Source organism: Oncorhynchus gorbuscha, unplaced genomic scaffold (genome assembly GCF_021184085.1).
Source record: "Oncorhynchus gorbuscha isolate QuinsamMale2020 ecotype Even-year unplaced genomic scaffold, OgorEven_v1.0 Un_scaffold_768, whole genome shotgun sequence".
NCBI classification, from domain to species: domain Eukaryota; kingdom Metazoa; phylum Chordata; class Actinopteri; order Salmoniformes; family Salmonidae; genus Oncorhynchus; species Oncorhynchus gorbuscha.
This window is the reverse complement of record NW_025745561.1, coordinates 70,375-342,922: the sequence shown is the minus strand read 5'-3', so window position 1 is coordinate 342,922 and position 272,548 is coordinate 70,375. Positions and strand designations below refer to the sequence as shown.

Sequence of the window (272,548 nt, the reverse complement as noted above, 5' to 3'; positions counted from 1 at the left end):
GAGAGAGTGTTTCTGTCTCTGTGGGTGGGTGGGTGAGTGAGTGAGTGAGTGAGTGAGTGAGTGAGTGAGTGAGTGAGTGAGAGTGTTTCTGTCTCTGTGAGTGAGTGAGTGAGTGAGTGAGTGAGTGAGTGAGTGAGTGAGTGAGTGAGTGAGTGAGTGAGTGAGTGAGTGAGTGAGAGAGTGTTTCTGTCTCTGTGGGTGGGTGGGTGAGTGAGTGAGTGAGTGAGTGAGTGAGTGAGTGAGTGAGTGAGTGAGTGAGTGAGTGAGAGTGTTTCTGTCTCTGTGAGTGAGTGAGTGAGTGAGTGAGTGAGTGAGTGAGAGAGAGAGTGAGAGAGAGAGTGTTTCTGTCTCTGTGAGTGAGTGAGTGAGTGAGTGAGTGAGTGAGTGAGTGAGTGAGTGAGTCTCTGTGTGCGAGAGTGTGAGTCTCTGTGTGCGAGAGTGTGAGTCTCTGTGTGCGAGAGTGTGAGTCTCTGTGTGCGAGAGTGTGAGTCTCTGTGTGCGAGAGTGTGAGTCTCTGTGTGCGAGAGTGTGAGTCTCTGTGTGCGAGAGTGTGAGTCTCTGTGTGCGAGAGTGTGAGTCTCTGTGTGCGAGAGTGTGAGTCTCTGTGTGCGAGAGTGTGAGTCTCTGTGTGCGAGAGTGTGAGTCTCTGTGTGCGAGAGTGTGAGTCTCTGTGTGCGAGAGTGTGAGTCTCTGTGTGCGAGAGTGTGAGTCTCTGTGCGCGAGAGTGTGAGTCTCTGTGCGCGAGAGTGTGAGTCTCTGTGCGCGAGAGTGTGAGTCTCTGTGCGCGAGAGTGTGAGTCTCTGTGCGCGAGAGTGTGAGTCTCTGTGCGCGAGAGTGTGAGTCTCTGTGCGCGAGAGTGTGAGTCTCTGTGCGCGAGAGTGTGAGTCTCTGTGCGCGAGAGTGTGAGTCTCTGTGCGCGAGAGTGTGAGTCTCTGTGCGCGAGAGTGTGAGTCTCTGTGCGCGAGAGTGTGAGTCTCTGTGCGCGAGAGTGTGAGTCTCTGTGCGCGAGAGTGTGAGTCTCTGTGCGCGAGAGTGTGAGTCTCTGTGCGCGAGAGTGTGAGTCTCTGTGCGCGAGAGTGTGAGTCTCTGTGCGCGAGAGTGTGAGTCTCTGTGCGCGAGAGTGTGAGTCTCTGTGCGCGAGAGTGTGAGTCTCTGTGCGCGAGAGTGTGAGTCTCTGTGCGCGAGAGTGTGAGTCTCTGTGCGCGAGAGTGTGAGTCTCTGTGCGCGAGAGTGTGAGTCTCTGTGCGCGAGAGTGTGAGTCTCTGTGCGCGAGAGTGTGAGTCTCTGTGCGCGAGAGTGTGAGTCTCTGTGCGCGAGAGTGTGAGTCTCTGTGCGCGAGAGTGTGAGTCTCTGTGCGCGAGAGTGTGAGTCTCTGTGCGCGAGAGTGTGAGTCTCTGTGCGCGAGAGTGTGAGTCTCTGTGCGCGAGAGTGTGAGTCTCTGTGCGCGAGAGTGCGAGTCTCTGTGCGCGAGAGTGTGAGTCTCTGTGCGCGAGAGTGTGAGTCTCTGTGCGCGAGAGTGTGAGTCTCTGTGCGCGAGAGTGTGAGTCTCTGTGCGCGAGAGTGTGAGTCTCTGTGCGCGAGAGTGTGAGTCTCTGTGCGCGAGAGTGTGAGTCTCTGTGCGCGAGTGCTCTGTGCGCAGAGTGTGAGTCTCTGTGCGCGAGAGTGCGTCTCTGTGCGCGAGAGTGTGAGTCTCTGTGCGCGAGAGTGTGAGTCTCTGTGCGCGAGAGTGTGAGTCTCTGTGCGCGAGAGTGTGAGTCTCTGTGCGCGAGAGTGTGAGTCTCTGTGCGCGAGAGTGAGTCTCTGTGCGCGAGAGTGTGAGTCTCTGTGCGCGAGAGTGTGAGTCTCTGTGCGCGAGAGTGTGAGTCTCTGTGCGCGAGAGTGTGAGTCTCTGTGCGCGAGAGTGTGAGTCTCTGTGCGCGAGAGTGTGAGTCTCTGTGCGCGAGAGTGTGAGTCTCTGTGCGCGAGAGTGTGAGTCTCTGTGCGCGAGAGTGTGAGTCTCTGTGCGCGAGAGTGTGAGTCTCTGTGCGCGAGAGTGTGAGTCTCTGTGCGCGAGAGTGTGAGTCTCTGTGCGCGAGAGTGTGAGTCTCTGTGCGCGAGAGTGTGAGTCTCTGTGCGCGAGAGTGTGAGTCTCTGTGCGCGAGAGTGTGAGTCTCTGTGCGCGAGAGTGTGAGTCTCTGTGCGCGAGAGTGTGAGTCTCTGTGTGCGAGAGTGTGAGTCTCTGTGTGCGAGAGTGTGAGTCTGTCTCTGTCTCTCTGTGTGTGTGTCTGTCTCTGGGTGGGTGTCTCTGGGCGTGTGGGTGTCTCTATGGGTGGGTGGGTGTTTCTGTGTGTGTGTGTGTGTCGCTGTGTGTGTGTGTGTGTGTGTGTGTGTGTGTGTGTGTGTGTGTGTGTGTGTGTGTGTGTGTGTGTGTGTGTGTGTGTGTGTGTGTGTGTGTGTGTGTGTGTGTGTGTGTGTGTGTGGGGGTGCGTGTGTGTGTCTCTGTGGGTGCGTGTGTGTGTCTCTCTGTGTGTATGTGTGTGTGTGTGTCTCTGTGGGTGCGTGTGTGTGTCTCTCTGTGGGTGCGTGTGTGTGTCTCTGTGGGTGCGTGTGTGTGTCTCTGTGGGTGCGTGTGTGTGTGCTAAGGTGTGGAGAGTCATTGCAGGTGGTCAGTCCACTTCAAATGTTCAGCAGTCTGATGGATTGTAGATAGAACGTGTCTGAGCCTAGAGAAAGGTGCAGCTCATTGATGGCTGTAAGAATCATTTGGCCAAAGGCTGTATACCACAAAGTACTTGATCCAGGGTGCCAATCAATTTTATTTATTCTATTTTCTAAAATGATAAAAATGTCAGTGTACAAAAATAGAATTGGTTCTGCAATGTTGAAAGTTCATTAAAGTGTGGAGATACCTTTTTTTCCAATTTCAACTTACTTTCAAGTATTTTGGGGGAAAATAGGGAATTATTTAAAAACAGTGCCAATATATTTGGCAGTAAGTGACATATAACATTGAATGGCCAAGCACTTTATCTTGGTCACGCTTGTTGGGTAGTATTATTTAGTGCAAGGGGTATAGTTCAGTTTAGAGCAAGATACTTTTTATCTGGGACTATCCAAATAAAGTGTAACCACACTTTGTTTCCAGTGTAAGTCGATCATCTTGTGGAAACAGGCCTTATGACGTTCAACCCTCTCCCTCAGTCCAGACAGCCATGGTCAACAAGACCAATCCTCTCCATTTATATATAATGAGATGTATCTGCCACCTTGTTTATCGCAACTCCTGATCACCACACATGCATTTTTAACTGGAATATCACACACACACACACACACACACTTCCGAGAAAATTTTGCTTTGATGGACAGAGAGCAAAGCTGAGACAATGTGAGGCAGAATGATGGGTGTGAGCAGGTCATGGCTGTGTAATTACAGATTGGCTTAGCACAGTGTGTTGCTAGCAGGGCTTTGAGTTGCCTAGAATAGATACACAGGGCTACTGGTGGCTAGCCCCAGGGGAAGATACACAGGGCTACTGGTGGCTAGCCCCAGGGGAAGATACACAGGGCTACTGGTGGCTAGCCCCAGGGGAAGATACACAGGGCTACTGGTGGCTAGCCCCAGGGGAAGATACACAGGGCTACTGGTGGCTAGCCCCAGGGGAAGATACACAGGGCTACTGGTGGCTTGCCCCAGGGGAAGATACACAGGGCTACTGGTGTCAGGCAGCTAATGGAGAGTGTAGCTAAGGTTACATTTTTTAAATCTCTCCAGTCTCGGTTCTGTTGGCAGGCTGTCATTTGAGAGCGGCGAGACGGATAATTTCTCCTGTGACCGCTGTCACCTCTGACCCTGACCCATTTGAAGGAAGAGAAAGGTCGCTGCTGGGGATGCCACCTCAAGGCTCACGACACGAAGCTTGCCATTTCTGGAGCCATGACTAGGTTGACACCATATAAAGAGTGAGCTATGGTTGGACATGACCCTTTACTCTCAAATGTCCTTCTATGGATTCTCAATGACAGCATCTCTGTCCAATCCACAGAATTAAATAGTACATATTGTATCTATATAGTACCATCCTTGTTCATGTCATTGTGTTGGGGACCTCCGGGGCAGGAGGCCAGATGAACACCATAGCATGCCCAGCAGAAAACAGCCTGGCCTGGCTACAGGCTACACAAACCACTGCCTCTGTGGCTCGCTGGCTGCCTGGACAACCATGAAGGAGATCTGAAGGACAGATGGAGGAAGATAATTCTGGTAGAGAGAAATGAGGAGAGAAAAAAAGAGAGGGAGGGGGAAAAGGAGGAAATGAGAGAGATAGGGACAGAGGAGAGAGAGATAGAGAGGAGGGAGATAGCATGTGGCTTTTAGAGCGTGCCAGCGCACATCTCGCGGTTGTGTTCGCTTGTGACAATTTGCAGCACAGCAGCTGCAGAGCAATGCTCAGTGTTCTATCTATCATGCCCGAGCAGAACCGAGCAGAGCTGCCTACAGCCTTACTACACCCACTGTGTCATCTAATACACAGAGAGGCGGGGGGACAGACAGAGAAAAAAGTGAGAGAAACAGAGAGAGATGCCCACAGCAATCCAACATTCAGTGTCACTCACAGAGCAAAAACGCCATCATTATATTCATCACCACCCAATGACAGCAGAGAGTAAGATTAGAATACACTTTTACATCTTCTGTAGCTAGGTTTCCTCTGGCGACACATTTTCATGCGACTATTCTAAAAACAATATGCACATTTTTCCACCGGAGGTGTGTTTCCATCAAACTGACTTGTTGTGGATATAAATAACTGCGTAATGACTTAATGCACACAAACAGCACTTTTCTGCTTCAATTTTCATGTACCGAATAAAACAGAAGTTCACTACCACATGTGCTTATGACAACAGAAAAGCCCATACAGAATGACATAAATAAAAGGGGACCAATCCCTATGCAGTCCATCTTAAATAAAGGTGACATAAACGACAGGGGTACTGCAGGAGCAGTGTGTTTCTAAATGACCCTGATGTCTGGTACGACAGGGGTACTGCAGGAGCAGTGTGTCTCTAAATGACCCTATGATGTGTGGTACGACAGGGGTACTGCAGGAGCAGTGTGTTTCTAAATGACCCTATGATGTCTGGTACGACAGGGGTACTGCAGGAGCAGTGTGTCTCTAAATGACCCTGATGTCTGGTACGACAGGGGTACTGCAGGAGCAGTGTGTTTCTAAATGACCCTGATGTCTGGTAAATGACCAGTGTGTTTCTAAATGATGTGTCTGGTACGACAGGGGTACTGCAGGAGCAGTGTGTTTCTAAATGACCCTATGATGTCTGGTACGACAGGGGTACTGCAGGAGCAGTGTGTTTCTAAATGACCCTATGATGTCTGGTACGACAGGGGTACTGCAGGAGCAGTGTGTTTCTAAATGACCCTATGATGTCTGGTACGACAGGGGTACTGCAGGAGCAGTGTGTCTCTAAATGACCCTATGATGTGTGGTACGACAGGGGTACTGCAGGAGCAGTGTGTCTCTAAATGACCCTATGATGTCTGGTACGACAGGGGTATGTCAGTGTGTTTCTAAATGACCCTATGATGTGTGGTACGACAGGGGTACTGCAGGAGCAGTGTGTTTCTAAATGACCCTATGATGTCTGGTACGACAGGGGTACTGCAGGAGCAGTGTGTTTCTAAATGACCCTATGATGTCTGGTACGACAGGGGTACTGCAGGAGCAGTGTGTTTCTAAATGACCCTATGATGTGTGGTACGACAGGGATACTGCAGGAGCAGTGTGTTTCTAAATGACCCTATGATGTGTGGTACGACAGGGATACTGCAGGAGCAGTGTGTTTCTAAATGACCCTATGATATCTGGTACGACAGGGGTACTGCAGGAGCAGTGTGTTTCTAAATGACCCTATGATGTCTGGTACGACAGGGGTACTGCAGGAGCAGTGTGTTTCTAAATGACCCTATGATGTCTGGTACGACAGGGGTACTGCAGGAGCAGTGTGTTTCTAAATGACCCTATGATGTCTGGTACGACAGGGGTACTGCAGGAGCAGTGTTTCTAAATGACCCTATGATGTCTGGTACGACAGGGGTACTGCAGGAGCAGTGTGTTTCTAAATGACCCTATGATGTCTGGTACGACAGGGGTACTGCAGGAGCAGTGTGTCTCTAAATGACCCTATGATGTCTGGTACGACAGGGGTACTGCAGGAGCAGTGTGTTTCTAAATGACCCTATGTGTGGTACGACAGGGGTACTGCAGGAGCAGTGTGTTTCTAAATGACCCTATGATGTCTGGTACGACAGGGGTACTGCAGGAGCAGTGTGTCTCTAAATGACCCTATGATGTCTGGTACGACAGGGGTACTGCAGGAGCAGTGTGTTTCTAAATGACCCTATGATATCTGGTACGACAGGGGTACTGCAGGAGCAGTGTGTTTCTAAATGACCCTATGATGTCTGGTACGACAGGGGTACTGCAGGAGCAGTGTGTTTCTAAATGACCCTATGATGTCTGGTACGACAGGGGTACTGCAGGAGCAGTGTGTTTCTAAATGACCCTATGATGTCTGGTACGACAGGGGTACTGCAGGAGCAGTGTGTTTCTAAATGACCCTATGATGTCTGGTACGACAGGGGTACTGCAGGAGCAGTGTGTCTCTAAATGACCCTATGATGTGTGGTACGACAGGGGTACTGCAGGAGCAGTGTGTTTCTAAATGACCCTATGATGTCTGGTACGACAGGGGTACTGCAGGAGCAGTGTGTTTCTAAATGACCCTATGATGTCTGGTACGACAGGGTACTGCAGGAGCAGTGTTTCTAAATGACCCTATGATGTCTGGTACGACAGGGGTACTGCAGGAGCAGTGTGTTTCTAAATGACCCTATGATGTGTGGTACGACAGGGGTACTGCAGGAGCAGTGTGTTTCTAAATGACCCTATGATGTCTGGTACGACAGGGGTACTGCAGGAGCAGTGTGTTTCTAAATGACCCTATGATGTCTGGTACGACAGGGGTACTGCAGGAGCAGTGTGTTTCTAAATGACCCTATGATGTCTGGTACGACAGGGGTACTGCAGGAGCAGTGTGTTTCTAAATGACCCTATGATGTCTGGTACGACAGGGGTACTGCAGGAGCAGTGTGTCTCTAAATGACCCTATGATGTCTGGTACGACAGGGGTACTGCAGGAGCAGTGTGTTTCTAAATGACCCTATGATGTCTGGTACGACAGGGGTACTGCAGGAGCAGTGTGTTTCTTAATGACCATTACATATTACATTTAAAATGACCCTGATGTCTGGTAGACAGGGGTACGCTCTTATCCAGATGACCCTATGATGTCTGGTACAAATTGGTGCATTCACCTTAATGACATCCAGTGGGACAGTCACTTAACAATAGTGCATCTAAAACTTATGATGTCTGGGGGGGTGCAGGAGGGTTACTTAAATGACCCTATCCTAGGTATTCCTTAAAGACCCTATGTGGGGTTTCAGGTGTCTCCGTGAAATGGTGGTGAAATGACCCGATGTCTGGCGACAGGGGTACTGAGGAGCAGTGTGTTCCAAATGACCATTGGGGGCCAGGGCAGCAGGACAGTTTTGACTGGGTCTGAGCGGGCAGCAGTGTGTTTCTTGACCTCAGTGGTAGGGAGCAGTGTGTTTCTAAATGACCCTAGGCCAGAGGTGGATGAGGAGCAGTGTGTTTCTAAATGACCCTTGTTTGGGTGTAGGGCCTGATCAGAGCCTGGAGGGGTACTGAGGTGCAGTGTGTTTCTAAATGACCCCGTGATGTCTGGTACAAGGGGTACCAGGAGCAGTGTGTCTTGATAGCGGATGCAGAGCAGTGTGTCTCTAAATGACAACTGGTAAGCCAGTGGAGACCCTATGATACTGGAGGACAGGGGGTACTGAGGAGCAGTGTGTTTCTAAATGACCCTTGATGAAGGTTGAACACCAGAGCAGTGTGTTTCTAAATGACCCTATGATGTCTGGATGAGTTGAAGGTGTGTTTCTAAATGACCCAGATGCTGGTACGGGGAGCCCAGCCAGTGTGTTTCTAAATGACCCTATGATGTCTGCAGTAATCCAGAGCGGTGTTTCTAGATGACCCTAGATGCCTGGTATTAGGACCTGCAGCCAGTGTGTTTCTAAATGACCTGTGTGAGGCAGGGGTACTGCAGGATGTTGTAAATGACCCTATGAACCTGGTACAGGAAGGAGCAGTGTGTCCACCCTATGATGTCTGTTGAGAACGAGGAGCAGTGTGTTTCTAAATGACCCTATGATATCTGGTACCAGGATCACGCCTAAATGAACTTCTTGGCGCAGGGGTCTGGGAGCAGTGTGTTTCTAAATGAACTTAAGATGTGTGGACACAATGGAGTGTGTTTCAAATGACCCTATGATATCTGGCGAGATCATGGAACAGTGTGTTTCAGTCCTTCTCCGGGAGGAAGAGCAGCAGTGTGTTTCTCCGATCTTGCCGAGGTTCAGCTTGAGGTGGTGATCCGGAGCATCCAAATGAACTTATGTCTGCCATGACCCTATGATGTGTAGTACGACAGGGGTACTGCAGGAGCAGTGTGTTTCTAAATGACCCTATGATGTCTGGTACGACAGGGGTACTGCAGGAGCAGTGTGTTTCTAAATGACCCTATGATATCTGGTACGACAGGGGTACTGCAGGAGCAGTGTGTTTCTAAATGACCCTATGATGTGTGGTACGACAGGGGTACTGCAGGAGCAGTGTGTTTCTAAATGACCCTATGATATCTGGTACGACAGGGGTACTGCAGGAGCAGTGTGTTTCTAAATGACCCTATGATGTCTGGTACGACAGGGGTACTGCAGGAGCAGTGTGTTTCTAAATGACCCTATGATGTCTGGTACGACAGGGGTACTGCAGGAGCAGTGTGTCTCTAAATGACCCTATGATGTCTGGTACGACAGGGGTACAGCAGGAGCAGTGTGTTTCTAAATGACCCTATGATGTCTGGTACGACAGGGGTACTGCAGGAGCAGTGTGTTTCTAAATGACCCTATTAGGTGTGGTACGACAGGGGTACTGCAGGAGCAGTGTGTTTCTAAATGACCCTATGATGTCTGGTACGACAGGGGTACTGCAGGAGCAGTGTGTTTCTAAATGACCTTATTAGGTGTGTTACGACAGGGGTACTGCAGGAGCAGTGTGTGATATTGTTCAGAGACATCTGGGGGTTGGGGAGCTAGGCCTACTTTAGCTCGCTCTTCCTCCTTTCTTCATTTCTCTCTCTCCACCCATCTCCCTCTCCTTTCCCCCTCTTTCTCCTCTTTTAAAATGTCCATTTGAGCAGAATAGCAGAGGCCCGGTGGCCATCATGTTTTATGCATCCAATCCAAACACTGAGATTCAAACAAGTGCTGCCGTTGCTCGAGGCAAATGGATTGTGCATCGGAGATGAGCTGAAGACTGCGCCTGAATCTTAACCATCCCCTGCCATTTCCAGAGCCTCAACCCCTAATCAATGAACCACAGGTTTTAACAGGCACCCGGAACAGCACTGTGGCGCGTTCAGAATTCAGATGCATAACGTCGCCATTCACATCCAGAGGTGGTGAACAAAGAGATGAATACAGATGAGGACGGCTTGATGTGCCTCAAGACTTGTGTACGTTTACCAGAATAGTGGTCTGCGTCTGCGGCTTGTGTGTTTGTGGAAGTGGAAGAAAGGCACACAGTACAAGTTTGTTTAGCACAAACATTTCCAAGCCGCTGGGCAAATACAGGCAAATCTATTGATAAGTCACCTTGTCCTAGAGAGATTTCCACAGTTATCAAGACGTCACACCAGGGTGATCCTACACAAAACACAGCCCTTATTTTAAGTGTTTTTAAAATCCCCTGTGGGAAAAATTAATGGTGTAAAAAATGATTGGAACCATTTCCTTGTTTGACCACTAGGTTTTATGGGTATTATGACTCATACTGTGGTACTCTATAAAAGGCTCCATATAAACAGTACTTCAGAACTAGAATCTATCAAATCTATACAGTTATGAGTGGGAGAGAATGAGCATATTCCCAGGTACTCCACTCCCTCAGCCAGGCCTTATGTAAACCCATCTATAGAGCAGTCAACAACGAGGCAGGCCCGGCCTGCAGAATAACACATTCTATTAAGTGGCATTGGGAGAAATAAAGACATCCTTATAACAGGCCGCTATAAGAGATATGGATTTAGCCTTCATGATTAAAGCCATATAAGATAGACTAATTATCAGCAATGATGGAAGTAGGCTGAATGGCCCAGAGAAAAGAAAAAAAACATATTGATTGCATCATCACCTAGTTACCGAGATGGATCAAGTATACGCTTGTTCGATACGCCTGTCAAATCTAGAATGCACTTCAAAATGGCTGACAATCCCCAGTTGGTCTTGCAACAGTTAGTGATCCATCGGCTAAAGAAAAAGCTTTCTATGCCCAAAGTGTTCCCTTGGGGGGCAGGCGAGCAACTTAATTGCACCGAAGCTATCAATCCGATGAATGTTTTGTCTTCTCTTAATAGGCTGGGGGCTGTTGCTAAAAACACAGCTCTGCATTATCATCCATCTTTAATGAGTTCAGGGCCGTGAACCTGGCGCTAAGGATCATACAGGGTGTCATACACACGCTGCCATACAGCCCTCAACACAATACAGTTCATATTACAAAGCCCTACATCTCACCATCCCGTTCGTTCTCATTTCAGTGAGTTGTCGGCAGTCTGGGCAGGCTGCAACGAAGCAGGCAGGCGAAGGAGGAACTGTCGGACCTCCTGTAATATCACTTCTCTCCGGCACCCAGCAAGGCTTTAATTGACAGGTAGTGTGTCGGCTCTGTGTAGCCACTTTGGAGAATGTCAGAAGAAGTCAAGGGGTAAATCACTGTCCATGCGGTGCAGTGGTTAGCGTCAACGCCGCCTGAGCAGGGCTCCTCTGGTTGCGAGCCGTCCATCACTGTCAGTCACCTGAGCTCCCCCATAACAATCACTCCATCTCATCAGGCTAGCAACACTTAGCTAACAACACACACTGACTTGGCTGGCTGCCAAACGAGGTAACTATTAGTATGTCGCTGGGAAATTAACTTAGCCACATTGCCGGACACAATTAGCATAATGTGCTATGCTAGTGCTGTTAGCATCCTTAACGGTGTACATGACAGCCGATAGGATAATTCTATAAGAGTTAAATGGAGAAACAGTCAATTCTCAATCCTCTCAAAAATGTATATATTTGCCCAACATTATTATTTTGAAACAGTTTTTACACTGCTGCTACTCGCTGTTTATTATCTAAGCATAATTACTTTACAAATTACCTCGACTAACCTGTACTAACCTAACCTGTACACAATGACTCAGTACAGGTACCCCCTGTATATAGCCTCGTTATTGTTATGTAATTTTCTTGTGTTACTTTTAGATCATATTTATAAATGACACAGTTGAAGTCAGACGTTTACATACACATTAGCCAAATACATTTAAACTCAGTTTTTTCATCCAACGTTTCATCCGAATAAATATTCACTGTCTTAGGTATTCACCAGAATGTGAAATGTCAGAATAATAGTAGTGAGAATTATTTATTTCAGCTTGTATTTCTTTCATCACATTCCCAGTGGGTCAGAAGTTTAAATACACTCAATTAGTATTTGGTAGCATTGCCTTTAAATTGTTTAACTTAGGTCAAACGTATCGGGTAGCCTTCCACAAGCTTCCCACAATAAGTTGGGTGAATTTTAGCCCATTCTTCCTAACAGAGCTTGAGGTCAGGGCTTTGTGATGGCCACTCCAATACCTTGACTTTGTTGTCCTTAAGCCATTTTGCTACAACTTTGGAAGTATGTTTGGGGTCATTGTCCATGTGGAAGACCCATTTGCTAAGGATCATACAGGGTGTCATACACACGCTGCCATACAGCCCTCAACACAATACAGTTCATATTATAAAGCCAGGGCCGTGTGGCCTTGAGATGTTGCTTCAATATATCCACATAATTTTCCTCCTTCATGATGCCATCTATTTTGTGAAGTGCACCAGTTCCTCCTGCAGCAAAGCACCCCCACAACATGATGCTGCCACCCCCGTGCTTCACGGTTGGGATGGTGTTCTTTGGCCTTTTAAGCCTCCCCCTTCTCCCTCCAAACAGAACAATGGTCATTATGACTAAACAGTTCTGTTTTTGTTTCATCAGACAAGAGGACATTTCTCCAAAAAGTACGATCTTTGTCCCCATGTGCAGATGCAAACCGTAGTCTGACTTTTTTAATGGCGGTTTTAGAGCAGTGGCTTCTACCTTGCTGAGCGGCCTTTCAGGTTATGTCGATATAGGACTCGTTTTACTGTGGATATAAATACTTTGTACCTGTTTCCTCCAGCATCTTCACAAGGTCCTTTGCTGTTGTTCTGGGATTGATTTGTACCTTTCGCACCAAAGTACGCTCATCTCTAGGAGACAGAACGCGTCTCCTTCTTGAGCGGTATGACGGCTGAGTGGTCCCATGTTGTTTATACTATTGTTTGTACAGATGAATGTGGTACCTTCAGGCATTTGGAAATTGCTCCCAAGGTTGAACCAGACTTGTGGAGGTCTTGGCTGATTTATTTTGATTTTCCCCCCATGATGTCAAGCAAAGAGGCACTGAGTTTGAAGGTAGACCTTGAAATATATCCACAGGTACACCTCCAATTGACGTCAATTAGCCTATCAGAAGCTTCTAAAGCCACGACACATATTCTGGAATTTTAAAGGCACAGTCAATTTAGTGTATGTAATCTTCTGACCCACTGGAATTGTGATACAGTGAATTTGTAAGTGAAATAATCTGTCTGTAAACAATTGTTGGAAAAATGACTTGTGTCATGCACAAAGTAGATGTCCTAACCGACTTGCTAAAAATATAGTTTGTTAACAAGAAATTTGTGGAGTGGATGAAAAACGAGTTTTAATGACGCCAACCTAAGTGTATGTAAACTTCCAACTTCAACTGTGTATATATATAACAGTGTTTCAATATGACCCCTTTTCTTTTACAGGTTAATATGTGTATGTGTATATATATATATATACACACACACACACACACTTTGTTCACTAGTTTATTTAGTAAATATTTTCTTAACTCTGTTTCTTGAACTGCATTGTTGGTTTAGGGCTTGTAAGTAAACATTTCACTGTGAAGTCCACACCTGTTGTATTCGGCAAAATATTTGATTATATTTGTATTCTATGGAAGGGTGACGGTGAAGAGCTTCAGGCGTTCCAAGATGTTCTTAAATCTTATTCTGAGCACCTGAGATTCACTATGCAAACGTTTATGAAGAAATTATTGCATTGGAGCCACTAGAGAGTGAAGCTTTTCCTTTTCTTTTTCCATGATAGCCCAGCCTGCATGTTAACCCTCTGGGGCTAACTAGACAGCCCAGCCTGCATGTTAACCCTCTGGGGCTAACTAGATAGCCCAGCCTGCATGTTAACCCTCTGGGGCTAACTAGATAGTCCAGCCTGCATGTTAACCCTCTGGGGCTAACTAGATAGTCCAGCCTGCATGTTAACCCTCTGGGGCTAACTAGACAGCCCAGCCTGCATGTTAACCCTCTGGGGCTAACTAGATAGCCCAGCCTGCATGTTAACCCTCTGGGGCTAACTAGATAGCCCAGCCTGCATGTTAACCCTCTGGGGCTAACTAGATAGCCCAGCCTGCATGTTAACCCTCTGGGGCTAACTAGACAGCCCAGCCTGCATGTTAACCCTCTGGGGCTAACTAGACAGCCCAGCCTGCATGTTAACCCTCTGTGGCTAACTAGATAGCCCAGCCTGCATGTTAACCCTCTGGGGCTAACTAGATAGCCCAGCCTGCATGTTAACCCTCTGGGGCTAACTAGATAGCCCAGCGTGCATGTTAGCTATCTAGTTAGCCCCAGAGGGTTAACAGAGCCCTGTTGTCATCACACTGCTAGTCTGATCTCTGAGCAAACATAGCAGAGGAGGCACCACTGAGATCCCTGAAGGTCACAGCCATGTCCTCTACACTGCCTCTCCATCTCCCTCAGTCTTTCTCTCACCTCTCACAGCATTACCGCACACAGCTCAAAGCACCAATTATGACGTTAAGCATGTTTTGATGTCTGCAGATCACTGGTTCACTGCCTTCCCTTCCCGGACTGCTAGGGGGTTGGGAATGGGGGAGACTGGGGTAATAATAATAAGCAGCAGTAGAGCCAGAAGAGAGCAGTCGCAGCAGGCTGTAGCTTTGCTGTCCCAGCAGTGTCCGGTCACTGTGTTCCCGTGCGATAGCATTGAGAGATGGGAAATTTTCATGGGCACATTGTTCCAACAAGACCAAACTGGCACTCCGAATAGCATTTTGGATGATGTGTTTCTACAGTTCTAGTCAGCGTGCACTCAGGGTTGATCTGTGCTGACAGAATAGAGGAGCTTATATATAAACAGTAAATACACTTAAATATGTACACGCACACACACACACCAAATTAATATACCCGCATATGTACACATCCAGGCACACACACACACAAAGATGCATTCAAACGAACTCACACAAATTTGCATGAGAGGCTTCTGAGAGTGTGAAAAATGCGGCTTATATCCTAAGCCCTGACAGACAATGCAGAGTCCATATTTTTCCCTTGTGATATTTAGAGCAGGACACTCTAGCCAATATCACTTCCCGACACTGGCGCTGATATTGTGGCAAACACAACAGTGACTGATAATACCAAACCTATATATCCACATTCCACTGAAATGACCTCCAATCTCCATACAAGACACCCTTTCAGCTGTCTCCCCCAACAGTGGAGTGTGTCTACCCATAGGATGAGCCCCCTCCTCACATTGAGTGCTTCAGGACAACAGCTGAAGAGGCGTGTGTGCGTAGATCCCACTGCTATCCTCATATCTTTGGCCAGCCCAGGCGTTATAAGCTGTATATCGCCCTCCTACAGCCCTCTCCAACCAGAGGGCCCGTATGCTAAAGTTTTTCCGGGGAATCGGAATGCCGGCGCTCTAGAGCTTTTCATTGGAGCCAGGTATACCTTCCAGCCTGACCCCTGACCCTTGGAATATTTCCTGTCGAGCTCCTTTTAATAGTTTGTTGACAGCAGGAAGAAGACATAACAGCAGGGAGGAGTGGTGGAGGGGAAGAGAGAGGAAGAGAGGAGTGAGGGGAGAAGGAGAGATTGGGGAGGCAGGTAGTGGTTAGAACGTTGGGCCAGTAACTAGTTGTCAGCTCGGGGATTCGATCCAAGGTAAAAATCTGTCGTTCTTCCCCTGAACAAGGCAGTTAACCCACTGTTCCCCGGTAGGCCGTCAATGCAAATAAGAATTTGTTCTTAACTGACTTGTCTAGTAAAATAAAGTTTACATTTAAAATAGGGGAGAAGGGGAAAGAGAGGAGTGGGAAGACTGAGGAGGAAGGGTAGGAGAGAGTAGAGGAAAGGGGAGACGGCTCTGAACTGTCTACTACCTCATGGTATACATAGTTGGGATTGACATATGACCACTGTGGATTATCGTGCATCAGAAGTGACAAACCACGGTTCTCTGTATCTCTCTACATGGCCAATGGATTAGAATCCAACAAAAGAGGATATACGTGTTGAAGAATAGGTTTGGAATGACATTGACATTCGTCTTTCTCTATAGAGATAGAGGAGCTCAGAAGCACTTTATTCTACAATCCTTTACCAGCTACTACTGTTGGCCATGGTTACTTTCAGGTATGACAATAAGCACCAGGTAGCACATTGGTAGTCTACTGTATGAACTGCTCGTTTCAATAGAATCCAAAAGAATGACAGGATTAAGAAATGATCTGGTAATTAACATTTGGCCACACGTTTTTTAAAACACAAAATAAACAGTGGAGTATGAAATCAAGTGAAACCAGAAGTTCCAACACACAGTTTCTGCTTGCCTATATTTGTCTGAACCATATGGGTGTCCATATCCAGCCATACACAATTTGTCTTGTTTTCTTGTATTTTGGTACTTGAGCTCGCCAGACAGCACAGTTATTCCCAGTACATCAGAGAAGGAGAGAAGATCGTTTGTGAATCAGTAGAAACTGGTCAGGCTCTGCTTCGGGATGGATGGTTGGGAGGCACGCTGCTCACTCCATGCCAGTATCAATGATACATGACACGACACATTGAAGTCAACCACTGGCAGGCCACAACACATAGGCTACAGCGGACAGGACAGGAGACTGCCAAGCACTTATACACACAGCTTACATTAATGGGCCACTGCACATTGTGAAATGGCCCTTCCCGGTCTGTATGTGATCGTCTGAGCTTCTTATTGGAAGCCATTGATAACTGACAAGAAGCTAAACTGAGCTGGGCTGGGTTGAGGCTGGGGCTAAACAATACTAGGCTAGCCAGGTGTTATTTAGACAGTGTGCTGGGCTAAACTGGGGTGTGCTGGGTCTTGGTTAGGCTGGTCTGTTGCGGCTGATCTATGCTAGGCTAGCCAGGCGTTATTTAGACAGTGTGCTGGGCTAAACTGGGGTGTGCTGGGTCTTGGTTAGGCTGGTCTGTTGCGGCTGATCTATGCTAGGCTAGCCAGGCGTTATTTATAGTGACAGTGTGCTGGGCTAAACTGGGGTGTGCTGGGTCTTGGTTAGGCTGGTCTATGTTGCGGCTAATCTATGCTAGGTTAGCCAGGAGTTATTTAGAGTGACAGTGTGCTGGGCTAAACTGGGGTGTGCTGGGTCTATGTTGCGGCTGATCTATGCTAGGCTAGCCAGGCGTTATTTAGAGTGACAGTGTGCTGGGCTAAACTGGGGTGTGCTGGGTCTTGGTTAGGCTGGTCTGTTGCGGCTGATCTATGCTAGGCTAGCCAGGTGTTATTTAGAGTGACAGTGTGCTGGACTAAACTGGGGTGTGCTGGGCCTTGGTTAGGCTGGTCTATGTTGCGGCTGATCTATGCTAGGCTAGTCAGGCTGGTCTGTTGCGGCTGATCTATGCTAGGATAGCCAGGCGTTATTTAGAGTGACAGTGTGCTGGGCTAAACTGGGGTGTGCTGGGTCTTGGTTAGGCTGGTCTGTTGCGGCTGATCTATGCTAGGCTAGCCAGGTGTTATTTAGAGTGACAGTGTGCTGGACTAAACTGGGGTGTGCTGGGCCTTGGTTAGGCTGGTCTATGTTGCGGCTGATCTATGCTAGGCTAGTCAGGCTGGTCTGTTGCGGCTGATCTATGCTAGGATAGCCAGGCGTTATTTAGAGTGACAGTGTGCTGGGCTAAACTGGGGTGTGCTGGGTCTATGTTGCGGCTGATCTATGCTAGGCTAGCCAGGCGTTATTTAGAGTGACAGTGTGCTGGGCTAAACTGGGGTGTGCTGGGTCTTGGTTAGGCTGGTCTATGTTGCGGCTGATCTATGCTAGGCTAGCCAGGTGTTATTTAGAGTGACAGTGTGCTGGACTAAACTGGGGTGTGCTGGGCCTTGGTTCGGCTGGTCTATGTTGCGGCTGATCTATGCTAGGCTAGTCAGGGGTTAGAGAGCGACAGCTGAAGGTATGCTCTCTGCTGCTCTGGCGAAATACAACCGGCTGGTTGCCAAGCACAGAGGATACACAGCCACACAACAGTTCCTCTGCAGGGTAGGGACCTCCACAATCCACATTAACCCTTTACACTCGTACCCATATACGGATTGAAAATGGCTGATTTGGGCACTGATAAGGGAAAACAATTGTAACACAGTGGCTGTACAGTAATTGTCAGAGCTCAGGCTTTTCAGTGCTTTATGGGTTTTGACTGACAGCCGTTCTGAACTTGAGCACCGCACGTACCCCGTCCCTCCTGCTAATTGGGCAACTTTTGCACATTTTGTGTTGCCTGAGCGAGGGAATTGCTGTAAATTAAAGAGAAAAGCACTTCAGGGTCGTAAGCACAACAAATGTGTGAATTGGATTCGTAACATATTATTTGAAATGGATGACGTAGTATATGAATTGATGATGTAGTACACAAAACAATGGGAACATTTTTGGCTCGTGAGCACCACTTTCAAAACGTCAAAAATGATCTTAAAGTTCAAGAGTGCATCGTTAAGAGGACTCAATGTATCTTGAAATATGAGACGTTGAGGATTAGAGTACGTACAGCTTTGATGCCAAACACCAGTGAGTCCAAATGAGCACCACACATGATCATAAAACCATGGTATATAGAGTCAACGTTTATGATCACTATGCTTGATGTACAGTCACAAGATGACATGAGTCATACACAGGGTTGTTCTGATCATTATTCTCTGTTCTCTCGCAGAACACGCATGATTCCAATGCGCACCAAAATTACAAATCGGTGAATCGCCCTGTGAAAGCCTAACACGAAGATCATATTTTATAACTTAGCTAGTCATGTTGGCAATAGAACAAGCTTTTAAACTATGCCCACCTGACCCACATTAAGATGTACAATAGGGCCTTTTCGGATTGTTGTAAATCAACAGTAATTGTGTTCCAAACAAAACAACTACAAGTGTGCTTGCTTAGGGCTGTGGCGGTCATGACATTTTGTCAGCTGATTGTTGTCATGCAAATGACTGCCGGTAATTAACAAACATGTTTAGCATCTCCAGGCCTCCAAGCATTCAAGCCACTGATTGGCTCCTTTGGAACATCTACATATTTTTATTCTAATAAATCCATTTAATATACACCATTACAATAAATCCATTTAATATACACCATTACAATAAATCCATTTAATATACACCATTACAATAAATCCATTTAATATACACCATTACAATAAATCCATTTAATATACACCATTACAATAAATCCACTTAATATACACCATTACAATAAATCCATTTAATATACACCATTACAATAAATCCATTATACTTTAGGCAGGTCTAAAAAAACATAAAGGAGGAAGAAAAAGTATTTCAGTAGAATAGAATATGAGTCACTCTATGTTATCCGGCTCTGCACCATGCCATAGGCTGTAGGCTAGTGCCACAGAGTTTCTAAACCCAGTGGCGCAACATCGCAAGACTTCTGGAAACACTTGCGAGACAGACGAGGTCGGGGGTTTGGGGTTTAAGAAATCCTTCTTTCGTTGTTAAGATTTCTGGAAATCTAAAGGCACAACGTAGATCCGAGCCAATGTCTTGAACATGTTACTACTCCAACATTGTGAAAGTGACAAACTGACAAACTGACTCTCATTTTCGTCAAAAACAACTTCATATCGAAGGAGTGCCTTTGATTAGATAGTCTGCACATGGGCAGTTCGGCGTGAGAACCTTTAGACTCTACAAACTGTTTCTGCACAGATAACCAACATTGCCATGACATCGCCTACAAGTGTGATCGGGGATTTCTATGGAGAAACAGTTTTAACCCATTTTTATACTGTACGGTCTTTGCTAGTTCATTTAGCAGACAATATATGCTTATACAGTGCATTAAGAAACTATTCAGACCCCTTGACCTTTTCCACATTTTGTTATGTTACACCCTTATTTATAAAAATTGTTCTTTTTTATATCCATTTTACAATAAGGCTCTAACTTAACAAAAATGTGGAAAAAGTTGAGGGGTCTGAATACACTGGGTCTAGTGCCATTATTTTATAGTAAGAAGAATAGAATTGAACTTAGCTGATTACAATAGAAAGGAGATTATCATCATTCCGGAGCGAGTGCACATATGAAGTAGCTATGTTGAGAGTAAAAGTGTTCATTTGAAACAGGTCCTATACCCTATACCCTATACCCTATACCCTATACCCTATACCCTAGATCCAGGAGTTATTTGGCAACGTTAGTTGTGAATGATACAAACCTTAGAATGTCATAGAAATCAAAACCTATATGGACTGCATGATGTGACTATAGGCTATTGATCATTTGAAAAAAAAGTCTCAAAAAAGTTTGCTTGTTCCTTGCCTCAGGTTGCACAGCTGTTCTCTCATCAAGTGATCATATTTTCACCCATTAGACTATTCTCCATTTAATCTGGTCTTTACTAATATGTAAAATGAGTTTAGATTTAGAATGGCCCATTATCAAATGGGCAGGAACAGGGGCAGGGGATAAAAAAGATGAGCATCGATAGCAACTCATTTAGCTAATGGAGGTTGCTTTCCCTCAGTCCAGGTAGGCTACTCCGGTTTTAAAGCACAGCTGAGAAATGAATAAAGTTGCAGCTGGGATCCTCCTCTTTTTAGTGTTAGCCATCAAAACGTTGCTTCACACAGGATTGCATATAGAAATGTCTAGCCTTATAAGAAGACTTATGTATTTTTTTATTTCATAATTAATAAATGTGTCACAGGTGATATTCCATCCAAATTCTGTATGCCACAGGCTCTCCAACCCTGTTCCTGCAGCTCTCCAACCCTGTTCCTGCAGCTCTCCAACCCTGTTCCTGCAGCTCTCCAACCCTGTTCCTGCAGCTCTCCAACCCTGTTCCTGCAGCTCTCCAACCCTGTTCCTGCAGCTCTCCAACCCTGTTCCTGCAGCTCTCCAACCCTGTTCCTGCAGCTCTCCAACCCTGTTCCTGCAGCTCTCCAACCCTGTTCCTGCAGCTACCCAACCCTGTTCCTGCAGCTCTCCAACCCTGTTCCTGCAGCTCTCCAACCCTGTTCCTGCAGCTCTCCAACCCTGTTCCTGCAGCTCTCCAACCCTGTTCCTGCAGCTACCCAACCCTGTTCCTGCAGCTACCCAACCCTGTTCCTGCAGCTCTCCAACCCTGTTCCTGCAGCTCTCCAACCCTGTTCCTGCAGCTACCCAACCCTGTTCCTGCAGCTACCCAACCCTGTTCCTGCAGCTCTCCAACCCTGTTCCTGCAGCTACCCAACCCTGTTCCTGCAGCTACCCAACCCTGTTCCTGCAGCTCTCCAACCCTGTTCCTGCAGCTCTCCAACCCTGTTCCTGCAGCTACCCAACCCTGTTCCTGCAGCTACCCAACCCTGTTCCTGCAGCTACCCAACCCTGTTCCTGCAGCTCTCCAACCCTGTTCCTGCAGCTACCCAACCCTGTTCCTGCAGCTACCCAACCCTGTTCCTGCAGCTATCCAACCCTGTTCCTGCAGCTATCCAACCCTGTTCCTGCAGCTATCCAACCCTGTTCCTGCAGCTATCCAACCCTGTTCCTGCAGCTACCCAACCCTGTTCCTGCAGCTAGCCAACCCTGTTCCTGCAGCTAGCCAACCCTGTTCCTGCAGCTAGCCAACCCTGTTCCTGCAGCTAGCCAACCCTGTTCCTGCAGCTAGCCAACCCTGGTCCTGCAGCTAGCCAACCCTGGTCCTGCAGCTACCCAACCCTGGTCCTGCAGCTACCCAACCCTGTTCCTGCAGCTACCCAACCCTGTTCCTGCAGCTACCCAGTGCTTCATTTGGGAAACCAGTTCAAATCTATTCAGGAACATCGATAGTAACATGTTTTCACAACTATCCATATTTCATTAAAGTGTTGACAGCCTCTCTCTCTGTGCGCTTGAGAAAGGACTAAAGGAGATGGAAACACACAGTGGTGTGATATTCTCCAGCTAAAGGGTCATGTGTCAACGTATTAATTATGAAAATATTAAAAAGTGCTATTACTAGGCATAAGCTCTAATATGTGGATGGATGTTGTGAATGAATCATCACTTTTGAAAGCACTGTCCATTTCATTGTGTTTGGCTTTGAAACTAAATCTACCATGACCATGTTTTACACTCTCTGTTTCAACCTGCTGTTGAACTTCTTTCTTCAAATTGATCGATCACAGTGAGGTGAGTTTTAAAAAGCATGACACTGTTTTGATAAATGTTTGATGTGATTTTCCATTGCATTTGCATTGATGTCAGAGTGGTTAAAGGGACAATAGAGCCCTGAGTACCAGGCCATTAGCGACCTGATGGTCATTAGTGAGTTAGGTACTACCAAAGCATGTCCAGAGTGCAATAGAGGAGATCACGGTGACTCAATGGTCACGTGGAATTTGACTACGGTCATGACTCATTACTGTTGGTGTGGCGGTAATATGGTCACCGCAACAGCCCAATGCTTGCTGTAGTTCCTCAAACACACAGCTAGGAGAGCTCAAAAAAGCACCTTATAGTTGAACTTTTCTTTGAGTCATAACAGTGCATTAAAATGACTTAGGAACTGTGCACACTTGCGAGGTGTGACCCCTTGGAGACACCAGCTAGTCCTCTCACTAAAACCTTTGTCGTTCTTTTGTCTTCTGTTGCCCATACACCACACCCTCCCACAACCAAAAGAAATAGCTATAAACTTACTCTTGAAAGTTGTAAAAGCAGAATGCACAAGTTTCAATTACAATTTTGGGTAGTGCATCATCAGTTCCTCTTGTCATGTTAGTCATTGCAGACCTTAGAGAGATATTTAGAACTTGTCAGAAATGTCCAGATCAACAGTCAGCCAAAGTTTTTTTATTTTTGTTTTTTTAGCCCAATAGCCCTTTACTTGTTTTGACACTCAAATAGCACATGAATACACATTACACATGGCAAAAGTATAGAATTAAGAAAAATGTATTTAAAACTGCAAACTTCGCTTTGCACCCAATTACAAAATGTGTAAAATTGCAGGAATTACGGTTTAAACCGGCGGCTAAACTCTCCACCAACAAGAGGGGTGTGAACAGTGTGTGTCATGAACAGTGCTTGTACCCATAGAAATAGACATGGCAAGCACAGGGGGTTCAAGTTGTTCCCCAATGCTGGAAGGGGGCCCCCAAGTGAAAAAAATTTGAGAACCCCTGCACTACAGTGAGGCAGCACTAGTAGGAAGTCAAGTCATCAGCACTGGGACAAAGACACTTTTCACATCAGATTTACAGTATGTTGCCTGTAAAAAAAAAAAAAAAGGGCAATGTTTATATGACCCCATTTCAAACAGGCCCACTTTTACCACTTTCTGACATACGCCTTTTACACATCCCATGGTATGCCAGCGACGAGGGGGGGGGTGCAGATGTGGGTTGGTGTCTATTTTAATAAATTGTCACGAAAAATATATTATTAATCAGTTTAGGCAGAACCTAAGAAATATTTGAAGACTACTAAAATGTATTTCTAAAAAATAGAATAGCATATTTTGAGATTAATAATGGTATTGTCTGTGCAGCCTATCGGCTACATGGCCGTGCCATGCAAATTAAATCAATAAATTGTTATTTTGTCCATTAAAAACAAAACAACACACTTATTCCACTGCCCTGATCACAGTAAACACATAATATAGTAAGAATATAACATAATAAAATATACATAATATTTTTACCACACAAATTGAGTGTCACAGGATCGTGTTAAACCACACTCATACAGTACAACAAAAAAGTTGTATTTTGAAACAGACCCCAAGCCCATCACCAGGGTTTGCGTTTTAGTGATGTCCAGTTGGCCATTTTGTTGTTGTTGTTAAAACTCTAAAAGGCTATTTGGAGAAGAGCAAAAACATTCAAACATCACCTTGGCTGCTGTGGCTTCATTCACCCTAGTGAATCTACAAACACATAGCTTATTAGCTATACAATTAGCCTCTACACATGAACTCACATTAACTCAGTACTGGGATTAAAAACTGATCATTTAATTACGTACAGAGGGATGTTAGCAGAATTGTTTTTTTCGGAAACAAAAGGTTAAACATATAAGTTCCTCACAGAAAAAAGTGTGCAGTTGTACAGCTAATTTCCTGCAATTCTACACATTTTGCCATTCATTACTTATGCCATGTTAAAACGTCATATTCATCATCTCCAGCACCACCCCAACATCAACATATGTGAAATGGTGTTTCTGTGTTGTAGTAAAAAATACAAATGACATCATAAACCAATTAGTGGACAATTAGGAGGCAATGCCTACTCATAACTGGTTAGTATCACAAGATGCCGACCGATGATGTTATCTTCCTCTATATTTTTTACTACAAAACACATAAAACACCATTTTCACATATGTTCATGTTCGGTGCTGGAGATGAATATAAAGTTGAACCATTTTGAAATGTCCCTTTAATATGATATCTGACTGAAAATAACTAAAGTAATCAAAACAAGGTGGGCCCCCTGGAGGACAGGACCCCTGGGCACATGCCCGGTCAGTAATTTGGCCATGATTACTACAAGTTTAGATAGCTGGCTGGACTAACTAGACTAATTAATCGATCAACATGTTTTTACGGACATGGGCTAATTGAGTGTCATAAGGAAAACTGCTGATGCATAACCACTTTTGAAATCGCACCTGGTTTATTCTACTATTCTAACTCTCAACAGTACATTTTTCTTAAATCATTTCTCTCAGTTCCATTGCAAAATGTGTATAATTGCAGAAGATTTGCAAAATAAATGTGTCTTGGCTCCATGGAGATTCTCCACGGCACAGCTAGGAGAGCTAAAAAAAAACACCTTATAGTTGAACTCTTCTTTGAGTCATAAAAGTGCATTGAAATGACGTAGGAACTGTGCACACTTTGAAGAGGTGTGAAACATTTTTGGAGCCAAGACCAATTTTTGCCATTTTAAAGCAAATTTCCTGCAATTATACACATTTTGCAATGGAGCTGAGAGAGAACGTTGCAGTTTAAAGCTAATTTACAGGGATTCTACATATTCTGCCATGCTGAAAGAAAATGTAGCTGTTTTAAATCCACATTAGCTTTTTTTCCTACCCTCACTCTGCTTTCTTAGGGAGCAGGTGTAGGATCTTAGATTATGAGTATCTTCACCATGATAGCGCTGGAAAATAGCAATTTATATTTTCCAAAGCATGTGAGTGTCGTGTTCAGATTTCACAACCTCTGCAGGCTTTTGGAGTTTCTTATACACGATTGAGCCCTACACTTCAAAATAGGCCTACACATGATTTAGGCTACATTATTGCATGCTAAATGTTTCTGATCAGTGATAGATGAGGAAAGGAAACAAATAGCACTTATTTTACCAGCCAGAGACCAATGAACCAAATATACAAATGGAGAGGGTCAGGATTAGGTTACTAAGAAACTGCGAGTGAAGAACAAAATAATCCACAGTCTAAGATGTTGAGGAGGGGGGGGGGTGCTATACTGACATATGGAATTGTTTTAAGATGGTCATACTATGGATCATTTAGCTATTTGTTTTTTACATTTCAAAACATCTTTTAGGGATAAAAATATAGATTTGATAAAATATAAATTTTGTCCTTCACTACTAAATAGAAACGTATTGAATAAAACATTCAGAAATGGAAAAAAGGACAGGTCTGACAAACACGGCTGTGGCTCTGACACCTTTCACTGCAGATGTGGAAGGGCGACACCGGAGGATGTGGTGGATTGAGACGCAGCCAATGCAAAAACCATAACTGACTGATTTTGAAGGGGATTTTTTATATGTTATGTAATTTAGGGGGTTAAGCTACGTAACATTGTAGCAAAATGTTCTGATTAGTGCTAATAAATGAGAACTAGATGAAGATGATGAGTAGCACTCACCTCAGCTAGCATTAACCCCAGCCTACTTGTAGCCTATGTAACATACAAATAAATCAACAGTAAAAACAAACCTAACATTGATTGATTTATTAACACGAGTCCCCACGCTTTTCTCAAAGCAGTGAGATGGCGTTGTCCCAATCAAATGGTGCAGAAATGATCATGTAGTAGTTGACCACATGCTTTCGCTTCAAATGTATTATAACAATTGGATGACTTGGAGAATCAGCAAGTCACAATTTCATACATGCCTTCAATTGCATTAGCCTACTTTATTCCAATATTTTTGTCATTCGGTGATTCATTCCCACACTAATTATTTATGGCCTAGTAACGGGGCGCAGACTAGCCACCATCAACAGTGTAAGAGCGTAGCGTGTGCCCATGCAGCGTCAGCATTATGGCTATGTTCCATGCTAATCCTTAGACAGAACTTTACCGCAATCATGACCAGGTCAGTTGGTGGAAATAAAAGTACAGGCATTGTTACCGGCAATACATTTCAGATATAAAGAAAAGGCGGCTAAACGCCTTGGCATGTAAGGGGTATAAGAGAGAAAATAGGACAGGTGCATACTATTAAGGCTCACAGCAACGACAGTGTTCCCCACTCTACTGCATCAATGTGTAGCCTACTGTGTGCTATAGAACCCCTCTGTGTTAGATATGCATATAGCTACATTAGCACGGTTTTAGATTGGAGATTTTCCTCTTCTGCAGAAAACACCTGGAGGAGTGAATGTGAGAGGCAGAGGCTGTGTTCCAATTATCTGGATTGGAATACTTACTTTCCTCATCTCCTTTCCTATGTGAACCCTGAGTTGAGAACAATTAGGTGGGCAGCCCATCCAGTGATCAGGAGGGGAAGGAGACAAGGTGAGGAGATGAGGTTAAGCAAGATGAGGTTAAAGGAGAGGAAGTCATTTCAAAATATTGGGACATAAACCAGGGGTGGTAGAGAGACGCCTCACGCCCGCAGCCCCTCTTTTTCCACCCCTTCCTGACTCTCACCCGACCCGTCAGTTTCCAGCTCCAGTTTTGTCGCCCTCGATTCCCCGTTCCCAGTATCCCCAGGACTAAGCCCTGTGGGCCCGCATCACGTTACTAATACCATGCCAACGGAGCCGGCCTCGCCATTCAGCTGAACACAGATCTGGTTTCCCTCCTTAATACGCCTAACAAGCTTGTTCCCTCTGTTGCCAAGTGTCAAATCAACCCCCTCCTACCAAAGTCACCCCCGAAGGACTAGCCCTGCTCTGCCTTCCCTGCCTTCCCCCCCCCCCGCAAGGGAAACAACATGGAAGTCTGGAGCCCTAACTGTGGGGACCTTCTTATAGCAGTTCTACTCATTTAGAGGAAACTGGATACGGAGGGATACACACGATGGATGCTTCATTATGCCGTATGTGGGTTGATATGTATGAGAATATTTGAAGCTGTACGAGAAGACATATGATGATGCCATTTTAGATCATCCGAGCCATGGATAAATAAACTGACAAGGAATTGACAGCCAGCTAAATGACAGTCTAAATAGCATGGGTACATAATGACACTTTTCTATGCTGCAGTATCTAACACAGTTATATATGACTGACTCCTTTTTTTACACAAATAGAATAGCACACTTATAAAGAAGAGAACCTGATTATTACACCATTGCAACTTCAAACAAGCAACACAAACTAAATTGCACAACTAATTGCATTAGTACTGTACAAAGATAGAGGTGCGCTATTTGATAGATTCCCTCTGCTCCCCCTACCTCGGGCTTCCAGTGGGGAGACCTGAGGTCAACCTACCCCTTCCACCCTCCCCATCTTGTAGACCTTCCCAGGCTGTAGCTTGCCTAGCTCACAAACTAGAATCAGGGCGCCCCTCCGACAAGGTTAATTAACCCATAGTCCCACACGGTGACATGATATCATGGACGTGACGTGCAAATGAGCGATAGAAAACCGATCGCGCAAATGTCACCATTCGGATTTTTATTTGTAAAAATTTGTATTTTTTTTACTTTTTGTTTTGTGCGCCCCATGTCGCCCCCGGCAAGATGCTGCCCTGGGCGGCTGCCCATGTCGCCCCCGGCAAGATGCTGCCCTGGGCGGCTGCCCATGTCGCCTATGCCTAAATTCGCCACTGGTTAAGGTCACTATATTATTAATTAGGGCTGGAAATTGGCAGGGACCTCACAATACGATACTTAGGTGCCAATACGATATGTATTGCGACGCTCACGATTCTATATGTATTGCAATTTGATACTGTAATTTTATTGCGATTCAATGTCCTTAACTGAGAACATTGAGAATTTGTTTCTATCGGTCATAGAAATAAGTGCTTAAAGCCAATGGGCTCCCTATTTTTAAAAGTAGATGGAGAACAAGCTGTGAAGGAAAAATACTGGCGTTTTGGTGCATGTCTAGGAAATTACCGCAAAAATTATAGGCTAAATTGTCAAATAATATCCGATCTGTAACTGTATTGATTACCTTGGTTGGAAAGTGAGGCAGCGACAGCATACATTTTTTCTCCTAACTGAAAATAATGTAATATAGGATTTGTGCAATTGAGTTTTATTTGTAGTTTTTTTGTTAGCAATAGGGTAAGTGTAATAATTCGATTATCCTTTTTTATATACATACACACACACACTACCATTTTTTTTATATTTGTTTTTGTTACGAGTCTTATTTTGTGTGTGTGTGTGTGTGTGTGTGTGTGTGTGTGTGTGTGTGTGTGTGTGTGTGTGTGTGTGTGTGTGTGTGTGTGTGTGTGTGTGTGTGTGTGTGTGTATATATATATAGTTTTAAATGTTCTAATTATTTTTTTGTGTTGTTCCAAATGTCTGAATAAAAATGACAGTAAAGAAGTGTGTTTTCTAGGGGGGCGGGGACCGCCACGGACCTTAACACAAGATTTTCCAACATCTTGGGGTAACTGTTAAAACCCTCCACAGACTAAGCCCCATCGGAGCCGGGGTTCATATCAAGGATCATCAAATAGCATTTTATTTGTCACATACACATGGTTAGCAGATGTTAATGCGAGTGGAGCGAAATGCTTGTGCTTCTAGTTCTGACAATGCAGTAATAATCAACGAGTAATCTCACAATTCCAAAACTACTACCTTAAACTCACAAGTGTAAAGGGATAAAGAATATGTACATAAAGATATATGAATGAGTGATGGTATAGAATGGCACAGGCAAGATACAGTAGATGGTATCGAGTACAGTACATACATATGAGATGAGTAATGTAAACAAAGTGGCATAGTTTAAAGTGGCTAGTGATACATGTATTACATAAAGATGCAATAGATGATAAAGTACAGTATATACATAAACCCTACATTACTCATCTCATATGTATGTAAACATTATATTAAGTGGCATTGTTTAAAGTGGTTAGTGATACATTTTTTTACATCAATTTCCATTATTAAAGTGGCTGGAGTTGAGTCAGTATGTTCACAGCAGCCACTCCATGTTAGTGGTGGCTTTTTAACAGTCTGATGGCCTTGAGATAGAAGCTGTTTTTCAGTCTCTCGGTCCCAGCTTTGATGCACCTGTACTGGCCTCGCCTTCTGGATGATAGCGGGGTGAACAGGCAGTGCCTTGGGTGGTTGTTGTCCTTGATGATCTTTATGGCCTTCCTGTGACATCGGGTGGTGTAGGTGTCCTGGTGGGCAAGTAGTTTGCCCCAGGTGATGCGTTGTGCAGACCTCACTACCCTCTGGAGAGCCTTGCGGTTGTGGGCGGAGCAGTTGCCGTACCAGGCGGTGATGCTCTCGATTGTGCATCTGTAGAGGTTTGTGAGTGCTTTTGGTGACAAGCCAAATTTCTTCAGCCTCCTGAAGAGGCTGCTGCGCTTTCTTCACAACACTGCCTGTGTGGGTGGACCAATTCAGTTTGTCCGTGATGTGTACGCCGAGGAACTTAAAACTTACTACCCTCTCCACTACTGTCCCGTCGATGTGGATAGGGGGGGTGCTCCCTCTGCTGTTTTCTGAAGTCCACAATCATCTCCTTTGTTTTGTTGATGTTGAGTGTGAGGTTATTTTCCTGACACTACACTCCGAGGGCCCGCACCTCCTCCCTGTAGGCCGTCTCGTCGTTGGTAATCAAGCCTACCACTGTAGTGTCATCCGCAAACTTGATTATTGAGTTGGAGGTGTGCATGGCCACGCAGTCGTGGGTGAACAGGGAGTACAGCAGAGGGCTCAGAATGCACCCTTGTGGGGCCCCAGTGTTGAGGATCAGCGGGGTGGAGATGTTGTTACCTACCCTCACCACCTAGGGGCAGCCCGTCAGGAAGTCCAGTACCCAGTTGCACAGGGCGGGGTCGAGACCCAGGGTCTCGAGCTTGATGACGAGTTTGGAGGGTACTATTGTGTTAAATGCTGAGCTGTAGTCGATGAACAGCATTCTCACATAGGTATTCCTCTTGTCCAGATGGGTTAGGGCAGTGTGGTTGCGCTTGCGTCGTTTGTGGACCTATTGGGGCGGTAAGCAAATTGGAGTGGGTCTAGGGTGTCAGGTCGGGTGGAGGTGATATGGTCCTTGACTAGTCTCTCAAAGCACTTCATGATGACGGAAGTGAGTGCTACCGAGCGGTAGTTGTTTAGCTCAGTTACCTTAGCTTTCTTGGGAACAGGAACAATGGTGGCCATCTTGAAGCATGTGTGAACAGCAGACTGGTAAAAGGATTGATTGAATATGTCCGTAAACACACCAGCCAGCTGGTCTGCGCATGCTCTGAGAACGCGGCTGGGGATGCTGTCTGGGTCTGCAGCCTTGCGAGGGTTAACACGTTAAAATGTTTTACTCACGTCGGCTGCAGTGAAGGAGAGCACGCAGGTTTTGGTAGCGGGCCGTGTCAGTGGCACTATTTAGTCTGTCTGGGAGCAAGACATCCTGGTCCGCGACGGGGCTGGTTTTCTTTTTGTAATCTGTGATTGACTGTAGACCCTGCCACATACCTCTTGTGTCTGAGCCGTTGAATTGCGACTCTACTTTTTCTCTATACTGATGCTTAGCTTGTTTGATTGCTACCCTGTTTGTATTCGGTCATGTTTCCGGTCACCTTGCCCTGGTTAAAAGCAGTGGTTCGCGCTTTCAGTTTTTGTGCGAATGCTGCCATCAATCCACGGTTTCTGTTTTGGGAATGTTTTAATCGTTGCTGTGGGTATAACATCGCCAATGCACTTTCTAATGAACTTGCTCACCGAATCAGGGTATTCGTCAATGTTGCTGTTGGACGCAACGCGGAACATATCCCAATCCACGTGATCGAAGCAGTCTTGAAGCGTGGAATCAGATTGGTCGGACCAGCATTGAACAGACCTGAGCTCAGGAGCTTCTTGTAGCTATTTGAGTTAGAATTTTAAGACCTCTTGAAGTATCAAAAAATATATACAATAATTATTTGATGAAACAAGTGTCTGACCTATATCTGCGATATAAGCTCAGCAACAACAACAACAAAAAACATCCTCACTGTCAACTGCGTTTATTTTCAGCAAACTTAACGTGTAAATATTTGTATGAACATAACAAGGTTCAACAACAGACATGTGACAAACAGAAATGGATTAATGTGTCCCTGAACAAAGGGGGGGACCAAAATCAAAAGTAACCGTCAGTATCTGGTGTGGCCACCAGCTGCATTAAGTACAGTGCATCTCCTCATGGACTGCACCAGATTTGCCAGTTCTTGCTGTGAGATGTTACCCCTCTCTTCCAAAGGCACCTGCAAGTTGCCAGACATTTCTGGGGTGGAATGGCCCTAGCCCTCACCCTCCGATCCAGCAGGTCCCAGACGTGCTCAATGGGATTGAGATCCGGGCTCTTCGCTGGCCATGGCAGAACACTGACATTCTTGTCCTGCAGGAATACACGCACAGAACGAGCAGTATGGCTGGTGGCATTGCAATGCTGGAGGTTCATGTCAGGATGAGCCTGCAGGAAGGGTACCACATGAGGAAGGAGGATTCCTTCCCTGTAACGCACAGTGTTGAGATTGCCTGCAATGACAACAAGCTCAGTCCGATGATGCTGTGACAAACCGCCCCAGACCATGACGGACCCTCCACCTCCAAATCGATCCTGCTCCAGAGTACAGGCCTCGGTATAACGCTCATTCCTTCAACAATAAACGCAAATCCGACCATCACCCCTGATGAGACAAAAACGCGACTCGTCAGTGAAGAGCACTTTTTGCCAGTCCTGTCTGGTCCAGCAACGGTGGATTTGTGCCCTTAGGCGACGTTGTTGCCTGTGATGTCTGGTGAGGACCTGCCTTACAACAGGCCTACAAGCCCTCAGTCCAGCCTCTATCAGCCTATTGCGGACAGTCTGAGCACTGATGGAGGGATTGTGCGTTCCTGGTGTGACTCGGGCAGTTGTTGTTGCCATCCTGTACCTATCCTGTGCAGGTGTTGTTACACGTGGTCTGCCACTGCGAGGACGATCAGCTGTCCGTCCTGTCTCCCTGTAAGTTGTCATAACTGTGACCTTAATTACCTGTAAGCTGTTAGTGTCTTCACGACCGTTTCACAGGTGCATGTTCATTCATTGTTTATGGTTCGTTGAACAAGCATGGGAATCCGTGTTTAAACCCTTTACAATGAAGTTCTTTGGATTTTTACAAATTATCTTTGAAAGACAGGGTCCTGAAAAAGGGACGTTTCTTTTTTTGCTGAGTTTGTAAGAAATATCAGGAAACATTAGTTTGTTTTATTTACAAGTATTTAACCCGTTATTTTGTCACTAAACGGTCTCCATATGTACCGTGCAGTCGGAAAGTATTCAGACCTTCACTTTTTCAAAATGTTACATTACAGCCTTATTCTAAAATATATCAAATTGTCCCCCCCCCCATCATCAATCTACACACAATACTCTATCATGACAAAGCAAATAACTGGTTTAGATTTTGTTTTCAAATGTATAAAGAAAATTAACTGAATTATAACATTTGCATAACTACTCAGACCCTCTAGCCAGTACTTTCTTGAAGCATCTTCTGCATCGATTACAGCCTCGAGTCTTCTTGGATATGACACTACAAGTTGGCACACCTGTATTTGGGGAGTTTCTCCCATTCTCCTCTGCAGATCCTCTCAAGCTCTGTCAAGTTGGATGGGGAGCGTCACTGCACTGCTATTTTCAGGTCTCTCCAGAGATGTTCGATTGGGTTCTGGCTGGGCCACTCAAGGACATTCAGAGACTTGTCCCGAAGCCACTCCTGCATTGTCTTGGCTGTGTGCTTAGGGTCGTTGACCTGTTGGAAGGTGAACCTTCACCACAGTCTGAGGTCCTGAGTGCTCTGAAGCAGGTTTTCATCAAGTATCTCTCTGTACTTTGCTCAGTTCATCTTTCCCTCAATCCTGACTAGTCTCCCAGTCCCTGCCGCTGAAAAACATCCAAACAGCATGATGATGCCAGGTGATGAGAGGTGCCTGGTTTCCTCCAGACATGAACCTTGGCATTCAGGCCAGAGTTCAAACTTGGTTTCATCAGACCAGAGAATCTTGTTTCTCATGGTCTGAGTGTCCTTTAGGTGCCTTATGGCAAACACCAAGCAAGCTGTCATATGCCTTTTACTGAGGAGTGGCTTCCATCTGGCCACTCTACCATAAAAGGCCTGATTGGTGGAGTGCTGCAGACATGGGAGAACCTTCCAGAAGGACAACCATCTCCACAGAGGAACTCTGGAGCTCTGTCAGAGTGCCATCAAGTTGTTAGTCACCTCCATGACCAAGGCCCTTCTCCCCCAATAGCTCAGTTTGCCCTGGGCAGCCAGTTCTAGAATCAGCTCAGCTCTAGAATAAGGATGTAACGTAACAAAACGTGGAAAAAGTGAAGTGGTCTAAATACTTTCCAAATTCACTGTACTTCCATTCAGTTTTTCAACTTGTACTGGGGGACGTTCAGACCTGCTTGTGAGGCCTGTGGGCATCAGAGAAAAACGTGTTCGTAAGAGTCTCACCTTTCCACAGAGGGATCATACCAGGTTGTAAATCAAACTGTTTCGGACGCTCCAGACTGAAGTTGGCAGATCGGCTGTACCGACTTGAGACGAGTCCCAAGACGCTTGTGGGGGTCGTAGAGCAAAACGGACAACACCCGCGTGTTCACGTTTTTTCCTTAGAGGGTCATAATAGTCAATGGTTGATGATTTTGTGAGAAGACCACATTTTGGGATGTCTCATGGTCTGACAATCTCCGCTCTAGCTCTGGCACCTTTCACTGCACATTCAGAAGTGCGACATCAGTGGATGTGGTACAAAAAAAACATCTGTAACTTAAACTGACAGATGTTTATGTGGATTTTTTTATTATGCTATTTAATACGCGGGGGCATGGACATCAACTGTTGGCTTGACAGCCGCTGGACTCGGGTTCGAGTCCCGGTCAGGGCTTCCTCCCGAATTCACTACAATAAACACACCAACTCAGACCATTGGTTAACAATAAAATCATTCATTATTTTTCTAGTCAAATTCTATTCCCCTAAAAGTTGCTGAATATCTGTATACATTATACTGAGAAAGGCAGGTGATCCATTCAGAGACCCAGGTCAGGCCTGGTTGTGTTAGAACCTCTCCCCAGGTCCCAAGGCCCGTCCTGGGTGTGTTTCAGCAGGGCTGCCTGGTTGGCTCGCTGGCCTGGGTGATGTGTTCATAATTAAGACATAATGAAGGAAAGAAACTTTGGAGATCCTGTTAACACTTTAGATCTCCCTGGCCTCATCCTAATTTGATAAGCAGACAAACGCATGCAACTCAAATCTTAGCACAAATTTCCCATTGAGATCAACAGTCGATTTAAATGTGAAGTAGTTTCATTCGTGCGTTTCTCAAATTTGGATTCAGTCTTTAAATTACTCAGAACCAGAGGGCCATTGTCACATCAACAACAATCAACATAATGCCCGGTTTCACATCGCCCCCAAATCGGCTTTAGGGGTGCAATGCAATCTGCCATGATCTACCTAAGAGTGATCTGGCTCTGTGCTTTCCCTACTATTATATAACCCAGAAACAGGACACAGTGGAGGGAGGATAGAGGGATGGAGGGTGTAGGATGGAGGGAGGATGGGAAGAGAGCCCTCTGCCTGCCCTGCCGTCCTCCCTCTGATGCCCCTGGCTGTCACGATACAATGCTCAACATAGATGGGCAGTAACGGGCCGTTGCTCGCACTATGCCAGGAGGACTTTGCAGAGAGGCAGAAAGAGAGAGAGGCACATGACTCAGCCCTATTTGAACTGGAAACGACCCAAACAGCATCAAGGGTGAGCAAGGTCACGCTCTCAGGTCTCTCTCTGATTTTCTCTGTCCATCTCTTGATACTAAGTATGGATGGATAACTACACAGCCACAGTCTGTCTACTAATGTATTCTCACATGTCCATCTGATTGGGTCAAAGTGTCACATGATTCTTAGAACCGTTTCCTCATAGGGCTCCCGAGTGGCGCAGCAGTCTAAGGCACTGCATATCAGTGCTTGAGGCATCACTACAGACACCCTGGTTCAATTCCAGGCAATATCACAGCACAATTGGCCCAGCATCGCCCGGGTTTGGCCAGTGAGGCAGTCACCGTAAATAAGAATTTGTTCTTAACTGGCATGCCTTGTTAAATAAATAAAAATACAAAAAATCATAATAATTAAAATAAAGAAATAGGAGCAAGGATTTGTCAGATTGAACCATAATGCTGGACAGTAGCAATACACCAGGACAGAACCCCAAATAAACTAGACATTTTGAATAGAATGACTTTATTTAACCAACGGCATCATCTGTGCAAAGACTGGAGAAAACATCAACAGCGATTACTATGAAATGCTCTTTGAGTTTCAGGGTCTGTTATGGTTACGATGTGATGTGCATGTTGTGTGTGCAATTTATCTGCGACGTGCCCACCTCGGAGTTCTCTATAACTAGCCGGTTCAACCAACCAGATGACCACTTGTGCCCTATAGAACACAGTGAGTCATAACAAACTGAAGCAGGCTTTAACCCAAAGATGATTCATACATGATTCATGATTTATGTGGGCCACCCTTAGCCTACTGTAGCACTGGGACGAACCAACTAGTCAGTCAGCACAGCAGGGACATCCATAGAGTCTATTTCTAGATCAACCATTCAGGTTACATTACTCAAGCAACACAACCAGGCATTTCACAGACAAAGAATATTGAAATATACCAAGCATTGATTACCCTGAAATAAGATTTCCTCCCTCGGCAACTGGGTCCAAGACTGGCCGATCCCAGGTAGGCAATAACACCTCCACCACGTTGATCCTCAACACCGGGGCCCCCACAGGGGTGTGTGCTCAGCCCCCTGTACACCCATGACTGTGGCTACGCACGACTCCAGCACAATCATCAAGTTTACTGATGTCACGACAGTGGTAGGTCTGATTACCAACAACAACAACGAGACAACCTACAGGGACAACGTTAGCGCCCTGCTGAAGTGGTGACAGGAAAATAACCTCTCAACGTCAAAAAAAAAGGAGCTGATCGTACACTACAGGATAAAGAAGAGGGAGGAACCCCTCACCCAACAGTGGAGAGAGTCAAAAGATTCAAGTTCCTTGGTGTGCACATCAATGAGGACCTGAATTGATCCCACCACACAGACATCAGGGTGAAGAAAGTGCAACAGCACCTCAAACCACAGGCGGCTGAAGAAATTTGGCATGGCCTCGAAGACTCTCACAAACTTCTACAGATGCACTATTGAGAGCATTATGTTGGGCTACATCACCGCATGGTACGGCAACTGCACCACTCTCCAGAGGGTGGTGCAGTCAGCCCAATGCGTCACTGGGGGCACGCTGCCCTCCATTTACAGCACTCGGTGTCAAAGGAAGGCCAAGAAGCTCATTAAAAGGACCTCAGCCACCCGAGCCACACTCTGTTCACTCTGCTACCATCTAGTAGAGACGGTACAAGTGCATCAGAGCCGGAACCAGGAGACTGTGAAGCAGCTTCTATCACTTGGCCATCAGACTGTTGAACAGCACATCACTAGCCAGCTACCTGCCCGGTACTCATCCCTGCACCTTGAGACTAATGCCCCATATATATACAGTTATTGAATGCTAGTCACTTCCTATTCTGTTTATATACTGTTGTTTACACAATGTGTATGCATATACTGTATTCTGGACAAAGCTCATCCTAATATACCTAATGCTGTACATACTATTTTCAAAAGTATATACTGTCTATAAATAACACACCAGTTATTTATATTCTAGATTCTCTAATGTATCTACTTTGGATTGTTATTTCTTTCAGATTTTTGGGAATTCTACTGCACTGTTGGAGCTAGTATTTCCATGCACCTGATATAACACCTGCAAATGTGTACTCAACCAATAAACGTTGATTTGAATACTGAAATATACCAAGCACAGATTCTACTGAATTTCTGAAATATACCAAGTATCGATACTACCGAAAAACGGACATGTACCAAGCATTGATTCTACTGAAATGCTGATATATAGAAAGCATTGACTCTACTGAGAAAAAAAACCCCATGTAATAACGGGTAGAACACGGGTCTGGAACATAACCATAGATGAAGATACAATAGAGAAGTTGGTAGCCTATATTCTGTGTACTCCCTTACCACATAGACTGGCCTGTTGTTGCAGGTGGGTGACAGTTGTTCTAGCTATGGGGCAGCTCCTGGTACTGTGTAAGTAATGGTGAGTCACTTTCACAGTGAAGGCCAATGCAACACAACACGAACTGGACTCAAGTCAATATGCCATGGTAAATCAGCCACCCCGGCCCAGGCTGGTAAGCTCGTATAAACAATGGATGACAACGTCGGGTCGGGTCATAGGTTATACAGTAGAAATGTGTCAAGAAAGACAGTGGCGCCATAAAGGTTGAATTACGCACGAGATACCGTGTGTGTTATGAGCGCCACATCAACAACCAACGGTTTATGTGTTTGTCATTCGCCTACCTTCTTTTTGGTGTTGCAGTGGCAGCACACGGTCCACAGGTATTTAAGGGTCCTCCAAAGGAGAATGATGAAGAGACCCCCGAAAAACGTCACCATAGAGGAGGCGAGGAATGCCCACCACATGCGTTGGCCATTATTGTCGCAGGGCACGTCTGGCGAGAAGGGGATGATCACGTCCATCTTGGATATAGAGATCGAGGAGTCCTGATTTTTATTATGATAGATATTTCTACTCATCATAGAGTTGCCGCTTCCATGGAGAACGGTGGCATCCGGCTCAGCTAGCATCTAGGAGCTTTGGAGAGCCTGTGCCAGCGTCCCCAGCCCCACTCACCAGCCATATTGCTTGAAACAAAAATACCCCCCTTCGCGTTCTATATTATTGTCACCCGCACTTAACTGTTTATTGCAATCTAGTTCAGATTTCCGCTACAGTGGAAAACGCCGCACGCACAAACTGGAGCGAAATAGCGGGCCGGTGTCCATTCGCGAGAAGCATTTAAATCCGCAGTAATGATGAACGTTGAGCGTTTTTCATTTGTAGGGGTTTTCCAAGTCTTTCAGGACAAATGCCATTGGCAAAGATGGTCTCATCTAGCAGGCATCGAGGCTGCCAATGTTTCAGATTATGATAGGCGCAGCGACATTAAAACAAGGCTGTTTTTTCAACCACCTTCTGTCCGGTCTCTCAAGCCGTCTTCCGTCCAGTGATTCCGTCGATTAACCGCGGACAATCGATTTCACTTTTCTAAACGTCAATTTAATCGATAGCCTATATGGTTTTCGAATGGCTGAATATATTTCAAGTCCCCAAACGGTTGTCACGATGCGAAAACACAAAATACATAATCGAACGGTGTTTCTACTAAATTCAGCAAACAATGATAAGCTCTCGGGTAAATGTAGTCTTCCGCCACTGTTCCTCTGCTCCCGCTCAGGCTGATTGCGCCTGTCAGATCCGCTCGCTCCAGAGAACCGTAGAGAGATGAACAGGTAGGAGGGGCGGGGCGTTGCTCTGATAATAAAGATGGGCATAAAAAGCGCAGTAATACGGCGCGGATATTTATACGAAGTGCCGAGCAGCCCCTTGTCTCAGTCAGTACTTAGGCAACAGCCTACATTGAGTTCTTTCCGTGTAATGTATTTGTGTTTAAAATGACGCATATGTCTGAGCTGCATATGTGACTGTCGTGCTGCGCTCTGCCTCTGTTCATTTGAGCAGCAGCCCACTATAACTCTCCTACTGTGATGCAACAGCAGCTTCGGCGTGAAATGCCAAGGCTTCCATTTTAAGACCATTATTAGCTTGGCCACAGATGATTCCATCGAGCGCCTGGAACACAGCAGTTGTCCCCATTTTTATTCTCAGACCTGAATCCGATAGGAATTCCCTTGCTACACAGCCACTGACACCATGATGAAGATGTTCTCTTATTCTCTGCGATCTGTAAATGACATTGGCTTATTTTCATCTTCATTTGAAGGAAACTCCTTCAATCATTCACCAACAACAGGTGTTTCCATTGCCAAAGACCTTATTCTGCCCCCAGTCAATTAGTCTTTAGATTCTGAAGACAATTAGACACAGGATAAGACAGGAACCTGTGCATCAATAGCCTATGGAAGGACATGGCTGTGTCCCAGGACAGGATGTCACAGAGGGCATGGGAATCCACAGCTGGGACTGGAACCAGAGATGTCAACATTCCAGGGCAAGTGCACTAGGCTTACCATGTGTCATAAAGGTCCAGACCTCTTGTCTTGTCAGAGTGTGCTACACTGTTTTAACACCTCCCGTATTATCTCTGTCCTTTGATGAGTTTTCACTGGGTTATTCACTAACTACACTGTTAAACTTGTCTCAGATCGGTGTTGATGAAACCAAGGATACACATATCAAATATATCTCACTAAATCAACAGTTTCAGGGAGATGTGTAGTCTACTTGTTAAGGTGACAGCTAAGTCAACAAAATTACTATATCCATGTTATATTAATGGTTAATCACGTAATTAATGAATCCACTCGTTCACCCATCCCACCATTCCATAATTGGGGGCTGAGTCACCCCCCCCTTGGGTTGTGCCGTGGCGGAGATCTTTGTGGGCTATACTCGGCCTTGTCTCAGGATGGTAAGTTGGTGGTTGAAGATGTCCCTCTAGTGGTGTGGGGGCTGTGCTTTGGCAAAGTGGGTGGGGTTATATCCTTCCTGTTTGGCCCTGTCCGGAGGTGTCCTCGGATGGGGCCACAGTGTCTCCTGACCCCTCCTGTCTCAGCCTCCAGTATTTATGCTGCAGTAGTTTATGTGTCGGGGGGCTAGGGTCAGTTTGTTATATCTGGAGTACTTCTCCTGTCCTATTCGGTGTCCTGTGTGAATCTAAGTGTGCGTTCTCTAATTCTCTCCTTCTCTCTTTCTTTCTCTCTCTCGGAGGACCTGAGCCCTAGGACCATGTCCCAGGACTACCTGACATGATGACTCCTTGCTGTCCCCAGTCCATGTGGCCATGCTGCTGCTCCAGTTTCAACTGGCCTGGGCCCTAGGACCATGTCCCAGGACTACCTGACATGACTCCTTGCTGTCCCCAGTCCACCTGGCCATGCTGCTGCTCCAGTTTCAGCTGTTCTGCCTTACTATTATTCAACCATGCTGGTCATTTATGAACATTTGAACATCTTGGCCACGTTCTGTTATAATCTCCACCCGGCACAGCCAGAAGTGGACTGGCCACCCCACATATGCTCTCTCTAATTCTCTCTTTCTCTCTCTCTCTCGGAGGACCTGAGCCCTAGGACCGTGCCCCAGGACTACCTGACATGATGGCACCTTGCTGTCCCCATTCCACCTGACTGTGCTGCTGCTCCAGTTTCAACTGTTCTGCCTTATTATTATTCGACCATGCTGGTCATTTATGAACATTTGAACATCTTGGTCATGTTCTGTTATAATCTCTACCCGGCACAGCCAGAAGAGGACTGGCCACCCCACATAGCCTGGTTCCTCTCTAGGTTTCTTCCTAGGTTTTGGCCTTTCTAGGGAGTTTTTCCTAGCCACCGTGCTTTTACACCTGCATTGTTTGCTGTTTGGGGTTTTAGGCTGGGTTTCTGTACAGCACTTTGAGATATCAGCTGATGTACGAAGGGCTATATAAATACATTTGATTTGATTTGATAATTTATTCATCCCTCTCATTTATTTCTTCTTTCATTCATTTAATTCATTCATTCATACACTCCATGTTTTTCTTGGCGTCTGAGAGTATGTTGGTCTTAGTTAGGGTGGTCGTTACTAGGACACAGGATCTCCTGGTCAGACCATTTATATTTAGAATGTAAACATACATCCAGTTTAACTGAGGTGTAAAGAAGATATACTGTGGAGTCAGTGGGAGCTATATGCTGCTGATTTACAGTGTTAGGAAGATTATTCCCTCAACCGAAATAGCTGTCATAACCAAATCTGCACTCTGGTGGATATAGCTTTGATGTATGTCTTTATAAGCAGTTTGATTTCATTGTAAATGGAGACAAAATGCCACAAATCAGTGTTAATGATCTTCTGTAGTGTAGTGCCACTAAGGAGGAAGGTGTATAGGGTTGTACTGCTGAAAGTAGCAACCCTTTCACTTGCCACATCTTTACTGAACTCTTGTCTCTTTAAAGACATTGAATCTTTGTCAAATCAAATTCCATATCAATTAATTAAATGTTAAACCTCTTATTTTTGATTCAGTGTTTTGTACTGTTATACTTGAAATGAGCCCAACGTGTCTTGCCGAACTATACTAATCAGTATTAATGTTACAGATGTATACATGGGTTTATTTAGTGCTTTAAATGATATACTGATGTTACACTCGATAGTAACCTATGAGGTTATGAAATCAACCTCTGCTGTTCTCTCAGTATAGTACTGCTTGAAGACATGCTAGTTGTCCTCCTGCTGGACATTTAAAGAACTGCAAGATTAAGTCAATATAGCGTCAACACATCATGAATCACTATTCCAACATGGCAAGGGAAACCCACTCTGATCAAAGCATTGTTGATTTGCTGGTATATGTTGACTTTTTTACTGCACCTGGATTTTATAATGGTCTGGTCTGCATTTATGGTCTACTAATTATCAGACTACAGCCGCTGTATGACTAGAGGGCCCAGAGTTTTTCATAGCCCAGTCACGTGTTTAGGGAAAACTCCTGTCCCTAAATAGTAAATTGTCCGTAGTGTTCAGTGTGTTTATTAGTGGACTGATCATGTACCAGGAAAGCATGTGTGTCACGGCTGGCCAGCTGTCATGGCAAGGTGCCAGCTGAGGAGTCAGTTCCTGTAGGGCCCAGAGAGATGAGGAAGGGTAGAGCCACCCAGCTTAGCCCTGGGACATATTAATTTGGGCATTTTGCAACAGATAACAATAACAATCTTTTCTTATTGGACAAGTTCAGCTGGTCCTTCCTTGTCTGTGTGTTGTCTTCCGTTTAGTGCCTAATGAATATGACCCGACCCAGTGTGGACCAGTGAAGAGATGAAGGGTTCACCATCAGCCAGGTGATAATCCTACAGGCCATTTCGAAAGGGTGGGACTGGAAGTCATCAGTTACATCCCCAAATGGCACCCTATTTCCTATAAAGTGCACTACTTTTGGAGGGGCCCTGGTCAAAAGTAGTGCACTATAAAGGGAATCAATTGGGTGCCATTTTGGATGCAACCATCATGATGGAAGACCTCAATCATGGGTTGCTGAAAACATAACCGGATAGAAAGACGAAAATACAAATATACATTACCTCTCACCATGGCAACGTGGTTGGAGGGAATGTTAAGCTGAGAAAGACTGCGGTTTGGGCCAGGGCTGACAACAAAGATCACTGGCCATAAGACGTGAGTTCAAGTTAAGATGAGCTGTCAGCAGCTGTCTTGAAACAGACACCACAGAAGGCAGGCATAAGCAGCCTAACCTTTTCTAAAACAGGCAAGACAGGAGGGGACTTGGAGGACAAGGTGGTACAGAATACACATCAGGAACTTTGTCATTCTTCCTCAAAGTCATGTCTCAACCCTGTAGTTGTAAAACGTTACCCTACCTCCTACCCTACATTTTTATGATATGTTACATCCTTGTCAGTGAGCATTTCTCCTTTAAGATAATCCATCCACCTGACAAGTGTGGTATATCAAGAAGCTGATTAAGTCCGTCTGTAATAAATCCCTTTTGTGAAAAAAAGTCTCCCAGTCCCTGAAAAACATCCCCACAGCATGATGCTACCACCACCATGCTTCACCATAGGGATGGTGCCAGGTTTCTTCCAGACGTGACACCTGGCATTCAGGCCAAAGAGTTCAATCTTGGTTTCATCAGACCAGAGAATCATATTTCTCATGGTCTGAGTCCTTTAGGCAAACTCCAAGAGGGCTGTCATGTGCCTTTTACTGAAGAATGGCTTCCGTCTGGCCACTCTACCATAAAGTCCTGATTGGTCGATTGCTGCAGAGATAGTTGTGAGAATCTTCCAGAAGGACATATCCACAGAGGAACTTTGAAACTCTGCCAGAGTGATCATCGGGTTCTTGGTCACCTCCCTGACCAAGGCCCTTCTCCCCCATTGCTCAGTTTGGCCAGCTCTAAGAGTCTTGGTGGTTCCAAACTTCTTCCACCTAAGAATGATGGAGGCCACTGTGTTCTTGGGGACATTCAATGCTGCAGAAATGTTTTTGTACCCTTACCCAGATCTGTTCCTTGTCACAATCCTGTCTCAGTGGTTTAAGGACAATTTCTTTGACCGCATGGCTTGGTTTTTGCTCTGACATGCACTATCAACTGTGGGACCTTATATAGACAGATGTTTGTCTTTCCAAATCATGTTCAATCAATTGAATTTACCACAGGTGGACTCCAATATTTGTTCAGTATAATTTCTGGGGATGTGTCCTTTGGATCGGCTGTGCATTCTCATCAAGCTGCCAGGCCATCCAAGTGCTGAAGCTGTCCTTTTGGTAACCGTGTTATCTGGTTGGGTACCTTTTCAATACAAAATGGACAATAAATATCTACTGTTTTGAGACAAAGGGGAGGGTTCAAAAGTATTTAAGTAGAAGAAAACATGATTTTCCTGTGTCTTATATGTTTCCACACTATTAGTTTTGAATAATAATCTGAAATTGTGACAATTAGGATACTGCCCTTTTAGTGCAAGACCTGTTAGAAAAGACCACCTTACATTTAACTGTTTTGGTAGGATGGAGTTTTGGCATGCATGGTGACATCACCAGGCAGTAAATTAGACCAATAAGAATGACTTCCAAACAACTCATTTTCAGTTTTCCCCTCCCCACTCAGACAACTCCTGAAAAATTCTATCTTGAGCAATTGATCTTAGCTAAGAAGCCATTTTGGTTTATTTTTCAATTGAAACCAATCACAGTATGGTACTTCACTGTTACCCAGAAAATACTTTATATTGAGATAAAAACAGCTGCATTGGACCTTTAAATGGGCTAAATTCTAATATTTCCTAGCACTGAATGAAACAAGGTTGCTAACTAACTCATTCAAGGACAGGGAGAGAGTGAAAGAGACGAATAACTGGGGACTCAGACTTGCCGAGATGAGCGATCAAGTCAGGGTGGGTGTATCCTTCAAACAGTATGCATGACGGCAGTTTGGTTGTTAGCCAATATCAAAGCTTGCTTGCAAGAGCTGGGGTCTCCCAATTGATTGTTGTGCAGTCACATTGCTGAAATCTTTATAAATTTGTGAAATGTTGAACATTGGTTTCTAGCTCTCTAGTTGCCAAACGTTAAGTCGCTGTGTCTCATGTCTTCTTATATTGAAATGACTGGTTGCTGATAGTCTCACCATTGTCGCCAAGTGTGAGTCCCCACTAAAGAGTCTGACACAGAAGCCATGTCGTCGTGATACAGAAAAAGACTTTTATTCTCATGTTAATGTCTCAACATTTGATACAAATCATTATTTTTAATAAAGAAAACCGCAATCAGAATAGTACCTGGCAGCTAGTCGTTCCTCCTAAAAATAAAACCATGTTACGTGGCATCCCTCTTCTAATTTTAAACCATCTCAATCTACTCAGAAAATGGGTTACATTACAATTTTACTTACTATGCCTAATCATATAGCCCAATAGTCAAACTTCATGTCCGATTTTCATTTGATAAACTGTGCAAGAAATCCCTTTTTCATCGAGAATGCAACTAAAGAGGAGCAATCTGTCAGTTGTTTTCTAATCAAGGTTATTAAAGAATAAAAAGGCCATCAATGAAATGTAAGGAACTGACGTGATACATTTAAAATGTGAATTAGTTACAGTAAAAATTATAATATAGTACCTATTTATAAAGTCTACTGGGAAACAGCTATTTGTTTTAAGGTCCACAGAATAACAAGTGCAAAACAGAAGTAAAAAGATAACTGACGTACTGGATTTTGGCACAACATTAGGATACAGGAGAATGGAGTTCAAGGATGACACAAGAATGAGGGACAATAGCTATATTTTTGTGCCTCTTGGATAAAAAAATAAAGAAATTAAATAATGAAAAAACCTAACATTTCAACGGATTTAAGGAAGAGAAAAAAAGTATTTTCTTTAAGAAAGATTTTCCCCTGCACATTTGCTCCATGGTGTCTTTCTGGTTTGTGAGTACATTTAAAAAGTGACTGACAACAAACCACAAAACAAGACGAAAATAAAACCGTTAAAAAACATGCTAATACCTGCTAAGACATGACTTAACTGTTTCAACTTCCCTAGGCCTGAGACCTAGTCAAAATACATCTAATATAAGATCTCAGATGCATCTGCATACTGTACATACAGGTACTCAAGTGCCTGTGAGTTTGTATGTATACTCCTACACACATATATTTGTTATATTCTATAGAGTCTTTAAATATGTGACCAAGAGATAGCATGTGATAGAGACACAGTGGTCTGTCTAGCCCTGGAGTGCATTCTGAGGTGGTCGCCCTCACAACCTTACCATTGTCATATGCTCTGTACTTCCCCGCCCCAAAACAAGCCCGAGCATTGCAGATCTATAGCGTTTACGCTCTATAGTGTTTATTTACAGATCTTTAGTGTTAACACTTAACATTGTAAGTGGATCTATAGTGATAACACTATGGTGTTTACAGATCTGAAGGTACCAGATAGGTGTAAACAACATGGTGATGGCTCCACCTAGCCTTCCAATGGGCAATGGGGAGGTTCTACCTCCATATTGCTTCTACTTATCCTGTTCCATTAGATCTGAATGGGTAAGGGCTGGGGGTCTGTTTTTGGACCAAGTCTACGACAGAAGGCACTTCTGATAGGCCTGTAAACTGTCCACTCACATACAGTGACCATAGAAACATAACGAGTAGAACAGACCATTCGCTACTGCCATGTCTGATTTTCATGGCTTTTTCTTTCTTATAGAAACACAATTGAATTGATTGATACACTGTTGCACACATGGTGCACATAGAAGTTTGGTCTGAAGCAAGAATTGATTGACCGATCCAAAAATCGACTTTCGGATTACATTTTCTTTTTTTTTTACAGATAAGACAAATGTCGCTTGGAGAGATTTATATCTGTTCTGCACGTTTAGTTTCTATGGCATCAACTTCAAAACATCAAAATCCATGTTTCAATCTAACCAACAAAGTCATTAGTTTATCAATAATATAACTATCACTCGTACACACAAACTCTCATACACACACACATACATTATTATTCCACATTATTAGTTGTCAGTCATTGAACGTGGTGTGTAAAACAGGTTGATGTCATTTGGTACACAGGTTTGTTTGGGGCCAATTCTGGGTCAGGGTTCTTTACTTCATCTGGGGGGGTGTAATGCACATTCAAGCAGAACATTTAACACCAATACTCAAGACTCGTTTTTTTAAAACTGTAAACAGATGCATACAACGCAACATTACAAAAACACAACCATAAAACCCTTAAGGAAGACCGAATTAATTTTAACATCAACTGTCAGTGCTACCAACCTGCTCCAGAATACACAGAAAAATAAGAGGCTCCGGTTAAGGTACGAATCAACATCATAATAAAACTATATAACAAAAATATCACTAGTTTACATGTGTAATAGCTCACTGTAGTGTACCTATTGGTATAGTGTGGAAGGTTTTTTAGTGTTTGTTGTGAGTGGAGATGAGGCGCAGTGACGCAGGGTGCAGTGGTGGCCTCCACCCCCTAGGAGCAGCCAAGGGGAGTCCACAGGACCTTACTCTGTTCCTGATCAACTATTGTCATGATCTGAGTGCAAATGTAGGGAAGAGTGCCGCCCTGGACAATACCTGTAAAGATACAGCAGACAAACGGTTAATAAGGTGGGAAGATGCCACACACAAAAAGAAAAGCCGCACACTTAAGCTGTCTTCATCGGGGAAGATGCCACACAGCCACATATGCAGACACTCATCTACCCACATACACACACGGGCATAACCAAAGGCCAACACAAAGACAGACAACACAGTACAGTGCAATATGCCAACCTGTAAAGAATTTGCTATACTCCTGCTCAATCTTCTGTGCGACCTCAAACTGCTCCTTGGAATGTTTTTGAGAGACCTTGTCCCGCAGATATACTGGATCCTTCTGTTCCCTGAGGAGAGGAAACCAGCACAAAGTATTAGGACACAGGCTCATTACTAACACACAGACAAACCTCTTCTCCCAGAAGTTGGCAGTGTACAAGAGGAAAGGAAACCTGTTTAGAGTATTAAAACACAGCCTCTGGGCATGACATTTTTGGTAATTAACCCTTTAAATTATTTACTAAAGTGTTATGATAATTCATTTAGCTCACAGTATAATTTCCAATCATTTAAATTGTGTAAGACCAATGCCACTTTCTTATTTAGATAAATGATCAATGGAATCTTCAAATGTTTGACATACTAATAGGGTGTGGTTAGCTAATAATGTTCTTTAATATAGACCCTTCCCCTGATAATAGTTTGCCACTGGAGAATGCTCAAGGTCCTTATATACAGTTGAAGTCGTAAGTTTACATACACTTAGGTTGGAGTCATTAAAACTCGATTTTCAAACACTGCACAAATTTCTTGTTAACAAACTATAGTTTTGGCAAGTCTGTTAGGACATCTACTGTATTTATTTATCTTTACATATATATTCTCCAAATAATAGAATGATCTCTCTAAGTCCCCAAAACATGGCACTACAACTCAACTCACTACTGGGACAAGCCTATTAGTGCTGAGTGATTAATGCTACCATGGTATAGAGGATATCTATCCAATCTCTTCATTACTGACCGGTCAAGAAGTAGAGTAAGTTATCAAAGAACATTGAGATACAGCCAGGAGATTTCTGTGTGTGTGTGTGTGTGTGGGGGGGGTAGTCGAGAAGAAAAGGAGCCTGGGGATTATAACGCTATTATACTGTAGTTTTAAATAGTGCTAAACACCCTTACATCCCATTCATTTCTGCAATGAGTTACTGACCCATGGGAACATCCCATGCACAAAAGCTTTCTGTGAACTCAACCACCAAGTAGAAATGGAGAAAACACATTAAAGATCACATTTAAAAGATCTAGAATGTTTTAACACTAAAGGTCTTTGAAGATGATAGGTTTGGCTGGCTCCTTACTTGATCTGCTTGGAGTTTTTGTAGCGGATGAAGATGACGATTGGGTAAATGTGGACGCTGTGCAGCCTCTCAATGGCATGGGGTGCGATGTCTAGCAGACAGTGACAGTCCTGGGAGAGGAGGACATCTTAGATCAGTTCTGTTTAAGGTACAACAAGCAACATGATCATACTACATTCAGAATGGATCACACGAAAGAGACTTCACTTCCGGTACCACAGAACGTTGTTAATTGGGATAATCCAAAAACCCAAGGAATTCTTTTGAGGTGGCATAAAATCTGCTATTAATTGACCACATCTTTAAAGTGCTACATTTATAAATTGACCCACCTTTCACAAATTCTGAAATATCAAAGGGGAACACTTGTATCTGACAAAAGAGAAGAGGATGTAACGAAGAAGGAATGTTTATCTAGGATCAGGTCCCCCAGTTCATATAATCTTATTCACTATTATCTTAAAAAAGGTCAAACTTATCCTAGACCAGCCCTGATGCTGTACCTTCTCGGTTATCTCCTTGATGGAGGCCACGGTGGTCACGTCAAAATGGCCACTCCTGCGTTTGTAGTCGATGAAGAGGCAGTCTTTGACGCCACGCTCTATAGCCTGCTGGGACGCCTTCATAACCTCTGAGGAAACCACACGTCAGAACCACAGAACACCAGGGTCATATTCATTAGGCACCAAACAGCAGAAAACCGACTGAAACAGGGAGGGACTACCTCAACTTATCCAATAAGAAATTCTCATTTCCATTGCAAAAATGTCTACACACACACCACTCCATAATGACAAAGTGAAAACATATTTATAGAAATGTTTGAACATTATTGAAAATGGAATACAGAGAGCCTTCCTAACGGTGTAGTGGTCTCAGGCACTGCAGCGCAAAGCTTGAGGTGTCACTATAAACCCGGGTTAGATCCCAGGCTGTGTCACAACCAGCCGTGACCGGGAGTATCATCGGGCGGCGCAAAATTGGCCCAGTCGAAGCGCCCATCCACTACAAGACCATGGTACAAAAAAGATTTTCGTAAACTAACACTTGCACTTGAATTGACTTTGCTGATAGCTAATTTGAGGAAAAATGTACTTACTATGACTAAGAAATGTGGTTTTCCCACCCAGCTAGCTTAAGATGAATACACTAACTAAGTTCCTCTGGATAAGAGCATCTGCTAAATTATTAAATTGTCTTATTTTCTAATTATTTTAAGACAAAGGGTGGCTTTTGGAGTCCAAGCAAGACAATGTCTGTCAGAAATGGCTGCCTATCCCCAGGGCCCAGTCAAAAGTAGTGCACTATATAGGGAATAGGGTACCATTTGGAACATAATCTCTAGGACTTGAGCTCAGTCGGCAAGTTGGGGTAGGCCTATTTTGTAGATACTTGTGTACGCTATTGTAATGTATTATTAGAACTGTTGTACTTTACTCACCCAGGACACATCTGCAAAACTTCCCAGGGGACTCTTTGACCAGCATGTCCTTGACGGGGTCTGAGAGAGGACCGAGGATCAGAACCGGCCTGGGAGACACACACTCTACCTTCTGGACCCGCTGGTACGCCATGCTCACACAGTCTGAGAGGGAGTGAGACACACATATACATGGTCAAACACACACACACAAATGCCCAATACCAAAATCAAATCAGTTGCACCTAGCCTCTATGTAGTTACACTCCAGCCCAATGATTTATCCATGTAAAGGTGTGTGTCCCCTCACCCTCTAGGAATGGTATAGAGTCTGTGCTAATGGCGTCCAGAGCCACCAGTTCCTTGCCATCTTTGGAGCTGCTGCGTTTGTGTTTGTGCTTCCTCCTGAAGAAGGATCGCCTGGCGGCGGCAGAGAGGCTCTTACTGTCCTTGTCGTCTTTCAGCTCTGTCATACTGTGTCTACGGTACAACTCCTGGTCCATCCTACACAGACACACAATATAATTACACAAGAGCCATGACTCGCGTACGTGTGTCTGCATGTCTGTGTGTGTCTCACATGTATTTGCTGGGTATCTGTCCTCTCTGGATCTGCTGTGCATTTTCATCCAGCTGCCAGGCCATCCAGGTGCCAAAGCTGCCCTTTGGTAGAGTATCATCCACATACAGGATGTCATCCTTCTTAAAACTAAGGTCCAGCTCTGCCTCCACTGTCCGCTCATAAAGTGCTCTGGAGAGATGGAGGAAGGGGGTAAGAAGAAAGCATGAAGGAGGGAGAGAAAGGAAGAGAGTTAGTGTGTGCGCGCATGCGTGTTCAGTGTGTGCAACCCTTCACCCAGTATGGTTGGAGCCCCATAACTCTTTCGAAGTATATCTGTGGGGCTGTGTGCAGAGTTAGTGCCAATGACATCAAGACCCAGCCTGTATGACTAGTTACTGCGGCTGCCATGCAGAAACTGCGACTGAGTCCAAAATGGCACCATATTCCTTATATAGTGCACTACCTTTGACCAGAGCCCAATGAGGTCTGGTTTATAAAAAATAAAATAAAATGGGTACTGTATAGGGAATAGGGTGCCATTTGGGACACAACCTCTCAGCTTTCTACAGACTTCTAACAACAAACAGCTGCACTTACCAACAGACTTCCCCCTATTCTTCATTCACAGCCTTTATTTACTGTATGGTCTGTCTCAGTCTGCCTTGAGCCTACATAGATGCAAAGTGACAGACATGCGCTCGCACACACACTTTCTACAAGGGCATTTAGCCTAGGCGCAATGAAGAGTCTCCTCAGTCTGTCCACAGGTAAACCAACCCTGCTGTATGTATGATAGATTGTATCTCTAGGGAGAGAGATGGTGGATGGGATGGTCATCCTGAATGTGGGACCTAATTGCTTTAGATGAAGAGAAAGTGCATCTTTCCCTTATCAATCTACACACAATACACCATAATGACAAAGCAAAAACAGATTAACAAATTTGTAAATGTATTGAAAATTAAAATCTGAATTAATCCATTTACATAAGTATTCAAACCCTTTACTCAGTACTTTGTTGAAGCACCGTTAGCAGCAATTAAAACCTCAAGTTTTCTTGGGTATGACGTGACAAACTTGGCACGCCTGTATTTGGGGAGTTTCTCCTGCATTGTCATGCCTGTGCTTAGGGTCATTGTCCTGTTGGAAGGTGAACCTTCGCCCCAGTCGGAGGTCCTGAGCGCTCTGGAGCAGGACCTCAATTGTCAAGTAAAGATAACTTAATAGAAAATCACCCAGTAAAATCCTACTTGAGTAAATGTATTTGCTAAAAAATACTGAAGTATCAAAGTAAAAGTACAAATAAAAAAAATACTTATAGTAAGCAAACCAGATGGCACAATTTAGACATAATTTACAAACAAAGCATTTGTTTAGTGAGTCCGTAAGATCAGAGGCATTAGGGATGACCCGGGATGTTCTCTTAATATGCTTGTGAATTGAATCATTTTCTGTCCTTCTAAGCATTCAAAATGTAACAAGTACTTGGAAAATGTATAGAGTACAAATATAATTTTCTTTAGGCATGTTGTGAAGTAAAAGTAGTCAAAAATATACATAGTAAGTACAGATACCCCAAAAAACTACTTAAGTAGTACTTTATAGTATTTTTACTTAAGTACTTTACACCACTGGTTGTCATCAAGGATCTTTCTGTACTTTGCTCCATTCATCTTTCTCTCGATCCTTACTAGTCTCCCAGTCCCTGCCGCTGAAAAACATGATAGCATGATGCTGCTGCCACAACTATGGTTCACCGTAGGGATAGTGCAAGGTTTCCTCTAGATGTGACGCTTGTCATTCAGGCAAAAAGTTCAACCTTGGTTTCATCAGACCAGATAATCTGGTTTCTCATGGTCAGAGTCCTTTTGGCAAACTCCAAGTGGGCTGTCTGGCCACTCTACTATAAAGTCCTGATTGGTGAAGTGCTGCAGAGATGGGAGAATGTTCCAGAAGGACAACCATCTCCACAGAGAACAGAGGGTTCTTGGTTAACTTCCCGATTGCTCAGTATGGCCGGGCGGCCCAGCTCTAGGAAGAGTCTTGGAGGTTCCAAACTTCTTCCACTTAAGAATGATTGAGGCCACTGTGTTCTTGGGGACCTTCAATGCTTCAGAAATGTTTTGGTACCTTTCCCCAGATCTGTGCCTAGACACAATCCTGTCTTGGCACTCTACAGAGAACTCCTTTGACCTCATGGCTTGGTTTTTGCTCTGACATGCACTATCAACAGTGGGACCTGATATAGACATGTGTGTGTCTTTCCAGATCATGTCAAATCAATTGAATTTACTAAAAGATGGACTCCAATAAAGTTGTAGAAACATCTCAAGAATGATCAATGGAAATAGGATGCACCTGAGCTCAATTTCAAGTCTCATAGCAAAAGGTCTAAATACTTACATAGAAAAGGTAGTTTTTTTTGTATTTATAACTTCTTTTTTTTAAATAATGTTTTCGCTTTGTCATTATGGGGTATTATGTCAATTGAATCCATTTAAAATTCAGGCTGTAAAGTAACATAATATGGAAAAGGGTCTGAAAACTTTCCGAATGCACTGTATGTGCTCAGAAAGTATTCACACCCCTCAACTTTGTCCACATTTTGTTGCGTTACAGCCTGAATTTCAAATGGATTAAATGGAGATTGTGGAACTTCTTAGAAATGTTAACAAATTCATAAAAAAATGTAAAGCTGAAATGTCTTGAGTCAATAACCATTCAACCCCTTTTATGGCAAACCTAAATTCCGGAGTAAAAATGTGCTCAACAATTCACAATATTATTGCACACGTGCAACGTGTATACCATGATTTCTAAATGACTACCCAATCTCTGTACCCCACATATACAATTATCGGTAAGGTCCTCAGTCAAGCAGTGAATTTCAAGCACATTTCAAAGCACCTATTGGTAGATGTATAAAAATAATAAATAAAAAAGCTGAGAAAATATTCCTTTCAGCGTGGTTAACTTATTAATTACACTTTGGATGGTGTATCAATACATCCAGTCACCACAAAAATACAGGCGTCCTTCCTAACTCAGTTGCTGGAGAGGAAGGAAACCGCTCAGGGATTTCACAATGAGCTCAGTGTTGATTTTAAAACAAGTTAGAGCTTAATGGCAGTGATAGGAGATAACTGAGGATGGATCAACAACATTGTAGTTATGCCGAAATACTAACATAAATGACAGTGTGAAAAGGAAGCCTGTAAAAGACAATATTCCAAAACATGCATCCTGTTTGCAATCAGGCACTAAATATATTGCTTAAAAAATTGCTTAGAAATGAACTCTTTGTCCTGAATACAAAGCGTTATGTTTGGGGCAAATTCAACACATCAGAGTACCACCCTCATCTTATTTCAAGCATGATGGTGGCTGCATCATGTTGTGGGTATGCTTGTCATCAGCAAGGACTATGGAGTTTTTTTTGGATAAAAAGAAACTGAACAAATCTAAGCACAGGCTAAATCCTAGAGGAAAACTTGTTCAGCCACTGGGAGACAAATTCACCTTTCAGCAGGACAATAACCTAAAACAAAAGGCCAAATATACACTGGATTTGCTTACCAAGACTACATTGACTGAAAATCACTGCCAAAGGTGATTCTAACATGTATTGACTCAGGGGGTTGAATATTCATCTAATCAAGATACGCTGTTAAATTGTTCATCACAACAACAATAAAAGGAAAAAATATAGTATTTTTGTAGTTTGGTGACAACACATTTCCATTAAATCCAAAATGTGGAAAAAGGGGTGTGAATGGTTTTTTTGTTTTTTTTATTACCTTTATTTAACTAGGCAAATCAGTTGAGAACACATTCTTATTTTCAATGACGGCCTAGGAACAGTGGGTTAACTGCTTTGTTCAGGGGCAGAATGACAGATTTTACCTTGTCAGTTCGGGGATTCGATCTTGCAACCTTTCGGTTACTAGTCCAACGCTCTAACCACTAGGCTACATACCACCCCACAGAATACTTTCTGAAGGCATAGAAGTGGAGGTGCATGAAGGTACAGTAGATCGCATAGAGGGTATCATGAAAAACAGGCACTTTGGGGACAGGATATGTGTGTGTACCTGATATAGAAGCCGTCCCCCGGTGTGTCTTTGACAATGTTGAAGTCGTCCTGTCGTTGTTGGACTTTGAGTGTGACCGTCTCGGCTGGCTTCAGCATCTCTACATATACCTCCTCCACTGTCTTGTTCTTCATGTTTACTGACCCATACTGAGAGAGAGAATATGAATTTACAATCGCCTTTACTGGGTCAACACCATACATTACACAAACAAATGAAAACAAACATTTAAATTTAAACCGTAACAAATTATAACGAAAAGAGGGAGATCAAGAGTGTGAGCGTGCACAAGAGAGAGACAGAGAGAAGAGGAAAAGAGGAGGGAAATCCCTTGGCTGTATGAAGTGTCCGTCTATTGATTCATTCTGGGGGGGAGGAGGATGATGACAGAAGATGAGGAGAATTGCCAGGGGGATGAAAGGTGAAAGCTCTACTGCGTGTTCTGTCCTGATGAACAAGCTCTAGGTCTGTTTGGAGAACAGAGCTTATAGGGGCAGGGAGAGAGCATGCCAGGAATCGGATAGTATGAGTTAGATCGACCACAGCATGTCATGATAGAGAAAGCGGGGGGCAATCGATGAAGGAACAAAGACAGGCAGGAGGAATGGTAATGAGCTATGGAAGAGATACTGCAGGGTGCAAACTGTTCACTTAGAAAAAAGTTATTATACAATCTGTGTGTGTAAGGATGTGCAGGATTATTCAAAATATCTGAACATTTTAAGTGATTTTAACACAAAAGGCACTGTGCGCCCCATAAATAAAGACCGGTAACCTTCACGTGAGTAGCTTGTTGTTAATGTTGGCCAATCAAAGAGGCTCAATGCTTTGCAAGTTGAGTGAGCGTTCACTAATGCAATGCAAGATGGAATAAAATAACATAATTAAAAGTTAGGGTAATGAAGAGTAGGCTATAAAGAGAAACAGGTAGGCTGTTTTATTTGAATGGGGTTGGGGAGAAAGGGTAGCATATGGCCTTAATTAGCCTAGCTAGCTATAGTTGGGGGAAAAACGATTTTCTTGCCACTTCGATACTAAAGTTACTTTTTCGTAGCAGGTTAGGAGACTGAGGTTATGGTTAGGGAAAGGGTTTGGGTTAGTGAAAATGCTAAAAAGTATGTAGCTAGCTAGCTTCTGTAGGCTACTCCAGTCAAGACAGGCACTGTTATAAAATAACATAGTGACTGCTTCAAGTGACTGCTTTAGCTAGTCTTGGCTGTAGCAAAATGTCCTCTGTGTCTCGCTCTCTCCCTCTGTCTCCTCGCAACACACACTGCCCCATATAAACTCCGTAGGCCGCTGAAGCAATAGAGCCAGCCTCTCCCTGCGCAGCAGTGCTCAGGTACGGATAAAAAATATATATATATATATATATCCAGATATCCAACAAAAATAAATACTATTCGAATAGCGCCATTTTTTCAAAACACCATCCCTAGTGTCTCAAATAAAATCTGCACACATGCTGGTTTATGTAAAACTCTACCTCCAGTATGAGGTCCCCAGGCTGCAGTCCCTCTGTTCCCCTAGCAGGGCTGTCCTCTTCCAGACTCTCTACATAGACCCCGCGGAGGTTCCCTCCACATAGCCCCAGCCCCAGTTCTGCCCCCTGGGCTCTGCGCACCGTCACCACCCGTGGTTCACACACCTTACGACTACCCTCTGACAACATCCTGGATGGGGAGGGAAGAAGAAAACTTTACTAATCCTTACGAAACAGAAATGTGTCTGCTGCTGTACCCAACCCTTGCAGTACAAACACACATTAGGTTAGAGAGGCTGGAGCAGTCAGAGGTGTGTTTGTTACCTGATGAAACTATGAGGACTAGTTGTAGGGGTGGTCTGTTTGGAGGAGGGGGTGAGTGTTCCTTCGTCTTGTTCACTCAGAGTGTCTATAGTAGAGTGGTTGTCAGGGGTGGTGGCTCCACTGCCATGGGGAGTTGACTGGCTGCTCACCGGCTCCAGACGAGAACTACAAACGCAAAGAGAGAGAAACAAAAACCTTAATACCTCAGTCAAATGAATGGGAGAGATTGGTGCCATCTATTTAAACTGGATAGAGGTGCCAAATGATGCCTGTATATTTCTCCAGATGATTACTTTGGGATTTACATAATAAATGGCATGGTTGGAGGTCAACTTTACACCACTTTTGAACTATGAATAACATTTTGTCTTTGATTACCTTTCATTTAAAAAAAAACTAACCTCTGGGAATATTTTTTTTTGTTGTTAATGTGGATTTTGAATGGTTTTCCAGCTGTGTGTGTGTGTGTATGACCTGGAGCGTGAGTGGTTTCCCAGCTGGTACATGTGGGGGTTGTACTGAGCCATGATGGTGATGGTGTCACACTGCTGACCAATTATCAGCCTGGCTTGCTGCTCTGTGGCATTACGCAAGTTAATACCATTATACTGGAGGAGGGGAGATGAAACGGGAGAGAAAGGTAAGATGTTATTGAAATAAACCTCACTGAAAATAAATAGCACTTCTCAATTGTCATTCTCAGGCATGAACGGCTGACTAGGTCACTCTGGATAAGAACAACTGCTAAACGACAAAAATGCTAAATGTAATGTTTTATTCCATGAGGGGGAACTGGAGTATGTGTAGTCTAGATGTGCAAGCGACTGCGCTGGCTGCAGACAACATCGTCACATTTATCATTTCCTCCTGAGCTGAAACGGATATGACCCTTAACCCTGGCAGGAAGGAGCAATGAAACAGGAAAGTTACCTCGAGGAGTTGGTCGCCGTACTCCAGCCCGGCCTGATGGGCGATGCTGCCTCCGGTTACCTTGGAGACGAAGATGCCGCCGTTCTCGCCGCTGACGATAGAGATGCCCAGAGGCTCCGCCCCTTTGTGAACGATCACATTACGAGGTTCCTCCAGGTACGGCCTGACGGGAGGGAGGGATGAGAAACTTCAGGGCTGCATCTCATCTCCCCTATGAGGGTATTGCCAAAAGTTGTGCACTACATAGGGATTAGGGTGCTATGAAACTCTCATATTAATTTTCACAAGACAGACATATTACATATCACATGAAAAACTAACAGATAGAAATAACAGAGACTGTGTGCTACAAGGAGAAGACAAGTAAAAGATCCAGAGGTTGTGAGGTGGACAGAGTTATCTTTACATTCAGCCTGGTGACTAGCATTGGGACCAAACACACTCAGAATGCCATCCCATCTGCAAAAGGGCACGGACATTCAGTATCATGCAGCCTCAGTGAGGACTTCACACATGAAACTGGCCACATCATTTCAACAATTCCAACCATACAAACTCAAAACTGTCATTGACAATTGAGACGCAGCACACGTCTATCTATCTTCTCCGGTTCGAGAGGAATAGTTTAGATGTTTTCTGGATCTTTTCCATGAAACGCAGGCTAATGTAAACCTGGTGTGCACTGACCTTTATAACAGAGAAGTGGGATGTAGGCCTAGCTGCTGTTCAGCGGTGAGAACTACCACACAACACATGCTCTACACATTCCAAGTCTCTATGGGCTCTGCCTGGAAACAACTCCTGGCTCCTAATCACAAGACGGGGGGGCAAGGAGTTGTTTCTGAAGTGGGCCTGTGTCTATATCTAAATTTCAGTATTTTTAGCCAACACTCAAGCATGTTAACAGTAAGACCAGTCAGTCAGTCAGTCAACAAACCTGAGGCTCCTGAGAGAGGAGAACCTCGGCCTAGCAGCCAGAGGGATCCTCAGAAAAGACCTGTTACGGTGCAGAGACCTGGAGACATTTACACACACAGCAGATGGAAAAGAAGAAACGAGAGAGGAGATGGACGAGAGAAAAAACAGACACGAAGTGGACAGGAAGGACAGACAGTAAAAGAAAACAGACGGAAATGCAGAGGCCAAACAGGTCTGGTGTGAGAAGAAGAAACTAAATATAACAAAAGGAAAATAGCCTGGTTCCTTCTGCATGTGTTTAGCGAACCCTTCTAACACACAAACATGCATACGTACACATCACACACACGTTCACACCCATGTGCTACTGCTACTACTCTTTTCTTTATTTAATTCTTATCATCTATCCTGATGACTAGTCACTTTATCCTGCCTTCATGTACATATCTACTTCAAATATCTGGTACCTCTGCACATTGATATGGTACTGGTACTCCCTGAATATAGCTCCACATTGATCTGGTACTGGTGCTCCCTGTATATAGCTCCACATTGATATGGTACTGGTACTCCCTGTATATAGCTCCACATTGATCTGGTACTCCCTGTATATAGTTCCACATTGATCTGGTACTGGTACTCCCTGTATATAGCTCCACATAGTTCCACATTGATCTGGTACTGGTACTCCCTGTATATAGCTCCACATTGATCTGGTACTGGTACTCCCTGTATATAGCTCGACACTGATCTGTTACTGGTGCTCCCTGTATATAGCTCCACATTGATCTGGTATTGGTACTCCCTGTATATAGCTCCACATTGATCTGGTATTGGTACTCCCTGTATATAGCTCCACATTGATCTGTTATTGGTACTCCCTGTATATAGCTCCACATTGATCTGTTATTGGTACTCCCTGTATATAGCTCCACATTGATCTGGTACTCCCTGTATATAGCTCCACGTTGATCTGGTACTGGTGCTCCCTGTATATAGCTCCACATTGATCTGGTATTGGTACTCCCTGTATATAGCTCCACGTTGATCTGGTACTGGTGCTCCCTGTATATAGCTCCACATTGATCTGGTACTCCCTGTATATAGCTCCACATTGATCTGGTACTGGTGCTCCCTGTATATAGCTCCACATTGATCTGGTACTCCCTGTATATAGCTCCACGTTGATCTGGTACTGGTGCTCCCTGTATATAGCTCCACATTGATCTGGTATTGGTACTCCCTGTATATAGCTCCACGTTGATCTGGTACTGGTGCTCCCTGTATATAGCTCCACATTGATCTGGTACTCCCTGTATATAGCTCCACGTTGATCTGGTACTGGTGCTCCCTGTATATAGCTCCACATTGATCTGGTATTGGTACTCCCTGTATATAGCTCCACGTTGATCTGGTACTGGTGCTCCCTGTATATAGCTCCACATTGATCTGGTATTGGTACTCCCTGTATATAGCTCCACGTTGATCTGGTACTGGTGCTCCCTGTATATAGCTCCACATTCATCTGGTACTCTCTGTATATAGCTCCATTCTTGTGTATTTTATTTTACTATTTTATTTTTAAACTCTGCATAGTTGGGAAGGGCTCGTAAGCATGCATTTGATGGTAAAGTCTACAACAGTTGTATTCGGCGCATGTGACAAATTACATTTGATCATTCCACTGGCATGGTCAGAGGAGTTGGCTAAAGCACAAACAGATCTGGGACCAGGCTACAAGGAGAAACGACAGCAACACTCAACTGACCTTTATGCTGCATATACCAAGAGCATTATAGCTGATATATAATCTACACATCACACACTTCCTACCTGTACTCCTTTAGACCAGTGTTATTTAATATATTCTAGTACTAGTCCACCTGAGTTATCTTTAATTGAACCTTTATTTAACGAGGCAAGTCAGTTAAGAACCAATTCTTATTTACAATGACGGTCTACCCCGGGCCAAACCCAGAAGACACTGGGCCAATTCTGTGTCGCCCTATGGGACTCCCAATCACGGCCAGTTGTGATACAGCCAGCTAACAAAGGGCTTGGTGATTATTTGACCAATTGAATGAGGATTGCTAGTAGTGGAAAAGAGCAAATAAATAAAACTGCTGGGGACACTCCATTCCACACCATGTTTTAGACTGTCCAGCCCTATCTCACGTTTGTCATCTTTCCCATCCTACCGGTCTTTCATCCGCTCTCCAATTGGCACAGGGCTGACGGAGATTCTGGGCAGGGTGGATATGGAGCTCTGTGATTGGCTGCTGGCGAAGGAGGATGTCTCCAGGTTCAGAGGTGATTGGGGGGGAGTGATGAGGCTGGGACTGCTGCACTCTGAATGTGACAGGGAGCCTGGAGAAGGGTGGCGGGGAGAGAGGGTAAGAGACTTTAAATGAGATATTAAGATGAGATCGTACTTTATTAATTCCCAAGGGAAAATGTGTTGGTCATTCTTACAATCATAGTAAAAACAATTAAAATACTCACAACAGTTAAAACATGGTAGTAGAGTGAAAGCGAGAGTGAGAAAGGGAAAGAATTGGTCCATAGTTACAGTGTCATTTCTCAGACAAGTAACCAGGTTGTAAATATCCTGACAAAAGCATATTAACCCCCAGCTTTAATGGCCCAGGACACAAAATCTATATGGTTAAAGTGTTTCCCTGTGTTTAGTGTTTTTTCAACAGTAGATTAGTGTTTCCCTGTGTCCAACTTTTTCAGCAGTAGATTATAGAACAGCGCCTTTAAATTACCTGCTAACAGGGGTATCACATCTCAGAGAAAAAACAAATGTAGTCAGCTGTTTGATTTGGAATAATACTCTTTAGTTGAGTGGAAAATGAGCATTCTAAAGTCCCCTTGGGACCAGAGTCAGGTAATATTGGTTGAGAGGTACAGTATTCAGGGAATAGGCATCTTAATACGTGTTCATTCATCCATCCACTCATTTGTTAATTAGTCTATCCACCCACCCATCAATAATTTTGTTAATTAATTTGTTTGTTCAATTATGCATCCATCCATGCATGTACCTCTGTCAGAGCCCAGCATGGATCGAGGGTAGCGGGGAGTGGAGGGGATCTTAATCCTCTCGTTCCGGTACTGGACGTTACTGGAAGAATCTGATGCAATAGAGGAAAAGTCCATCAGTGTGTGTGTGTGTGTGTGTGTGTGTGTGTGTGTGTGTGTGTGTGTGTGTGTGTGTGTGTGTGTGTGTGTGTGTGTGTGTGTGTGTGTGTGTGTGTGTGTGTATAATACAATTATTGTGTGTGTGGCGTGGGTATAATAAGTATTTTTTTGTGTGTGCGCAAGCATGTATAATACGAGCGCGTGTATGTGGCGTGCATGCATGGGTGACTGACCAAGGCCCAGGCGAGCACTGGAGGGTAGTGAGTTGGTACCATGGGAGGTGCGGCTGCTGCGTGATGAGGACTCGGAGTAGTCTGCTGCTGGACGCTTTTGGCTCAGGTCCAGGCTCAGACGCCCCTGGTGCTGCGGACTGACACACACACTCTTCCTACATAATTCATGGGTTGAACATAGCGCCACTAACACCTTTTTATGAAAGTCATCTTAGGGACTGGTGCACAACTGAATCTGCTACTCAATGCATTCTCAAACAGCACGACAACTCCAAAGGAGGCAACCATTTAGTAGGAGAAACTTGTCATCATTGTAATGTTGTCAGATTGACATTAGATGTAGTATAACATTAGCTAGCTAGCTAAGAGGGGAGAGCACCGGATTTCAGCTAGCTAACGTTACCATTGCAAGGTATTTTTAACCAACTTACCTAACTAAAGGCAACATTGCCATAAAGAAAAATTGCCTTCATCATAATGATGACCAAGTTGTTTCCTACTAAATATTTGCCTACTTAAGCAATGTCATATTTTCAAGCCAATAATTTAGACTAAATGATCATTTGCCCCCTTGAGGAATGACTGGGCTCCACTTTTCGGGGTAGTTATTCTGTCGGGGTAGTTATTCTGTCTGGGGTAATTATCTGGGGTGTTGGTTGTTGTGCTGGTGTTGGCAGATCTGGGAGGAGACAGAGGGACAGTTGTTGGTGTGGACTCTGTGGCTGCGGACTGTGTAGACTGGGTTCCTCATCACTGCGGTCACCGCTGGACACGGGGCCAGGCCACGATGGGCCGAGTCTGATAGAACACACACACACACTGATTAGAGAACAACAACAACCACCACCACCACACCGGTTAAATAGGAGGAACACACACTGGCCAGAGAGGCTCCAGATAGAAATGTGTTATGGGTCCTCCTGAGTGGTGCAGCGGTCTAAGGCACTGCATCACAGTGTTAAAGGCGTCGCTACAGACAAGAGTTCGATCCCGGGCAGTGTCACAACCGGCCGTGATCGGGAGTCCCATAGAATTGTCTCAGCATCATCCGGGTTAGGGGAGGGTTTGGCCAGGGGACTACTTGGCTCATTGAGCTTTCAGCGAATCCTTGTGGCGGATGCAGGCTGACCTTGATCATCAGGTGAAAGGAGTTTCCTCCGACACACTGGTGCGGCTGGTTTCTGGGTTAAGCGGGCGGGTGTTAACTTCGCTAAGGTAGGGGGCAGCATTTGGAATTTTGGATGAAAAGCAGGCCCAGAAGATAGGATATGCATATAATATAATAGTAGATATGGATAGAAAACACTAAAGTTTCCAAACCTGTTAAAATAGTGTCCATGAGTAAAACAGAACTGATTTGGCAGGCGAAAACCTGAGAAAAAAATCCTACTTCTGGAATGGATTCATGTTGTAGTTTTCTATTCAATGCCATTAGTGTCCATTGACTTAGGGCTTAAATTGCAGTTCCTATGACTTCCACTAGACGTCAGTCTCTAGAAATTGTTTCAGGCTTGTATTCTGAAAAATGAGGGAGTAAGAGCAGTCTGAATGAGTGGACCCTGCAGTGTCACAGAGCTTTTTCATGGGCGCGACTGAGAGAGTGCCTTTCTTGTTTACCTTTTATATTGACGACGTTATTTTCCGGTTGAAATATTATCGATTATTTAAGCTAAAAACAACCTGAGGGTTGAATATAAACATCGTTTGACATGTTTCTATGAACTTTACAGATACAATTTGGATTTTTTTGTCTGCCTGTTGTGACTGCGTTTGAGCCTGTGGATTACTGAAGGAAAGGCGAACAAAACTGAGGTTTTTGGATATAAAGAGAGACTTTATCGAACAAAAGGAACATTTATTGAATGAATGAATGTCTTCTGAGTGCCACCATATGAAGATCGTCAAAGGTAAGTGATTAATTTTATCTATATTTCTGACTTGTGTAACTTCTACTTGGCTGGTTACTGTTTGTAATGATTTGTCTGCTGGGCTATGTTCTCAAATAATCGTAAGATGTGCTTTCGACGTAAAGCATTTTAAAAATCTGAACAGTGGTCGGATTCACAAGGAGTTAATCTTTAAACCCATGTAAAATAGTCATATCTTTTCTGAATTTTTACAATGAGTATTTTTGTATTTGAATTTGGCGCGCTGCAATCTCACTGGATGTTGGCCAGGTGGGACGCTAGCGTCCCACATACCCTAGAGGTTAAGAAGCGCGGTTGGGCTGGTCATGTTTCTGAGGACACATGACTCGACCTTCGGCCCCTGAACCCATTAGGGAGTTGCAGCGATGAGAAGATCAAAATTGAAGAGGAAAAGAGGCTAAATTTATTATTTGTATTAAAAAGGAGGAAAGTGTGTGTGTGTGTGTGTGAGAGAGAGTGACTCACTTGCAGGCAGGGTACTGTTGTAGACGGTGGAGACGAAGCCCACACTGTGTCTGTGAGAGCGGTTGGGAGAGGAGCGAAGCATCTCTCTGGGCTCTGGGGAGTGATCGTCATTGGAGTAGCTCTGATGGTTGACAGATACAGAAATCATTGGGTTTAATGATGAGGAACAGAAAGAGTAGGAGAATAAGGAGAAGGACCCATTTCAGAGTGGGACTCCAGTCACAGTCCAATGACCAGAAACAGAAAGAAGAGAATGATGGGAAGTAAACTGAAGGAGCAGTTTAAGAGTGCTGGGATGAGACCACAGCCCCCGGACTCAGCACTTTGAGCCCTGGGCTGCATATCGCCTGGAGCTCTGTACAGAGGCATCAATCACCATTGAGGCAGCCTGGTGGCGAGGCACACACAGAAAGGGTTGTAAATACTGCCACAAAAAGGCTGCCGTGTATCACCCTGGAGTACTGGCTGGGTGCGAGGCCACGCAGTGCTGGTGTTTCTCTTTTTAAATGAAGTGTTTTGAGACATAAGGTTCATCTCAGTAGTCTTAAGTGGAATGCACATCTTGTCTCCTCTCCTTGATCATAGGCTAGGTACAGTGGGGCAAAAAAGTATTTAGTCAGCTACCAATTGTGCAAGTTATCCCACTTAAAAAGATGAGGCCTGTAATTTTCATCATAGGTACACTTCAACTATGACAGACAAAATGAGAAAATCAATCTTTTTAATTAATTAGCTAATTATGGTGGAAAATAAGTATTTGGTCAATAACAAAAGTTTCTCAATACTTTGATATATACCCTTTGTTGGCAATGACAGAGGTCAAATGTTTTCTGTAAGTCTTCACAAGGTTTTCACACACTGTTGCTGGTATTTTGGCCCATTCCTCCATGCAGATCTCCTCTAGAGCAGTGATGTTTTGGGGCTGTTGCTGGGCAACACAGACTTTCAACTCCCTCCAAAGATTTTCTATGGGGTTGAGATCTGGAGACTGGCTAGGCCACTCCAGGACCTTGAAATGCTTCTTACGAAGCCACTCCGTTGCCAGGGCGGTGTGTTTGGGATCATTGTCATGCTGAAAGACCCAGCCACGTTTCATCTTCAATGCCCTTGCTGATGGAGGTTTTCACTCCAAATCACTCGATACATGGCCCCATTCATTCTTTCCTTTACACGGATCAGTCGTCCTGGTCCCTTTGCAGAAAAACACCCCCATGCTTCACAGTAGGTATGGTGTTATTTGGATGCAACTCAGCATTCTTTGTCCTCCAAACACGACGAGTTGAGGTTTTACCAAAATGTTATATTTTGGTTTCATCTGACCGTATGACATTCTCCGAATCTTCTTCTGGATCATCCAAATGCTCTCTAGCAAACTTCAGACGGGCCTGGACGTGTACTGGCTTAAGCAGGGGGACACGTCTGGCACTGCAGGATTTGAGTCCATGGCGGCGTAGTGTGTTACTGATGGTAGGCTTTGTTACTTTGGTCCCAGCTCTCTGCAGGTCATATATAAAGGTCCCCCCGTGTGGTTCTGGGATTTTTGCTCACCGTTCTTGTGATCATTTTGACCCCACGGGGTGAGATCTTGCGTGGGAGCCCCAGATCGAGGGAGATTATCAGTGGTCTTGTATGTCTTCCATTTCCTAATAATTGCTCCCACAGTTGATTTCTTCAAACCAAGCTGCTTACCTATTGCAGATTCAGTCTTCCCAGCCTGGTGCAGGTCTACAATTTTGTTTCTGGTGTCCTTTGACAGCTCTTTGGTCTTGGCCAGAGTGGAGTTTGGAGTGTGACTGTTTGAGGTTGTGGACAGGTGTCTTTTATACTGATAACAAGTTCAAACAGGTGCCATTAATACAGGTAACGAGTGGAGGACAGAGGAGCCTCTTAACGAAGAAGTTACAGGTCTGTGAGAGCCAGAAATCTTGCTTGTTTGTAGGTGACCAAATACTTATTTTCCACCATAATTTGCAAATAAATACATTTAAAAAATCCTACAATGTGATTTTCTGGAGACAAAAAAGATCTAATTTTGTCTGTCATAGTTGAAGTGTACTTATGATGAAAATTCCAGGCCTCTCATCTTTTTAAGTGGGAGAACTTGCACAATTGGTGGCTGACTAAATACTTTTTTGCCCCACTGTATGTGAACACAACATATTAGAGGATGACTTCACCTGTTCAGTTCTTTAATGTAAATGCATATGGAGAGGAGAAGCGAGGAAGCCACTTCAGACTATTGTAATCAGCCTTAGTGAAAAGCACTCTACATTAACATCAAACAGACCTGGAAGGAGGGCAGAGTGATGGACTGGGGGGTCATCCTGCGTCGGAGAGCTGGTGCTGATTTAGGGCGGGGCCTCTTCACATCAGGCTCCTCCCCCCTGGTGCGTCCGATATCCTCATCACATGACTTCCTCGATGTCAGCACTTTCCCGTCCAGGAAGTAGTGGTTCCCGTTTCTGTCTCTTTCCCTCTCTCGTTCCATCTCATGTTCCTCATGGCCCTCCCCGGTAACCATGGAAACAACATCCCCCTTGCCGCCGTTCCCGTCGGAGGTGAGCGTGCAGTCGGAGGCGGAATTGCTCTGCTGTTTGTGTTTGAATTTGAACGAATCGCTGCGGGTAGGCGGCGGAGGAGGGGTGGGTGTGGCTGTAGAGGAGGAGGAGAGAGACTCCGTCTTGGAGGGCTGCGGGGAGTGGGCCACCAGCTGACTGGGCAACAGGTACTCTATCTTGGAAGATGGGGGAGCCATCTCAGGCCGTGGTTTGAAGGCGTCCGTGTCGAAGATGGACTTCCTCTGTTTGGGTGACTTGAAGATGGACAGCTGGGTCGGAGTAGTCGCTGTGGTCGTATCCACGGCGACAGACATCCCGCCGACGATCATCTTCGGCCAGGTACCGCCGCTGTGTTTCTTCTCCAGGGTAGTCTCCACGGTGATGCAGTCGGGGGGGGTTAGAGAGGTCATAGGTCATGGGGGGTGGAGGGGGGCTTGGCGTAGGGGGACCCAGAGCAGCACTCCTGGAAGGCGCTGGGGCCGTAGCGGCTCTGGGGACCCAGACCAAGGTCAGAGGACGGCCGGAGACTGGTGGCATGGAGAGACCCCGTGGAGAAGGGCTTCCTGACGTCCCCGTACGGGCCCATCCCCTCCTCGGCCTCCACACCCCTGCTTTTCCTCCTCTCTCCTTGGACATTGACACTACCACCTCCCCCACCTGTGTCGGGGCAGAAGATGTCTGTCTGTGTGGAGCTGTTGTGTTTGAGGTTACGACTGTTCCTGGAGTGGACCTCGGAGAGACGGCTGTTGGACGATGACTCGCGCAGGCTGTCGAAGATGTTCTGGCCCGACGAACTGTGAGGGAAGAACTGGGAACATAAAAGGATAGAGGACAGAGATAAAGGGGGTGTTAGGAATAGCACTAGACGAGTAAAAACACATTTCCTTTTTTCCTAAACTCTAAACTTTCCGCCAAAAATAAAGTTCACACTATCCAGGAATCTAGTCACTGCAGTGCAGTAATATCTAACATGTTTGTTCTTGAGAAAGTCAGTCGCGGTCCTAAAAAAAAAGAGTGCCCGCTATAGCATCAAATCAAGGTGTTGCAGTGTATGGCACTACATGGACTTCAGGAGAACTTGAGTCTAAATTAAGGCTGATTTGAGGCCAGCGGGCAGTGAAGTTTAGATTCACCTTCAAGTCAAAGCCCTATGTTTAAAATAAGGCTGTTATGTGGCACCACATTGACTGGAGGAGAACTTGTCTTTAGTCTAATTTGAGGCTAGTGTGCATTCAAGGAGATTCGTAGAGGAGCTAGTTTAGATTCACCTTCATGAGAGAGAGGCTGAGAGAGTCCCTACAGTTCCTCAGCAGTGTCTCACACTCAGTCACCGACTTGTTGTCCAGAGCGATGCCGTTGATCTGGGGGAAACAGAAGCCACATAAAAAAGTGGACACATACTACTCACTTCCCACACATCCTTCTAAAACATACAGTTTTGCTAGGTGGTATTGCTTTCAAGAGAGATTGAGAATTCAACTACCCTAACCTCAAATAGAAATCCCCTGCACCTGAAGAACTCAGTGCCAGAGATTTGAGTCTGCCTGCTGCTGCAGTGGGATACTTTAGAAAATCTAGGCCAGTGGTTCTTCTTAGAACTTTAACACCCCCACACTCCTTTCTCAATCCCCACATTTCCATGACAATAGGCCTGAGATGAATTATAAAATACTGCAGCAAGGAGAGGAGCACAGGGAGAGGAAACAGGAAAGTAGGTAGTGTATTCAAGCCTGAGCAAAAATATTTGTCATATATACCGATAGGTGTAGTGAAATGTGTTGTTTTACAGGGTCAGCCTTGTTAATTAGGGTTAAGTGCCTTTCTCAAGGGCACGTCGGCAGATTTTTTCACCTTGTCGGCTCGGGTATTCGAACCAGCGACCTTTCAGTTACTGGCCCAACACTAGGCTACCTGCCGCCCACCCCCCCAAAAAAATTAGAGATCACACTAGTGAACTTTTAACATTAAATGAAACAGTACTCTTTGAAGTGTGTTATTCCATCTGGGGAGTCCAGTCTAAGTCGGAGTAATGAGCATTAAGAGTGCAGCTGTTGACATATGCAAAATTGTGCATTGACTGCATATGTCACTGTTGGTTCAGCATGTTCAAGTCCTTCACTTACTAACATAATTAAACATATCTGTATATGTGAAATATAACCTGCTACATTAAATTATTAACGACTACAAGGACATGGTATAAGACGATAGACAACCACGATTGACATCTGGTCTAATGTTTGCTAATCATCAAAACTTAGCTATCATGTCCCATATCAGCTAGCCAGGCTTCACTATTAAAGTTGAGGGTGTCAACAGGGGTGCGTCCGAACTGGCACCCCATTTCATATATTGCGCATTAGTCTCGACCTTGGCCGTATGGGCTCTGGTCAAAAACAGTACTCTGTGTAGGGAATAGGGTGCAATTTGAGACAAGCCTTGGTCTACCATTAAAAGGTGAGTGGGGAGATATCTAAGCCCAGTGGTTTTACTAAGCAGCAGAACTTCACAGTACGGACCTGGAGGATTATGACAGCAGATTCAGTAGGTGGATCATGATTAGAGAGAAGGTCTTTTGCCAGGTAGAGTGATGACTGGCTAACATTGTTTCTGTCACCAAATCACTAGAGACCAAATTGGAACAGGGGTCAAATCAGGTGGAGGTGGAGGTAGAGGTTGGAAAAGAGGAGTAGAAACAGGAGGAAGATGAGGTGAGGTGGAGGAGGACTCACAGCAATAAGTCTGTCTCCAACAGTCAGAGATCCCTCCCTGGAAGCAGGACTCCCCTGGACGAGGGCTGTCACAAACACACCATTCTCCAGACCTATACCACTGTCTGGAGTAGAGAGAAGTAGAGAGGAGAATACAATATGTATTACACACTTCAGACCTATACCACTGTCTGGGGTAGAGAGGAGAAGTAGAGAGGAGAATACAATATGTATTACACACTTCAGACTTATAACACTGACGTTAGAATACAAGTGAAGACATCAAAACTATGAAATAACACATATGGAATCATGTAGTAACCAAAAAAAGTGTTAAACATAGCAAAATATATTTTATTTGAGATTTTTCAAAGTAGCCACTCTTTGCCTTGATGACAGCTTTGAACACTCTTGGCATTCTCTCAACCAGTTTCGTGAAGTATTCACCTGGAATGCATTTCAATTAACCTCTTGGGTAGGGGGCAGTATTTTCACATCCGGATGAAAAGCATGCCTTAAAGTAAACTCCCTGTTACTCAGGCCCAGAAGCTAGGATATGCATATCATTGGTAGATTTGGATAGAAAACTAAAGTTTCTAAAACTGTTAAAATGATGTATGAGTATAACAGAACTGATGGCAGGAGAAACCGAGAGGACAAACCACCCCCCACCCCCCTGTTTTTAATGGCTGTTACTTTTTATAAGGCGAAATCCTCCCAGATTGCAGTTTCTATGGCTTCCACTAGATGTCAGTCTTTAGAAAGAGTTTCATGCTGGTTTTTGGAAAAATGAGCCACCTTTTCTAGGTGGCTGATATAATACAACCATGCACTGAATCAATAAATCAAATCAATCACCCAATCAATCATTCAACAAAACATTAAAACATGAACAGGGGTGAATTCATTAGTCGAATTCCGATGCAAACCGTTTTGAGACAGACCAAACCTTTTTGCAACATAATCCGACTGATGAATATACCTATTCTAGTTGATTTGTTGTTTTGTTGAATGATTGCGTGATTTACAATTTATTCTAAGAACCAGACTGAAGCAAACAGAAAGAAAGGGGATGGACCAACCTGAATTTGTCAAATAGAAACTTGTTTTCTTTGCAAAACATTTTACATTTGGAGTAAATGGTTTCCTAATGAATACACACCAGGAGTGCCACAAGTGTTATTACCTTTGTGTCCGATCAGGTTGATGTGTACAGGGGTGACCAGCCTTCCTCCCAGGGACTTCCTCCTGCGTACCACCATGTTGATCAGCCCACCTCTGTTAAGCACTGCCTTTACCACCTGCTTCCTGTCCTTGTTGGTCAGGTCCATGTCATTTATCTTCAGCAACCAATCGTTCACTCTGAAAAGCAGGAAGTAAAAACGTGATATTGGGGATGATGAAGATGAGGAACGAACAGGGGTTACTGAACATGAACCTCAAGGAATTTTACAAATCAGAGAATTACCTTAACCTTCCATCTGCAATACTTCCTTTGTCCACTCTTGTCACAAATATTCCACAATCTCCTGGTAAATATGGATCGTTTACCCCCTCTCCTATGTCAAACCCAAGTGCCTTTAAATCCATGTCATCCTGCAGGAAAACAGTTAAGTTAAACATACTGGTTATCTACATACATAACAGTTCTGAGCCCCTTTATTAAACTGGATTTTAACATTTGCTGGAAATGAATTCATCTGATCAATCAGTCAATCCATCCATTCACCCATCCAATCAATACATCAACAGTAAGTCAAATAAGCATTCAATCAAATCAATGAAAGTATTGTCTCTCCAGAATCACCCTGTCCTTCTCAAACTCCACAACCTCCGTCTCCCACTCCAGAGAGTCTGTGTCGATGGCGGAGTCATGGGAGCTGTGGGCCATCAGCTGACAAAACCTGGCCTCCTTGTCCAGCTGGCTCTCCATCTTCTCTCTGACCACAGGAAGTGATGTCACAGGTCAGAACACATCACAACAGTGTGCAGGATATGTCACTGAGTGCATGTACACTATCTGCTAAATGAGGAAACGTGTGCCTTGTAACATTTTCGTAGCATTTTCATAGAGTTTCTAAATGCTGCACAACTACATCTATAGGGCACCATAGACAGACCTGCCAACCCTGTCAAACTTTTTAGAATACCAGACACATGCAGCAAATTGGAGATTCAACTTGCATGTAACTGCTGCCCGGTCTGTTTTCTCTCGGTCTCCTCACTCATCATCTGGCATAGATTTACTGACTGGCTGAAATAACAATGACTTGCTAAATTAGCTGCTAATTTTGTTATTGCACAACCTATGCTAACGTTTGTTTCATGAGCACATGTGCTTAGACAAACATTATGGATCACACCTGGTTCAGTTCAGTCCTCTGAAAAGGTATTTACAAAACAGAAATAAAAGATTCATACTGATAAGTACAGAACATATAAAATAAATATATGTTTTGTGGATGGCATAATCATGCAGACAATTAGCACAGATTGTCTGCATGATTATGCCATTACATGTAGAGCGTAGAACGGAGTTAATTATCTATAATGTTTTTCTTAGCACATGCCCCCAAGTTTAGTCTCTATAGTAGAGGAACGCTTGTCAACTCTCAAACAGAGCCAATCACTTGGACCAGCTAACAAGTATTGGCCTTTTAGACACGGTTCCAAATCAACACTAATAGAAAAATCTATTTGAAAACATAAAAACAAAAACAGATCGAATTGACACAGACCACAAACTGGCTACACAAAGCTTAAGTAAGCTACCGCAAAGGGAATCTGAATGCTGTTCGCGAGAAGAGTCCGCTGTTTCAGCCTATGTAAAAGGTGCCTATTGTACTTATTTGGAGCACATAGATCATTTCAGATTTTCTAAATTCATAAAATCTCAAAATCTCAAATATAGTGCAGCCATTTTAGAAGCATTGCCTCTATAGCCAATACCAGACACTCATTCATTCTTCATTGTGCAGTCTCCTAAACTCCCGACCCCATTTAATGCCAAGATGTAAATATTTATTTTTAATTATACTTTTGTAAAGCTTTTGTGACGTGGATCATACTTATAGGTACAGTCCATCGGGTTACGTGATCCTCATAATGTTACGTGGAAAATACAACTAATGGAACGCAGAATTAAATGTGTATCACACTCGCACAAATGCAACCAGTTATTTTTCGTATTTGCATTTAACTATTTCACGAGCAAACGCGAGTGAACTGCTGGCATTTTAAAGCTCACCGAATGTCCATCTTATGTTCGTTAACGTTAGCTTGAAACAATTAGAGTTTACCTTTCCACAACACGTGGAGTCGAAGGGGGATTTTGTCCATGTGTTCACATACAGCTGACAGTCGGCAAACTCAGCATCACAACAAACAGGAGGGGCAGACACCCGGTTGCTACATCGAATAATGATGCATTAATCGCCATGTCCGTTGACACAAACTCAGAACATGTCTGTGTGTTGCAGAGCGATTATCAGGATGTTAAATTTACTCAGTGGAGTTATTTTGTATTAAAATGTTTTTATTTATTTTTAATAATCAGGCCCTATTAATTTCTGCGTACTTTGAACTCAGATCTCGTACATGCATACATGGACAGAGAATTGCATAGTCGGGACACAAAATGAGTGCATATTGGCAGGTCTGCATAGATATCTATAGAGCACCATAGATATCTATAGGGCAAAGCAACCGTTCAAAGAGCTGCAAGGGAAGTGTTACCAAAGTCTAAAAGGTAGCAGCAAAGTCATATTCTACAGTGTGTAAAGGAAAGGCTGAAGGAGAAATAGGCCTATGGTGGCTGACAGTCACTAAGATACATTATGTCCTTATGAGGCCTGCCTAGAGGGGGTGGCTGACTGTCACTAAGATACATTATGTCCTTATGAGGCCTGCCTAGAGGGGGTGGCTGACTGTCACTAAGATACATTATGTCCTTATGAGGCCTGCCTAGAGGGGGTGGCTGACTGTCACTAAGATACATTATGTCCTTATGAGGCCTGCCTAGAGGGGGTGGCTGACTGTCACTAAGATACATTATGTCCTTATGAGGCCTGCCTAGAGGGGGTGGTCACTAAGATACCGACTGTCACTAAGATATATTATGTCCTTATGAGGCCTGCCTAGAGGGGGTGGCTGACTGTCACTAAGATACATTATGTCCTTATGAGGCCTGCCTAGAGGGGGTGGCTGACTGTCACTAAGATACATTATGTCCTTATGAGGCCTGTCTAGAGGGGGTGGCCGACTGTCACTAAGATATATTATGTCCTTATGAGGCCTGCCTAGAGGGGGTGGCTGACTGTCACTAAGATACATTATGTCCTTATGAGGCCTGCCTAGAGGGGGTGGCTGACTGTCACTAGGATACATTATGTCCTTATGAGGCATGCCTAGAGGGGGTGGCTGACTGTCACTAGGATACATTATGTCCTTATGAGGCCTGCCTAGAGGGGGTGGCTGACTGTCACTAGGATACATTATGTCCTTATGAGGCCTGCCTAGAGGGGGTGGCTGACTGTCACTAGGATACATTATGTCCTTATGAGGCCTGCCTAGAGGGGGTGGCTGACTGTCACTAGGATACATTATGTCCTTATGAGGCCTGCCTAGAGGGGGTCGTTGACTTAAACCAAAATGTTACTCTTTTCTTCTTCGTCAGCAGGAAAGGAGGATGAGCTCTCAAAGAAAAGACAGAGAATTTAATACGGCAGTCACACACTGACCAGTAAAGGGAGCTTTTCACATCACTACAAGGGGGTTGAGAAAGTGGAAAGTGTGTGATGTGGTATGGTATGTGTTTGTTTAATTAACCTCATAAACCAGGGCTATTCAACTATATTCTTACCAGCTTTGAAAAAAGGTTATTTAGAAGAGGCCAGACATTTTCGGTGTGCTCTGGGACTCACTTGAGTTCCTTCAGTTCCCGTGACGCGTCATTCTTCTGCTTCCTCATGTCGTCAAGGTTACGCAGGGCGTCGGCCAGATCGCTGACCGCCCGGTCCCGCTCCCTACGCAGGTTGTCACACAGCGTCCTGGAGGGGCAGGATATGACATCAAGCATCAGCACAGTTTAGTCAGTTAATATTCACTGCGTCCTCTCTCCATGCCTCCTCCTCAAAAAACATTAGGGAAGATGCAAGAGTCCTCTTGGACCTTCTACTCCAATGTGTTTTCAGAAGGAGGCAAGAAGAGAAGATGCAAGGAATCAAAGAAAGAGGAATTAAGAAAGAGCCTACGCCACTATTCCCGCTTTCTCTCACCGTATGCTCTCTCTCTCTGCCACTATCTTGTCTCTCTCCTGGAAGGCCCAGTCACGTCGACACTTGGCCACCTCGGCCTCCTGTGTAGCCTCCTTCAGCTCCTGGGACATGGCCTCATACTGCTTTCTCAACACCTCAATCTCCTTGTTGGCCCGCTCTATGTCCAGGGTGGCAGAGTCTTGTTTCTGTCGAGCACACACAGACACGGGCACACAGGCGCACATGGATACGCGCACAGGCGCACACGGATACGCACACAGGCGCAGACAGGCAGGCAGGCGCAGACAGACAGGCAGGCAGGCAGGCAGGCAGGCAGGCGCAGACAGGCAGGCAGGCAGGCGCAGACAGGCAGGCAGGCAGGCGCAGACAGGCAGGCAGGCAGGCGCAGACAGGCAGGCAGGCAGGCGCAGACGGCAGGCAGGCAGGCGCAGACAGGCAGGCACAGGCGCAGGCACAGGCGCAGACAGGCAGGCACGCAGACAGGCAGGCACGCGCAGGCACAGGCAGGCACAGGCAGGCAGAGACAGGCAGGCAGGCAGGCGCAGACAGGCAGGCAGGCAGGCGCAGGCAGGCAGGCAGGCGCAGACAGGCACAGAGGCAGGCAGGCACACAGACAGACAGGCAGGCAGACACAGGCACAGGCGCAGACAGGCAGGCAGGCAGGCGCAGACAGGCAGGCAGGCAGGCGCACACAGACAGACAGGCAGGCAGGCACAGACAGGCACAGGCAGGCACAGGCAGGCAGACAGGCAGGCACAGGCGCAGACAGGCAGGCAGGCAGGCGCAGACAGGCAGGCAGGCAGGCGCAGACAGGCACAGGCAGGCGCAGACAGGCAGGCAGGCAGGCGCAGACAGGCAGGCAGGCAGGCGCAGACAGGCAGGCAGGCAGGCGCAGACAGGCAGGCAGGCAGGCGCAGACAGGCAGGCAGGCAGGCGCAGACAGGCAGGCAGGCAGGCGCAGACAGACAGGCAGGCAGGCGCAGACAGGCAGGCAGGCAGGCGCAGACAGGCAGGCACAGGCAGGCAGACAGGCAGGCAGGCAGGCGCAGACAGGCACAGGCACGCAGACAGGCAGGAGGCACGCAGGCAGGCACAGACAGGCAGCAGACAGGCAGGCAGGCGCAGACAGGCAGGCAGGCGCAGACAGGCAGGCACAGGCAGGCGCAGACAGGCAGGCGCAGGAGGCAGGCGCAGACAGGCAGGCAGGCGCAGACAGGCAGGCAGGCGCAGACAGGCAGGCAGGCGCAGACAGGCAGGCAGGCGCAGACAGGCAGGCAGGCGCAGACAGGCAGGCACGCGCAGACAGGCAGGCACGCGCAGACAGGCAGGCACGCGCAGACAGGCAGGCACGCGCAGACAGGCAGGCACGCGCAGACAGGCAGGCACGCGCAGACAGGCAGGCACGCGCAGACAGACAGGCAGGCACACAGACAGACAGGCAGGCACGGCATACAGGCACAGACAGGCACACGGCATACAGGCGGCACAGACACGCGCAGACACGGAGACACGCACAGACACACACGGATAGAGACGCACGGCCAGACAGAGACGCACGGCCAGACAGAGACGCACGGCCAGACAGAGACGCACGGCCAGACAGAGACGCACGGCCAGACAGAGACGCACGGCCAGACAGAGACGCACAGCCAGACAGAGACGCACGGACACGCACACAGACACGCACGGACAGACAGAGACGCACACAGACAGAGACACGGACAGACAGAGACACACAGACGGATACACAGAGACACAGACAGAGACACACAGACAGAGACGGACAGACACGCACGGACAGACAGAGACGCACGGACAGACAGAGACGCACGGACAGACAGAGACGCACGGACAGACAGAGACGCACGGACAGACAGAGACGCACGGACAGACAGAGACGCACGGACAGACAGAGACGCACGGACAGACAGAGACACGGACAGACGGATACACGCACAGACACGCACGGACACACGCACAGACAGAGACGCACGGACAGGAGACGCACGCACAGAGACGCACACAGATACACGCACAGACACAGACGGATACACGCACAGACAGACACACGGATAGACACGCACGGAGACACACGGACAGACAGAGACGCACGGGACAGACAGAGACACGCACAGACACACACGGATACACGCACAGACACACACGGATACACGCACAGACACACACGGACAGACACACGCACAGACACACACGGATACACGCACAGACACACACGGATACACGCACAGACACACACGGATACACGCACAGACACACACACATACACGCACAGACACACACGGATACACGCACAGACACACACGGATACACGCACAGACACGCACGGATACACGCACAGACACACACACGCACGCACGCACAGACACACACACGCACAGAACACGCACAGACACACACACGCACAGACACACACACGCACAGACACACACACGCACAGACACACACGCACAGACACACACACGCACAGACACACACACGCACAGACACACACACGCACAGACACACGCACGGATACACGCACGGATACACGCACGGATACACGCACGGATACACACACGCACAGACACACGCACGATACACGGATACACGGATACACGCACGGATACACGACACGGATACACGCACGGATACACGCACGGATACACGTACAGACACACACGGATACACGCACAGACACACGGATACACGCACGGATACACGCACGGATACACGCACGGATACACGCACGGATACACGCACGGATACACGCACGGATACACGCACGGATACACGCACGGATACACGCACGGATACACGCACGGATACACGCACGGATACACGCACGGATACACGCACGGATACACGCACGGATACACACGGATACACGCATAGACACACGCACAGACGGATACACGCTAGTTAGCCACTTTCAAAATATGAAGCTTCAAGAGATCAAAAACATCAAACATCAAAAATTTCCTGAAACTTTCTACAAGTTCACAGATTTCTCAGAAAACCTAGTTGTAGAATTCCTGGAATCAGTAGCGAGGGAATCCTTCAACTGGGATTTCTATCACAGATTTCAAGCATCCTGACTTCTGTTGTGTAAAACGGTGGTAGGGGGGCCATCTAGTGGTCTGAACAGGGAAGTGTCAGGAGCAGAAACAGCAGCATTTGTCTAAAGCACTAAATCCGTTTTAGGGTCATGCAACTGACATAATCCAATGGTTGACAGTTTATGGGATCCTCTAAGCTCTTTATCATGTGTCTAACCTTTGGCTGGGAGCTGTCACCTTTTGACAGCCTCTGTCCTCTCCCTAATAATGGTTGTTTATCATACCTGTAAAGTGCATGTGTTGTTTTCAGGTGTGTTGATGTTACCTGTCTTGCCTGGTAGTATTCTCTCAGTAGCTGGTCTCTCTGTATGATGGCCTCTGTCCTCTCCTTGCGGGCCACGTCTCTCTCCTCGCGGACCGTCTCAATATCTTTACAGGCTTGGCTCAGCTCCTTTTGAGCCTCAGCCTTATCCTTCACCTCGTGGCAGTACTTCTCCAACAGCTCGTTCCTCTCACAGATTGCCCTGTCCCGGTCCACCAACGATGAGTTCAGCTCCTAAAAAACAAACAATCAAATCAGATTTAATGCCATAACACAATCCCTTGGTGATCAGCGACAAATTTAGCTAATTGATCGAGCAGCTCTCAGAGCTTCATTGGCCAGCATTCTTTCAGACGAGGTGAGTTTGATTAATAAACTGATATTAATTGAAATATATTATTAACATGACCTGTCTGCGAGCCTCATTCTCCTCCTGGCTATCACCCTCTAAGTGTTTAGACTGACTATTAATAAACTGATCGATAGATTGCTTAAATAATTGATTAACCTCTCAGACTAGGTGCTTGATTGACTGATAGATAAAATGATTCATTGACCTGTACCTGTCTGAGAGCCTCCATCTCCTCGCTGGCCACCATTCTTTCAGACGAGGTGTTTTTGAGGCGGGCCTCTGCAGCCTCCAGTTCTGTCTGCAGCTTGTCCAGCTCCTTGATCACCTGTTACCCAGAATTTAATAACCCACTTCATTGTTGCTAAGTTTAATTATTGTATTATCATAAAGCATTGGGATGAACAACTGCTTAAAGGTTAAGCTTAGTCCTGAAATAATGTATAATAACATCCTCAATGTAGATACTACATGGAAAGTAGCTTCTTAATCCAGGACTAGCCGTAATCTGCATCTATGAAACCATAATGTATTATATGTATCTCTCTCACCTGGTCTCTCTCACTCATGATGAGCCTGTACTCGTTGAACACAGAGTCCCTCTCCTCCTTGTACTTCTCGCAGTCCTTTAGTGCCTTCAGCTGGAAGTTCTTACAGCGTGTCACCTCCGACTGCAGCCGCTCCATCTCCCTCTGCAGCTCCTTGTTCTGGCCTGAAGACTTGTTCAGCTCCTGTTGTACAGAGTCAAACCTGGGGAGAGGAAGATGGTGAGGTGTGCAGTAGTGTATACGTGTGTGTGTGGTGTATAACCATGCATCTTTGGGTTGAGGAGTGTGTCTGTCCGTGTTACCTCCTCATGGACGTAGAGCACTGTTGTTGGTAGTGTATAGCCGTGTCTCGTTGTCTCAGCAACGTGTCCATCTGTTTCTGTAATCGGCGGTTCTCTTCCTCCACCTGCTCCAGCCTGCTCAGGTCCGTGTTGTGATTAGCTACCTTCTCGCTGTAGCGTTTGCTCAGCGAATCGTATTCTTTCCTCACCCCCTCCAGCTTGTCCATGGCTGTGTCATAGAGCTTGTTGAGAACCTCTGATGAACCGTTTTCTCGCATCACCTGGAGGAAGGACAGTCATTCAGCTGATGATTTTTCTACATGCACATACAGTTAAGCACACCTTCATTTGCCACCTGTATGAATTGTGCTATACAAATAAAGTTTATGTACAGTTGACATATATTCAAAACCACCATTTTGGTGTTTCAAGCACCATGCTGAAACAACGATGAACGAAGCTTGCTGTTGCTTTATTTAATTAAAACATGTATTTTTTCGGAGTGATAGTGTTTGGTTATTTACTTATTCTGAAGCATATGGAAACCAAACCAAGCCACTGGAACCATAACAAAGGTAGAATGAAATCGATTCCTTTTACACCAGTTAGTCAGCAGATGGCAACAGTGAGCAGCTGCAGTATATGGACTATTCAAGACTATTCGGCTGCATTTACATAGGAAGACCAATACTGATATTTTCCCCAATTATTGGCAAAGGACCTGATTGGTCAAAAGACCAATATTTGGGCAAAAGATGAGAATTGTTCTGCCTGTGTAAATGGAGCCTTAGGTACTATGGTGTAACTAACCAGCCCTTAGGTTTCATTTTTGCTGGGCCTTCACAATCATAAAATCACCAATAAAATGCAAATACCTCCCTGACGTTTTTGTGTGTTGAGTTGAGTGTGTGGTGTATGTAAGGCTTGCTGGAGTCTGTAGTGATTGATGTGGGACCAGGTGTGACCCCAGGGCAGTATGCAGGAGATGGAGCCATAGCATTCTAAACTGGTGAGTTTAAACACCTCTCCTGAATGTACAGATCTGTGAACACAGGAGGAGCAGTAGGTACAAGTGGAATGTGCCTACTGCCTACATGCCCTGTACATGAGCCAATGACCTTGTTCTCCAACACTGCCCTTTACAGAAGAGCTCTGTATGCATCTCCCAGCTATGTGTGTGTGTGTGTGTGTGTGTGTGTGTGTGTGTGTGTGTGTGTGTGTGTGTGTGTGTGTGTGTGTGTGTGTGTGTGTGTGTGTGTGTGTGTGTGTGTGTGTGTGTGTGTGTGTGTGTGTGTGTTCGACCGTCTTCTCCAGTGACGTGTGGGTTTCTGAAAGCGCAGCAACCCAGTATAGGTCACAGCAACCGTGTGTGTGAGCGCACGTGTACCTCTTGCTGCTGCCGCCTCATGTCGGCCACCTCCTTCTGGTCCTCACTGTGCAGCCTGCGGAGCTCCTCACAGCTCTGCTTCAGGTGGTTGTGTTCCCTGACCAGCTGAGTGTTGTCTCTCCTCAACACATCCAGTTCCTCTTTCAGCTGAGACTGGTCTCCTAACACACGACTGTGGAGCATACTGGAGACAAAGAGGGAGAGGTTAAAACTGCGGGAGGGATGATTACCAAGAGGTTACATTAGTTATACAGCAGATTGCAATTACTAGGACGTCAGCAAAAGGCAGGTTAAGGTGAACGTACATACTAACCTCTCTGCAGACCTGAATTGAGTGTATTCGGTAAGTACTGATTGCAATACATGTTCCTCCCTCCCCCCAGTGAACATATAAGTCAATGACAAGGCAGACAGAGGTTAGGAGGGAGATTAACACATTATGTTTGATTGCTTTCCTGGACAGACAGCGACAGGGGCTTACATCCAATCACACACAGACCTGCTGGAGAGTGGAGTGATAATCCTCATCTCTCTCACCCTGTGTCTGTCTCACTGTGACTCACACACACACACACACACACACACACACACACTTACACACCTGGATATAATACCACAGATTACCAGATATTGTCCTTATAGAACTTTACAAAGCTGTACATGTGTGGTACTCTTACGAGTTTATGTTTACTCTAGTAAGTGTGTACAAAGAAGACCCCCCCCCCAGATTAAAAGCATGATGGCTAGACTTATTGTAGGTTTAGTGCTGGGTTTGGTAGCCCTATAGAACATAACTTTATATGACTTAATTTATAATTGACTATAAAATATATTGCTGTACAACTCCTTAATTCACATTAGGTAATCCCACTTCCACTTAAATGGAAACAGACCCATTAGCACATAAATGTTCCTTCAATTTGTAATTGCAGCACCTGGCACTTCTAGTCTGTAAATGAGTAAAACAATGATGCCATAAAACCTCTAATTATTCCCATCCAATTACAACAGTCTATTCAGAAAGAGTTATTGGACTAACAGATGATTCCTGACAGACTGGGCAGTTCTCTCAAAGGACTAAACATTCACCTTCACCCAAACAATTCATGTCTTTTAACCAACAAACCAGTCAGTCAGTCGACCAGCCAGCCAGCCAGCCAAATCAGTGTTGATGATGGTGGTACTCACTGGTAGAAATCAGCCTCCTTGACGGCCTCCTCACACCTCTTCAGAGTCTTGGTGTGTTGGTTCTGTAGAGACTGCAGGTCTGCCATGGCCCGCATACACTGGCTCTTCAGTCGCTCGTAGTCGTGGCTGGCTTTGGAATTCGGCCTTTGGGGAAACAAGGACACGAGCTGAGTAATGCATCACAAACAACCTGAGACCTTGTCTACAAAGTAAGCCCAATGTCAGTTAACCCCCTAGTTGATGTTCTCACCCCCGCAGAAATCGAATTACCATTATAAAAATATCCCCTAGATGTGTTTTTCCCTGGGCTGCGTTTCAATCCACCGCATCCACCAATGGCAGCGTTTGGCATTTGCGGTGGAAGGTGGCCGAGCTACAGCGTTGTTTATCAGACCATCAAACATCTTGAAAATTGGTATTCCCCAAGAAAACGTCTGTAGAGTCCGAAAGGCTTGCACTAAGACCCCCACCAGCGTCACGGGACTCGTCTGAAGTCTGTACATCCGATCTGCCAACTTCTGTCTGCAGTGTCCAAACCAGAGTATGTGAGTGGAGCAGAGCTGGAGCGGAGCGTACCCAATTTGACTGGAGCATGGTGCGAGATTCCCAAAGGCTGGAGCGTTGGCCTTCCCACCCCCTCCAATTTAACATTTGTAGTCTACTTGTGTGTTGCTATAGTCACTTGCTTTAGCTACTGTCATGATGTCAGCTAAATATTATCATGAAGAAAAAACACAGGTGCTAAAATCAAGGTGACTTACAAAGATGAGGACCAAGAGCAAGAGAGGGAGTGTGGTGATGTAGTGTCCACAACTAAAGAATCCTTGTGGAATCTGAAAAGACCCGTATCCCGAAAGCATGATGGTGTACTTACTATGTGCACATGCTAAAAGAAAGGAACGAGTTTGGTAGCTAGCTAAGTGTCATTGTAGCAAAGTATTTATATATAAAAATTCTGATCTCTTAAACGTTTTTCATTTTTGTTCGATTATACAAAAGGCCATAATTGATTTTGGCCCAGTAGGCCTGGCATATTCCCACGTTCAAGGAGCTTTCTGTTTTGATTGGGTTATTTCGCCTAAAAACCTTTATCCCTACCTATAGAAGAATAAAACAACAAAGTGGCATCTCTGCCCAGCCTGGCAAGGGTGGCCAAAAGAGTGTTTAGCATCCCCAGTGGCTCGGCAAGTGTGGAGAGGATATTCTCTGCTGCCGGCTCCAGGCACCATCGCATGAGGCAGAGGCCACAGACTGGCCAATATCATGTTTCTAAAAAAAATTAAAAGACACTAAGTCATGTTTAGTTTAATTTGTATTTAATTCTAAGTCACAGGCTATATGCGCAACTTAGACTACAATGATTTAATATAACAAAATATTATTTAAATGCTGAGCGCTTTATGTCCCTACCAGCCGATTGTGTCAATCGCAAATGCATCAATGTATTTATTTGTAGGCTATAGCCATGAAATAATAAAGCTTAAATAATTCATTTTCATTCCTTCTTAGGCTGCCGGCTCCTCACCCATCTAGAGTGTTTATATGCTGTTTAATACAGTGCCTTGCGAAAGTATTCGGCCCCCTTAAGTTAATACTTTGTAGCGCCACCTTTTGCTGCGATTACAGCTGTAAGTCGCTTGGGGTATGTCTCTATCAGTTTTGCACATCGAGAGACTGTCATTTGAATGAAAAGTATTTGAAAACCAAATGGTAGGTCCAGGTAGTCACAGATGAGTGTTGGTTAAATTGTAATTTTAATTAAATGGAGCAAATCTGGAGCAGCAGTTTGTTTCTTCCTTTGAGCACAGAGTGTTTTTTTTTAAAGACAAATAACAGCACAGTACAACAGTAGTTTTACAGCAGACAACCACACCGGGTTCCACTCATATCTGCTAAAATCAAAAAGAAATGGCTGCTGTGGGCACGCGATCACCAACACTGGACAATTGAGGAGTGGAAAAACATCACCTCTCCAAGGAGAATGATTGATTGCTGCGTCAGATGACCTCTCCTCCACAATCACCCGACTTCATCCCAAACCATCTCAATTGGGTTGAGTTGGACTGCAGAGTGAAAGAAAGGAAGCCAACACGTGCTCAGCATATGTGGGAACTCCTTCAAGACTATTGGAAAAGCATTCCTCATGAATCTGGTTGGCTCTGGAGAGAATGCCAAGAGTGTGCAATGCTGTCATCAAGGCAACGGATGGCTACTTTAAAAAATATCAAATATATTTTGATTTGTTTAATACTTTTTTCTTTACTACATGATTGTATCTGTTTTATTTCATAGTGTTGTCATCTTCACTATTATTCTACAATGTAGGAAATAGTACAAATTAAGAGAAAACCCTGGAATGAGTAGGTGTCCAAACTTTTAATCTTCCTCCTTCCCTGTCAGTGCTTTCTCTCACAGGTCAAATCCACTAGGCATCCCTCCCAGTACTGAATGGCATTTTTATCAACCTGGTACCTGGAACTCAAGAAAGCATTCATAAACAGAGCAGGGGTGGTTACCGGATGGTTAGGCCTACCCATCAACATTACCAATCAGATCAGATGACACGGAGGGCAGAAGACTTGCTTGCACTCAAGTCAGAGGCTGAACTATGCAACTTTCTAGAGACTACTTTTCATAGCAGTGTCTGTACTGCGTTGACTTGTTTAGAAAACGTTCCTAATACCATCGGATCCTAAACCTTTCCCCTGAGGGTACATGTCTGCTTGTGAAAGATAAAATCAAATTTATATTGCGCTTCTTTCATCAGCTGATATCTCAAAGTGCTGTACAGAAACCCAGCCTAAAACCCCAAGCAGCAAGCAATGCAGGTGAAGAAGCACGGTGGCTAGGAAAAACTCCCTAGAAAGGTCAAAACCTAGGAAGAAACCTAGAGAGGAACCAGGCTATGTGGGGTGGCCAGTCCTCTTCTGGCTGTGCCGGGTAGAGATTATAACAGAACATGACCAAGATGTTCAAATGTTCATAAATGACCAGCATGGTCAAATAATAATAATCACAATAGTTGTGGAGGGTGCAACAAGTCAGCACCTCAGGAGTAAATGTCAGTTGGCTTTTCATAGCTGATCATTAAGAGTATCTCTACCGCTCCTGCTGTCTCTAGAGAGTTGAAAACAGCAGGTCTGGGAAAGGTAGCACGTCCGGTGAACAGGTCAGGGTTCCATAAGCGCAGGCAGAACAGTTGAAACTTGAGCAGCAGCACAGACAAGTGGACTGGGGACAGCAAGGGGTCATCATGCCAGGCTAAGGCATGGTCCTCAGGACTACCTGAGATGAACTCACTATTGTGCATCCCTCCTGATTCTGTACAACGGCTTCAGGAAACAGGAGGCTTGAGAGCATCCTGTCGGGCTGTATCACCACCTGGTACGGTGACTGCACCACCCTCAACCGCAAGGTTTTCCAGAGAGTGGTGCAGTCTACACAACGCATCACCGGGGGAAAACTACCTGCCCCCCAGAACACCTACAGCACCCGATGTCACAGGAAGGCCATAAAGATCATCAAGGACAACACCACCCGAGCCACTGCTTGTTCACCCCGCTATCATCCAGAAGGCGAGGTCAGTACAGGTGCATCAAAGCTGGGACCGAGAGACTGAAAAACAGCTTCCATCTCAAGGCCATCAGACTGTTAAATAGCCACCACTAACATAGAGAGGCTGCTGCTACATAGAAACTCACTAGTCACTTTAAACAATGCCACTTTAATAATGTTTACATATCTTACACTACTCATCTCATATGCATTTGCCCCTTGGCCATCGCTCATCCATATATTTATATGGATATATTCTTATTCCATCCCTTTAGATTTGTGTATATTAGGTAGTGGTTGGGGAATTGTTAGTTTACTTGTTCGATATTACTGCACTGTCAGAACTGGAAACAAGCATTTCGCTACACTCACATTAACATCTGCTAACCATGTGTATGTGACCAATACGATTTGATTTATAAAAGTGTGTGTAAACATGACTAATCATAAACCTACAGGTCGCTGACCTCAAAGTAATGACCCATACAGACAGCAATTAACCAAATGTTGCAGTCAGTCTATTATAGCAGAACGTGTGATGTAGTTCAGGTTAAGGATAACACAATGGCTGAATATCATTCTTTACTCTGCTGCAGGCTACCTTAACTTTAATGACTGGCTGGAATGTATTCTCGGTCTATGTCTAAATCTTGTATTTTGACTACTTGTTGCATGGAGACATTGGTGTATAGTACAGTATGAAGACAACCTACTCTACTTATGTCTAGACGTTGTATTTGACTACTTACTGCATTAATACACTGATGTACAGAATAAAGACATTCCACGCCACCCTCTCAGTTATGTGGTAAGGGGGAAGGGGGTTGTCTGTACCTGCAGTCGTCGAAGGTGGTGCCGGGCGATGCCAGAGCCAGGCGCTTGCGGAGCTCATCCCTCTCACGGGTCACCTGACGCAGCTGGAACAGGATGGTGTCCAGGTTGTCACCGGCTGGCCGGTTGTCATTGACGACCGGGGGCGGGGACGAGGCTGAGCCGTTACCAGGAGGTGAACCTGCAACAGTGAGTATGTCACCAGGAGCAAGAGCAGCTCACTGCCACCGGAATACACGGGACAGGAAGGAGAGGACAACGCTTACATCACAATATAAACACACAAGGGTATATCCATTTATAAGCTCAATCCTTTGTATTAGAGATGATTCTAACTGGACATTATGGTTGATCTGGTTCTCCTGTGTTTCATTCTGGGGAATAGAGTTCTACTACAGGTGCAGGCCTGCCACAGCTGACATCTGACTTGAGTTACAAAAGTTACCTACTTAAACAATAATCTGACCTTTGCAACAATATTTAGTTGACAGTGTATTATTCAGGTTGAGGTTAGGCACACAAATCCCAAGTTATGACTTTAGCTTACAAACAGGAAAGAGCAACCTCACTTGAACCTCATGCAACTTGATGTCAACTTCTATTGAATACTAAATATTATGTTGGTTTAAGTGTAATATTTCTGAAAAACGCAGTTTCCATCACAGTAGACTGGGACAGTAAATGATGATTGAATGCATCACAGAAAACACTGGACAATGACAAACTGTAGAGCATTACAATGCTCATTGCTCACACAAGGTCTAAAGTGGTTTAGGCCTTGTCCTAGACATTCTTAACAATTCACTACCCATAGGTACTGCTTTAGAACAGCGGTTGTCTGATATGAAATTCCTCTCTAATCTTTTCCATTAAAATCTTTTCCACATTTCCCAACATAGCCTCAGATTCACATGGAAGCAATACTGGTAATCTCAGACAGGAAAATGACAAGCAGTATATTGGAGATCAGACTTAATATAATATTCCTGGTACTGTGTCTGGCTGGATCATGCAGTCATCAGGGAACTTTCATAGTAGTGGATTAACCAACGCATTTGTGCAGTCATTCAAAAAGAGTAAGAAAGGTCTGCGTAAGTAATTGAGTAGAAGATGAATATTCAAATCACATTTTATTTCTCACATACGCGTGCAGACCTTAACGTGAAATGCTTACTTACTATTGAAATTAATAATTTCCTTCTAGCCATGTTCCCTTAACCACGGTTATAAAATGTCTTCCATGCTCAGGGATGTGTACCAATACTTTTTTTTAAAAGCTACCTTTTTTCTGTCTCTTCCTTGCGACCACTTATGTGAAATTATTGGATCTCCCCCTTTCACAAACCTCCCTTCTCCTCCCCAGAACCGAAGGAGCAGGCCTGTCAGGGAGGCAAACAGACAGGCAGCAGAGCCCCTCTCTCTCTACCTCCCTCCCGCTTTCCTAGAACAGAAACAGAAGGAGCGGGCCTGTCAGGGAGGCCAACAGACAGGCAGCAGAGCCCCTCTCTCTATACCTCCCTCCCGCTTTCCTAGAACAGAAACAGAAGGAGCGGGCCTGTCACGGAGGCCAACAGACAGGCAGCAGAGCCCCTCTCTCTCTACCTCCCTCCCGCTTTCCTAGAACAGAAACAGAAGGAGCGGGCCTGTCAGGGAGCAGAGCCCCTCTCTCTCTACCTCCCTCCCGCTTTCCTAGAACAGAAACAGAAGGAGCGGGCCTGTCAGGGAGGCCAACAGACAGGCAGCAGAGCCCCTCTCTCTCTACCTCCCTCCCGCTTTCCTAGAACAGAAACAGAAGGAGCGGGCCTGTCAGGGAGGCCAACAGACAGGCAGCAGAGCCCCTCTCTCTCTACCTCCCTCCCGCTTTCCTAGAACAGAAACAGAAGGAGCGGGCCTGTCAGGGAGGCCAACAGACAGGCAGCAGAGCCCCTCTCTCTCTACCTCCCTCCCGCTTTCCTAGAACAGAAACAGAAGGAGCGGGCCTGGCCAACAGACAGACCGACAGGCAGAGTCAGCGCCAGGGAGGAACTCAGAGGATCCTTGGCACCAGGTTGGGCCCTTAAGGGTTTATGTAACAGCCAGTGACGCGCTGAGTCATTTGGACCACTGTAAAGTTCTGGTAGCAAGAGTGAGTAAGTGAGTGTGCATGTTAAGGAGGTGGCATGGTGAACTAAACTCATGGACGAGAGAAAGGAGAGAGATTGGCCAGGTGGGCTGCCGTAGGGGGAATTGGCAAGCACTAATGCGTCTTTAGTGAAAGATGTCTTATTGGACTAGTGGGGTTATTCTGGTATAAACAAAGCTGCACTGAGAGCCATTGACACTACAGAAACCATGACTTGGATTACACACACACGTATTGGCCTCATACTTACCGACACTGCTTAGGGAACTGCTACTCTCAGAGTCTGAGGGCATGGTGGAGAGAACACTGTATGTAGAGCCTGCAGAGCAAGTGATATGGGGAAGAAGAGATGACATCAGCAATCAGTAAAGAAGAGAATCATATGCTCTTTTCCATGAAGTCTTTGAAACGATTGGTTTGCCAATCGATGATGAATTAATAGTGTAACGTTTCATAACACAGTACAAATCCGCATGAAATATATTGAAAAATACACCACATACACACAAAGGTATATGGATTAGTAAAAATTAGTGGATTCAGCTATTTCAGCCACACCCATTGCTGACAGGTGTATAAAATCAAGGAAAACATCCATGCAATCTGCATAGACAAATATTGGCAGTAGAACAGCCCTAACTAAAGAGCTGTGACTTTCAACGTGGCACCCTCAATGGATGACACCTTTCCAACAAGTCAGTTCGTCAAATTTCTGCCTAGAGCTGCCCCGGTCAACTGTAAGTGCAGAACAGGGACGCTGAGTGCTGGCCTGCTCAGGAGCCCTGACCTCAACCCCATCGAAGACCTTTTGGATGAATTGGAACGCCGACTGGGAGCCAGGCCTAATCAGCCAACATCAGTCCCTGACTTCACTAATGCTCTTGTAGCTGGACGGATTGTAGGCTGTTACAGTAGCAAATAAGATGGTCGACAAGCACGTGTCCACATACTTTTGGTTATGCATTATACATACATTTTCTCCTGTATTTCTGGACTCCTAGTTCTTAATCAGGATTCCTCTTTACTCATGTCCCCTCTCCATGCACCTAGTACATTGATTTGATGCATCTTCCCCATATGTCCCTGCTAGTCAAGCAGAGTGTAACGTGGTTAGAATGTCATTTTCTCCTTTGAGTCAAGCAGCACATGGAGAAGGCACTCAGGACAATGATGTCCTATTTGCATAGTGCTGCACACTGCTAAGCCAAGGGATATTCCATGTCGAAAAAGGGGGGATATAGTATGTCATTCTGCTGCACATCACAGCTCTAGCTGCAGTAGCAAATGGACTGCCTTTTCTAAAGGACCACAAACATATCATGGGTATAACCCTTTGTGGAGTTATAGAGTTCTTAGAATGTCGTCATTTTCAGTGTTCCACTTATGGATTTTTACAGTTCGGGAAATATTGAATTAGCAGGCATTGTTGGTGTCGTCTATAACAATAAGTTAAAAGGTTTGCCATAGAACAGCATATTTAGACAAAGTTTAGTCCTCAGAGTATTAAGAAGTCAAATAGATATATAATAGCTGGTTCTAAATAGCTATATTGCGATTAACTACGATGTGTCTGTCACATTTCAAGCAGACATAAGACTGCAATTAGTGTGTCCTCTAAAAACCCAGTCATGACGCACACCAACGGGAGAGACAACGTCAAGAGGTCATCGATCAAATCCCACTATCCCAGATGTCCATCAGTGTCCTTCCCTCCCTGCTGTGTCAGGTAAAGTCCTTACAACACCAACCCTGCAGCTCAGACAAGACCAAGCCTCATTAGCTAGGATCTCTCCCTCACTGAGACTCCTAGTGTACACACACACACACACACACACACATATACACACACACATATACACACATATACACACATATACACACATATACACACACATACACACACATACACACATACACACACATACACACATACACACACATACACACACATACACACATACACACATACACACATACATACATGCTATATATATATATATAGCGAGTGAGAAAGCGAGAGAAAATAAATAAGAAAATGGGGGTAGAAGAGAAGAGACTGGCTTTTAATCTGTTCTGACACTCCCTGAAGCTGTGTTCACTGCTCTCTATGCTGCTGCTCTCCACTGTGATACACATTCAGAGCAGCTTGACATGAGAACCAGGCAGAGCCTACTACACCTCTGCTGCACACTGAAAGGAGGCGGGCAGCTCCTACATTCTTGTTACACACATTCTCCCAGATGATATATAAAAAATAGTGGCTACAACTTTCTAAACTTGTGTCAGATATTTTAGACCAGTGTGAAGTAAACCGATAGTATTTATTTTGACAGGAGGACTCTTGCTCCTCAGTTAGCAGATAATCCATCCTCTTACATGGAAGTCTGAGGCTATTTGCCAAAAATATATATATATTTTTTTACCAATGCAACAAATCAAAGTTCATTATGGGGCTAGGGATTAAACAGGGCTGGGAGATTTGGGATTTGACAAAGCAAGCCCCGGGACACCAAAATAAATCGAGATTCTCAGTTATTTGTCCCCTCTGGGACCAGCATGTCGTGCCGCATTGCTTAGACCAAAATCACTTGTGTAATAATCATCACTGCTCACTACAGATTTAATTTGTCCAAAACGCTAGGGGCTGGCCTCTCCTATGCTGTTCCCACTTCAACAGACATAGATGGTATAACATACAATATGGACTAGATGTCGACCGATTAATCGGAGTGGCCGATTAATTAGGGCCGATCTTAAGTTTTCATAACAATCGGAAATCGGTATAAATGGGCGCCGATCTTTTTATTATAATATATATATATTTTTTACCTTTATTTAACTAGGCAAGTTAGTTAAGAACACATTCTTATTTCCAATGACAGCCTAGGAACTGTGGGTTAACTGCCTCGTTCAGGGGCAGAATGACAGATTTTCACCTTGTCAGCTCGTGGGTCCCAATCTTGCAACCTTACGGTTAACTAGTCCAACGCAATAACGACCTGCCTCTCTCTCGTTGCACTCCACAAGGAGACTGCCTGTTACGCGAATGTAGTAAGCCAAGGTAAGTTGCTAGCATTAAACTTCTTATAAAAAAAACAATCATAATCACTTGTTAACTACACATGGTTGATGATATTACTAGATAATATCTAGCGTGTCCTGCGTTGCATATAATCTGACTGAGCATACAAGCATCTGACTGAGCGGTGGTAGGCAGAAGCAGGCGAGTAAACATTGATTCAAACAGCACTTTCGTGCGTGGTTCGTGTTGCTGGTTCGAGCCCAGCAGGGAGCGAGGAGAGGGACGGAAGCTATACTGTTACACTGGCAATACTAAAGTGCCTATAAGAACATCCAATAGTCAAAGGTTAATGAAATACAAATGGTATAGAGGGAAATAGTCCTAGAATAACTACAACCTAAAACTTATCTGGGAATATTGAATACTCATGTTAAAAGGAACCACCAGCTTTCATATGTTCTCAGCTTTCTTACAAAACACATATTGCACTTTTACTTCTCCAACACTTTGTATTTGCATTATTTAAACCAAATTGAACATGTTTCATTATTTACTTGAGACGAAATTGATTTTATTGATGTATTATATTAAGTTAAAATAAGTGTTCATTCAGTATTGTTGTAACTGTCATTCAAATACATTTTTAAAATTGGCCGATTAAACGGTATCGGCCTTTTTGGTCCTCCAATAATCAGCATCGGTGTTGAAAAATCATAATCGGTCAACCTCTAATATGGACATTGAGAAAGAGCATAGAAATGAACTAAATGCTGAATACTCAGTCGTGGCAACAGTCTACACTAAGTCCCTTTTAGCAGGTCAATGATGCAGAATAGATATTAAATGGCTGTAAGCCATCTGGTGGTGAAGGGGTCAGCAGCGATAGACCTCTCCAACAGGCCTTTTATCATCAATAGCAATTAGACTTTAGCCTCTTTCAGCCGGGCCGTTCATTTGTAAACAAGCTGACAGCATCAATAAATAGTACATGAATTAGAGCTGCAAAAGATCTAGTGGTTGGCATTTAGGCTGCAGACTGTCCAATTCTCAGCCCTTCTACCCTGAAGTGTGCACGCACCATGGGGGGGTGTGAGTAAATGGAAACCTTGGGAAGATGTGTGGGGAATCAGAATGAAACCGAAGTGTGCACACGTTCACCAAAATCCAATGCTTTTAAAATCACTGAGGGTGAGTGAGCAAAGCACACTTTAGGAAGAATTCTGAACGCGACCTTGGAGAATACGCCTTATGCCAGTCAGTGTCAATCCTTGAGCAATGCAATGTGACATCCAGGTCCCATTCCTACCGATAAGGGATGTGACAAATGGAAAAATCTGGCTTAATGTTAACAGAAATTATTTTATCGGTTTTCCATTTAAAAACAGAGAAAACAGTGTAAATACAGCCTGGGGTTCAATCCCGGACTGTGATACCACCGGCCGTGACCGGGAGTCCCATAGGGAGGTGCACAATTGGGCCAGCATCGTCTGGGTTAGGGGAGGACTTACTTAGCTCATCGTGCTCTAGCGACTTCTTGTGGCGGGCTGAGTGCCTGCAGTCTGACTTCGGTTGTCAGTTGAACGGTGTTTCCTTTGACACATTGGTGCACCTGGCTTCCGGGTTAAGCTGGCGAGTGTTAAGCGCAGCTTGGCAGATCATGTGTCGGAGGATGAGACAAGATCGTAATCACGAAATTGGGGAGAAAAGGGGGAAAAAAATTAATGTTCTCTCTACCGCAGTTATATAGCCTTGAAAGCGCATCAGCTACGGCATGTTTGTCTGTCTGTAAGGGTACACTACATCTTTTTAAATGCAGACACAAAACCTTCTCTGAACGAGCATTTTACTTGTCTGTAAAGGAATGCTGCTTCCAAAGAGGGACAGACCATCACTAGGCGACCAGAACTGTCGATCAAATAATCTCAAACTGCCGGCGCCCAGACTATCCTCCCCTAAAAAGGTACTTTAACAAGTTTGTTAAATATCACGATTTACCAAGACATTTAATAGAAAGAAAATCATCTTCCGCTAAGAATCAACTTTAGATTCAGTATTTTTGGAGCAGAGGAAACTGATTCGTTGCAGAGAACAAAAACTCTAATCTTTTCATAGCAAGCTAGCAAGGGATGGCGAGAGAGGGCAGGGGCACAGTATAGGCATGATGGCCACCAAACACACTAGGCCCATCTATCGGCAATCAAAAGCTGCAAAGCAGGGCCCATCCATGAATAAGATAGAATATTCTACACGCAAACTGAACACACACAAGCATAATTTTTCCCATTAGGGATTTTTGTTTGTTAAAACATCCACAGCCTTACAAGAGATCTATCCTGACAGTCTGGAAGTTAATTGCAGTCTCAACACACCTTCAAACACACTGATCAAAACACACTGTAGCCAAGAAACAACATCTAGGCCTGTATTAGCCACTGGAGCTGAGACTGCTACAGCACTGTCACACTCAGTCAATGAAGGGGCATTAAAGTGGCACTCCAGTCTCCTTTCACCTGATTTATTACCTGATTTACTTAACAAAAGGCAAAGGTTTCACTATTGTTTCACTTCACTTTGAGCGCAGCATTCAGTCTGGTTTCACCAAGCTCTATGGTCCTCAAATGCAGACGAAGCCACTAGCTACTGTAATTACCCAGAGGTGAGTTGTAGCCTACTACTACACACAGTGTGTGGATGTGATGATAGTAGAGATCCAGTAGTATATAGTAACATGAGAGCTGAGCTGATGGTAGACAGTCAGGGATACTAGAACAAAGGCTCCTCTCCCCTTCCTGATTCCCCCCATGTCTTTAACTAGGTCAGGGGAACCCTGGCTCTGCCTTGGGGGCTCCACTACTCCCCCTCCATCGTTCTATCCTCCTAGCTTCCCCTCCACAACTCTGAAGCTTCTCATCATCTCCCTTAATCAAGTCTCCCCTCACTCTCCATTTCATCTTTGTCTCCCCATCTTCTCCTCCTCCCCTCTGTCTATCACTCCTCCCTCCCTCCCATCCAGGGTCAACAGTTGTTGTTCCTTACGACCATATTATCTTCCCCTTCTCTGAAGTAGAGGAATACTAAATTCTGCAGAGTGACAAAAATAAGAAGTGGCAAGGAACGACAGTGTTACCCCATCCTTATCAGGGAGAAGAGAGTCAACTGTGACTAAAACAAATGTATGAGGGGACCCAGAGAATGATCTTATCTAAAAATGCACCAACTACCCAAAATGTAAAGAATCGGATTCTGCCATTTCAAAACACGTTCTATCTTAAGACCTTGACAACTCTGAAACTACCGATCTGATGCTAGATATACTCTTCCCGATGAGGACACTTCAGTGGCTGTTGGAGAAAGTTATTATTGTTACATTCAACAAAAAAAAACTGCAATTCTGTATTAACCAACATGAGCAACTCTTCACTTTGTGTCTGAATTCAATATCAAATTGTGTGTGTGTGTTAGAGAGAGAAAATACCACTTGTTTGGCCAGGGGGTCTGTGTCTCACAAGGCCATGCATTGCAGTGGCACCAAGGGCCAGGATTCTGGGGAATGAGATAATGGCTGCTGTGCCACATGACCAGAAGAGTCTTCAGGGTCGTGGTCAACAGAAGGAAAACATTTTGAAACGGGGAGGTACTACAAGGGGCGTATTCATTACATTGATTCTGTTGCAAATAGTTTCTTAAACAGAATCAAACGTAAACAAAACGGAGGTACATAACTGAATTTGTCCAACAGAAACTCCTGTTTTAGTTGCACCCCTGAACTTGTCCAATTAAAGTTTGTAATACCATGCAAAAATGTTTTGCAACATTGTGCCCTTCTGAATCCCACCCAGTACATGGCATGGCCTAACTGACGAACGCAGGCTAAACAAATCTGAGACCACTCATGAGTCGTACCTAGTCTTTTCCTCATGACTGAAATTCAAACTAAACTAATTTAGCTAAATAAAGGTGCTAAAAGTCATCACTGAGCAGTCGTGTGCTGTATAGCAGTGTAATACACCCTTACTGCTTGAGAACAAATCCTCCTAAATGACAATTATTCAATATTCAGAACATCTGAAAATACCTTGATAGGAGAAAAACACGGAAGAAATTCCGTACAACATGCCATGATCACCATCCTTCTTATACCAATCCAGCCACTTCCGATCTTTGAGCACTGAAGTCATCAAGGCTGGCTGAAGTCAGCCTGGACCTAGATCTCTCAAGAGCTGTATCGCCCAAATCCTATAATCGCTGGCATTTAGTCATCTTTATGATAAGTGCAAGGTGGCACTTAATAGATCTGGGACTAGGCTGGGGTAAAGAGTCTGCTCCCCTCTAGTAGAAAGACATTGTCTGGGGTGAAGCCCAAGTGCCTAAGGTCCATCAAAAATGCTGAACGGCAGCAAAAACTGAAATAGGATAGAAGCTCATGACTCTACCCAGAGGTGAACAGCACTGGTCCTCTGGGGGATGTAGCCCTGCTGTATTTCACCCATGTCTTATGACAAGTGAAACACTTCAAGTTTGCACATTCTCTAGCCAATCAGAAGCATCAAATGCCAGGGAGCAGCAGAATGCGGTGACCACTTAGCAATGTACTAAGTTTATCGTCATTTGGCTATAGCGTTACATAGGCATGCAGTGGTGTCATATTCTGAACAGATTATATCATCTTTAAATTCTGAAGGTAATTTAGAACTCTAAACTTTCCTCTGAGAGCAGAACCCTGAGCGATACTGTAGCTCCTTTATGAACAATTTAAGTAAAACATTTTATTCCAAAATCATGTGCACCAATATGGAGTTTGTCCCCCCCTTTGTTGATATAACAGCCTCCACTCTTCTGGGAATGCTTTCTACTAGATGTTGGAATATTGCTGCAGGGACTTCCATTCAGCCACAAGAGCATTAGTGAGGTGTTTGATGGGGGTTGAGGTCGGGGCTTTGTGCAGGCCAGTCAAAATACGGACCTCGTATTGTGCACAGAATCATCTGTAATGTCATTGTATGCCTTTGCGTTAAGATTCCCCTTCACTGGAACTTTGGGGTCTAGACCGAACCATGTAAAACATCCCCAGACCATTATTCCTCCCCCACCAAACTTTACATTTGGCACTGTGCAGTCAGCCAGGCAGCAATCTCTTGGCATCTTCTAACCCCTGATTCGTCCGTCGGACTGCCATATGGTGAAGAGTGATTAATCATTCCAGAGAACGTATTTCCACTGCTCCAGAGTACAATGGCGGCGAGCGTTATACCACTCCAGACGCTTCGAATTGCGCAGGGTGATCTTAGGCTTGTGAGTGGCTGCTCGGCCATGGAAACCAATTTCATGAAGCTCCCAAAGAGTCATTGTGCAGATGTTGCTTCCAGAAGCAGTCTGGAAATCCATAGTGATTGTTGCAACCGAGGACAGATGATTTTTAAGCTCTACAGTTCTATGAGCTTGTGTGGCCTACCACGTCACAGCTGAGCAGTTGTTGCTCCTGAAGTTCAACTTCACAATACCAGCACTTACTGTTGGCCGGGGCAGCTCGAGCAGGGCAGAAATGTGACTTAATGATTGTTGGAAAGTTGGCATCCTATGACGATGCCACCTTGAAAGTGACTGAGCTCTTCAGTAAGGACATTCTACTGGCAATGTTTGTCTATGGAGATTGCATGGACGGGTGCTCGATTTTATACACCTGTCAGCAACAGGTGTGGATGAATCAACTATTTTTAAGGGGTGTCCACATGCACTATCAATTCAAAAGTATGTTATTATCACACCTCTATATATTATGACATTAAAAACCGTGAAGGAAAACACAGGCCTTTTGTCATGCATCAGAGACTGGATGGGGGGAGAGAGATTGAGGTATAGAAGAGAGCAAAAATACAGAGGGGTAGAGGAGAAATAGAATGGGAGAGAGACAGAAAGGTGGAGAGATAAGCAACACAGTAGGAAAGAAAGGAGTGAGAGAGCAGAAGGAGAGACTGAGCAGGGTAGATAAAAAAATTAAAGGGTCTGTCTATTTTTTTATTTAACCAGGTAGGCTAGTTGAGATCAAGTTCTCATTTACAACTGCGACCTGGCCAAGATAAAGCAAAGCAGTGCAACAAAAACACAAAACCGGGGTAGAGGAGATAGAGCGTGGTAGACGAGAAAGAACAAACAGCAGTGCAAAAGAGAAAGACAGAGGGGTAGATTATCAGGAGAGAGGGGTAGAGGGGAGTAGTTCTGTCTGTTTATTTCCATGACCTCACCACACTGTGCAAGTTTAGACTGTGGCATTTCCTCTGCCTTGCGGGGTGATTATGAAGCACAGCAACAACACGTGTAAATGGTAATGAAGCCCTGTTCTTACTGCTGCCCTGCCGTCTGGAACAGTCAGAATACAAACCCCACACACAGCATCGAGAGTAAGGAGAGGAGACTACCTTTCTCACCACTTCCAAATCAACATTTACATCAGCCCACTGCATTGAAAACAAAGGAGCTGGGTACTCAGTTCACAAGTTTAAATAGGCTATCAGAGCTCAATAGAGTTAAATTGGGACACAGCACCACTGACCCAGAAAAAAATGTCAATCTCTTATTGGCTACATGTGGCTTAATCAGATGGCTTTATTGGTCAACATTAGTGAGTAGTCACAACACCTCCAGCTATGATCGTTCCTACTACATTACAGTTTATGTCTGACAAAAGAGAGTAATCTATACCCATTTTAGTTGTAACCTGTTATGCTGGAGTGGATACACCAGCACGGCAATGCGCAATAATAAAATGCCCAGTGACATGTAGTATAAAATAAGGGCTATGAAATGACATCAATCACACCCAGCAGCCAGGCTGGGTGTAAAATGGATGGATTGATGGCCTAATCTAGAGACACACATGCATGGATAGAAAGGGAGGAGGGAAAAAGGGGGAGGGAAAGAAAGAGAAAGAGTAGGGTGGTAGGGAGAGGGAGTAGAGAGAGGGATAGAGTGTAGCTAGAAGCTACAGTAGTCAAATCCCAGGAGAGATATAAAAGCATTAGTTGGTAGTGACACAGTGTCAGGACATAACTCATTGTGTCCCCATGGTTTATGTGCTGCCGGGAGTGGGACACTGGTTGACAGGTAGGCAGACAGCCCCACTGGTCCTGTCCTAGGCCACACAGACACACACAACAGCGAGCTCCTGACTGAGCACTTTGGGCCTGCTACCCACCAAAACAAAGGGCCCGTTGTCTGTGTGTATCACTCTCTCTCTTATCTAGCAACTTATCGCCAGTCCCTATAACACCACAGAGGAGTAAACCACCACTCAGCCAAGTCTGAAGAGGAAACTAAAGAGAGAAATTGTGGAGCCTAGAAAAGAGAGAAACTGGGAAGGTGGGTGAGATAGAGGATTTGGTGAGAGAAGAATATAGAAAGAGATGCCTGCTGTTAACTGCCTCGCACCTCACCACAGAGTGTTGAGTGGTAGAGTGATGTGGAAAAAACAGAGCTGTTTTCTGAGTACACTGTACACTCTGACGGTTATAAAATTTTGGATGACGGTAATTGGCCAGCCAAATGACCGGGGGTCACAAAAATAACCACTTGAAAAGCTTAAATAAAGCTGCAATATTGTAACTTTTTGGGCGACATGACTAAATTCACATAGAAATGTGAGTTATAGATCTGTCATTCTAACTGAAAGCAAGTCTAAGAAGCAGTAGATTTGTTCCATGGGTGCCATTTCTACACTTCCTGCTCTAAAGTTTGGTATTTGTTCCTCCTTCGGTTTTGTACACTAGCTTCAAACAGTTGAAAATACAATATTTTTGGTTATTGACAATATATACAGTTATAGTCTGAAGTTTATATACACCTCAGTCAAAAACATTTAAACTGTTTCACAAGTCCTGACATTTAATCCAAGTAAAATGTCCTGCCTAAGGTCAGTTTGGATCACCAAATTTATTTTAAGAACGTGAAATGTCATAATAATAGTGAGAATGATTTATTTCAGCTTTTATTTCTTTCATCACATTCCCAGTGGGTCAGAAGTTTACATAAACTCAATTAGTATTTGGTAGCATTGCATTTAAATTGTTTAACTTAGGTCAAGCATTTCAGGTAGACTTCCACAAGCTTCCTGCAATAAAATTGGGTGAATGTTGGCCCATTCCTCCTGACAAAGCTGGTGTAACGGAGTCAGGGCGCAGGGCGCCAGTGGCGAATTTGCCAATCTTGGTGTTCTCTGGCAAATGAAAAACGCCCTGCACAGTGTCGGGCTGTAAGCACAACCCCCACCTGTGGACGTCGGGCCCTCGTACCACCCTCATGGAGTCTGTTTCTGACCGTTTGAGCAGACACATGCACATTTGTGGCCTGCTGGAGGTTATTTTGCAGGGCTCTGGCAGTGCTCCTCCTGCTCCTTGCACAAAGGCGGAGGTCGTGGTCCTAATGCTGGGTTGTTGCCCTCCTACGGCCTCCTCCGCATAGTCAACATTGTGTATGCAAACTTCTGACCCACTGGAATTGTGATACTGTGAATTATAAGTGAAATAATCTCTCTAAACAATTGTTGGAAAAATGATGTGTCATGCACAAAGTAGATGTTAACAAACGATAATTTTGGCAAGTCGGTTAGGACAAGAAATCTGTGGAGTGGTTGAAAAACGAGTTTTAAATGACTCCAACCTAAATGTATGTAAACTTCCGACTTCAACTGTATATTTCACAGCAGTTTAGATTAGTGGTCGACCGATTAATCGGAATGGACGATTAATTACGGCTGATTTCAAGTTTTCGGAAATCAGTATTCTTGGGCGATGATATGCAGATTTTTAAAAAATTTGTTTATTTTAATATATAACAAAAAATGTCTATATATGTTTACATAACTAAGCAAGTCAGTTAAGAACACATTCTTATTTTCTATGACTGCCTCGTTCAGGGGCAGAACGACAGATTTTCACCTTGTCAGCTCGGGGGATCCAACCTTGCAACCTTACGGTTAACTAGTCCAACGCAATAACGACCTGCCTCTCTCTCATTGCACTCCACAAGGAGACTGCCTGTGACTGAGCATACAAGCACCTAAGTATCTGACTGAGCAGGAGTAGGCAGAAGCAGGTGAGTAAACATTAATTCAAACAGCACTTTCGTGCATTTTGCCAGCAGCTCTTCGTTGTGCGTCAAGTATTGCGCCGTTTATGACTTCAAGCCTTACAGTTAACTAGTCCAACGCAATAACGACCTGCCTCTCTCTCGTTGCACTCAACAAGGAGACTGCCTGTTAAGCAAATGCAGTAAGCCAAGGTAAGTTGCTAGCTAGCATTAAACTTATTAAAAAAACAAATCAATCATAATCACTTGTTAACTACACATGGTTGATGATATTACTAGATATTATCTAGCGTGTCCTGCATTGCATATAATCTGACTGAGCATACAAGCATCTGACGGAGCGGTGGTAGGCAGAAGCAGGCGAGTAAACATTGATTGAAACAGCACTTTCGTGCGTTTTGCCAGCAGCTCTTCGTTGTGCGTCAAGCATTGTGCTGTTTATGACTTTAAGCCTATAAACTCCCGAGTTGAGGCTGGTGTAACCGAAGTGAAATGGCTAGCTCGATGGTGCGCGCTAATAGCAATAGCATTTCAAACTTCACTCGCTCTGAGCCTTGGGGTGGTCGTTTCCCTTGCTCTGCATGGGTAATGCTGCTTCATTGCTGGTTGTTGTCGTTGTGTTTGCTGATTCGAGCCCAGCAGGGAGCGAAGAGGGACTGAAGCTATACTGTTACACTGGCAATACTAAAGTGCCTATAAGAACATCCAATAGTCAAAGGTTAATGAAATACAAATGGTATAGAGGGAAATAGTCCTATAATAACTACAACCTAAAACTTCTTACCTGGGAATATTGAATACTCATGTTAAAAGGAACCACCAGCTTTCATATGTTCTCAGCTTTCTTACAAAACACATATTGCACTTTTACTTCTCCAACACTTTGTATTTGCATTATTTAAACCAAATTGAACATGTTTCATTATTTACTTGAGGCGAAATTGATTTTATTGATGTATTATATTAAGTTAAAATAAGTGTTCATTCAGTATTGTTGTAACTGTCATTCAAATACATTTTTAAATTGGCCGATTAAACGGTATCGGCTATTTTGGTCCTCCAATAATCGGCATCGGCGTTGAAAAATCATAATCTGTCGACCTCTAGTTTCGATGGTACAATAATTCTCAACACTATGCATCGCTTGTTTTGTCACAAACTGAAATTAGGCTATTAGAATTTTAGCAACCAGGAAATGGTGAAGCGATTGCTGCAGATTGCACGTTTAAAAGTATTTTGGAGCGTTATTTTATTTGTACATTTTCTCCTCTCTTCCACTCCTGACTGCATGTGCTGCCATATAAATAATAGAACAGACATTTCCTCCCCATTCAGGTCAATGACGCCAGAATTGGTGGACTGGCGGCCATTGCAAATGTACCCATAGAAGAAAGAAAAGCAGCTAGTAAAATACGCGCTAAAATTTGCTGTGATTGGTTGATTCAACTCAACTGACAATACAAAAAAAATACATTCCACTGCATGAGCCAAATCAGTTAATATCATTTGAATGGGAATTATTGCATCACAAGACCAGGCAGCCATTGCGTGTGTACCAATTGCAGAGTTTACCAGTCCAATTGCCAAGGTTTTAAGCCTGTTGTAGTCTATCTATTCAATGGTTATTTTATTTTCATGACAGTCTTCACCCATAACCATCGGTTACACAGTTGTACGGTAATTGCTCCAGCCCTAGTGCACACAGCTCTGAGCTGATTTGAGGTATAGTACAGTCACCCAAAGGGAATGGCCCATCTTCTACACACACAGTGAGGGAGGGAGTAGGACTTTGAGTGGACGCAAACACAGCATCCTGTCAAGGAGCATTGCGTCACACCTTCCCCTTTGTGCGTGTTTGAATCAATGTCACAGTTCGTAAGTAGAGTTACAGGTATAACTACTCTATAGGTGAAACAACAACAAAGCACTGCAGAGGTCTAAGAGAAGTCTAACGTCAAAGCACTGCATAAGACAAAGTCAAGGCAATGAAATTGTTTCTGATTATTGCAATGTGTATGAATTAAATCAGCTTGAAATGCTCTAGCGCGGTTTCTTATCGGCAAAGCACTGATACAGGTGTAGTCTACATAGGCAATATATTCTCATATTAACTAAATAAAAATGATCATATTGGCAGTTTGATGTACTGACAGGATTAATTTACTTAATATCTTATTAAAATAATTAACATGATAAACAAACGTGGAATGAGGGCGCTGTGTTTTGTGCAATGATGCGACATGCCTGGATTTACATTCAATAAATAGTGCATAAAATAAATGGGACAATATTTCTCTCGGTTTCCTACAGCAGCCATATTGGGAGGGTTGGAGGGGGAGAACCCTGCTTTGAACCATCCCCGCTGTCACTGTCTATGTGCATGCAAGTGTATGTGTGCAGTTTTAAGTTAGAGGGGTGTGTCTCGTGTGTGTGTGTGTGTGTGTGTGTGTGTGTGTGTGTGTGTGTGTGTGTGTGTGTGTGTGTGTGTGTGTGTGTGTGTGTGTGTGTGTGTGTGTGTGTGTGTGTGTGTGTCTCTCAGTGAAGGGCAGAGGAAACCTGCCAGTGAGTAAAGGCAAAGGCAGCCAGTATGAGAGAATGGCTTAAGAGCAGGTTGTTATCAGCGCAGATCACACACACGCACTGGAGCTCAGTCTTTCATCTCTATGGTCCCTTTCCCTCTCTGCCTGAAGCAACGAGGAGGCTCATCTCCACTCTCTCACCAGCCAGGCAGCCTGGTTAAATGCAGTAATCGCGTCAGCCTGAATCGCTGCACTAAAGATAATGAAAAGTGTTCAAAAATACCTCTCCACTACATCTGCCTGCCACGCTCTCTCTCAGTCTGTGTCGAAGCAGCAGCAGCCGGGAGGGAGCAGGAGAAAATACAGAAGAGAGGGCTGTGGAGGCATGATAATACACGTCTCACAGAGAGAGCTTACAACAGGCAGGCAGCGTAGAGCTAATCCTCTGGTGAATAACCACCATGAACCCACTAGGGTTGCACCCTAAATGGCACAATATCCTCTATGTAGTGCATTACTTTTGACTTGGGCCCATAAGGTGCCTTGTGGGACGCAGGCAAGTTTACATACCTACAGCCCTGCTGCTGCTCCCCTCATCTACAGCATTAAACACCAAGGTTGCAAATGTTGCAAGTGTACCGAATGTGGTTCAGTGAGTGATCCATGCCGGTGTGATGAGTGACCTTGAATGAGACCTGAAGACTGGTGTTAGCACTCTTCATAATGAAAGTTGTCAGTCTTTCAGATGACCAAACTAGGCCTATAAAGTAGACTCCTGATAAATACAACGACTTGAGTCCGTCTCGATTTAGCCTTGTCTCTCCTCACACAGCCACTGTCTTAACAGACATTTTAATGGTCTCGTAGGACAATAATTGGGGGTATAGTATACTACTGGCTTATAGGCCCACTACTGTACATGCAAAATAGAGAATATGACTGGCGCAATATTCTGGATTTTTAAGCATGGTTATACGTACGCACACCACGCAAGGGTCGATATGAAACGTCACATCAGCCGCAAGAGCGTTTCCATGGAAACAAGTCAGGCTATCTGTGAGCAAATAACATAAGAGGAAGCGCTTGTCTTTGGATGGAAAAACAAATTACATGATATTAGTATTGCAAACCATTGATGACAACTTGGGAGATTGCTGTGCACATCTCACCCTACCTAGAATAGTCTACTGGGCAATTCCATGGAATTATGCTGAGATGTTTAACCTACATTTAAAGTTTCAAAAAATCAAACATTGATTTCAACAATTAAAGACCCATTGCAGTCAAAAACAGTATTTTCTGTGTTTTATATGTATTTCCACACTATGCGGATGAAATATCCCTTTTAGTATAAGCTCGGTTTGAAAATACAGCTTGAAATTTCAACCTGTTTTGGTATAGATGGCGTTTTGGCTTGCCTGATGACATAACCAAATTAGTTAAAAGACCAATAAGAAAGAGGGTCCCAAACCTCTGCCATTATTTTAGTTATTTTTGACCATTTTAATTGAAAACAGTAAGGTATTTAAATTGATACCCGGAAATGATTTAATATGGAGATAAAAACCACAACAGGACCTTTAAAAAATAAAAATAAACTATGAACAATGACTACTTTAAACAATTTACACAGTAAATACAAAAAAATACAGGAATAACAGTGCAGATGCATAGTTTGGTAACATGATTATGGTAAAATAGTCCTCATCAATTTTATTCTGTTACAGAACATAGTATCTGCACAGTTCTTCCTGTAAATGTGTTTTTTAAATTTGTCAGTGGAAATAGTTAAAAGTAGTCATTGTGCATAGAGTTATATGGTTTGATCAAACTTTGAAATCAATGTTTTTTGGTTGGAATACATTATGAGAAAGTCAAGGTAATTCTGTTACCATGGAATTACCCTACTGCATTTAATTTCCCCTAATAAATCTAAAGTAAAATGACAAATTAGTTTGATGGAAAATCTGAAACCTAAATACAGTGAAATAGACCCATCTGTATCCTATACATTGTAGAATAGGTATATGTAGGGTACTCCATGATTTTACTAAAGGCTATGTAGCACACATTGCAACTGTACCGAACATGTTGGGGCCTGGATACATGAGGTCTCTGAAGTGTGTCTGGAATAAATAAAATATAAGGTTAAGAGCGAGCCAGTAACCGAAAGGTCGCTGGTTGGAATCCCAGAGTAGACTTGGTGAAAAACATGTCATTGTGCCCTTGAGCAAAGCACTTCACCCTAATTGCTTCTGTAAGTCGCTCTGGATAAGAGCATCTGCTAAATTACGAAACCGTTCTCATTCAAAGGGAGGGTTGGCAAGCGTTTTAATTTTTCATCTACTGCCTAGCCACAGAGTAGCAGAGTCCACTCACTCCCATGCAGCAAATAGTGATGGAATTTGGTTTTAGAGCATGTGGCATCTATGCCTCTGCTGGTGATTACTAGGTTTTTTCAATGTTAAATATTGCTGTGGAATGAACAATGTGGTGCTGAAACGGAACTTTGGTAACATTTTAGGTTGTTAGCAAAGTTCTCAAGTTCTTGCTTCGAATGCTGCATATCAACATCCCTAACGTAAACATGCTCTGCTAATAAATATAAATGAGAATGATCTAGTCAATTATCCATAGAAGTATTGCATGGGTGACCACCCTGTAAGTGAATTATGAGACTTGGGGTAGCCGTAAAACTTGTTCAATATCTCAAAGGCTGTGTAGAGGAATGTAGCAAGCATGCATCCAACATTTGCGTGCAAAAGTGTTGCCTGGGTGCATGGTGACTTACCGGAGGAATGGTCCACGGGTCCACCGCCGTTGGTAAAGAGTGCAGAATACAGGTCAGGGTACGCCTTTTCCAAGGCCACACACAGCTCGAGGAAATGGTCGCTTTCCTTGTTCACAAGCATCTTCAAAAGCTGGTCCACTTTCTCCGCGCTGGAAGAGCAGTTTTGGTCCAGTTCGAAGCGGTCGAGCTGGCTCAGAGTACCGGAGAGTATCAGCAACTCTATCAGTCGATCTGCGTCTGTTATAGAGTCCAGCAAGTTTTGGTGGAATTGTTCTAACAACTCTTTGTGCTTTGGCTCCATTGCCGTTCGCTTCAGTTCCGTAGCTAGCTAACTAGCTAGCAGACTGGTTAGCTAACGTATCCTCGGCTTTATTTCTCCAAAATGACCCCCTGCCCGATAAGCGAACAAGGAACTAACTTCCTAATTGTCACTTGTATGAATTTTGCATTACAGCCATGACATGTAATGGCATGGGAGAGCAGTTGTTTATAACAAATAGGAAAAGGCACAAGAAGCCATATTTGTTGTCTACGGCCGTAAACTGCACTAAACAGATATACATTTTCCCAGCTTACTTACGCCTGAGAACTTCGTCCATTTTTGCTTTATTCCGACGAAATCATGCCTGACACATTTGCTTTTTCTATAAAGCACTAAACCGACTGAACTGCTAGGGAAACTATCGTAACTCTCTCGCCGTTCCCCACTTACACTGTATCCTCCGCCATGTCTGGGCTGTTCAGCAGCTGCTGCATGCTGTCAATCAAATTCCCATACAATGCCATGTAAGGTAAAAACGGGGCGGGCCTTACCCCAAGACACACCTGATTTTTCAATGGGCGTGCTCCATAGTACGTTCTGAAATTCCAGGCGGAAAAGATGACAATGGATCATTTATTTTGCATGTAAACGTTTCTGTGATACATTGTATCAGAGATACAGAACAGTGAAGCAGAGGCAGAAGTGACAACCAACTCAGCAAACATTGTTCTAGCCACTTAAACATTTTCTTTGGTATCCAACATAACCATTTTGGTGAGATGAAGAGATTTTTGATGACATTGATATAAATATAATATATTTAGATGAACATTTTTGATTATATTTTTCATATTGTTTTCATTTTAAATGTTTTTAAAAATTTTCATTTATTTAGCCAGGCAAGTCAGTTATGAACAAATTCTTATTTTCAATGATGGCCTGGGAACAGTGGGTTAACTGCCTGTTCAGGGGCAGAACGACAGATTTGTACCTTGTCAGCTCAGGGGCTTGAACTTGCAACCTTCCAGTTACTAGTCCAACGCTCTAACCACTAGGCTACCCTGCCATCCCTGCTGTTTTCTGTTTTATTACATTGCAAAATATACATATGATAGGAACAATTCTTACCAGTGTGCCAAATGTACCAACAAGATTCATACATTCCTACCACATTGCTGTGCAGCCAAAATTAATTGAAGAGAGGCAGCAACCAAGAAGATGAATACCATGTTGGTTGTGAATCAGATCAAATAGTCACTGAGTAGCAGACCTGGTTTTAAAAACTATTTCAGATAATGAAACTACATTTCACGACACGTATTCAGATAACCTTTATTTAAAAAAAACCAAGAGGTTGAACATTGGAATATATTTGGAAATACATTTGAAAAGTATTTGAAAATACTCAAATACACTCCCATGCATTTAACCCAGGTATTTGAAAATAGTATTTGAAGTAAGTATTTTAAAATACAATTTGGTCGACTATTTGGTTTTTACAAATAAGCATTCAAGTACTCAAATAAATGTACTAGTTTTGGGCTGTGTATTTCAAAATACTCAAAAACACTTTTTAAAATGTATTTAACAAATACTCAAATACACATTGAGTCTAACCAATGTCTGTGTTCAGTACAAAAAAACGTAATGCAAATTTCAAATAAACAGAAATGCTGCTGTTCTGAACGACCAGTTGTAAAACTGGGAGGGTTTGGGCTGTGGGTTGGGAAAAGCTGCCAGCATGTCAGCCTTTAAATACATCACTCATTGCTTCAAGCCACATCCTACCACACCCATCAAATGTAGAAAATGTTCAAGAACGTTGAAGAACATTTTGTGGAATCATTACGCAATGTAGCATATTTTAATCTAACTGAATACACCCCAGGTCTGCTGAGTAGTCATAACTAATGGGAAGGTGGTTATCACCAGTTGTGAAGTCGTGAATACCAGTTGGATGCATTCACGTGCTTTGAACTTGTGAGAAACGGCAATTGGCTAATGGCCAACAAGCTGCGTCAACCATAAATTAAAAGTACAGCTATCATGCTTGTAAACAAATTATTGTGTTGAAAAACCATATTAATAGATTGCTTTTTATAAATAATGTTTTGCTGTTGCATTAACTGCAGAAAATGCTGTTATCTAGGTAATTCCCATAGTAGGTGACCTCAGAGGCCAGCATGTGGGAGAAGACTATCAGCTCAGGGATGATAGACGAGTTTCCCACTAGTAACTACCAGTTGGATGGTGTTCACGTAGATGTTTCTCAGTCTTAAGTGGTAAATACCACATTCCCACTTGGTTATGAACTGAAAGTAGTTTATGGAGCAACTGTCATTCACCTTCAGATTTGTTTCAGAAACCATTGCAAATCAACATCAATTGGAGTGCTCAGGGCAAACTCACAATGTTCAAAATTGTATGACTTGGTTTTTGAAGTTAGATGTGATTTGGCCCAAAAAGTGTAACATGGTGAGATTGCTCACATCACTTTCTGGTTTAGCAGGGTTTTTAAAAACAAATCTGAATGGTGAATGATCATCTCCTGGCCCATAGACTACTTTTAGGGTAGTTGAAAAAAAGAGCCGTCTAAAGAAATTAAGTAATCCTTTTAATGCTCAAGCTAAAGTCATTTCACGCATTAAAAATAAAAGTGGCATGGGGGAGACAAAAATTTCCAACTTTTTCATAGGGGGTCTGGGGATTTTATGAAAATTGAACCTCATTTCCACCTGATCCACAGCATGGTTAAACATTCTCTATTTAGACAATGTGACATGTAATTCTCATATGCTAAAATGTAATTCAGCTGGATCTGTAAGGAGTTTGGCTAGCTCTGAATCCATATTTCTTGGGGGACATACGCCTGTAATAGCAAGTAGCAGCGAAGAAACACTGTTTATATTATCCAGGTCAAACTCAAACCCTGTAGGCTGCAGGAATAGTGTTCAATACTTCTCTGGTCACACTTCAGGCTCACAAACTCATGCCAAGATAAGGATTAGATTCAGATGTCCCTGTCCAGCAAGATTGGAATGCCGGAATTGTTGATTACCAAGTGGTGGAGCCAACAAGCTATTGCATCTTATTCTTCCCTATGTTGAAACATGATCTTCTCAGCAAACAGAAGTCCAAAAGGGAAAATCAAATCTTCATACATATTAGTATTCAATCTTCTCTCCATTTTGGTTTATTTTGGTTTTCACTTTCATTGTTATCCATCCACAGGTTTGTCCGTCACTGAATCAACTATAAACCCCTGTGATGATGATTGTAAATTAGAGGTTGAGTTCCAACACTTACCCGCATGTTCAAGGGTGGGTGGGTGCTTATTGCTTTGCTATATACAGTTGAAGTCATAAGTTTACATACACTTAGGTTGGAGTCATTCAAATTCATTTTTCAACCACTCCACAAATTTCTTGTTAACAAACTATAGTTTTGGCAAGTCGGTTAGGACATCTACTTTGTGCATGACACAAGTCATTTGTCCAACAATTGTTTACAGACAGATTATTTCACTTATAATTCACTGTATCACAATTCCAGTGGGTCAGAAGTTTGCATACACTAAGTTGACTGTACCTTTAAACAGCTTGGAAAATTCCAGAAAATTATGTCATGGCTTTAGAAGCTTCTGATAGGCTAATTGACATAATTTGAGTCAATTGGAGGTGTAGCTGTGGATGTATTTCAAGGACTACCTTCAAACTCAGTGCCTCTTTGCTTGACATCATGGGAAAATCAAAATAACATTTACATTACATTTAAGTCATTTAGCAGACGCTCTTATCCAGAGCAACTTACAAATTGGTGCATTCACCTTATGACATCCAGTGGAACAGTCACTTTACAATAGTGCATCTAAATCTTAAAGGGGGGGGGGTGAGAAGGATCACTTATCCTATCCTAGGTATTCCTTAAAGAGGTGGGGTTTCAGGTGTCTCCGGAAGGTGGTGATTGACTCCGCTGTCCTGGCGTCATGAGGGAGTTTGTTCCACCATTGGGGGGCCAGAGCAGCGAACAGTTTAGACTGGGCTGAGCGGGAACTGTACTTCCTCAGTGGTAGGGAGGTGAGCAGGCCAGAGGTGGATGAACGCAGTGCCCTTTTTTGGGTGTAGGGCCTGATCAGAGCCTGGAGGTACTGAGGTGCCGTTCCCCTCACAGCTCCGTAGGCAAGCACCATGGTCTTGTAGCGGATGCGAGCTTCAACTGGAAGCCAGTGGAGAGAGCGGAGGAGCGGGGTGACGTGAGAGAACTTGGGAAGGTTGAACACCAGACGGGCTGCAGCGTTCTGGATGAGTTGTAGGGGTTTAATGGCACAGGCAGGGAGCCCAGCCAACAGCGAGTTGCAGTAATCCAGACGGGAGATGACAAGTCCCTGGATTAGGACCTGCGCCGCTTCCTGTGTGAGGCAGGGTCGTACTCTGCGGATGTTGTAGAGCATGAACCTACAGGAACGGGCCACCGCCTTGATGTTAGTTGAGAACGACAGGGTGTTGTCCAGGATCACGCCAAGGTTCTTAGCGCTCTGAGAGGAGGACACAATGGAGTTGTCAACCGTGATGGCGAGATCATGGAACGGGCAGTCCTTCCCCGGGAGGAAGAGCAGCTCCGTCTTGCCGAGGTTCAGCTTGAGGTGGTGATCCGTCATCCACACTGATATGTCTGCCAGACATGCAGAGATGCGATTCGCCACCTGGTCATCAGAAGGGGGAAAGGAGAAGATTAATTGTGTGTCGTCTGCATAGCAATGATAGGAGAGACCATGTGAGGTTATGACAGAGCCAAGTGACTTGGTGTATAGCGAGAATAGGAGAGGGCCTAGAACAGAGCCCTGGGGGACACCAGTGGTGAGAGCGCGTGGTGAGGAGACAGATTCTCGCCACGCCACCTGGTAGGAGCGACCTGTCAGGTAGGACGCAATCCAAGCGTGGGCCGCGCCGGAGATGCCCAACTCGGAGAGGGTGGAGAGGAGGATCTGATGGTTCACAGTATCGAAGGCAGCCGATAGGTCTAGAAGGATGAGAGCAGAGGAGAGAGAGTTAGCTTTAGCGGTGCGGAGCGCCTCCGTGATACAGAGAAGAGCAGTCTCAGTTGAATGACTAGTCTTGAAACCTGACTGATTTGGATCAAGAAGGTCATTCTGAGAGAGATAGCGGGAGAGCTGGCCAAGGACGGCACGTTCAAGAGTTTTGGAGAGAAAAGAAAGAAGGGATACTGGTCTGTAGTTGTTGACATCGGAGGGATCGAGTGTAGGTTTTTTCAGAAGGGGTGCAACTCTCGCTCTCTTGAAGACGGAAGGGACGTAGCCAGCGGTCAGGGATGAGTTGATGAGCGAGGTGAGGTAAGGGAGAAGGTCTCCGGAAATGGTCTGGAGAAGAGAGGAGGGGATAGGGTCAAGCGGGCAGGTTGTTGGGCGGCCGGCCGTCACAAGACGCGAGATTTCATCTGGAGAGAGAGGGAGAAAGAGGTCAGAGCACAGGGTAGGGCAGTGTGAGCAGAACCAGCGGTGTCGTTTGACTTAGCAAACGAGGATCGGATGTCGTCGACCTTTTTTCAAAATGGTTGACGAAGTCATCTGCAGAGAGGGAGGAGGGGGGAGGATTCAGGAGGGAGGAGAAGGTGGCAAAGAGCTTCCTAGGGTTAGAGGCAGAAGCTTGGAATTTAGAGTGGTAGAAAGTGGCTTTAGCAGCAGAGACAGAAGAGGAAAATGTAGAGAGGAGGGAGCGAAAGGATGCCAGGTCCGCAGGGAGGCGAGTTTTCCTCCATTTCCGCTCGGCTGCCCGGAGCCCTGTTCTGTGAGCTCGCAATGAGTCGTCGAGCCACGGAGCGGGAGGGGAGGACCGAGCCGGCCTGGAGGATAGGGGGCATAGAGAGTCAAAGGATGCAGAAAGGGAGGAGAGGAGGGTTGAGGAGGCAGAATCAGGAGATAGGTTGGAGAAGGTTTGAGCAGAGGGAAGAGATGATAGGATGGAAGAGGAGAGAGTAGCGGGGGAGAGAGAGCGAAGGTTGGGACGGTGCGATACCATCCGAGTAGGGGCAGTGTGGGAAGTGTTGGATGAGAGCGAGAGGGAAAAGGATACAAGGTAGTGGTCGGAGACTTGGAGGGGAGTTGCAATGAGGTTAGTGGAAGAACAGCATCTAGTAAAGATGAGGTCGAGCGTATTGCCTGCCTTGTGAGTAGGGGGGGGAAGGTGAGAGGGTGAGGTCAAAAGAGGAGAGGAGTGGAAAGAAGGAGGCAGAGAGGAATGAGTCAAAGGTAGACGTGGGGAGGTTAAAGTCGCCCAGAACTGTGAGAGGTGAGCCGTCCTCAGGAAAGAAAACAGCCAAGAGCTCAGAAAAATAATTGTAGACCTCCACAAGTCTGGTTCATCCTCGGGAGCAATTTCCAAATGCCTGAAGGTGCCACGTTCACCTGTACAAACAATAGTATGCAAGTATCAACACCATGGGACCACGGAGCCGTCATACCACTCAGAAAGGAGACACGTTCTGTCTCCTAGAGGTGAACCTACCTTGGTGCAAAAAGTGCAAATCAATCCCAGAACAATAGCAAAGGACCTTGTGAAGATGCTGGAGGAAACAGGTACAAAAATATCTATATCCACAGTAAAACGAGTCCTATATCGACATAACCAGAAAGGCCGCTCAGCAAGGAAGAAGCCACTGCTCAAAAACCGCCATAAAAAGCCAGACTACGGCTTGCAACTGCACATGGGGACAAAGATCGTACTTTTTGGAGAAATGTTCTCTGGTCTGATGAAACAAAAATAGAACTGTTTGGCCATAATGACCATGGTTATGTTTGGAGGAAAAAGGGGCTAGCTTGCAAGCTGAAGAACACCATCTCAAGTTATTGGAGTGGCCATCACAAAGCCCTGACCTCAATCCTATAGAAAATTTGTGGGCAGAACTGAAAAGCTTGTGTGAGTGAGGAGGCCTACAAACCTGACAGAAACAACAGCTCTGTCAGGAGGAATGTGCCAAAATTCACCCAACGTATTGCAGGAATCTTGTGGAAGGCTACCTGTAATGTTTGACCCAAGTAAAACATTTTAAAAGAAATGCTACCAAATACTAATTTAGTGTATGTAAACCTCTGACCCACTGGGAATGTGATGAAAGAAATAAAAGCTCAAATAAATAATTATCTCTACTATTATTCTGATATTTCACATTCTTAAAATAAAGTGGTGATCCTAACTGACCTAAGACAAGGAATTGAGATGCTACCCCACTCTTCCACCAAAGCACCTGCAAGTTCCCGGATATTTCTGGGGGGAATGGCCCTAGCCCTCACCCTCCAATCCAACAGACATCCAACAGACATTCTCAATGGGATTTAGATCCGGGCTATTCGCTGGCCATGGCAGAACACTGATATTCATTTCTTGCAGGAAATCACACACAGATCGAGCAGTATGGATGATGGCATTGTCATGCTGGAGGGTCATGTCAGGATGAGACTACAGGAAGGGTACCACATGAGGGAGGAGGATGTCTTCCCTGTCATGCAGTGTTGAGATTGCCTGCAATGAGAAGCTCAGACCTATGATGCTGTGACACACCGTCCCAGACCATGACAGACCCTCCATCTCCAAATCTATCCCGCTCCAGAGTACTGGCCTCGGTGTAGCACTCATTCCTTCGACAATAAATGCGAATCCGACCATCACCCCTGGTGAGACAAAGTTGCGGCTTGTCAGAGCACTTTTTGCCAGTCCTGTCTGGTCTAGCGACGGTGGGTTTGTGCCCATAGGCGATGTTGTTGCCGGTGATGTCTGGTGAGGACCTGCTGTACAACATGTCTACAAGCCCTCAATCCAGCATCTCTCAGCCTATTGCGGACAGTCTGAGCACTGATTGAGGGATTGTGTGTTCCTGGTGTAACTCAGGCAGTTGTTGATGCCATCCTGTACCTGTCCCGCAGGTGTGATGTTAGGATGCACCGATCCTGTGCAGGTGTTGTTACACGTGGTCTGCCACTGCGAGGATGATCAGCTGTCTGTCCTGCCTCCCTGTAGTGCTGTCTTAGGTGTCTCACAGTACTGACATTGCAATTTATTACCCTGGCCAGATCTGCAGTCCTCATGCCTAATTCCAGCATGCCTATGGTACGTTCACACAGATGAGCAGGGACCCTGGGCATATTTCTTTTGGTGTTTTTCAGAGTAGGTAGAAAGGCCTCTTTTGTGTCCTAAGTTTTCATAAATGTGACCTTTATTGTTCCACAGGTGCATGTTCATTAATTGTAGCATGGGAAACACTGTTTAAACGCTTTACAATGAAGATCTGTGAAGTTATTTTGATTTTTATGAATTATCTTTGAAAGACAGGGTCCTGAAAAAGATACATTTATTTTTATGCTGAGTTTATATTTTCTCAATTCCTGATGTTACACCAACCCTTGTCTTATTGCTTTGTATTCTGCCTAAAGTCTTCAAAAGTGGTCTAAAATACATTTTTGCTCAGCAATATGTCTTTCCTTGCACTTCCAACACAGCTTATCCCTTTATTTTCTGACCATATTACTTGCAACACTACAATAAGAGTTGAAAGGTTGGCTACTTCTTCTATTCACTTCACAACACATCCTCTACTTCTGAGGCACTCCAACGGAGAAGCATATGAGTGTCTTCCATTCCCTAATGCTATGAATAACTTGTGTATCATGGCCATCAGATACATCTTAGGTTTTAAGAATTCAGAGAATCCCTAGAATGCCCTGGAAGTCAAATAAATAGAAGATTCTGATAACTATGTGGATTTGTAAGAAATTCTAGAATGGATGCCCTGGCCATGTATGGATTGTTGCTGGGCTGATGGTGTCTGTGTATGGAAGGTCATGTTAGCATTCATTGACGGCATCACTTTTACAGATATTCCGCAGGGCTGAAAATATTCAGCTAAGACCCTGGCTACTCAATCTAAATACAGTGCCTTGCGAAAGTATTCGGCCCCCTTGAACTTTGCGACCTTTTGCCACATTTCAGGCTTCAAACATAAAGATATAAAACTGTATTTTTTTTGTGAAGAATCAACAACAAGTGGGACAAACTCATGAAGTGGAACAACATTTATTGGATATTTAAAACTTTTTTTAACAAATCAAAAACTGAAAAATTGGGCATGCAAAATTATTCAGCCCCTTTACTTTCAGTGCAGCAAACTCTCTCCAGAGTTCAGTGAGGATCTCTGAATGATCCAATGTTGACCTAAATGACTAATGATGATAAATACAATCCACCTGTGTGTAATCAAGTCTCAGTATAAATGCACCTGCACTGTGATAGTCTCAGAGGTCCGTTAAAAGCGCAGAGAGCATCATGAAGAACAAGGAACACACCAGGCAGGTCCGAGATACTGTTGTGAAGAAGTTTAAAGCCGGATTTGGATACAAAATGATTTCCCAAGATTTAAACATCCCAAGGAGCACTGTGCAAGCGATAATATTGAAATGTAAGGAGTATCAGACCACTGCAAATCTACCAAGACCTGGCCGTCCCTCTAAACTTTCAGCTCATACAAGGAGAAGACTGATCAGAGATGCAGCCAAGAGACCCATGATCACTCTGGATGAACTGCAGAGATCTACAGCTGAGGTGGGAGACTCTGTCCATAGGACAACAATCAGTCGTATATTGCACAAATCTGGCCTTTATGGAAGAGTGGCAAGAAGAAAGCCATTTCTTAAAGATATCCATAAAAAGTGTTGTTTAAAGTTTGCCACAAGCCACCTGGGAGACAAACCAAATATGTGGAAGAAGGTGCTCTGGTCAGATGAAACCCAAAATTGAACTTTTTGGCCACAATGCAAAACGTTATGTAAAAGCAACACAGCTCATCACCCTGAACACACCATCCCCACTGTCAAACATGGTGGTGGCAGCATCATGGTTTGGGCCTGCTTTTCTTCAGCAGGGACAGGGAAGATGGTTCAAATTGATGGGAAGATGGATGGAGCCAAATACAGGACCATTCTGGAAGAAAACCTGATGGAGTCTGCAAAAGACCTGAGACTGGGATGGAGATTTGTCTTCCAACAAGACAATGATCCAAAACATAAAGCAAAATCTACAATGGAATGGTTCAAAAATAAACATATCCAGGTGTTAGAATGGCCAAGTCAAAGTCCAGACCTGAATCCAATCGAGAATCTGTGGAAAGAACTGAAAACTGCTGTTCACAAATGCTCTCCATCCAACCTCACTGAGCTCGAGCTGTTTTGCAAGGAGGAATGGGAAAAATTTTCAGTCTCTCGATGTGCAAAACTGACAGAGACATACCCAAAGCGACTTACAGCTGTAATCGCAGCAAAAGGTGGCGCTACAAAGTATTAACTTAAGGGGGCTGAATAATTTTGCTTGCCCAATTTTTCAGGTTTGATTTGTTAAAAAAGATTGAAATATCCAATAAATGTCGTTCCACTTCATGATTGTGTCCCACTTGTTGTTGATTCTTCACAAAAAAATACAGTTTTATATCTTTATGTTTGAAGCCTGAAATGTGGCAAAAGGTCGCAAAACTTCAAGGGGGCCAAATACTTTCGCAAGGCACTGTATATCACCAGATTTCCCTGTATAAGTTTCAAAAAAATGCTGAAAATCTGTTTCTCAGTAAGTGGTTTTAGGAATAATGCTGCACTACTCACACACAAATTCTGATTGCAGAAGAAATATCAGTCTGTAAAAATAGACAGGATTAGTTATGAACAGATGGCTGATGTTCTTTTCCAGCTACAGGGACTAAAATTCACCCCAAAACAATCAACTTCACAGGGATAATGCTCATGTGACCGGCTGTGTGCCTAATACCTATGTATTTACATGGTAGTTAGTGTATATAGGAAGATAAAGTGTACGTACAATGTAGTTACACATTATGGATTTTTATCAACCACTAATACAAACATGGTCTCTCAGCAAGCACGGTCTGTGAACTGCACTGAGCTACAGGGCATTATGGCCATCTAGGGGCCAGAATGAAAACAACATGTATGGCAGGTAGATATTGTATCTCATAAACGTAATTCTAGTCATATATGCACCAAATTAACATTGATCACATGTATTAACTATTGGCCTCTTGATTATGCCTTAACTTCAGTCCCAGTGTCTTCTGTATTGGAGCAGAGTTTATTGACCAGTGTGAAGAAAAGGGTCAAGAGAAATGTCAATTTTGTTATTCATATTTATCATATCAAGCACCACCTCAACACATGTGAAAAGGCCAGTGTTTCCGTAGACATCCGGTGTATCATATGATTTTAATCAACTATGACCTTTGGCTACTTTTGTCTACTCATAGTTGATTAATAAAATCACGTGATGCACACCAGATGATGGCATCGTAAACACTTCTCCTCATTGATCTTTTTGACTACAAAAGAGAGGATCATGCCTTTCTCAAATATATTGATGTTGGGGTGCTCCTGGAGATGATGAATATGAATTTGAAAAATCGTGTAATGTCCCTTCAAATGTGTGGGGTGAGTCATCCCTGAACAGGGGAATGATTTATCATGTGGAAGATAGTCAGTGGTAACGTCTGCAGGACCAGACCCTAGCCCAGTGGATAGAACCCTCATTAATAAAAACATACTCAGGTACGGCCTATGGAGGAATTATGTGATGGCTTATGTGACCCCCCCTCTGCTACTTGGAACCATACTAATCCACGACTGGTCTATCGACGTCAGCACACGAGGAGGCAAAAACAGTCTTTCCTCCATCGCTCTGTCCCTCTAAGGCCCTTCTGCTAGCTTGCTAGCCCCGGTCTGCTAACTGCTCGCTTGCTAGCCCCGGTCTGCTAACTGTCTGAATCGCCGTGTCCCCAGCCAGCCCAACCACTCACTGGACCCATACGATCACTTGGCTACGCATGCCTCTCCCTAATATCACTATGCCTTGTCCATTACTGGTTAGTGATTAGTCTTATTTCACTGTAGAGCCTCTAGCCCTGCTCAATATACTTTAACCAACCATGTTGTTCCACCTCCCACATATGCGATGACATCACCTGGTTTAAATGTCTCTAGAGACTATATCTCTCTCATCATTACTCAATACCTAGGTTTACCTCCAATGTACTCTCTTCCTACCATACCTTTGCCTGTACATTATGCCTTGAATCTATTCTATCATGCCCAGAAACCTGCTCCCTTTACTTTATGTTCTGAACATACTAGATGACCAGTTCTTTTAGCCTTTAGTCGTACCCTTATCCTACTTCTCCTCTGTTCCTCTGGCGATGTAGAGGTTAATCCAGGACCTGCAGTGCCTAGCTCCACTCCTACTCCCCAGGTGTTCTCATTTGTTGACTTCTGCAACCATAAAAGTCTTGGTTTCATGCATGTTAACATTAGAAGCCTCCTCCCTAAGTTTGTTGTATTCACTGCTTTAGCACACTCTACCAACCCGGAAGTTTTTGCCGTGTCTGAATCCTGGCTTAGGAAAACCACCAAAACCCCTGAAATTTCCATCCCTCACTATAACGTTTTCCGCCAAGATAGAGCTGCCAAACGGGGCGGTATTTCAATCTACTTCAGACCACCCTCTGCCCCAGCTGTGCCCTGGACACTATATGTGAATCTTCTGAGCTCGTGCTGTTAGGTGACCTAAACTGGGACATGCTTAATACCCCTGCCATCCTACAATCTAAGCTTGATGCTCTCAACCTCACACAAATGATCAACCCCAAATCTGTAAACACGAGCACCCTCATAGATATCATCCTAACCAATTCGCCCTTCAAATACACCTCTGCTGTTTTCAACCAAGATCTCCGCGATCACTGCCTGCATCTGTAATGGGTCTGCGGTCAAACGACCACCCCTCATCACTGTCAAACACGCCCTAAAATACTTTAGCGAACAGGCCTTTCTAATTGACCTGGCCGGGGTATCCTGGAATGACATTGACCTCATCCCGTCAGTAGAAGATGCCGGGTTATTCTTTAAAAGTGGTTTCCTCACCATCTTAAATAAGCATGCTCCATTCAAAAAATGTAGAACTAGGAATAGATATAGTCCTTGGTTCACTCCAGACCGGTCTGCCCTTGACAAACACAACAAAAATTGTGTGGCGTTCTGCATTAGCATTGAATAGCCCCCGTGTTATGCAACTTTTCAAGGAAGTTAGGAACCAATATACACAGGCAGTTAGGAAATCTAAGGCTAGCTTTTTCAAACAGAAATTTGCATCCTGTAGTACAAACAAAAAAATTCTGGGACACTAAAGTCCATGGAAAATAAGAGCACTTCCTCCCAGCTGCCCACTGCACTGAAGCTAGGAAACACTGTCACCACCGATAAATCCACTATAATTGAGAATTTCAATAAGTATTTATCTAAGGCTGGCCATGCTTTCCACCTGGCTACCCCTACCCCGGTCAACTGCCCAGCATCCTCCACAGAAACCCGCCTAATCCCCCACCATTTCTTCTTCAACTAAATCCAGATAGCTGATGTTCTGGAAGAGCTGCAAAATCTGGACCCCTACAAATCAGCCGGGCTAGACAATCTGGACCCTCTCTTTCTAAAATTATCTGCCAAAATTGTTGCAACCCCAATTTACTAGCCTGTTCAACCTCTCGTTCGTATCGTCTGAGAGTCCCAAAGATTGGAAAGCTGCCACGGTCATCCCCCTCTTCAAAGGGGGAGACACTCTAGACCCAAACTGCTACAGACCTATATCTATCATACCCTGCCTTTCTAAGGTCTTCAAAAGCCAAGTTAACAAGCAGATTACCGACCATTTCGAATCCCACCGTACCTTCTCCACTATGAAATATGGTTTCAGAGTTGGTCATGGGTGCACCTCAGCCACGCTCAATGTCCTAAACGATATCATAACTGCCATCAATAAGAGACATTCCTGTGCAGCTGTATTTATCGACCTGGCCAAGGCTTTTGACTCTGTCAATCACCACATTCTTATCGGCAGACTAAACAGCCTTGTTTTATCAAATGACTGCCTCGCCTGATTCACCAACTACTTCTCTGACAGAGTTCATTGTGTCAAATCGGAGGGCCTGTTGTCCGGACCTCTGGCAGTCTCTATGGGGGTGCCACAGGGTTCAATCCTCAGGCAGACTCTCTTCTCTGTATACATCAATGATGTCGCTCTTGCTGCTGGTGATTCTTTGATCCACCTCTACGCAAACGATACCATTCTGTATACTTCTGGCCATTCTTTGGACACTGTGTTAACTAACCTCCAGACGAGCTTCAATGCCATACAACTCTCCTTCCGCAGCCTCCAACTAATCTTAAATGCAAATAAAACTAAATGCATGCTCTTCCACCAATCGCTGCCCACACCTCCCCGCCGGCCAGCATCACTACTCTGGAAGGTTCGGACTTAGAATATGTGGACAACTACAAATACCTAGGTGTCTGGTTAGACTGTAAACTCTCCTTTCAGACTCACATCAAACATCTCTAATCCAAAGTTAAATCTAGAATCGGCTTCCTATTTCGAAACAAAGCATCCTTCACTCATGCTGCCAAATATACCCTCGTGAAACTGACTATCCTTCCGATCCTCGACTTCGGCAATGTAATTTACAAAATAGCCTCCAACACTCTACTCAGAAAATTGGATGTAGTCTATTACAGTGCCATCCGTTTTGTCACCAAAGCCCCATATACTACCCACCACTGCGACCTGTACGCTCTCGTTGGCTGGCCCTCGCTTCATACTCATTGCCAAATTCACTGGCTCCAGGTCATCTACAAGTCTCTGCTAGGTAAAGCCTTACCTCATCTCAGCTCACTGGTCACCATAGCAGCACCCACCCGTAGCACGCGCTCCAGCAGGTATAGCTCTCTAGTCACCCCCAAAGCCAATTCCTCCTTTGGCCGCTTTTCCTTCCAGTTCTCTGCTGCCAATGACTGGAATGAATTGCAAAAATCACTGAAGCTGGAGACTCAAATCTCCCTCACTAGCTTTAAGCACCAGCTGTCAGAGCAGCTCACAGAGCACTGCACCTGTACATAGCCCATCTGAAAATAGCCCATCCAACTACCTCATCCCCATACTGTATTTATTTATTTATCATTCTCCTTTGTACCCCAGTATCTCTACTTGCAAATTAATATTCTGCACATCAATCACTCTAGTGTCTAATTGGTATATTGTAATTACTTCACCACCGCGGCCTATTTATTGCCTTACCTTCATTTTCTTACCTAATTTGCACACACTGTATATAGGTTTTCTACAACTGTATTATTGACTGTATGTTTTGTTTATTCCATGTGTAACTCTGTGTTGTTGTATGTATGCTTTATTCTTGACCAGGTCGCAGTTGTAAATGAGAACTTGTTTCAACTTGCCTACCTGGCTAAATAAAGGTGAAATAAAAAAATAAAAATTACTTGTCTACAAAATCATATTGCTGTGACTGCTTTCAAATAAAGGTCATTGCAACTGGCGCGGTTTTCTCCTTTGCTCACTGACTCCACAAATAACAGGCCAAGAACATCAGCCATTTGTTGAAAGTGTCAGGGACCTGGGGTCAGAAAGAGGAATTAGTGCTCTTCCTTGCCTCAAGACTAAAACACAGTATAATGCAACAACAGCATTAGCATGGATGAAATCATCAGTAGGGGAAAGAACAGCGGTGTTTCTCAACATTTATTTTCAGATGTAATATTAAAATCAGAGCACTGTTACTGAAATGTGATGCAATGAGATTTTAGTTAGAAGAACACTTTGGTACTTTAGCTGCTTTGGTACTTTAGCTGCTAAGTATTCTTAACATTTTAACTAAACCAATTACTACTTAGTTAACATTTACAATTAGATATGCATAATATTGGCACAGGCTTGAAAAAATAAAATATATATTGATTTAAATTCCAATTCTAATCAAAGTTGCACGTTGCACCTTTAGGGCATTTTTACCCTGACTAAGTTATAATATCCAGCACTGATATTACACTTATGGAAAAACATATACTTTCTTGCTCATACAAAATATAGAAAAGGAACAGCTTTTATGATTGGAGATTCTCATATCATAACATGTGCTAAAAGTTGCAATGAAGAAAATGGATGGCATGGCATGCAGTATTGCTGACTGTGGTGCATGGATAGATAGATAGGAATATATATATATATATATACTATTATAGGCTAGTCAGTAAATGGCTATATATGTAAACATTGGAGATATAGTGTGGGGGACATCCTGTAAAGAAAGCTGACATGGTTCCTCTAGTCGCTCCCTCCACACAGCTTTAACAGCAGTTTCTTATAGTCCCCTGAAGTGTCTCCCTGTCATAGACAACAACAAACACATCAACAAACTAGTCCAGAACATCATACTAGAATGCCTAACTTGCTCTATAGCAGTAGCATTATTGAAGGTACTGGTGTGTGTATGTGTGTTGGAATTTGTGTAGTGATGAGGAGAGATACTTACAGAGATGTCTGTGTAGAGTGACTTGCCATATGTCTTGACGTATTCCTGACGGATATCCAACATGTCCACCTCAGAACGGGTAACCATTATCCGAATCAGGGTTTTGTCCTTGGTCCCGGCCCCCTGAGAAAACACGCACACACGCACACACGCACACACGCGCGCACACACACACACACACACACACACACACACACACACACACACACACACACACACACACACACACACACACACACACACACACACACACACACACACACACACACACGTATTTAAAGAGTACAGTTATCAGAAGCAATTACTGTAATAACAATGCAATATCATTGGGTCTGGTAAAGTGAAAATGTAGCGAGTCAAATCAAATCAAATTTTATTTGTCACATACACATGGTTAGCAGATGTTAATGCGAGTGTAGCGAAATGCTTGTGCTTCTAGTTCCGACAATGCAGTGATAACCAACAAGTAATCTAACTAACAATTCCAAAACTACTGTCTTATACACAGTGTAGGGGGATAAGGAATATGTACATAAGGATATATGAATGAGTGATGGTACAGAGCAGCATACAGTAGATGGTATCGAGTACAGTATATACATATGAGATGAGTGTGTAGACAAAGTAAACAAAGTGGCATAGTTAAAGTGGCTAGTGATACATGTATTACATAAGGATGCAGTCGATGATGTAGAGTACAGTATATACATATGCATATGAGATGAATAATGTAGGGTAAGTAACATTATATAAGGTAGCATTGTTTAAAGTGGCTAGTGATACATTTACATCATTTCCCATCAATTCCCATTATTAAAATGGCTGGAGTTGGGTCAGTGTCAATGACAGTGTGTTGGCAGCAGCCACTCAATGTTAGTGGTGGCTATTTAACAGTCTGATGGCCTTGAGATAGAAGCTGTTTTTCAGTCTCTCGGTCCCAGCTTTGATGCACCTGTACTGACCTCGCCTTCTGGATGATAGCGGGGTGAACAGGCAGTGGTTCGGGTGGTTGATGTCCTTGATGATCTTTATGGCCTTCCTGTAACATCGGGTGGTGTAGGTGTCCTGGAGGGCAGGTAGTTGCGTTGTGCAGTCCTCACTACCCTCTGGAGAGCCTTACGGTTGAGGGCGGAGCAGTTGCCGTACCAGGCGGTGATACAGCCTGCCAGGATGCTCTCGATTGTGCATCTGTAGAAGTTTGTGAGTGCTTTTGGTGACAAGCCAAATTTCTTCAGCCTCCTGAGGTTGAAGAGGCGCTGCGCCTTCTTCACGACGCTGTCAGTGCGAGTGGACCAATTCAGTTTGTCTGTGATGTGTATGCCGAGGAACTTAAAACTAGCTACTCTCTTCACTACTGTTCCATCGATGTGGATAGGCGGGTGTTCCCTCTGCTGTTTCCTGAAGTCCACAATCATCTCCTTAGTTTTGTTGATGTTGAGTGTGAGGTTATTTTCCTGACACCACACTCCGAGGGCCCTCACCTCCTCCCTGTAGGCCGTCTTGTTGTTGTTGGTAATCAAGCCTACCACTGTTGTGTCGTCCGCAAACTTGATGATTGAGTTGGAGGCGTGCGTGGCCACGCAGTCGTGGGTGAACAGGGAGTACAGGAGAGGGCTCAGAACGCACCCTTGTGGGGCCCCCGTGTTGAGGATCAGCGGGGAGGAGATGTTGTTGCCTACCCTCACCACCTGGGGGCGGCCCGTCAGGAAGTCCAGTACCCAGTTGCACAGGGCGGGGTCGAGACCCAGGGTCTCGAGCTTGATGACGAGCTTGGAGGGTACTATGGTGTTGATTGCCGAGCTGTAGTCGATGAACAGCATTCTCACATAGGTATTCCTCTTGTCCAGGTGGGTTAGGGCAGTGTGCAGTGTGGTTGAGATTGCATCGTCTGTGGACCCATTTGGGCGGTGAGCAAATTGGAGTGGGTCTAGGGTGTCAGGTAGGGTGGAGGTTATATGGTCCTTGACTAGTCTCTCAAAGCACTTCATGATGACGGAAGTGAGTGCTACGGGGCGGTAGTCGTTTAGCTCAGTTACCTTAGCTTTCTTGGGAACAGGAACAATGGTGGCCCTCTTGAAGCATGTGGGAACAGCAGACTGGTATAGGGATTGATTGAATATGTCCGTAAACACACCGGCCAGCTGGTCTGCGCATGCTCTGAGGGCGCGGCTGGGGATGCCGTCTGGGCCTGCAGCCTTGCGAGGGTTAACACGTTTAAATGTCTTACTCACCTCGGCTGCAGTGAAGGAGAGACCGCATGTTTTCGTTGCAGGCCGTGTCAGTGGCACTGTATTGTCCTCAAAGCGGGCAAAAAAGTTATTTAGTCTGCCTGGGAGCAAGACATCCTGGTCCGTGACTGGGCTGGGTTTCTTCTTGTTGTCCGTGATTGACTGTAGACCCTGCCACATGCCTCTTGTGTCTGAGCCATTGAATTGAGATTCCACTTTGTCTCTGTACTGACGCTTAGCTTGTTTAATAGCCTTGTGGAGGGAATAGCTGCATTGTTTATATTCGGACATGTTACCAGACACCTTGCCCTGATTAAAAGCAGTGGTTCGCGCTTTCAGTTTCACGCAAATGCTGCCATCAATCCACGGTTTCTGGTTTGGGAATGTTTTTATCGTTGCTATGGGAACGACATCTTCGACGCACGTTCTAATGAACTCGCACACCGAATCAGCGTATTCGTCAATATTTCCATCTGACGCAATACGAATACGAAACATGTCCCAGTCCACGTGATGGAAGCAGTCTTGGAGTGTAGAGTCAGCTTGGTCTGACCAGCGTTGGACAGACCTCAGCGTGGGAGCTTCTTGTTTTAGTTTCTGCCTGTAGGCAGGGATCAGCAAAATGGAGTCGTGGTCAGCTTTCCCGAAAGGGGGTGGGGCAGGGCCTTATATGCGTTCCGGAAGTTAGAGTAACAATGATCCAAGGTTTTACCACCCCTGGTTGCGCAATCGATATGCTGATAAAATTTAGGGAGTCAGTGTTCACTTATCAGTCGTGGACAGTTTTGTTGTTCTGTGCTGTATGTACAGTATGTTGTAATCAGTCCAGACAGACAGACATACAGACAGAAACGGGGCGTGTCTTACCTTCATGGCCTTGTAAAGTCTCTCAGCAAAGTAGGCGGGTGTGTTCTTAATACACTTGACTGGAACACAGAGAGAGCAGAGGGTTAGAATTAACCTTAGTAGGCGGGCGCTAGTCTTCGGAGGGAAGGACTGATAACATGGCCCAGTCTGTTTGTGCTACAATGCCAACTCCTAGTCAGTCATTGTCATGCCAAATGTTTAGCTTGAAAATGAAAGCTATTGAGTTTGCAAGAGCACAAACAGACTTGAGACAAGGTGACTGATACTGTGTGTTGAAGGAAACTCTCAGAAACAAACAAAACTAACAGTTAAAAATGATATGAAAGGATAAAACTGAAAAGATTGTCAAGTCATATCTGAAACCAGAACTTGAAAATACCCTGAGTGTACAAAACATAACAAATATTGCCCGCAGAACAGTCTCAATTCGTCAGGGCATGGACTCTACAAGGTGTCGAAAGTGTTCCACAGGGCTGCTGGCCCATGTTGACACAAATGTTTCCAACAGTTGTGTCAAGTTGGTTAGATGGCCTTTGGGTGGTGGACTATTCTTGATACACACAAGAAACTGTTAAGCGTGAAAAACCCAGCAGTGTTGCAGTTCTTGACACAAATTGATGTGCCTGGCACCGACTACCATACCCCTTTCAAAAGCCCTTACATTTTCTATCTTGGACATTCACCCTCTGAATGGCACACATACACAATCCATGTCTCAATTGTCTCAACGCTTAAAAATCCTTATTTAACCCATCTCCTCCCCTTCATCTACACTGTTTGAAGTGGATTTAACAGGTGACATCAATAAGGGATCATAGCTTTCACCTGGATTCACCTGGTCAGTCTATGTCATGCAAAGAGTTCATAATGGTCCTTCTGTAGCTCAGTTGGTAGAGCATGGCGCTTGTAACGCCAGGGTAGTGGGTTCGATCCCCGGGACCACCCATACGTAGAATGTATGCACACATGACTGTAAGTCGCTTTGGATAAAAGCGTCTGCTAAATGGCATATATATTATTATATATAATGTTTTGTATACTCAGTGTATATTAAAATATATGAATGTAGTTTGATAAACACAGTCAGAAGCGTGAAATACATTTTTAAACATCACATCAACATGACTTCTGTACGGACAAACATCATGCATAATGGAACAAGCAAACAACACATCATTACTATGAAGTGTGTATGGAGAGAGAGCATCTCTTGATACAAAGTCAGATAATAACAACGATGTCACCCAGTCAAAATAATCTAAAAGCATGTTACTGTACCATTAACCGGAGCAACGTTGGCCAAGTGAAGGAAAATAACAACAACAATTACTCATTCAGACAGCAACAGTGTGACAACATATTGTTATAGCATCTTCTATAACATCTTTTCAAAGTAAGAATGAGAAAGCTATGGGTGTTAACTGTCAAGAGAATGTTGTTCTCATGCTCATTTTCCAATGCAATTAACACACTCTGTCTGTTTCTAAGAATATGTAAGGCTCTTATTTAAATGAAACGGACAGAGATCAGTCAAATTAGCCAATAGTGCTTATCGAGAGCTCTGCTCATAATACCATGTACATTGGTTTATATACCTCACATTTCATCATAAATGTCCCTCCTCCTCTCAGATATAATGGCAATATAGTTGACAAGCCTTTTCACATTGTCTGTCACCTGTTAAACAATCTACTACAAGCCCAAGGTCTCTCCCCTTTCTGGGTGGGGACAGAATGTCCTGTAAGGAACACAGTATTCCAGCCGGTCTGGCGATAGCTCCATTCGTTCTAACAAGGAACAGAAAGTCCTCGTTCTAATTCTTGACTAAAACTACACACATTATATTCAGTGTTTTGATTCTAATAGGATTCATACATTCATACAGTGACAGGGTAGTATTCTACTGTTTAGTTATAGTTCTACGTTAAATGTATACATCATTTAGTCATTATTCATATAAATCCCATAACATAACACATTCAGCTTAAAAGGAAATTCCCAGCTACTGTTACGTCAAACGGTGAAACCCCATACAGGAATTGGATGGAACCATTGTTCGAGGTTTTTTTTGGTAATCCCCTACACATACATCTGGGTATTTCACTCTGTGTGTGTGTTGTTAGTGGTGTGACATAGAGTGTTAGTATGTGTTTGCGTAGAGACGTGTAGGTGTGACCTGAATGGGTGTGTGTTAACCAAAAGGTGTCCTCTTACCCACGGCCACCATTCCACTCTCCAGGTCTCCAGACATTTCTCTGTCGATGCTCTTCTCTAGGTCTCTGCCACACATCTGCTGATACTCATGGAACACTGCACATATGCACGCACACACACACACACACACACACACACACACACACACACACACACACACACACACACACACACACACACACACACACACACACACACACACACACACACACACACACACACACACACACACACACACACACACACACACACACACGGATAAGGTAGTGGCAAAAGCTATGAATCAAGATGAGCGGACAGCACCAGAGGACTGATATTTCATATACACTCAGTGGCCATCTAGTACCGGGTCAGACCCCTTTTGCCTTCTGAACAGCCGGAATTCCTCGAGGCATGGATTCTACAAGGTGTGGCGTTCAAACGTTGCTCAATTGGTATCAAGGGACCTAACGTGTACCAGGAAAATATTCCCCACACCATTACACCACCAGACTGTACCGTTGATACCAGGCAGGATGTGTCCATGGACTCATGCTGCTTACGCCAAATCCTGACTCGGCCATCAGCACGATGCAACAGGAACTGGGATTTGTCACACCAGGCACACCAGATCGCGTGCCCACTTGAGCTGCTTTTTGTAGCTGATAGGAACCCAGTGTGGTCTCTGCTGCAATAGCCCATCTGTGACAGGGTTTAACGAGTTGTGCGTTCTGCACACCACTGTTGTGCTGCGGCGTTGTTTGCATGTTTGTGGCCAGCATGCTAGCTTGCACGATTCTTGCCATTCTCCTTCGACTTCTCATCAACAAGCTGTTTTCGCCCACAGGACCGCAGCCGACTGGATGTTTTTTGTTTGTCGCACAGTTCTCTGTCAACCCTTGACACTCTCGTGCGTGAAAAGCCCAGGAGGGCAGCCGTTTCTGAGATACTGGAACCGGTGCGCCTGACACTGAAGACCATACTACGATCAAAGTCCTTTAGGTCACTAGTTATGCCCATTCTACCGTAGATTCTAACAGTAACTGAATGCTTCGATGCCTGTCTGCCTGCTTGCTTTATATAGCAAGCCACAGCCACGTTACTCACCGTCTGAAGGAGTGAACCATATTCGTGAATGGGTGGTGTACCTAATAAACTGGCAAGTGAGTGTACATTTAATTGATATTTGAATTCTTACAGTACCATTCCTCTCCCCTGTAGTTACCTGCTCTGAGGTGGGGTTTGCTCCTGGCACACAGGATGGCATTGAACTTGGACTCATCTGTTCCCACCTTGTTCTCTCCAGCAGCATACAGGGCCTGGACAGAGGGCACACAATACACACAGACATCTTTCAATGAGTAGGTAGAGATTTAAAGTATGCCGAGTAGGGTCATGAGTTTTTCCAGCTCAAATTTAATGAAAAACACCTGTCCCTAAGTATGTTGAAGACACAATACAGTCTGTAGATTAGACGTCACAAGGTTCATTATAGATAAGAAATGGCAATTTACCTGGGCATCTTGTTTGGCTACAGAGATGTCCACTGTCTCTCTTTCATCTCGATTACCCTGAGAGCACAAACACAACACATAATCAGGGCCAGCTGCAGGCATAGGCAACATAAGCGATCGCTTAGGGACCCCGACTGGAACTGTTGAGAGTTAGAATGGTAGAATACCCAACGTGCAAGTTAGACATTTGGTTGTGCATCAGCAGGTTCTCTCTTGTTTTTTTCAGTCACTGACAGTCACTCAATTAACCCTGTCAGCTAACAAGTAGGTTAGTAAATTAGTCCAGCCAGTTATCTACACCTTGTAGTGTTAATGGGTGAATACTGACAGGGCACGCAGGGCCATTGATTTTGTTAGTCACTCTCACTCAGATATCACTAACATGGCATAAGTCATGGCAAAATGTGTAGAATTGCAGGAAATTTGCTTTAAAACTTCAACAAGGTATCTCTGCCCCATGGCACAAAGAGTATAATTGTATGAAATGTGTTACAAAACTGCACAAATGTAAAACTAATTTTTCAACCACTTTTTCAACCACAAGTCTGGTTCATCATTGGGAGCAATGTCCAAACGCCTGAAGGTACCACGTTCATCTGTACAAACAATAGTTCGCAAGTATAAACACCATGGGACCACGCAGCCATCATACCACTCAGGAAGGAGACACGTTCTGTCCCCTAGAGATCAACGTACCTTGGTGCGAAAAGTGCAAATCAATCCCAGAACAACAGCAAAGGACCTTGTGAAGATGCTTGAGGAAACAGGTACAAAAGTATCTATATCCACAGTAAAACGAGTCCTATATCGACATAACCTGAAAGGCCGCTCAGCAAGGAAGAAGCCACTGCTGAAAAACCGCCATGAAAAAAGCCAGACTACAGTTTGCAACTGCACACTGGGACAAAGATTGTACTTTTTGGAGAAATGTCCTCCGGTCTGATGAAACAAAAATAGAACTGCTTGGCCATTATGACCATGGTTATGTTTGGAGGAAAAAGGGGAGGCTTGCAAGCCGAAGAACACCATCCCAACCGTGAAGCACGTGGGTGGCAGCATCATGTTGTGGGGGTGCTTTGCTGCAGGAGGGACTGGTGCACTTTACAAAATAGATGGCATCATGAGGAGGAAAAGTATGTGGCTATATTCAAGCAACATCTCAAGACATCAATCAGGAAGTTAAAGCTTGGTCGCAATGGGTCTTCCAAATGGACAATGATCCCAAGCATACTTCCAAAGTTGTGGCAAAATGGATTAAGGACAACAAAGTCAAGGTATTGGAGTGGCCATCACAAAGCCCTGACCTCAATCCTGTAGAAAATGTGTGGACAGAACTGAAAAAGCGTGTGCGAGCTAGGAGTTAGTTACACCAGCTCTGTCAGGAGGAATGGGCCAAAATTCACCCAACTTATTGTGGGAAGCGTGTGGAAGGGTACCTGAAACCTTTGACCCAAGTGAAACAATTTAAAGGCAATGCTACCAAATACTAATTAAGTGTATGTAAACTTCTGACCCACTGGGAATGTGATGAAAGAAATAAAAGCTGAAATAAATAACTCTCTCTACTATTATTCTGACATTTCACATTCTTAAAATAAAGTGGTGATCCTAACTGACCTAAGACAGGGCATTTTTTACTAGGATTCAATGTAAGGAATTGTGAAAAACTGAGTTTAAAGGTATTTGACTAAGGTGTATGTAAACCTCCGGCTTCAACTGTATGTACTGTATCTATTCCTATGTATATGTATTTCTAATGTATACATTATTCTACATCTATGGGCCATAGGCTGTACCTGGGCCAGAGAGATGAGGAGTCTACGGAAGTGTCCTGAGGTGTCCCCACTGATGGCATCTTCCAGTGACTTCTTATTCTCTGAAATAACACACACAGCTTTCTTAGACAGCACAGTACAGAGCAGTACACTTCTCATATTTATTTCAAAGGTTTTTTCCTCAACGCTATCTGTCGTTCCTCTAGTGTGTGTCTACCTGAGGAACTTACCTGTCTTGTAGACCATGTTGATCTCTCTGATCTCTGCGTTGGAGCGAGAGGACAGGATCTCTATCAGACAAGCCTCGTCTGTCCCTGCACCCTGTCAGAACATACAGTAGAGAACAGTTGGTAGGTTTATGACATGAATATTACTATTTCTCTGTTCGTTAAACTAGTTTAGCTAGTTGTGTCAAACACAAAACAAAAACATTCCACTTGTTTGCACGTACGAACGCAAACACACGCGCTAAGAGAGAGTATCCTTGTCAGTGATTATAAAAACCCTTTCACAAACCTTAATGGCATCTTTGAGTTCATATGCATCAAGCTGGGCTGGGGTCTTCAACATGGCCAGCACCAGCTTCTCAAAGTTCCCTGACAGTTCTGACTTCAGATCCTTAACCAGATCCTAGGAAGGCAAGGAGATACAAGCTTGGTATAATTCAATGCTAAACAAGATATTATTGAGTTGGGCTGGTGCTCAGTGGTACAGAGAACAAGCACTTTCACTGTTCTATAACTTGAATATTGGCACCGTCATTTCCTGTACTGCTTGAGTACTGACACCTCTTTTAGAATATTGGCTGTAAAATATGATAAGTAACGGCAAATATATAGAAAGCGTACCGGCACCCAAAATGAGTGGCTTCATGACCTACTTCAGTCCACTTCAAGCATTAATGCTATCTGTGTTCAACTGCTGTGCAATGTGTGTTCCGGGTACTGCTATAATGGGGTCTGAGGGAATCAAGTCCCCCAGCTACGTTGTTAACTGGCAGAACCATCAGCTGCTGTTGAGATATACCCTCTGACCCTCCCTGAACCTCACTTATACAGATCATTGTATGATGCTGTAACACTCATTATATTCATTTCTTCCACAATAACTCAAATTAGATAAATAAAGTATCACGTTTTTAAATGTAACTGTATTACCTTTCCGTAGGAAGTTTTGAAGGCCGCGAGCATGGGAACACGCTGTATGTTTGAGCGACTCCCTAGCAGGTCTATGATGGCCTGTTCATCAGTACCTGTAGGACAAGTTCCATGTCATAAAACATATTCAAAACTGCCCATCCATTTCCCTTCATGAGTTTATAACATCATTTTTTTTACTAGTATAGCTCAGCAAATATCATTAGCAGGTCTTCATACATAATTAAGTAATTCAAAGATTGAGCCTCAATGATAGAAGGCAATGTCATTGCATGTGTTGAATTTACCTATCCATTCCTTTCAGATCTACACAAGTGTGTATTGTATAAGGTTACTGACAAGGGGTTGTTTCTGGACAGGGCCTATTCTCTCGTGACATCTGGCCATTACGCATGTAATATTTGTTTCTGGTTCCAAGATTAGATAGGGCTTAATGTATGCTCGGCCCTTATTCATGTGCTCTCTGACACCTGGAGTTGGAAGACAGGAGACAATGCCAAAGGACTAGTCAGCCCCCCCCCTCCACCAAAATGTTTCTCTCTGTTACAGTATTCAGAAGACGGACTATTGAATGTGATTGAATAGTACTATAGTATCCATGTTTGGTATATATCTGAAAGTGTTCACTGAGGATAACTCTGATGCTAACTATGTGCATGTATGATCTCTGTGGTTACTTGTATCTTTACAAATCTGAATTACTATATGCAAAAAGGTTTTATGGTCCTCTCAGGAATTATGTCATATTTACACTGGTCTCATCCCCCACAAAACCATTTAAATGCTGTGACACCCTGCGGAGATTGGGCCTTGGTGGTCAGGTTACACTGTAAACTTTGTATCGTTTGATTGATCAAAGGTGATTGGTTCTGGGTTGAAAGGATACACCTTCATATGTTATAAATGGAATTAAATGACTTTGTTCTGTCTCTTATCCTGTATCCAGTCCATGGAGGAAGGTTGTATGATCAATTCTCATTTCCTCGGCTTCTAGGCCTCTGGCTAGAAAGCATCTCTTTGTCCATGCTTTGCCTTGTAAGTTAACCTTAGAATCTACACTACCGGTCCAAAGTTTTAGAACACCTACTCATTCAAGAATCTTTATTTCTTTTTAATATTTTCTACGTTGTAGAATACTAGTGAAGACATCAAAACTATGAAATAACACATATGGAATCATGTAGTAACCGAAAGTATTAAACCAATCTAAATATATTTTATATTTGAGATTTTTAAAATAGCCACCCTTTTCCTTGATGACAGCTTTGCACGCTCTTGGCATTCTCTCAACCAGCTTCATGAGGTAGTCACCTGGAATGCATTTCAATTAACAGGTGTGCCTCCATAAAGTTAAATTTGTGGAATTTCTTTCCTTCTTAATGCGTTTGAGACAATCAGTTGTGTTGTGACAAGGTAGGGGTGGTATACAGAAGATTGCCCTGGTAATAATAAAAGACCAAAGTCCATATTATGGCAAGAACAGGTCAAATAAGCAAAGAGAAACTACAGTCCATCATTACTTTGAAACACGAAGGTCAGTCAATTACGGAAAACTTAAAGAACTTTGAAAGTTCCTTCAAGTGCAGTCGTATAAACCATCAAGCGCTATGATGAAACTGTCTCTCATGAGGACCTCCACAGGAATGGAAGACCCAGAGTTACCTCTGCTGCAGAGTATCATTTCATTAGAGTTAGCTGCCTCAGAAATTGCAGCCCAAATAAATGCTTCACAGAGTTCAAGTAACAGACATCTCAACATCAACTGTTCAGAGGAGACTGCGTGAATCAGGCCTTCATGGTCGAATTGTTGCAAGAAACCACTACTAAAGGACACCAATAAGAAGAATAGACTTGCTTGGGCCAAGAAATACGAACAAATGGACACTAGACCGGTGGAAATGTGTCCTTTGGTCTGGAGTCCAAATTGGAGATTTTTGGTTCCAACCGCCGTGTCTTTGTGAGACGCGGTATGGTTGAACGGATGATCTCCACATGTGTATTTCCCACCATGAAGAAGGAGGTGATATGGTGTGGGGGTGCTTTTCTGGTGACACTGTCTGTGATTAATTTAGAATTCAAGGCACACTTAACCAGCATGGCTACCACAGCATTCTGCAGCTATACGCCATCCAATCTGGTTTGGGTTTAGTGGGACTATAATTTGTTTTTCAACAGGACAATAACCCAACACACTGTGGGCTGTGTAAGGGCTATTTTACCAAGAAGGAGAGTGATGGAGTGCTGCATCAGATGACCTGACCTCCACAATCACCTGACCTCAACCAAATGTAGATGGTTTGGGATGGGTTGGACCTCAGAGTGAAGGAAAAGCAGCCAACAAGTACTTAGCATATGTGGGAACTCCTTCAAGACTGTTGGAAAAGCATTCCAGGTGAAGTTGGTTGAGAGAATCCCAAGATTATGCAAAGCTGTCATCAAGGCAAAAAATGTTTTAATATAAAATATATTTGGATTTGCTTAACACTGTTTTAGTTACTACATGATTCCATATGTGTTATTTCATAGTTGTGATGTCTTCACTATTATTCTACAATGTAGCAAATAGTAAAAATAAAGAAAAACCCTTGAATGAGTAGGTAGTGTATATGCCTACAATAATGCTTTGGTAATGTCAGTATAACCTTATAACTTAAGCTTTGTGTCTTGTATTCATTTTACAGTTATGAAATAATAATTGCTTTGATAGTCACTTCCCATGACCATTCCTTAGTCAGCTAAATGCATTATACTCGATTGCACATGGTTTAACTGTAGTCTTTTGCATATGGCTAATTATCTTTATGAGTCAGATAAAAAAATATTGGCCAATTGCTTAGTCTTATTACGAGTCGCATGTGAGGTATTTATAATATTATACACACTGTATATACAAATGTCAAATATTCCTGGCCACTAACTAACTCAATCACTGGACCAATGTATAAAAGGTTAGGGGTTGTTTCTGGACAGGGTCTAACTCACTCACGAGACTCCAGTTTAAGGGGCTAGGGGTTGTTTCTGGACAGGGTCTATTTAACCAACTCACCAAAGCCCTTCATGGCTTTCCTCAGAACCTCCACATCTCTCAGTGGGTCTGCTCCCGGATAATCCTTGATGCTTCCCCTGAATCCTCTCTGAAAGAAAAGGGAATTCATCCACAATGAAACCTGATTGCTTTATACTGTCAGTGTTATTTGCCAGTAAAACTCCTGGCAAAATCTCTTATAATTGACATCTCAAGAAGAGTAAGAAAACGATAGCAGCCCAATCAATATTAGTGCAGAACATTTAGGTATTCAAGTTTAAACCCTTGGATAAAGTATGGACCCTTAACCAGATGTATGCCTGTCCTAAAATGGTATTTTGAAGGACTATTGTCAAAATAGGGTTAAATCCTCCCAGTGTGTCTTACATTGATGGCAGGAGAGACTGGAATGGCTCCACCTCCAGGCATGGACGGGTTGGGCGACGGGGCTTGAGGGTACACTGGCATGGGCTGATTAGGCGCTGGTCCTCCTCCGTAACCCGGCATGGAGGGGTTGGGTGAGGGTGCCCGTGGGTAGCCAGGCATGGGCTGGCCTGGATAGGCCATGCCTGGGCCTTGAGGCTGGGGCATCTGTCCTCCTGGCTGGGGGTACATACCATAGGGCTGTTAGTTAGGGGGCTGGGGGGCAGGGTGGGGGTATCCACCAGAGGTGAACATGGCTGCGGAGATCGGGTTGGCATGTGATTGGAGCAGAAGTGGGCATCCAATAAAATGTGCAGGAAGCTAATTGGTTTCAATTCATCTGCAAGCAAAGCTGTTTTGTAAATAATCAATTATGTATTATAGATGTTGATTAAACATCTGCTTTTGTTTTTTTAATAAAGAGAAAATAAAAGACAATATAAAAAATAAAGTATACAAAACATGGAGTTTTGAAGGATTACAACAGTGAAAGAGAAGGTTGCAGCAAATGTTTGTTTTTTTGAAGCACTATCGAAGCTAATAAACATGAGCTACATTATTTTAGTCACGCGAAAGAGACTATTAGGAAGGTTAACAAGAAAGCTGCAACATCGATAGATATGAGAAAAAGATGACCTGGGTAAAAAAGTCAATAATTGGGTTGTGATTTCCATTATAGGCTGTGCAATTCAGGGGGGGGGGTTGTACTGTATTTTCATGCCAGACTTACCATGGCTGGGAGATTGCCTGCGTTGAATCCAGGGTTGGACAGACTATCAAGACCAAAGGCGGGGAAACCAGCACCACCACCCCAACTATCTGTAACAGATGACATAGATGGGCATGCCACTAAACTGTTTATGGCAAATCACTATGTACTATTACTACTGTTTTATAAAAGTTTGGACTGTTTTGCTTTGATGTTGTGGTTGTATATGATTGTAGTCAACCAATCAAGTAATTGATTAATCAATCAATCAATAAATCCTTCAATCAGGGGATACCAGAAACCAGAGGATAATTGTTATATTTTAAATAGAAATAGAATGTGCTTAAACTTCATACTAGAGAAGTTTTAACAAATATCTGGTATTGCTGCTAGGGCAGAGAGGTAAAGAAATGGGTCCGTATTAAATTGGCTTTGGAATGAAACACCAGGACTAGCAATAAACACACTTGCCAATTCTAGTTGGTCTGTGAGTGTTGTCTCTCAGCACAGCGAAGGTTGTTTAGAGAATAAAACATATAAAACATGCTGCATGTGCATATATTAGGCATATAATGATCTGTTGTCCTGAGGCCTTACCTGCTGGGGGTATGGCTGGGTACCCTCCAGCTCCAGGCTGTGGTGGATAGCCACCAGCCTGAGGGGGGTAACCACCAGCCTGTGGGGGGTAACCACCTGCCTGGGGTGGGTAACCTCCTGCCTGGGGTGGATAGCCTCCGGCTTGGGGTGGGGAGGCGCCTGGCTGAGGGGGATTGGGGTGGGTAGCCTCCAGCTTGGGGTGGGTAGGTGCCCGGCTGAGGGGGATAGCCACCAGCTTGGGGTGGGTATCCTGGATAACTCATGGTTTATGGTCTGAAATAAGGAAAAATATCTAAATGTAAGGCCTATTTTTTATGTGTAAATGCATTCTGTTTGGAGTTTTTCTGTTCCGGGTTAGGTTATGATGACAGGAAAATGCAGTGGGCCACTCCCCTCTCCATGAAGTTTAGCTGGGGAGAAGAAACATGGCTATATTCCTCAGGAAGACCCATTAAGCAGGAATGAATCGTGATTTCCTTGGCTGATGGTTTAATTTTTTTAACATGATCAATTTATGGGTAACTGTGTATAAATGGAACAACTACATACATTAAATTTAGTATTTTCCTGAAGTTTACAAAAAATAAACACAGAAATAATATTTTTGGGACACATTAATACATACCCCTTAACTTATTCCACATTTTGTTGTGTAACAGCCAGAATTCAAAATATATATTTTTCTCACCCATCTACAGACAATACCCTATAATGACAAAGTGAAAACACTTTTGACATTTCTGCACATTTATTGAAAAGGAAATACAGAAATCTCTCATTTACATACGTATTCACACCCCTGAGTCAATACATGTTAGCATCTACAAATAGGTGCCTTTCTTTGAGAGGCATTGAAAACCCTCCCTCATCTTTGTGGTTAAATCTGTGTTTGAAATTCACTGCTCGACTGAGGGACCTCACAGATAATTTTAAGGGGGGGGTCTGGGGGATTTCCCCCAGAATATTTTAGATACATTTTTCCTACAATTCCACACTGTTTAACAGTGGGAATCCATATTCATGAAGAGAACATTTTTTTTAAAGGTTTTGCCACAATAAATTACACTATATATACACAGGGTATGTGGACACACATTCAAATGAGTGGGTTTGGCTATTTCAGTCACACCCGTTGCTGACAGGTGTTTAAAATCGAGCACACAGCCATGCAATCTCCATAGACAAACAGTGGCAGTAAAATGACCTTACTGAAGAGCTCAGTGACCTTCCACCTTTCCAACAAGTCAGTTCGTAAAATGTGTGCCCTGCTAGACCTGCCCTAGTCAACTGTAAGTGCTGTTATCATTAAGTGGAAACGTCTAGGAGCAACAACAGCTCAGCTGCAAAGTGGTAGGCCACATAAACTTGGTTGTTGAAGTGTTGGTTATACATTGATTGCATCTGAGCTCCTAGAGTGTGCGGCTCTCCTTTTCTTTTTCAAGTGTTTTACTCCGCTAGCCAGCACCTCGCCTAAACTGGTGTGCATTTCTTTCGTCTCCAGGCCACACAAGCTCACAGAACGGGACAGTCGAGTGCTGAAGCATCTGTCCTCAGTTGCAACACTCACTACAGAGTTCCAAACAGACTCTGGAAACAACATCAGCACAAGAACTGTTCATCGGGAGCTTCATAAAATGGGTTGCCATGGCCGAGCAGCCGCACACAAGCCTAAAATCACCATGCACAATGTCAAGAGTCAGCTGGAGGGGTGTAAAGCTCGCTGCCATTGGACTCTGGAGCAGTGGAAACACATTCTCTGGAGTGATGAATCACGCTTTACCATCTGGCAGTCTGACAGACGAATCTGGGTTTGGCGGATGCCAGTAGAACTTCTTTTTGGCAAAGAAGAAATGCTCAATAACAGACATGTAAACAAATTTGTGCACAAAATTTGAGAGACATTTCTGAGATCTTTTATTTCAGCTCATAAAACATGGGACCAACACTTTACATGTTGCCTTTTGATTTTTGTTCAGTGTATATTGCCAAGTTATCATTAGCCTACTCATTGTGTAACTATTATTACTTGTATTATTACCTATAATTTCTCTATTTCTTTCGTCCCTGCATTGTTGGGAACGGCCGAAAGTAAGCATTTCACTGTTAGTCCACACCTGTTGTTTACAAAGCATAAGCAGGAATACAATTTGATTTGTAACCGTGATTCGGCCATGGTGCACTGCTGAGTTCGCATATGGGGCTCAGCCAGGACCATTACCTTTGTAACTGCATAAAAACATTTTAGGAATGTGATTTAACCGATTGAAGTTGGAAAATAGATGGCCAAAAAATGCCACATGGTGTTAAATGCCTGTAAACCGCGTGTGGAGGAAAATGACACTTTTATACTTTTTAAATATACCACAACGTTGTTGAAATTTTTGATTGGCTAGAAGGGCATTCAATAATGGACATTAAAACCAGATAACGGGACAGTTGGAAAAGTTATAGGGACACCTTGCAATCATGACGCAATATGCGCCTACACATACATGCAGACCTTACTTGCTACAACGTTATAGAAAGCTAAACCAACAACCACACAAGCTGAAATGATATACATTGTAAACGCTGGTCCAACGAGGAAGAAAAACGTATTGATTTGTTTTTGAAGAGGCCATCGATTGATAACCTAACGTGGTGAGTGATGAACATGAATGTCTCTGGTCCAACAAGTGGCTCTGTGCTGTCAAATCCTTTCACGTGTTTCTAGTTTGACCAGCTGTTTTCCGGAACGGGCGTCCTCCATTATTTCCAAGGCAATTTACAGAACGTCGGCGTTTATGCCTTACATTTCATATTGCTTCTAGCCTAGCATTTGATTTCCAACAGTGATGGTCTGTATAAACCTTGCTCCCTGCCTGTCTGACCTCGGAAACAATGTTTCACTTTTGAAATTCGATCTCGCCCCAGTAACTTCACAGAGCATGCTGTGTCCGCACGAGAAACTTTTCTGATTCAGGTGAAATCATGCAACACTTATCATATATTAAATTAAATGTAAATAAAAACGGACAAAAACTGAGCGTTTACTGCCTTTCCAGCTGTAGAGTTTGTAACTTTAGTTGGATAAGTGAGAAGACGTTAGCCAGTCTGCTGCATAGCAACCAATGTTTTTGCACAGATTAAAGTATTTTTTTTTTTTGTCCACAGGTGGAAGGATGAAATAGTATAGATTTGCAGCCAACATTGCATAACAATTTGCATAACGCATTACAGGCGTCACAAGCATTGCTATGTAAATTAAGTGACAGTGGAGCTTTTGTGATTGGACAGTAAGCATTCTGGCGATTGACAGATAGCAGGACGCACGACAGGCATTACAAGCATAGCTATGTAAATTAAGTGACTTTGGCATTCTAGGCATCGTTCTTGAACCTGATTCAAACTGGTCATTTTGGCACAGTGTTTCAGAGGCTATAAATCGGTGCTAACCCTGCTCCGGAGCTGGGCCAGCTAACCCTGGGTTGGTGCTAGCCCACTTTAGAATGTGCAAGTGTGAACACTCTTTTAAAACAGACTAGCTCAAAACATTGCTAATAATTGAAAATGACAAATTACCCAATGAATCAAGATTATTTTCTGGTTAAAAATGTGGAATGCCAGAACATACATTTGCACCCCTATTTTGAAAGTGGGGTGTTTGCTGCATTGCTCAGACACCTACAGTGGCAAGGAAAAGTATGAGAACCCTTTGGACTTATCTGGATTTCTGCATAAATTGGTCATAGATGAAGAACGCATCTAATTTTAAGTCACAACAACTGACAAACACAGTATGCGTAAACTAACACACAAATTATATTGAATACATAATTTAAACATTCACAGTGTAGGTTGGAAAAAGTATGAACCCCAAGGCTAATGACTTCTCCAAAAGATAATTGGAGTCAGGAGTCAGCTAACCTGGAGTACAGTCATTGAGATGAGATTGGAGATGTTGGTTAGAGCTGCCTTGCCCTATTAAAAAATAACTCATAAAATGTGAGTTTGCTATTCACAAGAAGCATTGCCTGATGTGAATTATGCCACGAACTAAATATATCTCAGATGACCCAAGATTAAGAATTGTTGACTTGCATAAAGCTGGAAAGGGTTACAAAAGTATCTCTAAAAGCCTTGATGATCATCAGTCCACTGTAAGACAAATGGTCTATAAATGGAGAATGTTCAGCACTGTTGCTACTCTCCCTAGGAGTGGCCGTCCTGCAAAGATGACTGCAAGAGCACAGCACAGAATGCTCAATGAGGTTAATGTAACGACTTTCATTAGAAGAAGGTGAAGACCAAGGGGCAGCGTGGTACATGTTCATATTATTTATTCTGACTGAGAACTGAATACAAAAACAATAGCCGAAACAGTTCTGACAGGTGCAACAAACACTAAACAGAAAATAACCACCCACAACTAACAGTGGGAAAACAGGCTACCTAAGTATGGTTCTCAATCAGAGACAACGAAAGACAGCTGTCCCTGATTGAGAACCATACCCGGCCAAAACATAGAAATATAAAACCTAGACATACAAACATAAATGCCCACCCACATCACACCCTGACCAAACAAAAAATAGAAACATACAAAGCAATCTACGGTCAGGTCGTGAGAGTACACCCCCCCCCCCCCCCCACCCCCAAAGGTGCGGACTCTGGCCGCAAAACCTGAAACTATAGGGGAGGGTCTGGGTGGGTATTACTCCGCGGTGACAGTTCTGGTGAGGGATGTGGACCCCGCTCCACTTCTGGCCTGGCCCACTTTAGTAATGCCTCTGGACCGGGAACCCTCATCGCCGACCCTGGACTTGAGGACGCCACTGGACTGATGGTCGAGTTTGGAGTAAGTGGCGCCTCTGGTCTGACGGGCCGCTCTGGCAGCTCCGGACTGACGGGCGGCTCTGGAAGCTCCGGACTGACGGGCGGCTCTGGAAGCTCCGGACTGACGGGCGGCTCTGGCAGCTCCGGACTGGAGGGAGAGCCCGGAGGGAATAGACGGAGAGACAGCCTGGTGCGTGGGGCTGCCACAAGGCCCTCCAGGCTGGGGAGACCTACAGGAGGCCTGGTGCGTGGAGGAGGCACCAGATGGACCGGGCTGTGGGGGAGCACTGGAGCGCAGCCTTGGCACCACTCCTCCAGGCTGGATGACCACTTTAGCCCGGCCCCTCCAGAGTGCAGGCACAGGTCGAACCGGGCTGTGGGGGAGCACTGGAGATCTGGTGCATACCACTCGCACCTCTCCCTTAGGCTCAATTCCCACATTCGCCCAGCACGGGCGGAACACAGGCATAGGGCGACCTGCACCCTCCCAACGCCCCGGAGACACAGTACGCAGAGCCGGCGCAGGATACCCTGGACCGAAACGGCGCACCGGAGGCCAAACGCGCTGAGCTGGCACAATCCGACCTGGCTGGATGCCCACTCTCGCATGACACTTGCGGAGGGCTGGCATATAGCCCTCTGGGCTATGAGTGCGCACTGACGACACCGTGCTCTTCATCGCATAACACGGTGTCTGACCAGTGCCACGCTGCTACCGGTAAGCACGGGGAGTTGGATCAGGTCCCTCGCCTGACTCTGCCAATCTCCCCGTGTGCCCCCCCCAAAAAATGTTGGGGCTGCCTCTCGTGCCTGTTGCGCTGCCGTGCTAACTCCTCGTAGTGTTGCCGCTCAGCCTTAGCTGCCTCCAGTTCCTCCTGCGGACGGCGTTACTCCCCAGCCTGTGCCCAGGGTCCCTTGCCTTCCAGTATCTCCTCCAATGTCCATTTCTTCAGATAGCACTGCTCCTCCTTACCACGCTGCTTGGTCCTTTGGAGGTGGGTGGTTCTGTAACGACTTTCATTAGAAGAAGGTGAAGACCAAGGTGCAGCGTGGTACGTGTTCACATTATTTATTCTGACTGAACACTGAATACAAAATAACAAAACGAATAGCCGAAACAGTTCTGACAGGTGCAACAAACATTAAACAGAAAATAACCGCCCACAACTAACAGTGGGAAAACAGGCTACTTAAGTATGGTTCTCAATCAGAGACAACGAAAGACAGCTGTCCCTGATTGAGAACCATACCCGGCCAAAACATAGAAATACAAAACCTAGACATACAAACATAGAATGCCCACCCACATCACACCCTGACCAAACAAAAAATAGAAACATACAAAGCAATCTACGGACAGTTAAGAATAATCCTAGTGTCAGCTAAAGACTTACAGGAATCCATGGAACATGCTAACATCTCTGTTGACGAGTCTATGATATGTAAAACACGAAAGAAGCCACTGCTGTCCAAAAAAAAACATTGCTGCACTTCTGAAGTTCGCAAAATAACATCTAGATGTTCCACAGTGCTACTGGCAAAATATTCTGTGGACAGATGAAACTAAAGTTGAGTTGTTTGGAAGGAACACACAACACAATGTGTGGAGAAAAAAAGGCACAGCACACCAACATCAAAGTTTCATCCCAACTGTAAAGTATGGTGAAAGGGGCATCATGGTTTGGGGCGGCTTTGCTGCCTCAGGGCCTGGACAGCTTGCTATCATCAACAGAAAAATGAATTCCAAAGTTTATCAAGACATTTTGCAGGAGAATGTTATCCTATGTGTCCACCAATTGAAGATCAACAGAAGTTGGGTGATGCAACAGGACAATGACCCAAAACACAGAAGTAAATGAACAACAGAATGGCTTCAATAGAAGAAAATACGCCTTCTGGAGTGGCCCAATCAGAGTCCTGACCTCAACCCGATTGAGATGCTGTGGCATGACCTCAAGATAGTGGTTCACAACAGACATCACAAGAATATTGCCGAACTGAAACAGTTTTGTGGATGGTCCAAAATTCCTCCTGACTGTTGTGCAGATCTGCAACTACAAAAAACGTTTGCTTGAGGTTATTGCTGACAAAGTAGGGTCAATCATTAAAACCAAGGGTTCACATACTTGTTCCACTCTGCAATGTGATTGTTTACACGGTGTGTTCAATAAAGACATGAAAACATATGAATGTTTGTGTGTTATTAGTTTAAGCAGACTGTGTTTGTCTATTGTTAGATGAAGATCAGATCAAATTGTATGACCAGGTATGTCCAGGTAATTCTAAAGGGTTCACATACTTTTTCTTGCCACTGTATGGTTCCATGGAAGTATTCCTTCTCATCATTTGCATTTCAGTGGCACTAAAAAGAATGACAGACTGTTTTTTGTATTTGAATAGGAACACAGTTCTAGGTCAAGGGCCTGCTCCGGAGGATGTAAAGTCAGTCAACTGACATTTACTCCTGAGGTGCTGACCTGTTGCACCCTCGACAACCACTGTGATTATTATTATTAGACTCTGCTGGTCATCTATGAACATTTGAACATCTTGGCCATGTTCTGTTATAATCTCCAACCGGCACAGCCAGAAGAGGACTGGCCACCCCTCACAGCCTGGTTCCTTTCTAGATTTCTTCCTAGGTTCTGGACTTTCTATGGAGTTTTTCCTAGCCATCGTGCTTCTACACCTGCATTGCTTGCCGTTTGGGGTTTTAGGCTGGGTTTCTGTACAGCACTTTGAGATATCAGCTGATGTACGAAGGGCTTTATAAATACGTTTGATTTGATTTAAAGTTATAGAATGTTCAGATTGTCATATCTGTTCTACATCATACATTTATGTCTGTCAGATAGAATAGGGAATCATGTCATTTACATTACATTACATTTAAGTCATTTAGCAGACGCTCTTATCCAGAGCGACTTACAAATTGGTGCATTCACCTTATGACATCCAGTGGAACAACCACTTTACAATAGTGCATCTAAATATTTTAAGGGGGGAGGGGGTGAGAAGGATTACTTTATCCTATCCTAGGTATTCCTTAAAGAGGTGGGGTTTCAGGTGTCTCCGGAAGGTGGTGATTGACTCCGCTGTCCTGGCGTCGTGAGGGAGTTTGTTCCACCATTGGGGAGCCAGAGCAGCGAACAGTTTTGACTGGGCTGAGCGGGAACTGTACTTCCTCAGTGGTAGGGAGGCGAGCAGGCCAGAGGTGGATGAACGCAGTGCCCTTATTTGGGTGTAGGGCCTGATCAGAGCCTGGAGGTACTGAGGTGCCGTTCCCCTCACAGCTCCGTAGGCAAGCACCATGGTCTTGTAGCGGATGCGAGCTTCAACTGGAAGCCAGTGGAGAGAGCGGAGGAGCGGGGTGACGTGAGAGAACTTGGGAAGGTTGAACACTAGACGGGCTGCGGCGTTCTGGATGAGTTGTAGGGGTTTAATGGCACAGGCAGGGAGCCCAGCCAACAGCGAGTTGCAGTAATCCAGACGGGAGATGACAAGTGCCTGGATTAGGACCTGCGCCGCTTCCTGTGTGAGGCAGGGTCGTACTCTGCGGATGTTGTAGAGCATGAACCTACAGGAACGGGCCACCGCCTTGTCAGCTCTTCATTCTATTTCATGTCACTGACTAGACCCAAGGTGTGCCAACATAAAAAGCACATTCAGTACAAAGTTCAGCAGGGGTGTCAAACTAATTTTATAGTATAATATTTATGGATTTAAGGACTACATAACTGTTATTACACCGTCACCCATTTAATCTACTTCTTAGAAAAAAAGTGCTATCTATAACAAAAAGGGTACTTTGGCTGTTCCCATAGGAGAACCTTTTAATTAACCCCTTTTGGGTTCCATGTAGAACCGTTTCCACAGAGGGTTCTACATGAAACCCAAAAGAGTTCAACTTGGACCCAAAAAGTGTTCTATCAGGAACAAAAATGGTTCTCCTATGTGGACAATCACAGAACCATTTTTTCTAGGAGTGTACCGTACGGACACAAGTCTAAGACAACAGCCTAAAATGAAACTAAGCGAGAAAGCCAAAGTCCAAACACCAGAGGCTAAAGCAATCAACCATGCTTCTCATTTATCTAACCTATCTACAACTAATACTAATTTCAACACAAATGTATTTCTCTTTCCCTTATCAGTGGCCTGAGGCCTATAGATTTCAAGTAAACAAGCAACAGTGTAATACAGGAGTGAAATTGTGACACAAAGACATCAACAAAAGAAACCAAAGCATTTGACCAGAACACAAGTTCAGCATACTCACCAAAGCCCATAGGCTATTAACATCCTGTATAATAATCAAACCACAAATCAATGGCAAATACTGCCTAAATTAAGAAACAGGCTACCACCTGGAACACAATCGCTCTGATACATTAGAATGAAACGTGGCACCTTTCTATTGATCAAATGTAAGTAACGTTACACATGTATACAGATCTGTGTACAAATATAAGTAGCCATATGGGATCCATATGTGTAAGGCCCTGTAAAGCACACAAATGTTTGCTGGGCGAATGGGAGTAGGTCTTGTGCTTAAGTGTGTGGGCATATTCCTCATGTTCAATATAGAGGTTGACCGATTAATCGGCATGGCCGATTAATTAGGGCCAATTTCAAGTTTTCATAACAATCGGAAATCTGCCTTTTTGGATGCCGATTACATTGCAATCACAGAGGAGACTGCGTGGCAGGTTGACCATCTGTTATGCAGGTGCAGCATCAAAAGTGACTGCAAGGAGCCAAGGTAAGTTTCTAGCTAGCATTAAACTTATCTTATTTAAAAAAAACGATCGATATAAACATAATCACTAGTTAACTACACATGGTTGATGATATTACTAGGTTAACTAGCTTGTTCTGCGTTGCATATAATCAAAGCGTTGCCTGTTAATTTATCATCAAATCACAGCCTACTTCAAGTTGATGATTTAACAAAAGCGCATTCACAAAAAAAGCACAATCGTTGCAATAAAGTACCTAACCATAAACATCAATACCTTTCTTAAAATCAATTCACAAGGATCTTTTTTTTTAAAACCCGCATATGTAATTAAAATAAAATAATGTTAGCAGGCAATATTAACTAGGGAAATTGTGTCACTTCTCTTGCGTTCAGTGCAAGCAGAGTCAGGGTATATGCAGGAGTTTGGGCTGCCTGGCTCGTTGCGAACTGTAGAAAGGCCATTCATTCCTAACAAAGATCGTCATTAATTTGCCATAATTTTACATAATTATGACATAACATTGAAGGTTGTGCAATGTAACAGTAATAGTTAGACCTAGGGTTTCCACACGTTCTATAAAATATGGAACGGTTCTGTATTTCACTGAAAGAATAAACATTTTTGTTTTCGAAATGATAGTTTCCTGATTTGACCATATTAAAGAACAAAGGCTCGTATTTCTGTGTGTTTACTCTAATTAAGTTTATGATTTGATATTTGATAGGGCAGTCTGACTGAGCGGTGGTAGGCAGCAGGTTCGTAAGCATTCATTCAATGTCACGTTCGTTTGTAGAATTAACGGACCAAGGCGCAGCGTACGTAGAGTTCCACATGTTTATTCAGATGAAACTCACAAAAACAGTAAACAGCAAACGAAACGTGCAGCAAATGCAGTGCTCACAGGTAACTAAGCAAAAACAAGATCCCACAACAAACGGGTGGGAAAAGGCTGCCTAAATGTGATCCCCAATCAGAGACAACGATAGCCTCTGATTGGGAACCATACCCAGCCAACCTAGAAATGAAGAAACTAGAATGCCCACCCTAGTCACACCCCGACCTAACCGAAATAGAGAATAAAGGATCTCTAAGGTCAGGGCGTGACATTCAAACAGCAGCTCTTAGCAATGCTGAGATGCACAGCGCTGTTTATGACTTCAAGCCTATCAACTCCCGAGATTAGGCTGGCAATACTAAAGTACCTATAAGAACATCCAATAGTCAAAGGTATATGAAATACAAATGGTATAGAGATAAATAGTCCAATAATTCCTAAAATAACTACAACCTAAAACTTCTTAACTAGGAATATTGAAGACTCATGTTAAAAGGAACCAGCTTTCATGTTCTGAGAAAGGAACTTAAACGTTTTACATGTCACATATTGCACTTTTACTTTCTTCTCCAACACTGTTTTTGCATTATTTACATTTACATTTAAGTCATTTAGCAGACGCTCTGTTTCACTATTTATTTAAGACTAAATTGATTTAATTTATGTATTATATTAAAATAAAAGTGTTAATTCAGTATTGTTGTAATTGTCCTTTATTACAAATATATATATAAATTGGCAAAATAATCTCTATTGGCTTTTTTAGGTCCTCCAATAAATCGGTTTCGGTATCTGCGTTGAAAAATCATAATCGACCTCTAGTTCAATACAGTACAAATGATGGGTGTTACTGTTGACAGTTGAGGCCTTGAACTGGTACAAAAATAGATTGTTTGAAAATAACCGATGAGACATTACTGTGCAGCCGTATTCATCGACCTGGCTAAGGATTTCGACTCCGTCAATCACAACATTATTTCTTATTGGCAGACTCAACAGCCTTGGTTTCTTAAATGATTGCCTCGCCTGGTTCACCAACTACTTCTAGAGTTCAGTGTGTCAAATCGGAGGGCCTGTTGTCCGGACCTCTGGCAGTCTCTATGGGGGTGCCACAGGGTTCAATCCTCAGGCCGACTCTCTTCTCTGTATACATCACTGATGTCGCTCTTGCTGCTGGTGATTCTTTGATCTACCTCTACGCAGACGACACCATTTTGCATACCTCTGGCCCTTCTTTGGACACTGTTTTTATTTATTTACTTTTCTGCTCTTTTGCACACCAATATCTCTACCTGTACATGACCATCTGATCATTTATCACTCCAGTGTTAATCTGCAAAATTGTAATTATTCACCTACCTCCTCATGCCTTTTGCACACAATGTATATAGACTCCCCTTTTTTTCTACTGTGTTATTGACTTGTTAATTGTTTACTCCATGTGTAACTGTGTTGTCTGTTCACACTGCTATGCTTTATCTTGGCCAGGTCGCAGTTGCAAATGAGAACTTGTTCTCAACTAGCCTACCTGGTTAAATAAATGTGAAATAAAAAAATGTTTAAAAAAAAGTGTTAACATACCTCCAAACGAGCTTCAATGCCATACAACTCTCATTCCTTGGCCTCCAACTGCTCTTAAATGCAAATAAATCTAAATGCATGCTCTTCAACCGATCGCTGCCCACACCTGCCCAGCATCACTACTCTGGATGATTCTGACTTCTGAGCCAGTCAAGGGTGCACCTCAGCCACGCTCAAGGTACTAAATGATATCATAACCGCCATCGATAAAAGACAGTACTGTGCAGCCATCTTCATCTACCTGACCAAGGCTTTCGACTCTGTCAATCACCACATTCTTATCGACAGACTCTGGCCCTTCTTTGGACACTGTGTTAACAAACCTCCAAACGAGCTTCAATGCCATACAACACTCCTTCCGTGGCCTCCAACTGCTCTTGGTACTAGGGGGCAGTATTTTCATTTTTGGAAAAATAACGTTCCCAAATTAAACGGGATATTTTGTCAGGACAAGATGCTAGAATATGCATATAATTGACAGCTTAGGATAGAAAACATGCTAAAGTTTCCAAAACTGTAAAAATATTGTCTGTGAGTATAACAGAACTGATATTGCAGGCGAAAGCCTGAGAAAAATTTGATCCGGAAGTGACTCATCTTTTAAAAGCCCTGCGTTCCGATGCGTCCTTATTGAGCTGTGAATGTCCTATCAACCAGATTACGCTTTATGCTTTACAGCATTATGACGTAGTTTTACACATTTATGTTGAAGAATACCCGTAGGTGGCTTCATTGCGCAAGTGGTCACCTGATGCTCCCACAGAAATTCTCGTGTAAAATACAGAGGTAGCCATTATTCCAATCGCTTCTACTGAGAAACCAATTGTCCCGTTTGATATATTATCGAATAGATATTTGAAAAACACATTGGGGATTGATTATAAACAACGTTTGCCATGTTTCTGTCGATATTATGGAGCTAATTTGGAATATTTTTCGGCGTTGTCGTGACCGCAATGTCCTGATTATTTTTCTCAGCCAAACGTGAAGAAAAGGCGGAGCTATTTCGCTTACAAAAATAATATTTTGGGAAAAAATGAACTTTGGCTATCTACCTGGGAGTCTCGTGAGTGAAAACATCCGAAGTTCATCAAAGGTAAACGATTTAATTTGATTGCTTTTCTGATTTTCGTGACAAGGTTGCCTGCTGCTAGCAAGGCAACTTATTTCCCTCACCAACTTTGAACATCAATTATCTGAGCAGCTAACCGATCGCTGCAGCTGTACATAGTTCATCTGTAAATAGCCCACCCAATCTACCTCATCCCCATACTGTTTTTATTTTATTTACTTTTCTGCTCTTTTGCACACCAGTATCTCTACTTGCACATCATCATCTGCTCATGTATCACTCCAGTGTTAATCTGCTACATTGTAACTATTCACTCCTATGGCCTATTTATTGCCTACTTCCTCATGCCTTTTGCACACTCTGTATATAGACTTTATTTTTTCTACTGTGTCATTGATTTGTTTATTGTATTATTGGCTTGTTTATGGTATACTCCATGTGTAACTCTGTGTTGGTGTCTGTGTCAGGTCGCAGTTGCAAATGAGAACTTGTCCTCAACTAGCCTACCTGGTTAAATAAAGGTGAAATAAAAACTAAAAATACATTTTTAAAAAGCACCCCGCTAACTAGCTAGCCATTTCACACCGGTTACATTCGCCCCCTTTTTGACCCCCTCCCTTGGCCGCAACAACCAGTGATCCGGGTCAACAGCATCAATGTACCATTATAGCTCCCGTTATTCTCCTCGCCACTACCTGGGCAATGGGTAACTGTTGTCTACGTGTGCAGAGGGACCCTGGTTGGGGTGAGGAGAGGGACGAAAGCAAAATATCGAAACCATGCAAAACTTACACCACTAAACTTTTGGTCGACTTTTTAGGCGGAAGGTAGCCAGGGAAACTTTATATTTTACACTTTAAGTTGTACTTTTGCTACATTGTCAAGCTTCCGCATCGGGAAGCTAATAGGAAGAAAAGCAAATTTACCGAAGCCGCCTGTCGTTGTCAGGCAAATTACTCAAACATAAATTTCAAGTAGTTCTATAACTAACCATAGGCCTAGCCTACTTGATCATGTTCTCATTGCAATGAGACATTTTGTTATATTGTGTATTGCCTTCGCACACGAAGGCTCGCTAGTAGAGAAATGAATGTATCCAAGCAATGTTTCAAAAACCCGAAAAATGTATTATGCACTATCGCGACTGGGAACGATTGATATATTATAGCTAGTTAAGCTTCGATTTACGCAAAAATGCATTTAGTTTGTCACTTACTTTTGGTTTGCTAGACGTCTCTCCCTGCCCGCGCTGGTCTATTTTTCAAGCTCAGCCTCTGTATGTATATAACGAAGGTGGGTGGGACTCCTCATACTTTCCAACTCAGTCTCTCACTAATTACTTCACAGTGGTGCACTATTGAATGTACAAACGTATGACAGTGACGTGTTAGGTGAATCATCGAGATAGGGAAAAATGACAAATGCTGACACATTTGCTCAGTCACATGCATATGTTGCAATGAGAGGCCACCAGAGAAGAGACACCGCCTCAGCAGGATGGTTGACAGACATGTCGAGTAGTTTTGATCTCGCGTGTTTGTCTTCAGTTTATGCTAGATATTTGACTACGATAGCTTCTTGTCAGGGTCTGAAATTAATCTCTTTAATTTCTCCCAGACACTTTTTTAAAAATCTGCCAGTTATGAAATCTATGTTAAACGCTTTATAATTGTAAACTCTGAGTCAGTGGTAGGCTATTTGACATTACAAATATGGTACATATTGCGTAACCTTAATCCATGATTATTCTTAAAGTATAATAATATTAATAGGTTATTTTATCTGCCATGGTGGCAAGTGACCTGAAATGTTTGCCTGCCACATCCAAAATTTACCCTGTATTTGGCAAGTGTTAATTTCATTCTCTGTTCTAGCTAATAGATATAATATTTATTTAGAAAATATTAAACCTAGTCTATGTATCCCACTGGGTTTAGAGTGCTTATTTGCAGTAGAGAACAGTCTGATAAACACTTTAAGGCACAGGGAGTTTAAAATGTTTCTAAAAGTATCTCAAATGAGTGTATTTGCTTTTCCAGATCCTTAACAAATAATCTCATGAACTAATCATCTATATTCATATGCATTTTCAACTAATCACCTGCAGGTGAGTCTGGTGTGGTGGAGGTTTCTGAGGAGCCAGGTCCTATTTCAAAGACCTTCCATGATGCCCAAACACAGCAGTCAGACCCAGCAATGGAGGACCACACCTACACCAAAGGACCCATCATTACATGTGGCATGACGACTGCACCAGCCCGAGAGGTCACTGTCTGTTGCAGATGTTACATTGAAAGAGGATGCAGACTGTCTGCTGAACACAAGGATTCTACTACTAGAATTCAACACTTGTGTCTTGCTTAAAGGTTTTTGCCCCCACATCATCAACGATGCCAGTTGTAGACCAAATTCTATTGACACTAATGAAACTTAAACAGAACTTTGTTGTAGCTGATTTAGCAAGACTCTTCAAAAGGTCACCCGGTCAGTTCTGTAAAACATCGAAATTCTGGATAGATGTCATTGCTGAGCACACAAAGGATCTCATTCCATGGCTGCCTTGTGAGACAAAGGCTACTATGCCACAGGTTTTTCAGGATAATTTATCATTACACTGTGTTTTATCATTACACTGTGTTTGTGTAGGTATATCTCTTAATAAATGTATTATCTAATATTAGTATCTTAAGTATTATTTAATATATATTTATTAAAACAGTACTTCTTGAAGTAAGTCCACACTCAAACTAATTCAATTGTGTATGCCCAGCATATTCAATCTACTGCTCACCTCCATTTACTTAATGAGACCAGGTACTTTGGGCAGAGATGTATCTTCTTTTCAACAAAATCATCAGCCAACCTAGGTAGCATCTGTAAAAAGTAGAACTTATGCAGCTGTTGCACATGTGCAACTGTGTAGTCTATCAAATGGAATGTCCACTTCTATGTGCTTGCTTGGTGTTCAGACAACCAGCTTGCAGCTCTGTAGGCCCAGGCACTTCATGGTCACTTGTGTCTGAAAGAAGGAATAAGAAAGCACATTGCCACACAATTCTGATTAGTATGAGTTTCAATACAATGTTCAATAGTTGTAATAATACAGCTAATTATCTATTTTCTTAAAAATATTTACCCACCTGAAGGTAGTATCCATTTTTTCCATTGGGACAAATTAGGTACTATCCATCATCCAAGCTTTTGATGTCACCATTTGGTTGACTCAGAAATTCTGTAAGAGATGTGGAACTCTTAAAGGGGCACTTGATCTCAAGGAGCTGTGTTGCATCAAGGATCCTATCTGGGCTGGCTACCAACCAAGGATGGTCAGGGTGCACCACCAGGCCTCTGTTCTCCACAACATGCCCTCTGCTCTCCAGGAGTGTGATGACATGACCTAATTTTCCTTGCCATGCTTTGTTACTGTATTGCCAGTAAAGGTTGGGTACAAATGCTCATATTCACATTTTTTGGGATCTGCGGTGTTTAGTTTGGGGTTCTCGTTTTGCTGTGCTGGCTGTTAGACGCAGCTTCCAAGCATCATGCCATAGCTGTGAAGCACTTTGGATCTTGGTTTCCTCCATCAATGTAGCTGCTTGTATGGGGGATAATTTGATGTAGGCCTCATAAAACATTGTGCACTTCCTTCAGGTTAGTGTTGTGCTGTGCTCAGTGTGACAGTGTGTTCGTGTAGGCTGAATCATGTTGGCGTGGGCCTGCTTTGCTGCTGTTTTCTACATCTGCAACTTAGTTGAAGAAGACCATTTGACCCAAACCTCTCTGAGTACCCGTTGTTCTGCACTTTCATGTCATTTTTGGTCGTTACTTTCCTGACCTTCCACAGAATTGCTGCAGCATGACTACAAGAGCGCCCTGGCCCTGCAATACATGAGCAACCCACTCTCTGTACGACACCTGTCATTGATGCGAGTACCCACGCCTTGTGATGAGATGCGCACAGGCTCTGACTCGGCTCTATGTCTGCTTTTAGGTAGACACGGTCGTCTCCAGCATCCTTCAATAACACCCGTCCGACTTTGTTACTGTGTAGATATTAGTACGCCTCCAAACTGTTTAAGTTGCTCATCGCCTTACCATCGCAAGCTACGGATTCAACAAAGTAAGTAAATATGCTACCGTACGTGATACGAGGTCACTTCTTCACGACACCTTCCCAACCAACTATCAATTATGGAGGGTAAAGGTAGGCTAATATTACCCTTCTTGATCTCCGTCATTATTTGTTTGGCAAGCTCTTCATGAATGAATGAAGAAACCATTTGTTTACTTAGAGCCGGAAATAATGCCCATAATTCGCGCAAGGCTTCATGGGATACAGAAACTCGGATAAGCAGATGACCTGCCCGAGTAACATCCCTAGCAACCTATCAGGACACAGGTCAGGGAGAGTTTAAGAGGCAGATTTATGGTACCCTAAGAAACGCAAGCTCTGGTTGTGGGAGATTGGAGTGGAGTGTGCAGCTCAGGGTTGTGAGGTGATTATAACAGTCACTGGCAGGGAATTTGTAACAATAGCATTGTGAATTATTTTGTTTAAGCTACTCTGGAATAGACCTATTTCATTCACAGTGGAATTGAAGATCTACTATAGACTACAGTGTAGCCTACAGGACAATTTAAAGGTAGACTCAGCAAAATGATGTTGCCATGAGCAGCACCACAGATATTGCGATAAGCGAGATGCAAGACTTCCCTCCCACACTGTCACACACAGTATCTGCACATGTGCATGGGTTCGCATAGAGCGTGGTAGGTACGGGTCCAAAACAATGAGAGAATTTAGACTCATGCTTCAACGCTCTTAGTTGTTTTGGAAATTGACCCACTATGCTGTTTCTTTTGAGCCCCTACGTCAGTCATATCGCTGAGTCTACCTTTAATGATGACCAACAATTTATCAAACAGAATTTTGTTACAAAAATAATAGGACCGGTTGTACTATTTAATGGTTTTGATATGATTTATTTAAGAAATTCTGACATAGATAAAGATGTAGTATATTTTATTCAACTGTTAATAATACTAGGTAAATTTCATATTCACAAATGCAAATGGTCTAATTCAAAACCTAACTTTCTTCACTTTATAAATTAATTTAAACAATATGGCACTACTTGAACTAAAATGGAAAACAAAAACGCAATTAAAACTTGTTGTATTATCAATGAATATGATTTGTTTGTTTAGGATTCCTTGAAAGGTAAATAGTTTGTATGTATGCTTGTTTACATGTGACTATTTCTCTTTTGTTTGTTGATATTTGTTAATAAAAAATACATTTAAAAATGACAAACAAAACACAATGAAGAATTTGTTCAGTAAATGTGTAAGTGCAGGTTATTATGCTGATTATTCAGGTTATTCTCAGCTGGTTATTTAGAATAGGCCAGGTCAGCTTTTATTTATTATTTATTATGAAAAGAAAGCTTTGTGTTTATTACAAAAGTATTACATAGGTTTAAAAAAAAAAAGGTTATTTGTCAATGGTTCAGATCAGTGTAGGGTGAAGTTGCCCCAAGATGCTGATCCTGGGTCATTTCCCCCACAAATGGTTACGGTTAGGATTGGGAAGGGGAATCTGATCCTAGATCTTTCTGTACCTAGGAGAAACTTTACCCGCTGTGTTCAGACCACAACCCTGGTTTTGAGATGTTTTGACAAAGTCAAGATAGAAACTCTCTGCCTCAATAAAGACCAGAGATACTGTATCCACAGCAACCTGTTACTCTCTTCCTGCTTCTGTTTTTGTGTGCAAATGCAGTTAGCTTAGGAAGCTGCTGGACCACAAGGCTTCAGGTTAACATTTTTGATAGCCTTGATAAAGATGAGCAAAAAAGACTGTATTCTAAAGCCTTTTTCTGAAATGGTTTAAGATGGGGGCGGCAGAGTAGCCTAGTGGTTAGAGTGTTAGACTAGTAGCCAGAAGGTTGCAAGTTCAAATCCCAGAGCTGACAAGGTAAAAATATGTTGTTCTGCCCCTGAACAGGCAGTTAACCCACTGTTCCTAGGCCGTCATTGAAAATAAGAATTTGTTCTTAACTGACTTGCCTAGTTAAATTAAGGTAAAACACATTGGGAGGGATCTTAGACACCATACAGAATCTTTCCATAAGATGTCCTATGTCTGTGTTTAAGGACTGCCCTATTTGATTCAAACCACAGGTTTTTAATGGGGCTCAAGTCAAGAGACAGATGGCATTGTGAAATGTTGATTTTGTGGTCAATTAAATATTTACTTGTGGATTTTGATGTGTGCTTGGGGTTATTGTCTTGCTGGAAGATCCCATTGCGGCCAAGTTTCAACCTCCTGGAAGAGGCAATCAGGTTTTTAGCAAAAATGTGCTGGTACTGTTAATGATGCCATTGACCTTAATAACTGCCCCAGGACCAGTGGAAGCAAAATAGCCCCTTTAACATCAAAAATCCACCACCATATTTTACAGTAGGTATGGGGTCATTTTCAGTATATGCATCCTTCTTTCGATGCCAAACCCACTGGTGTGCGTGGCCAAAGAGCTCTATTTTTGTGACATCTGACCACAGCATCGGTTCCATTTCAAGTGCCAATGCCGTTCAGCAATGTCCAAGCGTTTACATTAGTTGGATGACATGAAAATAAAGCTCTTTGGCCATGCACACCAGTATGGGGCTATTTTGCTTCCACGAGTCTTGGGGCCCTTGTCAACTACGTCAATAATTTTTTCCCAGTACCAGGATATCAATGTTAACACAATAACTATGCCGGAAAATATTTTATGACTATGATTATTTTTTTTATCTGATAACAAGACGAGATGCCTTGGGGGAAAAAATGATAACTATTACAAATTACTTTTCATTTTAATCAACGAAAATGTGACGAGACGAGAATTCCATGTGAGACTATTAGACATTAAATTAGGCATGAACCTCCTTTTCATCTGTTTTGTTCATGCATGCAGAATATTTCATGCAATCCTCTCATTGGCAGAATTGACATCTTTCAGGCGGTCACTTCAGTCACCCTTCAATCTTTTGAACTGATGCGAAGCCAGGACACTTCACTAACTAACCTCAACTACAATGTTTACTCTCTCACTTACTTTCATGTAGGCTATATTTGCTTTGATCACATCAGAAGGTCTATTTTTCCATGTGCATGGTTATTTATTAATCTGTGCTGCTGCTTGTGCGGTGCAGTCCATAAATGCAAGTTGTGGTTGATTTTCTCCTATGGGAAAAAATTAATGCCATTTGTTGAATATTAGAAGTACAGTAAGCTGAAATTCTCACCTTTTCAAGAAAACCCCTTACCCCACTTGATGTTTATGGGGAGAAAATCAGAGCTATAAATTGTTTAACCTGTAGCCAAGGCTTTAAAGCAAGGGTGGGCAAACGTTTTGGCTCGAGGGCCACATCAGGATTTTGAAATTCAACGGAGGGACACATTTTTTGGGGGACCAATTGTTAATTAAAATCAATTTGCAGGGACCTCCCGAGTGGCGCAGCAGTCTAAGGCGTCACTACAAACCCGGGTTCGATCCCAGGCTGTGTCACAGTTGGCTGTAACTGGGAGACCCATGAGGCGGTGCACAATTGGCCCAGCGCCGTTCGGGTTAGGAGATGGTTTGGTAGGCCGAGATTTCCTTGTCCCATCGTGCTCTAGTGACTCCTGTGGCGGGCCGGGCGCATGCATGCTGACATGGTCGCAGTTGTACAGTGTTTCCTCCGACACATTGGTTCGGCTGGCTTCCGGGTTTAGAGGTTATTGTGTCAAGAAGCAGTGGTTGGGTCATGTTTCGGACGCACAGCTCTCGACCTTCACCTCTACTGAGTCTGTACAGTTGCAGCGATGGGACAAGACTGTAACTGCCAATTGGATACCCACAAAATTTCCCCCCTTGCTTTAAAGTCTATATGGTTAATTATGGTAGCATTGTTTACAATCTGCCACAATATCAATGTTGCCAGCTTAGGGATAGTATGCCAAGTTGGATGAATGTGCACATGATGGAAGTTAAAGGTAGAGTAAATATTCACTATCTAATAGGATCAAAATTAACTGTGACTAAAATGTCTGTGAATAACAGTTGACTAAAATTGAATATTTTGTTAGTTAGTCGACTGACAACTAAAACTAACAAAATATTAAATTACTAAAAAAGGTATTTTATGACTAAAACTAAAACAAAAAAAAGCTGCCAAAATTAACACAGCAGGATATTTTTTACATTTTTGCCTCTGCAAGTAGGCCGAAAATTGGCCGCAAGTGGATATTCCTACAATACAATCAAAACCCACAAAGAAATGGTTAATTGACGACTAAATATTTTTTTTGCAATGGCCAGCTCAGTCTTTGTACTTGAACCCCATTTAAAACCTGCGGATTGAATTGAAGAGGGCAGTCCACAAGCGCAGACAAAAGATATCAAGAATCTGAAAAGATTCAGTATGGAGAAATTGTCAAAGATCCTTCCCAATGTGTTATCTAATCTCATAAAACATTTTAGAGAAAGGCTCAGTGCCGTTATCCTCGCAAAGGGAGGCTGCTCAAGTATCGAAAACAGTGGTGCCAATAATTTTGACCCCTATCTGGTTGAGAATTGTTTTTATTATTTGTTAAATAAAAACATTTCTTTCAAATAATGTAATTTTACATTTTTGGGCAGCATACAATTTGGTCAGTATTTGTTTTAATTTATACTGTCTTTTTTGTTTATCTTTATCAAGGGTGGCAATCATTTTGGTTGTGACTGTACATTATCCACTGAGCTATACATAAAATAAAATTCTGAAAATATACCTATAGGGGACCACATCAGATGGTTTTGATCAGTTCAATTGCTAAATTCCTGTAATTCTACACATTTTGCCATTGGGCAGAGAGGGAAATGTGCAGTTTTATAGCTAAGGGAACGGTCGAAATGTACACAATTATTACCCGGAGGATAATTGGGGAGGGTCATTGATAAGGGAATTTATAGGTTTAAGGTAATGATTAAATAATTCCACCCTGAATCATAACTATTAGTAATTATTAGTTTATATAGCATGTATAATGAATAATTAACGTAAACGTATGTCCAATAATGTTCGGTAGAGACATGTGAGGGAGAGAAGTATGTGTGTGTGTGTGTGTGTGTGTGTGTGTGTGTGTGTGTGTGTGTGTGTGACTAAGAAGATACTGAGAACAATTAAACTGTATAAGCTGACCTGGCTACAACTCTGAGAAACTTACAATAGGACAGGGAGTCCCTTTCAAGGTTCCTCTAATCTCGGGGGAATGGAACTGCCGTCTTTGTAGTGATAAACAGTGGTGAGAACTATGGGGAAGGATACATCTCACCTACTGTTCGTGTGTATGTATGTGCGTAGGCTATCTACTGTTTGTGTGTAGGTATTTGTCACGCCCTGACCATAGAGAGCTTTTATTCTCTATGTTGGTTAGGTCGGGGTGTGATTTAAGGATGGGTTATCAAGATAAATTATAGTTCTATGCTGGCCTAGTATGGTTTCCAATCAGAGGCAGCTGTTTATTGTTGGGATCATATTTAGGTAGCCAATTTCCCATTGTGCTTTGTGGGATCTTGTCTATGTATAGTTGCCTGTGAGCATTATAGTAGCTTCATGTTTCGTTTGTTCGTTTTGTTGTTTTGTTCTTTAATGTTTTCTATTCCAAAATAAAGGATGGAAACATACCATGCTGCATCTTGGTCCACTCCTTATAACGATCGTGACAGAAGATCCCAACAAAAAACGTTCCAAGCAGCGTGGACAGGAGGAGAAGAGATCCTAGACTTGGGAGGAGATAATGGCAGGAGACGAAAGCCTTCCATGGAAGCAGACGCAGAAGGATCAACGGTGACTCCGAAGTTAAGAGGAATATTGGGATAGACTGAGCGTGAGATAGTTGAGGGGAGTGATGAAGAGTGGATGTTTTGGTGTCTGGAACAAGACAGTCGCCGTGAGGAGCGTGAAACCAGTCAGGCACCATATTTTGCGGAGATACGCAATGTGTCTCCAGGGCGCATCCACAAGAACTCGGTGTGCCAGCTCTACGCTCCAGACCTCCAGTGCGCCCCCGGCCCACTATATCCTATTACAAATTACTTTTCATTTTAATCAACGAAAATGTGACGAGACGAGAATTCCATGTGAGACTATTAGACATTAAATTTGGCATGATCCCCCTTTTCATCTGTTTTGTTCACTTTTTTTGTTGTTGTTACTTTGACCCTTTTCTCCCCAATTTTGTGGTATCTAAGTGGTAGTTACAGTCTTGTCTCATTGCTGCAACTCCAGTACAAACTCGGGAGAGGCGAAGGTCGAGAGCTGTACAACCCAGCCAATGTGTCGGGGGGGAAACACTGTACACCTGGTGACTGTGTCAGCGTGCATTGCGCCTGGTACGCCACAGGAGTCGCACGATGAGACAAGAACATCCCTGCCGGTCAAACCCAGCCCTAACCAAGACAACGCTCAATTGTGCGCTGCCCCATGTGTCTCCCAGTCGCGTCAGAGCCTGGACGCAAACCAGTTAGACCACTGTGCCACTCGAGAGGCCCCGTGTTGTGCTGATTTGAACAGGAAGGTGGCACGGCGGTCCTTCATGGGCAAATTTTGTCATAAAACTGTCATCAAAGTCTGGCATTCTATGGATTTATGGTGCTTTCAAGACAACTGGGAACTCAAAAACAAACAAGGTTGAATCATAATGTCCGAGCTCTAGAAAGAGACCCTAGTTCCTGACTTGGAATTCCGAGTTGGATGACGTTCAAAACGTATTTTCCCAGTCAGAGCTGGGATTTCCGAAATCTGAGATTTCCCAGTTCCAAGTTTCCAGTTCTTTTGAAAGCAGAAGAAGTCATGCTGGATTGAAAGCATGGCCAATGTTGAATGTTTCCCCTTTTAATCTTGAAAAAGAGACCCTTAAAACCCAGACTTGGACCACACACGCACTCCACTGAATAGCAGGCTAGTGATTGTTTTGCAATGCTTGCAGTTAGCCACTGATTCCTTCCAAACCATTCATTGTTGAATTTGCGATTTCCAATTTATTGTGTATTGTGTAATGTCCAATGGCTCTATAATTTGTCTTCATATGAGAAAGATTGAAAATGATTTGCCAGTAGATTATCGACTTGATTCATGATGATGATTGCTGACCTGCTTGCTAAGATTTTGAAAGTGTGTATGTTGACATGATCAGTCCAATCAAAGCTAGGTAGATATAACGTGAAGTGACGTCATTGTATCTGTGGCCAATGACCTTGAGCCTTCTTGGATTATTATATATATATATATATATATATATATATATATATATATATATATATATATATATATATATATATATATATATATATATATATATATATATTTACAGTGCACTGCTAGTTATTAATTCTATCTGATGTTGTTTGCATGTTTCGGTAAAAACAAATAATGTCCCGTTCGGGAACACTGACAGGTAGAGAGCTTTTTTTGTTCAATCTGATTGCGTGGGCTTGGCTCCCTGGTGGGTGACCCAGGCCCACCCGTGGCTACGTGGCTGTTGTGTATTATTGACATCCACCATAATGTATTGATCACGTTAGAGAATGTTATGCGGTATTGCGCTGGTGTTGCCCCGCCACATTAGTCAGGTGACTGCGGTCAGCTGATTGTCTCCAGACAGACAGAACATGGCCGACCTGTCAGATGCCCAATGAGGAAACGGTCGAGTTTAGCATAATCGATTCTCTTTTCACGTCGTTTGGTTTGGGCTCATATTTTACTATCGTGGACAACATTTGCCAACAGTAACTAAGGTGAGTTTAATAAGAAGATCCATGTAAGTGCGAGAGTAGGCTCTAAAACTGCCTAGCTAACGTTAGCTAGCTAACTGTTAGCTCGTGTGATAACACATATAGAAGGGTTTATACATATCTTTGACTTTAACAAGCCAGTGTCAGGAGGTGCATAAACATTCATTCAACTAACTATCTAACTAGCATTCCAAAGAACATTTTGCGAAAGATTGTGACTTCCCAAATATTTTTTTGCACTGCTGTGTTCGTAGTTTGTTAACTAGCTAATCTGGCTTGCATGCAAGAAAGAGGCCAGTGGTGGCAGCTCATTTAGCTCGCATTTGCCAATACATGCCTGTCGCTATTAATAAATTATAATTTGGGGTTATTTTCGACAGATCAGGAATGTAATTTATTCATTACGTCTTGCAACGGAAACCGTTTATAGTTTGAGAACCAAACGGAAGCGAACGAAACGGGGAAGGACTTAACTGAACTTATCCAATAGAAACTTTAGTTTTCCGTTTGTAGTAAACGGTTTACAACGGGCGAAACTTTTAGAAAAAGAATAGGTTTTTGCAATTGCCACGCTGAACCCCCGTTTCAAATGTTTTCTCCTGTTTATTACCAGTGAACAAACCCCAAATATTGTTTCAGATGAGCGGGTTGCCAGATGGCGTGGCGAATGTCCCCAGCCAGAGCAACCACGCCGGGGAGGATGGCCAGGTGTGGGAGAGACCCTGGACCCTGGAAGAAATGCGACAGACCAGCGCCAACTGGTCCCTGGCTGCAGACTCAGGGGTAGGCTAATTGGCATTTGTTTATGACCTTCATTTAGGTTAGTATCTCCTGAGTTATTATTCAGTCTCTGATTACCTGCCTGTTTTGTCTGCATTCAGCAATGTGTAATCCTCTTAATCACATATTATGGGTAGAGGAATCGCCCAGCATTGTAAACATAATGTCTTCCATGTGAATGCATTACTAACTATTTATTTTAGGGCCAAACACAATGGCTGCTTGTGGACAATCAGATACACTATTGAATAGATGAAGATGAAACCGATGTTTCATCTCCTCCACAGCTCTTCCTATTCCTGCAAGACTTCTCCCAGAGAATGCTGTCAAAGACTCATGAGATAGAGAAGCAGCTGGATGGACTGATCAGGGACACGAAGGCTACAGACTGTTGCCTGCATACCGTCTTCAACGACTTCCTCATGCTCTCCAACACACAGTTCATTGAAAACGTATGTTGGGGTGTGAACAGGAAAAACCATGGTCGTGTATGTTAGATCATTTTAACGGAAGAAAATGGACTGAAACAGAGTCTTGTCATGGGACCGTGTCCACAAAGCTTCTGAGTAGGAGTACTGATCTAGGATCAGTTTAGCTTTTTAGCTCATAATGAGTAAGAGTAATTTGACAGATCCAAGATCAGCACTCCTACTCTATGATGCTTTGTTACAGATTTTTTGTTTAAATTTCTTTAATTTTACTTTGTGTGCCTAAATGAACACGACCCATATCTTGTTCCTCTGTTGAGCTAGGTGCCCCTCTTCTTTAGATGATGGTTGTGCTGTGTTTGACTTTTCCCAGACCTTTTGAAATTTAACAAGCTTTTAACCTAATTAAGAAAATATGAATCGTGTTACATGGTAAGGAAAATGTGTAAGTCATCCCACTGGGACTATGAGGACTACTGAGTCCTCTTGTATTTAATCATGTGGTTACTGATGGTGGCTCCGCTGTTTGCTGACTATCACAGAGGGTGTTATGTTTGATGATTCTAACTCATTCTTGTATTGATTGTGTGATGTTACTGATCTTTGTGTTTGTTGACCTCAGAGAGTGTATGATGAGGAGGTGGAGGAGCCAGTGCCAAAGGCTGAGACCTTGGAGAGACAACCTGAACTGGTAAATAATCTACCTGCTTCTTCCCGGGAATGTCGTTTTTTGTGATGTCACAGGTCTACACATAACATCTTAATTTCCTCCCTCGAGTTAATGTTAAATTCAATTCCCCCTCAGGAGAAGACTCGTGAGCAGAAGGAAGCTGAGCTTATCCCTAAGGTCCAGGAAGCAGTGAACTTCGGTCTGAGGGTGCTAGACTCTGCCTTTGAACAATTGGACATCAAAGCAGGAAACTCTGACTCGGAGGACGAGGAGGCCACAGACAGAGTGGAGCCAATACTAGAGCCCAAGGTGAGGGTGGAATCATCTGGAAACATACAGGATTACAGATTAAATTCAAGTTACTTATGCCTGCAGATATAATGTTAGGATTAATACTAGGGGTGTAATACGTGTATTCGTACCGAACCGTTCGGTACAGGGACCTTGGTTTAGTCCTCACTGTGAATCCGAATTAATACATAAAGACCTAGGCCTACCTATTCCTTCCCTACCTAACCTATGCCTATGCTATGTTGTATGTCTCTTGAGTAAATCTGAGCTGAAAAAAACATTTCACGCTATTCTGTTAAAACAACTAGAGTCTTCGGGCACGTTGTCATCAAAATTAATGTCTTAATTGGCGCATTTCAAATTGTCCTTTTGTGAGGCACAGCCGGAAACTTGTTCTATGATTGCTAATGGTGGGGTCAACAAACCAGGAGGATTCTCCATCGATTCCAGTTTGGGAACGTTTTGGGCTTCCAGTAGATTACAACGCCAATGGACAGAGAGAGTATGTCGCCACTGCTCAACGAGAATGGCCTATGTAGCTGCCATCACCTCAAACATGTTGACACATTTATGCAAACTTCACCCCAGTATTCCTACCACCAGAGAAAAAAAAAACCCAACAACACAACTTTGTCTTCCCTCTGCAATCAAGCAGCTCTTCGCAGCTGATTCTGACCTGGCCAAAGAAATTACAAGGGCGATTAGGTATGTTTATAGTCGTGAATATGCGCCCATTCTTGGTGGTTGAGAAGAATAGGGGGTTTTAACACCTTGTGAAATTGCTCTAGCCACATTACAAACTTCGCGCTCTTGCACCCATTTCATCAAACAGGTAGTACCCACTCTATATAAGAAAGCTAAAGCAGAAGTTGTCAAAGAATTGGCCAATGCCTCCAGTGTTCTGCTTACTACAGATGGATGGACCTCCAGGGCTTCAGAGAGCTACTTAACAGTGACAGCCCGTCACGTTACGCCTGAGTGGGAAATATGAAGGACCGTGCTACAGACACACCCCCTTTATGAGAGTCACACAAGTGCGGATATTTTTCTCTTGGTTAGAAAACATTATAGCATAGGCCTATACAATGTCTGAGCAATGTTTACATGTTGATTTCACACACATATTGCACTTTATTTTAGTGTTGTTGATGAGCAATCGTGTGTTTTCAGTTAAGAAAATACAACGTGTGGTATTCCTGATTGTGCTCTTATCAGGCATTATACACTGGGTGGTTCGAGCCCTGAGTGCTGATTGGCTGACAGTGGTATATCAGACCGTATACCACCTGTATGAGACAACGTTTCTTGTTACTGCTCTAATTACGTTGGTAACCAGTTTATAATAGCAATAATTCACCTCAGGGGTTTGTATTATATGACCAACATACCACAGCTCGAGTTTAAGAACAGCCCTTAACAGTGGTATATTGGCTATATACCACACCGCCTTATTGCTTAATTATATGACTCCGAATCATACTTTTGGCCATTTTTGTGTATGTTAACACCATTTCAAATTAGTGGATTCGGCTACACCCTTTGCTGACAGGTGTATAAAATCAAGCACACCGCCATGCAATCTCCATAGACAAACATTGGCTCGTACTGAAGAGCTTAGTGCCTTTCAACATGGCACCGTCATAGGATGCCACCTTTCCAACTAGTCAGTTTGTAAAATTTCTGCACTGCTAGAGCTGCCCCGGTTAACTGTAAGTGCTGTTATTGTGAAGTGGAAACGTCTAGGAGCACCATGGACAATGCCAAGTGTCGGCTGGAGTGGTATAAAGCTTGCCGCCATTGGATTTTGGAGCAGTCAACCCGTTCTCTGGAGTGATCAATCTAGCATTCCAACTGACAAATCTGTGTTTCGCTGATGCCAGGACAACGCTACCTGCCGCAATGAATAGTGCCAACTGTAAAGTTCGGTAGGGGAGGAATAATGGTCTGGGGCCCTGTAGTTCCAGTGAAGGGAAATCTTAATGCTACAGCAATGTTCCAACATCTTTTGGGAAGCCTTCCCAGAAGAGTGGAGGCTGTTAAGGCAGCAAAGGGGGGACTAACTCCATATCAATGCCTATAAATTTGTAATTAAATGTTCTTGGCCATGTAGTGTATATGTAATCAGGAATACCAACACTTCTTGTTTTCGTAAGTCAACCAAAATTAACTACAGTAACTGTTGGTGTTTCCGAAACCTAACCAATCCTTTCCCCCAAAACTGCAATACGTACCGAAACATTGGTTTTGGTTAACTGTTACACCCCTAATTAATACCTATCCAGTACATCTAAGGGAGGATTGGCACTCCTGAGTCTGGTTCCTCTCAAGTTTTCTTCCCTGGCTAATCTTTCCTTGCCACTCTGCTTCTGATTACTCTTTTGGGTCTAGGTCGTAATAACTACTTTGTGACAATGTTGATGTAAAAGGGGTGTTTTTGAGGAACATTTGAATGTTTCTGCCCATGTTGACCAATGTCATCTCTGTCTGCTTTCTCCTCCCTCTCTCTTTCTCTAACCCACCTCTCGCTGTGTCTGTAGGACCTGTATGTGGACAGGCCTTTACCGTATCTTATTGGCTCTCAACTTTTTATGGAGCAAGACGACGTAGGACTGGGAGACCTTTCCAGTGAAGGTAGGTCACTTCAACTTTTTTCTTAATATACTATTTCTACTGAAAGAAAGTGTGTATTTTCTTAGCATGTGTTTATATTGTTAGTGTTATACTCTCTTCCAAGCATTGTGTTTCTTGTGTAACATTAATGTTTCTCATGTATTTTTTTCGGAATGAAAATAATTCTCTGCACAATATTCTATTTATTTAGGCTGGGCTTTTGGTCGGCAGACCTTCATCAGAGCATACAAAACACATGATAGAGACCACATATAGGCAACGTGCATCAATGCAATCAGACATGATGAGCAAAAGCTGTGTACATAAATGCCAGGAGGCACATCAGTAATCAGTTCTCAGAAAAAGTCTGACTTCGAGACAGTTTATATTTTTTAGTTTCAGTATATTTTTGACAGTTAATTTATTTTTATACCTTTTTACATAATGCATAAACACATTTTTCTTTTTTTTTAAGACCAGGAAAAGCCTCAGGCTAAAAAAAAGTCATAAATAACAGGAACCACATAAAGCCAGTTGTTAGGGGGAAACATATTAAAGCATGGCCCTCATGTCAAAATCATCAGTAAGCCCTGATTGATGTAAAGTACCAAGTGTTTGAGCCTGAAAGAGTTCCCTTTTGCACTGCGTTTTCTCAGTGTTCAAATCACATTTTATTTATTACATGCTTTGTTAAACAGGTGTATACTAACAGTGAAGTGCTTACTTGTCAACAATGCAGAGAGAAATAATAGAAAGTAAAACATATAATGCATACACAATGAGTAATGGTAACTTGATTATATAGTGACAGATCTTAAACGGTGGCAGCAGCGTTTGTGATGAGAAAAAAATAAGGTAAATGCAGCTAGTCCGGGTAGGTGTTTGGTTAACTATTTAACTAACTATTTAGCAGTCTTATGGCTTGAGGGTAAAAGCTGTTCAGGGTCCTGTTCGTTCCAGACTTGGTGCACTGGTACAGCTTGCCGTGCGGTAGCGGAGAGAACAGTCTATGACAAGGGTGGCTGGAGTCTTTGACAGTTTTTAGGGTCTCCCTCTAACACCACCTGGTATAGAGGTCCTAGATGGTAGGGAGCTCGGCCCCAGTAATGTACTAGGCTGTATGCACTACCCTCTGGAGGGCAGTACTCAGATTTCCATACCGTGCCTGTGCCACCTTGGGATATACAGTAATAACGGTAGTGCACACAAGGGGCTCACTTTTATTTTTCAAAAGTACACATTTTAAATATATATACTTTACTTACTAGAATGCTCACAAAATGTTAACAAGTACTACGGAACCACCATAGTGGATGCTAGGTAAATGCTAATGAGCGCATACAAACATTCACTTCTAAGACAGACAATCCAGCTAATGCAAGTATCTGAAATCGCAGTTTGCAGCATGCACAAAACAAATATTAGACAGCAGGGATCTTAATCCGAGAAGCTTGATCTTGCAAGCTAATGTTAGCCACTTAGCTAACATTAAAGTTGTTTTTTTTCTGGTTGCGCAGCTGTAGATGAGGATTATTTTATGAGAATCTGAGGGCCCCTGCCAAATATTTTCAGTCTCCTGAAGGGGAAGAGGTGTTGTCATGCCCTGTTCACGACTTAGTTGGTGTGTGCCGACCATGATAGACCCTTAGTTATATGCACACTGAGGAACTTGAAGCTCTCGACCCGCTCCACTACAGCATCGTAGATGTGAATCCGTTTGTTGTAGTCCACGATCAGCTCCATTGTCTTGCTGATATTGAGGGAGAGGTTGTTGTTCTGGTACCACACCGTCGTCGGTGATCAGGCCTACCACCGTCTACAAACTTAAGGATGGTGTTGGAGTCGTGTGTGGCATATCAGTCGTGGGTGAACAGGGACTACAGGAGGGGACTAAGCACACACCCCTGAGGGGCCCCCGTGTTGCGGGTCAGAGTGGCGGATGTGTTGCTGCCTACCCACTACCTGGGGGCGGCCGTCATGAAGTCAAGGATCCAGTTGCAGAGGGATGTGTCCAGTCCTAGGGTCCTTAGTTAATTGAGCTTGGAGGGCACAATGGTGTTGACTACAGCTCAGCATTCAATGAACAGCTTTTTATGTAGGTGTTCATCTTTTCCAAGTGGGAGAGGGCAGTGTGTAGTGCAATAGAGATTGTGTCATCTGAGCATCTGTTGTGGCAGTATGCAAATTGGAGTGGGTCCAGGGTGTCTAGGATGATGGTATTGATTTGAGCCATGACCAGCCTTTCAAAGCATTTCATGGCCACAGATGTGAGTGCTATGGGACAATAGTCATTTAGGCAGGTTACCTTAGTGTTCTTGAGCATAGGGAATATGGTAGTCTGCTTGAAACATGTACGGTTGAAGTCAGAAGTTTACATACACCTTAGACAATTACATTTAAAGTCGGTTTTTCACAATTCCTGACATTTAATCCTAGTAAAAATTACCTGTTGTAGGTTAGTTAGATCACCACTTTATTTTAAGAATGTGAAATGTCAGAATGATAGTAGAGTGAATTATTTCAGCTTTTATTTCTTTCACATTCCCAGTTTATAAACACTCAATTAGTATTTGGTAGCATTGCCTTTCAATTGTTTAGCTTGGGTCAAACATTACAGGTAGCCTTCCACAAGCTTTCCACAACAAGTTGCCATTCCTCCTGGCAGAGCTGGTGTAACTGAGTAAGGCTTGTAAGTCCTCACTCACACACGCTTTTTCAGTTCTGCCCACAAATGTTGTATTGGATTGAGGTCAGGGCTTTGTGATGGCCACTCCAAAACCTTGACTTTGATGTCCTTAAGCCATTTTTCCACAACTTTGGAAGTATGCTTGGGATCATTGTCCATTTGGAAGACCCATTGGCGACCAAGCTTTAACTTCCTGACTGATGTTTTGAGATGTTGCTTCAATTTATCCACCTAATTTCGCACCCTCATGATGCCATCTGTTTTGTGACGTGCACCAGTCAGCAAAGCACCCCCACAACATGATGCTGCCACCCCGTGCTTCACGGTTGGGATGGTGTTCTTCAGCTTGCAAGCCTCCCCCTTTTCCTCCAAACATAACCATGGTCATTATGGCCAAGCAGTTCTATTTTTGTTTCATCAGACCAGAGGACATTTCTCCAAAAAGTATGATCTTTGTCCCCATGTGCATTTGCAAACCGTAGTCTGGCTTTTTATGGCAGTTTTGGAGCAGTGGCTTCTCCCATGCTGTGCGGCCTTTCGGGTTATGTCGATATAGGACTCGTTTTACTATGGATATAGATACTATTGTACCTGTTTCCTCCAGCATCTTCACACGGTCCTTTGCTGCTGTTCTGGGATTGATTTGCACTTTTTGGACCAAGGTACGTTCATCTCTACGAGACAGAACGCTTCTTCTTCCTGAGCGGTATGACAGCTTTGTGGTCCCATGGTGTTTATACTTGCGTACTATTGTTTGTACAGATGAATGTCGTGCTTTCAGGTGTTTGGAAATTACTCCCAAGGATGATCCAGACTTGTGAAGGTGTACAATTATATTTCTGAGGTTTTGGCTGGTTTCTTTTGATTTTCCCATGATGTCAAGCAAAGAGGCACCGAGTTTGAAGGTAGGCCTTGAAATGCATCCACAGGTACACCTCCAATTGACTCAAATTTAGTCAATTAGCCTGTCAGAAGCTTCTAAAACCATGTCATCATTTTAAACTTCTCGTTAATCCAACCATAGTGTCTGATTTCAAAAAGGCTTTACGGTGAAAGCACACCTTGCGATTATGTTAGGTCAGCGCGTAGTCACAGAAAAACATACTGCCATTTTCCAAAGAAGGAGAGGTTTCGCAAAACTCAGAAATAGCGTTCTAAATATTCACCTACCTTGGATGATCTTCATCGGAATACACTCCCAGGAATCCCAGTTCCACAATAAATGTTTGTTTTGTTCCATAAAGTCCATAATTGATGTCCAAATACCTCCTTTTTGTTTGCGAGTTTAGTTCACAAATCCAAATTCACACGTCACAGGCACTTAGTTCAGACGACAGTTCCATTACAGTTCGTAGAAGCATGTCAAACAATGTATAGAATCAATCTTTAGGATGTTTTTATCATAAATCTTCAATAATGTTTCAACCGGGCAATTCCTTTGTCTTTAGAAAGGAAAAGGAACGCAGCTACCTCTCACGGTTGCGCGCCTGACTGAGCTCATGGCATCCTGCCAGACACCTGGTTGAAACAGCTCTTATTCTCTCCCCCTTCACAGTGGAAGCCTGAAACAAGGTTCTACAGACTGTTAACATCTAGTGGAAGCCTTAGTAAGTGCAATATGACCCCATAGACTGTATATTGGATAGGCAATGACTTGAAAAACTACAAACCTCAGATTTCTCACACCTTGGTTGGATTTTTTTCTCAGGTTTTTGCCTGCCATATGAGTTCTGTTATACTCAAAGACATCATTCAAACAGTTTTAGAAACTTCAGATTGTTTTCTATCCATATCTAATTATATGCATATTCTAGCTTTTGGGCCTGAGTAGCAGGCAGTTTACTCTGGGCACCTTATTCATCCAAGCTACTCAATACTGCCCCCCAGTCCCAAAGAAGTTAATGGTCTTACCTGCATTGGGTTGATCACTAAGTCGTCCGGAACAGCTGGTGCTCTCATGCATGGTTCAGCGTTGCTTTCCTCAAAGTGAGCATATAAAGCATTTCTCGTCACGTAGGTTTGAGTAACTGGGCAGCTCGTGGGTGTGTTTCCCTCTAATCCACAATCGACGAGCGTCAGCCGGTCTTAGTCCTGTATTGATGCTTTTCTTGTTTGATGGTTTGTCTAAGGCGTCGTGGGATTTCTTATAAGCATGCGGATTAGTTTCCCGCTCCTTGATAGCGGCAGCGCTATCTCCTCTCCGTGAAAGTTAAACTTTTTTTAATACCCTGAAAACGTAAAGACACTGAACATTTTCTTCAAGTGGCAGGCAACAGGGTAATTGTCATCATTATGCCTTGTAGTGCTCTTATGCTCACTAATTATTTGCTTAAAGGGATACTTCAGGATTTTGGCAATGAAGCCCTTTGTCTACTTTCTCAAAGTCAGATGAACTCGTCAATAAAAATGTTATGGCCATATCACATGGGCAACGTAAGATGCAATTAATATTCATAGTGTTACATGTAATACAGCCTTTAACATTAAACCTTTTACCAGACCGAGGGTGTCTAAAGTCAGGTTTTTTTTTTTTACTTTACTCTGTGCACAATTGCCACAGGGATGATTGCCATTTCTGAGAGGCGCAAGGAGGGTTTGTTTGGAGCCAGAGTTAATGCTTGCTCTAGCAAGTTTTTATTGCTGAAGTTTAAACATAGTTTATAAACAATAGTTGGCTCAGGGTAGGATCAGATGTAAGTAGATGCCAGTGCTGCATCACAGAATGTTTGATCATTTTTGCTTTAGGGGTACATGTGGTTCTACATGTAACAAAGCAGTTTTCACACTTTTTTTCACACCAGCAAGTCTTGGCACAGTTTGGAGAGCAGCACAATACGCTTCCTCCACGTACTGGGAAGCAGGGGTTGGAAATGAAATTGTATTGTGTTTTTTGTTCCATTCCACAGGGCTGACCAGTAAAATAAAGTTCTGAACCGGTTCAAACCCCCAAAAAGTACTGGTTTATATTGTTCCTTTTTAAACCTCTGAAATCATACGTTTTTTACATTTAGCTTAACATTACATTACTTCCCCAATCATGCAGTGCTGATAGAGCAGCTTGCTATGGAGCAGGCAAGCTATAGCTCAGTGAGATGTTTAAATGCGTTATGGAAAGACAACTATAGGGTGCGGTTTTGAGGATGGGTGGAGGAGGAGCGGAGCCTTAGATTGAATCGCTTTGGTTCTTGTGATGACATGCATTATCTGAATTAGGCCTGTAATTATACATACGGAGGAGGGCTTCTATGGAAGAACTTTGAATGTCTTCGAACTTTAAAGTTTGCTTAGCTAGCTAACAATCTTGTGTGTGAAGAGCATCACCAGAATTAATAACACCTTTTTAAATTTTTTGTAGTTAATAAATCCAATGCGATAAATATAGTATCCCTAACTAAAAATCCTTCTCCTATCTTTTGAATCATGCTTGTAACGTCAGTAGGCTACAGCTCTGCTTCGGGGGGGCACGCACACTTCAAAGATTCTCAGCTGGCAGCCAGACACTGGAAGAAGTTACTGATTGACAGAGGGAGGGCTTTGTATAGGTGCTTTTGTTCTGTTTTTTTGTGGGTCTCCAAAAAAAATGCCCGCAACGTAAAATAACTGGTTCCCATACTTTTAATTTAACTGTTCTGTTTCAAGATAAGTATAGATCACTTTCGTTCCCGGTTCTGATTCTGTTCCCTGAAAAATGTTGTTCTTTTCCGATTTTCTTTTCTTTTCCCAGAACTGATTCCAACCCCTGCTGGGAAGAGTAACCTCTGTCATGTATTTTTTGTGAACCTTTTTTTTTATTTTTTTTTTTACTATACAGAAATATCAATCGACAGCGATCGGGACAGTGTTATTGACAGCGAAGATGGCAAAGATGCTGATGTAAGACTTTTTTTCTCTACTCATCCAGAAAGAAACAGATGTTTTTTAAAGTGTGAAGTTGGCATAATTTTAAATCTTGATCCAATGAGGTGAAAATACAGAAAATTGTATTTGATTCAGATAATTGTATTATCCCTGTGGTGTTTGTGAACAGCAGTCAGACGAATACTTTGACCAGGACGAGGAGGGGCCAAGCAGCATTAAGAAGGTGAGGACAATTTAACTCTTGACTGTCAGGGTCAACGTTCAAACCCAGAGTTGGTGGATATCTTTGCGATAACAATAACAAACGCACAGGATTGTATCTCTGTGAACAATTCTGACAAGGTATGATCAGGGTATTTGCCAATTTAATCAAAGACGAAACAACAGAAAAGTGTGCACTGGACCAACACTGAACACTGGCCATAAGAATGCTATTGTTTATGGTGACGATGGTAATGATGACATTTTAGTCATTTAGAAGACGCTCTTACCTTAGTCAGGAATGTAAATGCAATTTGCAAGAGCATGGATGACATTGAATGATTTCCTTTGCAGAAGTCGTCCATGTTGAGTGATGACGACGAGGGGGAAGAATCAGACATATTCGGAGAATCGGACAAAGATGACGACGACGATGATGAGTGCATAACGGTATGCTTGTGATTAAAGTTTACTGCTGGATAATGATACTAACATTGTTACAAACAGGTAATTTATTAAATATTACAACCTTTATTTATCCAGGTAAGTCAACATTGCTAATACTTTATATGTATGACTTAAGTGAATATAAGATGTTAGTTAATTGCATGTTTACATGTCCCCTTGCATGAATGTTAAATACATTTACATTTACATTTAAGTCATTTAGCAGACGCTCTTATCCAGAGCGACTTACAAATTGGTGCATTCACCTTATGACATCCAGTGGAACAGTCACTTTACAATAGTGCATCTAAATCTTAAAGGGGGGGGGGAGAGGGAATACTTATCCTATCCTAGGTATTCCTTAAAGAGGTGGGGTTTCAGGTGTCTCCGGAAGGTGGTGATTGACTCCGCTGTCCTGGTGTCGTGAGGGAGTTTGTTCCACCATTGAGGGGCCAGAGCAGCGAACAGCTTTGACTGGGCTGAGCGGGAGCTGTACTTCCTCAGTGGTAGGGAGGCGAGCAGGCCAGAGGTGGATGAACGCAGTGCCCTTGTTTGGGTGTAGGGCCTGATCAGAGCCTGGAGGTACTGAGGTGCCGTTCCCCTCACAGCTCCGTAGGCAAGCACCATGGTCTTGTAGCAGATGCGAGCTTCAACTGGAAGCCAGTGGAGAGAACGGAGGAGCGGGGTGACGTGAGAGAACTTGGGAAGGTAGAACACCAGACGGGCTGCGGCGTTCTGGATGAGTTGAAGGGGTTTAATGGCACAGGCAGGGAGCCCAGCCAACAGCGAGTTGCAGTAATCCAGATGGGAGATGACAAGTGCCTGGATTAGGACCTGCGCCGCTTCCTGTGTGAGGCAGGGTCGTACTCTGCGGATGTTGTAGAGCATGAACCTACAGGAACGGGCCACCGCCTTGATGTTGGTTGAGAACGACAGGGTGTTGTCCAGGATCACGCCAAGGTTCTTAGCGCTCTGGGAGGAGGACACAATGGAGTTGTCAACCGTGATGGTGAGATCATGGAACGGGCAGTCCTTCCCCGGGAGGAAGAGCAGCTCCGTCTTGCCGAGGTTCAGCTTGAGGTGGTGATCCGTCATCCACACTGATATGTCTGCCAGACATGCAGAGATGAGATTCGCCACCTGGTCATCAGAAGGGGGAAAGGAGAAGATTAGTTGTGTGTCGTCTGCATAGCAATGATAGGAGAGACCATGTGAGGTTATGACAGAGCCAAGTGACTTGGTGTATAGGGAGAATAGGAGAGGTCCTAGCACAGAGCCCTCTATTCCACCTCTCATTTACGTAAGTGTTTGTGTCACATTCAGAACACAGGACCATCATCCTTTGCTGATGAGCTGGCCGCCAGAATCAAAGGGGAACCTATCAGCAAGCCGGAGGGAGATCGCACATGTAAGTTGACTTGATATAACCTGCATGGCTGCAGAGAGTGAATGCTTTCCCTGTGCTGCTGACTACTATTTATGTCTGATCATACAGGAGTCATAAAGGTCCAGTGTGCACACATTTAAAAATATATTTTTATAATAAATGATGATTTATCATGGGGTAGTTCCCACAGCTATGATGACCTGAATTTCAAACTGTTCAACACTAAAGTTGGGCAGTATCCAGATTTTCATACTGTTTCTGTACCATAAAATATTACTGAATGTAACATATAATAAAAAAATAAAATAAAAGTATTTAATTTTTTAATTTTAACGCACAAAACAATTTAGGCAACAGGAGGGGATTGAAAGTCTCTGCTGTAACCAATAAGCTTCATCTTGACATATAGCCACTTAGCTAGCAAGCCAAATGCATAGCTGGAGCCCTGAGATGGATATAATTTATTTGACACATCTTAGATTTCCTATAGTTCTACTTTCTTATAGATTTAAGCAATGGCGTATATGCCGCCCTAGGCTTGACAAAAAAACATTGCGCCCTCCTCCTATACCCGCGAAGTAGAATTTGAATGATTTTAGGGGCAAGGCCATCTGCCAGGGCTATAGAGAAAATTGTATTTTGACCTGTCCTGTTTGTAGGATATGGTGTGTTAACATGTTAATTCATATTCACATCGAAGCACATTGCTATTTGATAGGGCGCCAGAGGCTGTAGACACTCTACTTGTTGGAAAATTGACGCCGCTTTGGTGGAGTGCCGCTGCGCTGCGTCTCTCCAACAGCAGCAGTGGAGAGGCGCTCTGGGCATGGACAAGATAGATATTGTGCACCCCTGTCTTCATCAAAGTGGGTGCGTCTTGGTCAGTTTAGCTGGGAAAATACTGCCCTTGTCAATCTGCCGCTCTAATCCTGCCTGATGGGCGGGCCGGCCCTGCACACACTCATTGTTTCTGTATGATCTTCTCTACTAGCCTGGGTACCAGTGTGTTTCTGCTATAGATAACTTATTGCCTTGCCCACTTGTTTCCTTTTTATGTCAGATGGTCCAGCATCATCCTCAGACAATTGCTTCAATTTTTGTTGTAATTGTCAATTCATGCTTAAAATACAGGATAACATCTTGCTATGTGATTGAGCAAAACACCAGGCCCTAATTTGTATACAGAAACCGTTTGGCACACCTAAAGTCAATCATCTTTCCTCCCTGTTTGAATCGTATCATCACTGTTTGCTCCATATAGACTTGAAGATGTGTTTTCAGTTTATGTAGGCCATACATCAAATGTGATGCCATACAGCAGAACATGTTTGTCTTTGCGAATTACAAGAGTACATAGATGTTTCACTTCATATTATTGTTCTGCATATGCATGCTCATGTTTCCTTTCCCATGTCACCTCTATGAAGCATTATCGTCTGCCTCTAAGAAGAAGAGTAAAACAAAGAAAGAGCCCAAGACTGAGAGGCCACAGGGTAGGACATTCACTCACTAATGTAAAGGAGGGTTTACATTACATTGCGTTGTGAACAAGCACCTAATCTCACACTCCATGCATCCAATTACACTGAGTATACCAAACATTAGGAACACTTTCCTAATATTGTGTTTCACCCCCCCCTGCCCTCATTCATCGTGGCATGGATTTCAAGGTGACGAAAGTGTTCCACAGGGATGCTGGCTCATGTTGACTCCAATGCCTGGTACCAACTGGCATACCCTGTTCAAAGGCACTTAAACCCTTTTGTCTTGTCCATTCACCCTCTGAATGGCTTAAAAATCCTTCTTTCACCTGTCTCCTCCCTTTCATCTATACTGAATTTAATTGGATTTAACTAGTGACATCAATAAGGGATCATAGCTTTTGTCTGGATACACCTGTTTAGTTTGTCATGGAAAGAGCAGGTGTTCTGAATGTTTGTTCACTCAGTGTATATTGTCCCTGCTAAGCTAACACTTCAGTCAGAAGAACATCAGTGGAGGTATTCTAGCTTCAAAGTAACTGAATTGGATGTAATTTTATAATAAATTACATTTTTTATATCTATATTTCTCGTAGACAAAAGACCTGATTGTTTGTTGTTGTAGCTATTGAAGATGACAGTGAGGAGTTGTTTGGGCCGCCGAAGATGGAGGATGAAGACTTCTCTCCGTTCGGAGGGAAAGGAGGCCTCTTCAGTGGAGGAAGAGGACTGTTTGATGATGACGATGAAGTATGCTCACCTGAATGCCTTTTTGTAGCTTCCATATCTTAATTTTTAAATGTGACTTACCAATTGTAATTTCACTTAATATGATAGAACAAAATCTCTGGCCTGTTAAAGGCTCCCAAAGATTATATATATATATATTTTTTTGTCTGAATCCATAGCAGACCTAATGATATGTTTGTTGTCCAGGGGGATCTGTTCTCTGATGCACCCAAACAGCCTGTAGCAGAGGAGAAGACCAGGAACACAGCTCACGCCACAGGTAATAATGGTCCTACAACTAACATTTGAACTTGCCCAACATTTCTTTTTGGGCAAGTTCAAATAGTAGCTTCCCCTTTCTCTCAGTTTGGGCATGTTATTAGTTGAGAATGTTGTTAATTTTGTACAGTGGCTGTGGTCACTGTGTCTAATTTAGTTGTCGTGTGTTACCGTCTTCATTTTTAGATGCTTTTTCCTAGACATTATTGAGACTTGGACCTGTTTACAGAACTTGTATTTCTCTATGTTTCTGCCAGAACCTGTCAAGTCTGCTAAGAAGATTCCTTCAGTGGCTGTGTCAATATTCCCAGGTAACAGAAACATGCCCCAAGGACAGCAAAGGCCTTTCAAAGATGACATTTATTATAACATAGTAATAACTGTCTAACAATTTTGGAGGGCTTGAGGACATTATGCCTCTACAGATTCACTCTTACCCTTTTGAAATGGAAATGGAATTTGTTCAATTCAAATTAAATACTGCTACATAACATGACTACACACAGTACATGTTGACATTTCTGTAATGTTATTGAGAAGATCATCCTCTGAATCTATCCTGTCCTCCTCTTTTCCCATAGAGAACAGCCTGTTTGGCATTCCCAATAACTCTGATTCAGTGGAGGGCAGAGAGAACGGCAGTCTAGCCAAATCCAACAAGACCCAGACATCAGCCCCTAGAAAGACCTCTTTAGGGGGAGGAGGGGGGCTGTTCGATGATGATGAAGAGGATGACTTCTTCACTGGCAAAAGCCTTAAGAAGTCCAGCTCAGGTAGGTTACTGTTTGACTGACTTATCTCTTTAGCACATTGGGTGAGATCCGAACTTGAAATCAATGATTGTAAAATATCAGTGAAAATCGCAAGTACATCATTTACTCTTAAGCATTTGAATCTCAAGTTAGGAGTAAGCCTATTTTCACCCTATTTTCATTCATGCAATGAGTTTCACATCCAACGTTTTGCCTCACTACATTTGCATTTTAGTCATTTAGCAGATGCTCTTATCCAGAGCAACTTAGTTAGTGCATTCGTCTTTAGATAGGAATGTGGGACAACCACAACTCAGTCATAGTAAGTACATTTTTCCTCAAAGTAGCTATCAACAAAGTCAGAGCTATTAAGGCGGAAAAAAGTAAAGTGCGAGTGTTAGTTCACATAAGGCCTTTGGGAGGGACCGGAGGTGGCAGAATGGAGTACTCTGGTTGGGGTGTAGGTTTTGAGCATAGCGAGCTTTGAATGGAAGCCAGTGGAGTTTGCGGAGGAGGGGAGTGACATGGGAGAACTTAAGAAGGTTGAACACCAGGCGGGCTGCAGAATTATGGATAATTTGTAGTGGTTTGACGGCATAAGCAGGGATCCCAGCCAACACCTCGTTGCAGTAGTCCAGACAGGAGATGACATGTGCCTGGATTAGGACCTGCGCTGCTTCCTGTGTGAGGCACGGTTGTACATTACAGATGTTGTAGAGCATTAACCTCCAGGAGTGAGCCACTGCTTTGATATTTGCAGAGAACTATGGGGTTGTGAACAGTGATGGAGAGTTCTTGGAGCGGGCAGGCCTTCCCTGGATAGAAGACCAGCTCTGTCTTGTTGAGCTTGAGGTAGTGGGTAGACATCCAAGAGGAGATATCTGCCAGGCACACAGAGATGTGTGTCGCCACCTGGGTGTCAGAAGAGGGGAAAGGAGCAAAGTAGTTGAGTATCACCCACATAGCAATGATAGGAGAGACCATGTAAGGATATGATGGTGCCGAGTGACTTCGTGTATAGAGAGAAGAGGAGAGAGCCTAGATCTGAGCCCTGGGGGACACCAGTAGTGAGAGTATGTGGTGCAGAAACACATCCTCTCCACGTCACCTGATAGGAACTGCCTGGCAGGTGGGATTCTATCCACGGGTGTGCAGAGTCTGAGAAACCCAGCCCTGAGAGGGTGGAGAGGAGGATATGATAGTTAAGTGTCGAAGACAGTGGATAGATCTAGGAGGATGAAAACAGAGGAGAGGGTCAGCTTTGGCAGTGCGGATAGCCACTGTGACACAGAGGAGAGCTGTCTCTGAGTGACCCCTCTTGAAGCCTGACTGGTTAGGATCAAGAAGATCGTTCTGAGAGGAATAGCGAGAGAGTTGGTCAGAGACAGCACGCTCAAGTGTTTAAAAAAAAAAAAGTAAGAAGTGATGTCGATCTGTAGTGTTGGTTTCTTGAGTGGATCGACTCTTGACATTTTGAAGTCAGAGGGGTCGCAGCCAGTGGTCAGGGATCAGGGAAGTTAGGAGTGGGAGAAGGTCTCCAGAGATGGTCTGGAGGGGGGGATGGGGTCAAGCGGGAAGGTTCTTGAGCAGCCAAACTTCACTAGTCTCAGGATTTAATCTGGAAATGGGAGAAGGCGGTCAAGGCATAGGGTAGTTCTGTGGGAGTGGGGCCAGTGGACTCAATAGGCTGAGCGAATGAGGAGCGGATGTTGTCAACCTTATTTTCAAAGTGTCGACAAAGTCATCCATGTAGAGGATTAAGGAGGGATGAGAAGGTGGAAAATAATTTCATAGGGTTAGAGGCAGAAGCTTGACATTTAGTGATAAAAATTGGTTTTAGCAGAGGATACAGAGGAAGAGAAGGTAGAGGGGAGGGAGTGAAAAAAATGATGGGTCCCTCGGACGTTTCTGTTTTTCTACACTTGCAATGAGCCATGGAACAGGAGGGGAGGGCCGAGACTGAAGGAAAGGGGACAGTGCGAGTCATAGGATGTGGAAAGGGAGGAGAGGAGGGTCAAAGAGGCAGAATCAGGAGAATGGAGGGAGAAGGATTTAGCAGAAGGGAGAGAATATTACGTCGGCGCATGACAATCTGGTTAGGGTCTGAGTGGGTAGGATTGGAGGAGAGGGAGACAAAGGAAACAAAGTAGTGACAAGAGACCTGGGGGGAGGGGGGCAGTGAGATAAGTAGGCTACCAGTCTCTAGTAAAGATGAGGTCAAGAAATGGTGAGATCAAAAGACCAAGTAGGGGAAAGAAATTAATCGATGGCAGACATCGGGAGGTAGAAGTCACCTAGTACGAAAAGCGGCTAACAGTTGTCAGGAAATGAGCTTATCACAATGTCAAACTCATTGAGGAACTCACAATGTTAAACTTGAGTGGACAAGTGACAGTGACCGCATGGAATTCAATTGAGGAGCAAGACAACTGAGTCAGGGAGAAAAGAGAATCTCCACAAATAAGTAAGTAGCCCTGTCTCGGACTATGACAGAACACGTAGGCAGGGAGGAGCTGGAGTAGCAGTGTTCTCTGGGGTGATCCATGTCTCCGTCATGGCCAAAACGACTAGGGACTGAAGAGCAGCATAGACTGAGATGAACTCAGCGTTCTTGACCACAGATCGGCAGTTCCAAACGCTGAGACCAAGAATTCTACATAAGTTGTGAGTGCAGTGTACACTAAATTTAGAAAGGTTGCAGGCAAGGGGTGGGGAGCGTCTGTAAAAAGCCTACAGGGAGAGGAGTGAACAGGTATAGAAAACACGCACATAGTTGAAAAGAAACTACAAAATATCTGAATTTGATTTTCTTTAAATATACTGAACAAAAATATAAACACAACATGTAAAGTCGTGATCACGTTTCATGAGCTGAAATAAAAGATCCCAGAAATGTTTAATACGCACAAAAAGCTTACTGTATTTCTGTAAAATGTGAACAAATTGGTTGAGCATTTCTGAGTATTTCACCTTTGACAAGATAATGTATCCACCTGACAGGTGTGGCATATCAAGAAGCTGATTTAAACAGCATGATCATTACACAGGTGCACCTTGTGCTGGGGACAAAAGGCCACTCTAAAATGTGCACTTTTGTCACACAAGACAATGCAACAGATGTCTGAAGTTTTGAGGGGGCATGCTGACTGCAAGAATGTCCACCCGAGCTGTTTCCACAGAGTAAAATGTTCATTTCTCTACCATAAGCAGGCTCAAACATCATTTAAGACAATTTGGCAGTAGGTTCAACCGGCCCCACAACTTCAGACCACGTGTAACCACTCCAGCCCAGGACCTCCACATCTGGCTTCTTCACATGCGGGATTGTCTGAGACCAGCCACACGGGCAGCTGAAACTGTGGGTTTGCACAAACTCGCTTAACTGCGTGCTCGTCATCCTCACCAGGGTCTTGACCTGATGACAGTTTGGAGTCATAACCAATTTCAATGGGAAAATGCTCACCTTTGATGGCCACTGGCATGCTGGAGAAGTGTGCTCTTCACGGGTGATTCACAGTTCCAACTATACTGGGCAGATGGTAGACGGCGCACATGACGTTGTGTGTGCGAGCGGTTTGCTGATATCAACCTTGTGAACAGAGTGCCCCATGGTGGGGTTATGGTATGGGCAGGCATAAGCTACGGACACCGAACACAATTGCATTTTTTTCTTTGGCAAGTTGAATGCACAGATATACCGTGACGAGATCCTGAGGCCCATTGTGCCATTCATCTGCCGCTATCACCTCATGTTTCAGCATGATGATGCATGGCCCCATGTCGCAATGATCTGTACACAATTCCTGGAAGCTGAAAATGTGCCAGTTCTTTAATGGCCTGCATACTCACCAGATTTGTCACCAATTGAGAATGTTAGGGATTCTCTGGATCAACACGTATGACTGTGTTCCAGGTCCACCAATATCCAGAAACTTTGCACAGCCATTGGAATAAGACGGACCCCATTCCATAGGCCACAATCAACAGCCTGATCAAATCTATGCGAAGATGTCCACACTGCTTGTGGTCAAACCAGATACTGACTGGTTTTGTGATCCACGCCCCTATTTATTTTAAGGTATCTGTGACCAATTCCCTGTAATGTGAAATCCATAGATTAGGGCCTAATTAATGTATTTTAATTGACTGATTTCCTTATGAACTGTAACTCAGTAAAATCTTTGAAGTTGTTGCGTTTTTATATTTTTGTTCAGTATAAATATGGTTCTGCAAAGTATGCATCCTTTTCAGGCTCGTAGCTGTCCAATTCAGACATGTTTTGATTGAATGATTTTGGGTGGTGTAGAGCTTGAATGCTGTGTCTGCACTGCGCTTGCCTTGAACCATAATATGTAGGTGTGACTATGTGAAAACAGGAAGTAAGCACAATTGAAGTTAAACACATTTATGCTCGTAATAGTGAAAATAGCCAAGTGTTTTGATATGCATGTATAGCCCACAAGACCTGAGATGGCTGTAGAGTTTCTTGTGGGGATGTTTTGAAGCACGTTTTTATTTGTTGAGTCTGGCCACTATTACTACTATATGGCTCATGCAAGCAACTAAGCCAGCTAGAGAAATCTCAGGAATGGAACTCAGACCAAACCAACTGTCTGGATGATGCTTCAAAACTAAAAGTAAGTGGAAATCTAAACTGAAATACCCCTTTTAATAGTGGTTGGTTTATCAACAATTAGCTGCAAGTTGTCAGCAGTTCACAAACCAAGTAGGCTACTGAGAAGACAGACAGCACTTAAAGCAGATGGCCCTAGCTAGCAAAAAGACAGTACTAGACAACAGTTTAAGACCAAAATGATACTTATCACTCCTTGAGATATCAGAAGTCATCTAGCTATAGATTGAAGCACTAAAACTGTATTCATCGCAAGCACTAATATGTTACCTGTGTCCAGCTGAACAGAAGAAATCCAAGCAAGAGAAGACAGTGGATCTGTTTGGAGGAGATGATGAGGATGGTGACATCTTTGGTGAGAGCTCTGTCGCCCCACCCACTCTACAGAGCAGGAAGGAGGTGGTGGTGGAGGAGGAAGAAGAGGAGTTGAAACAGGCTCCTCAGAAAAAGGTGAATATACACACGTGTACATTGGGTTTCCATATTAACAAGTGTTGATTGACTATATAATGAATTTAGGGCACTTGGTTATCATGATTATAAGTTGCTTACTTACAGTAGTGTTGATTAGTTGTGCTGTTGATGATTTTTGGTTTTAGTAATGAATTATGCTGATGGTTGTTGGTTGTGGTAATGATGGTTGTTGGTTGTGTTAAGATGCCAGCAGGAGGCGTCTCTATGTTTGGTCCTGGTACCAAGAGCCTTCTAACTGAGGCACTGAAGAAACGACAGCCCTCCTCTACCAGCGAAGAGTCAGAGGAGGTGGGACTCCTCTTTCATCTACCCATCATCTCTCTCATCCATGTCTTCATCTATCTACAATCTCACTCTTATCTTTATCTCCCTCACTCTTTCTTCCTAATCTCTCGCTTTGTTTCTCTTGCGCTCCTTTTCTTTCCCCCCATGTTCTTCATTACAGAACGGCCCTCCTCCAGACGGGGTGAAAACCCCGACTAAGCAGACAGAAGAAACCCAGGCGAAGAGTCTGTTCTCTGGCGATGAGGATTCACAGGTGTGCTTCTTCTTTTTTTAACACTCATTCTCAAGTATGCATCCATTTCCTGAATGTTGTTGATGGAGGTACTTCTCATGCTTATCAATTACATCAATATCTACATGAGCCGTACAATTAATGCTTAGAACGTTAGGTTGATCATGAAGCATGGTATTGTTTTACAGATGTAACCTCACCTTTCTCTGTCCCTGTCTTTCTAGATATTTCAAACCATCCCTAAGAGTCAGTCTAAACCTGAACCCACAACCCAGAGCAAAGCCAGCAAAGCTCCTCTGTCCATCTTCGATGACGAGGAGGAAGAAGTGAGAAAATGACCCTAACCTATTTCGGTCCCAAAAATATTAGAATTTGTAACTACGTCTTCATATCTAACCACTTTCTTGCATCATGCAGGATCTGTTTGCGTCTGCGAAGAAGTCTAAAACAAGCCAAGCTAAAGCTGCCACTCCAAAAGTCAAGAAACCTGTCTCTAGCTCCATCTTCAGTGATGATGAGGTAATGGGAGGGAAGGGAACTTTGCTACATAATCTTCAGTTCAACTTCAGCCTGTCAGAAAATAACCCTTAGCCCCCTCCTTTAGCCACTACCCCTTTGGTATTCACAGATCTGAAATACCTGCAGAGGTAAGCAATATGGTGATAGCAATATTGTGATGGCTCTGCCATCCAATGGGCTTCGGACGGCTTCAGATAGGGCTTGAAAACTGTTACGGACTACAAAGAGAAACTGCCCAGTGACGCAAGCTTACCAGACGAGCTAAATGGCTTTTATGTTCGCTTCGAGGCGAGCAACACTGAAGCATGCACGAGAGCACCAGCTGTTCTGGATGACTGTGTGATAACGCTCTCGGTAGCTGATGTGAACAAAACCTTTAAAATGTTCAACATTCACAAAGCCACTGGGCCAGACGGATTACCAGGACGTGTACTCCAAGCATGCGCGGACCAACTGTCAAGTGTCTTCACTGACATTTTCAACCTCTCCCTGACCGAGTCTATAAAACCTACGTTTCAAGCAAGTAGTCCCTGTGCCCAAATAAGAGAATGATGATATGATTACCGTCCCGTGGCACTCACGTCGGTAGCCATGAAGTGCCTTGAAAGGCTAGTCATGGCTCACATCAACAGCATCTTCCCAGACACGCAAGACCCACTCTAATTCAAATACCACCCCAACAGATCCACAGATGACACAATCTTAATCGCATTCCACACTGCCCTTTCTCACCTGGACAAAAGGAACACCTATGCGAGAATGCTGTTCATTGACTACAGCTCAGCGTTCAACACCATAGTAACCATGAAGCTCATCAATAAGCTAAGAACCCTGTGACTAAACACCTCCCTCCTCAAATGGGTCCTGGACTTCCTGACGGGCCGCCCCCAGGTGATAAGGATCGGTAACAACACATCTGCCATGCTGATCCTCAACACAGGGGTCCCTCAGGGGTGTGTACTTAGTCCCCTCCTGTATTCCCAGTTCACCCACGACTGTGTGGCTAAACACGACTCCAACATCATTAAGTTTGCTGACGACACAACAGTGGTAGGCCTGATCACCGACCACAATGAGACTGCCAATTGGGAGGAGGTCTGAAAACTGGCAGGGTGGTGCCAGGACAACTTCTCCCTCAATGTGAGCAAGACAAAGGAGCTGATTGTGGACTACAGGAAAAGGAGGGCCGAACAGGCCCCCATTAACATCGACGGGGCTGTCAGGGAGCGGGTCAAGAGTTTCAAGTTCCTTGGGGTCCACATCACCAACGAACTATCATGGTTGAAACATACCAAGACAGTTGTGAAGAGGGCACGACAAAACCTTTATCCCCTCAGGAGACTGAAAAGATTTGGCATGGGTCCCTAGATCCTCAAAAGGCTTCTACAACTAACTGCACGTTCGAGCGCATCCTGACCATTTGCATCACCGCCTGGTATGGCAACTGCTCGGCATCTGACCGTAAGGTGCTACAGAGGGTAGTGCAAACAGCCCAGTACATCACTGGGGCCAAGCTTCCTGCCATCCAGGACCTATATAATAGGTGTCAGAAGAAAGCCCATACAATTGTCAGACTCCAGTCACCAAAGTTATAGACTGGTTTCTCTGCTACTGCACGGTCATCGGTACCGGAAGGACCAAAAGGCTCCTCAACAGCTTCTACCCCCAAGTCATAAGACTGCTGAACAATTCATAAAATCGCCCCCGGACAATTTACAATTTTATATATTCACTGTTTTGTTCGTTACCTATGCATAGTCGCTTTGCCCCCACCTACATGTACAGATTACCTCAATTAGCTTGTACCTCTGCACACTGACTCGGTACCGGTTCCCCCTGTATATAGCCTCGTTATGTTATTGTTATTGTGTTACTTTTAGTTATTACTTTTATTTGAATCTACTTGGTAAATATTTTCTTCTTTAACTGCACTGTTGGTTAAGGGCTTGTAAGTAAGCATTTCCCGGTGAAGTCTACACTTGTTGTATTTGGCGCATGTGACAAATTGAATATAGCTTACACCCATCCTATTCCTACAAATCTGCAAACACCAGAAAGGTAGATTTTGAACCAGGCTTTCTTGTGAAGGTTGTTTCTATTACTTCAACAGATGATATCTATTTAACCCTTTTGTATTCTTTCTGCATTAGGACCAGTGGATGAGCTCCAAGCCTAGTGCTGGTAAGACAGAGGGTAAGACTGGAGGGATGAAGTCCAGTACTAGTGCCCCAGCTAGTCTACCCAGTGTCAAAGCAGTTCCTAAAGACAGCCTGTTTGATGAAGATGATGATGATCTCTTTGCTGCTACCAAGGAGTCGAGGTAAACGTCATAGCCATATGAGACAAAAATACTAAATCTGTAGTATGACGCCTTGGTGTGGTGTAAATGTCTGTGTGTTGGTGCAGTCAGAAGAAGCACCAGAGAGTGTCTCTCCTGTTTGAAGATGAGGATGATGAAGATAAGGGATCCCTCTTCGGCTTCAAATCAAACGTCACCAACAGCTCTACTACAGCTGACCCTAAAGTAAGCATGGTTTACAGATTGTCTGTCCACAGACTAGTCCCTATGTAGTGCACTATATAGTGAATACGGTGCCATTTTGGCATATATGAATAACTTATAGGTGAAAAGCCTTCAAGGCAACAGTGGAATTGTTAAAAAAGATACTTCAGTATTGTCTAGGCTCTTGTCTATTATTTTAAAACAATAAAAATATTGAATGAATAGCGTTGGAAGAAAGTACTGTTTTGACGTACTGTTCATATAAATATACTGTATGTGTGGTAACATCCCTGCATTGATAGCTGTGTCTGTAATCAGTGCTATTTCAGTCCTTTAACCCCCAGCTCTTACCCATTTTTCCTGTGCCCTTATCGTGTTCTCTAGGCATCTGTTGTAGCCTCCCCAGCCCCCTCGCTGCTCCAGATAGACAAACCAGAGGTGACTGCACCACCTTCTCCCCTAGTGGAGGAGAAACCTACAGAGGAGGAGAGGGTAGCGAAATACAAGAGTCCTGAGGTGCCATCCCTGTCCTCTCCACTAGAGGGCAGTGAAAGTAAGAAGCCAGTAGGGGCCGTCAGTCTGTTTGGAGGGATCAACGTGCTGGGAGACAGACTGGCAGCAGCCAAGGTGAGATGCTACATAAGACTTAGGGTAGAAATTCTCTCTAAGCTCAGATCTACAATCAGCTAAACTCACCCAATCCTGATCATAACCTAGTTTTGGCCATTAGGGATGTTTCCCAATTAATATTTCTGTGATTCCTCACATTATCTCTCCTAGTCTCTTTCTCAAAACCAATTGGACAATAAAGACCTGACGTGAGGGACCTTGAAACATTTCCTCCAATATAGTTGAGAAAGAGGCAAAGAGAGAGGAAGGTGAATTGAGATGGAGCCCTGCTCCTATGCCTGAGTGTGAGGTGCTGTACTCACTTTGACGCCTTTCTGTCTTCCTGTGCCTAAACAAGCAGACTAAGAGCCCATTGGGCGACCCAGATGGTGATGACTTCCTGTCTGAGGGCCCCCCTCCCATGGAGAAGGAGGCCAAAACTAAGAAGAACACCCTCAGTCTGTTTGATGATGTGGAAGAGGAGGGTGCTGACTGGACTGCCCCTATCTCCATACCGACCAAACCAGTTGCCAAAAACACACTAAAGGTTTAAAATATTTTATTCATACTACTGACAATTCCTGTTTGTGTGTGTGTGTCTGTAAATCCTGTGTCTGTCTGTTAGCCTGTGGAGGAGCGTCCTCGTACCAAGAGTAGTACCGGGGTGTTCCAGGATGAGGAACTGCTCTTCAGTCAGACTCAGCAGAGAGACAACGACCCTGAAGTTGACATATTCGCCACACCTGACAAGTCTATGGTGAGTTCTAGGGACAGTAGGCTTAGTGAGATGGTTTAAGTGTAAGTATTGGGCTAGAGCAAAACACCTGCACTCACCAGGACCAGGGTGGATGTCTTGTATTGCATCAGCACATTGACACGCGTACTACTTGCTACCCCTTTGAGTGATAAATCAATTGTACGAATGATCGTAGTGGTGATAAAATGCTGTGTTCCTGTCTCAGAGCTCCAGGCCAAGCTCAGTGAAGTCTGCAGCTCCAACACTGTTTGGTGATGATGAAGATGACCTCTTCAGCTCTGTCAAGCCCAAAGCTCCTCCTCCGGTACCCTATTCTAAATCGCCTCAATCAATCAATACAATATGAATACAACTTGATGATTTTACCGGGCACTGTAGATCCTCAGTCCTTGTCCTTTTTTTGACCTGCATCCTCAGAAGGTATCTGAGAAGCCCAGTAAACCCACTAAAGACGAGTCATCCTCAAAACCTGCTGTCGCAGCACCAGTCACAGAGAGTGAGGTAAGGCTGATGAAACTAAGAGTCTTGGTCTATACAGAATATGTGATTGCCCATGTGCTTAGGGTTAAAGGGTATCTGAGGAGGCTGGTGGAAGGAGTTATAGGAGGATAGGCTCATTGTAATGGCTTAAATGGAACACATCAAACATACGGAAACCATGTTTGACTTCGTGCCATTGATTCCGTTACAATGAGCCAGTCCAAAATAACTCCTCCCACCTGCCGCCTCTGGAGTACGTACAGTACTAGTCAAAAATTGACGCATCTACTCATTCAAGTTTTTATTTTGACTATTTTATACATTGTTTAATAATAGTTAAGACATCATGTAGTAATCTATCATGTAGTAACCAAAAAAGTGTTAAATAAATCCAAATATATTTGATATACTTCAAAGTAGCCAACTATTGCCTTGACAGCTTTGCACACTCTTGGCATTCTCTCAACCAGCTTTATGATGTAGTCACATGGAATGCATTTCAATTAACCGGTGTACTTTGTTAAAAGTTCATTTGTAGAATTTCTTTCCTTGTTGTGACAAGGTAGGGGTGGTATACAGAAGCTAGCCCTATTTGGTAAAAGACATGAGCTGTGTTCGAGTATTCATACTCTCAATCATATTTTACGTCACGAATAGGAAGTATACACGCAGAGGACACTTTCTGTGAAAAAGGTGAGAATTTGTCTCACTTGTTCTTTGAATGTAAATTTGTCCAAATTTTGGTAAAACTTTGCAAAATACTTATTTACCATTATGAACACTATCAATGTTTTTGACATGAAATATATATGTTACTATTGCAATTATAACAAGACCGCTAAAATGATTGTGCATTTTTTAAATTCTTGTTGCCAAATACTTCATACACAAACAAAAATTCCAAAATTCTATACCAAAATGACAATCTTTTTTGATTGAATTGAACTATTTTATTAAAACATTAACCCTAGTGAACAATAACAAGAATACCTGTTCCTAAATCATTACAATAAGATTTTTTCAGAGTGATTACAATTGCACTAGAATTGTTTATTTTTTTAAAATATTTTTTGTTTGTTCCAGTATTTTTTCATTAATACCTGTGTTCTGTTTTGTATTATGTAAGAATGTAAATTATTCATCTGTATTTTGAATTTAAAAGAAAATTGGCTTCATATGGTTTTGTCATTTGAAGATAAAGGTGGAAAATATGCAGTCTAAGTCCAACGAGAGCGGATAGAAATTCATTGCTAATTATGACAAATGTTGAGCAATGTAATAAAGTTATGAATTTTGAAATACCTTACACGGCTGACAATTTGTTAGCTATGCTGTCCTTATGAACCACATGGCATTTCATTACAGCAGTATGTAAGTTAGCCTAACGTTAGTAGGCTACTTATACATCAACTTGCCAGTATATTAACTATAGGCTATCTTAACTACCCAACATTTAGTGACTTGATTTTTCTCGTCATTCTTAGCATAGCTAAATTGTATCGTCGTAGTGCGTTCTCAATGGACATTCGGGGACTTTTGTAAATTCGCTCTGGCTATCCATTCAGATTTCAGAGCACTCTCGGTTTAGTGTACCAGAGCGCAGAATAATTCATTTACGAGCAACGGGTGGTTGAATATGGCCGGTGTCAGTAAACATTGACAAAAAATATCGTAATTCAATTGTTTCCAGCAGCACAGTCACCAACGCTCTAGATAACATAAACTGCCTAACCAGCTCTGCTAGGGCGAGTAAAATGGTCAGAGTGTTCTGATTTGTGTCTGGAAGCCAACGTTAGCTCGGGTACTTGACTGCCGTTGTACGGCCAGAACGCTCAAATCAATCCTACTCCTCGGCCCATGCGTCCAGTGTACTCTCAGAGAGCGAAACAGTCTTAATTCACAAACGGACAATCTGATAAAGCTCTGAATTATGAGCACAGTCTGGCACTCCAGATTGAATTTAAGAACACCCGAAGTCTTAAAATGTCTAACTTGTCATTTTTGGTAACTAGCTAGCTAGCAACTTCCGGGTGACAGGCCAAGATTTAGTACACTCAACTGAAAGGATACGGTTCTGTTAAAGTATACTCAAATGAACTAATAGTATGGTATATACTCATTAAGTATACAGTATGTTAGTATGGGTATTCGAACACAGCTCATGTCTATAATATGGCAAGAACAGCTCAAATAAGAAAAGAGAAACGACAATCCATTATTACTTTTAAGAAATGAAGGTCAGTTAATCCGGAAAATGTCAAGAACTTTTAAAGTTTCTTCAAGTGCAGTCGCAAAAACGAAGTGCTATGATGAAACTGGTTCTCACGAGGACCGCCACAGAAAAGGAAGGGCCAGAGTTCTCTGTTTCAAAGGATAAGTTCATTTGAGTTACCAGCCTCAGAAATTGCAGCCCAAATAAATGCTTCAGAGTTCAAGTAACAGAGGACTGTTCAGAGAAGACTGCATGAATCAGGCCTTCATGGTTGGGTTGCTGCAAAGAAACCAATATTAAAGGACACGAAGAAGAGACTTGCTTGGGCCAAGAAAAACGAGCACTGGACATTAGACTGGTGGATATCTGTCCTTTGGTCTGATGAGTCCAAATGTGAGATGGTTGGTTCTAACTGCTGTGTCTTTGTGAGACGCAGAATAGATGAATGGATAATCTTCGCATGTGTGGTTCCCACCGTGAAGCATGGAGGAGGTGGTGTGATGGTGCTTTGCTGGTGACACTGTCTGTGATTTATTTAGAATTCAAGGCACACTTAACCAGCATGGCTACCACAGCATTCTGCAGCGATACGCGATTCCATCTGGTTTGCGCTTAGTTGGAAAATCATAATTTGTTTTTCAACAGGACAATGACCAAACACACACCCAGGCTGTCCAAGGGCTATTTGACCAAGAAGAAGAGTGATGGAGTGCTGCATCAGATGACCTGGCCTCCACAATCCCCCCGACCTCAACCCAATTGAGATGGTTTGGGATGTGTTGGACCACCGAGTGAAGGAAAAGCAGCCAACAAGTGTTCAGCATATGTGGGAACTCCTTCAAGACTGTTGGAAAAGCATTCCAGGTGAAGCTGGTTGAGAGAATGCCAACATTGTTCAAAGCTGTCATAAAGGCAAAGGGTGGCTACTTTGAAGAATCTCATATATTTGATTTAACACTTTTTTTGGTTACTACATGATTCCATATGTGTTCTTTTTTTTGTTGTTTTAATGTCTGAACTATTATTCTACAATGTAAAAATTAACAAAATCCCTTGAATGAGTAGGTGTCCAAACTTTTGACTGGTATTGTTCCCTTACATTTTTTTCTGAATTTGAAGGATATCTGTGGACAGTTGTTTTCTCTCCTCTCAGTTGATAGTTATTATACTGTTACATTGCTTTTGGAGATACTCCTGTCTAGATTACTTAACATGATCTATGTCATTCAACTGCACAGAAGCCGACACCAAGCCCTGTAAAATCTAAAGAGCCTTCACGGATTGGAAAACTCCAAGTAATCTTCTGAAATGTTAAATCAGTCTTTTTATTACTCAATATTTTACTCTTTAATCTTTCTGAATGAGCTTTCATTCTCCCAACATGTTTTCTGCCAGTCATCTTTGAACCTCTGCCTTTGACGTGAAACATATCGTCTTTTCTTTTCCACTGCTGGCTTAAAAGCTCAACTGAGACCCTGTGACTGTCAAATTGATTCTCACAAGGTTTTGTTTTTTATCATCAAACTGAAAGCGAATGCTCAGCCTTTATTCTTCCTGAAACCTCATGAATAGATGTTATTCCTACTTCTACATTTGATTACTTTCTATATTTTTATTATTGGTCTCACTTCCTCTGTGTTGTCTACTGCTTGGTTCTGATGATCATGAGGGACTGCATGAACAAAATTAGTTGTAAATCCAATTGAGGACCAATCCAAATTATATCCATTTGCATGTGTTTTCACTGTACTGTGCTGTGATTACAAAACCCTCTTATAAAGGCCTTTAGTTGGTATGAAATTGGGTCAACACTTGTGAACAAATGTGTTCCTCACTCTCAGGCCAACCTGGTGATCAACCCTGCTGCCCTCCTGCCCGACGCGTTCTCTCGGATCCCAGGGGGGGTCAGTGTACTCCCAGGCTTGAGCCGCAGCCCCAGCTCCTCAGGCCCCAGCCCCAGTGCTAGCCTCAGTTCGGCAGGGACCAAGCCCCCCAGCAACAGAGGGGTTAGCTTCGAGAACCCGGTCCAGGTGTCCACGCTACAGAGTGCGAACAAGGTGGGTCAGGGGTCTGGCACTGGGGTAGGGTGGACATAATGGAACAGGGTGAGGGAAATGTGGAACACCTACATTTGATCCTTAAATTATAGAAATATAATATTTAAAGCTCTAACCTTGTCACTTCCAAAATAAGCCCCTGTTATGACTCCATGTGTCTTCTTTTCCTGTAGGGTCGAGCTAAAGGCTCCATCCGCCGCAGGCCCCAGACCAGGGCAGCACGGCAGACATCAGCTCAGAGATCTGTAGAGCAGAGAGACGAGAACCAGGGAGAGGACCAGGCCGGACCCAGCCCAACCTTGCCTAGCCCAGCACTATCTAACCCAACCCAGCCTAGCCCGGGACTAGCTAACCTATCTCTGCCTAGGTCTAGTCTACCTAACCAAACCCCAACCTCTGCCTTACCCTCCTCCTCCTTATCTGCTTCCTTACCCTCCAAACACCTGCTCACAGATTTCTCTGTCAGACCATCAGTGCTAACACTACCAGTGTCAAACACCCCTCTAAAGAAAGACTCTTCTAAAGGTAGCAAGGTGAAGGTGCTGCCTTCTCTTGACGAGGATGACCTGTTTAGGTCCGACAGCCTCTTTGGGTCTGCCCCTGCCCCAGGTCCCAACCCCACCATCCCCTCACCCATACTCACCACTCCATCCCCCAATCCCACAACAAAGACTACAGAGGGTAAAGTGACGTCAAAGAATGAGAAGGAGAAAGTGACGACCCCGCAGTCCCTCTTTGACGACCCCATGGGTGACCTGTTCAAGAAGGTGAAGCCGAGGTCAGCTAAGAAGGTCAAGGCATCTTCCTTCCTGGAGGATGAGGAGGAGGATGAAGAGGATATCTTTGGGCTAGGAAAGAGCTCCACTCCCACTACTGCTGGTGATAAAGTCTCGAAGGCTGGGAGCAACTCTACTCCCAAGCAGGACATCTTCCAGGTATTGGTCATGATGATCAATTGTGTCAGTTTGTTTATGATTTCAGTTTAAATTAATTTTGCGGCACTTTTCATTGTAATAGTGTAAATGCAGTTGGTCTGTCACACAGCATGCTGGGTCAGCACGTCTGTTGATCCAACAGTCACGATCTCTGCAACAGGAGGTAGAGGGAAATCAATATATTCCATGGAAAGTGTGGGTGCGCACATGCATGTGTCTGTCTGCTTCTTGTCTGAATATGTCTGTTACTGTTTTCACAGGATGAAGCAACGGCTCCACCCAAAAAGCACAAAGAGAAATCCTTGGATGCCAGTCTGTTTGATGACAACGTTGACATCTTTGCTGATATGACGTCCACTTCAAAACCAAAAGAGAAGAAGTCCAAGAAGGTGGAGACTAAATCAATATTTGATGATGATATGGGTGAGTATTTGCAGAGCACGTATTTCAGAATATCTAGAACTTGCATTGTTGTTCCTCAACTGTACACCACACGCGCACAGACAAATACAGGTATGTGTGCATACCACAGGAGGTTGGTGGCAGCTTAATTGGGGAGGACAGGTTTGTGGTAATGACTGGAGCAGAATCGGTGGAATGGTGGAATGGTATCAATGCCATACTTCGCTCCTTTCCAGCCATTATTATGAGCCATCCTCCCCTCAGCAGCCTCCAATGGTGCACACACAAAAACAAACACACATAGTCTTACAATGCCATTGCCACCTGATTGAACTGAAACATTCACAGTATTGTCCATGCTTCTCTCTCCACAGATGACATCTTCTCTCCCAGCACTGTGAAGCCGGTGCCCAAGCAGCCTCCATCCAAGTCCAAGAAGAACCCTCCCTCCCAGGACACCAGTGCAGCGGATGACTCAGGCAACATCTTTGACGACCCTCTCAACGTTCTGGGTGGGAACTAAATCGTGGACCGTTCCTGAGGAGCTAAAACTTTGGGTGCAACCCAAATGGCACCTTATTCCCTAGATAGTTCAGTGCACTATGTGGGGTATCAGGTGCCATTTGGTGTCCTAATTGTACAATTGTGCTTAATACCATGTTGTTTTGGAGGACTGAAAAAAGGGTTGGAGATATTAAAACTGTTCATAGAGAGACTATTTATATAAAAACTATTGATTGATCGACAACCTCAGACGGAAATTAAAACACAGCAAGAAATGTTGAAGGTGACGATTCTGATATACACTTCACATCTTCATCTATGATTGATAACAGACAAAATAACAGTTATTAATTGCTATTTGTCTTTATTTAATATCCATGATAGCAGCACTTTATAAGCATATTCTTAGCTGTCATTAGACCAGCTGATAATAAATAAATAGTAAATGATTTATAAATGTAGTTGGAGAGCTCTGTGTTTAAGTTTTGGGCCATGCCATATCATAGTTATGAAGTCATTGTTAACCGACTGACTATCCTAGCAACAACAAGCAACTGTTTTTGTTTTTCAATTAATATGAAATTGTTAAATTTGTCAACTTTGCCTGTGATGAATGACATTTCAGTTTTTTAAACTAAAATAATGATATTTTATGAAATTTGAAATGTGTATTGTAAGTTTGTTTCAAAGACCTGCAGCACTGCTTAAAAGCTTTTTGTTAAGATCGTGAGTAGTGGAATTATGAATGCAGCTGAAATTAGGAAGATGGCCTGAAAGAGGAATGTGTGATTCTAGATTTACACGGTTCCTTCCCTTTAATTAAAATTCTACTTCTGTGCTTCAAGGATGGACTTCACTGCCATGTCTTGACTGCTAGTCGACTTTAAATGTTGAGTAACTGCACTGATACATTTGAAAGAGGATTCTGCATCATTGATATAGGAGCCTACATTTTATACAAAGTAAAAGCTATATTTTGATCTATTCATTCATCACTGACGGGATTTTATGATTGCTTAATTATAATTTGTACACTTTTAAATCAACTTATTCAAGTGTAGTACAAAGACAACCATTATTACACAAATGAAAGGTTAGTGAGTTTGGCTACCAGTATGTTTTTAATAACACGCTCCGAAGCCAGTGTTCTTTTTCTAGGAGAAATAGTCCATCACTGTGACCGAACAATATTTGTCCCGCTTCTTTGTAATCCTCATTGGTTCACCTACAGAGAGCAAACACGTTACGTCATGGTGTCTTTGTTGTCAATCAAGAGAAGTCACAATGGGCTGGTCAGGAGCCGCTGTTTTTTTTGGACAGGTGAGATGAGTTGAGTTAAGGAAAATCCCAAGGGTTACCGATATTCCACTTTTCATGGGCAATAAGGATAGCTTTCCGCAGTCAGTTTTATTTTAAAACACGCTCCGAAGCCAGTGTTATTTTTCTAGGAGAAATAGTCCATCACTGTGACCGAACAATATTTGTCCCGCCTCTTTGTAATCCTCATTGGTTCACCTACAGAGAGCAAACACGTTACGTCATGGTGTCTTTGTTGTCAATCAAGAGAAGTCACAATGGGCTGGTCAGGAGCCGCTGTTTTTTTTTTGACAGGTGAGATGAGTTGAGTTAAGGAAAATCCCAAGGGTTACCGATATTCCACTTTTCATGGGCAATAAGGATAGCTTTCCGCAGTCAGTTTTATTTTAAAACACGCTCCGAAGCCAGTGTTCTTTTTCTAGGAGAAATAGTCCATCACTGTGACCGAACAATATTTGTCCCGCCTCTTTGTAATCCTCATTGGTTCACCTACAGAGAGCAAACACGTTACGTCATGGTGTCTTTGTTGTCAATCAAGAGAAGTCACAATGGGCTGGTCAGGAGCCGCTGTTTTTTTTTGACAGGTGAGATGAGTTGAGTTAAGGAAAATCCCAAGGGTTACCGATATTCCACTTTTCATGGGCAATAAGGATAGCTTTCCGCAGTCAGTTTTATTTTAAAACATCGAGATAAGTAGAACCGTTTCATTATAATCTAGAATGCCGAATCTGAAAAGGAGAGTACGAGTAGCAGCTTGCAGCAGCCATCGACCCAAGCAAGGTAGCCATTGTTTGGGTTGCTAAAGTGGTTAGCTAGCTAACGCTAGTGAGCTAACTGGTTCTGGCTAGCTAGTCACAACCTATTTAGTTAGTTATACGAAATAGCTAGCTAGATAATATAAGCATTTGCTTTGTTAGTAACGTTATTATCTATATTTGTGCTATTGTTCTATGTCCAGCTAGTTAAAGGCGGAGTGGTTCTAGTCTTGGGACGCCAGCCAGTTGTTCATTGGTATACTCTTGCCAGCTATAGGGACCCTCTCTTGGATGCTCTTACGGTGAGTAAAATAATAAAAGGGGGTTCTGGTGAGACAGAGCCAGAAAAGATTCCTTTCTGGGCATGTATTAGTTATCTAGCTGTATCCTTTGTATAGTATTTGCTAAGTGTAGCCACCTTTCTGTCTCGTAAGCGCTGATAGGAAAGATCAAGACTTTGTTTTTCACGATTTACACATGGTATATAGGTTCAAATGTTCTAATGTAACACTGGCTTGATAGCTAGGTAACTGGCTAGTTAGTCTTGTTTTACTGAAACCAGATTCAGCTCACTTAATATTGAGTGTTGAGGTTTCCAGGTTTGCTTTCTTAGCAGAGATCAAAGCCTAATTAATGGTCATAGTGTAGGCCCTTAACTTTGGGAATACAATAGCCGATTTTTTGTGGTGCTGAGAATTTCAGCTAGGGTTACAGTAGACTTGGTCTTTACAGTGTTTGTGTGAAAGGAAATTAATCTGCTTGAAACCACAAACCATAAATCCCATCTCTCTAGTACACTAAAAAGATTTCCAATCTCACCACATCTCATGTATCAATCAGCCCACAACTTTACATTTGCATTAATTTAAAATGAAATATTAATGCAGTCACATAACATACAGGTTAACTGTCAAGAGGCCTCCAGTCCCCTATGCCTGCATGAAGTTGTCTGTGTGTTTGATACCATACACTCCTCCTGATGACATTACATAGACTAACAGCTGGTCAGCTTCAGCTAGCTAGACTATACTGCAGCCAAGAGCTGTGGCCTGGGCTTTGTGGTCATCTGAATGTTTTATGAAGGCACCTACACTTGTCTCTTCAATTCTGTACTTAAAAAAAATAATAATAATGTTTAAACTATTGCTCTCTAATTGTGTAGGCCAGGTCTAAGTGACAGTTGGTGACATTTCAGTGTGTCTGTTTGTGTGAAGATTTTAATACGCACTTCTTCCAAATTAAAGGAATGCTTTGCGTTCTGCTCACTAGTGTTAGCAGCATGGGTTAGGCTTCCTTGCACATTGTAGGCCATAGTTGTTTCATATTGATAGTTGTTTGTGTTGTCAGGGAAGTAAAGGTGTCCTTACCTACCAGGTGCATGTCAACTCAACTCCCCCTTTCCAACTCTCCTCAGCATAGCTGGGTTTTTTTGGTCAACTGTTATACCTCAGTGTCAGTGTTTGAGGAACAAACATAGATTACCTTAGACTCGGAAGAAAGGGCAAGGTACTGAGCCTTCTCTCTCGCCCTCTCTCTCCCTCAGAGCTTTGGGCTTCCAGCATGATGTGTAACCGTGGTGACAACAGAGAGCACCCACACCCATCCCTCGCTCCCTTCCCCTGGGCTGCTGCCCCTCCCACACCCCCCTCACCCTAAAGCAGTCCTAACCACACAAAGATGGCGGACAGGAAGGAGCCACCAATCTATAATGATGACAGCGTGGGGGCCTTCCAGTACAAGTTGCCGTTCTACGAGACCATGGAGCTGTTCATCGAAACGTTGACTGGGACCTGCTTCGAGCTGCGCGTCTCGCCCTTTGAGACAGTCATCTCTGTCAAGGCCAAGATCCAGAGGCTGGAAGGTATGGTACATAACAGTAGTCACTCTTACTGACCTAGCATGTAGGTGTCTATACAGCTTCCCCAAACATTACTTAAGCAGGACCGGCTCCATTTCAAAATTTGAAATAATCTTAAGTTTTGGTATATGAGTAATCAAAAGCTCAGACTCATACAAATGTATTCTATTGCAAAGAATGGCTTTTCTGTTTTAGTAGTGCTGCAAAAATAAATATCCTCACAGCATCTAAAACTCACTAGGTGATTTTCCACACACACATTAACCCTTTACGCTTGTGGGAATTCGCCTATATTGATAGGGCTAAATTGAAATATATATGTATATATATTTATTAGAGGTTGACCGATTATGATTTTTCAACATCGATACCGATTATTGGAGGACCGAAAGCCTATACCTATTAATCGTACAAATTTTTATATATATATATTTGTAATAATGACAATTACAACAATACTGAATGAAAAATGAACGCTTTTATTTGAACATAATATAATACATCAATAAAGTCAATTTAGTCTCAAATAAATAATGACACATGTTCAATTTGATTTAAATAATGCAAAAACAAAGTGTTGGAGAAGAAAGTAAAAGTGCACTATGTGCCATGTAAACTGAGAACATATGAAAGCTGGTGGTTCCTTTTAACATGAGTCTTCAATATTCCCAGGTAAGAAGTTTTATGTTCTAGTTATTATAGGACTGTTTCTCTCTATACCATTTGTATTTCATATACCTTTGACTATTGGATGTTCTTATAGGTACTTTAGTATTGCCAGCCTATTCTCGGGAGTTGATAGGCTTAAAGTCATAAACAGCGCAATGCTTGAAGCATTACGAAGAGCTGCTGGCAAACGCAGTAAAGTGCTGTTTGAATGCATGCTTACGAGCCTGCTGCTGCCTACCACCGTTCAGTCAGACTGCTCTATCAAATCATAGACTGGATTTTAATATAACACAGAGAAATATGAGCCTTAGGTCATTAATATGGTCAAATCCGGAACTATCATTTAGAAAACACGTTTATTCTTTCAGTGAAATACGGAACCGTTCTGTATTTTATCTAACGGGTGGCATCCATAAATCTAAATATTGCTGTTACATTGTACAACCTTCAATGTTATGTCATAATTATGTAAAATTCTGGCAAATTAGTTCGCAAACGCGCCAGGCGGCCCAAACTGTTGCATATACCCTGAAACTGCGTGCAATGAACGCAATAGAAGTGACACAATTTCCCTAGTTTAATATTGCCTGCTAATATGAATTTATTTTATTAACTAAATATGCAGGTTTAAAACCTATATACTTCTGTGTGTTGATGGCTCACTTGTGTGACATGACATCAGTGGTATTTATTGTAATTTACAGCATTTCCTTCACTCAGACAAAACATTTGCAAAAGTTGCCTAATTACAGGGAGGGATGGGGGCCACTTTTTGTCGCATGTGGTGCTCAAATTCAGAATGGCTGTCAGTCAAGAATTGCTCTGCAGGGAATAGCAGCCTTTTTACGGTCTCCTGACCAATTGTGGCATTTTGTGTTTTTTAATTTTTTAATTAGATTTTTTAGCTGATCTTAACTTTTTTTGTAAATAATGTTTCCGCCATTGTTTCCTATGACATAAAAGAGCTTCTGGACATCAGAACAGCGATCACTAACCTTGATTTGGATGAGGATTTATACTTCAATGAGTCGGCAGCGAAGGACATACTGCTAATCCTGGACCAGGCCCAAATCTCGACACTCGTGCGGAATACTTGATCGTTCTATTGTCGAACGGGCAATCACTGGAGGATAAACTGGACGAACTCCGTTCAAGTCTATCCTAACAATGTGATCTGAAGAACTTTAATATCCTATGTTTCTGAATGACTGATTGGCGCTGGAGGAGATGGCTGCCGTTTTACGGGCTCTTAAACAATTTTGCTATTGTGTGTGTTTTTTTGTATAATTTGTTACTTATTTTGTACGTCATGTTTCCGCTCCTGTCGATTATGACCGAAAAGAGCTTCTGGATATCAGGACAGCAATTACTCGCCTCGTACTGGACAAAGATTTTCTTCTTTAATGAGTTGGACGCAAAGGATTTACTTCAAACACCCAAGAAGGCCAACATCCCAGTCATTCGCATGAGAAAGAGACAAAGATATCTGGGACGTAGGTCAGGGTGCCTTGTAAGGACCCAACGGCGACTGGGTCATCTGCCTCTACCGTCAGTCCTAGCCAACGTACTCATTGCATAACAAAATAGATGAGCTACGATCACATATCCTAACAACGGGACATTCAAAGCTGTAATATCTTATGTTACACCAAGTCGTGGCTGAACGACAACATGGATAACATACAGCTGGCAGGGTTTACGCTGCATCGGCAAGATAGGACAGCTGCCTCCGGTAAGACAAGGGGTGGCAGTCTGTATGTTTGTAAACAACAGCTGGTGCACAAAATCTAATATTAATGAAGTCTCAAGGTTTTGTTCGCCTGAGGTAGTATCTCATGATAAACAATAGACAAAACTATTTACCAGGAGTTTTTGTCTATATTTTTTTGTAGCTGACTATTTACCACCACAAACCGATGCTAGCACTAAGTCTGCACTCAATGAGCTGTAAAAGGCCATAAGAAAACAGGAAACCGCTCATCCAGAGGTGGTGCTCCTAGTAGATGGGAACTTTAATGCTGGGAAACTTAAATCCGTTTCACATCATTTCTACCAGCATTTTACATGTGCAACCAGAGGGGAAAAAAACTCTAGACCACCTTTACTCCAAACACAGAGATGTAAAAAAAGCTCCCCCTCGCCCTCCATCTGGCAAATCTGACCATAATTCTATCTTCCTGATTCCTACATACAAGCAAAAATTAAAACGGAAAGCACCAGTGACTCAGTCAATAAGAAAGTAGTCAGATGATGCTTCGGTACAGGACTGTTTTTCTAGCACAGACTGGAATATGTTCTGGGATTCTTCCAATGGCATTGAAGAGTACACCAGTTACTGGCTTCATCAATAAGTGTGTTGATGGCATCGTCCCCACAGTGACTACATACATACCCCAACCAGAAGCCATGTACTACAGGCGACATCCGCCCTGAGCTAAAGGCTAGAGCAGCCGCTTTCAAGGAACGGGATTCTAACCTGGAAGCTTATAAGAAATCCCGCTATGCCCTCAGACGAACCATCAAACAGGCAAAGCGCCAACACAGGACTAAGATCTTATCGTACTACACTGGCTCCGACGCTCGTCGGATGTGGCCGGGCAACTATTGCAGACAACAAAGGGAAGCACAGCCCAGTGACGCAAGCCTACCAGACGAGCTAAATGCCTTCTATGCTCGCTTCGAGGCAAGTAACACTAAACAATGCATGAGATTACCAGCTGTTCCGGAAGACTGTGATCACGTTCTCCGTTGCCAACGTGATTAAGACCTTTTAAATAGGTCAACATTCACAGGACCGCATGGCCAGATGGATTACCAGGACACGTACTTGGATCACACGCTGACCAGCTGGCAAGTGTCTTCCCTGACCCAGTTTGTAATATCTACAGTGTATTTGGAAATTATTCAAACCCTCACTCTTTCCACGTGTTGTTACGTTACAGTCTTATTTAAAATTGATTGAATTGTTTTCCCCCCCTCAATCTACAAACAATACCCCATAATAAAAAACTTAAAACGAGTATTCAAAATGAGTATTCAGACCCTTTACTCAGTACTTTTTTGAAGCACCTTTGGCAGTGATTACAGCCTCGAGTCTTCTTGGGTATGACACTACAAGCTTGGCACACCTGTATTTGGGGAGTTTCTCCCATTCTCTGCAGATCCTCTCAAGCTCTGTCAGGTTGGATGCTGCACAGCTATTTTCAGGTCTCTCCAGAGATGTTTGATCGGGCTCTGGCTGGGCCACTCAAGGACATGCAGAAACTCTTCCCAAAGCCACTCCTGCCTTGTCTTGGTTATGTGCTTAGGGTCATTTTCCTGTTGGAAGGTGAACCTTCGCCCCAGTCTGAGGTCCTGAGCACTCTGGAGCAGGTTCATCAAGGTTCTCTCTGTACTTTGCTCCAGTCAGTTTTCTCTCGATACTGACTCGTCTCCCAGGCCCTGCCGCTGTAAAACAACCCCACAGCATGATTCTGCCACCATGCTTCACTGTAGGGATGGTGCCAGGTTTCCTCCAAACGTGATACTTGGCATTCAGGCTAAAGAGTTCAATCTTGGTTTCATCAGACCAGAGAATCTTGTTTCTGATGGCCTGAGAGTCCTTTTAGGGGCCTTTTGGCAAACTCCATTTTTTGCTACCCTTCCCATCCGTTCTACGGACAATTCCTTCGACCTCATGGCTTGGTTTTTGCTCTGACATGCACTGTCAACTGCGGTACCTTATATAGAGAATGCTGTGGTAGCCATGCTGGTTAAGTGTGCCTTGAATTCGAAATAAATCACAGATTGTGTCACCAGCGACGCACCATCACACCACCACCTCCATGCTTCATGGTGGGAACCACACATGTGTCGATCATCCTTTCATCTACTCTGCAAATAAGCAGAAAATGTGTTTCTCCTGCAAACAACACATCTGAGTCTGTATTCATAAAGCGTCTCAGAGTATGGGGCGGCAGGGTAGCCTAGTGGTTAGAGCGTTGTACTAGTAATCGGAAGGTTTTATTATTTCAAACCCCCGAGCTGACAAGGTACAAATCTGTCGTTCTGCCCCTGAACAGGCAGTTAACCCACTGTTCCTAGGCCGTCATTGAAAATAAGAATTTGTTCTTAACTGACTTTCCTAGTTAAATAAAGGTTTTTAAAAAAAGAGGTCAGTTTTGCCTTTTAGGTTATAAGTAATAATATTATATAGATTGTGGGGGCTGATCCTAGATTAGCACTCCTACTTTGTGTATTTTTGTAATTTAGCAGATGCTCATATCCAGAGCGTTTTACAGGATTAATTAGGGTTAAGCACATCAACAGATTTTCACCTTGTCAGCTCGGGGATTGGACCCATTGATATATATATAAAACACACTAGATGACTGATAGGGGGTGTTGTGTTAAAACCACTGCTCCTCCATCTTTAAGGTATGTATCTGACCAACAGATCCATATTTGTATTCCTAGTCATGTGAAATCCATATTCGGGCCTTATTCATTTAAATTGACAGTTTGTTATTTTATAAAAAATAAAAAAAATGAACTGAAACGCAGTAAAATCATTGAAAATGTTGCATTTATATTTTTGTTTCACTGTACTTTCCTGTCCGTTTTACATGCAAAGCTTCATATTTTGTTTTTATTTACAAATAGGACACCTTTTATGCAGGGCATCACATTCTGTTTCTATTTCTTTTTGTTTTTTTACACATAGAAATGTTTTTTATGCTTGGCATATCTCAGTTGAGAACGGACCCCTATAATAAACTGCAGCACCTCTGGGGACTTAAACTCATCAAATATAGTTGCAAAGTTCGCTTTCAGTTTATGTAAAAATTCTGACATCACGGAAGTGAGTGATCTGTACTGATGACTATTGTTGCGCAAAGGAGGGTTTTGTTTGGGCTCAAAAATAACTTATTTTGAAAAGATGTCTGTTTTTCAATCATGTCACTGTTTTGATCTCTCCCCTGTAGTCCCAAATGAAGTCCATTCAATTGATTGAAGATGTCTCTAAAAAAATAATCTCTGATACGAACTCCTCAACCAATTTCACTAGTTATATGTTAGTTGCTCTTCTCAGTGATTGCCAACACAAGAAAGCCATCTCCTCCCTAAGCTCACACAGGCTGCTCTCTTGAGTGCATTATTACCATTGCTTAGCCACTGAACATCATTATGTAAAAGTAGATCATGATGCTCAGCAGACCACAAAAAAGGAATATTGCAGGCTGATCAAATTATGTTTTATAATGGCCATAACGGAGTCCATGGTGTTTTTTAACTTGCCTCTGAGTTGAGCACAAAGCACGCTCTGTGTATCAGGCGCAGTGATCTCATCTGCGGTGGAAGTGCCGATAGGTGGGCAGACAGACCCTGTACCACTGTTAGCAGCTATGATTGATTGTCTGTAACTGGTATGTTAGGTGATATTGATTGACAGCACTTAATGGGCAGGAAAACAGATTCTCCCATTGGAAAATATTGAACGTGAGCTCCTGTTGGCACTGAACATTGGATTTTTTTTAAGGGATTTCTTTTGCTGATGTGTACATGTTCAGAATTGTTCAAAGTGCCATTCTAAATTGATTAACAGGCCGGATCTGGCCTGTGGGCTGCCAGTTGAATAGCCCTGGTCTAGACGATCCTATTCGCCAATCAGGGCTGTGTATGTAAATGTGTTTAAATCTCTCTACAGGTATCCCCGTTGCCCAGCAACACCTGATCTGGAACAACTTGGAGCTGGAGGATGAGTACTGTCTGCATGACTACAGGTGAGTTTAGCAATGTTGTGTTCATTTTGAACCAAACTGACTGAAACTTTCATTTTTGTTTTCCATTGCAAAGCATGTTAAAATGTTTCTTGCTCTGTGCCGTAATGAACACGACCCTGTTCACAACTGTTAAAATAAAAAGGTTTTATTTTAATTTTAATTTCATTTTACTCTTCAGTTGAATGGGAACCTATTTTCATGTACAGCAATGCCCTGAAAACGAACCATTGACTTTGATCTTGTAATTTATGTTTAATTGAAATTAGTGTAGTGGGTAACTTGTAGAGTGCTATTTGCTTAGAAAGTAATTCCCCTTGTAGTAAATACATTCTTTCCCCAAACCTTTGCTAATTCTACGTCTTTGGTTGATTGATATTTGACAGACAGTCACGTATTGAATGTGTTTGGAGAGCTAACCTATCCCAGTAGTGAGTTCTCAGTTTTATTAGATACATACCTGGTCTACAGGTTGCAGATGGTGGTTGTGTCATGAACGCTTGTCACTTAATTTTCCACATGATCGGTCCCCGGCGAGATTTAGTTAGGTCTGAGGATCAACAAAACATCCTTTGAAGTCTTAGAAATGGAGGGTGTGAGGGGTTGGATTTGCATAGAACTGGCGTTCCCGCTAGAATTCCAGCAGAATTCCCAGACATGTGCATACGTTCATCTGGAGCGCAGACTGACGGAGGAAGGATGTTTGTTCCAGAATGATTGTTTGGCTGGTCTGTGTTTCCAGGGTCGTGTTCATTAGGCACCAAACAGAAGAAAACGGAAAATGGGGAGTGATTAATTGTTTTCCCGCTGCGTGACGTAATGATCATGGCCCATGCATGAACGATCCAGCTAGCTGTAAGGCAAAGCAACACAATGGTAGCTTAACCTAGCCTTCCAAAGGACTTGGGACAGTTTCTACTAGCCATCATTGCTGACATTTATCTTGTCTGTCTGCAGTATTGCTGAGGGCTGTACACTGAAGCTGGTCCTGGCCATGAGAGGAGGACCCATCAACACCAGAAGAGGTAGGTTGAGATGGGTTTGGATTTCTCAGCGTTCACTGCTGTACACCCATAAGTATTCACACAAATTAAATTAACCTATTTGTGGCCGTTTTAATCCTGTAACCTCTGTAGAAACATGTTGAGATGAACCCTGTCTAAATGGTCTCTCACCCTCATGTCTATGAAGGACTCAGTGATTGGTTGATTCTCTCTCTTGTACAGTGTCCATGAAAGACTTGGTTGTTGATTGATTGACTGACTGGCTTATTGACTGACCGGTTTCTCTCTCCCTCAGTGTCTGTGGAGGACCCAGTGAAGGATATGGCAGAGTTGATGGAGGGAGGCAGGGAGGAGGGCTGGGAGAAGAGTATGTCTAGCAACAAGCAGGTCACCTTCCTGGTGTACCGAGAGGGAGACCAGCTCAACTTCTTCCGGGTCGTCGACCGAGGGGACGGAACTCTGACCCCTGTCTCAGAATCATTCAGGTGAATACAGGCCACTCCCGATAATTGCACTTCGAAGTGCAATATAAATGCTCCAGTCCCAATTCAACTACATTGTTTTAAAGCAAGACACTGTGCACATTTTAGATCAGTGCGCTTTATTTGGGTAGGTGGCAAAATGACACTGTGTGTGTGTGTGTGTGTGTATGTATGTGTATATATATATGTGTATATATACATGCATACATACATACATACATACATACATACATACATACATACATACATACATACATACATACATACACACACACACACACACACACACACACACACACACACACACACACACACACACACACACACACACATACACACATACATACACATACATACATACATACATACATACATACACATACATACACACACACATACACACACACACACATACACACACACACATATACACACATACATATACACACATACATATACACACACATATACATACATACACACACACACACACACACACTGGGCCTGGCAACACCCTTCATTATATATATATATATACACACACACAAGTATGTAGACACCCCATTCAAATTATGATATTTCAGCCACACGGGTGTATAAAATCGAGCACACTGCCATGCAATCTCCATAGACAAACATTAGCAGTAGAGTGGCCTGTATTGAAGAGATCAATGGCTTTCAACGTGGCACCGTCATAGGATGCCACCTTTCCAACAAGGGAGTTTGTCAAATCTCTGCCCTGCTAGAGCTGCCCCGCTCATCTGTAAATGCTGTTATTGTGAAGTGGAAATGTTTAGGAGCAACGGTGGCTCTAACGTGAAGTGGTAGGCCACACAAGCTCACAGAACTGGGCTGCCGAGTGCTGAAGTGTGTAGCACGTAACAAAAAAATGATGTCCTCTGTTGCAATACTCCCTACCAAGTTCCAAATTGCCTTTGGAAGAAACATCAGCACAAGAACTGTTCGTTGGAGCTTCATGAAATGGGTTACAATGTAGCTATGGTATACAATGACTTTCTAGACAATTCTGTGCTTCTAACTTTGTGTGAACAGTTTGGGGAAGGCCCTTTCCTGATTCAGCATGACAATGCCACTGTGTACAAAGTGAGATCCATACAGAAATGTTTCATCGAGATTGGTGTCGACGAACTTGACTGACCTGCACTGAGCCCTGACCTCGACCCCTTCGATCACTTTGGAATGAATTGTAACGCTGACTGAGAGCCAGGCCTTATCGCCCAACTTCACTAATGCTCTGGTGGCTGAATGGAAGCAAGTCCCTGCAGCAATGTTCCAACATCTAGGGGAAAGCCTTCCCAAAATACTGGAGGCTGTTAGTTAGCAGCAAAGGAGGTCCAACTTCTTATCAGTGCCCATGATTTTGGAATGAGATGTTCGATGAGCAGGTGTTCACATACTTTTGGTCATGTTGTGTAGTTCCCATACACAGAATGAGTCTAAAAAAAATAGACCAGGTTTATATTCTTCCTCAATAGATCACTGGTCAAAGTCACCATGAGTGTGGAACGTGTGTCATTATTCTGAGCTGAAGCAGTTTAGAACAGGATATCTGTTATTCTGATTGTGACTGTCGAGCTGTTGATCTCTCCCTCATAAAAAGCCTGTCCATGTGTGATCTTTGTTAATATGTCTGTCTGGCATGTGTGTTCCAGTGGTGGCTCGGTGTACAACATGTTCTCTGAGGAGGAGGACAACGACAGTGAGGGCTTGCCTTTGGTCCAGCCAACCCTGGAGAACTGTATCACCATGAACAAGATGAAGCTGCTCAAAGCCAAGATGGAGGACATGAACATCAACAAGAAGGTAGACCGATTTGACTTTCTAATTATTTTCATAGGATGTAATTCATTTCTAGCCATTAACACTGTTAGCAAGGAAGTGAAAGTACATCTTTGTTGTCCAAAGCATTTTATTGGCAAAGTGCCAAACAGCATCTTAAACCTAAAACTTCAAAATGCAAGCCCACTTGTGACAGCCTCATGTGTGACTCAATGATTTACCAATAAACTTGCATCTTAAGTAACTACTCATTATCTAATCAAAATGAGTGATTCTCTTCCTCACCTTGCTCAAATTGAAGCCCTCAAACACACTGTATGACTCTTTCTGTCTCCATCCCCCAGCCTAAGAAGTCTGCCAAGTTGGAACCTCTTCCCCCCGTCGGTCCCCGGCCCTGCAGCAGCTCTCTGGACCCTTCTGGATCCCGACACCACCGTCTCTTCCGCGTCCTACCCGAGATCAACCAATCCCATCATTCCGCATCACACTTACCTCCAATCAGGGACCAGGGATCCATAACTCCCTCCCCTCCCGCTGCTGCCTCCGCCTCCACCCACCTGTCAAGCAGTGGCCGAGCTCTGCCCTATTTATCTTCTTCGTCCTGTTACATGCTCCAGGAGGAGGAGCCATGGGAGTCCATCCCCAAGTCGATCAGACCCCCTCCTAAAGTGTCCCGGTTGGAGATCGGCAGCGCCAGGCTCATGAGGGACTGTGTGTACCCGCAGCTCCCCGTGCTCTCCAGCAGGGGTCAGGTTGGTGGGGCCACGGAGCTGCCTGACCCAAGAAGAGAGTCACTGGGCCTGGGCTTGCTGGAGGAGGCGGTGGGCCTGCTGGAGCCCACACCGCCTAGAGCTTTGTACGGAGGAGACCTGCTCTCAGATCCCCTCAGCCTGGATATCTCTTCCCAGCCAGAGATGGATCTGGGTGGGTTGGATGGGCCAGGAGCCCTGGGGGTTGGAGCAGAGCTCCAGCTCCCTTCCACCCCCTCTCTGCTCTCCCAAGCTGTGGGGATGAACTCTTTAAACAACTGGGCAATGGTTGGTTCTGATAGGCTAGCCTGGAAAGGGGAGAGGACACCTTTACTTGGCAACACCCTTCATCATATTCCCGACTCTCCTTCCTCATCATCCTGCCCCTCAAGTAGACCAAGACTACCACAACCCTTTGAGTTTTCCGGCTCAACAACGTCACCCCTACGTCCCAATATCCACTCCTCCTCCCACCCCCGCACTTTTCTCACCCCTCCTCCTCCTACTAGCCCCTCCTCTCCTCCTCACGGCTCTCGTTTGCGAGGCATCAATGTGGACTCCCGAGGTAAGTGGCCGGAGATGATTAGTAAAAGCGAGGCGTGTGGCATCACCAAGCTGGCCAACCAGGCCTGTAAAGAGCCTCTCGGGTCCCTCCGCAACACAGAGCTCCTGGCCTCCCTGTCCTCCTCCAGGTCCCTAGGCAGCAGCAGGGGAGTCCTAGAACCAAGCCTGGGAATCGGGTTGGGGCTTCCCGCTGTTGGGGCCTCCGGGCTTGGAACGCTAGGCTCCACGGCCCTCTCCCTCCCAGCCAACATCCAGCTACTCCAGGAGGACCTGATACGAAGAGCAGCCACCTCCTACATGGTAAGTAGTAAGTGTTAACTCAAAATGACACAACGACAAGGTTCCAGTTTAACAAAGTTTACTATATGAACACACTATAAGGTGGCCATTCCACTCCAGGCTAGGCCCATCAACAACAAGACTTCCTGCGCAGGCACACTCTTGACTGAGTGATAGCCCCGTAATAACAGAAATATATAGGATACTTAAAACATTAACTTAACAGTAAGGACAGACTATTGAGATACGACAACCCAGCTAGGATGGAAAATGGGCACTATCCACAAATGAGGACTCAATGATGAACTTCCTAAATAGGAATAAGCAACTCAAAGAAGCACAGTGATAGTGTATTTGTGTTGTATTATGAGGTACTGTACTGTTGTAAATGTAATGTATAGTTTTTGCGTAGTCTGAAATTCATAACATGTTTTTCTAACATTCCACTCCCTGTACTCTGTCATTGCCAAACAATGTTTAGCATGACCAGGAGTTTTAAGGAGTGGAACGATCACTAAACAGACTGGTAACCAGACTATTTTGTGCTGTGTTGATAGAGCCCCACAGTGGAGGTGTCATAATACCCATAAAACCTAGCGGTCAAACAGGGAAATGGTTCAAATTGTTTTTCCACCATTTATTTTTCCCACAGGGTATTTTAGAAACACTTAAAATAAGGGCTGTGTTTCGTGGTACTCTATTAACCTTGTCTGAAACCTCTTCTCATTGTTTCAGTCAACTAACAGCCTGGGATCCGCTGGAGGCTCCAGTTCAATAAGAAGACTAGGTGAGTGGGACAACCCTAAAAACCCTTTAATATTATTTCATAATTACGTAAAATTCTGGCAAATTAGTTCGCAATGAGCCAGGCAGCCACCCATTCCGATTAATCGTCGACCTCTAGTACCTACCATAGGAGTCCTTTCGAAGCCTACCATTGACTATGTACATATACAACGTCCAACAGAGCTGTAGGAGTTGTGACCTGTTTTTGTTGGTTATGTTGTCGTAGTTTTCTACGGGGGCATATGGGGAGGGAATGCTGTCACCTCCAGGTATGCATTTGTCCCCCTGTGTGCTGAGGATGTCGGGTTTTTGTCTAATTCTGGCATGTAGGTCGCCACAGACTAGTACATGTCCCTGAGCCTGGAAATGGTTGATCTCCCTCTCTAGGATGGAGAAGCTGTCTTCATTAACCTGTTGCGACGAGCAATCCCGTATCCTGGAGCGTAATTATAGCCTCAAGCTCATTACCATAATGCAACGTTAACTATTCATGAAAATCGCAAATGAAATTAAATAAATATATTGGCTCACAAGCTTAGCCTTTTGTTAACAACACTGTCATCTCAGATTTTCAAAAAATGCTTTTCAACCATAGCTACACAAGCATTTGTGTAAGAGTATTGATAGCTAGCATAGCATTAAGCCTAGCATTCAGCAGGCAACATTTTCACAAAAACAAGAAAAGCATTCAAATAAAATCATTTACCTTTGAAGAACTTCGGATGTTTTCAATGAGGAGACTCTCAGTTGGATAGCAAATGTTCAGTTTTTCCCAAAACTTTTTTCCAAATTAACTCCATAATATCGACAGAAACATGGCAAACGTTGTTTAGAATCAATCTTCAAGGTGTTTTTCACATATCTATTCGATGATAAATCACTCGTTGCAGTTTGGTTTCTCCTCTGTTCAAAATGGAAAAATGCACGCACCTGGAGATTACGCAATAGTTTCGACGGAGGACACCGAGCGGACACCTGGTAAATGTATTCTCTTATGGTCAATTTTCCAATGATATGCCTACAAATACGTCACAATGCTGCAAACACCTTGAGGAAACGACAGAAAGTGTAGGCTCATTCCTTGCGCATTCACAGCCATATAAGGAGACATTGGAACACAGCGCCTCCAAAATCTGGCTCACTTCCTATATGAAATTTCATCTTGGTTTCGCCTGTAGCATTAGTTCTGTGGCACTCACAGACAGTATCTTTGCAGTTTTGGAAACGTCCGTGTTTTCTTTCCAAAGCTGTCAATTATATGCATAGTTGAGCATCTTGTCGTGACAAAATATCTTGTTTAAAACGGGAACGTTTTTCATCCAAAAATGAAATACTGCCCCCAGAGGTTCAAGAGGTTAAAGTATGGGGATTCTACTGGGGAGATATAGTTAGCACATATTAATTTCTAGCCAGACGTAAAATGTTCCTGTTTTGACTAATTTAATGGTGGGGTTAGGTCTGCTCTATACAAAATTAGCATACCCCCTGAGTCTCTTCCCTGTTTCACACCTGGTAGATTGGTAGATGGGACTACCAGCTTTCTGTAACTTAGAGGGCAACGAATGGATCCGTCTCCTCTATACCATGTTTCTTATAGGATGACAATGTCAGTATTTCCAATATCTTTGATGAAGTCTGGGTTCCTGCTCTTTAGGCCAAAGGCAGATGACCTCAGACCTTGTATATCCAGGATGAGAAGGCTTTTTGTTCCATAGTGTTTAGTGTTGTTTTTGTGAGGTTTAGGCCCAGACCATCACAGTAACGTGAGTAGAGCATCTGATACATACCTCTTTGGTTGCAGGATGGGGCATGGGCGGGTGTAATAGTGGAGGTTGGGCCTGTTGCTCTGCTCACGGCCTGAGCATACATCCTGCTGTCATGTTGAGGTCCTTGCCGTGGGGGGCAGAAGGGGCATAGGTCTGATATGGGGGGGGGGCCTATATGGGGTGTTCAGAGTTTGTTTGGCTGGTAAAGCTGTGGTCTGGGTGTAGGTCCTCTTGGCGTGGGTTCTCTTGGTGCAGGTCCTTCAGGAGTGGGTCTTTCAGGTCTGGGAGGGTGTTTCGCTGGTCTGGGAGGGGTGTCCATTTCTCTGTTGCTCCTGTGTGAGATGCTGGAGATGTCCTTCCTGGCAAAAGTTTTGATTGCTGCCTTGTGGAGGTGTACCTGGTCGTAAAGGCGCAGTCTTACGAAATACTTGCTATATGGTAGCAGGATGAAAGTATTTTCGTGGTAACAGGGTGGAGATAACCACTTGTGCGTTGGAGAAAGTGGAAGAAGCTTTTTTTAATAGTTCCCTCGAGTGCTGTTGCCACCCTTTCCTGCTGGGCCCTCGGGTCATTAAAAAAAATGTAACTAGACAAGTCAGTTAAGAACACATTCTTATTTACAGTGATGGCCTACCCCGGCCAAACCCTAACCCGGACAACGCTGAGCCAATTGTGCTCTCCCAATCACAGATGTTTGTGATACAGCCTGGAATCGAACCAGGGTCTGTAGTGAAGCCTCTAGCACTGAGATCCAGTGCCTTAGAATGCAGCGCCACTCGAGTGCCTGTGTGAATTATGATGTGGCTGGGGAGCTCCAGGGCATGCCTAGTGTTTGGGCACCAGAGTTTAGCCACTTTGTGTTTGGGAAAAAGTTTATCCTCTTGAATGTAATTGCCATTTGAGTCGATGAGGAGCACGATCTCTGGCTTTTGTGTGTGTAGGGATGTTGTCAGGGGTGCTGACAGGAGGGCTGTTGGGAGGGAGTTGGGTTGGTGGGTCCTGTGTTGTCTGTCCCATTGTGGTTCTGGTCTGAGGTGGGCTGTTCTGCTGCCTTGTCTGGGGGAGTGTCCTGCTCTCTGTTCCAGCTCAGCTTTCTGACCTCATCCTGCAGTGCCATGTGTGCCTCTTTTTAATAATTAAGTTCTCCCACCTCAGTCCGTATAGCAGTTGGAACTCTGATGTCCATCTCCACCTTCTGCCCTCCAGGTCTTGTTGGGGTCGGTGGTGTTGTGCTGGTCTGTTTTGTGAGTTTGTTCTGTCTGGATTGTGTGGACTAGCTCGCTGAGCTCCACCATGTCTCTATCCAGCTCTCTGAGCTGCACCATGTCTCTATCCAGCTCTCTGAGCTGCACCATGTCTCTATCCAGCTCTCTGAGCTCCACCATGTCTCTCTCCAGCTCTCTGAGCTCCACCATGTCTCTCTCCAGCTCTCTGAGCTCCACAATGTCTCTCTCCAGCTCTCTGAGCTCCACAATGTCTCTCTCCAGCTCTCTGAGCTCCACCGTGTCTCTCTCCAGCTCTCTGAGCTCCACCGTGTCTCTCTCCAGCTCTCTGAGCTCCACCGTGTCTCTCTCCAGCTCTCTGAGCTCCACCGTGTCTCTCTCCAGCTCTCTGAGCTCCACCGTGTCTCTCTCTGAGCTCCAGCTCTCTGAGCTCCACCGTGTCTCCTCCAGCTCTCTGAGCTCCACCGTGTCCTCCACCGTGTCTCTCTCCAGCTCTCTGAGCTCCACCGTGTCTCTCTCAGCTCTCTGAGCTCCACCGTCTGAGCTCCACTCCACCGTGTCTCTCTCCAGCTCTCTGAGCTCCACCGTGTCTCTCTCCAGCTCTCTGAGCTCCACCGTGTCTCTCTCCAGCTCTCTGAGCTCCACCGTGTCTCTCTCCAGCTCTCTGAGCTCCACCGTGTCTCTCTCCAGCTCTCTGAGCTCCACCGTGTCTCTATCCAGCTCTCTGAGCTCCACCGTGTCTCTATCCAGCTCTCTGAGCTCCACCGTGTCTCTATCCAGCTCTCTGAGCTCCACCGTGTCTCTATCCAGCTCTCTGAGCTCCACCGTGTCTCTATCCAGCTCTCTGAGCTCCACCGTGTCTCTATCCAGCTCTCTGAGCTCCACCGTGTCTCTATCCAGCTCTCTGTCTGCTGTTTGTCTTTCTTGCTCACTCTTGCTGTCTCTCTCCCCCCCTCCCCCTTCTCTCTCTGTCCTGTTACCCTTGCCCATGAACCTTATCTCCACGTCTTGTAAACTGAACAAGGTTGCATCCACGGGTGTGATTGTCTTGGGCAGAGAGTGACTTGTGTTGGAATAGTTATGAGCTGGAAAAGAGAACCATTTTCACAGCTTGTGAACGAGTGTGAAATATGTGTTTGGGGGAAAAAAACTTTAACAATGTATATGATTAAATATTTCCACATGGGAACGAGGGATATCCTTCAGTTATTATTTCCATATATCTTTTAAAACAAGTTTTAGTGTCTAAGCTACTAATAGTAGGAAAATAACCATTTCCATGCAATTCCCTCACCAGACCCAACTGATACATTTATTTTAAGTCTCTTCGTTTACATGTTGCCGTAGTAATAGTTAGGTAACTAAACGTAATTTCATGTTGATACACCAGGCCTGACCGACTGCTCCTGATATGTTTTAGTTTTATTCAGTGTTCTTGGCTTACTATATTCTATGTTTACTCAAAGTAAACCAGATCTTCTTTCCTCAAAGTAGAACATAACTATCCTGTGTTACTATCTCTTCCAGGCACCCCGACATATCACCTGCCTCCAGTCAAGGTCCCGCTGAGCAGAAAGAAGAAGAGTTCTAAACACTGCTTCCTCTGTGGCAAGAAGACTGGTCTCGCCACCAGCTACGAGTGCAGGTACATCTCTCAATCCCTCTATCATTCTCCCTCCCTCCCTCCCTTCCCTCTCTCCCTCCCTCCATCACTCTCTCACACTCCATTTTCCATTCTTCCTATTTGTCAAAAAGCCTGCCCTCAACTACCAGTTAAGAATTCAAGGTTGGAAAAAACACTTCTGTGCCAGCCCTCTCCTCACCCTCTCTCTCTCCCCACTCCCTACCAGCCTCTCCCCCTCCCCCCCCCCTTACTCCCTCCCTCATTACTCGAGAATGTATGCACACATGACTGTAAGTCGCTTTGGATAAAAGCGTCTGCTAAATGGCATATATTATTATTATATATTACTCATTCTAATTCAATTTTGTCTGTTTTATGTGTGTATCTTTACTACTGCTAGGTATGCCTAGACTATGCCAGGCGTTTTTCTTGTCCAGTAGTGTTCATTTCATCAACTGCACGATATCGCATACTCCCTCACCAGTCACCACCACAACCCCAGTATCAACTATCACAACCTCCCTTCATTGCTTAGGGCACACAGTGTGTGGTTGTGATGCAACAGGGTGTACTGGAACTGGGTAATCTCTCATCATAATGCTATAACCGTCTAATGTCGGAGTCAAGCTGTGTTCAAAAGATTGAAGTTGTGATTGGTTAGTGCTGAGTAATCTAACTGTGATAAGTGTTCCACTTGGTGTGTGTGTCTCAATCGTCTATCTTTAGTAGGTTTGTTGTGAAACACCAGCAAATCAACTCCAAGTTATTGTAATTTGCTAAATACATTCCAAAGTATTCCCACAAATAATAGAGAGCTATGTGATTGTATAGAAGGTTTGAAATTATGTTTTAGTCAAATATTATATATGTTTGTGCTTCTTACGATGATTTGTAATTATGTTCCAGCCCCCTGGCCATCCGCTCAAGAAAAAATCCTCCCGCAGCTGAATCTGGTTGATCCCTGTTCTATAGTCTCTCCCTTATTTGAAAACCGATATGAGTCACAGTTAAAGAAATGTGGAGTGGGTCTATTTTTTTAAATTGAACCTCTATTTAACTAGGTAAGTCAGTTATATTATTATTTACAATGACCGACAAAGCTGGACGACGCTGGGCCAATTGTTTGCCGCCCTATGGGACTCCCAATCACGGCCGGATGTGATGCAGCCTGGATTCAAACCAGGGACTGCAGTGACGCACTGAGATGCAGTGCCTTAGACCGCTCTACCACTCGGGAGGCCGAAGTCCAGTTTATCTACACAAGTGGATTGTTATCTCTATTTCAGTTCCTCTGGGATAGAGAAGGGTTAGAGCTATTTTTTTTTTTTAAAGTTGGAGATAAGTGTCCACAAAAATCTATAGATGATAAGGTGTTTCAGTACTGGGCTCATAATTGACTGAATGTGTCAACTGAGATGTAATCCATTTTGTAATTGATTGAAAATGCAGACATCAAGGTATTGTGGCCATAAAAGACATGGGTTTCTAATCATTTTGTGTCGCTCAGTTGGTAAGAGCACAGCACTAGCAAGGCTAAAGTTGTGGGTTCAATTCCTGCTGTGACCTCCTAAACACCCCCAGAAAATGTAAGTATGCTGTAATTGTACTGTAATTAAAAAGGTATGCTGTCATTGTACTGTAATTAAAAAGGTATGCTCTCATTGTACTGTAATTAACAAGGTATGCTCTCATTGTACTGTAATTAACAAGGTATGCTCTCATTGTACTGTAATTAACAAGGTATGCTCTCATTGTACTGTAAGTCACTTTGGATAACAGTCCGAGTGGCATATATAAATAGGGCGGTTGTGTTCCTCTGTTTTCTCAGGTGTGGTAACAACTTCTGCGCCACCCACCGCTACGCAGAGACCCACGACTGCACGTACAACTACAAGAGTGCCGGACGCCGCTTCCTCCAGGAAACTAACCCCATCGTCAACGCTCCCAAGCTGCCCAAGATCTGAGCCCCTCCCCCACCCCCCCTCTATCCCTGCACTCCTCCTTCCTCGATTTACCTGAATGATTAAAAACAAAAAGGAAGGAAGGAAGGATCTTGATCACCATTGTGTGCTTTTTCACCAAGTTTGACTTAATGACATCGAAATGCCAAGTGTGAACAAAACAAAACAGAGAATATTAGCACACCAACTTTATTAGCTAGCTATCACCTCTGCTCCAGACAATGTGAACAAACTGGTGATCCACTTTCTTCGTATATTGTAACCTTGATATTTTTCCTTAGCAAAAAAGTATTGCATGGACTATATATAGATGTTTTTTTAAAGCAGAAGATGTCAGTTTATTTCATGTTTTAACGGAACAGAAGTGCACATCTCCAAGCGTGAACATTATCCATATTTTTTTATTTGAATTTTGTCAGATTTGTTTTTCTTAAAATAGGACTGCAGATCACTTTTTCATGCGACAAGTCTTTGAGAGATGCACTTTAGAATTATCATATTTATATACCAATGTTTGACTTTTTTTTTTTTTTGTAGGCTCTTGCAGTTGTGTGTTTGTCGTTTTAATTAAGTGTTTTTTGTTGTCTTACTGTCAATCATGTTTTTATATCCAGTACCTTCAGAAAGTATTCAAAACCCTTGAATTATTCCACATTTTGTTGTTACAGCCATCTACACACAATACCCCATATTGACAAAGTGAAAACCTGTTTTCAGACATTTTTGCACCTTTTATTGAAAATGAAATACAGAAATATCTAATTTACTTAAGTATTCACACCCCTGAGTCAATGGATGTTTGAATCACCTTTGGCAGCGATTACTGCTGTAAGTCTCTTAAGAGCTTTGTACACCTGGATTGTACAATATTGGTGCAATATTATTTTAAGAATTCTTCCAGCTCTGTCAAATTTGGTTGTTGATTATTGCTAGACAACCCTTTTCAGGTCTTACCATAGATTATTAAGTAGATTTAAGCCTTGTGTTTTAGGTTATTGTCCTGCTGAAGGGTGAATTAATCTCCCAGTATCTGTATGAAAGCAGACTGAACCAGGTTTTCTTCTAAGATTTTGCCTACCTTTTAGCTCCATTTAGTAAATATTTTTATCCTGATAAACTCCCCAGGCCTTACAAGCATACCCATAACATGATGCAACCACCACTTTGCTTGAAAATATGGAGAGTGGTAATCAGTAATGTGTTGCATTGGATTTCCCCAAATCTAACATTTTGTATTCTTGACAATGTTAATGGCTTTGCCACATGTTTTGCAGTATTACTTTAGTGCCTTGTTGCAAACAGGATGCATGTTTTGAAATATTTTTATTCTGTACAGGATTCCTTCTTTGCACTCAGCAAATAGGTTAGTCTTGTGGAGTAACTACAATGTTGTTGATACATCCTCAGACCCCCCCCCCCATATCACAGCCATTAAACTGTGTAACTGTTTTAAAGTAACCATTGTCCTCATGGTGAAGTCCTTTGCGGTTTCCTTCCTCTCCAGCAACTGGGTTAGAAAGAGCGCCTGTATTTTTTTGGAGTGACTGGGTGTATCATTGATCCCTTTGAGCATGATTCACCATGCTCAAAGGGATATTCAATGTCTGCTTTTTTACATTTTTGCGTATCTACAGTAGCTAAAAGACTCTAGGGCAGCAGTTTTCCAATATGGCTGCATACCAGCTTCATGGGCCAAATTTAAGAGCAGTTTCACATGGCCAAAAGATATAAAGCCCAATTATATACCAATAGGTGCCTCTTTGCCAGGCATTGGAAAAACTCCCTGGCCTTTTGTGGTTGAATCTTTGTTTGAAGGTCTCTGCTTGACTGAGGTACCATACAGATAATTGTGTGTGTGGTACAGAGATGAGGTAGTCATTGAAAAATCATGTTAAACAATTATTATTGCTCAGAGTGAATCCGTGCAGTTTGTGACTTAAACACAGTTTTACTCCTGAACTTATTTAGGCATGCCATAATGACTCAAGATATTTCAGCTTATAATTTTATTTGTAAACATTTCTAAAAACATAATTCCAATTTGATATGGGGTACTGTGTAGGCGAGTGACAAACCTCAATGTAATCCATTTTAAATTCAGACTGTAACACAACAAAATGTGGAAAAAGTTAAGTGGTGTGACTACTTTCTGAAGGCACTCTCTCCTCGCCACTTCTATGGGCACATGCATTCTGGCATCAATGTTACAACGCGTCTTCTACTAAATGAACTAATACCGAACACTCCCCGTTGATGAGAAACTATAAAATGGATTACTTTCATGTTAATTCAAGATCAGCTTTGACATAAGTATGCAAATAGCATGTCAAACATGCTGTATGGTAGCAGGAGAAGGGAATATAGAATTTTGGTTTTGGTTTCCATAAAAATAAATGGTATTTAAAAAAACCTTTAGTTACTATATTGGAGGGCTGGAATAATCTAACATATGGCTGTGTTAACTTGTTTGAATGAATAGTAAAAAATAAAAAGTGATTACAAGAACTGGTCATTTGTCTGTGTAAAAAGCATCTGTGAAATGACTGGAATGTAAATGTCTAATGTGGATGCAGCCATTACAGGTTCAGCAGTTGTCATTGTACTTGAATGTAGCTTAAAGGTCCAATGCAGCAGTTTTCTCTATCAAATCATTTCTGGCTAAAAATTAAGTACCTTAGAGTGATTGTTTTAAATTAAAATTATCAAAGAGAAACCAAAATAGCTTCTTAGCAAAGTGTAATTTCTCAAGCAAGAATTTTGCTAAGACTGAGTCGGGAGGGGAAAACTGAAAATGTGCTGTTATTAGCTTTGGTTTGGAACTCTTTCTTATTGGTTTATTATATAATTTACCACCAGGTGATGTCAGGCCAAAACGCCATCCCCTCAAAACTGAAATTGAATGCGGTCTCTTCAAATAGACCTTACACTAAAAGGGCATTATAATTTTCACAGTATTTTTCCAACCTTATATTGTGGAAATATATTTTTTAATATACACTGCTCATAAAAATAATGGGAACACTTAAACAACACAATGTAACTCCAAGTCAATCACACTTCTGTGAAATCAAACTGTCCACTTAGGAAGCAACACTGTTTGACAAATGTCTCATGCTGTTGTGCAAATGGAATAGGCAATTAGCAAGACACCCCCAATAAAGGAGTGGTTCTGCAGGTGGTGACCACAGACCACTTCTCAGTTCCTATGCTTCCTGGCTGATGTTTTGGTCACTTTTGAATGCTGGCGGTGCTTTCACTCTAGTGGTAGCATGAGACGGAGTCTACAACCCACACAAGTGGCTCAGGTAGTGCAGCTCATCCAGGATGGCACATCAATGCGAGCTGTGGCAAGAAGGTTTGCTGTGTCTGTCAGCGTAGTGTCCAGAGCATGGAGGCGATACCAGGAGACAGGCCAGTACATCAGGAGACGTGGAGGAGGGCAACAACCCAGCAGCAGGACCGCTACCTCCGCATTTGTGCAAGGAGGAGCAGGAGGAGCACTGCCAGAGCCCTGCAAAATGACCTCCAGCAGGCCACAAATGTGCATGTGTCAGCTCAAATGGTCAGAAACAGACTCAATGAGGGCCGGACGTCCACAGGGGGGGGGGGGTTGTGCTTACAGCCCAACACCGTGCAGGACGTTTGGCATTTGCAAGAGAACACCAAGATTGGCAAATTTGCCACTGGCGCCCTGAGCTCTTCACAGATGAAAGCAGGTTCACACTGAGCACATGTGACAGAGTCTGGAGACGCCGTGGAGAACGTTCTGCTGCCTGCAACACCCTCCAGTATGACCGGTTTGGCGGTGGGTCAGTCATGGTGTGGGGTGGCATTTCTTTGGGGGGGCTGCACAGCCCTCCATGTGCTCGCCAGAGGTAGCCTGACTGCCATTAGGTACCGAGATGACATCCTCAGACCCCTTGTGAGACCATATGCTGGTGCGGTTGGCCATGGGGTCCTCCTAATGCAAGACAATGCTAGACCTCATGTGTCTGGAGTGTGTCAGCAGTTCCTGCAAGAGGAAGGCATTGATGCTATGGACTGGCCCGCCCGTTCCCCAGACCTGAATCCAATTGAGCACATCTCGCTCCATCCACCAATGCCACGTTGCACCACAGACTGTCCAGGAGTTGGCGGATGCTTTCGTCCAGGTCTGGGAAGAGATCCCTCAGGAGACCATCCGCCACCTCATCAGGAGCATGCCCAGGTGTTGTAGGGAGGTCATACAGGCACATGGAGGCCACACACACTACTGAGCCTCATTTTGACTTGTTTTAAGGACATTACATCAAAGTTTGATCAGCCTGTAGTGTGGTTTTCCACTTTAATTTTGAGTGTGACTCCAAATCCAGACCTATATGGGTTGATAATTTTGATTTCCATCGATAATTTTTGCGTGGATTTGTTGTCAGCACATTCAACTATGTAAAGAAAAAAGTATTTAATAAGAATATTTCATTCATTCAGATCTATGATGTGTTATTTTAGTGTTCCCTTTATTTGAGCAGTGTATTATATTGCTACAGAAACAGGAGATAGGCTCCTGTCCTATGAGATGTTATGGCTTGGACAAGGCTTACTTAGTCAAGGCTTACTTACTAGCTACTAGGGCTCTGGTCAAAATATGTGCACGGTTGGGAACAGGGGGTTGGGCTCTGGTCAAATGTAGTGCGCTATACTAGTAGTGGTAGTACTGTAGTAGAACCCACACTGAACAAATATATAAACACTACATGTAAAGTGTTGGTTTCATGAGCTGAAATACAAAATCCTAGAAATTGTCCATATGCACAAAAAGCATATTTCTATCAAATGAAATTTGTTTACATCCCTCTGAGTGAGCGTTTCTCCTTTGCCAAGATAATCCATCCACCGCAAGATAATTACACAGGTGCACCTTGTGCTGGTGACAATAAAAGGACACTAAAATGTGCAGTTTTGTCACACCGAGTTTTGGCGAAGTTTGGAATTGTCATGCTGACTGCTGGAATGTCCACCAGAGCTGTTGCCAGATAATTTGTTTGAGCAGATAACTCTGCTCCAACCTATCTCCTGATTCTGCCTCCTCAACCCTCCTCTCCTCCCTTTCTGCATCCTTTGACTCTCTATGTCCCCTATCTTCCAGGCCGGCTCGGTCCTCCCCTCCCGCTCCGTGGCTTGACGACTCATTGCGAGCTCACAGAACAGGGCTCCGGGCAGCCGAGCGGAAATGGAGGAAAACTCGCCTCCCTGCGGACCTGGCATCCTTTCACTCCCTCCTCTCTACATTTTCCTCCTCTGTCTCTGCTGCTAAAGCCACTTTCTACCACTCGAAATTCCAAGCATCTGCCTCTAACCCTAGGAAGCTCTTTGCCACCTTCTCCTGAATCCTCCTCCCCCTCCCCCCCTCCTCCCTCTCTGCAGATGACTTCGTCAACCATTTTGAAAAGAAGGTCGATGACATCCGATCCTCGTTTGCTAAGTCAAACGACACCGCTGGTTCTGCTCACACTGCCCTACCCTGTGCTCTGACCTCTTTCTCCCCTCTCTCTCCAGATGAAATCTCGCGTCTTGTGACGGCCGGCCGCCCAACAACCTGCCCGCTCGACCCTATCCCCTCCTCTCTTCTCCAGACCATTTCCGGAGACCTTCTCCCTTACCTCACCTCGCTCATCAACTTATCCCTGACCGCTGGCTACGTCCCTTCCGTCTTCAAGAGAGCGAGAGTTGCACCCCTTCTGAAAAAACCTACACTCGATCCCTCCGATGTCAACAACTACAGACCAGTATCCCTTCTTTCTTTTCTCTCCAAAACTCTTGAACGTGCCGTCCTTGGTCAGCTCTCCCACTATCTCTCTCAGAATGACCTTCTTGATCCAAATCAGTCAGGTTTCAAGACTAGTCATTCAACTGAGACTGCTCTTCTCTGTATCACGGAGGCGCTCCGCACCGCTAAAGCTAACTCTCTCTCCTCTGCTCTCATCCTTCTAGACCTATCGGCTGCCTTCGATACTGTGAACCATCAGATCCTCCTCTCCACCCTCTCCGAGTTGGGCATCTCCGGCGCGGCCCACGCTTGGATTGCGTCCTACCTGACAGGTCGCTCCTACCAGGTGGCGTGGCGAGAATCTGTCTCCTCACCACGCGCTCTCACCACTGGTGTCCCCCAGGGCTCTGTTCTAGGCCCTCTCCTATTCTCGCTATACACCAAGTCACTTGGCTCTGTCATAACCTCACATGGTCTCTCCTATCATTGCTATGCAGACGACACACAATTAATCTTCTCCTTTCCCCCTTCTGATGACCAGGTGGCGAATCGCATCTCTGCATGTCTGGCAGACATATCAGTGTGGATGACGGATCACCACCTCAAGCTGAACTTCGGCAAGACGGAGCTGCTCTTCCTCCCGGGGAAGGACTGCCCGTTCCATGATCTCGCCATCACGGTTGTGTCCTCCTCCCAGAGCGCTAAGAACCTTGGCGTGATCCTGGACAACACCCTGTCGTTCTCAACTAACATCAAGGCAGTGGCCCGTTCCTGTAGGTTCATGCTCTACAACATCCGCAGAGAACGACCCTGCCTCACACAGGAAGCGGCGCAGGTCCTAATCCAGGCACTTGTCATCTCCCGTCTGGATTACTGCAACTCGCTGTTGGCTGGGCTCCCTGCCTGTGCCATTAAACCCCTACAACTCATCCAGAACGCCGCAGCCCGTCTAGTGTTCAACCTTCCCAAGTTCTCTCACTTCACCCCGCTCCTCCGCTCTCTCCACTGGCTTCCAGTTGAAGCTCGCATCCGCTACAAGACCATGGTGCTTGCCTACGGAGCTGTGAGGGGAACGGCACCTCAGTACCTCCAGGCTCTGATCAGGCCCTACACCCAAATAAGGGCACTGCGTTCATCCACCTCTGGCCTGCTCGCCTCCCTACCACTGAGGAAGTACAGTTCCCGCTCAGCCCAGTCAAAACTGTTCGCTGCTCTGGCTCCCCAATGGTGGAACAAACTCCCTCACGACGCCAGGACAGCGGAGTCAATCACCACCTTCCGGAGACACCTGAAACCCCACCTCTTTAAGGAATACCTAGGATAGGATAAAGTAATCCTTCTCACCCCCCCCCCCCTTAAAAGATTTAGATGCACTATTGTAAAGTGGCTGTTCCACTGGATGTCATAAGGTGAATGCACCAATTTGTAAGTCGCTCTGGATAAGAGCGTCTGCTAAATGACTTAAATGTAATGTAAATGTAAATTTTATGTTAATTTAATACCTCCAACGTCATTTTAGAGAATTTCGCAGTCCGTCCAACCGGCCTCACAACTGCAGACTGTGTATGGCGTTGTGTGGGCGATTGGTTTGCTGATGTCAACGTTGTGAACAGAGCGCCCTGTTGTGGCGGTGGGGTTATGGTATGGGCAGGCATAAGCTATGGACAATGAACACAATTGCATTTTATCGATGGCAATTTGAACAGGAGGAAGGGGCAGACAGGAGGAGAGCATATTACAGCACCCCTTGCTATGGAGATGGCCCTTCTTAAAGGGTTCACCCTGTCAATGAAACAATGTCAAAAGCTAAAGCTGTATTCTCAGACCCAATACTGTTGTGCCTGATTCACACAATATAGCGCCAAACTGAGCTGTATTAGCTTGGCCTGGTTCTGCATCCACCATTGAAGGACATCATAATTCAATGTTGGTTATACGTTTACCACCTAATCATTGAGGGTTTGGGAGGGATAGTTAATCCTAGATCTATGGTTATGGGAAATGTTTATTCAAAGTGTAATTAGCCACAACTCATTCAGGAAATTGATTTAGATAGTTTCCTGAATAAGTTGTCTGAGTAGAGATACAGTGGCTGGGAAACAGATTTCTGCACTCAGATTCTCTCATGACAGGGTTTAGATCTTATCTGCGGAAATAAAAACTCTGTTATACACTCTTGACCTCACCAACTTGTCATAGCAGTGTGTGTGTGTCTGAGAGAAATATAATCAAGCCGGTCTTAGGCAAGGGAAAAGGAAAGGATCTGTTAACCACTCACATCTTAAAACGTAAATCGTTACAAAATCAGTCATCCATTACCATGGAAAAGGTAGAACACTGCTCCAAATCTCACTCGTAGGAAAATTAGGAAACTATCTGATGTCTCCATAAATGGATTCACATGGTTGATCCAACCACACACACACACACACACACACACACACTCCCCAGATGTAGACCATGGCCAGGCAGTCTGTTTCTAATAGTGCCAGAACAGCCCAGATGGTTGGACGGTATTGCTCAGGGCTGATCCTCCCAGTCTGGACTAAAGGCTTGGCTCTTGGGTTGCGTCTCAAATGAAAGCCTATTCCCTACTTAGAGCATTACTTTTGACCAGAGCCTATAGGCCCCAGTAAAAAGTAGTGCACCATAAAGGGAATACGGTGCCATTTGGGACGCATCCTTGGTCTCTGGTTGATACTCCTCTAAAATATGTCCAACCTCCAGCGCAATGGTTTGAGACCGAAATGTGATATTCAGGATAACGATAGGAAGGTTAGATCGATAGGAAGACAATAGATAGGTTACCAAAGTAAATTATGTAATTGAAGTGAGCTTCGTTTAGAATATTTTCATATTGATTATTATCATGAGTTTATATGCTGTATTGTGTACGTGTGCTGCAGGGTTCATTTGCAAAGACAATTCATATCAGTAAGCCAGGAGAGTTGCTGTGAAACGGGCTCACGAGGCTGCTATTTCAACCAATCAGATAAAGGAGGAAACATTCTCAATCGATTGAAATGCAGTTGAAGTTGAGTTATCTGTTGAGGATGTACCACGGTATACAGCAAAACATTTGTTATGTGAGTGTGTACTCTACTTCATTTTATGTTCATTTTGAAAAGCAGGCACTGTCTCTCATATTTGTTACATTCTAACAGACAGTTAACTAGACCGAAGAAAAAAAAGTCCTGTAATGTTCACAGTATATTACTGTATAATCAACAGTGACATACTGTATAAACTGAATACAGTCAATTACCGTAAATTACATTGCATTGTGGTTAAAAAATACTCCATAAAACACTAGTAGTTTACTTACTGTATTTGTGCATATTCAAACTAGAATGCCATACAAAAAGCACACAGGCAACAAAATCAAAGCACATCCTCTGAAGCAATAGAAAAAATATTATACATTTTATATTTTATTACAATAGATTACAGTACCTGTAATGGTACCATCACTGGATTACAGTAACAGAAAACACAATAAGCATATTTTTCCCCATAACTTACTAGCAGCCAAGTTACTGTAAAACAACAATATATTTTGGGGAATTGTTTTTAATATCTCTGTTTTTGATGAATTCTATGCTACCCAAAGATAAATAACATGCATGTTTCTAAACTAATCCAGTTAGATTTGTTTGCACCTGTTACTGAAAGGGTTGTTCCAGTGACTTGATGTGTAAGTAGTCACCTCACATTGTTCCTAACTCTAACAGTCATTCTAAATGCAGGTTGCGGGTGAATAAATTCCAACTGTTGGATATCCTTACTCTGTTTGGATTTCAATAGGAATTACATATCACTTTGCAAGTCAGCATAATGTGACTTGCAGGTAGGGTTGCAAAATTCTGATAACTTTTCCAAAATTCCCAGGTTTTCTGTGAAAACATCAGGTCATTTTGGGAAAGTTACTGGAATTTTCAAACCCTACCTGCAGGCCTGATGTGGACTGTAAACATGTTTCAACTTGGCCCTCAAAATAAGGCCTTATGGAATACATATTGTATTGAGTTAAATAATGTAATTTGAATGATAATACATTCACTTAGGATCTCACTTGGTGAAGGCCACAGGACTGAACATGGATGAATGCAACAACCGTGTAGCCTAGTGGTTAGAGCATTGGACTAGTAACCGAAAGGTTGCAAGTTCAAATCCCCGAGCTGACAAGGTACGTTCTGCTCCTGAACAGGCAGTTAACCCACTGTTCCTAGGCTGTCATTGAAAACAAGAATTTGTTCTTATCTGATTGCCTAGTTAAATAAAGTTTTTTTTTTTTTTTTTTACCTTTATTTAACCAGGTAGGCCAGTTGAGAACAAGTTCTCATTTACAACTGTGACCTGGCCAAGATAAAGCAAAGCAGTGTGACACAAACAACAACACAGAGTTACACATGGAATAAACAACCATACAGTCAATAACACAATAGAAAAGTCCATATACAGTGTGTGCAAATGTAGTAAGATTAGGGAGGTAAGACAATAAATAGGCCGTCGTGGTGAAATAATTACAATTTTGCAAATAAACACTGGAGTGATAGATGTGCAGAAGATGAATGTGCAAGTAGAGATACTTGGGTGCAAAGGAGCAAATAAAACAAATAATATGGGAATGAGGTAGTTGGATGGGCTATTTACAGATGGGCTATGTACAGATGCAATGATCTGTAAGCTTCTCTGATAGCTGATGCTTAAAGTTAGTGAGGGAGATATGAGTCTCCAGCTTCAGTGATTTATGCAATTCATTCCAGTCATTGGCAGCCGAGAACTGGAAGGAAAGGCGGCCAAAGTAGGAATTGGCTTTGAGGGTGACCAGTGAAATATGCCTGCTGGAGCACATGCTACGGGTGGGTGCTGCTATGGTGACCAATGAGCTGAGATAAGGCGGGGCTTTACCTAGCAAAGACTTATAGATGACCTGGAGCCAGTGGATTTGGCGACGAATATGAAGCGAGGGCCAGCCATATGGGGCATTGGTGACAAAAGAGATGGCACTGTGATAGACTGCATCCAATTTGCTGAGTAGAGTGTTGGAGGCTATTTTGTAAATCACATCGCCGAAGTCAAGGATCGATAGCATAGTCAGTTTTACGAGGGTGTGTTTGCCAGCATGAGTGAAGGATGCTTTGTTTGCGAAATAGGAAGCCGATTCTAGATTTAATTTTGGATTGGAGATGCTTAATTTGAGTCTGGAAGGAGAGTTTACAGTCTAACCAGACACCTAGGTATTTGTAGTTGTCCACATATTCCACATAAGTCAGAACCGTTCAGAGTAGTGATGCTAGGCGGGCTGGCAGGTGCGGGCAGCAATTGGTTGAAGAGCATGCATTTAGTTTTACTTGCATTTAAGAGCAGTTGGAGGCCACGGAAGGAGAGTTGTATGGCATTGAAGCTCATCTGGAGGTTAGTTAGCACAGTGTCCAAAGAAGGGCCAGAAGTATACAGAATGGTGTCATCTGCGTAGAGATGGATCAGAGAATCACCAGCCGCAAGAGCGACATCATTGATGTATACAGAGAAAAGAGTCGGCCCAAGAATTGAACCCTGTGGCACCCCCATAGAGACTGCCCAGGCCCTCCGATTTGACACACTGAACTCTATCTGAGAAGTAGTTGGTGAACCATGTCTCAGTCACTAACATAGGTGGTAACTCTACAATTCATTAGAAATGCAAGGCACTCTGGGGAAATGTGCTAAATGCTTTACAGTAAAGGTATCTTACCGTAAAATGACTAAAGTAAAATAATCTTATATTGGATACTGTAAAATATGGTATGTTAACATACTGTTATTTTTTTACAGTAACCGTCAGTAAATTACTGTAAAGACAACTGGATTTTTTCTACAGTGTACTGTTATGTGGTATCTAGAAAACAATACTATTTTCTGGTGTATTGCCCGTGTTGTGATGAGTCATGGATATAACTAGACCATTCTCTAGAACGTACCAGGGGCCTCATTTATAAAACTGCAGAGGATTCACAAGGTGGCGTATGGAAGAAACACAGAAAATGCTTGCGCAAAAATATTCTGATTTATAACACAGTGCTCACGCACATCCCATGCCGGTTTCCCTTTATAAATCACAATCAACTTGAAATTTTGCACACGTGAGCGAGCGTCTTGTCCCACCCTTTTAACACCCATAATTGCCTATAAATAGTCAGTGAAACGGCCCTAATTAATATTCATCCATACTGACTGCATGACGACAATGACGGCAAATCCCGACAGAAACGCTAAAGAAAAACCCAGTGTGAAATGGAAGTTCTTGTAGGGGAGGTTGAAGCAAGAACAAATATATTGTTTGGTGGACATGTGGGCATGTGGGCGTTACAAATGCCAAAAATGTGTTAGAGTGGCAGCATATGGCGGATGCTGTGAATGCTGCTGGCTCAGAAGGTCGGACCCTCTCAGAAATAAAAAAAGAAGTGGTCCGACATAAAAGTGGAGGCCAAAAGGCTCATAGCCTTACACACACAAAGTGTTTGTGCCACGGATGGGGGAAAGGGGACCCTGGAGCGCAACCCCCTTGATGAGCAACCTGCCGGTGTTGTGCCAAAAAGCTTCCCCCCCTGCCAGAATTACCCCCCCTTTGTGTGCACACACTCAATTCTTCATTGCTGTGACATGCTTGCTAGTATCTCTCCCATGTCTATTTCACTAGTAGTTGTTCTGAAATGTTTAATGCTTGCCTACATTTTACTCCCTCCTCTATGTTTAATATAACACACTTTGTAATAACATTTTGTAATGTTTAAGAAAATAATGATAATACACAAATATTATCACACAAAAACATTACAGAAAGTTAACAAACATTAAATAAGAAATGCTAATTTCGATCTTTGCATAATAAGATATAAAATGACAATAAATCAAATATAAAAAGACAATATATAACATAAAACATTTTGAAAGCTGCAACAGCTCGACTGAACATTTAGTCCACTTTTTACAGAATGTTTTCCAGGTGATACCGTTGCCTGGAACTCAAGCCTAACCTCGTCCTGACAGGCAGCGCAGACATGATCCTCTGATGATGAGATGGTTTTCATACAGGACTGGTGGAACCACTGTGGGCAGCAGTCACAACCAATCTGAAATTTTTGATGAAAAATGTTAATATATTTAATACATTCTCGAATTACAATTATTTAATTAGTAGACAAAGCAGATGATACTACCTCTAAAAATATTATGGTTACACAAATTTGTGCTCCTAAAAATGTTCCTTTAGAAGTGAACAAGCAATTACCCAGTTAGTGTCTTCCTCATTATTGTCCACCTCCCCACAGAAGTGGCACAGTTGGCTCAGGTCATATAGCAAAACATAATGTCAAGTAGCGATCAGGGAAATAGGGAATAGTATAGCTTTCTAGGAACAGAATATTTAAATACATTGACCAGCACAAAAACATCCTGTGGCAGACTGCAATAGCATCGAATAGTCCCTGCGATATGCAACTGTTCAGGCAAGTCAGGAACCAATACACGCAGTCAGTCAGGAAAGCAAAGGCTAGCTTTTTCAAACAGAAATTTGCATCCTGTAGCTCTAACTTCAAAACGTTTAGGGACACTGTAAAGTCCACGGAGAACAAGAGCACCTCCTCCCAGATGCCCACTGCACTGAGGATAGGTAACACTGTCACCACCGATAAAATTTCAATAAGCATTTCTCTACGGCTACCCATGCTTTCCTTCTGGCTACCCCAACTCTGGCCACTTGCCCGAGCCTCCCCAGCTTCTCCTTCACCCAAATCCAGATAGCAGATGTTCTGAAAGAGCTGCAAAACCTGGACTCATACAAATCAGCTGAGCTAGACAATCTGGGCCCTCTCTTTCTAAAATGATCCGCTGCCATTGTTGCAACCCCTATTACCAGTCTGTTCAACATCTCTTTAGTATCTTCCAAGATCCCCAAAGATTGGAAAGCTGCGGCGGTCATCCCCCTCTTCAAAGGGGGTGACACTCTTGACTCAAACTGTTACAGACCTATATCCATCCTGCCCTGCCTTTCTAAAGTCTTTGAAAGACAAATTAATAAACAGTTCAAGGACCACTTCGAATCCCACTGTACCTTCTCCGCTGCGCAATCTGGTTTCCGAGCTGGTCATAGGTGCACCTCAGCCACGCTCAAGGTACTAAACGATATCATAACCGCCATCGATAAAAGACAGTACTGTGCAGCCGTCTTCATCAACCTGGCCAAGGCTTTTGACTCTGTCAATCACCGTATTCTTATTGGCAGATTCAATAGCCTTGGTTTCTCAAATGACTGCCTCGCCTGGTTCACCAACTACTTCGCAGATAGAGTTCAGTGTGTCACAATGGAGGGCCTGTTGTCCAGACCTTCTGGCAGTCTCTATGGGTGTGCCACAGGGTTCAATTCTCGAGCCGAGTATTTTCTCTGCATACATCAATGACGTCGCTCTTGCTGCGGGTGATTGCCTGATCCACCTCTACGCAAACGACACCATTCTATATACTTCTGGCCCATCTTTGGACACTGTGTTAACTAACCTCCAGACAAGCTTCAATGCCATACAGCTCTCCTTCCGTGGCTCTTACATGCAAGTAAAACTAAATGCATGCTCTTCAACCGATCGCTGCCCGCACCTGCCCACCCGTCCAGCATCACTACTCTGGATGGTTCTGACTTAGAATATGTGGACAACTACAAATACCTAGGTGTCTGTTTAGATTGTAAACACCTTCCAGACTCATATTAAGCATCTCCAATCCAAAATTAAATCTAGAATCGGCTTCCTATTTCGCAACAAAGCATCCTTCACTCATGCTGCCAAACTTACCCTCGTAGAACTGACTATCCTAACGATCCTTGACTTCGGCGATGTGATTTACAAAATAGCCTTCAACACTCTACTCAGCAAATTGGATGCAGTCTATCACAGTGCCATCTGTTTTGTCATATACTAGCCACTGCTGTGACCTGTTTGCTCTCGTTGGCTGGCCCACGCTTCATATTCATTGCCAAACCCACTGGCGCCAGGTCATCTATAAGTCTTTGCTAGGTAATGCCCTGCCTTATCTCAGCTCACAACACCCACCCATAGCACACACTCCAGCAGGTATATTTTATTGGTCACCCCCACAGCCAATTCCTCCTTTGGCTGCCTTTCCTTCCAGTTCTCTGCTGCCAATGACTGGAACGAATTGCAAAAATCACTGAAGCTGGAGACTCAAATCTCCCTCACTAACTTTAAGCACCAGTTGTCAGAGCAGCTCACAGATCACTGCACCTGAGAGCAGCTCACAGATCACTGCATCTGTACATAGCCCATCCAACTACCTCATCCCCATACTGTTATTTTTTTATTTACTCCTTTGCACCCCAGTATCTCTATTTGCACATTCATCTTCTGCACATCTATCACTCCAGTGTTTAATTGCTAAATTGTAATTATTTCGCCACTATGGCCTATTTATTGCCTTACCTCCTTTATCTTACCTCATTTGCACACACTGTATATATACTTTTCTATTGTGTTATTGACTGTATGTTTGTCTATTCCATGTGTAACTCTGTGTTGTTTTTTGTGTCGCACTGCTTTGCTTTATCTTGGCCAGGTCACAGTTGTAAATGAGAACTTATTCTCAACTAGCTTACCTGTTTAAATGAAGGTGAAATAAAAATAGAATATAAAATGATGAAGGGACAGTGCAGTTGTGGGACCTGGGTGTGTTTAGTGCTGGGAGGGGGGACTATCCTCATCTGCAGGACAGTTTGAAGAGGTGGGATCAAACTCACTCAGGATGGGGGATGCGAGAGAGAGCGCTATTCCTGCTCTCTCTTTGATCCCGTAAAAAGACCTACTGGAACTGCATGAGGATGCCCTGCCCCATTACTGTCCCAGACTTGTACATGTTGACAGAAGTTGTTTCAATTTCCTCAATGTCTAGTATTCTATTTAGTTTCCACCCTGGGCCAATACCCTCTCTCTTGACATAGGGTATTGTGCTCTTATAGCTCTGTGCCATGTCAGGGGATGGTCTGTGTTAATATAGCACTGTGCCATGCCAGAGGATGGTCTGTGTTAATATAGCTCTGTGCCATGTCAGTGGATGGTCTGTGTTAATATAGCACCATGCCAGGGGTTGGTCTGTGTTAATATAGCACTGTGCCATGCCAGGGGATGGTCTGTGTCAATATAGCACCATGTCAGGGGATGGTCTGTGTTAATATAGCTCTGTGCCATGCCAGGGGATGGTCTGTGTTAATATAGCTCTGTGCCATGCCAGGGGATGGTCTGTGTTAATATAGCTCTGTGCCATGTCAGGGGATGGTCTGTGTTAATATAGCTCTGTGCCATGCCATGGGATGGTCTGTGTTAATATAGCTCTGTGCCATGTCAGGGGATGGTCTGTGTCAATATAGCATCATGTCAGGGGATGGTCTGTGTTAATATATCTCTGTGCCACGCCAGGGGATGGTCTGTGTTAATATAGCTCTGTGCCATGCCAGGGGATGGTCTGTGTTAATATAGCATCATGTCAGGGGATGGTCTGTGTTAATATAGCTTTGTGCCATGTCAGGGGATGGTCTGTGTTAATATAGCACCATGTCAGGGGATGGTCTGTGTTAATATAGCTCTGTGCCATGCCAGGGGATGGTCTGTGTCAATATAGCACCATGTCAGGGGATGGTCTGTGTTAATATAGCTCTGTGCCATGCCAGGGGATGGTCTGTGTTAATATAGCACCATGTCAGGGGATGGTCTGTGTTAATATAGCTCTGTGCCATGCCAGGGGATGGTCTGTGTTAATATAGCTCTGTGCCATGCCAGGGGATGGTCTGTGTTAATATAGCTCTGTGCCATGTCAGGGGATGGTCTGTGTTAATATAGCTCTGTGCCATGCCATGGGATGGTCTGTGTTAATATAGCTCTGTGCCATGTCAGGGGATGGTCTGTGTCAATATAGCATCATGTCAGGGGATGGTCTGTGTTAATATAGCTCTGTGCCATGCCAGGGGATGGTCTGTGTTAATATAGCTCTGTGCCATGTCAGGGGATGGTCTGTGTTAATATTAGCATCATGTCAGGGGATGGTCTGTGTTAATATAGCTCTGTGCCATGCCAGGGGATGGTCTGTGTTAATATAGCTCTGTGCCATGCCAGGGGATGGTCTGTGTTAATATAGCTCTGTGCCATGTCAGGGGATGGTCTGTGTTAATATAGCTCTGTGCCATGCCATGGGATGGTCTGTGTTAATATAGCTCTGTGCCATGTCAGGGGATGGTCTGTGTCAATATAGCATCATGTCAGGGGATGGTCTGTGTTAATATAGCTCTGTGCCATGCCAGGGGATGGTCTGTGTCAATATAGCATCATGTCAGGGGATGGTCTGTGTTAATATAGCTCTGTGCCATGCCAGGGGATGGTCTGTGTTAATATAGCTCTGTGCCATGTCAGGGGATGGTCTGTGTTAATATAGCTCTGTGCCATGCCATGGGATGGTCTGTGTTAATATAGCACCATGTCAGGGGATGATCCGTGTTAATATAGCTCTGTGCCATGCCATGGGATGGTCTGTGTTAATATAGCACCATGTCAGGGGATGGTCTGTGTTAATATAGCTCTGTGCCATGCCAGGGGATGGTCTGTGTTAATATAGCACCATGTCAGGGGATGGTCTGTGTTAATATAGCACCATGTCAGGGGATGGTCTGTGTTAATATAGCTCTGTGCCATGCCAGAGGATGGTCTGTGTTAATATAGCACTGTGCCATGCCAGGGGATGGTCTGTGTTAATGTAGCTCTGTGCCATGCCAGGGGATGGTCTGTGTTAATATAGCTCTGTGCCATGCCAGGGGATGGTCTGTGTTAATATAGCATCATGTCAGGGGATGGTCTGTGTTAATATAGCACTGTGCCATGCCAGAGGATGGTCTGTGTTAATATAGCTTTGTGCCATGCCAGGGGATGGTCTGTGTCAATATAGCACCATGTCAGGGGATGGTCTGTGTTAATATAGCTCTGTGCCATGCCAGGGGATGGTCTGTGTTAATATAGCACCATGTCAGCTGTGTTAATATAGCTGTGCCATGCCAGGGGATGGTCTGTGTTAATATAGCTCTGTGCCATGCCAGGGGATGGTCTGTGTTAATATAGCTCTGTGCCATGTCAGGGGATGGTCTGTGTTAATATAGCTCTGTGCCATGCCATGGGATGGTCTGTGTTAATATAGCTCTGTGCCATGTCAGGGGATGGTCTGTGTTAATATAGCATCATGTCAGGGGATGGTCTGTGTTAATATAGCTCTGTGCCATGCCAGGGGATGGTCTGTGTCAATATAGCACCATGTCAGGGGATGATCCGTGTTAATATAGCTCTGTGCCATGCCAGGGGATGGTCTGTGTTAATATAGCTCTGTGCCATGTCAGGGGATGGTCTGTGTTAATATAGCTCTGTGCCATGCCAGGGGATGGTCTGTGTTAATATAGCACTGTGCCATGCCAGGGGATGGTCTGTGTTAATATAGCACTGTGCCATGTCAGGGGATGGTCTGTGTTAATATAGCACTGTGCCATGCCAGGGGATGGTCTGTGTTAATGTAGCTCTGTGCCATGCCAGGGGATGGTCTGTGTTAATATAGCTCTGTGCCACGCCAGGGGATGGTCTGTGTTAATATAGCACCATGTCAGGGGATGGTCTGTGTTAATATAGCTCTGTGCCATGTCAGGGGATGGTCTGTGTTAATATAGCTCTGTGCCATGCCAGGGGATGCTCTGTGTTAATATAGCTCTGTGCCATGTCAGGGGATGGTCTGTGTTAATATAGCTCTGTGCCATGTCAGGGGATGGTCTGCGTTAATATAGCTTTGTGCCATGTCAGGGGATGGTCTGTGTTAATATAGCTCTGTGCCATGTCAGGGGATGGTCTGTGTTAATATAGCTCTGTGCCATGCCAGGGGATGGTCTGTGTTAATATAGCTCTGTGCCATGTCAGGGGATGGTCTGTGTTAATATAGCACCATGTCAGGGGATGGTCTGTGTTAATATAGCTCTGTGCCATGCCAGGGGATGGTCTGTGTTAATATAGCTCTGTGCCATGTCAGGGGATGGTCTGTGTTAATATAGCTCTGTGCCATGCCAGGGGATGGTCTGTGTTAATATAGCACCATGTCAGGGGATGGTCTGTGTTAATATAGCTCTGTGCCATGCTAGGGGATGGTCTGTGTTAATATAGCTCTGTGCCATGTCAGGGGATGGTCTGTGTTAATATAGCTCTGTGCCATGTCAGGGGATGGTCTGTGTTAATATAGCTCTGTGCCATGTCAGGGGATGGTCTGTGTTAATATGGCTTTGTGCCATGTCAGGGGATGGTCTGTGTTAATATAGCTCTGTGCCATGTCAGGGGATGGTCTGTGTTAATATAGCTCTGTGCCATGTCAGGGGATGGTCTGTGTTAATATAGCTCTGTGCCATGTCAGGGGATGGTCTGTGTTAATATGGCTTTGTGCCATGTCAGGGGATGGTCTGTGTTAATATAGCTCTGTGCCATGTCAGGGGATGGTCTGTGTTAATATAGCTCTGTGCCATGTCAGGGGATGGTCTGTGTTAATATAGCTCTGTGCCATGCCAGGGGATGGTCTGTGTTAATATAGCACCATGTCAGGGGATGGTCTGTGTTAATATAGCACCATGTCAGGGGATGGTCTGTGTTAATATAGCTCTGTGCCATGCCAGGGGATGGTCTGTGTTAATATAGCTCTGTGCCATGCCAGGGGATGGTCTGTGTTAATATAGCTCTGTGCCACGCCAGGGGATGGTTTGTGTTAATATAGCTCTGTGCCATGTCAGGGTCTGTGTTAATATAGCTCTGTGCCATGTCAGGGGATGGTCTGTGTTAATATAGCTCTGTGCCATGTCAGGGGATGGTCTGTGTTAATATAGCTCTGTGCCATGTCAGGGGATGGTCTGTGTGGGAAATTAAGTTCCTTACGTTCCCCTCCTTGTAGCAGTCAGCAAATAGTGTCTCTGGATTGTCCTTGAGGATGTTTTTTTGAAACGTATTCCTTGCAGTGTTATTTTGAACATCCATGGGGTACTGTATTGTAATGTCCTCTGGACAGGAATAAGCCATTGGGGTGGAGTGGGGGTTGGGAAACTCTCCTGCCATTGTTGGGCTCAATAGTTTTCACACATAATATATGCCATTTAGCAGACGCTTTTATCCAAAGCGACTTACAGTCATGTGTGCATACATTCCACGTATGGGTGGTCCTGGGGATCGAACCCACTACCCTGGCGTTACAAGCGCCATGCTCTACCAACTGAGCTGACTTCACACTTCAGTACTAATTGAAGTTGCCGCCAGGTCTGTTCTGTCCTAGCAGCTTGGTAGTTTAGTGTACTTATTTACTTAGATTTATGTAACAAAATGACCTAGAGATGATTGTCTTACTTTTTGGCTTCAGAAGTAGCTTCAGACTGAATATGACTCACTCACTATTGTTTTGGATGGTATTACCAGGTTCCGCTGTGTTTCTTCTGCAGGTTTTGGTTTGTTCTAAGTTTTTTCTTGATAGTCCTTGGTAGTAATACTCCTTGGTAGTAATACTCCTTGGTAGTAATAGTCCATTCAGGTAATTTTGTCCAAAATCAAGGTTTTAGATATGGATTTTTGATTTCGATTGAAGGTTTTATTATTGAGGTTAGTATCCTGTATAAGGCCTTGCAAAAGAAATGTGAGTTCATCTACATTTATCCAACTCTAATTCTATAATTTTTCAGAAGAACTCAGGAGCCCATAATATATCTATTTCTCTCTCTATATATAACTCTCTCTCTATATCTCTCTCTCTATCTCTTTCTCATTTCTGTCCTTGACAATCAGTGTTTTTTAATCATGCTCTCTCTCTTTTCCCTCTCTTTACGTCTCTATTCCCCTCTCTCTTTCTCTCGCTCTCTCTCTTGAACGTACGCACACACTCCACACACACAAACTCACTCGTGGCCCAGACACACGTGTCCCTTTGGCACCCTCCCATCCCTGTGAGGTGCCCACACACTCCAGACACACACAGAGGCCCTGTTGTCCTGCCCCAGACCCCAGCCACACAGAGACGGACTGGGAATCATTAATCACACCAAACACATTGACAGGCTTCTCAGAGATGGAGCAGGAGCGCTCTGTCAACAGAGGATAAATTGTTAGATTAGGGTGATTCACTCACCATTCAGTATAAGACTTTAACGTGTAGGCCTATGGGTTTAGAATAAAAGTAACATTTTCAGGTTAGCCATAGTGTTTATTCAGTATGTACTGTATGTTTTATTATATGTCTTAGAAGAGAATACATCATATCTTGCTCAGTCAGAGTATGGCTAGAGGAGACCGGGGCTTTTTACTCTTGTGTATTTCTCAGCACCAGTATATCTGACAAGACTCTTTTCAATATTAGGAGAAAGACCAAAGTCTTGGCTTGAAATGGGGACTGTTTTTAACCTCATATCTTATTATTCCAACATGGGGTTATAAGCCATCAAACACACTCTGTCCACTTGTGACTACCAGCCCCATCGCAGGGATTGGAAGTTATACAGTATGCTATTGGTTGTCACAACGTTTACTAAGAGTTTATTCCTTTTGTAACAGGAAATGAAGCAATATAAGTCTTAGAAATAGCCTTTCTTTGATTGAACGATATTCCTAACAAAATTCAGCACTTTATGCTGTGAGATGAACATATTACATTTTCAATACATTTATGTGTGCTTGCACATGTGTGTGGCAGAAAAGAATATGTGTGTGAGATAGAGGCAACGAAGGGAGCTTTTTGTAGCACAAGCCCAAAAGAGCTTCGGATTTATTATAATGGTGTGGATAGTGACAACTAACCCCACATTTCATGTGACAACCATACTAGGAAGTAGGGTGCTGCTGAAGAATCAGATGTTTTTATTTGATTAATTAATAATAAAAATTATAGCTTTTTTAAAAGCATATTTCTTCCCAAAAGTAGTGCATGGGCAAAAATAAATATAATCTCCCAACCTCCCCCTGACAAAATATTCTCAGCAATGTGACAACCAACCTGTGAGACAACCAACCTTGGTCTCCAATTGTCAGATGTATGTACATTTTAACAGTCAACTAAAATCCTAAATCATCCTCAACTTCATAATCTTCATCACCATCATCATCATGTAAATCATGTAAATCTCATGTTATTTTAACATTTTTGCCATGAGGCTGAGATTTTTTGTTGTTGCTGTTTTAGAGCTCGAGGATTCCTGAAAGACAGGATCACTTAAACCTTTTTTTCATCAAATGCAACTAACTGGATATATGTCAATTCGGTCAGACACCATAAAAGGCATTTCATTTTTACAATTATTGTCCAACAAGTGTTTAAAGGCCTCAATTGCTTAATGCTAACATTAGATCATTAAATTATGTAATATAAATCTCCAAATTTATTTTGTTTTGTTTTATATGTATATTAAATTCTCAGAGGCTAATTTAGTTTGCATTTTGGCATGTTTTTCTAGATTTAGAACATAAAACAACATTTATAAAGCAAACATTATCCCTTAGATCTAGCACTGTAAATACTTCAATTGTTTTAACATATGTTGCAGAACAGTGATTACAATATAAACAAAACATGTATTTTAAGGGTTTAGTCATCAGTGACTGAGTTGACTAAGGGTTTAGTCGCCACTGGCAGAGTTGACAACAGATACTCAAAACAGACATTTTTTCTGTAAAAAAATAAAAGTTAATTACAAACATATGAAATAGAGGGAAAATGATTCATTTGAAAATCCCCAATAAACACATTCATCTGTCTGTTGGAGTTGGCATTGGATAAAAATCTGTCGGAGTTGATGTCATAATGAGTTGACAAAGAATGTATTTTTCTTATTCAATCAAGTGGAAAACACAGTAGCAGTTTAGTATTTCCTCAGATGCTTTATGACTTTAAAACCTAATTAAATTAATATTGTACTTTAATCTATCAGGCAGGTGGAGTTGACAGTTTATGGTTGTGGCCATGGTGATTCAAATAGTGTTTAAATCTATCAAAAGCAGAGAAAAGTAAGCCCCCCCTTCTCTGACGTGCCTGCCTTAAAGCCGTTTTTTTCTACACGTCCTATTTTTTTTCACTCAATTGTAACGCGGAAGTCAGTGAAGCATACTTATGCGGATGGGCGCTATGAAATATACTAAACATCATCACCATTGAGCCTGGGAGAAAGCGCCGGTGGGTGATCTTTTTTTGCTCTGCACCGTGTGTGCATTTTGAACGAGGGAAGTGAGCGTTTCATCGCCGCGGAGAACTTCGGAAAATGTAAATGTCTGGCTACATTGTAACTGCTGCGCCATATATAAAAAATATCACAGAGACGACGCATGTCTTGATGGAATAGCTGAGACTATACGGATTGTGTGAATATCTGCACTCCACGATCACTGTAGCCTACATAAATACATAACTGACAGTATTTCTACAGCATAAAAATAAGGTGGGTGTGACATTAGCCTACTTCAAAAATAGTATGTGCGATATGGACCCATAGCGAATCAGCTGCTTTATTCTGAATATATTTAATGTCAGCTAAGGCTAAATAGCCTAGGTATTCATACAGTTTTGTCCGGTTGGCGAGTAGGTTTGCTGTTATTGATTTTAATTTGTTTACACAATAATTCTGTCACATTCCTCTGCTCTTTGAGAATGCCACCACTAGGCTATTCTTCTTCCAGTGTTGGCATTAATGGTCCTTTATTTATGATTAAGTGAGATAATCAGACGGAATATCCTCGGATTGGCTACCCTAAATAATATTGCGCTGTTCTTCAATGTACCATCACATATTTACTGTATGGAAGCCCATTCCTGCCACCAAACAAACAATAAGAAAATGTCGATGTAAGTAAATATTTTGAGATACAGTACACATAGGATATGTGGTGGGGTACAAATTGTTTTCCTGGGGCCCAGAGTTTGTCCTGATCTAGTAGGCTAACCAGGTAAAACACTGGATGCTAGTTGTATGGTATGACAATAATAAATCAGATGTAAAACAAACCGCTTTTATATGGGCTATGATGGGACCAAATGTTTTTTTTTTAACTGGAAAAACTCCTGGCCCTAGGGATGATGAAACCCTTAAAACCCTGTCAAACTACAGCAACGTTGTACTTGTTAAGATGGCGCTGGAGAAGAAGGCAGATGTTTTACGTGCCCCCAACCAGTACTGTTTTTTGTTTGTTTATTTGCGTTGTTTGTAACCTATTTTTGTACTTATTTCTTACATAATGTTGCTGCTTCCATCTCTTATGACCGAAAATAACTTCTGGGCATCAGGACTGTGATTACTCACCACAGACTGGCAGAATCCTTTTATTCCTTTATTGAGGCTGATGTAAACGATATACTGCTTTCTCGGGAACAGGCCCAGATCCCCGTGATTTGCGTGAAGAGGAGGCGGAGAAAAAGGGTACGGAAGGGCAGGCTGCCTTCTGAGAATTCATAGGCGATTGAATAAGCCCCACTTCCTTCCACTCTGCTAGCAAACGTGCAATCTTTGGACAATAAAATAGATGACTTACGTGGAAGATTAAACTACCAACGGGACATTCAAAACTGTAATATCTTATGCTTCACGGAGACATGGCTGAATGATGGCACTATCAACATACAGATGGCTGGTTATACGCTGCACCGTCAGGATAGAACAGCGGCATCTGGTAAGACAAGGGGCGGCAGACTATGTATTTTTGTAAATAACTGCTGGTGCACGATATCTAAGGAAGTCTCAAGCTATTGCTCGCCTGAGGTAGAGTATCTTATGATAAACTGTAGGCCACACTACCTACCTAGAGTTTTCATCTGTATTTTTCGTAGCTGTTTTACATACCACCACAGTCAGAGGCTGGCACGAAGACCGCATTGAATGAGCTGAATTCCGCCATAAGCAAACAAGAAAACACTCACCCAGAGGCGGCTCTCTTAGTAGCCGGGACACTTAAATCTGTTTTTACCAAATTTCTATCAGCATGTTAAATGTGCAACCAGAAGACTAAAAACTCTTGACCACCTTTACTCCACACACAGAAACACATACAACGTTCTCCCTCACCCTCCATTTGGCAAATCTGACCATAATTATTTCCTCCTGATTCCTGCTTACAAGCAAAAATTAAAGCAGGAAGCCCCAGTGACTAGATCAATAAAACAAATGGTCAGATGAAGCAGATGCTAAGCTACAAGAAGCATGAAACAGATGCTAAGCTGTTTTGCTAGCACAGACTGGAATACGTTCCGGGATTCCTCCGAGAAGTACACCACATCAGTCATTGGCTTCATCAATAAGTGCATCGATCACGTTGTCCCCACAGTGACAGTACGTACATACCCCAACCAGAAGCCATAGATTACAGGCAACATCTGCACTGAGCTAAAGGCTAGAGCTGCCGCTTTCAACGAGCGGGACTCTAACCCGGAAGCTTATAAGAAATCCCGCTATGCCCACCGACGAACCATCAAACAGACAAAGCGTCAATACAGGACTAAGATCGAATCGTACTACACTGGCTCTGGTGCTCGTCGGATGTGGCAGGGCATGCAAACCATTACAGACTACAAAGGGAAGCCTGACACTAGCCTACCAGTCAAGCAAAAACTACTTATATGCTTGCTTTGAGGCAAGCAACACTGAAACATGCATGAGAGCACGCAGCCGATATTAGTAAGACCTTTAAACAGGTCAACGCTCACAAGGCCGCAGGGCCAGACGGATTACCAGGACGTGTACTCCGAGCATGCGCTTACCAACTGGCAAGTGTCTTCACTGACATTTTCAACCTCTCCCTGTCCGAGTCTGTAATACCAGCATGTTTCAAGCAGACCACCATAGTGTCTGTGCCCAAGAACACTAAGGTAACCTGCCTAAACGAATACCGACCCATAGCACTCACGTCTGTAGCCATGAAGTGCTTCGAAAGGCTGGTCATGGCTCACAACACCATTGTCCCAGAAACCCTAGACCCACTCCAATTTGCATACCGCCCCAACAGATCCACAGATGATGCTATCTCTATTGCACTCCACACTGCCCTTTCCCACCTGGACAAAAGGAACACCTATGTGAGAATGCTATTCATTGACTACAGCTCAGCGTTCAACACCATAGTGCCCTCAAAGCTCATCAATAAGCTAAGGATTCTGGGACTGAACACCTCCCTCTGCAACTGAATCCTGAACTTCCTGACGGGCCGCCCCCAGGTGATAAGGATCGGTAACAACACATCTGCCATGCTGATCCTCAACACAGGGGTCCCTCAAGGGTGCGTGCTCAGTCCCCTCTTGTACTCCCTGTTCACTCATGACTGCATGGCCAGGCACAACTCCACCACCAACATTAAGTTTGCCGATGACACAACAGTGGTAGGCCTGATCACGACAACGACGAGACAGACTTTAGGGAGAAGATCTGAGACCTGTCCCTGTGGTGCCAGGACAACATCCTCTCCCTCAACGTGCTCAAGATAGAGGAGATGATTGTGGACTCCAGGAAAAAGAGGACCGCACACTCCCCTATTTTCATTGACGGGGCTGCAGTGGAGCAGGTTGAGAGCTTCAAGTTCCTTGCTGTCCACATCACCAACAAACTAACATGGTCCAAGCACACCAATACAGTTGTGAAGAGGCACGACAAAACCTATTCCCCATCAGGAGACTGAAAATGGGTCCTCAGATCCTCAAAAGGTTCTATAGGTGCACCATCGAGAGCATCCTGACTGATTGCACCACTGCCTGGTATGGCAACCGCTCGGCCTCCGACCGCAAGGCACTACAGAGGGTAGTGCGAACGGCCCAGTACATCACTGGAGCCAAGCTTCCTGCCATCCAGGACCTCTGTATCAGGTGGTGTCAGAGGAAGGCCCTAAAAATTGTGAACGACTCCAGCCACCCTGGTCAAAGACTGTTCTCTTTGCTACCGCACGACAAGCGGTACCGGAGCGCCAAGTCTCGGTCCAAGAGGCTTCTAACAGCTTCTACCTCCAAGCCATAAGACTCCTGAACACCTAATTAAATGGCTACCCAGACGATTTGCATTGCCCCCCTTTTACACTGCTGCAACTCTCTGTTGTTATCATCTATGCATATTCACTTTAATAACTCTACGTACATATACATATTACCTCAAATAACCGGTGCCCCCGCACATTGACTCTGTACCGGTACCCCCCTGTATATATTCTCACCATTTTTATTTTACTGCTGCTCTTTAATTATTTGTTACCTTTACTTCTTATTCTTATGTTTTTTTTAAAACTGCATTGTTGGTTAGAGGCTTGTAAGTAAGCATTTCACTGTTGTATTCGGTGCAAATGACTACTAAAATTTGATTTGATAATTATATTTTAAAACTTAACTAACAGGGCGATGGGGGGTCCTTTACACAGATAAAGACGCAACAACTGTGATTGGACCATATAACTAACAGGGCTGAGCATGCTTTAATTGCAGAGTTGTATCCTCTAGGCCTTTGCATCTGTAATTAAAATGGAACTGGCAAAGTATGTCATCACTATTGTGTTGATTGATTATTTCCAGTCAATCATTTTGGATTAAAAAGGCCTAGGGTCATTTCCATGTAAAAGGACCCATGAGCACCAAAATGTGAAGTTAATTGGAGCATATCTAATTGGGTGTCAAATGAAAGCTGTGTCTAGATTTTTTTTGTTGCAATACTTTTTTCAAAAATGTTCCATTTGAAAAATTGGGAATAAGCAAAGTCTTTGATTTCTGGTCTAACAGATGGAAAGGGGGATTTAGATAAATACTTCTAAGGTATTAGAAATACAACATAACACAATAATGTTGAACTAAAGACACGTGCCAACTAATATCAACACTTATATTTAGTTTTGGAGACATTTCTCTGCCTTCTGTATTTAAGAAACATTTACTTGTGACTTGAAATTCCGTTACCAAAAACCCATATATCTTTAAGATGTACATGAGGGAGGGAGGATAATGAAAGTTCACAGAAGTAACAAGGTAGTCCTATCAATTTAGGTAGTGCTTTTATTGATATCAATTTTGTTTTTGAATTATTAAGGGATTAAAACTGGAAATTCCATTATCAAAACGGTATTTTCAGAAGAAGAAAAAATCTGTATATAGTGTATAGTACAGTAAATATGTGTATAGTACAGTAGAGTACAGTGTATAGTACAGTAAAGAACAGTGTATCGTACAGTAGAGTACAGTGTATAATACAGTAAATAAGTGTATAGTACAGTAGAGTACAGTGTATAGTACAGTAAATACGTGTATAGTACAGTAAATAACAGTTTATAGTACAGTAAAGAACAGTGTATAGTACAGTAAAGAACAGTGTACAGTAGAGTACAGTGTATAGTACAGTAGTGTATAGTACAGTAAAGAACAGTGTATAGTACAGTAGTGTATAGTACAGTAAAGAACAGTGTATAGTACAGTGTATAGTACAGTAATGTATAGTACAGTAAAGAACAGTGTACAGTACAGTAAAGAACAGTATATAGTAGAGAACAGTGTATAGTACAGTAAAGAACAGTGTATAGTAGAGTACAGTGTATAGTAGAGAACAGTGTATAGTACAGTAAAGAACAGTGTATAGTACAGTAAAGAACAGCGTATCGTACAGTGTATAGTACAGTAATGTATAGTACAGTAAAGAACAGTGTACAGTACAGTAAAGAACAGTATATAGTAGAGAACAGTGTATAGTACAGTAAAGAACAGTGTATAGTAGAGTACAGTGTATAGTACAGTAAAGAACAGTGTACAGTAAAGAACAGTGTATAGTAGAGTACACTAAAGAACAGTGTATAGTACAGTAAAGAACAGTGTACAGTACAGTAAAGAACAGTATATAGTAGAGAGCAGTGTATAGTACAGTAAAGAACCTTGTACAGTAGAGAACAGTGTATAGTAGAGTACAGTAAAGAACAGTATATAGTAGAGAACAGTGTATAGTACAGTAAAGTACAGTGTATAGTAGAGTACAGTAGAGAACAGTGTATAGTACAGTGAAGAACAGAGTACAGTAAAGAACAGTGTATAGTACAGTAGAGTACAGTAAAGAACTGTGTATAGTACAGTAAAGAACAGTGTATCGTACAGTAAAGAACAGTGTACAGTACAGTAAAGAACAGTGTATAGTAGAGAACAGTGTATAGTACAGTAAAGAACAGTGTATCGTACAGTGTATAGTACAGTAAAGAACAGTGTACAGTACAGTAAAGAACAGTGTATAGTAGAGAACAGTGTATAGTACAGTAAAGATCAGTGTGTAGTAAAGAACAGTGTGTAGTGTATAGAGTACAGTAGAGTACAGTGTAGAGTAGAGAGTTCAGTGTATAGTAGAGTTGAGTATAGTGTAGAGTACAGTAAAGAACAGTATATAGTGGAGTATAGTAGAGAACAGTGTATAGTAGAGTACAGTAGAGAACAGTGTATAGTAAAGAACAGTATATAGTGGAGTACAGTAGAGTACAGTGTATAGTAGAGTACAGTAGAGTACAGTGTATAGTAGAGTAGAGAGTACAGTGTATAGTAGAGAACAGTGTATAGTAGAGAACAGTGTATAGTAGAGTACAGTAGAGAACAGTGTACAGTAGAGAACAGTGTATAGTAGAGTACAGTAGAGAACAGTGTATACTAGAGAACAGTGTATAGTAGAGAACAGTGTATAGTAGAGAACAGTGTATAGTAGAGTAGAGAGTTCAGTGTATAGTAAAGAACAGTGTATAGTAGAGTACAGTAGAGAAAGTGTATAGTAGAGTACAGTAAAGTACAGTGTGTAGTAGAGTACAGTGTATAGTATTGTAAAGCACAGTATAGTAGAGTACAGTGTATAGTAGAGTACGGTAGAGAAGTGTATACAGTAGAGTACAGTAGAGTACAGTAGAGTACAGTGTATAGTAGAGTTCAGTGTATAGTAGAGTACAGTATAGAACATTGTATAGTAGAGAACAGTAGATAGTACAGTAAAGAACAGTGTATAGTAGAGTATTAGAGTACAGTATAGTAGAGTACAGTATAGTAGAGTACAGTGTATAGTAGAGTACAGTGTAGAGTAGAGTACAGTGTATAGTAGAGTAGAGTACAGTGTATAGTAGAGTAGAGTACAGTGTATAGTATAGTAGAGAGTACAGTGTATAGTATAGTAGAGAGTACAGTGTATAGTAGAGTAGAGAGTACAGTGTATAGTAGAGTAGAGTGTAATTGAGTAGAGTACATTGTATAGTACAGTAGAGTACAGTAGAGAACAGTGTATAGCACAGTAGAGTTATAGTACAGTAAAGAACAGTAGAGTACAGTACACAGTAGAGCACAGTAGAGTTGAGTACACTATATAATATTGTATTCTACTGTACTATACTTTACTGTTCGGTGCTCTATGGTACTCTACTATGCTCTACACTACTTTGATGTCCAAACTTGTGAAACATAGACATCTATGATTGGTTTGGACTTGTTTAATGGCAGGGCTATTAAAATAATAGCCAGTGTGTAGAATAATACTCAAATATGCAAAGGAGGATATTGCATATTTATACCTTTTGTGTACCTATTCAGGATACATCATCATGAAGAGAGTTGCATTCATATCCATAATTATGCATTTCTGGGGTGGGTATAATTTGTGGAACATTCCAACAGGAATCTGTTGCAAAAACGTTGTGAAGTACAAGGTTGCCAACAAACAACTCATGCAAAGTAGCATGATCAAGACGAATAGGCATCAACTCACCACGTAGGTTATTCTTAATGTTTGTCCATAGGCTACCAGAGTGAGGATTGGCATTTTCCGGAATAAATGGGGTGAGTGAAAAACTTTAATTAAATAGCCCACTCCCAACCTGGTATCTTATTCTACCGCTATACAACTTTGTATGCGTTGTTTGTTGATAACCTTGTTATTCACGAAGTTTTTGGAACATATTTCCGTTGGAACATTCCACAGATTATACCCACCCCATTTCTGTGTAGTACAGATCAGGGACCTATGATGAAATTATGTTACTGCAATTCCAGAGCAAGGTGTAAATCCACTTCACTTACTGTAGTTCAATCACCAAAAAAATATGTTTTTTAGAACTTTTTTAAACTTGGAAATCAATGGTTTTTGTTTCCCATACATTTTAAATCATGAGGCAAATCAGTCTGAACAACTGTACTTTGTCCCTCTTTTCCAATATTTTTTATGAAACCAAATCAAAAGTGCTGGGGGAAATGCCAGCTCGCCACACATTTGCTGGCAGCTCTGCTGTGCTAGTCTCTTTATCGTGGATTGATGGGCATTGATGCAACAAATGAGGAAACATAATCTATATGTATGATATACTATCTCAAACATACAGTGGGGCAAAAAAGTATTTAGTCAGCCACCAATTGTGCAAGTTCTCCCACTTAAAAAGATGAGAGAGGCCTGTAATTTTTCATTAAAAATCCTACAATGTGATTTTCTGGATTTTTTTTCTCATTTTGTCTGTCATAGTTGAAGTGTACCTATGATGAAAATTACAGGCCTCATCTTTTTAAGTGGGAGAACTTGCACAATTGGTATCTGACTAAATACTTTTTTGCCCCACTGTATCACTTACGTATACATGTTTTGTTATTGATATGATTTAAATGGTTACTTACACATCTCAACCGTTTTAAATAGTATCGTCCAAAAATAAATTATTGGTGACGTGGTTGTGATTCCATACATATTGGTGTGCATTAATAATAATTAGGTAAACCATAGGTCGGTGACTGATGAGAATTTACATTTCATTTTCATATTTTAATTGACGTAACCAAATGTTCAGACTGCGCGAGACACCTCTATCCTGCACCGCTGCTGCGAGATAGCCAAGCCTACAAAAGCAAGGTTTTTGTGAATTGTATCCTTACCTAGGTTTGTGCATAGTCTGTTATCATAATGCTGTGCATAATCCATCTCCTCTCCTCTCCTCTCCTCCTCCTCCTTAAATCACCACAGCAGCTGTGGACTCATGTTTTTATTTCCTCTTTATTTCATCATGATGGATGGTTGGATCCATTTGACTTCATTTGCTGCCATTTCCCTGTCACCAATTAATTTACTGCTGTGCTTTGGACTTCATCAACCTCAATTGGAACCTTATTCTTATACCATTTTCCTCTCAGACTATTCCTATTTTAGATGGGTGTGTTTGCATGCTTGTGTTTGAAGGCTATGCAGGGCTGGCCCTAGACTTTTGGGGGCCCTCAGCGAGATTTGGTTGGGGGACCCCCACACCTCATGGGCATGACATTTTAGTGGCCCCCTTCTTGATGGCGGAGAGAAACATTTGAATTTTCAATTCTACGTGTTTTGCCATGGGGAGTAGAGAACATGTTGCAGTTCTAAAACAATATTTCTGCAATTATACCCATTTTGCAATGGGGTGGAGAGAAGTTTAGCAATTTATAATGTATTTCAGTCCATTCTTCTCCTTTTGCCATCGGGTGGAGATATTTTTTCTTTCTTTTAAACTAATTTCCTGCAAATCTACACATTTTGACTAGACTTATTCCATGTTAATGATATCTGAGTGAGATTGATTAACAAAATAAATGTGGGCCCCCTAGAGGTCAGGGCCCCTTTGCACATGCCCTGTGTGCCTGGTTGGTATTCGGCCATAATAGCTGGCTAGACTAACTTACCAAGCTAAAATTGTTATCTGACATGGCCAACTGAGGGACTGTCAGTGACTCACATAAAAAGTGGAAAAACTGCTGATGCACAACCAAATTTCAAAATGCCACTTTGTGTATTCTACTCTTCTAACTCTCCACAGAACATGAGTCTGCGACTGAGTTCTTTTTTGGAGTGGTAGGGGGCCCCTAGCGGCCGGGGGCCCTAAGGGACCTCTTGTGCCTGTAGTACTGGCCAACAAGCCAGTAGAATTGTATTGTATTTGGTTGTATTCATGTCAATAGGAGAGAGTCCAGCTGCCATGACACGTGTGTGATCAAAGAGGTGTTTCCAATGGGTAGACCAATTCTATACATCTTGGTAACTATTTTTGCTAAAGCTTACAAACCTAAGAGAGATAGAGAGAGACCTGAGAAGAGACAAAGAGGGAGAAATTATATTTAAACTTCCCAATTAAGAAGCTAAATCTGGAGAGAGGCGTTTCAAATCTGTCAATGAACGTGGGGAAAAACCGACAGAGAAGAAGAGAAAGCCAAGCGCGTATGCTGTTCTATTGTCTTCTAGCAAATCAGATCATTTGTTCTCTTCGAGTAATTTGGAGAGAGAATGGGATCGGAACGTCTGAAAGCTTTTAGGAGCTATCCTCCAATTAACTATTCATCTTAATTTATTTTCCTGGTGTGACACAATGTGGTGGTGATTCTTAAAGTCCTCGTAGTTAAAAGTGAGTTTGGAGTAGCAGAAGATTGATTTGTACATTATCACGCATTCCCTATTGTGTTAACTTAAATATAAATATATTTTTAAACCAAATTAATTTTACTAAGTCTAGGAGAGAAATTTGGAGTTAATTATGAGTCATATTTAATTAACTTCAAACTGTTAAAAAAATATATTTCAGGAATAAGGCATCACTACACATACAAACTAAATACTTACCAATCCTCACTCATCTCCTCCTCCTCCTCCTCCTCATCGTCATTAACATTAGTTTGTGTCTATAGAACAGAGATTCCTCTTATGAGAACTCATGTTCAGGAGAGGACTGTATAAAATGTAGTCAGGAGAGCATTGTTTATAAAACAGTCCAGCTGGGTTTCAAAGTTACTGATGAAGTTTGTGTCTATGGAAGACAATTTCATGGCCAGGGGAGGATATTGTACATTATATAACGTCCAGTGGCTTTTCAATAATTAAAAAAATATGATGGTTCTGATGAAGTCATTCATTCTTTATAACTGAGGTAATAAGGTGGTTTATGTGTGGACATGCGGGCTTCATTTTTAGCTTTAAGAGTCTCTTTCTCCCTGCCCTATCCCCATTCTAAAGAAGCTTGTCTTATTTCATAGAATCCCTTCAAAGGTCAGCAGACACAAAGGTGTGTACTCAAGGGCAAATTCCTACTATGTTAGTCATTGTACCAAGTCCTTTTTGATTGTTCAAGAACATGATGTAGATTGAAATGGGGAAATTGATTTAAAAACACACACATGCACCAAAAAACATCAGATGATTTCTTGGGTAGCAATAAATAAGCTGGTCAAAAATATTTCAAAAACTAAAAGCATTGTATTTGGGACAAATCATTCACTAAACCCTAAACCTCAACAAAATATTCTAATGAATAATGTGGAAAATGAGCAAATTGAGCAGACTAAACTGCTTGGTGTAACCCTGGATTGTAAACTGTCATGGTCAAAACATATTTATACAACAAACGTTAGCTAAGATGGGGAGTGGTCTGTCTGTAATAAAGCACTACTCTGCTTCCTTGACATCGCTATCAACAAAACAAGTCCTTCTGTAGCTCAGTTGGTAGAGCATGGCGCTTGTAACGCCAGGGTAGTGGGTTCAATCCCCGGGACCACCCATACGTAGAATGTATGCACACATGACTGTAAGTCGCTTTGGATAAAAGCGTCTGCTAAATGGCATATATTATTATTATTATTAGGTTTGTCACCTGGGCTATTGTCCAGTCATATGATCAGGTGCCACAAAGAGGGACATAGGCAAATTACAATTGGCCCAGAACAGAGCAGAATGTCTAGCCCTTACATACAGTTGAAGTTGGAAGTTTACATACACCTTAGCCAAATACATTTCAACTCAGTTTTCACAATTCCTGACATTTAATCCTAGTAAAAATTCCCTGTCTCAGGTCAGTTAGGATCACCTATTTATTTTAAGAATGTGAAATGTCAGGATAATAGTAGAGTGATTTTATTTCAGCTTTTATTTCTTTCATCACATTACTAGTGGGTTAGAAGTTTACATACACTCCAATACCTTGACTTTGTTGTCCTTAAGCCATTTTGCCACAACTTTAGTATGCTTGGTGTCATTGTCCATTTGGAAGACCCATTTGCGACCAAGCTTTAACTTCCTGACTGATGTCTTGAGATGTTGCTTCAATATATCCACATAATTTTCCTCCTCATGATGTCATCTATTTTGTGAAGTGCACCAGTCCCTCCTGCAGCAAAGCACCCCCACAACATGATGCTGCCACCCCCGTGCTTCACGGTTGGGATGGTGTTATTCAGCTTGCAAGCATCTCCCTTTTTCCTCCAAACTTAACCATTGTCATTATTGCCAAACAGTTCTGTTTTTGTTTCATCAGACCAGAGGACATTTCTCCAAAAAGTACGAGCTTTGTCCCCATGTGCAGTTACAAACCGTAGTCTGGCGTTTTTATGGCGGTTTTGGAGCAGTGGCTTCTTCCTTGATAAGCGGCCTTTCTGGTTATGTCGATATTGGACTTGCTTTACTGTGGATATAGACACTTTTTTGTACCTGTTTCCTCCAGCATCTTCACAAGGTCCTTTACTGTTGTTGTGGGATTGACTTGCACTTTTCGTATGTTCATCTCTAGGAGACAGAACTCGTCTCCTTCCTGAACGGTATGACGGCTGCGTGGTCCCATGGTGTTTATACTTGCATACTATTGTTTGTACAGGTGAACATGGTACCTTCAGGCATTTGGAAATTGCTCCCAAGGATGAACCAGACTTGTGGAGGTGTACAATTGTTTTTCTGAGATCTTGGCTGATTTCTTTTGATTTCCCCATGATGTCAAGTAAAGAGGCACTGAGTGCACACTTCAGGATGAAGGAGAGTCATGATGTCACTGCACTATGATCAGACTGAGGTGGCAGCATTTACTATGAGTATTTATCTCCTCTAAAACAGCATCCATCTCATACACTAGAAACTTTTGAACGGTAGTGTACATTCAAACAAAGAACAATTGTGTTGTTGGACAAACAGAGCGATATATATATATATATAAACAAAGCCTTCGGTAGATGAAACAACGATGAGTCATAATCACATATGGTCATTCTCGCTCTTACTCTCTGTCTCTCTCTTTTCCTAGCCCAGTAAATGAAGTATTCTCTTTGTAACATTGAAGTATTCTCTTTTAAACATATCTGCTCTTTCCAAGTAGTGTTACATTGTTACAACAATTTTGTAAATGTGAAAAGAATGTGTTAGTATTTCATCAGATGAGTCAAAAGTCATGTAGCTTTCAGTATGACGGTGAGGAAGCAAAGCTAGCCAACAGAAATACACATGCACACACACATACTCTCACTCTCTCTGCTTTGTTTGTGATAGGTGTGAATGTCATTTCATCAAGCCAAGTCACCCACCATCTCAGATTGTTCTAAAATCGTTTCTGTAGTTATAAACTAACAAAATGTGCATTCCTGAAACATTATTTTGTTTCAGGAATGGGTGGCTACTTTTGAAGAATCTAAAATCTAAAATGTATTTTGATTTGTTTAACACTTTTTTGGGGGTTAATACATGATTCCATATATGCTATTTCATAGTTTTGATGTCTTCACTATTATTCTACAATGTAGAAAATTGTAAAAATTTAAGAAAAACTTTGAATGAGTAGGCGTTCTAAAACTTTTGACCGGTAGTGTTTATGATCAGGACTATTGTCTTGGTAAGAGAACATCAAACCTTTTTAAAAATATTTGTTTAACCTGTTTTTAAAGTATTTTACTGCAAAATATTAATTGCCACAATTGTTTGTTCTTCAAATTATGTATTTTATTAAAACAGAAAAAAATAAGTAAATAGCACAAATTATCTTGAAAAAAATAAATAAAAAATTGCATTTAAAATCAAACAAATTGTGTGATGGGCAATTTTTCAAATGGAAAAATGGGTCTCTAAAGTAAACAGAACACATGGTCAATTAAGTTCTGGGTCCATTCGTGTTAAGGGAAGGGATAGAATGACATCAGTTGAATTAGTGAAAGAATTTCAACAAGCGTTTGCAACTCTCTTAGTGAATTTCAGTATGCCATTTATTTCAAAAGATACTTGTTTAACAACTGACCCACAGATTTCTTCTTAAAGAATCTTGTAAGAGTCTGCTGACTTCCACAGACTTCAAGCTTCCTTTTTAATAGGGATTTTCTCAGCTATCTGCAATATGATTGAAGAATGAACAGGTGTTAAACATGGCCTTTGCTACACAGAAAGCAGCAGTTGACTTCTCCATTGTCAACACTTTGATTAAATAATTAAAATGACCATATACGTATCATTAGCTTTTGGGGCTAGTGAGGCTATCGAGCTATTAGCCTACCGATTGGTCCTGCAGTGAGGAGGATTCATTATTTTTTCCCACCATCCTCAATTCGTCGGGGCATGGACTCTACAAGGTGTCGAAAGCGTCCCAGAGGAATGCTGGCCCATGTTACTCCAATGCTTCCCACAGTCTGAGAAACAAGGTCCATGAAGTCAATAACTTGCTTGTAACAGATGACATTCATGTTCTGACTATCTCTGAAACTCACTTAGATAATAGCTTTGATGATATAGTGGTAGCATGGTTATAACATCTACCGAAAAGACAGAAATGCCAACTGGGGCGGTGTTGAGGTCTATATTCAGAACCACATGCCTGTAAAGCTTAGAGATGATCTAATGTTTAATACTGTTGAAGTAATATGGCTACAGTTTCATCTTCCTCACCTAAAGCCCATTCTTGTGGGAAGCTGCTCTAGACCACTAAGTGCTAACATATGTGTGAATATGTGTGATATCTGGATAATATGTGTGAAATGCTTGATAATGTATGTGATCTCAACAGAGAAGTATATTTTCTGGCCGATTTTAAATATTGACTGGCTCTCATCAAGCTGCCCACTCAATATTTTTTTTCTCCAATTGTAACCAGGTCCTGCAACCTGGTTCAGGTGGTCAGTTAACCTACCAGGGTATTTACAAACAGAACAGGAATGGAATCATCAACCTGCTGCAGAAATTTGCTTTAAAGCAGTATCCAAATCCATAGGATGTAGTGATCATGATATAATAGCCATATCTAGGAAAACCAAAGTTCTAAAGGATGGGCATAATATAGTTTTATAAGAGGTCATATAAGACATTTTGTAGGGATTCATATGTTGATGATGTGAAGTATATTTGCTGGTTTGTGGTGTAATGAGGAGCAACCAGATGCTGCCCTTGACATATTTATGAAATGACTTATTCCAGTTACTAATAAGCACGCAACCATTAATAAAATGACTGTAAAAACGGTTAAATTCCCTTGGATTGATGAGGAATTTAAAAATGGTATGGTTGAGAGGGATGAGACAAAAGGTATGGCAAATAAGTCTGACTAAGCTAAATAAAAATAAACTATACTATGAATCAAAGATGAATGATAGTAAAAATCTTTGGAACACTTTAAATGACATTTTGGGGGAAAAACCAACTCGAATCCATCATTCATTGAATCAGATGGCTCATTTATCGCAAAAACCACTGATATTGCCAACTATTTTAATTACTTTTTCATTGGCATGATAAACAAACTTAGGGATGACATGCCAGCAACAAACGCTGACACTACACATCCAAGTATATCTGAACAAATAATGAAAGACAAGAATTGTACTTTTGAATTCTGTAAAGTCAGTGTGGAAGAGGTGAAAAATGTATTGTTGTCTATCAATAATGACAAGCGACCAGGGTCTGACAATCTGGATTTAACTAGGCAAGTCAGTTAAGAACAATTCTTATTTACATCGTCGGCCTACCCTGGCCAAACTCGGACGACGCTGGGCCAATTGTGCACCACAAAGAGGCACTTGGGAAAATTGCAGGTGGCTCAGAACAGGGCAGCATGGCTGGCCCTTAAAAGTACACGGAGAGCTAACATTAATGACATGCATGTCAATCTCTCATGGCTAAAAGTGGAAGAGAGATTGACTTCCTCATTACTTGTTTTTGTAAAAGGTATTGACAAGCTGAATGTGCAGAGCTGTCTGTTTTTAAAATACTAGCACACAGCTCGGACACCCATGCATACCCCACAAGACATGCCACCAGAGGTCTCTTCACAGTCCCTACGTCCAGAACAGTACTACGTAGAGCCATGACTACATGAAACTATTCCACATCAGGGAACTGATGCAAGCACTAGAATCAAATTGAAAAAGCAGGTAAAAATACACCTTACAGAACAGCGGGGACTGTGAAGTAACACAAACAGGCAAAGACATGCACACACACATGATAACATACGCACTATACATACACGTACACATGGATTTTGCATTGTAAATTTGTGGTAGTGGAGTATGGGCCAGAGAGCACACACTTAGTGTGTTGTGAATTCTGTAATGAATGTAGTATAAATAAAAATATTTTGTTTAACTGCCTTAATTTTGTCAGACCCCAGGAAGAGTAGCTGCTCCCTTGGTTCTTAACACACTCAAACCGGTGCGCCTGGCACGTACTACCATACCCCGTTAAAGGCACTTAAATATTTTGTCTTGCCCATTCACCTTCTGAATGGCACACATATGCAATCCATGTCTCAATTGTCTCAAGGCAAAAAAATACTATTATTTTCATCATGAGCTAAATGTATTGGTTTCCTACCAAAGTTGCAAAGAAAATGTTGTGAAACATTGTAACAAACACAAGAGACCAGCAAAATGGATAAAAGGGGGTGGTGGCAGTAGCAGGAAGAGCGGCATCTAGTGGGCAACATATGGTACGTTCACACTCATTTACGGTAAATAATGCAAGTGACTTCAATGGTAGATTTTTCTGAACGGGAAAAAACCACCAGATTCACAGAGAATAATCAATACTCCAAGCAGCAGCCCCTTACTACTTGTTAAACAGAGATAACTGATACTGTATACTGGTTGTTGAGGGTGGAATCTGCGTGGATGGGTCTTTGGGTGGCTATTGATAATTCTGTTGAATTCCCCATGTCTTACTCATTCAGCTTAGCTTCATTTCTCAGATATCAAATTATATTTCAACAAGGTAATGTTTCAGCAATGCTAATCTTAAATGTTTCTAACAACAGAAACAATTTCTTTATTGTGCTTTTTTTGAGATAGAATGACTCAGGCCTGTAATGCAATGGATGTAATACAGTCCGGTATTAGTGTTGACCTGGTTTACCTTCTGTCTTCTAACTCAATCTAACCATACCCTGCTCTGAGCTCCACTATGTCTGCCTACAGTAACTCAATCTATTCCTGCTGTGCTCTGTGCTCCACTATGTCTGTCTATCAGCCTTCATAGGGAGAATGACTATTGATCCTCTGGAATAGTCTCTCTCTGTGGAGGATGTCAGACCTTGCTGTGCCTGCAGTGTAAAGAACTCTGTGGTGGTTGGAATCTAGGCTGTTAGCAAATCCCCTCTGAAGCACACAACAGAGATCGGAGCTAGGCAGTGGCTGATGGCACTAGGTAGTTGGTTGCATTTTTATATAGCGCTTTCGACAAAGCCTCAAAGCACTTCACATTAGGCCTATATGGGGATAACTCATCCCATTCCACAGCTGACATTTTGTGCCAGAACACTTACCACACATGGTGGCTGAGACGAATGGTATTGGTACGCAATGAAACTGGAAACAGTTGACAGCCCCCATATATCACCTTGGCAGAAGTGCTGGCTCAGCTGGAATGGATCGGGAGTATTAATACATGATCTATTTTTGATGATGTACTGTACCTTACCATTCTCTGGTTGATGATGTACTGTACCTTACCATTCTCTGGTTGATGATGTACTGTACCTTACCATTCTCTGGTTGATGATGTACTGTACCTTACCATTCTCTGGTTGATGATGTACTGTGCCTTACCATTCTCTGGTTGATGATGTACTGTACCTTACCATTCTCTGGTTGATGATGTACTATACCTTACCATTCTCTGGTTGATGATGTACTGTACCTTACCATTCTCTGGTTGATGATGTACTGTACCTTACCATTCTCTGGTTGATGATGTACTATACCTTACCATTCTCTGGTTGATGATGTACTGTACCTTACCATTCTCTGGTTGATGATGTCCTGTACCTTACCATTCTCTGGTTGATGATGTCCTGTACCTTACCATTCTCTGGTTGATGATGTACCTTACCATTCTCTGGTTGATGATGTACTGTACCTTACCATTCTCTGGTTGATGATGTACTGTACCTTACCATTCTCTGGTTGATGATGTACTGTACCTTACCATTCTCTGGTTGATGATGTACTATACCTTACCATTCTCTGGTTGATGATGTACTGTACCTTACCATTCTCTGGTTGATGATGTACTGTATTTCTCTGGTTGATGATGTACTGTACCTTACCATTCTCTGGTTGATGATGTACTGTACCTTACCATTCTCTGGTTGATGATGTACTGTACCTTACCATTCTCTGGTTGATGATGTACTATACCTTACCATTCTCTGGTTGATGATGTACTGTACCTTACCATTCTCTGGTTGATGATGTACTGTACCTTACCATTCTCTGGTTGATGATGTACTATACCTTACCATTCTCTGGTTGATGATGATGTACTTCTCTGGTATGATGTACCTTACCATTCTCTGGTTGATGATGTACTGTACCTTACCATTCTCTGGTTGATGATGTACTGTACCTTACCATTCTCTGGTTGATGATGTACTATACCTTACCATTCTCTGGTTGATGATGTACTATACCTTACCATTCTCTGGTTGATGATGTACTGTACCTTACCATTCTCTGGTTGATGATGTACTGTACCTTACCATTCTCTGGTTGATGATGTACTATACCTTACCATTCTCTGGTTGATGATGTACTGTACCTTACCATTCTCTGGTTGATGATGTACTGTACCTTACCATTCTCTGGTTGATGATGTACTGTACCTTACCATTCTCTGGTTGATGATGTACTATACCTTACCATTCTCTGGTTGATGATGTACTGTACCTTACCATTCTCTGGTTGATGATGTACTATACCTTACCATTCTCTGGTTGATGATGTCCTGTACCTTACCATTCTCTGGTTGATGATGTACTATACCTTACCATTCTCTGGTTGATGATGTACTGTACCTTACCATTCTCTGGTTGATGATGTACTATACCTTACCATTCTCTGGTTGATGTACTATACCTTACCATTCTCTGGTTGATGATGTCCTGTACCTTACCATTCTCTGGTTGATGATGTACTATACCTTACCATTCTCTGGTTGATGATGTACTGTACCTTACCATTCTCTGGTTGATGATGTACTTCTCTGGTTGATGATGTACCTTACCATTCTCTGGTTGATGATGTACTGTACCTTACCATTCTCTGGTTGATGATGTACTGTACCTTACCATTCTCTGGTTGATGTACTGTACCTTACCATTCTCTGGTTGATGATGTACTGTACCTTACCATTCTCTGGTTGATGTACTGTACCTTACCATTCTCTGGTTGATGATGTACTATACCTTACCATTCTCTGGTTGATGATGTACTGTACCTTACCATTCTCTGGTTGATGATGTACTATACCTTACCATTCTCTGGTTGATGATGTACTGTACCTTACCATTCTCTGGTTGATGATGTCCTGTACCTTACCATTCTCTGGTTGATGATGTACTATACCTTACCATTCTCTGGTTGATGATGTACTATACCTTACCATTCTCTGGTTGATGATGTACTATACCTTACCATTCTCTGGTTGATGATGTACTATACCTTACCATTCTCTGGTTGATGATGTACTGTACCTTACCATTCTCTGGTTGATGATGTACTGTACCTTACCATTCTCTGGTTGATGATGTACTGTACCTTACCATTCTCTGGTTGATGATGTACTGTACCTTACCATTCTCTGGTTGATGATGTACTGTACCTTACCATTCTCTGGTTGATGATGTACTGTACCTTACCATTCTCTGGTTGATGATGTACTGTACCTTACCATTCTCTGGTTGATGATGTACTGTACCTTACCATTCTCTGGTTGATGTACTGTACCTTACCATTCTCTGGTTGATGATGTACTGTACCTTACCATTCTCTGGTTGATGTACTGTGCCTTACCATTCTCTGGTTGATGATGTACTATACCTTACCATTCTCTGGTTGATGATGTACTATACCTTACCATTCTCTGGTTGATGTACTATACCTTACCATTCTCTGGTTGATGATGTACTGTACCTTACCATTCTCTGGTTGATGATGTACTATACCTTACCATTCTCTGGTTGATGATGTACTATACCTTACCATTCTCTGGTTGATGATGTACTATACCTTACCATTCTCTGGTTGATGTACTATACCTTACCATTCTCTGGTTGATGATGTACTATACCTTACCATTCTCTGGTTGATGATGTACTATACCTTACCATTCTCTGGTTGATGATGTACTGTACCTTACCATTCTCTGGTTGATGATGTACTGTACCTTACCATTCTCTGGTTGATGATGTACTGTACCTTACCATTCTCTGGTTGATGATGTACTATACCTTACCATTCTCTGGTTGATGTACTATACCTTACCATTCTCTGGTTGATGATGTACTGTACCTTACCATTCTCTGGTTGATGATGTACTATACCTTACCATTCTCTGGTTGATGATGTACTGTACCTTACCATTCTCTGGTTGATGTACTATACCTTACCATTCTCTGGTTGATGATGTACTATACCTTACCATTCTCTGGTTGATGATGTACTGTACCTTACCATTCTCTGGTTGATGATGTCATTATGGCCATTGTGGTCCTTCAAGGTCTGTTTTGGCGCCCTGAAGTAGCAGTTCCCGCTTTACACAGAAGGCCTTTTCATTCATCATGGATGTGTAGATTTATACAGCAGTTGTGTTTTGAAAGATAATTTCATGGGTGGATGCTTAATTTATGTATCATGTAGGTGTACATTTGATTTAACATACCTTTTATCCAGGTTGGCTCATTAAAATACATTTGAAATAGATGTAATACATTTTTCACAACAGATCTGGAGACTTGATAAACAGCATAGCACTGTCTTTGAATTTAAAACCACAAGGGAAAGATTTATTCAAGACCTTGCTTATGGCTGCAATGAAATCACTGTTGACTTGAACTACCAGAGCTAGAGCTTTATACAGGGTCCATTCTTACAGGCCTCTACGGAGAAACATTCCTATTATAATAAAGTGCAAGGGCCTGCAGCCGAGAAAGAACTGGGTTGTATACACGAGCCCAGGTTTAGATCTCACAGATGGAAAGGTTGTGTCAATGTTTCTAATCGGTTTATCTATGGTTTCATAATAAAAATTCACCTCAGCAGAATAATCAGTTAGAATTGTCTGACTGTTTTCCCACAGACCATTTCAGTTCCATTTTTCCCAGACACAGACAGTAGATGTGGGATGTTCGGAAAGCATAAAACGCACGCACAACGGGACTTTATGAAGAATGTAAACAGAGGTGTGGTATTCAGATATTGTCACAACCAGCCTGTATTGCCTTTTTGATGAAAGTTTGTTATCTGAAGATATTCTGGACTGAACTGTGTGTCCCTTCACACAGAAGCCTGCCAGCTTGTGTTTGACCATCAATAAGGTTTACAGGCTGACACACATGTTCAATACCAGTCACTGGTATCATAGGAAACCTATAATGAAAGATGTGTGATTATGTTATTACTGTACTCCAATATATACCCGTGTCTATTATGATATTATAAAAATGTATCTGTAAGGTTCGCTGACTCCAGTGAGCTAACGATTAGTGAGATAACATACTCTTAATTATGTTGTTGTGGATATGATGAGGGGAGAGGAGGGAGAGAAAGAGTTGAGGCTATAAAATGTTTATTTACATTGTTTACAATATTGGAGTAAAACAAGCTTATATTTTGGGTTCTGATGGGGTCCGACAGTTGAATGAACTCATGAGGCATTTAAAGTTATATTCTTTAAGAATCAATGGGTTAGTGGTGCGGTCAGCTGTTTTTCCACCCGCACCCACCTGCAATTGCTAATAACTCATCCACAACCGCCCAACCTATATGTGAAAAAGAGAAAATATGAGACCTGCACCTGGTCCTAACCCGCTAATTTAGAAAATGCACAGTAGGCTACAGTCCGAGATGGCAGAAATATTTTTTGACAGGGGGTGTAGGATTTCTTTGGGCCTTTTAGATACTTTTGGTCATGTAGTGTATGTGGACACCTGCTCGTCGAACATCTCATTACAAAATCATGGGCATTAATATGGAGTTGGTCCCCCCTTTTCTGCTATAACAGCCTCCACTCTTCTGGGAGGGCTTTCCCATACAGTGGGGCAAAAAAGTATTTAGTCAGCCACCAATTGTGCAAGTTCTCCCACTTAAAAAGATTAGAGAGGCCTGTAATTTTCATCATAGGTACACTTCAACTATGACAGACAAAATGAGAAAAAAAATCCAGAAAATCACATTGTAGGATTTTTTATGAATTTATTTGCTGTTCTTAACTGACTTGCCTAGTTAAATAAAGATATACATGAGTTTAGCATGTGTTATTGCGGGTGTTTATTTTTTCATTTTTAATTTCACCTTTATTTAACCAGGTAGGCTAGTTGAGAACAAGTTCTCATTTGTAACTGCGACCTGGCCAAGATAAAGCATAGCAGTGTGAACAGACAACACAGAGTTACACATGGAATAAACAATTAACAAGTCAATAACACAGAAAAAAAGTGAGTCTATTTACATTGTGTGCAAAAGGCATGAGGAGGTAGGCAAATAATTGCAATTTTGCAGATTAACACTGGAGTGATAAATTATTAGATGGTCATGTACAGGTAGAGATACTGGTGTGCAAAAGAGCAGAAAAGTAAATAAATATAAACAGTATGGGGATGAGGTAGGTAAAATTGGGTGGGCTGTTTACCGATAGACTATGTACAGCTGCAGCGATCGGTTAGTTGCTCAGCTAGCTGATGTTTGAAGTTGGTGAGGGAGATAAAAGTCTCCAACTTCAGCGATTTTTGCAATTCGTTCCAGTCACAGGCAGCAGAGAACTGGAACGAAAGGTGGCCAAATGAGGTGTTGGCTTTAGGGATGATCAGTGAGATACACCTGCTGGAGTGCGTGCTACGGGTGGGTGTTGCCATCGTGACCAGTGAACTGAGATAAGGCGGAGCTTTACCTAGCATGGACTTGTAGATGACCTGGAGCCAGTGGGTCTGGTGACGAATATGTAGCGAGGGCCAGCCGACTAGAGCATACAGGTCGCAGTGGTGGGTGGTAGAAGGTGCTTTAGTAACAAAACGGATGGCACTGTGATAAACTGCATCCAGTTTGCTGAGTAGAGTATTGGAAGCTATTTTGTAGATGACATCGCCAAGGTCGAGGATCGGTAGGATAGTCAGTGATTTTAAGTCTATGTATATAGACAGCAGCCTTTATGTGCTAGTGGTGTCTATTTAACAGACTGATGGCCTTGAGATAGAAGCTATTTTTCCATCTTTCTGTCTCAGCTTTGATTCATCTGTGCTGACCTTGCCTTCTGGATGGTAAGTGGGGTGAACAGGCAGTGGCTCGGGTGGTTGATGTCCTTGATGATCCTTTTGGCCTTCCTGTGACATCGGGTGCTGTAGGTGTCCTGGAGGGCAAGTAGTTTGTTGGGCAGACCGGTGATGCTTTGGGCAGACCACACTACCCTCTGGAGAGTCTTGTGGTTGTGGGTGGTGCATTGGCCGTATCAAGAGCTGATGCAGCCCGACAGGATGCTCTCGATTGTGCATCTGTAAAAGTGTGTGAGAATTTTAGGTTTTGCGCCTTCTTCACCACACTGTCTTTCTGAGTTGACCATTTCAGTTTGTCAGTGATGTGTACGCCGAAGAACGAGAAGCTTTCCACCTTCTCCACTACAGTCCCGTCGATGTGGATAGGGGGCTGCTCCCTCTGCTGTTTCCTGAAGTCCACGATCATCTACTTTGTTTTGTTGACGTTGAGTGAGAGGTTGTTTTCCTGACAACACACTCCCAGAGCCCTCACCTCCTCCCTGTAGGCTGTCTCATCATTGTTGGTAATCAAGCCTACTACTGTTGTGTCATCTGCAAACTTGACGATTGAGTTGGAGGCGTGCTTGGCCACGCAGTCATGGGTGAACAGGGAGTACAGGAGGGGACTGAGCACGCACCCTTGTGGGGCCCCAGTGTTGAGGTTCAGCGGGGTGGAGGTGTGGTTTCCTACCTTCACCACCTGGGGTGAAATGACGTCTGTGCCAAGTGGGAATGGTGTATGAATCATTAGACTCAAGCAGTGTGTGTGAGTGTGCGTGCTGACAGCAATCAGAGCCCACTCTCACTCTTTTTTGTGTGTTTCAGCATGTTATTTTAAAACCGAACAAGCCTCCAGTCATAATGACCTCTGTTGCTGGCACCATGGAAACAAGGTCACTTTCTGACCGATCAGACCTTTTCAGGAAGTTATTGATTGGCCAGATGGTTACCGAAAGAGTGATGGGCCAGACATATACCGTAACATTGATTGTCCAGAACACAAATGTAACCCACATGGAGTTTAAATATTTAGTACAATCTCTATTTTAGTCCCCACCTTCAGGCCTAGAGATTAGTTTTAGAACCAGGCTTACTTCTGTAAAGGCTTCAGTCCTCTGCTTGTTCAGTTGGCTATATTGGTGAAGTACTAGCTACAGTATATTGATTAAGGCCTGTTCTTTTGCAGATAATTCAAATTGTATGAGTACATTATCTTTCTAGCAGATTCTGTTCAACTATAAATTATCTAGTGATAAGCAAGCGATATGTGAAGTAGGGCTAGGTTCAACACGTGTGTGTGTGTGTGTGTGTGTGTGTGTGTGTGTGTGTGTGTGTGTGTGTGTGTGTGTGTGTGTGTGTGTGTGTGTGTGTGTGTGTGTGTGTGTGTGTGTGTGTGTGTGTGTGTGTGTGTGTGTGTGTGTGTCTCATCATACTGCTGGGGTCTACAGCGGTCCAAACAGAGGTGAAACAAAATGGCAGTACTGCCTACAAACACATGACCTTGTCCCTGTATCTGCATAAAGCCTGGCTTTGTGTGTGTGTGTGTGTTAGTGCAGTAGGATGGTGAAGGCTGGGTCAGTGTCCATGTAGCACTAGTGTGTAGGGGAAACAGTGGTTTGTGCAGACATTTCTCTGGACTCACTGTCTCACACTGGAGATAAGCTCATAAGCAATTGCATGTTGGAGGTCTCCCTTTCACTGTCTTTCTCTCTATCCCTCTCCATCTCTCTCTCCACCCTCCTTCACTCTGCCCCATCTCTCTTTCTCTGTCTCCCTCTCTCCTGCTCTCCTTCTCTCTCATTACACAATGGAAAGCCTTTCCTTAATGGAAAGCCCTGGTATGTAATTCATCTGTCTGTGATGGTATCAGGTCCCCTTGTTAGTCTCCCTGTGTCTTGTCCTCACGGTCTGTAATGTCCTTGGGATCTGAGGGAGAGACTACCAGAAACCCCTATAGTCCCCTGAGATATCCCTAACCTTTACTGAGAGAGAACCCACCTCTACTTCCAGACAGCACTAGATTAGTGATGCATCAATACCCGTCATCCTCGCCTTTCTTCCTGTCTTCTACCTCTTCCCTCCCTCCCTGTTGATGTGTTATCATGGGGCTGCACTTTGTGACAACTGCTGTTGTCAAAAGGGCTATATAAAATACATTTGATTGATTGATTGACCGTGGTTCAGCCTTCACAGCACAAGGCAATGTTTACAGAAGGCAGAAAATGCTGTCATCCCAAACTAAATATTATTATTTGTGTTTACCCTTTATTTAACTAGGCAAGTCAGTTGAGAACAAATTCTTATTATAAGTGTTGATATTAGTTGGTAGGTGTCTTTAATTCAACATTGTGTTTTGATGTTTTTCTAATACCTTTTAAGACTTTTTCTGGGTGATGTTTAGTGCTCATGGGTCCTTTAACATGGAAATGACCTCTGTGGTGCACATTGTTATAAACAAATCGTTATATTTGTCGTCATCGCATCAATTCAGGGAATTTATCGCAATATAGGTTTTTGTCCGTATCATCTGGCTCTAATTCAGACCTTTGTCAATGTGGACAGTCAGTGTGCTGTGTTCTATTCAGACCATGGTTCATTCTCTCCCTCTCCATCAATGTGCTCTTATTCTATTTTCAGACAATAGTTTTTATAGACTTCACAGCATGGGCTGTTCCGACTCTTTTCTCTGTCAATGTGTTATCATCACTCTGATTAGCCACCCACAGTTCCAGAACCAGACCAGTCATACTGTTGGAGGAAAGAAAAGAAAATGGCTACAAATAATAAAAGTATATCTTGTGAAAATAAATGTGAGTAGTGTTATTTATGTGCTGTATGTCTAAACCTTTATCTCCTCTTTCTTCTTATTCTCCTCTCCAGAGCAGTGTAGCCTGGGAGTAGCGATTCAGCCCGTCATGCCAGCGAGACAGGAAGTGTGTGTGTGAGCCCGACCAGTCCGGTGGGCTGCGCGGGGATGAACATGCCACTGCACCAGATCTCTGTCATCCCCCGTGATGTCACTTCCTCCCGGGTCAGCGGCAGTGGAAAGTCCAAGGACAAGGAAAAACAGGTAGGGTCAAAGATAATGGTCTTCTAGTGGGGTGTTTTGGAGGGGGACACCATTTGGTATGACATGTTTTTGGCAGGATGACACACTTTCTTAAACAGACTAATGGCAAGATCCATTGTGGACCACACCTTGTCATGTTTTAATACCGGTTCGGTGTAGCTGTGATTCCAGGAACTCCACAAAGACAGATTGGGGTGCGTGTGTGTGAGTAGAGAACAGCTCACAGTTCATCACAGTAAAGTCCCCACTGCTAAGCTGAAGTGGTTTAATGTGGAGAAGCTTTCAGTTTGTGGACGGTTTTGTGCTACTATGCTGAGTTGGACGGTCACAGGAGGATGTGTGTAGTGTGTTGCTTGCCATTTTGTGGACGTACTACGCAGCGCACAGACCCCCTCGCTCACTCAACTTTGTGGAGAGACATTGAGTTTTCTTGTAGGCCTTTTATGCGGGGAAACAGTGAAGCTGTGTAGCCTATTCCCCGTTTCTGTTTATCAGTCTTTTATTGAACAATGTGAAACAATGTTGTGTCTGTTAGCTGCTTTTCATTAAATCAAGCATAGCTGTTCTTTTTATGGCCTAAAATAAATGTGTTCATATGGGCATAAATGATCTACAGGCTATAGCGTACCGAATTTTGTTCAGTAATGAAAATAAAACATTTTAATGCAGAAAAAATGGATCTGGTAAAAGGCTGACATTTGGAGGTTTCAATAAATAAAAAATACTCTATATATAGAAATGGAAACATTGTGATTTTAGAGACACAAAGTAACAATAGCCTATGATTAAAGGGTTAGTCTATAATGGGCTCTCACCATCATTATCATTATTCACATCGTTCCAATTCAATCAAGTCACAATTATCAGCTTTGGTATTGACATCAGTGAGCAGGCTTTCAGAGAGAGGACAGACACATGGGTAGGCCTATCTACTGAAAAATTATGATGAAATTCATACCACAGAAATCCAATGTTTATATAAAATGTCTGCCTTTTACCCTACATTTAACAGTCTAAGTCAATTTAATGTTGGAAAACATCACAAAATCCATTTGGCCCGTGTCGTTTCATTGAGTCTCATTATGATACGGAAAACGTAGCCTATTTCAAAACAACAGAATACCATATTTTGAGTTTACTGTACAGGCCATTATATAACATATTAATCCGAGGTACAACTTTAAGGCAAAGACATCTTTTAAAACTTTTTTGATATTCACCTCATGTCTTTATAATATGAATGGAAATGTAGTCTATTTTGTTTTGAAATCACTAACGTTATTTGTCCATCTCTCCAATTTGTTCCCACTTTCAATCAAAAAATATGCATGAGAAAGTCACAAGACTATAACATTGGAATGTAGTAAAGTGCCACCCAACCCTGGCTTGAGGACACTCCGGTGAAGCCATTGAATAAAATGCATTACAAGGAAATAAAGCTTTTTTGCTTTTGAACCTGTTTAAAAATGCTATAGGTCAACATTTTTACCCTGCATAGTTTGGACTATCCTTTTCGTAACGTATGAGACATTCTAGAAACACCATGCGTGCTATCACAACAGCTGTTCACTTTACTGTCATTCTGGAAATCATTTTCTGAATCAGATGATGATTTGTTGAAAAGGGGTTCAAGTTCGATGTCTGTCTAATCTCACAGATAAATGCTTACTATATTGATGGGTAAACAACACTGCCATTAATACACGGATTGAAAAGTGTTTTATTTCAGCACGATTTTGGACAAGTAAAATGTTTTAGAATGTATTAACATTTTACAATCCCATGAGGCCCAAAATACAGTTCTAGTTTTAGGAGGTCATACTTAAATGTAAAATAATAATATGCACACAAACTAAAGGAAAAATAATACTAAAATAGTTCACTTAAGATTCTCACAAAGACAGGCACACAGTCCAGACAGACAAACAGTACAGTAGGCTATTCATTGCACAAGAAGAGTATAGGCTATTTTAAGAGATTTAACTGAATGAATGCAAATGTGCGACGTATGCTGCTAATTAACAATAACTATGTCCAATAGATTACCTTTGAAACTATCCTCTTTGAACTGCCGGATCTGAGTCCAGCAATCGAATTGCAAATCGTTCATATGCTAATAATCCAAATATTCTGCTTAAAAAGATCTTGCACTGCTACCCCCAGCATTCATTATTCTTACACGGAACCCATACTGGCTGTGCGCATGCGCCATCGTGCATAAGTATATTTTGTCCCCCTACGCCAAACGCGATCATGACACGCAGGTTAAAATATCAAAACAAACTCTGAACCAATGACATTCATTTGGGAACAGGTCGAAAAGTATTAAACATTTATGGCAATTTAGTGAGTTAGCTTGCACTGCTAGCTAATTTCTTCTATTTAGCTAGTTTGCTGTTGCTGCTGCTCGGCCATGGAAACCCATTTCATAAAGCTCCCGACGATCAGTTCTTGTGCTGACGTTGCTTCCAGAGGCAGTTTGGAACTCCGTAGCGAGTGTTGCAACCGAGGACAGATGTTTTTATACGCTTCAGTACTCGGAAGTCCCGTTCTGTGAGCTTGTGTGGCCTACCACTTCGCGGCTGAGCCGTTGTTGCTCCTAGACGTTTCCACTTAACAATAGCTGCACTTACAGTTGACTGGGGTAGCTCTAGCAGGGAAGACATTTGATGAACTGACTTGTTTGAAAGGTGGCACCTATGACAGTGCCACGTTGAAAGTCACAGAGCTCTTCAGTCAGGCAATTCTACTGACAATGTTTCGCTATGGAGATTGCATGGCTGTGTGCTCGATTTTATACACCCGTCAGCAAAGGGTGTGGCTGACATAGCTGAATCCACTCATTTGAACGGGTGTCCAAATACTTTTGTATTCATATAGTGTTCTTGTGCATCTGCCTGTGCTTGTGCGTATAGAGGCTCCACTGTTAAGCTGAAGTGGTTTTAATACGGAGAAGCTTTGTTTGTAGTTGTTTTCGTGCAAATGCTGAGCCATAATGTCACACGGGAGGATGAGTGTGTGTATGTCTCTCTTTTATCTATTTTTTTTACACGCAGGGTATATGTGTGTGTTTGTTTATGTTATTGTGCTCCTATGTGTTTGTGTGTGTGAAGGGCTGGCAGTAGTGGTCAGCTGTGGATCTGCTAAACAAAGCGTTGTGCTGTCAACATGTCTGTCTGCCTGGTGTCTGTCTTCTTACCAACAAAATACTCAATAACACGGTCTATTGTTTATCAGGGTCTGAGTACCTCAGCATGTCAACACAGGTGTTTACAAGAGCCCTAAACCTGTACATATGGTGGATTTGACATAGCCTGATTTAGCTGCAGACACACTTTCAGCTCGAAGATTCCATAATAGTTTGTGAATTAAGATGGCTGCAGTCATTCAGTAAGTTACGTACTATATCCATGCTTTGTCTGCATCCTTGACAGGGGATATGCTCTAATTGGCCTACTTCTCTCTCTGTTCTGTTCTTTGCTAACATCCCTCCTTCCATCCCTCTGCTCTGCACAAATCCCCCTCTCCCTGTGGCTAAGATCTGTTTATTCCTCTCAGGGATGGAGGGATAAATGGAGGTGATTCCTCTCCTCCCTCTGGATCCATCGGAGGAGTGGAGGAGAGGGGGATGGAGCGGAGGAGAGAAATAGCTATTGCTTACCCTGCATTCTGATTAGTGGAATTGTGTGTGTTTGAGTGTGGTTGCGCCTGCCTTTAGTCAGAGTGCAGCCCATCTGTCCGAAACAGACACACCTTGTCTTTTAGTGCCTCTAAAAAAGAGAAGGGGGGAGAGAGGGAGCATTTTCCTCTATTTAGAACTCTGTGTTAGTCGGCTGCTTCCTCTCAACGCTCTTCAAATACTCAATAAATAATTGATTCTCTGTCTCTCTTATCTATTCATTTTTAAGACACACACACACACACACACACACACACACACACACACACACACACACACACACACACACACACACACACACACACACACACACACACACACACACACACACACACACACACACACACACACACACACACACACACACACACAGACTGTCTCTCACATATCTGAGTAAATCCACTGTGTTAACACTGTTATCCATATGAAATTGTGTTGGGAAAAATATGCCTCTGAAATAAATTGAAGCAACACATTGTGAGACACAAAGTTGTACAGTTAGGTTCCAAATGCCACCCTATGCCCTCCCATAGGGCTCTGATGAAAAGTACTGCACTATATAAAGAACACGGTGCCATTTGGGACACAGACAAAATGCTTACTTATGTGCCCTTCCCAACAATGCAGAGAGAGAGATTGTGATCACACAGTTGTTCGGAACAGCTGGTGCTCTCATGCATAGTTCAGTGTTGCTTGCCTTGGCATGAGCATAGAAGACATTTAGCTGGTGTGGTAGGCTCGTGTCACTAAGCAGCTCACGGCTGGGTTTCCCTTCCTAAGATCGAATCGTACTACACCGGCTCCGACGCTCGTCGGATGTGGCAGGGCTTGCAAACTATTACAGACTACAAAGGGAAGCACAGCTGAGAGCTGCCCAGTGACACAAGCCTACCAGACAAACTAAATAACTTATATGCTCGCTTCGAGACAAGTAACACTGAAACATTTATGAGAGCATCAGCTGTTCCGGATGACTTTATGATCAGGCTTTCCGCAACCGATTTAAGACCTTTTAAACAGGTCCACATTCACAAGGCCACAGAGCCAGACAGATTACCAGGACGTGTACTCCGAGCATGCGCCGACCAACTGGCAAGTGTCTTCACTGACATTATCAACCTCTCCCTGTCCGAGTCTGTAATACCAACATGTTTCAAGCAGATCACCAGCATTTTCTTCTTTGCTTATGAGCTTATACAGTTGGTTGAGAGCGGTCTTAGAGCCAGCTCCGTTCTGTGGTGGTAAATAGACAGATACAAATAATATAGATGAGAATTCTCTTGGTTTATAGTGTGGTCTACAGCTTACCATAAGGTACTCTACCTCAGGCAAGCAATACCTCAAGACTCTTTTAATATTAGACATTGCACACCAGCTTTATTGACAAATAGACACACACCCCGACCCCTTGTCTTACCAGAGGTAGCATCTCTGTTCTGCCGGTGCATAGAAAATTCCGCTAGCTCTATATTGTCCGTATCGTTGTTCAGCCACGTCTTGGTGAAATATAAGAGGTTACAGTTTTTAATGTCCCGTTGGTAGGATGATCTTAATCATAGGTCATCAATTTTATTTTCCAATGATTGCACGTTAGCAAGAAGAATGGATGGCAGTGGGAGTTTACCCGCTCGCCTACGGATTCTTCGAAGGCTGCCCGATCTGCGGCCCCTTTTCCTGGGTCTTGTCTTCACGCAAAAGGTGGGGATCTGGGCCTGTTCCAGTGAAACCAGGATATCCTTCTCGTCTGACTCATTAAAGGAAAAGGTTTCTTCCAGTCCTCGGTGAGTAATCGCTGTTCTAATGTCCAGAAGTTATTTTCAGTCATAAGAGACAGTAGCAGCAACATTATGTAAACAATAAGGTTAAAAGGAGGTCAGAGACCTGACCGTGTGGTGCAAGGACAACAACCTCTCCCTCAACTTGATCAAGACAAAGGAGATGATTGTGGACTGCAAGAAAAGGAGGATTGAGCACGCACCTATTCTCATCAATGGGGCTGTAGTGGAGCAGGTTGAGAGCTTCAAGTTCCTGGGCGTTGTTGGCCAATTTCTTCAACAGATTATCAGTTCTACAGTCGTAGCCAAAAGTTTTGAGAATGACACATATTAATTTCCACAAAATTTGCTGCTTCAGTGTCTTTAGATATTTTTGTCAGATGTTACTATGGAATACTGAAGTATAATTACAAGCATTTCGTAAGTGTCAAAGGCTTTTATTTACAATTACATGAAGTTGATGCAAAGTGTCAATATTTGCAGTGTTGACCCCTCTTTTTCAAGACCTCTGCAATCCACCCTGACATGCTGTCAATTAACTTCTGGGTCAGATCCTGACTGATGGAAGCCCATTCTTGCATAATCAATGCTTGGAGTTTGTCAG

General features: G+C 43.3%; 3 protein-coding genes, 1 long non-coding RNA gene and 1 pseudogene across 13 annotated transcripts; 3 read left to right on the top strand and 2 right to left on the bottom strand.

Moving 5' to 3' along the window:
- Window positions 1-44,433: 44,433 nt before the first annotated feature.
- On the bottom strand, window positions 44,434-106,028 carry LOC124019203 (disks large homolog 5-like). Its single transcript, XM_046334597.1, has 35 exons — window positions 105,280-106,028; window positions 88,117-88,185; window positions 85,748-85,925; window positions 81,359-81,502; window positions 80,171-80,354; window positions 78,805-79,064; window positions 78,506-78,704; window positions 78,169-78,282; window positions 77,609-77,839; window positions 74,228-74,412; window positions 73,874-73,999; window positions 70,759-70,891; window positions 70,420-70,547; window positions 70,138-70,313; window positions 68,973-69,076; window positions 67,509-67,601; window positions 66,691-67,048; window positions 65,970-66,652; window positions 63,683-63,803; window positions 61,934-62,087; window positions 61,290-61,426; window positions 60,960-61,049; window positions 60,111-60,279; window positions 56,995-57,157; window positions 56,539-56,672; window positions 56,065-56,229; window positions 55,744-55,930; window positions 54,258-54,406; window positions 50,185-50,355; window positions 49,915-50,108; window positions 49,626-49,769; window positions 48,688-48,815; window positions 48,185-48,294; window positions 47,062-47,171; window positions 44,434-46,860 (listed from the first exon to the last, which is right to left on the bottom strand). The coding sequence occupies exons 1-35, from the start codon at window positions 105,578-105,580 to the stop codon at window positions 46,757-46,759; spliced, it is 6,096 nt and encodes a 2,031-aa protein (XP_046190553.1). The 5' UTR covers window positions 105,581-106,028; the 3' UTR covers window positions 44,434-46,756.
- Window positions 106,029-121,271: 15,243 nt separating this feature from the next.
- Window positions 121,272-150,880, bottom strand: LOC124019207 (annotated as a pseudogene).
- A 10,272-nt stretch (window positions 150,881-161,152) lies between these two features.
- washc2c (WASH complex subunit 2C) lies at window positions 161,153-195,181 on the top strand. 5 transcript variants are annotated; one of them, XM_046334594.1, is made up of 32 exons: window positions 161,153-161,318; window positions 161,955-162,098; window positions 162,383-162,547; window positions 163,146-163,214; window positions 163,329-163,502; window positions 166,022-166,115; window positions 172,592-172,653; window positions 172,808-172,861; window positions 173,194-173,289; window positions 174,610-174,694; window positions 176,101-176,166; window positions 176,780-176,904; window positions 177,091-177,163; window positions 177,420-177,473; window positions 177,744-177,935; window positions 182,828-182,997; window positions 183,205-183,309; window positions 183,467-183,559; window positions 183,763-183,864; window positions 183,956-184,057; window positions 186,208-186,377; window positions 186,464-186,581; window positions 186,945-187,187; window positions 187,528-187,716; window positions 187,795-187,926; window positions 188,132-188,230; window positions 188,347-188,427; window positions 191,857-191,913; window positions 192,460-192,675; window positions 192,849-193,610; window positions 193,871-194,033; window positions 194,387-195,181. In XM_046334594.1, the coding sequence occupies exons 2-32, from the start codon at window positions 161,955-161,957 to the stop codon at window positions 194,533-194,535; spliced, it is 4,404 nt and encodes a 1,467-aa protein (XP_046190550.1). In that variant the 5' UTR covers window positions 161,153-161,318; the 3' UTR covers window positions 194,536-195,181. The 5 variants fall into 5 exon arrangements, with proteins under 5 accessions (XP_046190550.1, XP_046190552.1, XP_046190551.1 ...); XM_046334593.1 differs by having other exon boundaries at window positions 161,154-161,318; window positions 187,531-187,716; window positions 188,344-188,427; XM_046334592.1 differs by having other exon boundaries at window positions 161,154-161,318; window positions 188,344-188,427.
- Window positions 195,182-196,088: 907 nt separating this feature from the next.
- On the top strand, window positions 196,089-217,666 carry LOC124019206 (AN1-type zinc finger protein 4-like). 6 transcript variants are annotated; one of them, XM_046334600.1, is made up of 11 exons: window positions 196,105-196,127; window positions 196,792-196,890; window positions 198,132-198,449; window positions 204,802-204,877; window positions 205,832-205,899; window positions 206,174-206,363; window positions 208,034-208,184; window positions 208,505-209,773; window positions 210,488-210,539; window positions 215,055-215,172; window positions 216,980-217,666. In XM_046334600.1, exons 3-11 carry the CDS (start codon window positions 198,266-198,268, stop codon window positions 217,113-217,115), a joined length of 2,244 nt encoding a protein of 747 aa, XP_046190556.1. In that variant the 5' UTR covers window positions 196,105-196,127; window positions 196,792-196,890; window positions 198,132-198,265; the 3' UTR covers window positions 217,116-217,666. The 6 variants fall into 6 exon arrangements, with proteins under 6 accessions (XP_046190560.1, XP_046190556.1, XP_046190557.1 ...); XM_046334599.1 differs by lacking the exon at window positions 196,105-196,127 and adding an exon at window positions 196,380-196,417; XM_046334598.1 differs by lacking the exon at window positions 196,105-196,127 and adding an exon at window positions 196,413-196,613.
- Window positions 217,667-240,016: 22,350 nt separating this feature from the next.
- LOC124019204 lies at window positions 240,017-270,375 on the top strand. The gene is made up of 3 exons (XR_006835750.1): window positions 240,017-240,370; window positions 266,301-266,490; window positions 270,030-270,375. It is a non-coding gene; the product is annotated as an uncharacterized LOC124019204 (long non-coding RNA).
- Window positions 270,376-272,548: the final 2,173 nt, after the last annotated feature.

Excerpts from the sequence above, each read along its gene's own strand:
- LOC124019203 (XM_046334597.1), bottom strand. The coding sequence starts at position 105,580 with ATGGAGCCAAAGCACAAAGAGTTGTTAGAACAATTCCACCAAAACTTG. Across the intron at positions 63,804-65,969 it reads TCACTCTGCCCTCCTTCCAG|AGCTACTCCAATGACGATCA; the intron begins GTCTGTTTGATG and ends GTCAACCATCAG. Across the intron at positions 61,050-61,289 it reads CAGTGCTCGCCTGGGCCTTG|ATTCTTCCAGTAACGTCCAG; the intron begins GTCAGTCACCCA and ends CTATTGCATCAG.
- washc2c (XM_046334592.1), top strand. The coding sequence starts at position 161,955 with ATGAGCGGGTTGCCAGATGGCGTGGCGAATGTCCCCAGCCAGAGCAAC. Across the intron at positions 176,905-177,090 it reads TGTTTGATGATGACGATGAA|GGGGATCTGTTCTCTGATGC; the intron begins GTATGCTCACCT and ends TTTGTTGTCCAG. Across the intron at positions 186,378-186,463 it reads GCTGCTACCAAGGAGTCGAG|TCAGAAGAAGCACCAGAGAG; the intron begins GTAAACGTCATA and ends GTGTTGGTGCAG.
- LOC124019206 (XM_046334604.1), top strand. The coding sequence starts at position 198,266 with ATGGCGGACAGGAAGGAGCCACCAATCTATAATGATGACAGCGTGGGG. Across the intron at positions 204,878-205,831 it reads TACTGTCTGCATGACTACAG|TATTGCTGAGGGCTGTACAC; the intron begins GTGAGTTTAGCA and ends GTCTGTCTGCAG. Across the intron at positions 206,364-208,033 it reads CCTGTCTCAGAATCATTCAG|TGGTGGCTCGGTGTACAACA; the intron begins GTGAATACAGGC and ends TGTGTGTTCCAG.